The sequence below is a fragment of the Chiloscyllium punctatum genome, chromosome 11 (genome assembly GCF_047496795.1).
Source record: "Chiloscyllium punctatum isolate Juve2018m chromosome 11, sChiPun1.3, whole genome shotgun sequence".
Taxonomy (NCBI): domain Eukaryota; kingdom Metazoa; phylum Chordata; class Chondrichthyes; order Orectolobiformes; family Hemiscylliidae; genus Chiloscyllium; species Chiloscyllium punctatum.
Window position 1 is genome coordinate 31,059,890 of NC_092749.1, and position 269,019 is coordinate 31,328,908.

Here is a 269,019-nt window from a genome sequence, read left to right on the forward strand (position 1 = left end):
GTGTATTTGCTGAACTTAAATTGCATACAATGCAAGACTGTGGTAGTAAATTCTAAAGGTTTATTGTTGCAGTTATAGACAACTGATAATTAAATATCTTATCCAAAAGTGTAGTCCTCCCTCAATGGTGCAGCAGATGTCAGCCTGAACCATGCGTCTCTATAGTATGGTTTAAGGCTGTGAATGCTGCAAACACCACCTCTAGGTGGCACAAAGAGTGCACACGTGTGAAGAGAAGCCCAACATCATTTGGAAGTGATGGAAAGCAGCAGACATGTTGAAAGTTAGTACAGTCACTTATTTTGTTTGTTTTCCAGATTGGTTTGTTTATATTTCTAATGTATTTTGTGATTTGCTGACGGGGAAGTGTCATCAGAGTGATTGCGACAAAGGAGCGCTGACCAAAGACACTTACTTTTCAGGCACTGCTGGGAAGAGAAGTTTTGCTTCATCTGCCCCAGACTCCACATCCACTTGCCCCTTGCCTCCAGTCTGGCTGGCCCCATCATTCCCATCCTCTAAGGCCTCCTGACCACAGCCTCCACCTTGCCACCCTCTTACCCTCAGCCTCCCTGACACCCTCTCAGCTCCAGCCTTTACTTCACATCCCCTCAACCCACAGCCGTGACAGCACCCTTCTCCCGAGCTTGCTGATGTCAGTTGTGCAAGCACACGTCCTGTAGCCTGTTGTAGCCATTTGATGCCGTTGGTCACATCTCTGCATGTGTGGCATGCGTTCTAGTTTTCTAGATAATTACTTCAGTGGTTTAAACTAGCACACAGGCAAGTGGTCCTGGATAGGTCAAAGCCGAATCTAAGTCAGGCCCACCCAAATCTGAGCTTGTGTGAATTCCACTCATGCATGTTGCAGCCATAGCAAAGTAATGTAACTCAGATTTTCTCCAAATTAGCAATCGCACGCAAGTATGTGAGCGAGGCGCACATAAAATAATGCAGGCTATAAGGGATATTGATATCAGAAAAATGAATGGATACAATAAGACAAAACTACAAATGCAATGATATCTGTATGTTTTGGGGTGATTGAGTGATGCATGATAGAGCATGCAAAATGAAGTTGTGATTTTAATTATTCATTCAACACAACATAAATAATTTGTCACAAAATTCTTACAGGGCATGACAGGGCGAATTTCGGTAAGATGTTCGCCTGCCTACTGAGTCTGGAAACAGGGGCATAGTCTCAGGTTAAGAGATCGACCATTTCAGGCTGAGATAAGAAGAAATTTCTTCACCTAGAGGACGGTAGGTCTTTGGAATTGTCTACCTCAGGGAGATTAAAAGTTCTATCATTGAACATCTTCAAGACAGAAGTCAACTGATTTCTGGAAATAAAAATATTAAGGGAGTTTGTGTTGGAAAATGGTATTTAAATGGATGATCAGTTGTGATCTAATTTATTGATAGAACAGGCTTGATGGTCTGAATGGCTCAGTCCTGTTTCTATGATGACAGACCTCTGGCCAATGCATATGCTCCAAAAGATGGAAGATACTGACATTTCCATTCTTAATCATGTCCTGGTTTAAACACACAATCTTCTAAATTAGGTCTGCGGTACATTCTCAGCACTAAGGCCAACACCATTTTCATGCATATTCAATCACCCTTATCAATTATTCTAGGTAATTTGGTTAAGAAAATGCTGTACAAATTAATATGACACAAAAATACTGCAGATGCTGCCAGACCAGTTGGTTTCTCCAGAAATTCCTGTTTTTATTTTTGTCCATACAAATTAAATTATTATTAATCTTATTGTTGACTGTTTCACCTATGTTGTGTGAAAATTGTTTATAGTAAATTATATGCAGATGGACTGAAATGGAACCTTAAGTGGTACTGTGCAGAAAGAGGGTCTTCAGCCCATCCCACCTGCACTAGCCTCTGAAAGAGCCATTCACAGAGTGCCATGTCCCTGCATCTTCCATATCTCCCTTCACATTCTTCCTTTTTGGGTCAATGTTTAATTGCACTTTGAATGTTTTTACTGACACTGTCTCTACCACATTCTCAGGAAGTGCATTCCAGATCTTGTTCCATTTGCTGCAGGAAATGTCACTTTTAATTATTTTGTCAGTTAGTTTAATTTTGTGACCTCTTATTCTCAATCCTTTCATGAATTGGAACAGTTTCACCGCATGCACTCTGCTCAGGTCCCTTCGTAATTTTGAATATTTTGATCAGATCTCCTCTTCGCCATCTCTTCTCCAAGGAAAACAGTCCCATCTCTCCCAACAGAAGTCACTCATTCCTGCAACCGTTCTCTTGAATCCTTTATGCACTTTCTCTAAAGATGTCAGCTCTTCGCACTTTGTCAACTTTGGCACCCAAAACTGGATGCAGTACTTCAGCTGAGGCCAAACTAGTGATTTGTATGGATTATAGTGGCACAGTGGTTAGCACTGCTGACTCACAGTGCCAGGGTTTGATTCCAGCCTTGAGGAACTATGTGTGGAGTTTGCATGTTCTTCCTGTGACTGTATGAGTTTCCTTTGGGTGCTCTGGTTTCCTCCCACGGTCCAAAGATGTGCAGGTTAGGAGGATTGATTATGTTAAAAATTGCCCTGTGAGGTGCAGGTTGGGTGAGTTAGACATGGTAAAAACCCTATGCAGGATACAAGGATAGGGTTTAGGCTCGGGGTGGGATTGTTGGAGGTTTGCTGCAGACCAGATGGCCTGATTGGTCTTTTCTGCACTGTAGAAAATACCATGATTCAATATTATCAAACCTCTATTTATAAAGTCACAAATACTGTACGGTTTATTAAGTATTCTCTCAACCCATCCTACCACCTTCAATGAATAGACATGTACACCCAAGTCCTTCTACTTTTGCAGCACCCCTTTTAGAGTTATACCTTTATTTTGTATAGTCCTTCTATGTCCTTGCGAGCAAAATGAATCACCTGCACATTTCTGTGTAATAAATTTCATCTGGCACTTCTTCCATCAAAATGTCTGTGTTATTTATGATTTGGAGATAGAACATAGAACACAGAACAGTACAGCACAGAACAGGCCCTTCAGCCCACGATGTTGTGCCGACCACTGATCCTCATGTATGCACCCTCAAATTTCTGTGACCATATGCATGTCCAGCAGTCTCTTAAATATCCCCAATGACCTCGCTTCCACAACTGCTGCTGGCAACGCATTCCATGCTCTCACAACTCTCTGCGTAAAGAACCCGCCTCTGACATCCCCTCTATACTTTCTGCCAAACAGCTTAAAACTATGACCCCTCGTGTTATCAATTTCTGCCCTGGGAAAAAGTTTCTGGCTATCAACTCTATCTATGCCTCTCATTATCTTGTACACCTCAATTAGGTCCCCTCTCTTCCTTCTTTTTTTCCAATGAAAAACGTCCGAGCTCAGTCAACCTCTCTTCGTAAGATAAGCCCACCATTCCAGGCAGCATCCTGGTAAACCTCCTCTGAATCCTCTCCAAAGCATCCACATCTTTCGTATAAAAGGGCGACCAGAACTGGACACAGTATTCCAAGTGCGGTCTAACCAAAGTTTTATAGAGCTGCAACAAGATCTCATGACTCTTAAACTCAATCTCCCTGTTAATGAAAGCCAAAACACCATATGCTTTCTTAACAACCCTGTCCACCTGGGTGACAATTTTAGGGAATCTATGTACCTGCACACCAAGATCCCACTGTTCCTTCACACTGCCAAGAATCCTATCTTTAATCCTGTACTCAACTTTCAAGTTCGACCTTCCAAAATGCATCACCTTGCATTTATCCATGGTGAACTCCATCTGCCACCTCTCAGCCCATCTCTGCATCCTGTCAATGTCCCGTTGCAGCCTTCAACAGACCTCTATACTGTCAGTGACACCACCAACCTTTGTGTCGTCTGCAAACTTGCTAACCCATCCTTCAATCTCCTCATCCAAGTCATTAATAAAGATGCCGGTGTTGGACTGGGGTGTACAAAGTTAAAAATCACACAACACCAGGTTATAGCCCAACAGGTTTAATTGGAAGCATTAGCTTTTAGAGCTTCACTCCTTCATCAGGCCCCCTAATGAAGGAGCAGCACTTTGAAAGCTAGTGCTTCCAATTAAACCTATTGGACTATAACCTGGTGTTGTGTGATTTTTAACTGTGTTATTTATGGTTCTACACTATGTTCTCCTCATAGTTCCCAATGCTTCCAATTCTATGTCATTTGCAAATTTTGAAATTGTGTTCTGTACACCGAGGATAAGGTCATTAATAGATATTAGAAAGAGCAAGGGTCCAAACTCTTGGAGAATTCCAATATAAATCTTTCTCCAGTCTTAAAAACATTCTTTAATCAGTATTTTGTTTCCTGTCCCTTGGCCAATTTTGATTCCATTTTGCTCCAATCCCTATTGCCCCATGAACTGAATTTTGTTCACAAGACATTTAAATAAGAAATTGGTTTGGAGGTATATGGGCCAAGCACAGGCAAGTGAGACTAGTTTAGTTTGGGATTATGGTTGGCATTGACTGTTTGGACCAAAGGGTGTGTTTCCATACTGTACAACTCTATGACTCTATGGCCTTGTGCAGTATTGTATCAAATGCCTTTTCGAAATTCACAGATATCACTTCAATAGCATTTCCCTCATCAGCCCTCTCTATTACCTCCTTGGAAAATGTCAACAAGCCTTTAAAATGCTATGCTGACTTTCCTTAGTTAACCTGCATTTGCCAGAGTAAGTATTAATTTTGCACTAATTATTGCTTCTAGACGTTTCCGCATCATTAAAGGTAAACTGACTAATTTGTGGTTGCTGGGTTTGTCTTCACAACCACCTAATTTGCAATTTTCCAGTCCTCTGGCTTTTTTCCATACCTAAGGAAGACTGGAAAATTCATGGCCTGAGCCATCACAATTTCCATTATCATTTCCCTCAAAATCTTTGAATCTATTTTACCTGATGTTGGGTGTTTTATCATAAATTAAGTATAGGTAGCCCATTTAATATCTCCTCCTATTCTATTTTATGTGATTTGAGTCTGTTAATTCTTCCTTTTAGTGTGTCATGGATTGCATCTTCTTCCTTGATAACACAGATGCAAAATTTATTTTAATGTCTCAATTTCACACATTTTTAGCCCCTTAACAGCCCAATAGGAATGAGGCCACAATCAGATTAGTTATGATCTTATTGGATCACAGAGCAGGCTTGAGGAAGCCAAAAGGACTACTCCTGTTTCCAAGTAATATGTTATGCTCACATGCACTCCTGCTTTTACTATTTATATATCTATTGAGGACTTTTATGTTAGCTGACAGTCTCTTTTCCTGCTTTTTCTTTGCTTCTCTTGTTTGCCCTTTACTTTGTCTTTGAATGTGCTACATTTGACTTGAGTTTTCATTACCTTAACCATTTTATATTTGTCACAAGCACATTTTTTTCCCTTCATCTAAAACTCGATTATATCTTATACCATCCAGGGAGACTTGGATTTATTTGGCTTACTTTCCCTTTGAAGGGAAATAAATATAATTTATTCTTAACTAATTTTGAGGCTGGATTTGTACTCAGGTCAGGGAGAACAGAGGATAGCTACAACTACCAAACTATAATTGCTGCAGTGTTTGCAGCCACTTCATTTCAGAACTCACTACGCACTGCTGGCAAATTTGCAATTCTAAGATGAGGAAGAATTTCTTCTCTCAAAGAGTTGTGAGTTGTGAGTCTTTGGAATTCTAACCACAGAGAGCAGTGGGGCGCAGTCCTTGTGTTTTTTGTAAGGCTGAGATAGATAGATTCTTGAACAGTAGGGGAGTCAAATGATGAAGAGGTCAGCAGCCAACTTCTGTTCCTATTTCTTATGGTCTTACATTTGCTGCACAGGATCTTTTTGGGATAGTACAAGCATTTAGATGATGCCCAGGTGAGCAGGATGGTTGTTTTTATAATCACTGGTGACCAAGGGGGTTGGGGGGGGGGGTGGGGGGAAATAACCTCATTATATGCGAGAGAATGTTGCCATTAATTTAATACCCAGAGGTGATATCACACACTTTGCCACCATCTAAATCACCGTGACTTCTTTTTGTATTTTTCTTTCCCTTTAATGACCACCAGAAGTAATAGCCCATGTAGCCAATTACATGTTTACAAACAAAGCCCATTACTGGAAATGCAAACCATTGAAAGTGCAGAGGAGGTAGGGAAATCTTGTCACCTTACTTTGCAGGGTCGCATTGAGGACGTTTGCAGCCTTACTGGGGAATGTGTTGGGGAAACTTGTTAGAAATGGGGAAAGGTTCAAAGTGCTCACCTGATGGAGTGATTGACATCACAAAGGGTGCAGAGGTGACAATCAGGTGCTGGCTTGGGCAGGCTGCACTGTGATTGGATCAAAGGTATCTGGTTGCTCGGGGCAACAGCAGGAGGCGGCCATACCTGGAGCCATGCTATTGTGCTCAGGTGTGTCAATGAGCCCCTCACCTTGGACATGGCCTCTTCAAATTTGGTGTCATCTTAACTTGCAAATCTCCACTATTGCATTAAATCGGGCATTTTTTTATTCAGAGGAGAATAGTGGGAAGGAGGAAAATTGTGTGAGGAACCATCTTCTTTAAAATCCACAAAGGACAGGTCAACAAGTTCAGTGCAACATGTCGATCCAAGATCTGGCAAGCCATGGCCTGGACTATCCATTCATTGAGCACATATTCAAGGACCGCCTGGATCAATTCAACAATCTGGTCGCCGTGATGCTGCAGAATCTAAGAAATCTTGATAGCAACAAAAGGATGCCAGATTTTGGTGAGCTAACCTGATTTCTCTCAGAAGTCTGGGAATGGAAATTTCATGATTTCCTATATATATAATGGCTGTGTGACGGCACCCATAATTGTTCGTATTTCGTACAAATAAGTTGAAGGTGCCTCTGTGATCTTGGGTGTTGTCCCCTCCCAATCAGCCCAACATGCTGCAACATTTAAAAGAGACTAATCAGATCGGTGCTATTCGGTCCATCCAGCTTCGTGCTGTCCTGTCAATTATCCTGCTTCAATTTCCGAATGGTGCCCGATATTTTTTGTGGCTTGCTTTTTGAAGCTATGTTTTCGTCTAGTCTCCTTTTTATTTTCGATAATGTTGGTGGAATGGAGATCATTCCAATTAGCTCTTGTCTCCCCTGGTTTGCATTCAAACCAACTCAGATTTGTTTGTTCTTAGGTGCTATAGGCCATCCTATGTCGCCACTGCTGGAGATTTTTGTCCTACATCGCGATTCTAAGAATGGGAGAGCTGGAGTGGAGATTTTTGTTTCTGTTTTGTACTCACCTCCCCCAGCTGGTGAGCTTGGAGTTGAGAGTGTGTTGCTGGAAAAGCACAGCAGGTCAGGCAGCATCTGAGGAGCAGGAAAATCGACGTCACGAACCGGAGCTCTCGATTTTCCTGCAGCTCGTATGCTGCCTGACCTGTTGTGCTTTTCCAGCAACACACTCTCAACTCTGATCTCTAGCATTAGCAGACCTCACTGTCTCCCAGTTGGTGAGCTTTCCTACCTGAGTCAGCAGATTATGAGGGTTTAACAATCAAGGCTAACACTGCTGTTGGCAGCATTATCTGTCAGATGAAATGCTAAGTTGAGGCCCCCTCAGGTGGAAATTAAATATCCAATGGCAGTATGTCAAAGAAGAACAGCAAAGTTATCCCTGATGCCCTGATCAATATTTATCTTGCAATCATTGCCACACAGGTTGTGTAATTACTATCATACTGCTGTTTTGGGAGCTTGCTGTGCACAGAGTTGCTGTTATATTTATTCACACATGGGGTGTAGGTGTTGCTGTGTGAGCCAGCATTGATTGTCAATTCTTACTTACCCTTGAGAAGGAGGTGCTGAGCTGCCGTCTTGAACCACTACAGTCCATTTGTGCAGATGCAGCCAAATTAGTATACTATCTGCAGCCGCAATACTGAGCAGTGATGGTGTAAGGAGCAAATATTCTTGGATATGGTACTAAACCAGCAGCAGTTTTGTCCTTGCTCGTGTCAAATTTCTTAAGTGTTGCTGCAGTCGTCCAGGCAAATGTAGGCTATTCCATAATAATCCTAACTTTTGCTTGTAGATGATAGACAAACTTTGGGGAAGTGAGTTACTTAGTTTCTAGCCTCTGACCTTCTTTTGTAGCCAAACTATTTTCATGGAGAAAATGAGGACTGCAAAAGCTGGAAATCAGAGTTAAAATGTGTGGTGTTGGAAAAGCACAGCTGGTCAGGCAGCATCCGAGCTGTTTCAGGAATGTGGGAGTCGACGTTTCGAGCATAAGCTCTTAATCAGGAATGTGGGAGTGCCCAAGGGGGCTGAGAATTAAATGGGAGGGGCGTGGGGCTGGAGGGAAGGTGGCTGGGAATATAATAGGTAGATGAAAGTGGGGGGGTGATGTTGATAGTTCGGAGCAGAGGGAGGAGCGGATAGATGGGAAGAAAGATGGACAGCTAGGACAGTTCAAGAGGGTGTTGTTGAGTTGGAAGGTTGGATCTGGGATGAGGTGGGGGAGGGGAGATGAGGAAACTGGTGAAATTGACATTGATGTCATGTAGTTGGAGGGTCCCAAGGCGTAAGATTAGACATTCTTCCTCTAAGCTTCCGGTGGCGAGACTTTGGTGGTGGAGGAGGCTCAGGAGGGGGAGTTGAAATGTTTGGCCGCAGGGTCTTGGGGTTGTTTAGCCCCTGTGTCCCAGAGATGTTCTCTGAAACATTCCTCAAATTGGCATTCTGTCTCCCAGTGTAGAGGAGACCACATTGAGAGCAATGGATACAGTAGATAACTTGTATGGAGGTGCAGGAAAATCTCTGCCAGATTTGGAAGGATCCTTTGGGATGGAGGTGAGGAGATGGTGTGGGTGCAGGTTTATATCTGCTGTGGTGGCAAGGGATGGTGACCTGTCCAGTTCAGTTTCTGGTCAATGATAACACCCAGTGATGATGATGCAATCGAATGTCAAAGAGCGAAAGTTACAATCTCTCTTTTTGAAGACAGTCATTTTTGACACTTTCATGATGCAAATGTTACTTGCCAATTTTCAACCCAACCTTATTGTCCAGGGCTTGCCTACTTGAGGAGCCAAGAATACTGTTGAACATAGTGATGTCATCTGTGAACATCTCCATTTTGGACTTTATGATGGAGGGAAAGTCACTGGTGAAGATGGTTTGGCCAAGGACATTATTTTGGGAATTCCTGGAGTTGCAATAGCTGACCTCAAATCACCAAAGCCACTTTTCTTTGTGACAGGAATGAATCCAAACTCATATCCGTCACTCCAGAGTCCCACACAGGGCGGCTGCTGGTCTGTCTCCTTCTTTGATCTCATTGCTCTCACTGCTTCTTTTAACCTCACTGCTGCTGCTCCGGAGACTCACACAAATCCACCGCTGGTTCATCTGCTTTAGCCTCACTTCACCTGCTCCTTTTGATGATGCTGTTTGACCGTTTCAGTGTCCTCACCACTCATGCTCCTCTCCAATGACCATGCAGTGTGCATTTTTTAACTATACAAAAATTTGGGGAGCAATCAATTTCTGGTGCATTTCTTATGACAATGTCATGACCATTAAGACTCAATTTGCTTGATTTGAACTTAAACAAAGCTTTTCAGCTCATTGTTCCCTGGTGCATTCTGAATGGTAACGACTATACCAATCTCAGTCCATTTGTCAACCAATCAGCATCCTCTTCTAATGCAGGATAAGTTGTTGTTTCCTTTGAGATTTGGTATTCTTGTGATTTTGACCTGATCAGTGCAAGATGTAAAGCTTCTTTTCTAAGTAATACTCAAGTTTTATGCTACCAATGTCTTTGAATTTGAATTAAGTTTATTGTCACATGTACTGAGGCACAGTGAAAAGCTTTGTCTTGCAAGCAATACAGGCAGATCACATCGTTAAATAGCATAGATAAGTAAATAATAGACAAACAGCGGCAAAGCAAAAACACAGGTACAGGCGAATGCTAAGAGTTTGTGGGTTCATTCAGTATTCTAACAACAGTAGGAAGAAACTGTTTCGAATCTGGTTGGTGCATGTGTTCAGGCTTCTGTGCCTTCTCCCCGATGGTAGAGGTTGTCGAATATGACTTATATGCAAGCTGTTTTGTGCATACAGCATACATGCAAATATCTTTCAATGTGTTTTTTCACCAGAACCAATGACTTACGATGAGTTTTATGATACCGTGCAAGATCTATTTAATGATGAATTGAAAGCTGAGTTCATAAAGGCATGTTTTAAGAAGATTAACATTGACGTGGCAACACCCATTGACTGGTGTGAAGTAAGTTTTTATATCATTTTACATTATGCAGAAGTGACTTTAATTTTTTTCAAACTGTTATGCATTTTATTTCCATGGTATTTATAAGATCAATTTAAAGATATGTGGTTTTATTTCTTCCATTATTTCCGAACAAATGTCTTGACATAATGTTTTTAGTTACAAACTGGATATCAGTAACACAGAAAATGTGAGAAAACAGATGGCTGTTCCTTTTTTGAGATATTTTAGGTGTTGGAGGTGATCTCCTCAAATTCCAGGAGCAGCAATCACTGTTGATATGCTGTTGGATTGTTTTGGAACTTTGAGGAAAAAAACTCAAAATAACAGCACTTTTAAAAGGAAGAAAGACAGACAAAAGGTAGCTGAGCATATGGTCAGAGCGTGAGAGAGACACTGCTAACCGACACAGCAGTAAATCTACTCAGTTACTGCCTTTGCTATTTGAGTTCATGTATCCCTGGACATCGGAGTGCATCTAGGAAAAATGAACAAATAATGAAATTCACAGCTGACCTTGGAGGAACCTGTGTGGGAGAGATCACAGCACAGGAACAGACAAGTGCATAGTTTTTAACATGTAACCTTGCTGTAAGTCTGCAGTAGTGAATAGCATGTGTTCTTTCTTGATTATATAGTTTATTGAAATCTGTCTTTTGATTAAATTTTAAAAATATAAAACAAATGTACTAAGTTAGTCTGGAGCACTGTTTTTAGGAGAAAAGGACGATGTTATTTTCTGGGTCTGCAGATTGTGAAGGAGCAAAGATGGGCTTTAGTAGAGTGATATGCTTTTCATGTTGGATGTGTGAGTTTAGGGAGAGTTCCATGTTACTGATGATTATGTCTGCAGGAAGTGCATTTGGTTGCAAATCCTATTGGATCGCATATATTGGTGGAAGCGACATTTAGAGGCAATGAGGAATTTACAAGACCGAGGGAGTATGATGGATGGCAGTTACAAGAAGGGAGAAAAGCCGTGGATATGGTCAGGTAGATGGGTTAACTCCAGGAAAAGTAGGAGGGGTAGCCAGACAGTGCAGGACTCTCCTGTGGCTATCCCCATCTCAAACAAATATGCTGTTTTGGAAAATGTAGGGGGTGATGGACTCTCAGGAGAATGTAGCATGAACAGCCAAGTTTCTGGTATCGAGACAAGCTCTAATGTAATGAGGGGTATGTCAGGATCCAAGCAATCAATTGTGATAGGGGCCTCTCTAGTCAGAGACACAGACAAACGTTTCTGCACCCAGCAGCAAAAATCAGAATGATGTGTTGCCTCCCTGGTACCAGGATCAAGGATGTCTCAAAGAGGTTGCAGAAAGTTCTCATAAGGGAGAGGGACCAGCATGGTGTCATTGTAGACATCGGAACCAACGACATAGGAAGGGAAAAGGATGAGATTCTAAATGGAGAATATAGACAGGTGGGAAGGAATTTAAAAAGAAGGTTTTCAAGGGGAGTAATATCTGGATTATTCCTGGTGCTACGAGCTAATGAGAGTAGGAATAGGAGGATAGAGCAGATAAATGTGTGGCTGTAGAGCTGGTGTATGGGAGAAGGATTCACATTTTTGGATCATTGGAACCTCTTCTGGAGTAGAAGTGACCTGTACAAGAAGGACGGATTGCACCTGAATTGGAAGGGGACTAATGTACTGGCAGGGAGATTTGCTAGAGCTACTTGGGAGGATTTAAATTAGTAAGGTGGGGGGGTGGGATCCAGAAAAATACTGAGGAAATAGATCAATCTGAGTCTGGTACAATTGTGAAAGTGAGCAAGTCAAGCAGTCAGGGCAGGAAGGAATAAAGCAGAGAACAAGGTAGGATTGATAATTTAAACTGCATTTATTTCAATGCAAGAGGACTAACAGGGAAGGCAGATGAACTCAGGGCATGGTTAGGAACATTGGACTAGGATATCATAGCAAATACAGGAACATGGCTTAGGGATGGACAGGACTGGCAGCTTAATGTTCCAGGATATAAATGCTACAGGAAGGACAGAAAGGGAGGCAAGAGAGGAGTGGGAGTGGCATTTTTGATAAGGGATAGTATTACAGCTGTACTGAGGGAGGATATTCCCGGGAATACATCCAGGGACGTTAATTGTGTGGAACAGAGAAATAAGAAAGGGATGATCACCTTATTGGAATTGTATTATATACCCCTCCTAATAGTCAGAGGGAAATTGAGAAATAAATTTGTAAGGGGGTTTCAGTTTTCTGTAAGAATAATAGGGTGGTTATGGTCGGGGATTTTAACTTTCCAAACGTAGATTAGGACTGCCATAGTGTTAAGGGTATAGATGGAAAGGACTATGATAAGTGTGTATAAGAAAATTTTCTGATTCAGTACGCGGATGTACCTGCTAGAAAAGGTGCAAAATATGACCTACTCTTGGGAAATAAGGCAGGGCAGGTGACTAAGGTGTCAGTGGGGGAACACTTTGGGGCCAGTGACCATAATTCTATTAGTTTTAAAATCGTGATGGAAAAGGATAGACCAGATCGAAAAGTTGAAGTTCCAAATTGGAGGAAAGCTAATTTTGACAGTATCAGGCAAGAACTTTCAAAAGCTGATTGGGGGCAGATGTTCGTCGGTAAAGGGACAGCTGGAAATTGGGCAGCTTTCAGAAATGAGATAACGAGAGTCCAGAGACAGTATATTCCTGTTAGGATGTAATGAAAGGCTGGTGGATGTAGGGAATGCTGGATGACTAAAGAAATTGAGATTTTGCTTAAGAAAAAGAAGGAAGAATATGACAGACATAGACAGCAGAGATCGAGTGAATCCTTAGAAGAGTATAAAGGCAATAGGAGTATACTTAAGAAGGAAATCAGGACAGCAAAGAGGGGACATGTGATAGCTTTGGCAAACAGAGTTTAGGAGAATCCAAAGGGATCTTATAAATACATTAAGGACAAAAGGGTAACCAGAGAGAGAATCGGGCCCCTCAAAGATCAGCAAGGCAGCCTAGGTGTGGAGCCACAGTAGATGTGGGAGATACTAAATGAATATTTTGCATCAATGTTTACTGTGGAGAAGGACATGGAAGATATAGAATGTGTGGATCTAGATAGTGACATCTTGAAAAATGTTCATATTAAAAATTAGGGGGCGCTGGATGTCTTGAAATGCATAAAAGTGGATAAATCCCCAGGACCTGATCAGGTGTACTCCAGAACTATGTGTGAACCTCGGGAAGTGATTGCTGGGCCCTTGCTGAGATATTTGTATCATCAGTAGTCACAGGTGAGGTACCAGAAGACTGGAGGTGGCTAACATGGTACCAATATTTCAGAAAGGTGGTAAGGAAAAGCGAGGAAACTATAGACCGGTAAGCCTGATATCGGTGCTGGATTAGTGGTGCTGGAAGAGCACAGCAATTCAGGCAGCATCCTGGGCAAGTTGTTGGAGGGTATCCTGAGGGACACAATTTACGTGTATTTAGAAAGGCAAAGACTGATTAGGGAGAGTCAACATGGCTTTGTGCATGGGAAATCATGTCTCAAGAACTTGATTGAGTTTCTTGAAGAAGTAACAAAGAAAATTGCTAGGGGCAGAGCTGTGAATGTGATATATATCGACTTCAGTAAGGCATTCAGCAAGGTTAAATCTCATGGAATACAGGGAAAACTAGCCATTTGGATACAGAGCTGGCTCAAAGGTAGAAGACAGAGGCTGGTGGTGGACGATTGTTTTTCAGACTTGAGGCCTGTGACCAGTGGAGTGCCACAGGATCAGTGCTGGGTCCGCTACTTTTTGTCATTTATATAAATTGATTTGGATGTGAACATAGGAACATGTGAACAGTTATTAAGTTTGCAGATAACAAAAAATTGGAGTTGTAGAGGACAGCAAAGAAGGTTACCTCAGATGACAACAGAATCTTGATCAGATGGGCCAATGGGTTGAGAAGTGTCAGATGGTATTTCATTTAGATAAATGTGAGGTGTTGCATTTTGGAAAAGCAAATCAGAGCAGGACTTATACACTTAATGGTAAGGTCCTAGGGAGTGTTGCTGAACAAAGAGACCGTGGAGTGCAGGTTCATAGTCCCTTGAAAGTTGAGTCGCAGGTGGATAGGATAGTGAAGAAAGCAGTTCATATGCTTTCCCTTATTGGTCAGAGCATTGAGTATAGGAGTTGGGAGGTCATGTTGCAGCTGTACAGGATATTGGTAAGGCCATTTTTGGAATAGTGCGCGCAATTCTGGCCTCCATCCTATTGGAAGGATGTTGTGAAACTTGAAAGGTTTCAGAAAAGATTTACAAGGATGTTGCCAGGGTTGGAGGATTTGAGTTGTAGAGAGAGGCTGACCAGGCTGGGGCTGTTTTCCTTGGAGCGTCGGAGGCTGAGGGATGACCTTATAGAGGTGTATAAAATCATGAGGGGCATGGATAGGATAAATAGACAAGGTCTTTTACCTGGGTTGGGGGTGTCCAGAACTAGAGGGGATAGGTTTAGGGTGAGAGGAGAAAGATATAAAAGAGACCTAAGGGGCTACGTTTTCATTAACAGAGTGGTACATGTATGAAATGAGCTGCCAGAAGAAGTGGTGGAGGCTGGTACAATTGTAACATTTAAAAGGCATCTGGATTGATATATGAATAGGAAGGGTTTAGAGAAATACGGCTAAGTGCTGGCAGATGGGACTAGATTAGGTTCGGATATTTGGTTGGCATGGACAAGTTGGACCGAATGGTCTGTTTCCGTGCTGTAAATCTCTGTGACTCTGTGTGTTTTATGCGAGGAGTAGTCACACAGCAGAGTGATTCACAGGGGCCAAGCCAAAATCTCAGAATGGAAATGGTTGAGCAGGAGCAGGTCAGAGGCTCACAACTGCAACTATTAAGAAAGCAAGGCATTCCTTTGTGTTAACTTATGGCTGTTGTGATTTTCTAATCTTTTCCATTAGAAATTAACTTGTGTTAGCTGTTACAATTCGAGTTGAAATCAGTGACTTGGAAAGAAATGAATATCTGTGGAATTTTAAAAAGTGGAATGACAAAATTCCACCTTTTAAAACTTCCATTGTAACAGTCAAAACCAAAATCAAAGAAGGTTGAATTGATGCAATTAATAGTTTCAGTAGAAGCATTGAAGTGCAGTGGGGACAAGCATAAGACTCGACACAGGGTGGGAGTGTAGTCAGTGGCTGAGCCTAGTGGGATCAGGTCAGGGATGAATCTTGTCAAGTTGGAGTATTGTCTGGTGGAGAATTGGGCATCAGGTATCTTGGTGAGTTAAGGTGGGAGAGAAATCAGTACAATAGTTACCCAGGAATTAATGCAGGTTTTAATTCCTCTAATATTTCCTGGGGTAGATATTAAGTGCCGTCAGCTGAAGCTCTCCAAAGTCCATCTGACACTAACTTAGAGTTTGGAACTAGGTAATTACTCACAGGGAGTTTCAGCTTTCAGGGTAATTCTAGGGAGTCAATCATGTCATATGAACATGGTCCTTGTACACAACTATCGCAATGCTACCATTGCAATGACTAACTGGTCCATTATGAAACAAAGGTTATTGTTAGGAGCAGAAATAGGAACTGGATTGTATATGCATATACATTATTGAAGGTGCTAGGATAATTTGAGAGAACAGTCTATTAATTATACATGATGCTGGACATAGTCAATTGACAATAGATGACAAAGACAAGGGAATTATGTCAGACCTCTATAAAACACTGGTTCAGCTTCATCTGCAATATTGAGTAGAGTTCTCAGTGTTAGAAGGCCACTAGGTTTAGTGAGATTGGGAAGAATGAGGCCATGGAGGGGTTTAACAATGTATTAAAACAAACTTTGCAAATCCCTGACTGTTAGTCACTGAGCTGCATAATCATAGCAGGTTTCTAAGGTGGTGTTACTTTCCAGGCCAATCATCATCCACACTTGGAAATATATTGTAGTATCTACAGTGCACCATATTTAGGAACATATTGGAAAGGATACAGAGGAGCTTTATTTATCTGGATTACATCTTGCATGAAGATCTTTGGTTATTTGGAGAGATGAGAGGACCCAGGACTGTTCTCCTGAGTGCAGTAGAATAAAAGGGGAGATCTATTTGAGATTTTTAAAATTGCAAGGAGTTTTGGTAAGAATAAATATGGAAAACCTGTGCATTTGGCAATGGGTAATTAACCAGAGGACACAGGTTTAAAATAATTGGCAAAAGAATTAGAGGAAATGTAAAAAGAATTATTTTCACAGTCAATATTGCTAAGATTGGCAATGCACCCCCTCAAATGTTGTGGCAACAAATTCCATAAGAATTTCAAACCAAAATCTTTCATGTGGTTGTAGGGAATTAACTTGCTGAGTTCTGCAGAAAAATCTGGAGTCTGGGGCTAAACTGAGCAGTTCTTTAAAGACACCCTGAACCAAAACAATGGGTTTTCCTCTCTGCTGTTTTGTCTATGATTCAAACCAGGTGTTATAATGCGTAACACAGATTGAGGGCTTCTTCTGGCAATGTGGAGAAGTCTTTTGGGAACTTTATGTTCGGACTGAGCTGTATTAATGCTGCAATAAGTTGTCATTTTCGTTTTGAAAAAATTAAATGTTTATCATCTGAGCTATCTTTATCAGCTTTGCAAGCCATGCTTCAGAACAAAAATGATAGGTGAGAAACATGTATATTGATAACACGTATGTTTTTTGTCATGCAGCTTTTTGGATATTTTCCATCAGATGAAAAGAGTATCATGGACATCCTGCCGATATTCATGATTTCCAAGCGACAACATGTTGAACTGAGAGAAGGTATTGCAACGGTTTTTATAAAATGTAAACAGTTATTAAATTGTGTCTATACACATTTTGGCTTTTGCTACTGAGAAATAACTAAATGTAACAACCTAACTTGTCATTTATAATAAATAAATTAGACTGAATTAGACACTGGTTTAGCGTTTCCATGAACAATAATTACTCTGCAGTTCAGTTAGTCATGCTCAGGGGTGGGAAAAAAGGAAGGTGTAAAACAGGCAGAACCCTGAAAACTGTGCATGAAGGAAAAGAAAAACACTGTACAGCCAATTCATACTTGTTTAAATGAGTTGAGGCAGTGGACGTGGTTTACTTGGATTTTCAGAAGGCTTTTGATAAGGTCCTACATAAGAGATTAGAATGCAGTATTAAAGGGCATGGTTTTGGGGTGAGTAAACTTGTTGCAGTCAAGAAACAAAAAGTAGGAATAAAAAGGTAATTTTCCGAGTGACAGTCGGTGACGAGTGGGTTACCACAGGGACCAGTGTTGCACAGTCAGGCAGCATCCGAGGAGCAGGACAGTCAATGTTTCCAGCATAAGCTCTTCATCAGGAAAGGCATCTAGGTATCCTTTCACAGTAGTCACTAAAGGGGAACATGAAGGTGCAGCAGGCGATGAAGACAGTAAATCGTGTATTGGCTTCCACAGCAAGAGGATTCAAGTATAGAAACGGGGATGTCTTGCTGCAATTGTCCAGGTCCTTAGTGAGACCACAGCTGGAGTACTGTGTGCAGTTTGGTTTCCTTATCCGAGGAAGAATGTTGTGGCTACGGAGGAAGTGTAACAAAGGTTTACCAGACTGATTTAGAACATAGAACATAGAACATAGAACAATACAGCGCAGTACAGGCCCTTCGGCCCTCGATGTTGCGCCGATCAAAGCCCACCTAACCTACACTAACCCACTATCCTCCATATACCTATCCAATGCCCGCTTAAATACCCATAAAGAGGGAGAGTCCACTACTGCTACTGGCAGGGCATTCCATGATCTTACGACTCGCTGAGTGAAGAACCTACCCCTAACATCAGTCCTATATCTACCCCCCCTCAATTTAAAGCTATGCCCCCTTGTAATAGCTGACTCCATACGCGGAAAAAGGTTCTCACTGTCAACCCTATCTAACCCCCTAATCATCTTGTACACCTCTATCAAATCACCCCTAAACCTTCTTTTCTCCAAAGAAAACAACCCCAAGTGCCTCAGCCTTTCCTCATAGGATCTTCCTACCATACCAGGCAACATCCTGGTAAACTTCCTCTGCACCCGTTCCAGTGCCTCCACATCCTTCCTATAGTATGGCGACCAAAACTGCACACAATATTCCAGATGCGGCCGCACCAGAGTCTTATACAACTGCAGCATGACCTCAGGACTCCGGAACTCAATTCCTCTACCAATAAAAGCCAGTACGCCATATGCCTTCTTCACTGCACTATTTACCTGGGTGGCAACTTTCAGAGATCTGTGTACATGGACACCAAGATCCCTCTGCTCTTCCACACTACCAAGTAGTCTACCATTAGCCCAGTAATCCATCTTTTTATTACTCTTACCAAAGTGAATCACTTCACACTTAGCTACATTGAACTCCATTTGCCACCTTTCTGCCCAGCTCTGCAGCTTCTCTATATCCCGCTGTAACCTGCCATATCCTTCCTCACTGTCTACAACTCCTCCGACTTTCGTATCATCCGCAAACTTGCTCACCCAACCTTCTAACCCTTCCTCCAGGTCATTTATAAAAATGACAAACAGCAATGGTCCCAAAACAGATCCTTGCGGAACACCACTAGTGACGGCACTCCAAGATGAATCTTTGCCATCAACTACTACCCTCTGTCTTCTTCCAGAGAGCCAATTCCTAATCCAAACCTCCAACTCACCCTCAATGCCATATCTCTGTATTTTCTGCAGTAGCCTACCATGGGGGACCTTATCAAACGCCTTACTAAAATCCATATATACTACATCTACCGCTTTCCCCTCATCTACCTCCTTCGTCACCTTCTCAAAGAATTCAATAAGGTTTGTGAGGCACGACCTGCCCTTCACAAAACCATGCTGACTATCCTTGATCACATCATTCTTATCCAGATGTGCATAAATCCTATCCCTTATAATTCTCTCTAAGACTTTGCCCACAACAGAAGTGAGACTCACTGGCCTATAGTTACTAGGATTATCCCTACTCCCCTTCTTGAACAAGGGAACCACGTTTGCTAGCCTCCAGTCCTCTGGCACTACTCCTGTAGACAAAGAGGACACAAAAATCAAGGCCAATGGCTCTGCAATCTCCTCCCTTGCTTCCCAGAGAATCCTAGGATAAATGCAATCAGGCCCAGGGGACTTATCTATTTTCACCCTTGCCAGAATTTCCAACACCTCTTCTCTACATATCTCAAAGCCATCCATTCTACTTATTCGTGCCTCAGTATTCATATCGACAACAATGTCCTGTTCCTGAGTGAATACTGACGAAAAGTATTCATTCAGCGCCTCCCCAATCTCTTCAGCCTCCACACGCAACTTCCCATTACTATCCTTGATTGGACCTATTCCTTCCCTAGTCATTCTTTTATTCCTAACATACCTATAGAAAGCCTTAGGGTTTTCCCTAATCCTACCAACTAAGGACCTTTCATGTCCCCTCCTTGCTGCTCTTAGCTCTCTCTTCAGGTCCTTCCGGGCTACCTTATAACTCTCAATCGCCCCTATTGAACCTTCACGCCTCATCTTTACAAAGGCCGCCCTCTTCCATTTAACAAGGGATTCCAACTCCTTATTAAACCACGGCTCCTTCACACGACCCTTTCCTCCCTGCCTGATCAAGGACACTCAATAGTTGCTCCTTGAACAAGTTCCACATATCAATTACGCTCTTGCCTTGGAATCTACTTTTCCAATCCACACATCCTAAGTCATGCCTCAACGCATCATAATTTCCCTGCCCCCAGCTATAACTCTTGCCCTGTAGTACACACTTATCCCTCCCCATCACGAGACTAAAAATCATCGAATTGTGGTCACTGTCCCCAAAGTGCTCACCTACCTCTAGTTCTAATACCTGGCCTGGTTCGTTACCCAGAACCAAATCCAGTATGGCCTCACCTCTAGTTGGCTTATCTACATATTGTGTCAGGAAACTCTCCTGCACACATTGCACAAACACTGACCCATCTAACGAACTTGAGCTATAGCTTTCCCAATCAATATCAGGAAAGTTAAAGTCTCCCATAACAATCACCCTATTACTGTCACTCTTCTCCTGAATCATCTTCGCAATCCTTTCTTCAACGATTCTAGGACTATTAGGAGGCCTGTAAAAGACTCCTAACAGGGTGACCTCACCTCTCCTATTCCTAACCTCAACCCAAACTACCTCAGATGGCAAATCTTCATCCATCTTCCTTTCCACCGCTGTAATACTATCTTTGACAAGCAAAGCCACACCCCCCCCTCTTTTACCCCCACCTCTGACCCTACTAAAACATTTAAACCCTGGAACCTGCAACAGCCAATCCTGTCCCTGATCTAGCCATGTCTCCGTAATAGCCACAACATCGAAGTCCCAGGTACCAACCCACGCTGCGAGTTCACCTACCTTATTTCGTATACTTCTGGCATTAAAGTATACACACTTCAAGCCACTCTTCTGTTTACAGGCACGATCCTTTAAGATTGATACCATATTCCTACCCTCCCTACACTCCAGGTCCTGCACCCTAAAGTTACAGTCTGGGTTCCCATGCCCCTGCAGAGTTAGTTTAAACCCCCCCCAAGAGCACTAGCAAACCTCCCCCCAAGGATACTGGTGCCCCTCAGGTTCAGGTGCAGACCATCCTGTCTATAGAGGTCCCACCTTCCCCAGAAAGAACCCCAGTTATCCAAATACCGAAATCCCTCCCTCCTGCACCATCCCTGTAGCCACGCATTTAACTCTTCTCTCTCCCTATTCCTCGACTCTCTATCACGTGGCACGGGTAACAAACCAGAGACAACAACTCTGTTCGTTCTAACTCTGAGCTTCCAACCTAGCTCCCTAAAAGCCTGTCTAACATCCTCAGCTCTCCTACCTATGTCATTGGTGCCAATATGGACCACGACTTCAGGCTGCTCCCCCTCCCCCTTAAGGACCCGGAAAACACGATCAGAGACATCACGTACCCTTGCACCTGGGAGGCAACATACCAAACGTGAGTCTCTCTCGTTCCCACAAAACCGCCTATCTGTGCCCCGAACTATCGAGTCCCCAATTATTATTGCTCTGCTCTTCTCCACCCTTCCCTTCTGAGTAGCGGGGACAGGCTCCGTGCCAGAGGCCTGAGCCCCGTTACTTACCCCTGGTAAGTCGTCCCCCCCACAAGTATCCAAAACGGTATACTTGTTCTTGAGGGGAACGACCACAGGGGGTCCCTGCACTGGCTGCTTCCTCCCAGTCCCCCTCACTGTCACCCATCTATCTGCCATCTTTGGAGTTACTACTTCCCTATAGTAGGGAAGTAGTATTTGTGGGATGACAGGATAGAAATATGAAAAGATGCTAATCAGTTAGCAATATATTTACTGGCATTCAGAAGAATGAGGAAGGGGATCTCATTGAAAGCTATAAAATTCAAACAGGACTGGACAGGGTAAATGCAGGAAGGATGTTCCTGATGACTAGGGGATCCAGAACCCTGAGTCCCAGTTTAAAGATATAGAATAGGACTGTGATGAGGAGAAATTCATTTCCCAAGTGTGTTTTGAACCTATGTAATTCTCTGCCACAGTGACCAAAACATGGCATGCTTAGAGGACAGAGTTAGATTTGGTTATTAGAATGAAAGGGATCAAAGGGATCAAAGGGATCAAAGGGAGGAAGTGGGAACAGGGTACTGATCAGCATGATTATGTTGAATCGTGGAGCAAGCTCAAAGGGATGAGTGGCCTAAATCTGCTCCTGCTTTCAATGTTTCTATGTCTCTGAAGTGCTGTATAAAATGTTGCTACGAATTTACACACAGCAAGAGTGCACAAACAATGATGGGATATTGGTCAACTAATCTATTTTAGTAATGTTGGTTGGAGGTAGCTTGGAAAATATACAGGACAGAAATCTTTTCCACCTCTTTGGAATAGTAAATGGCAACGTTTGCCTCTGTCAGAGAGGGTAGATGGCCGTCTTGGTTTAAGATTGAATATGAAACAGAACATGTCTGATAGTGCATCACTCCCTTCATTCCTGAGTAAAGTAGCCAACTAGAGTTTGTGCATTTTCTCAATATTCTTTGAGCTAGCGTGGTATAGCAGCCAGTTTTTTGAGAATTTTCTTTCTTCGTGAAAAAAAAACTGGGCTTAATGAATCTGTATTTTGTCCTTGCTGTAAAATACTGACAATATTTTCAGTTCAGCAGCTGAGATCAGCAAGCTCAGCAGAGATGAGTGAGAAAAACGAGGATCTTAGCCTGTACATTGCAATGCTCATTGCCATCAGCAGCTGAACCATTGCAAAATGTAATTTTCACATTTTAATTTTCACAGTTGCAAACTTTGTAAAGCTTGTCCTTATGTTGAAACTTTATTCAGACATAAGGTCATACAGCATGGGATCAGACTCTTCAGTTTGATGCTGGTCCATACTGACCAAGTTTCCCAAACTAAACTAATCCCATTTGACCATGTTTTGGCCCATATCCCTCTCAACCTTTTCTATTCATGTACCTGTCCTAACGCCTTTTAAATGTTGTACCTGTACCTGCATCACTGGCAGTTCATTATGAACCACCATTTGTGTGAAAAAATTGCTGCTCAAGTTCCTTTTCAACTTTTATCCTCTCACTGTAAGTTTTGAACTCCCCCACCCAAGGGCAAAGACCTTTGCTATTCACCTTATCTGTGCTCCTCATAACTTTATAAACCTCGAAAAGGTCACCACTCAACCTCTTATGCTGCAGTGAATAAAGAGACCTATCCAGCCTCTCCCTATAACTGAAACTCTCCATTCCTAGCAACATCTTTCTAAATCTTTTCTGAACCCTCTCCAATTTAATAATATCCTTCCAATAGCAAGGCAACCAGAGCTACACGGCACAGTGGCTCAGTGGTTAGCACGGCTGCCTCACAGTGCCAGGGACCTGAGTTCGATTCCTGCCTCGGGCGACTGTCTGTGTGGAGTTTGCACATTCTCCCCCACCTCTGAGTGCTCCAGTTTCCTCCCACAATCCAAAGATGTGCAGGTTAGGTGAATTGGCTATGCTAAATTGCCCATAGTATGAGGTACATTAGTCAGGAGTAAATGTAGGGGAATGGGTCTGGGTGGTTACTCTTCGGAGGCTCAGTGTGGGCTTGTTGGGCCGAAAGGCCTGTTTCTACACTGTAAGGAATCTAATCTACACACAGTACTCCTAAAGTGGCCTCACTAAAGCCCTGAACAACCTCAACATGATGTCCCAACACCTACACTGAATGGTCTAAGATTATCTGTGACGCACCTTTCATAGATCTATTACCTGAATCCTTAGTTCTCTCTGTTGGACAACACTACCTCAGGCCCTACCATTAATTGTATAAGTCCTATCCTTGTTTGTCTTATCAAAGTGCAACATCTCACATTTAGTCAAATTAAACTCCATCTGCCACCCCTTTAGCCCTTTGGCCTCAGCGATCAAGATCTCTTTGTAATCTTAGATTACCTTCTTTACCATTCACTATGCCACCAATTCTGGTGTTGTCTGCAAATTTACTAACCATGCTTCCTAAAGTATCATCCAAATCGTTTATATAAATGACAAACAACAGTGGATCTAGCACCAATCCCTGTAACGCTGCTGGTCACCAGCTTCCAGTCTGAAAAAAAAACCCTTCACCATTACCACCCTTTACCTCCTACCATCGAGCCAACTGTGGCTCCAATTGGTGAGTTCTCCCTGAATCTCATGTGATCTAAATTTATTGATCAGTCTACCATGCGAAACCTTGTCAAAGGCTCTACTAAAGTTCATGTACACAGCATCTGTCACTTTGCCCTCCTATCCTTTTTGGTCATATCCATAACAAATTCAATTGTGTTTGTGAGACACAATTTACCAAGCACAGAGTCATGCAAAGTGTCCCTAATCCCTAATTTGCCTCTCCAAATGCATGTAAATCCTAAGTCTCAGAACTCCCTCCAATAACTTACCCACCATTGATGTTAAACACACCGTTCTCTAGTTCCTAAGATTCTCCTTATGGCCTTTCTTTCAGGGTGGCATGGTAGTTCTGTGGTCAGCACTGATGACCCACAGCCCCAGGGGCCCGGGTTTGAATCCATCTTCAGGTGACTGTCTGTGTGGAGTTTGACCATTCTCCCCATGTCTCCTTGGGTTTCCTCCACTGTCCACAGATGTACAGGCTAGATGGATTAACCATGGAAAATGCAATGTTACAGGGATGGGGTGAGTCTGGGTTGGATGTTCTTTGGAGGGTCAGAATGGACTGAATGGCCTGTTTACACACTGTAGATATTCTCTGAGTCTTAAATAAAGATACAACATTATCCACCTTCTGGCACCTCACTCGTGGCTGTAGATAATAAAAATATCTCAACAGAGTCCCTGCAATTTCTTCCCCAGCTTCCCACAATGTCCTGGAGTATACTTACAGTCATAGAGTCATAGAGATGTGCAGCACGGAAACGGACCCTTCGGTTCAACCCATCCATGCCAACCAGTTATCCCAACCCAATCTATTCCCACTTGCCAGCAACCGGCCCATATCCCTCCAAAACCTTCCTTTTCATATACCCATCCAAATGCCTTTAAAATGTTGCAATTGTACCAGCCTCCACCACCACCTCTGACAGCTCATTCCACACGTGTACCATCCTCTGTGTGAAAAAGTTGCCCTTTAGGTCTCTTTTATATCTTTCCCCTCTCACCCTAAACCTATGCCTCCAGGAAAAAGAAAGGAAAAAACTTTGTCTATTTACCTATCCATGTCCCTCATGATTTTGTAAACCTCTATAAGGTCACCCCTCAGCCTCCAATGCTCAAGGAAAACAGCCCCACCCTGTTCAACCTCTCCGTGTAACTCAAATGCTCCAACCCTGGCTACATCCTTGTAAATCTTTCCTGAACCCTTTCAAATTTCACAACATCTTTCTGATAGGAAGGAGACCAGAATTGCACGCAATATTCCAACAGTGGCCTAACCAATGTCCTGTACAGTCACAACATGACCTCCCAACATTTACATTTAATGCTCTGATCAATAAAGGAAAGCATACCAAATACCTTCTTCACTATCCTATCTACTTGCGGCTCCACTTTCAAGGAGCTATGAACCTGCACTCCAAGGTCTCTTTGTTCAGCAACACACCCTAGGACCTTACCACTAAGTTCATTAGGTCCCAAAGATTTACCTACCTTCATGTTTATTTTAAGACCTCAAGCACCTCCTCTTCAGTAATGACAACTATTTCCAAGACATCAATATTTATTTCCTTGAGTTTCCTGGACTCTATGTCTTTCTCCACAGTAAATACTGATACAAAATATTAATTTAGTATTTCTCCCATCTCATGTAGTTCCAAACATAGATGACCTCATTGATCTTTTAGAGACCCTACCCTCTAGTTGCTCTTTTGCTCTTAATGTCCTTGAAGAATCTCTTCGGATTATCCTTAGCCTTATCTGCCAAAGCTATCTCATATTCCCTTTTTGCCCTTCTGACTTCTCTCTTGCCCCTACACTGCTTATATTCTTCAAGAGATACACTTGATCCCAATTGTCTATATCTAACACACCTCCTTATTCTTCACCAGAGCCTCAATATTTTTATTCATCCTGTTATGGACCAGGCCAGACCTCTCAAAACATTTCATGAAAGTGGTCCAGGCCCTAAGTTTGCTCGTTGTTTTAAGCAGGTATAACACGGATATTCCAGGAGGGATGCAGTTGGACAAATCGCTAGTTTTAAACAAAACAGAATTTAATTACAAGATTACTGAATGAAACACAAGCAAAAGGGAACAGAATGCAAATAACTTAACCTATCTGAAAACACAACAGATCCTCCCAACTTAATGATACTGTTCCTAATACTTGCAACAATCCCCAGAAACACCCCTTGGTGCAAAAGGTAAAATCAAACCCAGGGTCTTACAGATAGAAATCAGCAAGAGAATATCAGCCTGGCTCTTCCTTCTTTGAGTTCAGCAGCTTCAGAACACTACTGTGCTAAAACCCAAACCAATCCAGGGAAAAGCTGAACTGGGAGAACTGGCCACTCCCCTTTCATTGTGCAAGTGTTTTTTTTAAGTCTTGAAAGCCTTTTACCGGAGGCAATATCTGTTAGCTATAGACAATCTGGCCCTGAAACCCTTCAACTTAAACTTCCTGAGTATGTATCTTTTACAACCTCTCTGAAAATAAAACAAGGGCAGAGTAACCTTGTTAAAAGAGCAGCATTGTTACAATACATTGTACCCTATTCCTATCAGCCTTACCCTTCACTCCAGCTGTAACACAATGCTTCTGAACTGTTGTTACTTCCTTTTTGAAAGCCTCCTATTTGCTATTCATTCCTTTATATGTGAACAGTTTACTCCAATCAAATTTTGAACAGTCCCATCTCATATTGTCAACATTGGCCTCATTCCAATTCAGAGATTTTAACTTTTATACAAGGCCTATCCTTTTCCATAACTATTTTAAAACTAATAGAATTATGATCACTGATCCCAAAGTGCTATTCCACTAACACTTCAGTCACTTGCCCTGCCTTATTTCCCAATTGAAGGCCAAGTTTTGTTCCTTTGCTAGTTGGTGTGTCTACATATTAATGAAGAAATTTTGCTTGAATACATTTACCAAAGTCCTTAACACAGTCTCAGTCTATATTTGGAAAGTTAAAATCCACCACTATTATTCTTACATGTATTTGAGATTCCTATATAAATTTGCTTCTCAGTTTCCCATTGTCTATTGGGGGGCCTGTAGTACAATCCCATCAATGTGATCATCCCTTTCTTATTTCTGAGTTCCAACCATACAGCTTCACTGAACAATCCCTCAGGAATATCCTAGGTGCAGCAGTAATGTTTTCTCTAATCAAAAATACCACCACCTTGCCTCCCTTTCTATCTTTCCTACATGTGTAACATCTAAACCTCAGAACACTGAGCTGCCAGTCCTTTTCCCTCCCACAGCCATGTTCTTCTAATAGCTATGATGTCCCACACCCATGTTTGCAAATATGCCCTGAGTTCATCCAACTTGTCAGACTCCTTGCATTAAAATAAATACAGTTTAATTCTTCAGAGTTACCTCATTCTCTGACTTGTTCTTGCCTGTCTTGTCTAATTAACTTGTTCACTTTAAATTCTGAACCGTCCTCATCTGTCTCTCTATTCTCATTACTAGTTAGACTCCACTCCACTCACACCCCCAGCAAATGTCCCCACCAGGATATTGGTCCCACTCCAGTTCAGGTGAATCCTGTCCCTTTTGAACAGATCTCTTCTGCCCCAGAATAGATCCTAATGATCCAAAGATCTGAATCCCTGCCAATGGCACTATTTTCTCAGCCACTGATTTATCTGCCCTACCTTTCTATTCCTACTCTCACTAGGACGTGACACTGACGGTAATCCAGAAATTACTGCCTTTGAGGTTCTGCTTTTTAACCTCCCACCTAAAAGCCTTAACCCTTTCACTAACTTATGTCATTCTTCCCAATGTGTACAACAACCTCCAGTTTCTCACTCTCCCCATGGACAATATGCTGCAACCATTCTGAGACATCCTTGAACCTGACATCAGGGAGGCAACACACCATCCTGAATTCTTGCCCATGACCGCAGAATCACCTGTCTGTGCCTCTGACTGAAGAGTACCCTATAATGATTGTTTATTTGGGGCCTTGCCAAATCCCACTTAACAGAAGATACATTCTTGGTACCCAAGAAGTGCCACATCTCCAGTAGTTATTTATGTACCAGTTTCAGGTGAATCTCCATCACTTTGTAATCACCACAGTTATCAATGGCAGTTCTCACTTGCAGGATTTTCTCTTGTGAAATTTGTACTCATTGTGATGATTAATGTTAGTGATATGGACTTTGAACACTTTTAGTTTTAAACATCCGCCTGTGAATATTCTTTCCCTTTTCTAGCCTCTGATTGGTAGTTGTAAGAGAGTTGAGAATCAGTGAATCTTTCAGCTGTCTGAAATGTAGGACTGAATTTTATCAGAAGTTGGCTAAATGTCAATTTTGTTGAGTTTCACAGAGGGTTTCCTCTCCATGTACCCTAACTTGTTTACTTATGCTATCTTTTCAAATTCATAGCATTATCGGCATGGTGGCATAGTGGTTAGCACTGCTGCCTCACAGTGCCAGAGATTGGGGTTCAATTCCTGCCTCAGGCAACTGTTTGTGTGGAGTTTGTACATTCTCCCTGGGTCTGTGTGGGTTTCCTCCGGGTACTCTGGTTTCCTCCCACAGTCCAAAGATGTGCAGGTCAGGTGAGTTGGCCATGCTAAATTACCCATAATGCTAGGTTTCGATTACTTACAATGTGGAAACAGGCCCTTTGGCCCAACAAGTCCACACCGACCTGCTACCCATTCTCCTACATTTACCCCTTCATCTAACACTGCGGGTAATTTAGCATGGCCAATTCACCTAACCTGCACATTTTTGGATTGTGGGAAGAAACCAGAGTGAAGGGATAAATGTAGGGGAATGGGTCTGGGTGGGTTGCTCTTCAGAGGGTCAGTGTGGATTTGTTGGGCCGAAGGGCCTGTTTCCACACTGTAAATAACCTAATCCAATCTGTGCACCATACCCTTATGACATCCCTGTCATCATATTGTCCCACTCCCTGCAGGTGACACTGCTGTCCAATGCCAGGTTTTGTGCTGCCAGGAGATTAGATTAGATTCCCTACAATGTGGAAACAGGCCATTTGGCCTAACAGGTCCACATCGACCCTCTGAAGAGTAACCCACCCAGACCCATTTCCCTTTGACTAATGGACCTAACACTCCGGGCAATTTAGCATGGCCAATCCACCTGACTTGCAAGTCTTTGGACTGTGGGAGGAAACCAGAGCACCGGAGGAAACCCATCAGACATGGGGAAAATGTTCAAACTTCACACAGATGGTCCCCAAGGCTGGAATCGAACCCAGGTCCCTGGTGCTACAAGGCAGCAATGCTAACCACTGAGCCACCGTGCCACCTCAATCGTAGCACCTTTAAAGCCCAACCGTGCACCCAGTCAAACACCGGCAGTCTGCAGCTACCCTGCACTACAAAGGCAAAGTGGCATCCTGCTTTGCTGACAGGGACCTATAGGTCCTGGTGGACAGGGCTTTGGATGTAGTTGCTGGACGTGGAGCATGCCCTGAGGTGTTGGTGACTGATGGAGTACCAGAGGAGCAAGCAGCAAGCTAGAGTCTCCAGCTGTCATATTGGGAATTGTCAGCATCAAGTTTATACCTGGTGGGTGGGAGAGTGGGAAAACCAGATACCAGTGAGGTGCGATTACATCATAAAGATGCTAATTTGTGCAGACAGGCCTCATGCCACTCACTAATGACATTCTCGTATCACTGTTCGATAGTTGGTTGGAAAGCAGGACATTTTTCTCTGGATATTGGGGACACATCACAACAACATCTCTCTACTGCACCACTCTGCATCCCTCCAGCACAAGACCCCAAACTGTGTGAATTCAGGTGGCATTACCACCACATTTGAAAACGCCCTTAAAAGGATCAGAATCTAGCTCTCCTAAGTAAGACTAAGCACTGGTCAAATTCACTAAAACACTTAGCAATGCTACCTTCAAGACTGTAGATCATTTCCAAAAATTCACTAATTAAATTCATTAATTAGAAAAGACAGTTAGTTATTTCGAGATAAAATAGAGAAATTTGAAATTTTTGCAAATTGTTCTAATTGAATTGAATTGAATTTATTGTCACGTGTACCGAGGCACAGTGAAAAGCTTTGCTTTGTGAGCAAAACAGGCAGATCACAGAGTTAAGTAACATAGATAAGTAAATAATAGGTAAACAGCGGCAAAAGCTAAAACATAGATACAGGCGAATGTTAAGAGTTTGTGAGTCAATTCAGTATTCTAACAACAGTAGGGTAGAAACTGTTTCGAAAGTGGCTCGTGCATGTGTTCAGGTTTCTGTACCCTCTCCCTGATGGTAGAGGCTGTAGAAAAGCATTGCCAGGGTGGGATGGATCTTTGAGAATGCTGGCGGCCTTTCCTTGACAGCAGGCCTGGAAGATGGATTCGATGGATGGGAGGTTGGTCTTTGTGATTGTCAGTTCACCACTCTCTGTAACCATCTGCAATCCTGAATGATACATTTGCCATACCAGGTAGTGATACATCCAGACAGAACACTCTTGATGGCACACCTATAAAAGTTGGCAAGAGTATGCGTTGTCATGCCAAATTTCCTGAGCTGCCTGATGAAGAAAAGACGTTGTTGGGTCTTTGTACTAATTGGAATTTGGTGTTTTGTTTTGACAGAGTTGAAAAGGAGACACGATCATATTCACTGTGTGGTTAATGTGCACCATCTTGATCATTTGTTAGTAGCTACATTAAAAGGGGTTATTCTACTTTATAACAGCCAGGTAAGTCTGAGAGTCTTTTTTTTAATATTGCAAATTCAGGTAACTTAAGATTCATGGAAAAGTAAGTAGAACACAGGTGTAAACTTTTAAAAATTATTTATTGGACAGTTAAAATGTGTGGCATCAGTGATCATCCATACCAACAATAACAATAACAACATATTTATCTAGCACCATTAGCATAATAAAACATCTCCAGGTCTTTCAAAGGAATATTACGAAATAAAGGATGACACTGAATTGCATAAGAAGATGACAGGTCAAATTACCAACATCTTGGTCAAAGCAATAGCTTTAATAGCATATCTAAAATGAAGGAAGCGAGGTAGGGGCAGAAAGGTGTAGAGCAAATGTCCCAGACCTTATAACCAAGGTAACCTGACAATCAGGATTAGAGCAATTAAAATTAAAGATTGAACTTAAAAGTAAAATCATACTGTAGTAGAAGACAAAATAATTTGATTGGGGTGCACTGAATTTGTCCTATTGAAGCAAATTATTCTACAAGCAGAGTATTTGTGTTATTTTACTGAGAAACAAAGACTTAAGGAAACCATTTTCCAACAGAAACAAATTGGGTAGTAGTGTCCATGTTTAGGTGTTGCCTTTTTAGATTAGATTAGATTCTCTACAGTGTGGAAACAGGCCCTTTGGTCCAACAAGTTCACACCGTGGCCATGCTAAATTGCCCGGAGTGTTAGGTCCAATGATCAATCCTGAGGTTAATTCTGAGGAGTGCTCTAACAACCTGGAATATCTTTATTGTTTAAAAATGAGATTGGAGAACAAAAGGCCTAAGTGATTAAAAAGAGTTTTTTTGCAAGGAGATGAATGAACTTTTCATTCAACAGTAAATTAAATAAAAGTGATATCTATTTGTACTTTCTTATCATTTAGCCCAGTACTAACAGTATGTTCCAGAATGTGTTTAAAATATCACTTGTGTCATAAAACTAGTCAAGGCTTGATGATTTATGTGCAATTTTCACTTATTGAATCTTTCACATTCTGATAGAACTGCATAGACTGTTGTCAGTGTGATTTCCAGTATTTATACACATCAATGTGTTTAATTGCATATTTTCCATTATCATATTATTCAGTATTTTATCAAATCACTATTTAATCTGTAATAATGCACCATCTGTTCACATTATTAATTTTCATCTCATAATTTTAGCAAAATACATTAATTACTTTTAGGTGATTTTTATCTGTTGGGCATAATGGCCTTATCCTCTGAGAAATTATCTTCACCTCTAGAAAGGGGCATTTTCGGTCATCTTCAGTACTGAAGTAACCAGTTGTGGAGATTCAATCAATGGTAGTGTTTGTTGAGCTTAACAATGCAGCTTTTTAAGTACTATTTATAAAAGCACATGGATCAGATACTAAGCCAACACATACAAATGACAAGAAAGATCTAGACAGCTTTAATGGACTCATAATAATTACCTGGGATCAACAATATATATCCTGGAATACTGAAAGAACATAGGATAATTTGTGACCGACTGATAATCAGACACTTAAGGAGATAATGCAGAGATAACAGTAGATTAGAAACTCTACCCTGGAAGTACTCGGGGTGCCCTCATAAGAACGGGATACGATGCTCAACTCATCGACTGCCAGTTCCAACATGCCACAGCGAGAAACTGTAATGACCTCCTCAGGACACAGACTCGTGCTGCAACTGACAGGGGACCCTTCGTTGTCCAGTACTTCCCAGCAGCCAAACAACTACGCCATGTTCATTGTGACCTGCAACACATTATCAATGAAGATGAGCCTCTCACCAAGACCTTCCCCACCCATCCACTTCTCACGTTTAAATCACCACCAAACCTCAAACAGATCATTGTTTACAGCAAACTGCCTGGCTTTCAGGACAACACAATACAACCTTTTCACGGTGGACACTGCAAGATGTGTCAGAGTTTCGACACGGATACCACCATTATGCGTGGGGACACCTCCTGCCATTTGCGTGGCAGGTACTCATGTGACTCAGCCAACGTTGTTGATCTCATACGCTGCGGGCAAGGATGCCCTGAGGCATGGTACATTGGCGAGGCCAAACAGTGGCTACAGCAATGAATGAATAGACACCACACAACAATCAACAGATAGGAGTGTTCCCTCCTGGTTGGAGAACACTTCAGTGGTCCAGGACATTCGACCTTGGACCTTCGGTTGACCATCCTCCTCCAAGGCAGACTTCAGGACAGGCAACAAGGGAAAGTGACAGAGCAGAGGCTGATAGTCAAGCTCGGTGCCCATGGGGATGGCCTCAACCAGGATCTTGGGTTCATGTCACACTACAGGCGACCCCATTGCAATATACACAGACACACACACACGACACAGACACACAAACACTCCTAGGCAAAAGTGAGGTCTGCAGATGCTGAAAACCAGAGTTTAGGTTAGACTGGTGCTGGAAAAGCACAGCAGGTCAGGCAGCATCCGAGAAGCAGGAAAATTGATGTTTCGGGCAAAAGCCCTTCATCAGGAATAGAGAAGCACAGACACTCCTACATACACACACTCCTACAGACACACACACTGTCCTACAGACCCATACACTCACGCAGACCCTTTTTCATATGCTCACACATACACTCCCACACTCACACATGCACCCTCTCACAGACATATACCCCTTTACACTCACACTCACACTCACACACATACACACACACTCTCTCACAGACATTCATAAACCCTGCCCCCCCCCCCCCCCCCGCCACCGCCAACACACACCCACATGCATACCTACACATATAAGTTTGTGGGGTGAATTTGTACTTGCATAATTACATTTTACTTTGCTCAAAAACTGCATGAATCCCTGTAAGATTCTGTAAATCCATTTTTTAGATTAGAATCAGTCTGAACATTGGGGCACAGACAGCCTCACACAGGGCACCTCACACCTTCAATGCATTATCTGGCCAACATAGCACCAATTGTTAAAATTCAATTGAGAATGTAACTTTTAAATGTTCTGTGATTTATGCATAGAGTCATAGAGTAATAGAGATGTACAGCACAGAAACAGACCCTTCAGTCCAGGCCAACCAGATATTCCAACCCAATCTAGTCCCACCTGCCAGCACCCAGCATATATCACTCCAATCACTTCCTATTCATATACCCATCCAAATGTCTTTTAAACCAACATGTTCATTTTAAAAGATGAGGGACTTAACAAACAATCCAGGTCTTTGTCAATATATAATTTCAGTTACATCACACTGTAAACATTTGCTATCAATTCTGTGTCTTACAATCCTCAACTCCATAACCACCTGATGGAGCAGTGCTCTGAAAGCCAGTGCTTCCAAATAAACCTGTTGGACTATAACCTGGTGTTGTGCGATTTTATAACTTTGTACACCCCAGTACAGCACCGACATCTCCAAATTAGGATTGTATTCTCCTAGTTTCATTTTTGCCTGTACAATTTCATCTTTAATGTTTATCCCCAAACATTTATTGTTGGTTCCCACTTTTTTTCTCATATAAATGCTGACCTTTGGTGACAAAATCTGAAAGCAATGTCACTTGCCACATATAGGAAAAATTTGGAGTGATATGGGCCAGGAACAGGCAGGTGGCACTAGTTTAGTTTGGGATTATGTTTGCTTGGACTGGTTGGACCAAAGGGTAAATTTCCATGCTGTATGACTCCACAACTCGATATATATGCAGATACCACTCAGCACTATTTCACCACTATCATGTTTGACAGTTCACTGTCTCTAAACTTATAGACTTTTTGTCCAACACTGATATTCAGATGAAGCCATTGGCTTCATTGCTCTCCCTGGCAATCTCCTGAGGCTAAACAAGATTATTTGCAATCTTTGAATTGCATTTGACCCTGAGATGAACTTTGAGCCATATATCCAATTCACTATTAAGATTGCCTGGATCAGCAGCAATCCTCACATGCTGAGTGTTCTCTGATCATATGGAACAAGACTTGCATAATATTCAGCTTGAACTAACATTTGTGCCACACAAGTGCCAAGCATGTTGAACAAGAGAGAATCCAACAATCATCCCCTTGATATTCAATGGCATTACGACCCTGAATTTCCCACTATCAATATCTAGGGGATTACCATTGGCCACAATGTGAACTGCACCGCCAAATAAATATTGTGGCTACAGAGCAGGTCAGAACGTAGGGATTTTTCAGCAAGTAATTACACGCTTGTCTCCCCACTGCCTTTCTATCATCGACAAGGCACATGTTAGAGTGTGGTGGAATATTCTTCACTTGCCTTCAATAACACTTATAAATTTGGCATCATCCAAGACAAAGCAACCTGATGTGGTGCTACATCTAACACATTCAACTGCTGTACCACTGAACAGCGGCAGAAATGTGTATCATAGATAAGATGCACTACAACAGTTCACCAAATCTCCTTCAACAACACCTTACAAATCTGTGGCCTCTACCTCTAAATCGGACAATAGTGGCATGGGAACATTACTATCTGCAGGTTCCCCTCATACCACTGTATGTTCCTTTATTGTCATTGGGTCAAAATCTTGAAACTCCCTTCGTAACAGCACTGTGAATGCACCTATCCCATTGATTGACTGCAACAATTCAAAAATGCAACTCCCACCACCTTCTCAAGAGCAATTAGTGATTGGCCTTGCCAGCAATGCCCACACCCTGTGAATGAATAAAGACATTTCCCATATCTGTCTCTGCCTCAGCTCATCTTCTGCTGAATGCTTCAACAACATTTTTTTTCAATTTTGCATTTATGTTTGATTATTCCATTGTATATCTGGCTCTCCTCCAATATTCAACTAATATCTACCATGAGCAGAACAATAAAAAGTAGTTCACTACACTTAATGTCCTTTCAAGCTTAGTGCCTCATATGAACAATCGTTTGAACCCATTGTAGTTTCTCAAAGACTCCATTTGGAGGTCACATTTGGAGATGTCAGTCAAATGTGAATTGTCAAGCATTCTACTGTAATAATGATAGCTAGTAATAACAGTCATGCAGGGTTAATCCTGTAATAATAGTTCTCAGGCTTATGTCAACAGACATAATAAAAATAGCAATTTTTTTAACACTGCAAAGAGTTTTTCTTTCAAATTTTTAAATGCCAGGAGATGTGATTGCCTTGATTCCTCCCTTTGGCAGGTTCCTTTGACAGCTCAAGGGAATTCATGTTTGCACTTAACAATTGCAAAGAGCAACTGAATTCTACAAAAGGGTACCTTGCCTCTTCCAAGAACACCTGGCCTCTCTAAGAAGAGTCCTGGGACCACGTCTAAAATGGTACCCTACCTTTTCAAAAGGGTTCATTCTCTCCAAAGAACTCCAATATCTTTAGAACATTGCCCACCAGGTCTACCATCCATAATCCCACTAGAAGAGACATGAATATGACTAAAGGCAATTGCACTTTAACATATGCAGTTGCCTTAATCAACCTTGGATATGTAAATTCGAACCAGCCTCTATTCCCTTCCACCTGAGAGAAAAGTCAGAGACTAGGTCCCAGGGCAGATCTTCAAGATTTTATGCCTCAAGTGCATTTTTTGCTCTCTGCAAATGTCTTTGCAAGAATTCAGTCCTAAGGGTACAAACTAGCAACTGATAAATTTGAAACTGATATTGGAATTTTTTCAATCAAACAATTAAAAATTAAATCTTTTCCTTTGAAGTGTGACACATATAATTGTCAGCCTGAGTGAAAGAAATATTCAGATTGGGCCTGAATGTTTTAATTATTATTGATGTCAATTATCATTACCTCTTTGTCTTTTTATAACCGTTTTATATTTCCTTCTTATTGAATACATTGTTGCAACTAGTTTGTTCATTATTCTCTACAAACAATTATTTTACATTGCTGTGTGATTTTAGCACGTTGGTCAGAAGAATATGATAATTGAACTGGAAAACAGATAAGGGACTGAACTGATAGGATGAATCAACTGAGAAGAATTATCTTTCCTTGTATTTGTTCAAAAAATGCAGAAACTTCTTTGATACTGAAAATATGAATACTTCTGCTTTAAATAATAGTTTCTAACATGGCATTTTGTATTAAACCATTAAACATCTTAGCTCTTTTTAATGTTCTGTGTGATCCAGCTGATTTTAGATGAACTATTTTTAACACTTCATTAAAAATTCTTTTGAATAATATTCTTAGCTGACAGTTCAACACCTCAGGTAACACTCCTCTGGCAGCACTTTAACCACTGTCTTAAAATAGCTGTTCAATGGAATTTGAACCCAAAGTTTAATAATGAAATTGTCAGAATCCATTAATTCCTCATCCAGGCTTCTGCACCATTTCCTAGATCCTTTACTCTCTCCTGTTTTCTGTTGGCAGAACCTACCGATAACATTTCTATTATGTAACTGCAAGTGCATTCAATGTGTTATATTAACTCCAACATAGAAATAATTTGTCAGAATACCACCACTGCTTCATAATCAATATGTTACTAATGAGACAAGATATCTGAGTTGGTCTATTTTTAGCCGCAATTATTGAGAAATCTCTCTCGTAATTGATTTCATTGAATTACATAGAATGTACAGTACATAAATCTTTGACCTTTCTCATCTATGGCAGCATTTATCCTCTTATCCTTTTACATTTAATTTTATCAGCATAACCTCTTTTCCCTTTTCAATAGACAATAGACAATAGACAATAGACAATAGGTGCAGGAGTAGGCCATTCTGCCCTTCGAGCCTGCACCACCATTCATTATGATCATGGCTGATCATCCTCAATCAGTGTCCTGTTCCTGCCTTATCTCCATAACCCTTGATTCCACTATCCTTGAGAGCTCTATCCAACTCTTTCTTAAACGAATCCAGAGACTGGGCCTACACTGGGGCAGAGCATTCCACACACCCACCACTCTCTGGGTGAAGAAGTTTCTCCTCATCTCTGTCCTAAATGGCCTACCCCTTATTTTTAAGCTGTGTCCTCTGGCTCGGGACTCACCCATTAGCGGAAACATGTTTCCTGCCTCTAGAGTGTCCAATCCTTTAATAATCTTAATCAGATCCCCTCTCAGTCTTCTAAACTCAAAGGTATACAAGCCCAGTCGCCCCAATCTTTCAACATAAGATAGTCCCGCCATTCCAGGAATTGACCTCTTGAACCGACGCTGCGCTCCCTCAATAGCCAGAATGTCTTTCCTCAAATTTGGAGACCAGAACTGCACACTATGTTACAGATGCAGTCTCACCAGAGCACTGTACAGCTGCAGAAGAACCTCTTTGCTTCTATGCTCGATCCCTCTTGATATGAAGGCCAGCACGCTATTAGCTTTCTTCACTTCCTGCTGTACCTGCATGCTTGCCTTTATTGACTGGTGTACAAGAACACCCAGATCTATTTTGTACTGCCCCTTTACCTAACTTGACTCCATTTAGGTAGTAATCTGCCTTCCTGTTCTTGCCACCAAAGTGGATAACCATAAATTTATCCACATCAAACTGCATCTGCCATGCATCTGTCCACTCGCCTAACCTGTCCAAGTCACCCTGTAATCTCCTAACATCCTCCTCACATTTCACCCTGCCACCCAGTTTTGTATCATCAGCAAATTTGCTAATGTTACTATTAATACCATCTTCTATATCATTAATATATACTGTAAAAAGCTGCGGTCCCAGCACTGATCCCTGCGGTAATCCATTGGTCACCGCCTGCCATTCCGCAAGGGAGCCGTTTATCACTACTCTTTGTTTCCTGTCAGCCAACCAATTTTCAATCCAAGTCAGTACTTTGTCCCCAATACCATGCACCCTAATTTTTCTCACTAACCTCCTATGTTGGGACTTTATCAAAGGCTTTCTGAAAGTCCAGGTACACTACATCCACTGGATTTCCCTTGTCCATCTTCAGAGTTACATCCTCAAAAGATTCCAGAAGATTAGTCAAGCATGATTTCTCCTTCATAAATCCATGCGACTCTGATCTATCCTGTTACTGCTATCCAGATGTGTTGTAATTCAATCCTTTATATGAACAATCCCTCATATGAACATAAAGGATAAAAGCACAAAAACAGGAACAGAAGTGAGCCATTCAGCCCCTTGAGCTTGCTCCATCATTCAATAAAATCATGGCTAAACAGATTGTGACCTAACTCCACTTTAGTGCCCAATAGCCCTGAACTCCTTTATCATTCAAATATCTGCCTAACTCAGCTTTGAATACGCTCAGTGACCCAAAACTATACACAGTACTGTCAATGTTATCTCACCAGTAGCCTTATAGTTGTAACAAGGCTTCACAACTTTTATACTCCAATCCCCTTCCAATAAAAACTGACATGGCATTTGCGTTCCCAATTACGCTTTATTATTGCATGCTAAACATTTAGTAATTTCTGTGAACCTGGGTTCAAATCCTGCCATGGCAGATGGTGGAATTTGAAATCAATAAAAATATGGAATCACAAGTCTAATGATGACCGTGAATCCATCGTCAATTGTTGGGAAAAACCCATCTGGTTCACTAATATCCATCCGTATCTGGTCTGGTCTAGATGTGACTCCAGGCCCACTACAATTAGAGATGGGCAGTAACTGAGCTGCCAGAGGAAGTGGTGGAGGCTGGTACAATTACAACATTTAAAAGGCTGGGTATTGAAAAGGAAGGTGTTCAAGGGATATGGGCCAAGTGCTGGCAAATGGGAGTAGATTCATTTAGGATATCTGGTCAGCATGGATGATTCGAACTGAAGGGCCTGTTTCTATTCAGCTGTTCAGCTCTATGACTCTATGTTTCTAAACACCAGCCTAGTCAGAAATGCCCACATTCTGTGAACGAATTTTAAAAAGAACAAGTACAACCAATTACCTCTGCAGTGCTTCATGATTTAATTAATATTCTTCATTTTTATGCTTCCTGCCGAAATGAACTCTTCATTTTTTTTCACGTTTAATTCAATCTGCCAATTCTTTTCCCAATTGCCAAATCTATTTGCATCCCTTTCCCCTTTGTATCCTCTTCACAACTCACTCGCGCTCTGTCATTGTATCACCAACAAATTTGGCTCTAAAAGAGTTGGTCTGTGTCCAAGTCATGAGTGTACACCACAAATTGTTTAAAGCCATCTTTGATTCTTGTGGCACTCCACTAGTTATAACTTTCTGTTCCGAAATTTATCCATTTAACTCAACATTCTTTCCAGTTAGTCAACCAATCCTTGATGCATGCTAATATAGCACACAAACACCAGAGATTGTTACATTGCACAGACTTCAATTCCATTAGTTTTTACACAGCCTTTTCTCTGATGAGACTGTTAAGTTTCTGAACCATTCTGAAGAAGTCACACAAGACTCAAAACACTTACTTTGTTTCTTTCTTCACAGAAGCTGCCAGACCTATTGAGTTTCTCCAGCATTTTTAATGTTTCTTTTAATGTAAAGTATCTGTGTAATTTGTAAGCCATCTCCTTACTTTCTATTAATTCCTCAGACTCATTTTCGATAGGACCAATGCTCACTTTGTGAACTATTTTTATGTATCTGTAAAACACTTACTATCTACTTTTATATTACCAGCATCAATTTCCCAAACTCTTTTTTTCCCTCTTTATTAGCCTTTTTGTTATTCTTTGCTCTTTTTCTATTCTGACCAGTCTTTTGAATTGCCACCATTTTTGCATAATCCATGCATTTTCTTTAAGTTTGTTATGATCTTTAACATTTCTAGTTATACATGGATGTTGGATCCTTCCCTCGGATTTTTTTTTTGTTTCTCTTTGGCATATACCTAACCTGTGTATTCTGAAATATCCACTTAAATGTTGGCCACTGCATTTAGAGTAACAGTGTTTTACATAATGGATGGAGATCCTTCAGCCCTCTGAACTAATTATCAAGTACCTATCTATTGTCCCATTTTCCACCATTGGGCCTGAAATCTTGTATGCTTTGGCATTTTAAGTGATCGTCTAAGCACTTCTTAAATGTTGTGATTGTTCCCTCCTTTATCACCTTTCAGACAATGAGTTCCAGATATTCAACGCCTTCTGTGTGGAAAAAGAAATCTTCCTTAGACTCTCATAAACTCCTACCTTAGTCTATGCCATCTTGTTATTGATCCCTTCACTAAAGGGGAAGGTTAGTTTCTATCTGCCATAATATCTACCATAATTTTGTACATCTCTATCAGGTTCCCCCTCAGCCTTCTGTGCTTTAAGAAAAGAAAACCCAGCCTATTTAATCTCTCCTCAAAGCTGAAACTCTCTAGCCCAGGATCCTGGCGAATCTCCTCTATACCTTCTCTATCTCAATGTAATCACACCCATCCTATAGTGTGGTGACCAAAACGACACACAGATCCACCACAATCTCCTTGCTCTTGTATTCAATACCTCAATAAATAAAGACAAGTATCCCATATGCCTTCTTCACCAACTTATGCACCTGCCTGTTGCCTTCAGGTATCTGCAGGCAGGTGCACCAAGATGCCTGTGTTATTCTGTACTTCCTACAATCCTATCATTCATTATATACTCCCTTCTTCCCAAAATGCATGATCTCACACTCTTCAGGATTAAATTCTATTTGCCCTTGTTCTGTCTATCTGACCAGCCCACCTATATTGTTCAGTAATTTGAAGATTTCTTCCTTGCTATTTACCATACTATCGTTTTTCGTAACATATACCAACTTACTGAACAAACTGCTTACATTCATATCCAGACCATTAATGTACACCATAAACAGCAAGGCATCTCGCACCAAACTTTCTGGTACACTACGAGAAGTCTCTATTGAACTGAGCTTTAACCTAATTAACCTGAGTGGCATGGTGACACAGTGGTTAGCACTGGTGTCTCACAGTACCAGGGAACCAGGTTTCATTCCAGCCTTGGGCAACTCTCTTTGTGAAGCTTGCACATTCTGTCCATGGGTTTTTCTGAGTGCTCCAGTTTCCTCCCACAGTCCAAATACATGCATTTTAGGTGGATTGGCTGTGCTAAGTTGCCCTGTAGTGTGCAGGCCTAGTGCTTAACCATGGAAAATGAGAGGTTATAGGGTGGGTGGGATGCAGAGGTTCGGTGCAGACTCAATGAGCCAAATGGCCTCTATCTGCACTGTAGGCACTCTTTGATTCTACTTTGCCAGTTTACCTTAACTTTCTGCCTTTGTGCCCTTAAGCCCACATTTTTAATTCAAAATACCAGTCTTGTCTTCCCTTCCTCAAACTAAATGTAAAATGCTGTTATATTATGAGTGCTTGGCGTAAGAGTGCCTTTGCTGTGAGATTATTAATTAATCTTTTCTCTTTACACAATATCTCATCTATTATAGCGAGCTCTCTGGCTGCATCCAAAATGTACTGTTTTAAGGAACCATCCCTAGCACATAAGAAGCATTGAAAGGTAATGGCACAGAAAGAGCCTATTCATCCCGTTGTTTCTGTGTGAAAGTCTGAGCTCCTCATTTAGGTTACCTTTGTCCATTTGATATTTCTCAATCTATGTGTAAATTAAAATTCCCTATGATTAACATTATATTGTTCTGACAAGCTCCCACTATTTACTTATATTGCATCCTATCATGTGATTATTGTTATGGGGCCTACACTACACTCCCACAAGTGACTTCTGCCTTTAACCTGTCTTCGCTGTGCTAATACCATCAATAACTAACAGAGCAGTTGTCCATCTTTTCCTAGCTTCTTGTTCTTTTCAATTGGCATAAGCCCTTCAAATTTCAAGTCTCAATCGATCTCATCCTGTTGCTAATTTTACGTTAAACAACTGTATATTTGAGTTCAAGGTACAAATCGTTAATGCAGATTATGAACATGAGTGAAACCTGAACAAGGCTGATCCATGTGGAACACTCCCATCCACTTCCTGAGTAGATATCCTTTATCAGTATTATCCACTTTCTGTTTTGCAGACATCTACCTATTCATTTGGCTGTTTGTTCCATGACACTGCATACTCCGATGTTGTACATTAATCCATTATATGGCAACTTATCAAGGCCTTGGTGAAAAACTAGATATGCAACTTCAATTGCATTATTATTGTCTATTCTCTGTTACCTCTTCAAAAACTCATTGGTCAAGCAAGACTTCACTGTCTGATTTTCATAATAGATGTAATTCTTATCCTTTAATTTGGGTAGATGGTTCTCTATTTCTTCCCTTAGCAGAGATTCCATTAATTTTTCTAGTACTAATATTAAGATGACTAATATTTCCCTCGACATGCAAAGATTTTAATTAGAAATGTGTTTTTGTGATTCTTTGTAGGCAATCAGTTTGAGTTTTCATTGCTGTTTATGATCTGTTTTCCAGATGAAGCTTCAAACATTCAGTGACATTGGTGTGAGTACCTTCTGTTTCCACTAAAGTGAAATACAACAGCCATATATGTAGTTAGTGGAGCTCTGCTGGAATACCTACTGTCTCTTTCATGTCTGTAGTAGGACTGTTGCCAGCTACAGGTTTTAACAAACACAAAGAATTGTGAATGCTGGAAATCTGAAACAAAAACAGTGTTGGGGAAACACAGCAGGATTGGCAGCACTTATAAAGAGAAAACAAAGTTATCATTTCAAGTCTCGTCTCACTTTGTCAGAACAGTTCTCTGTTTTTTCTCTACAGATGCTGCCAGATTTGCTGTGTTTCACGAGCTCTCTGTTTATGTTACAGACTCTAATGTTGATTTTATACAAATCAAAATTATCCATTATTTAGCTATGGGTCCAAATCTTCCAATGGCAATACATTTGTTTCTATGACATAAATGGGAGTTACACATCTGGACTCCACAGAATGCCCATTGTCGCACATTCCAAGAGAATTGCCCAGGAATTTAAAGATTACACTTGGCTAAATCCCTGAACTTGAAGCCCTCTGAAAGTATCCATCTAAATCAGAGAATTCACAGGTAAAGACTTATCATAGAATCCTTACAATGTGGAAACAGGCTTCTTGGCCCATTGAGTCCACACTGACCCTCTATAGAGCATCCTAGCCCCCCTACCCTATCATCCCGCATTTACCATAGTTAATCCACTTAGCCTGCACCACTGTGGGCAATATAGCATGGCCAATCCACTTAGCCCAGACATCTATGGACTGTGGGAGAAAACTGGATCATGTGGATGAAACCCCCACAGATAGTCAGCCAAGGGTAGAATCAAACCTGGGTCCGTGGTGCTGTGAGGCAGCAGTGCTAACCACTGAGCCAACTTGCTACCTTTAGGGAAGTTAAAAAAAAACTAAAAATCCTATTCTAATTCCTGGATAACTTACCACACACCTACTCTCCCAACTAGACTTGTGCCAGAACCCTTGCACCCCCCAGACTCTGACATAACCCACAAACCTAACCCACAAACCTCTCCCTCTGTGAACCGACAACTGCATTCTCCCTCAAGCCATGAGACCTCTTTCACCCTCCCCATCTAACCCTGCCATGTCACCTGCCAGATATGTCTCCCCAGAACACAAGACTCCCTCTCTTGCTGGTATATGATGCTCCCCTCTCCCTATAACCAGCACCACTCCTCCTCTATAGGTCCTGACAACCCCTATATCACTCCTAGTGAGGAAAGATCTCTCGACCCGAAATGCTAACTCTGATTTCTCTCCACAGATGCTGCCAGACCTGCTGAGCTTTTCCAGCAATTTCCGTTTCTGTGGTATAATGAGATTCATGAATATTGTGAAGATGTAACATAAGAGTAAATTATAATTTAAATCTTAAAAAAGTAATAAGTGCCAATTTTACGTTACAGTACAAAAAGAACATAAGAGGAGGAAATGTTTTGTTGACATAAAAAATAGTTTGGGTGGAGACCCTAGATGCAATGTGATTATAGCTAAGTCCTGCCCAATCTTCAAGTTTGTCCATGTTCATTTGCCAAAGGTCAGAGACAAATCAAATAATGCATTCATTTGATTGTCAGGAGCAAAGTCAAAGTCAGAAGCATCAGATGGGTCAGTGCCAGCAGTTCCGTAAGTCCCATACTCCCAATCCTGATCAACTGAAACTTGAGACAAACACATGCAGACTCCGCTGCTGATGGCTTGGATCGTGGACAAACTGGGCACACCCTCCCTGGGCCAACTGATTCTCAGATGCAGTGCACACTGTATCCATGACCCCAACCTCCCCAGCTCGTGGCCTCCAATACCCCTTCATCACCCTCAGGGTGAGTCTGTAGGTGGCTGTACAGACCAATACGGCTACCAAGGGCTCTGTTACACTTGGGGTTTGTGCTGATCACGGGAAAGGGTGGATGGAGGCACTGATGTAGCACTATGAGCCTTTCACTGTTTTCTCCTGGCTTCTGTTTTTTTTCCCAATGGCAAGTCTCGAGGTGCTTAATGCCTTCCTGGATCCTTCTCGTCCACTTTGGATGGTCTTGGGCCAGTGATTCCCAGGTGTCTGTGGGAATGGTGCCCTCTATCAGTGAGGTCTTGAGAGTAGCCCTGAAGTACTTCCTCAGTCCAGATTGGAATTAAAAAGTCTTTAAAAAGCAGTTTTCCAAAAATCTTTATTCAAGATTTCAAAATTTTGGTCAACAGCGACTGTTTTGTATCAGCAACTCCAAACTTCTATCTGCTTGAGTCGACATGGTAGACATGGTACAACATTCAACCAGTTAGCCAGTGTTTTGAGTTTATAACTGTGAACAGTGCAGGTATGAAGAGTCATATGCAAATCAGACTCAGGGGAACTCAGTGATTTCATGAAGTTGTGAAGAAACCTGAAATGGGGCGTGACTGCCATTTCAGAGCATCCACAATTTAGTAATACTATAGCACCAGCAAATTTGTAGATGACAATGTCCCATTATGTTTTTATGATAATAATCACTCTTTCAATAATATTGCTTGAGGGCTAAGTGTTGGCTGATATCCCCTGCTTTTCATCAAATATCATAACTTATATCCAACTAATCAGGCCAGAACATCAGTTTTTACTTCTTATGACAACTACCTGACTCTGAAGCAAGAGTATTAAACTGAAGCAAGGTTGAACATCTAGATCTCAACTGATTGAGCACTTACATAATAATAATGCTGTGGATTATTTTCAGATCAGCAAATGCTAAATCTGTTTTTTTGAATCCTAGTTAATTTAGAAAGAAATGATTATGTTCTCTGGCAACGAATGAGTAACCATTATGTTTTGTTGACTTTCGATTATTATTGTTTGTAGATATATTTGTTAACTTTCTTGTAGGATGTTTCCCAAGTGACTGGCTGTGATTACCTTAGCCAGTTAAAACGAATTGTAGCTGTTACTGAAACAAGTATTGTTATATGGGATCATAAACCAAAGACTAAAAACCAGGTAAACTTTATTGTTTTGCCCATTGAATGGAGTATTCAGTTGTTTATAGAATCCTAGAGGAAATAACACTCAAGGAATGACTTGGCCCAATGCGTATTTACCAGTACTAAGTAGAAATAGAGCCATTAATTCTATCCTTCCTATTTTTATATATGTAACTTTTGCTGCATCCTTCAGCTCCCATATTAACGATGGCACACAATCAGAAACCCTTAGGGCTTTACCTGTCACCTAGAAACTCTGATTTTGAATAAGTGGTTGAGTGTGTGGGTGTGTTTCAAACCTTTGGTGGACAGATTGGAATTAAAAAGTCTTTAAAAAGCAGTTTTCCAAAAATCTTTATTCAAGATTTCAAAATTTTGGTCAACAGCGACTGTTTTGTATCAGCAACTCCAAACTTCTATCTGCTTGAGTCGACATGGTAGACATGGTACAACATTCAACCAGTTAGCCAGTGTTTTGAGTTTATAACTGTGAACAGTGCAGGTATGAAGAGTCATATGCAAATCAGACTCAGGGGAACTCAGTGATTTCATGAAGTTGTGAAGAAACCTGGGAGTACTTTCAGATTCAAAAATCTGTCTTAATTCCTTCATAGTAGCATATGTTTATACTCTTCAGGCATTACTAATGCACAGAGAATGGCAATGAAATGTATCACCAGTTTATTTTAAGCACAAGGACAGAGAATAGCAGTAAGTCTAACAAAACAAATTCTCAGTGGATTGAAAGATTGAAGAGATCCAGGAGTATAGATGCACAGACATCTAAAAATAAGATTGGAAGGGCAAGGGCCACTCAAGAGACAAATGAAATTCTATTTTTATAGACACAAGGGCATTAACTACAAAAGCAACAAAGGATTATGAATATGAACACGACATTGTGGTACAGAAAGGATTTGGCAGCCAGGATTGTATCCTAGGTTCACTGGAATAATATTGTTGATAAAAGGACATATTTATGATCAGATCTGACAAATTATGCCTTCTGGAGCAGAGAAGGTTCAGAGTACATCCAACAGAAGCATTAACATATTTGAAATTATAAATAGTGAAAGTTTATTTCCACTGATTGAATCTGTACAAGTGAGTGTGAGCATAGAATAAACACTGGGAGCATGTGGGGAGGTAATATGTTTTTAGTCATGTGAACCTTCGTTAGAATAGAGAATGCATTTTCGCAAGTGATTATTGAAGCTAAGACAATGAAGATGTAATTCAATGACTATTTGGCAGGAATATTATTTGCTATAGGAAAGAGCATGGAAATAGACATTAAAAGCAGCAATTTCCATTGTAGAGTGAACCCTGTTATTGATGTAAGACAGGATTTTCCCAAATGAAGTGGGTAGTGGGAAATTTCAATAAAATGTGCCCCTCATACCCAAGTTTTATCCTTCAAGGACTGTTGCAGTGGTGGGGATTTCAGGTGCAGGCTCCAGTCTATTGCACCACCACCAGGGAGCAGATCAGAGGCAAACACGAGGGCAGCCAGAGGCTGAGATGGTTTGGTTAAAAGATCCAGCACATTTCCTTCGAATTGGAACCAGTTGTTTTGTTAAATTTTAGACTAGCCAGCCCTTGCCATTTCCAAACTATCACTTATGCTATAGTTTGGGGTGGGGGGGGGGGGGCACTGTAGTGTAGAGTGCTGAGGGAAAAATGGTTGTTGATAGTTCAGATTAAGTGATCGGAATGTGAGAATGGCAGAGCAATGGCATGTCTGACTGCCAGACTTGAAAGAACAGACAGTCCCACTGGGCTGGGGGAAAGAGAGAAAGGACATGGTGACAGAGAATGTAACAAGTAAAGCTAAAAGAAAGGGAAGGAATGGGAATGAGTTCACAATTTGAAAGGGTTGAACTTAATATTAATTCCCGAAGTTTGTAAAGTGCCTAGTTTGAAGATGAGGTATTGTTCCTCCAGTTTGTGCCGCAATTCACTGGAACACTGCAACATGGTGAGGACAGACAAACGGGCATGTGAGCAGGACGCTGTGTTAAAATGACCAGCTACGGGAAGGTTGAGGTCATGCTTTACACCAGAGGTGTTCTGCAAAGCAGTCACCCAGTCTGTGTTTGGTTTCTCCAATGTGGAGTAGGCCACATTGAGTGCAGCGAATACAATACACAGGATTGGAGAAGGTACAGGCAAAATGCTGCTTCATTTGGAAAGACTGTTTTGGCCCTTCGATAGTGAGCAGGGAGGGGGTGAAGGGGCAAGTGTTGCACCTTCCGCAGTTACATGGGAAGGGGCCTTGGGAATGGGAGGGAGTGGTGTGAGCCATTGATGAATGGACTAAGGTGTCCTGGAGTAAACGATATCTGCAAAATGCAGATGGGGCAATTGGGGGGAAGATGTGTTTGTTTGTGGCATTCTGCTAGAGTTGTCTGAAATGGCAGAGAATGATCCTTTCCATACGGAGGCTGGTGAGATGACAATTGTGAGACCAAGGGGGACCTGATTATGCTGTTGTGAGTGATGGGATGGGTACAAGGGTGGAAACACGGGTGATTGGTGGGATGCGGTTGAAGGGCCTGTCAACCACAGTGGGTGGGAAATCACAGTTATGGAAGAAGAAAGTCACGTCAGCAGCGCTATTTTGGAGGGAGGCAGCATCTGATGCTACGTAGGTGAACAAACTAGGAGAATGGAATGGAGCCTTACAGGATGTAATGTGTGATGATCTGTAATGAGGGTAGCTATGGGAGTGCATTGCTTTTTAGTGGATGGCCGTGGTCAGTTAATTCCCCGAAATGGAGACAGAGAGGTCAAATAAAGGAAGGGAAATTCCAGAAATGAATGATGTGAAAGTTATAGGGATGGAAATTAGAGGCAAAATGAATAAACGTTTCAATGTCTTGACCGGAGCATGAAGTGGTACTGAAGCAGTTGTTGATGTACCAAATAAAGAGTTGTGGGAGGGGACCAGTGAAGTACTGGAACCAGGATTGTTCCACATCCTCAGTAAAGAGGCAGGTATAAATGGGACCCAAGCAGGTGACCGTAGCCACTCCTTTGACTTGTGAGAAGTGAGATGAATTAAAGGAGAAATTGTTCAGAGAAAGAACAAGTTCAACCCGGGAGAGGAGAGTGGAGATCATTCAGGCCTCTGATCAAGGACGAAGCCAAGACTCGCAGAATGGAGGTATAGAGGGATTGGACATGCATGGTAAACAGGAAGCAGTTAAGGTGGAGGGAACTGGAAATTGCCAAGATGGTGAAAGGCATCAGAGTAATCACGATATATGTGAGTAGGGTCTGGATGAGTAGAGAGAGGATGGAGTCAAGGTAGGAGGAAATGAATTCAATGGAGCAGGAACAGGCTGATATGGTGGGCCTACTAGGGCAGTCTGGTTTGTGGATTTGGGGAAGGAGGTAGAAGTGGGCTCTCCAGAATTGGGAAACTATAAGGTAGGAGGCGGAGGGGAGGGGAGGTGGGGTGCGGGGTGATTTAAGATCTCTGGAGGGAATGAGATTGGTGACAATCTTGGAAACAGTTGCTTGATGTTCGGATGTGGGGGCATGGTCGAGGGGGAAGTAAGAAAACATGTTGAAGAATTGACATTGAGACTCCATGAGGTAAAGATAAATGCACCAGACTACAATGGCACCATCTTTGTTGATGGGTTTGTATTAATTTATGTTGCCTACACACCCTTCCTACCAACTGAACCAGAATCAAGCTTAGGAAGGCATGAAGAACATTGTTGATATAAAGTAATCATCTAAATATCTCTTGTAGATTTCAGTACATTTCAGGATATTATCTTTTGCTTAGCTAACAGATTGCCTTCTGTCCTTGCCCATGCAAAGCAATTAACTATGTTTTTCTAATTATTTATGTACTGGAGATATGGAGTGTATTTCTGCAGGTTTCTCTGGTTTGTCTGCCATAACATTAATGGGGGGGGGCTGATGAAAACCTGCTGTTTACTTAGTCTTCTGCATTTCCAAGGGTTTTCCATTAAAGTCATGATAAATAAACATCAGAGAACTGAAAATAATCACATTCTAACAATATTGCAATCCTGATAAATGTGCATTATTGGGGACATTCGCATGATCAAAATCTGGCCATCTGATATCAGTGTCCACTCTGAATAATATGGCAGGTTTTGAGTGTGTCAAAATCAAATTAGACATAACCTTCTTTGGCAGACTAGGCCTACAGGCCTGAGGAGTTAATAGTCCACCCTTACCAAAACAAATGTCACAATCTTTATCACTTCCCCCCACGTCCCGACAATCATTTTTGTTATCACTATCATTAGGTTATGTTTCCCTCCTGAAAAATGTCTCTAGGCTACGCCAGATCACATACAAACGACTGTGATATCCTGTTTCTAGCCCCATGTTTACAACAGAAATATTGGCTACATTCACTTCCGTAACATTGCTCCCATCTTTCCCTGCATCATCTCATCAGTTTCAGAAATTCACTTGCCCGAGCAAGACTCTGCTATGTAGGCCATGTATGAAGTACCACTCACTTCCCACTCCTGTCCTCCTTGATATACTTTGTCTGTCCATACCTTTAAGTTTAAAATTCTCATTCTTATATTTAAATCTGTTGTTTATTTTACGTAGTCGCTTGTACAAAACATTTGTGAAATTATATGCATGAAGATCTCTTGTGCATTTTATTAAGCAAGATAAACATAATTTTAACACATTTGTCAAATGCTAAATTGTTCTTTTCCACTTCTTTAGAAATATACAAACTGACAGCTTTGAACTGATGTTTACATTTTTCAACAGACTAATTTTTTGACTCTTAAACCTATGAAAAACATTATGCTCTGTGTCTGTACGGTAACCCTACCTGAGTATAGGGATGAAGATTGCATGCTAATTGGTGATGATGATGGCTTTTTGAATCGAATAATTGTGGGAAGTGATGATCTCAACTTCCAGAAATCCATGGAAAGTGATGCTTTGCGATCCCAGGCCTTGGATCCACGCCTTCTTCGTCGGTAGGTTGGCACATATATTTGGATAGCTTTCATTTGTCTGAAGTGTTGGTTTAGTTGCTGGCAATTGCGAAATCTCTGAAAGAGTCAAAGTTTTTTTGTGCAGCATCTGTAGTGTTGATTATAAATCCATGTTACAACATATAATTCATCAGCATGGATTCAAGCCTGACAAACCTCATTGAATTTTTTTGAAGAGGTGAGTTAGGTAGTGGACAGGTTAATGCCTATGGATGTTGTGTGTATGGATTTCCAGAATGTATTTAATAAAGTCCCACATAAGAGACTGTTAACTAAGGGAGAAGCCCGTGGAATTAAGGACAAATGACTGATGTGGCTGGGAAATTGGTTGTGTGGCAGGTGACAGAAAGTCGGGATAATGGTATGTACTGAAATTGACAGGATGTGACTTATGGTGTTCTGTAAGGATCTGTATAAAGGCCTCAATTAGTCATCTTATTTATTTACAAATGGGATAATGGCATAGAACATCATATATCCAAATTTGCTGATGATACAAAGTTACATGGCATCGTAGACAGTGCAGATGATAGAATAAAATTACAAAGGGATATTGATAGACAAACTGGATGGACAGAACTGGCAGATGGAGTTCAATGTAAACAAATAGGAGGTATTCCATTTTGGACAGAGAAAAGATAGATCAGGGTACTTTATAGAGAGCATGAAGTTAAGTGCAGTGGATGTCCAAAGAGAATTAGGGGTTCAAATGCGCAGATCTTTAAAATGTTACAAAGAGATGCAGAAAATAATCAAGAAAGCTAATGGAAAGCTAGCCTTTATAAAGTCATAAAGTTGTACAGCATGGAAACAGACTCTTTGGCCCAACCAGGTTTCCGAAACTGAACTGAACCATTTTGCCCCAAATCTTTTCTATCCATACATCTGTCGAAATGTCTTTTAAATGTTGTAACTGAAGTTGTCTCTACCACTTCCTCTGGCACCTCATTTCATATACTCACTGCCCTCTGTGTGAAAAAAGTTGTCCCTTAGGTCCTTTTGTATCTAGACAACTGGAGTACGAGGATGCAGAGGTTATCCTGCAGTTATACCAAACCTTGGTTAGACCTTAAACTTAACTATGAGCAGATCTATGCACCACAGCTGAGGAAGGATGTATTAGCTTTGGAGAGAGTACATTACAGGTTTATAAGAATAATATCTGGACTTCAGGGGTTATGTTATGAAGGTAGCTTATACAAATTAGGCTTGTTTTCTCAAGAATTTAAAAGGCTAATGGATGATCTGATCAAAAATTTCAAGATATCAACATGAAAGTACAGGTTAAATAAAGGTAAATTATTCCCACTGTTTGGGGACCCTAGGACTAATGGCATCATCTGAGAATTAGGGCACTCTGACGATGCTGCTCCTTTCACAAGGTTGTGTTGTCCTTGTTTTTTATTCAGGAGGTTGTAAAAAGACAGGTTCCAAAATGTCTGGGCATGGATGGGTTTTAGATTAGATTCCCTACAGTGTAGAAACAGGCCCTTCGGCCCAACAAGGCCACACCAACCCTCCGAAGAGTAAACCACCCAGACCCATTTCCCTCTCACTAATGCACCTAACACTATGGGCAATTTAGCATGGCCAGTTCACCTGACCTGCACATCTTTGGACAGTGGGAGGAAACTGGAGCACCCGGAGGAAACCCAAGTAGACACGGGGAGAATGTGCAAACTCCACACAGACAGTTACCCGAGGCTGGAATCGAACCTGGGGCCCTGGTGTTGTGAGGCAGCAGTGCTAACCACTGAGCCACCATGCCGCCCTAGGGCTGCTTTGACTATAGCTAACAGATACTGCCTCAGGAAAAAAGCTTTCAAGCTTTTAAAACAAACACTTGTACAACAAAAGGGGAGTGGCCAGTTCCCCCAGCTCAGCTTTACTCTAGTTTGGTTTAGTTTTAGCAGTAGTGTTGTGAAACTGCTGGACCCAAAGAAGCAGGTCCATGCTGGTACTCTCTCTCTCTCCCTGACATTTCTCTCCTGTAAAACCCTGTGTTTGATTTTTCCTTTTGCCAAGGGGTGTTCATGAGGATTGTTGCAAGTATTAGGAACAGCATCCTTAAGTTGGGATAATCTATTGGGTTTTTGGATAGGTTAAGTTATTCTGTATTCTGTTCTCTTTTATTTGTGTTTAATCAGGTAATCTTGTAAATAAATTCTGTTTTGTTTAAATGTAAGTGACTTGACCAGTAGCATCTCCCCTGGAATATCTGTGTTACACCTGCTTAAAACAAACTAGCAAAGTTAGGGTCTGGGCTCCTTTCTTGAAATGTTTTGAGGGGGCCCGGCCTGGTCCATAATAGGCCAGACTGTGAATGGACAATGTTAGGAAGCACTTCTACTGTGAAAGTACACAATGGCATGATGGATTAATTATTATTTTTAAATCTGACAAAGATAAACTTTGTTTAAGCAAAGCTTTTAAGGGATATGGGCCAAAGGCAGGAATACGGAAGAAGGCCACATTGAATAGTAAAACAGGTTTGAGGGGCTGAATGGCCTACTCTGCCACATCCAGTTGTGAATGATGATGGACAATTAAATAACTTACTGGAGGAGGAGGCTCCACAAGTATCCCATCCTCAATGATGGACGAGCTCAAGACAGCAGTGCAAAACATAAGGATAAAGCAGTTACAACAATTTTCAGCCTGAAGTGCTAAGTGGATGATCCATTTCGGCCTCCTCCAGTGGTCCCCAACATCTCAGTTACCAGCATGTGATATCAAGAAATGGTTGGAGGCAGTGGAGAGTGCAAAGGCTATTGGCCTTGACAATATACCAGCAATTGTACTGAAAGCGTGTGCTCCAGAATTTGATGCTCCCCTAACCAATCCCTTTCTGTACAGTTACAACACTGGCATCAATCCAATGATGTGGTAAATTGCCAAGGTGTATTCTGAATACAAAAAGCAAGACAAATCCAACCCTGCCAATTTCTGGTCTACTCTCAACTATCACTAAAGTGATGGATTGTGTCATCAACAGTACTTTTGAGCAACCACATGTTCAGCAACAACCTGCTCACTGAAGCCCAGTTTGAATTCTGCTCGGGCAACTCAGCTCCCGACCTTATTCCAAGCTGACATCGCTGCAGAGTTCCACATGGTAGTGCCCTTGGCCAAACCATTTTCAGCTGCTGCATAAATGACCTTCTCTCCATCATAATGTCAGAAGTGGGAATGTTTGTTGATGATCGCACAGTGTTCAGCACCATTCGCAACTCCTCAGATACTGAAGCAATCCATGTTCAAATGCAACAAGATTAAGATAATATCCAAGCTTCAGCTGACAAATGGCAAGAAAGATTCACACCACACAAATGCCAGGTAATAACCATCTGCAATACGACACAATCTAACCACTCCCACCCCCCTCCCCACCCCTTCATATTCAGTGTTGTTACCATCACTGAATTCCCTGCTATCAACATCCTTGGGGTTACCATTGAGCAGAAAGTCAACTGGGCTTGCTACATAAATACAAGAGCAGGTCAGAGGCTAGGAATATTGTGGTGAATAATTCACCTTCTTGTGACTCAAAGTCTGTTTACCATCCGCAAGGCACAAGTCAGGATTGTGATGGAATACTCCCCACTTGACTGGATGGTGCAGCTACAACAACACTCAAGAAGCTTGACACTACGTACCATATCCACAAGCTTCCACTCCCTCCACCATTGAAGCTCAGGTGCAGCAGAGCATATCTACAAGATGCACTGCAGAAATTCACTAATGATCTTTTGACAGCACCTTCCAAACAAGAGGAAATTCCATTCAGAAGGACAAGAGCAGCAGATAAATGGGAATATCACCCCCTGCAAATTGCTCTCCAAGCCACTCACCATTTGGAAATAAATTCCTTCAAAACCCTCGAATTCCTCCCTTGTAGAAATTTTGGGTCAACTTATAAGCACATGGACTGTGGTGGTTCAAGAAGGCAATTCGCCACTGCTTTCTCAAGGGCAGCTGGGAATGGACAATAAATGCTGGCCAACCAGTGAAGCCCAGCACCCATGATTCAATTAGAAATAGTCAGTTTACACATAACACAATGACCAGAAAATCTACTTTCATGCTATATTTTGAAGACTAATATTGGCATGGATATCAGGAAAAGCTACCATAAAATCGTTACAGTGAGGAAACAGGCCATTTGGCCCAACAAATCCATGCTGACCTTCTGAAGAGTAACCCACCCAGACTGCATTTCCCATGACTAACACAACTAACCTACACATCCCTGAATACAATGGGCAATTTAGCTTGGCCAATTCACCTAACCTGCATACCTTTGTGACTGTGGAAGGAGGCCAGAGCACATCCATGCAGACACAGGGAGAATGTGCAGACTTGACACAGACAGTCACCTGATGCTGGAATTGAACCCAGGTCCCTGGCGCTATCCACTGGGTCATGATGCCACTCCAGGGTCTTCTTTAAGACAATTACATGCTTTATATCCACCTGGGAGGGCAGGTGCAACTTTGGTTTAATATATTATCCAAGACATGACACCTGCGAATCAACTGCAGCTGGACTGGACTGTTTTACACAGGAGCTTCTGAGGTAGAACTTAAATCTTCTGATTAAGCCACATGCTTAAAGTAACTGTCTGATTGCTAAGATAAACAAAAGTGTCATCATCATAAATTTAAAGAACACAACTTTTCTAAATTGCATAGTGTCCTTCAGTTATATATTTTTTCTTTTCCAGCCCCATTCTACGTCGGAAACTGCACAATGGCTGGGTATTGAGAGTGAAGTACTTTGCACATTTGAACTGTTTCGCGTGCTGTTCTCCAGACAGCGTGCATTCACTGGTCCTGGATGACATACGCAAGCTTGGAGACTGTCAGTGAGTTACAAGCATTTATGCACAAAGCTGTAAATTTAATCCTTTGTGGAATTATGTAACTGTACTTTCTATTGAAATGTGTTGACAGCTGCCAAACTATGGCCATAGATGTGACTTTCTTATCAGAGTTAAGCCTGTTTTGTGATCCCATTTTGTAATATGTCAAGATTTTTCAGAAATACATCTGAATATGTCAGGATAAGAGGCACTAATTCAACACCCTCTTTGGCCATTATTCTCTTTTTGAATTAATGTGTCCCGTGGTCTGGCTAAAGCAGTCAGACCCTAGCACTGGAAGTATGATTTTTCTGCAGCAGCCCACACCACTTTCTGATAGCCTGATGCATGCCAGTTGTTTTTATTTCTTTGGGATAGCACTTGAAGACTTGAAAATGATGCTGAAATTCCATTGAAGGGCCTTACATGATCAATGTTTTTGGCAAATTCTGTTTACAAAACGGATGCCACTGCTCAGATTGCATATCGGGCCTCAATTGCCAAAGCTAATGCGAATTTAATCAGGATAATGCTGCTGTTCAAAGAAATATTAGCATCTATTCAGGTGGGATCTTGCATAAAAGAAAAACTCAATGGGTGCAAATTTATGCAAGTCGAGAGTGTGGTGCTGGAAAAGCACAGCACGTCAGGCAGCATCCGAGAAGCAGGAAAATAGACATTTGGGGCAAAAGCCCTTCAAAGGGCTTTCGCCCGAAAGGTCGATTTTCCTGCTCCTCGGATACTGCCTGACCTGCTGTGCTTTTCAGCACCACATACTCCACTCTAATCTCCAGCATCTGCACTCCTCACTTTCGGCAAGGTTATGCAACTTAATGTCTTTCACTTTTTTTTTTGGAATGTCAATAGACAATATAGACAATAGACAATAGGTGCAGGAGTAGGCCATTCTGCCCTTCGAGCCAGCACCACCATTTATTATGATCATGGCTGATCATCCTCAATCAGTATCCTGTTCCTGCCTTATCCCCATAACCCTTGATTCCACTATCCTTAAGAGCTCTATCCAACTCTTTCTTGAAAGTATCCAGAGACTTGGCCTCCACAGCCTTCTGGGGCAGAGCATTCCACACACCCACCACTCTCTGGGTGAAGAAGTTTCTGCTCAACTCTGTTCTAAGTGGCCTACTCCTTATTTTTAAACTGTGTCCTGTATCCTCTGGTTTGGGACTCACCCATTAGCAGAAACATGCTTCCTGCCTCCAGAGTGTCCAATCCTTTAATAATCTTATACGTCTCAATCAGATCCCCTCTCAGCCTTCTAAACTCAAGCGTATACAAGCCCAGTCGCTCCAAGCTTTCAGCGTAAGATAGTCCCGCCATTCTGGGAATTGATCTCGTGAACCTACACTGCACTCCCTCAATAACCAGAATGTCTTTCCTCAAATATGGATCAATCCATGGATCAGAAGAAAATTTGCTGGAAGTAAAGGAATAAACATCTGCCCATATTTTGGATATCAGAAATTTGAATTTATTGTTTTTGTCTTGCATAATGACAATGCCCTTTTTCAAGTCGCTTGAAACATTTGAAAAATCTGTGTATTTGGATGTACTGAGATCATAAAAGGTACCGCATGAATGCAAGTACTTTTTAAATTCTCAAATTGTATTGTAATAGCTTGAATTCTTTTCCTAGATAAGGCAAAAATTCTCAGAACTGACACACAATGGCCTAATAATTATAAGTATTTTGTTTTAAAAGTATTTTTGTAGAAGACCTTTTGTGCAGTAATATTGTTTATGTACAGAGTTTCTGACTTATTACCCATCTCCTGATTTAGTAGATGGTGAGATTAGCACATCCTAAGATCAGATCATTGATCGATCAGTTGTAAATTTAAAACTAACCTTTTTATGTATTGTAGTTACTGCATTAAATTTTAATCTGTGTGAACCATTTTCTTCCTCATGTTGTAGATATTGATTTGTATTCATTCATTGATTTTTGGTGGGATTTTTCAATTCTTCATGCATAGTTACTTCCTCAATTCCATTGTGTCTTGAAAAGCTTTCAAAACTGGACAATTTGGGCTTCAGGGTCATGTAGCTTCAATGATTCTGTCTTGTTCTGCAGCTTCTGAAGAAGGTATCCCAGATGTTGACACCACAGAGAGCAAACTAATTGATGTTGCTTGTGTCCCCAGCTGCAGCTGAAGCCTGTGGTATTGAAATTTAGGGACATGGTAACCTTGACAAGTAGACATGCTATAAGACCTCCTTTGTGTTGGCATTTTTGGACCAATGCATGTCTTTGTTCCTGCAGCAACTCCTCTTGATGTTGTTTGAGATTCAATAGTAGTTCCTGCAATATTCATGTCTCTCCTAATCACCCTGCAGCCAGTGAAAATAGTAAAGTACAGCTGCAGCTAAAAAAAGTCTGATTTTTAAAAATATATTTTGTATGTATATATGAGCTATGAAAGACTCCACAAATCCAGTTAAAGCAGACAGTAAAAGTGCTGGAAAGTCCCCATAACTATTCAAAGACTTGCTTTAAAAGGGTTTGGTATCCCACTTAAAACTGTTTTAGCCTATTCTCTTAATATTTGCATAATATTTTTATTGATGGGCTTAAGAATGGTCAAATTAAACTCTCCCAGATATTACTCTCTGAAAAGGCTGCTAACACAGGTGGGTGTACAAAAAAAAACAAACCTACTACCAATTGCAACATCGGTTTCAACTGAGGCCCCTGGCAACTGTGTTAGCCGTAATAAGGAAAACCATTATTACAGGCATTGTCCATGTTTATATTTGAACCAACAAGGTAACTTATGAAAATGTACAATGGCACTCCATTCTGTTATGAAAAGTACAAGCAGTCTATGGCTTCCCTGGTTATCATATCACATTCCCCTCAATCCTTAATGCCAAATATTGCTCACTACTTCTCCCTCAGCCTACCCTAATTTCCTAATTTGTGACTTTGGCCGCAACTGTTGTCCTAAGACATATGTGTGATTACTCTTTGTTTCCTCGGTCCTATCTTTGGGATATACCTCATTGTATACAATTTTTGTGCCCTTTGGAATTCCTGAAGCAGTTCACCCTTCATGACAACTCCTCCCATACATTGAAACAATCTCAAAATTCTGCTCCTTAGTGACCCTCCCAGTCTAACTCGTCCTTCTTGCTATTCACCTCACTGCTCTCAGAAAAATGAATGGTACTTTCCTGACATTGTAAGGCATGCTTAGCTAATTCCCAGCAATTATTTTTATTCTCTCTTGGGATTTAGGCATTGCTGGCATGGACAGCTTTCATTGACCATTTATAGATGACCTTGAGATAGTGGTGCTGAGTTGACTTCTGCAGTTGCTTGAGTCCATGTGCTGTAGGTCGATCTACAATGCCATTTGGGGGAGTTCCATGTTTTTGATCCAATGATACTGAAACAGCAGCAATATATTTCCAAGTTAGGATGGTGGATAGCTTTGAGCGGAACTTGCAATTGGCAGTGTTCCCACATACAGTTGGTTCTGCTATAACGTGTAGTTCCATTCCCATGCAACTCTGTGTTACAAGAAACTGTGTAATAGCATCACCATTTAAACTAATGGAGCCGGAATTGCATTATAACCAATAAAATGCTCCAAAAGTTTGTACTATCGAAACAGTATCCCCAATTTGTCAATCGGATTACAGTGAATTCACATTAACGAAACGCACATTATAGCAGAATGACCTATACCTACTCCCCTTGTCCTTCTTGGTGGCAGTGGTCATGGGTTGTAAATCTAGCTTGGTTATCTAAGTGAAGACAGAATGTTAGGATAAGAGGTGGTGTTTTCGGGATGTTATTCTGTAAGTAATGGAGTGCCACACAGATCAGTGCTTTACAGTAAATATTAATGATTCGGATGAAGGCAGTGAACATATTATTACCAAGTTTGCAGATGCCAAAAAATAGATGGGAAGGCAAGTGTTAAGGGTGACACAAAGGGTCATGGAGTGATATAATCAAGATAAGTTAGTGAACAAAAACTTAGAAGATGGAATAGGATTTTGGAAAATGTGAGGTTCTACACTTTGAGAGGAATAATAAAGGAGCTGAATATAATTTAAATGGAGAAATGCTGCAGAAAGCTATACTACAAAAGGATCTGGGGGTCTCATGCATAAATCATAAACAGTAGTACACAAGTTCCGCACATAAACAGAACAGCAAATGGAAGGTTTGTCTTTATTTCAAAGAGGATGGAATATATAAAAAGGGAAATTTTGCTCAAGCCACACAAGGCACTAGTTAAACCACACCGAGAAAACTGTGAACAGTTTGGTCCTTTTGTTGAAGGAAAAATGTACTGGCACTGGAGGAAGTCCAATGAAGGTTCACTAGGTTGATTCTGAGGGATTTTCCTATCGGGGAGGTTAATAAATTGGGCCTGAATGCATTGGTATTTAGAAGAATGAAAGACAATATTATTTAGACGTATAAAATTCTTCGGGGCTTGATGAGTAGATGCTGAGAGATTGTTTACCATTGTAGAGGGCATAATCTTGGAGTAAGAAGGCAATGATGAGAAGATATTTATTTTCCCAGAGGATAGTGCATCTACACCACAGAGTGCTACTGAGCTGTTGTTAAGTATATTTAAGGTTGTGATAGGTTTTTAATCAGTAAAGGAATCAGGAGTTACGTGTAGTTGAGGATCATCAGATCAACTATGATTCTTATTGAATGGCAGAGCAGATTCGATGGGCCAAATGGCTGACTTATTTTCTTAAATCCTATGTCTACTAAGTGAGATTATGGAAGGGAATTCCAGAACTTGGGGCCTACGTAGCTGAGGTCTGAAATGAACAATTACTGAGACCTCTGAAAGTTGTAGGGCTTAAAACAAATGATGGAACTTTTACAAATGTGGCTTTTGTGGACTGTATACCTGAAGAATGTTGTCAACAGATTGCCAAATCAGAACCAAGTACTAAAGCGGGGAATTATATGGATCTGGGAGCAGGGTTGCATCTATCCTGTGAGCTTGAAGATATAAGAAGTGAGCAGATCTGAATGAGAATGGGTGACAAGGTCTCACTCACTAACTGGAGAGCTGATAACCACCTGGCAATGCCTTTTGTTTTGGAAAAACATTCTGAATTGAGTGCCTATTAGACAGTCACACAGCTGAGTAGTAACAGGTCTTCACAGGGATCTAAGACCTTGAAGGAGTTTATCCAGTCTGCCAAGAGGTGGTTGCTAATCCAAAGGCTGTCCAGCAGTACACCACAGGGAGATGGTGGCTCCTTCCAATGCTACATCTGTCCGAAATCTCTGATGGACCCACTGATGAAGATGAATGGTGGCAGAAAGAAGGGAGAGTTTGTGAGGTAAGTGAGGTAGGGGCTGATCTTTTCTTATGCCGGGTCCTTCGATCAGGAGCTTAATGCCTTCGAACAAGGGATCGCCAGATGTAAGCCTGATGGGTTTTACTTTTTGTACTTCCTATATTCTGGATCCTCCCTGCTTTGGCACCTTAAGGTGAGCACTAATTACCTATTTAAGGACATCAATTAGCATTGAGCAGGAAATCCCACTGTGGTCTTAATTGGAATAGAGGAGAGGTCCCTCTTCTCAATTAATTAAATGCACCCCTGTCACTAACTCTGTTAAGGGGCAAAAGGAGTATTAAATATGACCCGACATGACCTTTATTATAGCATAAATATACTCAACCACAAAGCAAAACCCTTGCATTTGTTATGGCTTTGTAAATTGCATGGCAGTGCTACTCTCTGTTGACAATATTCTTTATCTCTGACTGCAGGCCAATTAGAACAGCTTCAATCCCAAGGGGTGTTAATGCATTTGATTATTGTGTGAAAGCAAATACCATTGTTACAGGAGGTAAGTTCAAAATTAAGTTTTCTTGAACATATTGGTGCACTCTTAAAAATGTGATCTAAAGAATTATGCACATTTTGTCAACTTGATCAATGTTCAGTTATGGCTTGGATTATTTGCTTAACAAAAATTTCAATCTTGCATTTATTAGGTGATTCCAAGCTTAGAAAGTACAGTGTCCTGACCTTGTTGCTGTTTGGCATTTTAAGCCCACATTTTATTTTCACCTTGTCTCTGCACATATTAAGGTGCAGAAGTGACACAGTTTTGCATAAATAAAGATGAAAAGAAGAACAAACTGCAAATGGAAATTGAAATAACAAGCTGCAATTCTCAAAATGCAAAGCTGTTATTTCACATTTGGAAAATGAAAATATCTTTTATGGGTCTGAGTAACAAGTGTGGCAAGGCTCATGTTGACATCAGGAGCAGCATATTTTGTGGTTTTCAAAAGCAGTCTGGCAAATACTGAATTGTCAATCAACAGGGATTAATATTCAGCCTCACACCTTACTAAACCCTTTAAATTAGCTCAACACTGGGGAAAAACTCAATGAGGGCACCTGAGAGACTTAAAGCAGATTCAACTCGCCACTTGCTCCAAACAAACTCCATATCTCAGGCGAGACTCTATAGAACCAGCCACGTGCACTGATATCCATGGACATGGGCACTTGGTATGTGCCACCTTCTTAGAACCCTCATGGCACATCTCTGATTAACTTTAGGATACATTTGCAAGTCCATGCTTCATCTGAGGCTGCACTGGCAGCTATCATTGTAATGCTACAGCAAGAGTTCTGTGTGCTCAGAGACACACACTCTGCTCGGGGACTGGACTCTGCTCAATTTCTTAATGCTCACTCACTCTGAATCCTTCCCAGATGCTCTCTGCATCCTGCCTTGTATTGCCTTGCATTTCCTTTGTGCACTTTGGCCCCTCAGCCAAAGATACAAAGCTCATATTGTTGCTGCCTTGCCTTGACACTTAACACAAAGCTGTGAAGCTTGTCATGATTGTCAGCAGTCCTCCATTCAGTCAAGGACAGTGGCCATTGCTCAAGGGTTTCTGACATGGTAAGTCAAGGGCAGCCTCTGATACCAGTCCAGGGCCTGCTCAGTGCAGTCAATCTGTCCACTCTATGTAAGAGGGGATCAGCTGAATATCAGGCAGCCAACCATCTGTCTTGACTCTGTGTGCCCTGTTGGGGGTTGTTTTCCTCCTGGAATGAGGAAAAAGTCAGGCATTATGGGAGATGAAACTGTGCAGCACTGGTATTACTCCTGGTGTATGTGGAGAGGTATCGAGTGAATAGGCAGCGTGGATAGCACACAGGATTAGTGGTGTTGGGGTAGGTGAGAGAAGATGTGGCATGTGATTTGGGAGTGGCTGAGCATGAGCCTTGTTAGATATGGCACAGTCACAGAGAAATAGCGAGTGTGAGATATTAGAGAGAAGATGATGTCACTTATGGCAGAGTGGAAATTGAACTGAATTAGCTTTATTGTCACAGATACTCACATGAGTATAGTGAAAAGTTTACAAGGTGCCTTCTAAGGGACATAGGTACCTATGTACTGACCTGATCTACTTCCTACAGTGCTGTGCATTCTTCCAGATGGCTGAAACTGCTCAGACCCAGGTGGCAACCTTGCACCTCGTTGGCACAATCTGGTGACACATGCCTCCACTGCTGGTTTCAGCAGAGGAAGTCCTGCATCTGCACCACTCCGTACAGCAGGACCTGAGGACTCTGCATGCATATTTTCCTGTCTGTCACAACCAAGGCAAATCTAATATGCTTATTACATTCACAATCATGTAATGTCTCAAAAAGTAATGTAAAATCAGTGATTGCAGTTGAGAAGCTCACATTCTTTACACCTGCAACATTTTGCCCAGCTCCAGCTAGTCTCCGATGCTCCCAAAGCATTCTGTCCAATAAAATGTAATGTGGTTAGTTGGCAGTACAGAACGTAAGTATTTTTGAGAGAATATGCATTTTGTTGCAGAATTTCATCATGCACTCATAAGGATAATTCGCTGGAAGTTCCAGAATAACAATATTTATATTGTGTGACACTGCCTTTGTTGTTTTGCAGCCTCAGGCCTGTTGGGTCTGATCAGTACCTTACCTGCTTCAAACAGCTGAAGAAATATGCTTTTTACTGCAGTCTTTGAGTTGTTGTGTTACTTAGAATCATGCTGACGCTGAAATTCATGTACAACATTACTCAGTTGTGTGATAGGTAGAAGGCATTCACTTTTCAGGGCAATACCTTGTCAGTACTCTCCCTTCATACAGTATCAATTTTGTTTTTCCTTTACCCTGGTATTTGTTCACATTGCCCTGATAAATGCAAAACAAAAAGCTTTGACAAAGTTTGTCTTTTTCAGCAATGTTCACTTGGATACATATTCAGTCAATGATATGTCAAGCTAACTTTTCCAATACTACTATCTTAATAACAAATTTTTGAATTGTGGTGAATCTGGACCAGAAACTGATGAAGGTCAGTGAGTGCAAGGCTGAAGAATAATCATAACTTGGTGCAAATTAGGCTACAGCCAGCAGAGGTTTAGACGAATTCAGTTTTATGAAAGCCAAAAGTGGCCCCTCAGTGAAGCAATAACTGCAATGCAAAAATACAAGAGAATCCATCAACATACTGATTTATTTATTTTTACATTAACTTGTGTACAAAGAGGCTCTTGAACTCAAAAGCACAGCTGTGGAATTGGCAGCTTAGCACCAGGTGTCCTCTTGTATATCTTACCAATGCGCAAGTTGCATGTCCTGCTGGAGAGGTGCCATCAAATAAGCAGACCACATTGGAATTTTCCTCTGTGTCCCAGCTCAAGCAGATTTTAAATTCAAGTATCTACAATTCAGAAATTTGAACTTCTCACATTTCATGTCTAGGAGAAGATAAAATTCTCCGCCTTTGGAATCCTAGTATGTTCTCCAAGCCAAAAGCATTGATATACGGCCATACCTGCATCATTACTGATGTAGTAATCAATGAAGCAGATCAACATATCATTAGCCTGTCAACTGAAGGGGTAAGTTACTATTTCATTTTATTCTCATTTTGTTTTGAATAGCTGTTGCTAAGTGTGTATTCATATTTGAGTTAGAAAATAGAATGGAAACTGTAGCATGAATATCCAGGACCCGAGAACCACATTCTCGTAAAGCACTGGAGAAGTGCCATAACGTGTGAAATATATTTTTTTGAATGAGATGTTAAACTGGGGTCTCAGCTAATCTCTCAGATGGAATGAATGGAGTTAGTGCCTCCACTCTCAGGCCACTATCTATTACTCAGCTCGCAGCATCATAATAGATAAGCCAGTCATCCAAATCATTGTTTATGGGATCTTGCTGTGTACTTGTCATGCTTCCATGCATTACAACAGTAACTATAGATCAAATTGTGTAGTGCTTTGGAATGTCAAGAAAGGCGCTATACGCATGCAAGTTATTCATTACCTGTTGCGTATGAGTTTCTGTTTTGATTTTCTGTAATGTGTACATTTATGTTTTGATCCCTTTTTATCCTTGTTTTAAGATGCTGTTTTAACTTTTAGACTTCAGTCTAATAAAGGGTGCAATTACATGAAACTCATGGCTGATTTGCTTGGAAACCACTGTTTTCACAAGTCTAACATTAGAATGTTGGAGATCATTCACTGTCATGTAGCGATGTACAATTCATAGGATCGCTCTCATCTCAAGTTGTTGGATGATTCATACATTGATGATAGCAAGCATTATTGATACAGATTGTGCTTTTCTATGATAGTCTGTTTAGTGTATACCATAAAGAACTGGATATCTTGAAGTTTATTAACAGTACTAACTATTTACATGGCTATAGCATTAAAGGCATGTACAATAGTCTGGATTCTGTGCTTACTGATAATACTTTGCAATACCGACATATAGTAGTCTGACTGATCACACTGTACTGCCTCCATTGCATAAAGAGCATGACTAAAGATACTTCAGGCACCTTTTATACTTGAACGTAACATTGTGTGATGTCATGTGAATGTCTTAAAGGTACAAGCATGTCTAATCTGGAATCTATGCTATAATTAAACAACAATTTAATGTGTTATTTGGGTCAGTGATAACTTGGACACTAATGGCTCTGGACGTCCAGTCTCTATTGATAACTGCATCCAAGTTGCATCCTTGGATTCTGGGCAGGGGTCTACAATTAGTTGAGCAGTGCATGAATGAGTAAAAGGCAAGGTTTATGGTAAGCTTGGAGTTGGGAGCTGAGTGTAGCTACAATATAAGAAGCATGGTGTGGCCTGTCTTACCTTGGAGAGCTGCATGCATCAACAAACATGCAGATTGGTGAGAAAATTGCAGGTAGACCCATAGTTAACAAAGTTATAGTGATACCAAGGGAGTCCCAGGTTGTTTCACTAAGTTGATTTAGAAATGCAAACACCTCCTGTATTTATTTTTTTTCTGTACTAAACATAACCAATTGTTGATTAAATATTTTCATGCATCACTGCTCTGCTGTACTTATTACTAGATATAGAAGCTGTTGGCTTCAAGAATCATGCACCTTTTAATACTTAAAGACTTGAAGTTCAGCATGATCCCGATTTTATATATTTTTAAAATTATTCACTACTAGTAATACGGTACTGCGTCCACCCTAGTGGGTTTGCAATGAACCACAGTGCTCTAATAATAGTATTTAGATTGGATTTTATTCTTGCACTTTATTTGTGTAAGATTACAGCCCCAAACCAAACTAAATTGGAAATGTAACTAATGTCCACTTCCTTTTCTCCTCCTCAAAGATGTTCAGGGTCTGGGATGTTCAGACACTTGCTGTGTTGCAGGTCTTCACGACAGGTGAACGTAAAGGAGATCGGCATATCAACATAATGATCTTTGATGCTAAAAATAAGAGATTAATAACTGGTAGGTTATCAAATTTTATCAACAAGTAAATACAGATGATCAATCTGACAATTGAATTATTCAGACTACTTTAGTTCATGTTTAGTTTAGAAATTATGGTGACAGGTTCCTCAGTACATACATTCTTGTCCCCAAAGCTACAATCCTATTTGGGACATTTGTCTTCTCATAAGGGAAATTACTTGAGGCAAATGGCATTTTGTTCAGGAACAAGTTTCTAACTTTACACTGTTTAGTAGGGAATTCAACTGCTTGAAATGCATATGATTGACCTCCCATTCAAATGAATTGTCAGTTTGAAAAATCAGTTTCAGTGCCTAAATGTCCAATATTAACTTGCAACATACAAGCATCTTTGAAGAAATGCAAATTATCCCTCTCGTTTCATTTTTGAGAAGATTTGCTGAATTTGCTGAATGCAAATTGGTATTAATTGTTATTCTCCAGAAAGATACTTGATGCAGGATAGAACTGCAAAACAATCATTGCACACTTCTATATTCACTTACTAAGTTGCATCTTACAAATACGCACCTCCTAGTTAGGATTCCATCCAATTTCATCCTGGATGTTCTGGGCCTCTGAGCCCTGTCCATGGCAATGGAAATCAATGCTGCGATTGGCATGCTGGTGCTGGTTGCCATGCACAAAACATTGAAACAGCACTCAGCTTAGAGAGAACAGTGATGACCCTATTTGCAAGATTGTTGGTAAGACCAATCTTGTAATGTGTGGAACTATCGGTACCCCAGTTTATATATTGAGTGATGAAGTTTGGCTGATGGTAGACAGTAGTAGAGATGTTCTCTTTGCTGATTTCTTATCTAGCATATCAAAGAAAGGAGCACATGAAGATGTGAAAGGAAATTCTTACATTCACTTGCAGGTTCAAATATAGCAAACCTATTATCTGCATATGGGAAAAAATGCAAAGGGTTGGTGTTGGGTGTCATTCCATTAAAGACATGCTCTTCATGAAGGCCAAATGTTTAAGAGCTGGGTGATCCCATCATTCATTTGGACATACACCGTGAGATTACAACTGAATTCAACTGCATAAATTGTTGAATTCATAAGCTTGATTAATAGAGATTCTCACAAAGGTAACAAATCTAGATAATTATCATATAGTCTTTTCATTAAATAACTAAATAAAACCTTGTTAAACTTGTGCAACAACTACCAGCTGTTAGGTACTGTGTTTAGGGGTTCTTCGAGAAGTATGACTGTGTTACTTCTGAGTTCCTCCTGACCAGGAGACCAGTGGGTCCAATTGCAGACTCTGGACAGTTTATTTAATCCTCCTCATCTTACCCCCCATTCTCAAGGATATTTGGATCCCACTACATCTAGTTTCAAACTTCCTCCTCAATAGGTAAAGCAGACATGTTTCAGTTTAATCCCATTTCTTTTTGTACTATGCTCTTCCTCAACATGGGACTTTTAACGTTCAGAGCAGAATGTGTGCCAGAGCTCCTGTCCAGTGGTAAAGGGATGGGTTGGAAATCTATTTTAACATCTTCTACTGTGATTATGTATGTAGACTGGGAAGATCTATTTAATATTAAGACATCAAAGGTGTGGGTATCATTGATGCTTCACATTTAAAACCACTAAAGAGTAGGAAAAATTGTTTGAAAAGCAGTAAAGTAAGTATATGGAATCTGTAAAGTTGTAGAAATAGTGGCATAGAATATTTAAACTAAGGAGGAGTGATAACATGTCAAAAAGTAATGACAACACCGTCGTTGGAATATTGGCAAAAATTTTCAACTACTGCTTGGACTATTTGAAGATTCCAACTTTTGGAAATGGCAGACCAATAGAGCCAAACCCAAGAGACAAAAGGGCTGATTCACTTTTCAGACAAGCCTTTGACTATTGTCGAGCAGTTCTGTTTGAGACAGTTAGAAGGCTGCTTAACAAATGTAGGACATCAAACATCAATTTAGAAACATCTTTGCAAGAAAATAAAACAAAGAACTGCAGATGCAAACAAAATAGAAGTTGTTGGAAAAACCCAGCAGGTTTGGCACCCCTGTGGAGAGAAAACAGAACTGAAATTTTGAAGAAGGGTTATCAGACCTGAAACGTTAGCTCTGTTTTCTTTCAACATCTTTGCAGTCTTCAAGTTGTGTACAATTAGATATTTAAAATGTATTAAGTGATTATATTTCATGATGCATATGTAGTTGTAACTATCTAAACTTTGAAAAGTTTTGTGCCTGAAGAAGTCTTAAGACATATCTAATTGTGAAAAATTAAAATGCTAATCATTGATTGATACTAAGTGTTCACTATGTGCTCATTATGTAGCCACAATGGACAAATTAAGTCCCTATTTCTATTCCATAAAATATACAAAGCAGGTATATTTTTAACAACTAGTTCTGTCCACATGGTTTAATCACTATTTTTCAATACTTTAAAAAATACTTTTCTTGTTTCTCCACCAGTTCCCACTCTTCGCCATATCTTATTGCCCTTTTTGTTTGTTTGTTTGTTTGTTTCTACTCCAAGATCTCAAATTAAAATCTTGCAATCCTTATAATCCTACCTACTGGCACCTTGTACTGACCTGATTTTTCTCTTGGCGATCTATCTTGACCTAGGCCAACTCTCTGTAGTTCAGAAAAATATTATGCATTTGGATTGACCATAGGTGATAATTGCTTCAGCATTATTTCTATGTTCACACATGTTGAATGACATACTGGAGTATTCTGTATTTATCTGAAAGAGCCCTCTCCATTATGAATTGACTAATAACACCAGGAGACATTCACTAAAAATAAGCAATCCACTGCTATTAATACAAACTATAGCAAGTTCATGTAAATTAATGCATGTGTTTGCTTGATTATGCAGGTTCCAACATAGTAGAACTTGTACCTCTCATGTCTGCTGTGCAAGACAGTATGCTAGTTCCCCTATCTCATGAAAAATCCATCAATGTTCTGGTCTATAGCAAAATGAACGCCAAGTTGGCCTCCATTTGCAGTAAATCTGTACTTAAGGTAAGTGTGTATCATGTTACATTTGCATGGAGTGCCACTATTGATGTGCCTCTCTGCATAATGTCAGCATTGCTGTGTGTTAATTAGTTCTTTCTTTCTCTTCCTGTCACTGTGAAGAACTCCTGTATCTGCTTCAATGAGATCTTGCAGACCTGTATGACATGAATAAGGTGAATAGATTCAGTTTCTTTCAAAAGTACTTTAAAAAACTATTTTGCTTCTTTTGTCATCTGGCAGGCATTTAAGTCCATAGCAGCAGGTCAATTTCTAACCCAAGTGTTAAGGTTCTAAGGACTGGTGCCCGTAATACTCAGAGTATCCTAACTATTTAGTCAAATAAAAATAAAATATTGCAGATGCTGGAAATCTAAAACAAACACAGGGAATCCTGGAGAAACTCAGCAGGTCAGGCAGCATCTATGGAGGGAGAAGCAGAGTTGATGTTTTGAATTTGGTGTGATGCTGCTTCAGAAGTTAAGAAGATTGCTTAAGAAGAACCATACTAGTCTCAAAATGTTAATTCTTTCTCTTACCACAGATTCTGCCAGATCGGCTCTGTTTCTCCATGTTTGTTTCTTATCTATTTTGTTTGTCCGTACCTTGGAGGCTTCTGCAGGATCAGACCACTTCCAGTTGAGAAAGCACAATCCACATCTCCTCCTATTTGACTTGGAATTTTTCCCTGAATAAACTATATAGTTCCTTGTTTGCCTTATTGAAATTTACACCTTTGAGATTTGCAGTGCTGTTATAGTGCATTTATTCTGCACCCTCCTTTTTCTTTTGGCTTCTTGCATGATACTCAGGATTGCCACAATACTGATCGATCCCGCTTCTGCATTATCTCCTGTCAGTTACTCATTTCTCTTCCAATCCTGCTCCCTTCAATCTTCTTGCTATCACATCTTTCCAATTGATCATAAGACTTCCTTTTCTTCTTGGTAACCCAATGTTCACTACTTCCCTCACCATGTGTCCCCTCTGCATTAAGGACATCTCCTTGGGCTGGAAGGGAAAGTGCAGTGAAAAAGCAAGGATCTAGTTGTCATGGTCAATGTGGATGCTAATTATAAAGCTAATAAAGAAGTTATGCAGAAAATATATACATAGTGGCAAAATTTAAAAAAGAACCTGTAGGATGTGTTGTCTTTGGCAGAACCACAAGGAAATTAGCACAGGGTGAATACAGGTACACAATCTTTTATCCGAGATGCTTCGAATTTCAGAATAAGTGACAGCTTGATGGTGAAATTTTTAAAAATCTTAGCAAACAGCAGACGTACTGAGTAAGTTGGGCCCTGAAACAGAACTGGGGCCTGCCAGTGCTGGGCCACACCCCCACATGTCACATCTGAGTAACACACATCAAGTGGGTGTTGAGTTGGGTTAGCTATTTACACGCCAAAGAACCTTGTTAATGAGAAAAAAACTCATTGCAAAAACCTTTGGATTTCAGAGCTTTTCAGATTTCGGGTTTTCCAATAAAGGGTTGTCTGCCTGTACAGACAGAGTTGAATGCATGGGTCAAAATTTGATAGGAAATAAATGGGTTTTGGTTCATTGAATATTGGCTCCTGCATTGGGAAAGAGGAAACTGTACCAGTGGGATAGCCTTCATTTGAGTCATGCTCAGACCAGTGTTCTGATGAATTATAAAAATGGGAGTGCAAAGAGTGGCTTAAATTAAATATTGGGTGTGCGGAGAGTTTGCAACAGGAAAAAAGGAAAAGAAGGTTGGGTGGCTCTGCCAAACAAAAATGAGAACTGGCCAATAGTGAGAAATTCTATCTTAGTTCAAAGGATTTTAGGGCAGATAAATATAAAGGAAATAAGTCTCTTTGGGGAATAGTTTATAATCCCCTTGACAGTAGCTATAGAGTGACAGCAGAAGAAATGGTTGCATTGGTTAAATCTAGACTTCACAGATTCTGGAAGAGTATCAGTGGATTGAAAAATCAAAGTTAATATCTCTTTTTAGAAAAGCAAGATACAGAAAGCTGGAAACTGCCGACCAGGCAGGTTAACACCGGGCAGAATTAAAGAAGTGGTAGCAGAATAGTTAGACAATCAGGTAGAGTTAATAAGGTTTTGTGAAAGGGAAATCATTGCTTGACAAATGTATTAGAATTATTTAACAAGCATTGTGGATAAAGGGATGCTAAGAGGATTGGCATATTTGGATTTTTGAAAAGTATTCAACATGCTTCTGCTTAAATGGTTATGAAATAAAATAAAAGCTCACGGTGTTTGGTGTGTTGTATAATAGCATGTGTTATAGTAGTGGGTGGAAGAATGCTGCCACCATTCCTCTTTTTGTGGTAGTGTTTGAAGGTTTACTGTGGTACAGGGACAACCACTTCTAAGGGGCAGATTTTCTACTGGCAGTACAGTAATTATGCAGACATATATCAGAGTTGCACATGGGGACACTGCAGAATCTCCATTGTAGCTCTTCCTGAAGGAATTGCCCATGAAATTGAATTTTCCACTGAACAATTGTTCTACATCTGGAATGCTATGAAAGTCTACACAAAATAGAGAATTTGGATGGTCCTGAATCTTATCTATGCTCCTCATGATTTTATAAAATTCCATATCACTAAGTCTCAGCCTCCTATGCTCCAGGGAAAAAAAATCCCAGCCTAACCAGCCTCTCCTTATAACTCAAACACTCCAGTCCTGGCAACATTCTTGCAAATATTTTCTATGCCTTCTCTTATTTAAACAACAGCCTTCATATAAAAATGGTCCCTCCAATATCCTGTACAGCCACAACATAACCTCCCAACTCTTATACTTAATGCTCTAACCAATGAAGGCAAACGTGCCAAATGCCTTTTTCACCACCCAGTCTACCTGCCACTTCCAAAGAACTATGATTTTGCAACCGAGGTCACTCTATTCAAAACACTCTAGGGCCCAACCAATAAACTGTATAGGTCCTTTCCTGGTTTGCCTTACAAAAATGCAACACCTTGCATTTATCTAAATTAAACTCCATCAGCCTGTTCTCAGTACATTAGACCAACTGATCAAGATCTATTTATAATCTTGGATAACCTTCTTCACTACGCACTGTACCATCAATTTTGGTGTAATCTGCAAAGTTACTAACCATACTTCCTGCTTTTACTAACCAGAGTACCATGTGGGACCTTATGGAAGGCCTTGCTGAAGTCCACGTAGACAATGTCTACCGTTTTGACTTCATCTATCTTCTTAGTAACTTCTTCAAAAAACTCAATCAGATTTGCGAGACAAGACTTCACACACGCAAAACTATGCTGATTATCCCTAATCAGACCTTATCTTTCCAAATGCATGTAAATCATACCCCTCAGTCCCAAAAATGTACCCACCACTGATGTAAGGCTCACTGGTCTATAGTTCCCTGCTTTTTGTTGCAGCCTTTCTTAAACAATTGCACATTAGCCAGCCTTTAGTCTGCCAGCACTTCACTCATGGCTAACTCCTGAGTAACCAAGATACTGAACTTTTATTTAATTTACTCACAACCATCAGACCCTTTATACTCCCTGACCCTGACCCAACAGCCCCAGGGAGCTGATAGCTCAGGGGCCCGGCTCCCCATCCTCCACACTTGGGAGCTGATAACCCCACACCCCCTAGTACTCAACACACACCGCATCAGGACTCGACACCCTCTTCAACAGACATTTTCCTTAATCTGCAACCAAAACCACCTCCACCATGCTGACCACCTCCCCACTCCTGGCACCAGATTTGATCCTCTTCCCCCTGCATTGTCATTTGACCTGCCCCACCACCAGACCTGACCACACCTCCACCCTGAGCCCCAATCTCCCCACTCCCATCCTGCGACCATTAGATCCTTGCTCTACCATCCACCCACTCCCCACACCCCCACCACACTCTTGTGAGGGATCTCTGCTTGACCAGTCCTGACAGCTACCACCTCCACACCCTGCTCCTCTGCTGAGCCTTATTTCTCCAGCTCACCCCAATCTCTAGATACGTACCTTCCCTCCTGCAAGTTTGCACCCTGTTGCACTACTGGCATTCTTCAGTTGATATCCTACTTACCTGGCACTCTACCCAATTGGCATCTTGCCAACAGGCATTATACCCCCTCCCAGTTGGCACTTCACTAATCTGGCACCTTGTTTCCCTACCCATCTGGTTCCCTATCCTCCAGCACTCTAACAGTACACTTAGCCGATACACTTATCCTTTGACATCAGTTGTCAAAGTGGCTATCAGGACCTTTACATTTTAGATTCTGGCAGCTGACTGCAGTGAAAAGGGGACATGGTTCGCCTTCCTCTGACAGTTGTACACATTGTTCACTGTGAAAGAACTGTCAGCATGCAAGTGGCCCTCAGCATTTCTGAGGAAGCCCTGGGTAGAATCACATCTCAGAAATGGGGAGCTCCTTTCTTCTGTTGAACAGTAATACTCATCAGAAAATCTGGCCCATTATCTGATAATTCCTCCCAAATTATTTTCCTCACATTTTTAAGTTTTTACACATTCATGTTGTGTTTTCTTGACATTATTTTTTTTTCGAAATCTGAGTTCTAAAGTATATGTATAAGTTCAGGTTTGATTTCTATTTTTATATTATGTAGCTTAAGAAAAGAAGGACTTTTAGTTTTATTGAGTTCTGCATGTGGTGCTGGGTGCTTGTATTGGACCTTTTTAAAAAATCTATTCATCCTTGACATGGATAGCTCAATGGTTTGAGAAAAATAAGCGCAGAAAAGGTTAAAAATATTGATCTGTTGCATTGCAACAAGGTGTCCTGTCACCCTGGGAAACACAGGCAAAAATGATTCCCCTTTAGAGAGAGTGAACCATCCAAAATTTGAGTGAATATTCTGTCACTGTTCTTTTCAGCCATTCCATTCCGTCTGATAAGACAGTAACATTCACTCCCATACACTTAATGGTAAGGTCCTAGGGAGTGTTGCTGAACAAAGAGACCTTGGAGTGCAGGTTCATAGCTCCTTGAGAGTCCCATGAAGGAGGTGTTTGGTATGCTTTCCTTTATTGGTCAGATATTGAATACAGGAGTTGGGAGGTCATGTTGCGGCTGTACAGGACATTGGTTAGGCCACTGTTGAAATATTGCATGCAATTCTAGTCTCCTTCCTATCGGAAAGATGTTGTGAAACTTGAAAGGGTTCAGAAAAGACTTACAAGGATGTTGCCAGGGTTAGAAAATTTGAGCAATAGAGAGAGGGTGAATAGACTGGGGCTGTTTTCCCTGGAGCATCAGAGGCTGAAGGGTGACCTCATAGATGTTTATAAAATCATGAGAGACATGGATAGGGTAAAAAGACAAAGTCTTTTCCCTGGGGTGGTAGAGTCCAGAACCAGAGGGCATAGGTTTAGCATGAGAGGGAGAAGATTTAAAAGAGACCTAAGGGGCAATTGTTTCACAGAGGGTGGTGCGTATATGGAATGAGCTGCCAGAGGAAGTGGTGGAGGCTGGTACAATTACAGCATTTAAAAGGCATCTGGATGGGTATATGAATAGGAAAGGTTTAGAAGGATATGGGTCAAGTGCTGGCAAATGGGACTAGCTTAGGTTGGGATATCTGGTTGGCATGGACGGGTTGGACCGAAGGTCTATTTCTGTGCTATACATCTCTATGACTCTATGTGCAGGTTTGGTGGATTGACCATGCTAAATTGCCCATAGTGTGCAGGGATATGTTGGTTAGGTGCATTCGTCAGGGGTAAATGTAGGATAATAGGATGGGGGAATGGGTCTGAGTGGGTTATTCTTCAGAGGGTTGGTGTGGACTTGTTGGTCGGAAGGGCCTGTTTCCACACTGTACGAATTCTATGATAAATTAATTTTTAAAATTTAAGCTTATGGGATGAGGGCATTACTGGCCAGGCCAGTATTTATTGCGTGTCCAGAATTTCCCAGGGCTTTTTAAGAGTCAGCCAGATTACGGTGGGTGTGGAGTCACATGCAGGCCGAACCAGGTAGGGATGGCAGTTTCCTTCCCTCAAGGACCTTAGTGAACCAGATGGGTTTTTTCTGACAATTGACAATACATTCATGGTCATCATCAGTCTCCTAATTCAAGATTCTTATTGAACTCAAATTCTACCATTTGCCTTGTCAGGATTTGAACCTGGATCCCCAGAACATTAGCTAGGTCTCTGAATTAACAATCCAGCAAAAAGACCACCCCTAAAATTAATTAAGTTTTGCATTGACAAAAACAGATTCTATCCAACTTGAGTCACTTGTATCACGAATTTCTTCTACAAATGTGTTAGGTATATTCCCTAATACTGATGATCCCATTGAATTGAGTAGGCATTTGTACAAGTAGGCATTTGTTAATTGCCTAAACTACACCCTTCTACTCATTCTCTGGAAGTGACTTATTGTTTTACAGATGTGGCATTCTTATCTCTGAATAGAATTCTCCAAAGTAAAATTTTTTTGGATTGTCATAATTCTGACAAAGACTCATCAATACTTTTACCACTTTTGAATCGGATTCCCAAGTTCCATAGTCATTGTTCTTGATGAAACCACAAGTTACTAACAAATTTATTTGTGCATTTCCATGGGTGCTGAGCTCTTCTGTAAAATTTCCAAGAATTTGATCTCAGTTTTAAAGCAATTGTCAAAAACTTGTGGGACTCCTTCTGAAATATCATTAGCAAAGGTTGTTGGAGGGGAAGGAGGCAGCTGAAAAGCGTGGGGATGTTGGCAAAGGAGGAAGCTGCAATATGGGTGGTTGCAGAAGGAAACTGAGATGGTGGGGTGAAGAAGACGCCAGTCATTTCAGACAAGGAGGTTATAAGATTATGTGGAAGAAGGAGCAGGCTGCAAATTTAGTTCGATGAAAGAAGGAGGCTGAAACAGGGTCTTGAAAAGGAGAGCGAACGTTTAACAATGGAATACCTAACTGCCTGGGAGCCAGGAAAGCTTGAGATCACTGCGTAACAGTTTCTTTAAAAAGCTTAACTCTCCTGTTCTTAAATGAAGACAAATTCTGTGCATTGAAATTAGTACTGCATAAGATCTGGATCTACTATTTGAGGGGGAAATGTAGTGGGTGATATTGTAATCAATGGTCTCGACTGTTAAATTTAAATCTGTGGTTAAGATCTGAAGTGCAATAAAGAGAATAGCAGCTGTCTCATTAAAATGTTGCAGCTTTGCATATATGCAATAGAAATGCTTTACTTGTGATCTCACCAGTCTGCAGAAGATGTGTGCAGGGTACTGATTTTTGTTTGTGCAGCAATTTATGTCAATTATTTTGAAAGCATTTGTTGAAAACCTATGCCTGTTGTAGTGTGCTGTTGTGTCTTGGAAATTAATATTTTCAAGTGAGTTGTGATTTTAAGCTGAATAGAGAGTTTATAATTGAGGCTGTTAATGAGCTCTTCTAATTTAGCCTCTGTGTGAATCCAAATACCACATATGTCAATTCAAATGTAGAAATTATTGTTACTACATGACTGTATCACTGACTCACTGAGTTGGTGTGAATCAAAAAGTAGTCCCTGGAAAACCAAAATGCAGCCCGAGCATTGTAAAGTCACCCTCAAGAAAATCTGGAGAAAAGCCCTCAAAAAAATATTTTCACACAGGGCTAACTTCAAAGAAATGGAGCTAGTTACATAATGCAGAATCACACATTGTGCCAGTGCTGCTCACTGTGGCCACTATTCATAATATGAATGACTGACTAGGTTGCATGCAATTGTTTGACAAAACTGTGATTGTAACATATATCATGCTGAAAACTAGCTTTTGATGGATTTTGTAAATAGAGGCATAAGGTCCAAAAGCGAAGAGATTTTGTTGAACCCAAATAAAACAGTTCGACATCACTGTGAGTCGAGAGTGGGTTGTTAGAAAAGCACAGTAGGCCTGGCAGCATCCGCGGAGCAGGAGATTTGATGTTTCGGGCAAAATCCTGGATGTCAGAGAGATCTGAAGACTTTGTAGAGGATTCAGTAGCGACTCCATACATTTACTAGAATAACTCCAGAGAAGAGAGAACACAGAGAAGCTGAAGTTACTCTCCTAAGAGCCAAGAAGTTTGAAGGGAATTGATGGAGATACGTAAAATGTTGAAGGATTTAAATAGAATAAACAGAAACCATTTCCAGTGAATGAAAGATGAATAATCAGATGGCCCAGTTTTAATTTACTTTAAAGTCAATTTAAATTAACTGGCAGAAACGTAGAGGTGACAGGAGGATAAACGGTTACACAAAAAGTGGTTAGGAAGTGGAATGTGCTCCATCCCTGATAATGAGATAGATACAGATTCAGATTAGTGTTCACAGGATTGTTGTCGCACACAGGATAAGAACTGGGACTGGGCAAAGTTGGAACCAAGATGGAAAATACCATTTCAGGTGTTGCTGACCACTCCCATGGCTGTGAAAGTACAAGGACAACTCTGCTGGATCCATAGAATGAACTGTAAACGGGTCAGTGAAGGAACAGACAAGGATTAAGGAAGAGGAATACAATGGATACTGGTGACTTTGGGGGGGGTTTCACTTTGAGGGCGGAAGGATTTCAGACCAATATCTTTTTGTCCCTGTAAAGGTGACTAAAATGATCTATACAGCATAACGCTTTTTTGTATTGGGCTTATCAGAGTGCCCAAATGATGGCGGAAAGAAACTGAGTATGGTATGGGCTCATATGCTGCCCTCTTCACAGGGGGGTATTCCTTTATGACCTGTCTCCTTTAGCTGGCCTGAGGTGGCTGAATGGCTAATACGCTGTAACTCTGTAACTGATCCTGATAAATCTAAGGACCTGCAGGAATGGCAGTTGGCAGGATATGATATAACCCTAATCAGGGATTGATACCAACAACCCATTGTGACTACACTGGTTGTTCAAATGGGCATCATTACTTAATGCTAATCTCCTGCTTTGTCTCCTTTGCACACTATTTCTTCAGAAATAATTAACCTTTGCCCTCTTGGATGCATCAATTAAACCTGCTTCCACCACATTTCCAGGCAGTGCATTTCATATCTGAACTACTCACTGTGATGAAGCTTTTTCTTACATCGTCCTTGCTTCTTTTGCACTTAACTTTAAATCTACGCCCTCTCTTGTTTCTTTTATGCACCTGTGGAATAGCTTCTCCTTATCTACTCTATCCAGCCCTCTCATGGTTATGGAAACTGCTTTCAAATATCCTCTCCAGTCTTCTTCTCTCCAAGAAAAACAGTACCAACTTCTTCAGACTATCCTCAGAAGTGAATTTTCTCATTCCGGGGAACCACTCATAAATCAATTCTGCATTCACATCTTTTCTATCACCTGGTACTCCCAGCTGTCCATGGTACTCCAGCTGAGCTCCAATAAGTGTTTAGTACAAGTTCAGCATTACCCTCCTTGTCCTTATACTCTATGTACCTATTAATAAAGCTGAGAACACTGTGTGCTTTATTAACTATCTTCTCTGCGTGTCCTGCCACCTTCAATGATCTATGCACATATACACTTATGTCCTTCTGCTCTTGCACCCTTTTAGAATTGTACCCTCTATTTTATATTGTCTTTCAGTGGACTTCTTACAAAGTACATCGCCTTACACTTCACTGCATTGAACCTCATCTGCCATTTATCTGTCCACTCTGAAGAATCCTTTTTAGAGTTCCACATTGTCCCCTGCACAGTGTAGAGTTAAAGCAATTTTCATATCATCCATAAACTTTGTAACTGTCCCCTGTGCACCAAGATATTGATATGTATCAGTAAAGCAAGGATCCTGATACAGACCCCTTGGGAACGCCACTTCAAACCTACCTCAAATCCAAAAAAAATATTATTACTCTGTTTCCTAACACTCAGCCAATTTTATATCCATGTTGCTCCTATCCCTTTTACACTGTGACATACAACTTGCTTCTCAACTCTATTGTCGGGCATTGAATCAAATGCCTTCTGGAAATCCACAAATACTCTATCGACAGCGTTGCCTTCATTGTGCCTTTCTCAAAAACAGGTTGCACAAATGCAAGGAGGAAAAAATGGAATGAATGGGTGGAAAAGGGAACTCACTGAGTTTCTCTTTTGAAATAACTATTCTGTCCTGCTGGACAAAAAAAAATTGCATCATGAAGGCACTGAACAGGGAGTTGTCGAGGATGAAAAGGGAAAGGATAAGTGAAGCCCAGAGAAGTTAAGCAGCAGGGCACTTGATTTTTCTTCCTTGATTCAAGCGCCATAGATAAGTTAACTGAGTGAGCAAAAATTTGGCATGTGGAATATTGTAGTGGGAACTGCATGATTGCCCACTTTCAAAGGAGAAATAGAAGAACCAAATATTACTTAAATGGAGACAGTCTGCAGTATTGATGAATTTAGTTGCCCTTGTATATGAATCACAAAGACTTGCCATGCACATGTAGCAAATTGTTAGGGAGATGAATGGAACATTGGCCTTTATTGCAAGAGGGAGCAGAGTTTAAAATTAGGAATGTAATGTGAAACCTGTACAGGACATTGGGAGACTATACTTGTAGTACAGTGTATAATTTGGATCTCCTTTTTTAAGCTGGGGGGGGTGGTGGTCTGCTTGCTTTGGAAACAGTTAGAAGAAGGTTCACTCGGCTGGTTCTGGGGATGAAGGAATGACCTTATGTAGAAAGATTTAGTATGTTGACCCTGTACTCATTGGAGTTTAAAAACCGAGAACAGTCTGGAGCTTGGCAGGTTAGATGTTGAAGGATGCTTTATCTCATTAGGTACTCTAGACTAAGCAACATCGTTTAGAAGAGAAGTGTCACCCATTTAAAACTGAAATGAGATGGACAGATTTTGATCTGAAACCAAAAGAGGAAATGCTGGAAAATCTCAGCAGGTCTGGCAGCATCTGTAAGGAGAGAAAAAAGAGCTGACGTTTCGAGTCTCTAACTGACCCTTTGTCAAAGCTTTGACAAAGGCTCAGTTACACTCAAAACGTCAGCTCTTTTTTTTTCTCTCCTTACAGATGCTGCCAGACCTGCTGAGATTTTCCAGCATTTTCTCTTTTTTGGTTTCAGATTCCAGCATCCGCAGTAATTTGCTTTTGATCTACAATGTTGTCAAGAGCTACAGGGAGAATAACAGTTAGGGCCACAAACAGATCAGCTATGAGTTTATTAAATGGCAAAAGAGACTGGGAGGTATGAATGCCCTACATCTATTCTTATTTCTTGTGATCTTTTGATTTGGTATTCCGTAACAGATGACAATGCCATTTCAGTCTCCTCTCAGCTATTATATTCGATTGTTCCACAATCACTTATTGTAAGGGGAACCGCCCCTGTATTACTTGTCACAATGTAGAACGATTTGAGTCAAGGTGGTTGATAATCTGTGTATTAAGCAGCTTGAAGGAGGAAACCAGATTAGGAGTATTAGAAGCAAAGCTAGAAATTGCTGGAAAAGCTCAGCAGGTCTGGCAACATATGTGGAGTGAAGTCATTTCGGCTCAAGTGACTCTTCTTCAGAATGGCTTTTCCAGCAATTTCTGTTTTTGCTACTGATATTCCTAATCTGGCTACCTCCTTCAGGCTGATACTCCTGACAAAAATCAAAAGAACTACAGATGTTGGATATCAGTAGCAAAACTCTGTAGATTAAGTCTTTCATTTTTTAGAATGGGTTTGCTAGTTTTGGTTCATTATTATGCAAATCCTACAACTCCTTTGAAGTCACATTCTCAAGATAACTTCAGGTTTTCTAACAAAATGTGTCATCTCAGCTCAGATAATGCATTAAAGATGAGGTTAAAGTCTGTCTGTGTGTCCCAATCTTGAGTCAGACTGGTTCTATTTCTAAAGTGGGATTTAGAGAATCTTACATGGATTGACTGTAGGTTATGCATATTTTTGAGCAAAATAAAATATAATTCTGCAAATACAGATTCACCCCATAAACTCATCTGTGCGTGCGTGCAGGAGAGACGGTGTGTGTGTCAATGGGGCCACCTGTAGTGTGATATGAATTCAGGCTCCCAGTTGAGGGAATCCCCATGGATACCGAACTTGGCTGTCAGCCTCTGCTCGGCCACTTTGTGTTATTGCGTATCCCAAAGTCTGATCACCTGAATGTCCTGAACCGCTGAAGTGTTCCCCGACCGGGAGGGAACACCCTTGCCTGGTGATTGTTCTGTGGTGTCTATTCATCCATTGTTGTAGCATCTGCTTGGTCTTGCCAATGTACCAAGCCTCAGGGCAACCTGGAGACAGACAACGTTGGCCAGATCACATGAATACTTACTGCACACATGGTGGGAGGCATCCCCACGTGTAATGGTGGTATCCGTGTCGACATTCTGACACATCTTGCAACGGCTGCAATAACACGGTTGTACGGTCAATGTTGTCCTGAAGGCTGGGCAGTAACTTAGACAGAGAGAGCTATCTCAAGGGGCCAAATGGTCTAATTCTGCTCCAAATCTATATATTCATTACAGGATTATTTGAGTTTGCATTTGGCCTTGAGATAAGTAGCAATGAGTAAGCGCTTTGGGTTTTTTTTTTCAGGTATGGGAAGTGCAAACTGGACAGAAACTCTATCAAATTGAGCATCCCCATGGACATGGTATAGAAGTGACAGCTGGAGCAGTGGATCAGAGAGGAATGCATCTCATTACTGGAGCAGCTGATGGTGAGGCTTTTTAAAGCTATTTTTGATTTAGGGTATTTTTTCATTTACTGTGAAAGCAAACCTGAACCATAACCCCTTAACTTTTCCCATCATCTCTACTGCTGACCTTTCTGCCTTATACATCTTTTTTTATTTATTCACAGGACATGAGCATCACTGGCTAGGCCAGCATTTATTATTTGTTAGGGGCTAATCTTGCAAATGTTTTCCAATTCCAGTTAGCTTACCTGCCAAGACTCCTTCAGGTTCATCAGATCACCCTTTCCTGATTTTTCCTCATTGAATCCACATTCACTCATGAGGAGGGTTTTGCCATCTCCTGGGAATGACTATGATTTATACTCCCTCAGCCCAATGTCTTCAGGTTTGAGCATATCTAGACAAATCTATCCCTGCTCCACTGCTTCTTTATTTCCAACACCTCCCCACAACTCCATGACATTTTCCCATGCAGTTGGAGAAGATGTGACACCTGTCTGTTTACCTCCTCTTGCCTCACTATCCAAGGCCTCACACCATTTGGTCTACTCTACACTGGGGAGACAAATGGCAGACTAAATGACCACTTTGCAGAACACTATATACAAAAGTGACCCTGAGCTTCCAGTTGCCTGCCACTCAATACACCACCACATTTCCCATGCCAACATTTCTGTCTCAGACCGACTGTGGCACTCAGGTGAACCTCAGCGCAAGTTCGAAGAACAGCATCTCATTTTCTGCTTCAGGACCCTGAAGCCACTAGACTGGGATCAATAACATTAGACCCCAATTCCAACCTTCCACTTTTTTTACCCACACTACACCCTGGCCAGATTGGGTTCAACACAGCCGACCCATTCTCTCCGAGAACTGATTATCACTTTTTTAGCTTTTCTCCTTTCCTCGTCTACTATCAATAATCTCCTTGTCTTCCCACCCGTTGTGTCTCTCTGTCTCTGTCTCTGTCTCTGTCTCACCTCCTCCCATCCCCTCAACTCCCAATCTCATCTTCAGCAAAAATAAATATTACATTTTCCTAGCTATCAGTTCTGAAGTCACCAGACTTGAAATATTAGTTCTGCTTTCACCCGCAGGTGCTGCCAAACCTGTTTTTATTTCGGGGCAGGTATTCGGGAACTGCATAAAGAATGATTGGGCATTACCCTGCTCTAATCAATCGTCTTCATTGTTCCAGAACTATCAAGAACAAGATGTTGCCAGTGACTTTATGCCACCAGCAATTATTTCCTTAAATCCTCTTCCTTGTTCCTCTTGACTGACCTTTCTAAGAGCTGCTGGGTAGGTACTGCCCTTTCAAATGTGCTATCTTTCAGATGAGGTATAAACCAACATACTCCCTAATCTGTAAGGACAAAATATCCCAGGGCTTTATTCAAAGATCAGGGAGTTCCTCCATTGTTTAGACAGATTACCTACAGTGTGGAAACAGGCCCTTCGGCCCAACAAGTCCACACCGCCCCGCCGAAGCGTAACCCACCCATACCCCTACATCTACATTTACCCCTTACCTAACACTATGGGCAATTTAGCGTGGCCAATTCACCTGGCCTGCACATCTTTGGACTGTGGAGGAAACCGGAGCACCCGGAGGAAACCCACGCAGACACGAGGAGAACATGCAAACTCCACACAGTCAGTCGCCTGAGGCGGGAATTGAACCTGGGTCTCAGGCGCTGTGAGGCAGCAGTGCTAACCACTGTGCCACCGTGCCGCCTGATGTCTAATCTTCACCCAACAATGATTAACCATATCATATTTTTATACAATTTCATTGCTTTTTGTGGAACCTTGCACAAATTTGTTGCTGTATTTCCCTCTTCAGAATACCCTCAACCATGAGGTTCCCACCCATCTGACCATTTATCCTTCTTGATTTTGCTCTACCACCTCTCTGGTCTCTTCTGGCTGAAGTAAGTCAAATATGGTTTTCAGATGGTAGTTGAACATTAAGGATGCTGGCAAAGAGTGGGTCATTGCTGTGGCATGTTCCTGTATATGCTGAGGAACTTTTTGGTTCATCATCCTGGCGGCCACTTCCCTTTTGAAGCCTTTAAGGTCTGCTTCAAGGTTTGTGCAAATCTCTCTGCCTGGCTGTTTGTCGTAGGGTGATACAGAGCCTATCTCTCATGTTGGACTCTGTGATTTTTCCAGGTATTCCTCGAACCTTTGTACCACAAACTAGATGATTATCACTCATGACTTGTTTGGGGTTCCCGAACCTGGCAAATATTTCATACAGTTAGTCTATCATTGTACCTGCTAATACTGACTTCATGTCCACCACCTTGGGCCACTTGGAATGGATATTCATGACCACAAGTAACATCTGTCCCCCTACTGGTCCTATGAAATCAATGTGAATATGCTGCAATGTTAATTGAGACCATTCTCATAGGTGAAGGGGTGACAATGGGGACCTTTTGAAAATGTAAGTCTCATATGATCCCATTTTCTACTCTCTCTGGGAATCCACCTTTAACCACTAAAAGTAGCTCCTGGCTATTTCGTTCATTCTCACCACGCTGGGCTGCCCTTGGTGCACTTGTTCCAACAGATTTCCAATTAACAGAGGAGGAGTAACAACTCATTCTTCATAATAAACATCTGTCCGATATGAAAAGCTCCCACCTGCTGGACAGTTAAGGTCAGTAATTCTGGGCTGCTTCTATGACAAGTCCTTTCCCTCAAGACTAAGTCCACCACTAGGCCTCAGACCAAGTCATTCCAAAAAACATTCAGACCCCCAACTCACTCATATTGGTGTTTTTATCTGGGAAAAGTGCATCATTTTCAGGGTCCAGTTAGGAACATCCTTATTTCCCAATCGTGGTAACATTAACAAAGCATCTGCATTGTTGTGCTTCTTTGACTGCTAGTATTTGATATCTTGTGAGTGGGTTGACATAGCCAGTACCCACCTCTGCAGGCATGCCACAGCCATTGACAGTGTTCCTATATATGGGCCACAAATGGAGGTTAGCAGTCTGTGGTCTGTCAGCAGCATAAGTGCCTGCTGTGAAAAAAAAAGCATTGCACAGTTTTGGCTGAAACCCCACCCTCGTTGCCAATTTTAACCAGAAATAGAACATGAGGTAGACGGAGCGTAAACTTGAAAAGGCAGTACTTTATTTGGAGTCCATAGTTAGCCCTAGACTCTTTCCCCCTAGCTCCTGTCTCCACACCTGACTTGCCTCATAAAGGGGTAACACAATCCCAACCAAATACATAACACTCCTCTCCCTTTTCATCCTCTCCTTTTCAATATATGTACATCCAACAATTATAATAACTCTTAAACAAGCCTTGAGCTTCCAGAAGCTTGACCAACATGCAGTTCTACGAGTCAGGTGTCCTGTGACATCCATCTTAAAGAACATTGTTGTTCTTTATAAAAATAGATATACCTGCGATGGAATATTTCAAAGTTTAAACCAGAAATATACGTAGAGTTTCTTTTTAGTGTACCTTTATGTCAAACATAAAGATGAGAAGCTTAGAATTTTTTTTAACTTAGCGCATTGTGTCAGTTGCTTTTGCTACCCATCCCCAAAGATCCCCTCTGCTCCAACCATAAACTTGTATTGTTTTCTATTTTTATACCCTTCTGCCTTCGGGCTGTCCATGAGCTCTTTAGATACATGGCATCCAAATGTACTTTCTTGACACCACTCCCAGTAAATTATTCAGCCTGCCCACCTTAGTGGCTGTTATTTATACAGTTCCTTCTTTTTTAAAGTCAACCTCACCACTTGTTGCTCAATAAAAACAAACCACCATCCCACATGCATTTGTCTCTGTGATGTCATTTTTCTTCTTTGAAACACTACATAAATGTTTCTTTTGGTTTTGATCTCAGGAAGTCTCACTGTAAAATGGTTTGTATTCATTTTGCACTTCATACAACATGACTTTGTATCCATTCTCCTTTGACCACAGGCTCAATTATAACTTGGGAGCTTTATACTGGAGAGAAAGTTAAACTCATTCCTCCAACCACAGAAAACACTGAAGATGATCATCGCATTTCACAGCTGTACTTTCTGAACTATGGCAATCCGCAAATAATGCTTGCTTTTGGTTGGAAAAACAAGATCAAACTTCTTCAGGTTTCTAGAATTTGCCACAATATTTATTTAGCTTCTCTGTATGTTATGAAGATATAAAGATCTGTTACATGCAACATGTAAAATAATTGACATGTAAATATCCAAAGAGATTAGAAAATGATGAATTGTTTTCTTTAGTACAGAGAAGGTGAAGGAAAGTTTAATAGTGTGTTCAAATTGATGCTAAATTTGATAGAGTTGAATGGGAGAATCTGTTTACGCTGGCTGGAGGCCCACAGAACAGAGGAAACCATGTAAACTAATTGATAAAGCTGCAAGCTGAGAGTTGAAAATTGTCTTTTGCTCAGCAAATGCTATGATCTGAAATACAGTATCTGAAAGTACAGTGGAAGTAAATTCAATTTTACTTTACAGGTGGCTGTGTAATAGCTGGGCCACCTTCGACAGTGCTTTCAGTGCTTGACCATTCTCTGCTTCATTCTTAATTGTTTGAGAGGTCTTGGAGAACAGAGCTCAGACCTTGAGAGGAAACCTGTTGTGAAGCTTTCCCTGCAATGCTAAGCATCCAATCTGAATGATCTGCATAAAAGCAGGCTATATGGTGCTTCCTACATTGACAACAGAAATCCTCTCTCCAATTCCCTTGTCTGTCATTGATAGTACCCACTGATGTTATGATCCCACCTGATGGTAATTCTGGAAATGTCACATCCCAAAATGAAACTTGGCTTCATAGGTCATAAGATTTACTTTACAATGTGGTTACCATGGAGATCAGTCATGGTACATATTCACACAAGGCCATCATTGCTTTCAACAAAAAAGTAGAAGTGTGATATACATAAAAAATGCCCAAAGATATTTATGAAGCACACCCACCCCACATTGCAACTACTACTGACCCAGTCACTGCTTGACTGTCTGGAGATTTGACACAGACCTCTATTGCCACAGGAAACATCCCACTGAAACCCATTAAATTCCACAGCTCCCTCCTTCATGAAAATACTTGTGGAGGTGAGTAGATAATAGGCACCAGCACACTGCCAAGAAATGTAGTTTTACACTCACCTCTGGGCATTAGAGTATGCATCCTCATGTGTAAATAAGTCATTTCTGTAAAAAGAAAATAAACCCACTGCGTCATTGTAGCATGGTGGTCAGCATCACAGCGTCAGGGACCCTGGTTTGATTTCAGCCTTGGATGACTGTCTTGTGGAGTTTGCACGTTCCTCCCATGTTTGTGTGGGTTTCCACTGGGTATCTGGTTTCAGCCCACTGTCAAAAGATGTGCTGGTTAGGTCGATTGGTCATGGTAAATATGGAGTTATGGGGATAGGGTAAGGGGCTGGGTTTCGTGGGATGTTCTTCAGAGGGTTAGCACAAACGTGATGGGCCAAATGGCTTCCTTCCATGCTGTAGGGAGTCTATGACTCTTCATACAGTAAACCCTCCGTATTGGCAAAATTATGTATCGTGAATTTGCCTATCCACGCCAAAAAGTAAAATAAGACCAAAAATCAACACCGGTGGGCAAAAGTTGTGGATCCACAATATTTTTAGCCATTTTCAACCTATTTTTCATGAGCTGTGCACTCATGAATTTCATCATTTGCAGGGGTTCTCAGGAAGAGAACCTTCAGGAATAGGGAGGAATGGCTATACAGAGTACTTGGTTGAAAGTTTAGTTCTAGATGCATCTTCCTGCAATAACCAGTTGCAACAACAGCAATTTCTTCAGGTATCTCAGGCGCCTGTACTCCTGAGTGACTAGAATCTGGATAGAATATGGCAACATTTAGTTCTAATAGCTGGGACTGGATTTATTTTGATATTTACACATCTTACAAGCAAATTCAGCATAAGAATGGCATACTCTAGTGAAGCTTCATTAAATGAACAAGCAGAGAACCATTAATACAATGCATTCAGTTCCTAACAGTCTCATTTCCCCAAAGGATACATCAGATGAACCGAATCTAACCATTCTAGCAGAATTTCCAGATATAATCACTACAATATATAACAGAAGCAGTTTAGCCAGAAGGAAGGAATTACAATTTCTCAGTGAAGAATTACATGCTGGAAAGGAGGTAACTGTAATATTGTTGATGTTTTGTCATCTTATCATATAAATACATTATTGGCATTGTCATATGCATTTTGGGACAAATTAATGTGTAATGTTGGATAGGAATCATCTGTACAGAATTATAAAACATTCCAAGAGTAGAACTCCACATGTTATAGGTCTCAGCTTCTTACTCCAAGCCTTTACAGCTATAAACAGAATTTTAAGGCACGAGTAGAAATTGGTCATGTTTCAGGAGTGGTATTCAAAATCAGTACTTTTAAAAATATTCATTCACAGCATTTATTGATCATCTCCAATTGCCCAGGGGACAGATAAGATTCAACAGCATTGCTGTTGGCCCTGAATCATATATAGGCCAGACCAGGTAAGCTTGGAAGAATTTGTTCCCAAAAAGACATTAGTGTTGACAATGGGTACATGATTGCCATGGGCCACCTCCACATTCAAGAGGTTTTTCTTTTTTAACTTGAATTCATGTTTCACTATCTGGACTGGTGGGATTTGAACCCATGCCTCCAGAACTTTGGCCTGGAGTTCTGGATTATTAGTGCAGTGATATCACTGCCTCCCCACCTACACTGAAATCAATGTACGGAAGGACCATATAAAATAGGCCTGTCATGCGAATAAGACCAGCAGGCAGGAGGGGCTCGCTGCATTCCAAAGGCAGTATATCAGTTCAAGCAAGGATGAAGGTTGGCCGTTTTTGGATGCTGCACTGGTCCTGTGGTTTGTCAGGGAAAGGAGTAGGAGGGAGAAATAGGTAATGGCCTATAATTTCAATCTAGAGCAATGCAGAGGAGTACCTCCTCTTTCTAGTCCCAAGTTCAGTAATATTTTACTTGTTGGTGGTGAGCAACTACCCCTAACTCCCCCATTCTCCCACTTTCATTACCTGTGAATACTTTGCTGGCTTGATTGTTCCTGAAGACATTGATTGCAACCAGCACAACACATGCTATTGTTAGACATAAAGGGAAACTTCTGTTACACAAAAGCAGTGATAGAAGGTTCATTATTTGCATAGGCAGTAACATTCATTTCAGCTGATACATAGGACAACTAAGGAGCACTGTGGCAATCAGCATGTTCCTTCTGTGTTGCAGGCACATTTGACAGGTGATGTACACTTTTAAGTCACTCTCCTATTTTGCGCTGAAGAAATGAGCAGAGTGATTTCCAATAGTTTCATTGCTTACCATTTTTCATTCCTTGCAGCAAATCTGATAGCTATTGCATATTAATTACATATGTTGGTTAGCCTGCATGTCAGTTCATCAAATTGTAATCATTTGTTTTGCATTATTGCAGAATGAACTGACCGACACAGCACTAAGTGGCATTGATTTAATAAACATCAATGATGAAAATTTGCTAGCTGTTGGATGGCTCAATTTAATCATGATATGGAATTTAGATATGGCATCCCTCTTGCAAGTGTAAGCAAAGTTTCTTCAGTTGTTGAATATTCAAAGACTTACCCAAATCTTTTAAAAATGAGACTTTGGAGATTAGTCGGTTCTCATGAATTATAAGAGGAGGTTGACACTGATTTAAGACAAAGACATGAGGACTTATTAACGTCGCATAAACAACATAAGGTTTTGCATGGGACAGCAATCAATCTGTGATCAGGTAGGAGAAGGAAATACTTTCTACATGGATATACTGTTAACCAACTTGGACTGTTAGGTAAACACATCATGGCTGTTTTACTCCCTGTGAAAATTTCTTGCCAAGTTTCAACCAGTTTCCACCCAGTCCATGGAAAGGTTAAGATTGTTTCAAGTCTTTCTGTTCCATTTGCAACTGCATGATAGTTATTGTTATCTTGACTCTGCTCAGGTCCTGAGCGACTCACATGATAACTTATATTTGGCACTGATTAATTTAAAATTGGGATCCTGTCAAATAGGTAGAATTCAGATGCAGTTTCCAGCAATTTTCACTGCTGAGGGAAGGACCTGCACAAGAAACTAGGAATTGCTGAAAGCTGCGAATATTTTCAGAACACTGTTTAAAACAAGTGACATTCACAGGTAGTGTGATAAACTGGAGGATCTGTTCCAGTGGAAATAACTGATTTCTCCAGAATGCTGTGTTTTTGTGAAGAAGCTCCATTTTGCATCTATCCTCATCGTCTATTTACTGCAGTAGGGCATCTTATCCTGCTGAAATAAAATAAATGTATTAATATCCAATTGATTCAAAGGTTTGTAAGTTTGTTTGAGGCACATTGAGATTTGCATGATGAAATATGATGTGAGGTAATGAGCGAGTAGTAATAGGGATGGTCTTAGATCAGGCAAGTGGCAGAAGACAAGTTCAGAATGGGTGCGTAGATTTCCCTGTGGAACCAGGTGGCGGTAGTCGGCTTCTTGTGAATTATTTAGGATAATCAAAACTTTAACTCATTTAACAGGCAACTACATATGTTCCTGAATTCTCATTTCCTCGAGGGACATGGGCCAAGTACTGGAAATAGAGTTAGGCTGGTGATTTTCAGACATGATGGACGGAGAGGCCTCATGTGTTGTAAATCTTTCTCCACTTCCTAAATATTCCAAGTATCTAAAAAGGAGGAATGTGTATGGATGTGGGGACAGGGCAGATGAATGGCAGGACATGAATTAGACTTTAGGAGGGACAGCACAAACATCTTGTGCCAAATGGCCTTCTGTGTTATAATGATTCTATGGATTTTAGATCAGAGAAAGAAACGTAATTTCTCAACGTGTACACTTGGGAGGCATGATTTCCTAAGGTGAGAAAGATTTCATTACATGTGGTATTACCAATATTTATTTGCATTGAATTCTAGGTTTAATGAAGATCAAATTACAGAAACACGAGATGAAGTTAAGAATCAGGAATTGATGCAGGATGTCAAGTCACCCATGGTTAAAATTGTCAAATTTGTACCCCTCAAACTGCAAATTAATGAGATAGAAATTACTGGGTAAATATGCCAATTACTTCAAAACTCTTCTTAATAATTTTAGCTTGTATCACATAAAATTGCTTGTCCATAAATGAAAGAGTTTTTTCAGTTAATTGCCAATCTGCTTTCTTTTGAAGGAATTCAACCCTTTGTTGTCCTTAACTTTTGATGCCATGTTCTAAGTTCCCGTGCAAGAAGAATGAAATGACATCCATTTTTTGCTCCTCTATTTCTTATAATTTAATTGTTTTAACAATTCATTTATTTTTTCACTGAAAACATGCAAAACCTATATGATATGCATTTGTTGAAAAAGTACAAGAAGCTATGGGAAAGTGTACCACAAGAAAAAGCAAGATAACTATGCAATCTGATTTTTCCAGATATTCAATTGCTATATTTTAATTAAATATAGCAGAGATAATTAATTATGATAGTTTATACCCAGATGTTATGAACAGATTTTGCACTGCTAAAGATGCATTGATTCTGTAACATCAATGCCTTCGTAGTTACAGGATGAATTGTATGTCACCAACGGCATGGTGACACTCAGAGACAGGGAAAGAGGGTGAAATTGGGACCAAGATAGTGATGGCTGCTCCCACCATGGATATTAAATACCGATCATTTGATTGCCTGGCAACTCACAGATGCAGGATTTATTCATCAATGGAGCCAGAAGCTCACCTCAAGCCAATTGAAAGCCCATATAAAATTCATGTGTGTTCTAGGCAAGTGTCAAAGATAACTGTCCTGCTGTTCAGAGTTTTATAGTGCAGAAGGAAGCCATTCATCCCATTGTACTCATTGTGCCATGTTAATTATAATGTTCTAGTATGAACGTTTCATCAGGAACTAAATCATAGGTTAGTATATTTAAAATAGCAACATACATTGCAAGCTATGAACCAGGCATTACAGCAAGCCAACTGGTTTCCACGTGTGAAGCTTGCAACCCCACAACAGACTGACTATGCAGAGTCCAGCACTACATACACATCTTAAAGTTATAGAAAAAATAACTTCCTGCTTTCCAACAAACAGTTACCTTACTTACAAGTTAGCTGTTGAGTCTCTGTGAAGTATAGCTAATTTACTGACGGTCCAGATTTTGTGTCTCTGACTTAGTTTGGAGGTGCCAATGATTGCTTATTGGCATCAGTGACATTGTTTGTTGTTAGGTATGTATGTTAGCTCACTGAGCTGAAAGGTTTGTTTTCAGACATTTTGTCACCATGACTTGGTAACATTTATCAGTGAGAGTCTGCAGTGAAGTACTGGTGGTATGTCCTGCCTCTCTATTGATAGGTCCTGGTTTCTGAAGGTGGGTGATGTCATCTCCGGGTTCTTCTTTTCAGGGGAAGGTACATGGGATCTAAGTCATTGTGTTTATTGATGGAGTTCTGGTTAGAATGCCATGCCTCTAAGAATTGTTGTGTGTGTCTCTTTTGCCTGCCCTAGGATGTGTCTGTTGTTCCTGTTTGTATTGACAAGCTTTTCTTATTTGTACTGAAGTTGCTATTCCAGAATTATACTAACTTGATGCACTACCGCCAGATTACCACTGACTGATCCAATTTCTGAAGCTAAACTGGGTTGTTCAAATCTTCTTGGCAATTCCTGTTTTGTTTCTTAAGCAGTTCCTGCTCAGTTAGAAACTTTTGGTTTTGCAGTCTGGATTTTTCCAATTCTATCAAAGTTTCCACCTGCTTTTGTTCCAGTATACCTTTCCCCTTTGTAACTTGCTTTATTAACTATCCAGCCACTCACAATCATTTTCTCTTTTGATTCCTTTGAAGCTGGATATTTTCCATTTTGTAGTTGCTTCAGTGGAGTTTGATTATCTCTATGACTTGCTTGACTTCTTCCATCATTTGCTTCTGAAACATATGACTCCGTATTGATTTGTAGTGCGTTATTGTGTGCACTGTGTATCTCCAGCGGTTCTTACAAATGTGTTGTTTTTCTTGAGTATCACTTTGAGCTCAGGTCGATGTACCTGCTCATTTTGGGCCTGAACTATTTTAGATTTGAATTGCTCAATATTGTCCTCTAAACCACTAACACTTTCATTGAGAAAGGGGGAGCCAAAATGTTAACCTCGGATTTCCTTCACAGATGCTGCCAGACCTGCTGAGCTTTTCCAGCAATTTCTGTTTTTGTTTCTGATTTACAGCATCCACACTTCTTTCAGTTTATCTTTAATATTTTCATGGGATTGATAATACAGAACTTGTGGTTCATCTTATTTCCTTCCTTTATCCTTCAGCTCATCGTTCATCTTTGAGACCTGTATAGAGTTAACCTCTAAAGAATTCATTACCTCAAAGATGCTGTTTTCAAGTTCAAATTATTTTGAAGTCTTTTCCTTTTGAACTTCAATTTGTTTTCCCACAGCAGAGAGCTGAGATTTCAACTCACCGATTCAGAAGAAGGTGGTGTCCTTTCATGTTCAGGTCTGCAAATCGTCTGCTGCAGTTTATGTTGTTTCTCCAATGTTTAACTGACTCCATTGATTGTGACTAGTGTGAGATCACAGTACACTGGTACTGTACACCTGCAATTACTGGCCCAGCAGAGTCTACAGTCTAAAACATCTGCAAGTACATTAATTGTATTTTGCACCCAACAGCTATTGATTCTACACATGGAATTGATGAACGATGATATGATTAAAGTTTATATTTGGATGTTTTATTATAACTTCCCATTTGTGGGTACATGTCGTGATCAGAATTTGCAGGAAGCTTGTGTTGGTACTTTCCTACGTGGACAGTAATGAATAGTCACTAGTTTTTTGAGCACAGGTAATTTGAAGTTTTACAAACAGTTTGGATGGTGCGATGTTTTCCATGAGATTGACAGTGTGAAATGTTTTCACCATCCTTTGGTTCAATGTGTCCTTTATTGCAGCTTGACGGTACTTATTGTACACAGTCTATTTGGTTTAGTGCTCCTTGTACCTGCCTCAGCTTCTGCTCTTGTGCACTGTCTCTATTGATGTTCTTTTCTGACACATACCTTGCAAAATCAAAATTGATTGAAGCTTAGTGCATGTAGAAGACCAAACATTCCACAATCTTGCTATTTTTGAGAGTTTAGATTAGATTAGATTACTTACAGTGTGGAAACAGGCCCTTCGGCCCAACAAGTCCACACCGCCCCCGCCATTACCTCAATCATTGGCTTTGTACATGGATTAACTGTAATAATATATTTACATTAAGTACAAAGATTACCATAAGAAACATTTTTCTCTCCAGGTCCATGTGATTATGGCATTCATTTTGTTTCTTAGTTGCTCTTGACATAGCATCTACAATGATATTGTTCTTGCCTGTTAAATGATTGATTGTATGATTGTAGCTTTGAGATCCAATGGAACTGTATTAGATTTTGATATTGGAATCTCCCTTTGCAGATTTGTTGACTATCTAGATATCTAAGCAGAAAATGAGGCATTGTTTATCAAGATTGCACTGTGCTTCATTGTAATGTTGTAGCAGACCCAGGAGAGAAATGTTAACGTGAGAGCAAGGTCATTTAATTGAAATGGCTAACAACTGGAAATTTCAGAGTCGTATGTACATACAGAGTAAAGTAATCTGTATAATTAAACTCTATCTTAACTCTTTAGTATATCCAGTCCCCAAAAAACTAATTTCGTTAAAAGATCCTAATTAAATTTAACAAATTCTCTTCTTGCCAAGAGCCTGACTCTTTCAAAATCACAGTTGATGGTAGTATTGGACAAGTCAGACTCTAGAATGACATCTGATTTGATAAACCATAAACTTTTATTTTTGCAGTTTGATTAATATAATGATCTGTCACTGAACATATTCAGACAAGGCTGCAAACATGCTTTTAGTAAACCAGTTCAAGTTTATTGCACAAAAGGTTATATATATGACAATTTAGAAAGATCTTAACATAAACAGCAGGAAGATACCAATGCAACAATTAAATTATGTTCTATATAAGGCATTGCCACCCTTTTCCCAGCAACATTCTTTGCAGTCACTCAATCCCAGGGAAGAGTCACTCCTTTGTTAATTTTACAATTATTCCTCATGTTATCTTCTCTCGTTCTGATGGCCAAGAGACATCTTTCCAGCTCTATTGGCCTCAACACATCATTACAGCTCTAATTGCCTGAGACTTCTTTCCAGTCTTGACAGCCTGGATTTCTTGCCAGTTCTCACAGTCTGGAGGCTTTTACACAAAACTCAGTTTGGAGATTTTCACAAACAAAACACTGTCCTTCAGCTTTCGTGACTTCTCTTCTTCACCTGATCTCAAACAGCTAGTGGCCTCTCATTTGTTTTGATGTAGGTCATAAAACTCAGCATTGTAAACATTGTGCAGTTGACCTCCCAGAAAGCTAATTGAGTCTTTTAACTTATGTCACACTTTTTCTTGGAACAACTGTCTTGAGTTCAAATGCAAGCGACTTTCTGATCTTTGTAAAAAATAAGTTACCTTCACAGAACTAAATTTCATCATCCCCCTACTTTCAAATCTAAGTTTACAAATAGTAATAATCCGCTACAAATATACACTACACTCAGGACTAAAACAGATACCAATAAAGCAAATGGATACTTATAAATAGAAAGTCTAATAACTTTTTGTGGTATACCATGAGAGGGTATTAGTTCAGTTTGTGTTCTGAAGTGAAGTGTTTGAACCCTGAAGTTGGATCCAGAAACTGTGATAGCTTCTGTGGTTGGATAGCGTGAATTCTTGTGGACAGGTACACGAGCAAGACGGCAGAACTTGGAAGAGAGACAGAAATTTCCTGGCTTCCGGTTCTGCAGGTATAAAGCACTTTTAGCTACCCAGTTACTTTGCAGCATACTAGAAGTTGTTTTAAGAGGTCTTTCACCATCCTTTACTTCACACTCTCTGTACTGGGAGGTGTGTTCTCCTGAACAATTCAAAATAGAATCTCTGTTTGTCTAGGCAGCTTACCTTTTGAATCATTCTTGACAAGATGACCACTTACCCTGCATGCCTATGCAATAATTAGGATATATTCTTTATAAGGTATTGGCATTCCAGTGATAGCTTACCTCCTCCCTGTGGTCTTTTTCATTAGTGACTAATGCAGTTTGTTATTCAAGAACTTGTGCCTCACAACCGTCTATAAGTTAGAAATGTTTGGGAACATTGGAGAAAATGTACTGTATATAGCCTTCAAAGCCTATTTTGAATTTTGGTCAATCTCAAATTTATATTCTCAGAATGAGTCATCAAGAAACTTTCTTAACTCTCGCATGACAGTTTTTATATACTTGTGCATGTTTCTCTGTCATCTATAATAAACTGGCAGTAGTGTAATAAAGTGACTTGTAGAATCATAGAATTCCTACACTGCTGAAAGAGATCATTCAACCATTGTATCTGCATCAACACTCTAAAGAGTATCCCATGCAGACCCAGTCTCCTACACTATCCCCATATTCCCACAGTTACCAAGGTTAATACATCTAGCCCTCACATTCCTAAACACTGTGGGAAACATAGCATGGCCAATCCACTAAACCTGTGCATTTTTGTACTGTGAAAGGAAATCAGAACATCTGGAACAAAAGCCCCACAGACTAAGGAGACCGTGCAAACTCCGCGTAGACATTTACCCCAAGGCTGGAATTGAACCCGGGTCCTTGGCTGTGTGAGGCAGCAGTGCTAACCACTGAACCACTGTGCTGCCCTAAACAGGTTTGTCAAAGACATGTTTGCTGCTACAGATTCAACCACTTCAGATTCAAAAAAAAACTAATGTCATTTACAAAATACCTTGCAAGAACTTAACAAACACTTCATTGATAAACAGGCAGAAAACTAGCCACCAGGATCCATGAACATCAACTAGCCACAAAAGGACATGACTCACTCTCACTAGTATCCTTACATATGGATGACAAAGGACACCACTTTAACTGGGACAACATATCCATCCTAGGACAAGCCAAACATACACGAGAATTCCTAGAAGCATGGCATTCCAACTGGAACTCTATCAACAAACACATTGACTTGGATCCCATTTACTACCCCCTGAGAAAAAGAATAGGAAATGACATCACCAACCAAGGAAACCTAAACACATAAATAGAAAGCGAGCTATATAACCAGTGCTTCATTTGAAGGGTCACTGATGATGTTACCTCGTATGGTGATGAAACGTCAGAAATTGAACCTTCCAGCTCAGCGAGCAAACCTACATCCAGAACCTCAACCTGAGCTACAAATCTTCTCAAAACTCACTGTCAAGAACTTCTGGACAAAAAGCAGTGGCTTTTAACAATGTTTTCTGAAAACATTATTGGACTATAAAACATAATTATGATGATCGAATCCTGTCACTGTTTTAAAGATTTCAATCAAAGGTTTAGATGGAGAGCAATTTCTTAAGTGTATACAAGACAATTTTCTGATTCAGTATGTGGATGCACCTACTAGAGAAGGTGCAAAACTTGACCTACTCTTGGGAAATAAGACAGGGCAGGTGACTGATGTATCAGTGGGGGAGCATTTTGGGGCCAGTGACTATAATTCTATTTGTTTTAAAATAGTGATGGAAAAGGATGGACCAGATCTAAAAGTTGAAGTTCTAAATTGGAGAAAGGCCAATTTTGACAGTATTAGGCAAGAACTTTTGAAAGCTGATTGGAGGCAGGTGTTTGCAGGTAAAGGGACAGCTGGAAAATGGGAAGCCTTCAGAAATGAGATAACAAGAATCCAGAGAAAGTGTATTCCAGTCAGGGTGAAAGGGAAGGCTAGTAGGTATAGGGAATGCTGTATGACTAAAGAAATTGAGAGTTTGGTTAAGAAAAAGAAGGAAGCAAATGTCAGGATAGATCGAGTGAATCCTTAGAAGAGTATAAAGGAAGTAGGAGTATACTTAAGAGGGAAATCAGGAGGGCAAAACGGGGACATGAGATAGCTTTGGCAAATAGAATTAAGGAGAATCCAAAAGGTTTTTACAAATATATTAAGGACAAATGGGCAACTAGGGGGAGAATAGGGCCTCTCAAAGATCAGCAAGGCGGCCTTTGTGTGGAGCCACAGAAAATGGGGAAGATACTAAATGAATATCTTGCATCAGTATTTACTGTGGAAAAGGATATGGAAGATATAGAATGTAGGGAAATAGATGGTGACATCTTGCAAAATGTCCAGATTACAGAAGAGGAAGTGCTGGATGTCATGAAACAATTAGAGGTGGATAAATCCCCAGGACCTGATCAGGTGTACCCGAGAACTCTGTAGAAAGCTAGAGATCTTTTTGCTGGGCCTCTTGCTGAGATATTTGTATCATCAATAATCACAGGTGAGGTGCCGGAAGACTGGAGGTTGGCTAATGTTGTGCCACTGTTTAAGAAGGGCGATAAACACAAGCCAGAGAACTATAGAAGGGTGAGCCTGACCTCAGTGGCGGGCAAGTTGTTGGAGGGAATTCTGAGGGATAGGATGTACATGTATTTGGAAAGGCAAGGACTGATTAGGAATAGTCAACATGGCTTTGTGCATGGGAAATCATGTCTCACAAACTTGATTGAGTTTTTTGAAGAAGTAACAAAGAATATTGATGAGGACAGAGATGTGATCTATATGGACTTCAGTAAGGCATTCAACAAGGTTCCCCATGGGAGACTGATTAGCAAGGTTAGATCTCATGGAATACAGGGAGAACTAACCATTTAGATACAGAACTGGCTCAAAGGAAGAAGACAGAGGGTGGTGGTGGAAGGTTGATTTTCAGACTGGAGGCTTGTGACCAGTGGAGTGCCACAAGGATCAGCGCTTGGCCCTCTACTTTTTGTCATTTACATAAATGATTTGGATGCGAGCATAAGAGGTACAGTCAGTAAGTTTGCAAATGACACCAAAATCGGAGGTGTAATGGACAGCGAAGAGGGTTACCTCAGATTACAACAGGATCTGGACCAGATGGGCCAATGGGCTGAGAAGTGGCAGATGGAGTTTAATTCAGATAAATGCGAGGTGCTGCATTTTGGGAAAGCAAATCTTAGCAGGACTATTACACTTAATGGTAAGGTCCTAGGGAGTGTTGCTGGACAAAGAGACCTTGGAGTGCAGGTTCATAGCTCCTTGAAAGTGGAGTCACAGGTAGATAGGATAGTGAAGAAGGCGTTTGGTATGCTTTCCTTTATTGGTCAGAGTATTGAGTACAGGAGTTGGGAGGTTATGTTGCAGCTATACAGGACATTGGTTAGGCCACTGTTGGAATATTGCGTGCAGTTCTGGTCTCCTTCCTATTGGAAAGATGTTGTGAAACATGAAAGGGTTCAGAAAAGATTTACAAGGATGTTGCCAGGGTTGGAGGATTTGAGCTACAGGGAGAGGCTGAACAGGCTGGGGCTGTTTTCCCTAGAGCGTTGGAGGCTAAGGGGTGACCTTATAGAGGTTTACAAAATTATGAGGGGCATGGATAGGATAAATAGACAAAGTCTTTTCCCTGGGGTCGGGGAGTCCAGAACTAGAGGGCATAGGTTTAGGGTGAGAGGGGAAAGATATAAAAGAGACCTAAGGGGCAACCTTTTCATGCAGAGGGTGGTACATGTATGGAATGAGCTGCCAGAGGATGTGGTGGAGGTTGGTACAATTGCAACATTTAAGAGGCATTTGTATGGGTATATGAATAGGAAGGGTTTGGAGGGATATGGGCTAGGTGCCGGCAAGTGGGACTAGATTGGATTGGGATTTCTGGTCGGCATGGACAGGTTGGACCGAAGGGTCTGTTTCCATGCTGAATATCTCTGTGACTCTATGGCTCTAAATCTCTTTGAATTCTTTGCTTTTTTATCGTAAAAGGCCATAGTTCCCTAATCCAATCATGGAATGTAAGTGCCATTCATCTTGTTATCAGTTTAATGGCTATTCTTGGATCCTGTCCATGCACTCAATACTAGCTTCTATGTCATGAAATGAAAGTACACCATGCTGTTACAAATAAGACTTCACCTAAGCTTTGCACAAAAACAGTTGATGGATTACTCCCAGGCCCTAAACTAAACAGGGAGGAAATTTGGGATAATCATGGAAGATGTCAAGCAAGACCTTTCTCAATGTCAAGAAAAAAACATTGTATTTTCCAACTGTGTCCCAGACATTGAGACATAGTTCTCACAGTAAATGATGAGTGGTCTGTTACTGGAGAATGGGCTGCAGTCTATATGTTGTAGCTAGACCCACAATGCTTTTCGGGGAGGGAATTCTAACAGTTTGATGCAATGACAGAATGCAGACCCAGCAAGCAATAAGGAATGCTCATTAAATGTTATGGCTTATTGTGAGAGTAATTGGATCCAGGAGTTGGGAGGTCATGCAGCAGCCATACCACGCATTGCTGAGACTGTATCTGGAAAATTGTGTAAAGTACTGGACACCGCACTTACAGAAAGATGTTAATGCACTGGAAACAGTTCAGATCAGAGAAGGTTTACTAGACAGTCCTAGAATGAGTGGATTACCTTATGAGGAAAGTCTAGGCTTAATTGAAATATTTAAGATCTGAAGAGAACTTGATCAGGTAGATGTGGAAAGCATGTTTCCTGTTTTGGGAGAATCTAGAATTAGGGGTCATAGTTTAAAAATAAAAAGGTGCCATTTAAAGCAGAGATGAGGAAATATTTTTACTCTTGTAGGGTTGAGTCTTTGGAATTCCCTATTCAAATGCCAGTGGATGCAGAATCTTTGAATATCTTTAAGGCAGAGGTAGTAGATTTGTGATTACCAAGGAGATGAAGCTCATTAGGGAGATGCAGGAATGTAGAGTTATGGTTAAAATCTGATCAGCCATGATCTTATTGAATGGTGGAGCAGGCTTAAGGGGCTGAGTGGCCGACTCTTGTTTCTTCTTCGTGTGCTGTGTAGAGAGTGGCACAAAATGATGCAACTGACTTCATCCACACAAAAGGGTTCCTTCTGTTGATTACAGGTCATCTGTGATCATTGGTACATCTTTGAAGATTGTGTCAGGTGCTTTGGGTCCTGACATGTCCTTCACAAGTCTAATGTTTCTGCTTCATTTTGAGCATTAAATACTAACAAGGATGGTTACTGGGAGCCAATGTGTAACCATGTGTAACCTTGTGTAACCATGCCTGATGACTCCGTTATGCAACATCCTGACAGAGGCTGAGCAGACATACAGTGCAGCCTTTTCTTCTGGCAGGACCATTATGGAGCAGGCAAAAAGGACTCCAAAAGATGAAGTTCTAATGATAGCATTTGGGGTGGCCTTGTAGACAGTCAAGAGTGTGCACTGCCTCTTGTTTCCTGCGCAAAGGAGCAAGCAAAGAGGAGATTTGGCAGCCACTGAAGAGTTGGGAGAGCATCAACAGACTTCAAAGGAGGAAGATGAGGACATTGAGTAGAAGAAACATTACCGTCAACATGATCAAGTGATGCAACATTAGCACAACAAGTATGAAACCATCATTTTATTCATCATCCATTGACTGTATAGTTGTTGTTTCTCTATAGGTAACCAGCTCCTCTTTGTTCCTAAAAGCAAGTGCAAATTTAACTTCAATGTGCGGTGAGCCCTGGTTATACAATGACATGTTCTGCTACACTGAGCATTTGAGAAAGAGTCGCACTCCCTTAGAAATGGTCCTAAGAAAGACAAAGGACATGTGGGCTTCATAGCTTGACTCTATTAGCTGCAGTTCACAATATTATTTGATCAGAAAGATGTTGATGTGAAATAGCAACACCTCAATGAATGTGAGCTTCTGTGCCAACTGTGTGCTCTAATAAGCTGTCTATTTATTTCCCCTCATGTTCTGTAAAGGGCTAGGTGTGGCTGGCAGCAATGATCAAGTACTGGGCTTTAAATGTGGTACCAGCAATGCAAATCTTAACAAGGTTCCAGCAGTGGTGAGCAATTCCATAGAGGAGTGGAGTATATATAATGAGGTGAACGGCAGAGAATTGCTGCAAGAGAGCTCATTCATGATAGATTTCAGTTCAAAAACCATTTTGTTCTCATTGTAAACAATGAAAAGCTAGATCAGAAAATGATTCAAAATCCCAAGTTACAAATGTGATTTTTAAAATACATTCTAGTAGTTGTCTGTTCTGTTTTATGACCTGATTTGTTTCCCCATAGGGCAAGTCCAACATTTCAATCACAATCTTCAAGTACTCTTTTAAACAAAGTGTCAAAATTCAGCTTCATGTTTAAGGTCGGTCTTATGTTAATCATTATATTTGTAGCTCTGCAAAGATTCTGTTTACTTTCTGAATGATGATGAGCCAGATTTTCTTGAATAAAGATATGCAAAATGTATTCTATTAAGTTCTTCCCTCCCTAACCCACACCATCACTTCAAGAGTCTATTTTTGGTACCCTATTCTAAAGGTTGTGCCTTGGTGATATCATGCATGTGGAGTCAGCTCTCCATCAAGACACAGCACATTTACACCACCACAATTCTGTAATGTTTGCTGACATCCAGTCGTACTTAAGACATGACTTCCTCTGCCCACACCATGGATACTATGTTTGGCCCTATCACTGTCTTGGGGTGTCCACTTTCATAAGGCACTTTTTTGTGCCTCCATCTTTGCAGAAACCTTTATCTATACTTTGTCACTGTGAAATTCATGCCAAAGAGATGATAACCAACAAAAGCACAGTGAGAAGAGCAAGGTCATGAAAGGAAAATAGTTAACACTAAAATCAGCGTTGGTGTTTTGAGTCTGGAACACAGTGATCCTATACATACACTTGTTTGGGGCTGAACAGCAATCCCCTGACTTCTAACCTTTTCTGTCAAATTGATCCTTCTACTCGACACAAAACCATAATATCTCATGACAACTGTTCTTCAGCAGTTTTGGTTTGTATCACTTACAATCTCAATCATTTGCAGGCCTTGCCCTGAGCTGTTTATTTTTTTTTTCAATTTTAACTAATCCAAGCGAAATAAGCCACGGTGAGATTTCATATTGATCTTCTGCCAGGTGAAGAAGCTTCCGGGAATATAAAATGGAATGTAGCAATTATTATGGCTAATGTTTGTTCTATCTTAGAAGTTGCTTGATGTTTTCACATTCCACCTTGAATATGGATGGAATTATCTCCTAAAAGTACACCAGTAATAAGAGTTGTCCTCCAGAACTCCCCAGCATCACAGATGCCAGTCTTCAGCTAATTTTATTCACTCCATGTGTTATCAAGAAACAGTTAGATACACTGGATACTGGAAAGGACCTGACAACATTCCAGCAATAGTACTGATGACTTGCTGCCCCCCCCTAGCCAAGCTGTTCCAGTACAGCTACGCCACTGGCATCTACCCAACAATGAGGAAAGTTGCCCAGGTATGGTGATCCCAGGGAATTGTCGACCAGTGAGTCTGACATCAGTGGTGGATAAGGTTTTGGAGGAGATTCTGAGAAATAGGACTAACATGCTTTTATAGAGGCAGGGTACTTGTTTATGGACAATCAGCATGGCTCTGTGTATGGGAAGTTGTGTCTCACAAACTTGATTGAATTTTTTAAGGATGTAACCAAAAAGATAGATGAAGGGAAAACAGTAGACCTTGGCTACATGGACGTTAGTAAAGCCTTTGACAAGGTTCCACATGGTAGACTGATCAGTAAAGATAGAACATAAGGGATTCAGGGAGAACTTGCCAATCGGAATATAAAATTAGCTTGATGTAGGAGACAGAGGGTTGTGGTGGAGGGTTGGCTTTTGGACTGGAGGCCTATGAGCAGTGGTGTTCACAGGGATCAACGCTGGGTCCACTGTTATTTGTCATTTATATAAACAATTTGGATGAGAATTTAAAAGGCATGGTTAGTAAGTTTGCAGATGACACTAAAATTGGTGTTTATAGTGGACAATGAAGGAAGTTAAGAATACAAAGGAATCGTGATCAATTGGACCAACAGGCTGAGGAATGGCAGATGGATTATAACTTGGATAAATGTGAGGTTTTGCATTTTGGTAAAAGAAATAAGGGCAGGACTTATATAGTTAATGATGGTGCTATGGGTAGAGCTGTTGAGCAAAGAAATCTAAGGGTTCAAGTATGTAGTTCTTTGAAAGTTGCATTACAGATGGACAGAGTAGTTAGGAAGGCATTAGCATGCTTGCCTTCATCGCTCAGACTATTGAGTACAAAGGGACCTTGATTATCCGGCATTCAATTATCCAAACATTAGATTATCCAGGAAGATTGCAAGGTCCCGATGCTTGGCTAAACTACGTTATCCAGCATTCGATTATGCGGAGTTCGATTAACCGAACGAAATACTGCCCACCAGAGTCCTGTGGATAATCGAGGCATGTTGAGTTTGTAGGAAGTTGGTGAGGCCACTTCTGGAGTAGTGATTGCAGTTATGGTTGCCCTACTATAGGAATATGATTATATTATTGGAAAGAGGTCAGAAAAGATTTACTCAGGTGTTGTCGGGAATGAAAGGTTTGAGTTATAAAAATAGGCTGGATAGGCTGGGTCATGAAGTACATGAATAGGAAAGGTTTGGAGACGATTAGGCCAAATGCAAGAAGGTGGCACTACTTTAGTTAGTCGGATTGGACTAGATGGACCAAATGGTCTGTTTCCATACCGTCCAACTCGGTGACAGTATTCAAAAAGCAGGACATCCAACCCATAAATTACTATCCTATTCGTCTACTCTGACTATCAGTAATGTGCTAAAAGGTGTCATCAATAATGCTATCAGGTGTCACCTGCTCAGCATTAATCTACTCACTGATGTCCAACCTGGGCGCTTCCAGAGCCATTCTGCTCTTAACGTCATTACAGCCTTGGCGCTGACATGGACAAAAGAATTGAATTCCAGAGGTGTAGTGAGAGTGACTACCCTTGACATTCAGGCTGCATTTCACCAAGTGTGACATCCAAGGAGCCCAAGCAAACGTGGAGCCAGTGGGAATCTGGGGGAAAATTCTCCACTGATTGGATTCATATCTGGCACAAAGGACGGTTAATGTTGTTGTGGTGGTCAGTCATTCTCATCTCCAGAACATCTCTGCAGGAGTTCCTCAGGATAGTGTCCTCAGCCCAACCGTCTTCAGCTGTTCGTCAATCACCTTTCCTCCATTTTAAGGTCAAAGTGGGAATGCTCATTGATGATTGTACCATTTGCAACTCCTCAGATATTGAAGCAATCCATGTCCAAATAAGGCAAGACCTGAACAATATCCATACATGGGCTGACAAGTGACAAATAACATCTATGCTACACAAATGCCAGTCAATAACCATCTACAATAAGAGATAATCTAACCTTCACCCATTGATGTTCAATTTCATTATCATCACTGAATCCTGGACATTATCATGGTTTAGAAACTGAACTGGACTAGACATATAAATACAGTGGCTATGGGAGCAGGTGAGAGGCTAGGAATCCTGCAGTGAGCAATTCACCACTTGACACCCCACTATGTACAAAACACAAGTCAAGAATGTAATGGAATACTACCCCGTTGCCTGGGTGAGTACAACACCAACAACACACAATCCAGGACAAAGCAGCTCGTTTAATTGGCACTACATCCACAAACATGCACTCCTTCCACCACCAACATTCAATAGTAGTAGTGTATACTATTTACACAAAGCAATGTAGAGATTCACCACACCTCCTTAGATTGTACCTTCCAAACACAGGACCACTTCCATTTAGAAAGAGAAGGAACGTGTAGACATGGGAACACTACCTGTAAGTTCCTCTCCAAGTCAATCACCATTCTGACTTGGAAATATATAACCTTTCTTCTGGTGTTTTTGGGCAAGATCCTGAAACTTACTTGCTAACAGCAATGGGGGTCTGCCCCCTGCTCAAGGACTGTGGCAGTTCAAGAAGACATCACTTTCCCAGGCAATAAATGAATCTGTGAACTAAAAAACAGGTAAATGACACCAGCATAACAGACCGTCTTAACTCATTCATGCTGTATCATTCTCCAAATGTCCTGCAGATTTAAGAATGAACCAATCTTATTTGTTAATTTATCAGGGATCCGGCTGTATTCTTGGAATGAACTTTGACTAATCTCTATTAATTATCTGATTTACATATCTCTTGAAATTATCAAAGAAATGTGATCATAATTTCAAATGACAGTGAACTATGCAGATTATCCAATTCAAACAATATGGACTTGAATGCTTAAAGTTGATTAGGGACTTCTACATGTCTTTTAAAAGGATTAAACAAAAATAATTAGACAAAGATACATCAGTTAAGTACAAAGTATCTATTTCTTAATTTTAATTTTCAAACCATTTGGTTATTTAGTTTTTAGTCAGTTTGTGAACCCATTGATTTGTAAATAATTGCATTGTCACAGAGCTAGAAATTTCAACATTCTAACTTTTTTTTGTGTAGTTCACTGATAGTTCTGCACCTTCTGAATATAGTCCATCAGGTTAGTAGTAACATCAGTTTATTTGTTGATGCATTAAAATTTCTTAATGATTTCTCAATAATTCAATGATAAAGCAAATTATTTATATGAACCTAATTAACCAGGTGGTCTAATAAATAAAATGGCAATGGGTTTGTACAGCTTACATGCCAACCTATACTGAGGTCTTGTGGTACAGTGGTATTGTCCATATTTCTGGGTCAGAAAGCCCAGGTTCAATTCCTACCTTCTTCAGAGGTGTTTCATAACATGTATATTAAAAATATAGATATCCTAACTGCTTTGTACTGGTGGCATGCTTCCGTATGAACTCATTGAATCCTAGCTCCACATACTTATTTAGCTTTGCCTTAAGTCTATGATGACTTCATTTTAATGACTCTGAATTTTGGATGTCTGACAGCATGACAATACCATCTCTTATTTCTGCCTTATTAAGCTCCGTAACAGTTTTGAAGATCTCTAATATATTACGCCTTGGCCTTCTATTTTCAAGAGAAAAGAGTCCCACTCATTTTATCTTTTCTGATAAGCATAAACCCACAGTTTCTTGTAAATCTATTTTGTAGTTTTTCCAATAGCTCCAGTACATCCTTTCTACAATGTGGAGATCAGTGTAAAACCTGAGTCAGACCTTTTCACAATACCCAAGAGAAGACCTGCCCATTTATCCCTATCCAGTCAGAGAAATCAGTAAAACTTGCAAATGACACATCCTGGTCCAAAGTGTTTCCTACATCGCAGAACAGAGTTTCAGTATTTTCATTTCCAAGTATTACTGTTCTTACCCAGTACTTTTCCCTCCACCATGAACTAAACGGCCACGATCATCCCTCACATTCTCCTTCAATGACTGCTAATGCCCCATGCTCTCCATAATCCCAGTTCAACTTTACAGCTCTCCTACTCCTCTGTGCCTCCTCAAATTTTGCATGCCCCTCAAATACCCCCTTCATACATGCCATGCCCTTACCATGTTCACTTCACCCACCCTCCATCCCCTTGTATTCACAACAGCTACTCACCCAGTATCAACAATGAAAGACTTCAGAATGCCTCTGAAATTGACTTTGAACAGGTAAACATATTGGCAGTCTAATCAGCTTATCTTTTGTACTGAAAAAACGTTGCTAAATATACTACCCACAAGTGGTCGTTTTGTAGTAAAAAATAAACACACTTATTCACTTATCACATCAAAGGTGTGTTTAATAACTTAAAATTGTCAACCAAACTATGATCACAACTAGCCTTTGGGATACCTTTTGTAGCTACTTTGACAACTTGGCTATGTTTTCCTCATGGGCTCAGCTCCCAAAACAAAGCCCAGGGGATGTAAACTATGGAGTCCATCGAAACTAAAAGCCAGGTCAACATTTTAAAGATTACATCAGGCATTCTGTCAATCAGCTCAGGAGGTTTTCTTTCCCCCTTAAACTGAAAGCTACTGAAAGTACTTATCAATTCTAGCAAGGTTTGCATCCTTTAAAATTAATAAGTTAGAGATGCAACTCCTTTCTTCTTAAATTTTGAATGCATAAGAGCAATTGTCCCAATAAGAAGAGTGCCTTTATGCATCTCTCCACATAAACAATGACATGCTTGAGATGCCTTTTTAGGACAGTACCATATGATGAATCACTACATGAAATTAAATCGACTTTACAAAATCTGATCGGGACATTGAAGTTTTCAAAATATCTTAACTTTGAGAATATTCCTGAATCCTCATCTGGATTACAGGTGATCACTAACTCCCCCGTGAGAGGAGGATTTCTTTTAGGTGTAAAATATCTTACCAGCTCATAGAAATAGTGGGGTGGTGGTAGCAGCTAGAATACTCAAATTTCCAATTGGCTTCGCATTAGCTATCCTGACTTCAGAAGACCACTTTACAGTTACAACCTGCAAAAAAGCTGCACTAAAATAGTGATGAGTCAGGAAGAAACTGCAAATTTAAAATTAGTGCAAGAAAATCAAATTATTGGACGTGCCTGACCCCATTTCCACCCCCATCATCTGGTGAAAATACAGTCCCAAAATTGTGCATAGAGTTCTAAATGAATGTAATGAATGTTTTCAATTTTTTATTCTCTAGAAATGAACTTTATTGCTTTATTTGGATATTTATGGCCGTATGAACCTGTGGTGATATTTAATATTTTAAAAGATTTGTACTGCTACATTGTGTCACTGTTTCCATTTATACTTACTTTCCCCTCAGCATATTTTCCATTTCAAAGTGTAATATCTCACACTTATCTATATTGAAACTAACTTGCAAATTACATTTTCCATTCCACCAGTTAATTAGTCATTTCTTAATGTTACCTCCTCTTTAAACACAGATCCAATTAGAGGTCACCCATAACTTCATTTACCTCTGATTTCCAAATCCTAATAATTAAAATGAATTCTGACTATCACTGGTAGAACTCTGATCATATGGAACAGCAATTCCTGCCTTTGCCAGCTGAAATTTCTTCCCCTGATGACTACTTCCTGCTTTATGCTTCGTCACCAACTTGTTGGCCACTTTACTATTTGCCTCCTAAATCCACAATCCTCAATCGCATGTCTAATTTGTAATTAGAAATAATTTGGAATGCTTTGAAATTAAAATGATGTGGTATTTGTTGCGTTATCCTTGTCTGTTCTTCATGTTACTTCACAGAGTTCAGTAAATTTGGTTAAACATGACCTTCCCACTCTTGTTCTATCTCTTTTCTTGGCAAGGTAACTTTTAAAAACAACTATTTTCCAATTTATTCCATTGATCCTTTCAGCTTCACCTTAAACCGTGTGGTATGATTTATATGGCCCAGATATTCCCTACTCTTCATTTTCTTATTTGCTTAGGTTCATTTCCTGTCTCCAGCAGTGTTTTTTATCTTGCTCATTCAGAAAGAAGTCCAGCGTACATTAAATATCTCCCTTTTCTGCATAACTACTATGATTCCCATTTAGTTTTCTTTAACACTTTGATGACTTTTTCTTCATTAGGAAATGAATGTTAGAAACAAGAATCATTAAAATAATAAATTTCATACACTCCAATGACAAGCTTAACAATCCATTTTTTAATAGGAAAAATATTTTGCTATGAAAATACATCAAGGAAATTATAGATTCAACATGCATGAAAGTAAAATGGACAAATAAATGAATTATTTAAATAAATTAGATTATTAAGATGATATTAAAATTAATGATGTAATTAAAAGCTTCCCTATACAGTTTCCAAACTGAATGCGAATCTATTAAGAAACAATTTTTCACTAATCATTAACTAGCATAGGCACCTAATTAGAAAAAGAGTATGTATCTTTTTTCTACAATGCTAAACAACAAGAGTGAGGGAAACCAGTGCCAGGGGAAAATTAAGTGAAGCGCAGTTCTAGGTAGCAGGGGTGCACCAAATTTAAGAGGAAATGGGAGAGCAACCTCTGTCTGACAACAGTAATGGGTTGCTTTCATGTAGTAGGTGGAAAATGTGAGGACTGCAGATGCTGGAGATCAGAGCTGAAAAATGTGTTGCTGGAAAAGTGCAGCAGGTCAGGCAGCATCCATGGAGCAGGAGAATCGAGGTTTCGGGCATAAGCCCTTCTTCAGGAATGAGGAAGGTGTGCCAAGCAAGCTAAGATAAAAGGTAGGGAGGAGGGACTTGGGGGAGGGGCATTTGGAATGCGATAGGTGGAAGGAGGTTCAGGTGAGGGTGATAGGCCGAAGAGGGGGTGGGGGCGGAGAGGTCAGGAAGAAGATTGCAGGTCAAGAAGGCGGTGCTGAGTCCAAAGGTTGGGACTGAGGTAAGGTGGGGGGGGGAGGGGAAATGAGGAAGCTGGAGAAATCTGCATTCATCCTTTGTGGTTGGAGGGTTCCTAGGCAGAAGATGAGGCGCTCTTCCTCCAGGCATCGTGTTGCCATGGTCTGGCGATGGAGGAGGCCAAGGACCTGCATGTCCTTGGCGGAGTGAGAGGGGGAGTTAAAGTGTTCAGCCACGGGGCGGTTGGGTTGGTTGGTGCAGGTGTCCCAGGGGTGTTCTCTGAAACGTTCCACAAGTAGGCGGCCTGTCTCCCTAATGTAGTAGGTGGAAGATAGCTTTACAGTTATGTTACTGCTACACTATCTTTCCCATGGAATAATGATGATGCAATGGTAATGTCACTGGGTTAGTCATCTACAAGCTGATGCATTGGCAACATGTGGCAGAATGCTTCCAACCCTGAGAATAAGGTTGGGGTAAATCACTTGAGATAGTTTCTCACCATCAAGAGCAAAGGTTCAATTTTCCAACGAATGGCAAGATGCGATTCTCACTAGTGAGCAGCGAGAAGCCCATTTGCATGCATGAGCATACATTTACAGCTCAGAATTACTAGTCTCACCTCATTAATATACAGCTTCTCAATTACCCAGCAGCTGGACAGAAACTAGATGCTAAGAATTCCCAGGATGTAAGTCAGCACGGTTACCTGGCAATTCTAGCTTGTCACTCGTACCTTTAGACCCTTGACACCAACATCTCAAGGAATGCTCCATGAACAGCAACTTCAAGTGCCCCCTCCCCCGCCACCACCACCACCACCACCCCAACGCATCCACAGACATTAGTATCTGACATGTCCGAGCCTCACCATATCATTATGGCACATCTCTATTCCATTAACGTTGTAGCTATCCATTTTAATTTGAAGCAGACAATCACCTTTCTGACTGCTCCTGCCAGATCACTTTGCTGCACACAATTCAGTCAAGTGTCTGGTCACTCATCAGATGAGGCTGTCTATTGAAATTGGTCAGAGGAATGGGCCTTGGTCTTTCCTCAGTGTTAGTTCAGTGACAGTCATGGGAAGTGTCGGGGACCCTGCTGTGGTCAAGAAATTCAGAACTTAATAGTTAGGAAATTAATATTGGAAGCAGCAACCAGGGAAGCAAAGGTCAAGAATGATGAAGGGGGGAGTTCAACATTTGAAGGGAAGAGATGATAGTGGTGGGCATGGAATACTGTGGGAGGGAGCTTATCAACATGGCTTTGACAGGAGAGGCTGTACAGCTTGATGGAGTGTGCCCACATAATCCTAGTGTGCTGTTCCATGCATAACTGTAACAGGCAAAGAGTTGAGAGAGAGGGAGCAGACGTCCGAGGAGGAAGATGAGGACATTGTAAAGGAAGACCATCAGCTTCAGCGTGATAGAGTGCAGCAGTATAAAGTGCAAGACACGAGACAGGCTTTGATTAACACTTAGTTCTAGTAGCTGGGAGCTGGGCGCAGAGATCATTCATTGACTGTGGACATATTGGCATTTAAAGGCAAATAGTCTCTCTCTTTTTCCAGAGGCAAATGCAGCCTCTCTTAATTTTTTTGTTTGCTTTTGCTGTTTTGAATAAAAGTTAATGCTTTGAACCGTTTGAAGATGTTCCAATATGTGATCATCCCATGTTGAATAATGGGAAGATGCAAGGTGATAATGGCTATTGGGTAAAGTTGCACTGACTTAGGGTTGGAAAATGGGACTTGGCTAAGACTGGGTAAGCTGTGTGGCTTAGTTCTTAAGCAGTGATAGGTAAAAGAATATGCAGTTGTGTGTGCAATGAAGTGTCAGCCTTGTTACCTATGTGCCCTGAGTATTATCAATTTATGGTTGCTCTCCTAATACATGCACAGTGAAGGCTAACACTGAAGCAAATAGAGAGAACCCTGGGGAAACTCAACAAGTCTGGCAGCATCTGTGTTAACATTTTGAGTCATGTATAACTCTTAGAGTCAAGCAGTCATAAAGATGTACAGCATAGAAACAGACCCTTCCATCCAACTTGTCCATGCTGACCAGATATCCTAAATTAATCTAGTCCCATTGCCAACATTTGGCCCATAAGCCTCTATACCCTTCCGATTCACATACCCATCCAGTTGCCTTTTAAATGTTGTAACTGTATCAGCATCCACTACTTCCTCTAGCAGCTCATTCCATTAGAACAAAAGGGTAACTAGGGAGAGAATAGGGCCTCTCAATGATCAGCAAGGCAGCCTTTGTGTGGAGATACTAAACAAGTATTTTGCGTCAGTATTTACTGTGGAAAAGGATATGGAAGACATAGGTTGTAGGGAAATAGATGGTGACATCTTGCAAAATGTCTAGATTACAGAGGAGGAAGTGCTGGATGTCTTGAAATGGGTAAAGGTGGATAAGTTCCCAGGACCTGATCAGGTGTACCCTAGAACTCTATGGGAAGCTAGAGAAGTGATTGCTGGGCCTCTTGCTGAGATATTTGTATCATCGATTGTCACAGGTGAGGTGCTGGAAGACTGGAGGTTGGCTAACGTGGTGCCACTGTTTAAGAAGGGTGGTAAGGACAAGACAGAGAACTATAGACCGGTGAGCCTGACATCGGTGGTGGGCAAGTTGTTGGAGGGAATCCTGAGGCACAGGATGTACATGTATTTGAAAAGGCAATGACTGATTAGGGATAGTCAACATGGCTTTGTGCGTGGGAAATCATATCTCACAAACTTGATTGAGTTTTTTGAAGAGATAACAAAGAAGATTGAAGAGGGCAGAGCAGTAGATATGATGTATATGGACTTCAGTAAGGCGTTCGACAAGGTTCCCTATGGGAGACTGATTAGCAAGGTTAGATCTCACGGAATACAGGGAGAACGAGCCATTTGGATACAGAACTGGCTCAAAGGTAGAAGACAGAGGTAGGTGGTGGAGGGTTGTTTTTCAGACTGGAGGCCTGTGGCCAGTGGAGTGCCACAAGGATCGGTGCTGGGTCCTCTACATTTTTTCATTTACATAAATGATTTGGATGTGAGCATAAGAGACACAGTTAGTAAATTTGCAGATGAGACCAAGATTGGAGATGTAATGGATAGCAGATTACAACAGGATCTTGACCAGATGGGCCAATGGGCTGAGAAGTGGCAGATGGAGTTTAATTCAGATAAATACGAGGTGCTGCATTTTGGGAAAGCAAATCTTAGCAGGACTTAAACACTTAATGGTAAGGTCCTAGGAAGTGCTGCTGAACAAAGAGACCTTGGAGTGCAGGTTCATAGTTCCTTGAAAGTGGAGTCACAGATAGATAGAATAGTGAAGAAGGCGTTCGGTATGCTTTCTTTTATTGGTCAGAGTATTGAGTACAGGAGTTGGGAGGTCATGTTGCGGCTGTACAGGACATTGGTTAGGCCACTGTTGAAATATTGCATGCAGTTCTGGTCTCCTTCCTATCGGAAAGATGTTGTGAAACTTGAAAGGGCTCAGAAAAGATTTATTAAGGATATTGCCAGGGTTGGAGGATTTGAGCTACAAGGAGAGGCTGTACAGGCTGGGGCTGTTTTCCCTAGAGCGTCGGAGGCTGAGGGGTGACCTTATATAGGTTTACAAAATTATGAGGGGCATGGATAGGATAAATAGACAAAGTCTTTTCCCTGGGGTCAGAGAGTCCAGAACTAGAGGGCATAGGTTTAGGATGAGCAGAGAAAGATATAAAAGAGACCTAAGGGGCAACTTTTTCACACAGAGGATGGTGCGTGTATGGAATGACTTGCCAGAGAAAGTGGTGGAGGCTGGTACAATTGCAACATTTAAGATGCATTTGGATGGGTATATGTTTAGGAAGGGTTTGGAGGGATATGGGCCGGATGCTGGCAGGTGGGTCTAGATTGGGTTGGGATATCTGGTCGGCATGGATGGGTTGGACCGTAGGATCTGTTTCCATGCTGTACATCTCTATGACTCTATGACTCTATCACCCTCGGTTGTGTTTCCAAAGTAGGAATTTATTAGATGATTAGATTAGATTACATACAGTGTGGAAACAGGCCCTTTGGCCCAACAAGTCCACACCGCCCCGCCGAAGCACAACCCACCCATACCCCTACATCTACCCCTTACCTAACACTACAGGCAATTTAGCATGGCCAATTCACCTGACCTGCACATCTTTGGACTGTGGGAGGAAACCGGAGCACCCAGAGGAAACCCACGCAGACACGGGGAGAATGTGCAAACTCCACAGAGAGAGTCGCCTGAGGTGGGAATTGAACCCGGGTCTCTGGCGCTGTGAGGCAGCAGTGCTAACCACTGTGCCACCGTGCTGCCCATAATAGCTTCACAGACACTATGACCTAAACTGACTTCAATTTCATTTAAATTTCCACAGTTACTGTGATAGGATTTGAACCCCCATCCCTGGAAAGTTGGCCTGGTCCTCTGGGTTACCAGACCAGTGACATTCCCATTGCACTACCATCTTGAATTGGACTTATTGCCACGTATACCGAGACACAGTGAAAAGTGTTGCCTTGCGAGCAATACAAGCAGATCAACTAGAAGCTATAAAATATTACATGGATTAACTGTCTGCATTGACTGCCTGCAGATTGTGTACTTTTTGAACAAAATAGAACGTATCTGCAACTGTAAATCTCAAAATACAAATTCACCCCACAGACTTATATGTGTGTGTGCGCACGCTCGCGCATGCATGAGAGACAGAGAGAGTGAGAGTGTGATTGTGAGTATGTGTGAGAGAGTGTGTGTTTGTTTGTGTGCATGCTTAGTAAAATGTGTCTGTGAGTGTGATGGAGTATTTGCATTTGCAGGATTATATTTACAGATACTTTCTATTTTGCTCAAAATGTACACAATCTGCAGGCAATCAATCCACATAAAATTTTGTAAATTCCACTTTGGAAATAGAACCAGTCTGACTCAAGATTGGGAATACAGACAGACTCTAACCTTACACATACAATGCATTGTCTGAGTTGAGATGTCACCTTTTTTTAATAAAACCTTAATGTGGAGAATGTGACTTAAAAGAAGTTCTGGGATTTACGTTAATGAACCAAGACCTGCAACCCATTCTAAAAGATGAAAGACTTAACAACAATCTAGGCTTATTCAGTATATCACTTCAGCATAACACTGTAATCTTTTGCTTTAAATTCTGTGTCTTATGGTCCTGCTCCACAGTTACCTGATGAAGGAGCAGTGCTTTGAAAGCTAGTACTTCCAAATAAAACTGTTGGACTATAACCTGGTATTGTGTGATTTTTAACTTTGCCCAGTTAAAAGCTGCACTCCTAACACATGCACTTTGCTGATCTTGAGACAATGGGCTACAGCATTCCACGGATCCTGAATACTGGGAAGAAATACTGTGTTTGTGATTGGTGAAATGATTGTTCTGGGGTTTGGTTCAAATCCAACTCAGTCAGGGGTGTAAACCTTTCCTAAGGCAATGCTTTGAACTTTCAAGTCATATTGAAACTAAGAGTAGGAATAGACCACTCTGTTAATGTTAAAGGTAATCAAAAATTCCATGAAGGTACATTTTCAAGTAAAACAATTCACATTGATTAAATCAAGTCTGCTATTTTGGGTTTACCCGAACATCCAGCCTGACCCTGAATACTGTGTGTAACAATTATTGATTTATGACATATCTGTCATTGCTGGTTTGGAGCATCATGTCATCCTCACCACTCGCCTTCCCAGCAACTTTTGTGGAACCTGCAAACTTGACAAGAGTACATTCACCTTCCTCATCCAACTCAGTATTATGTATTAAAAATAATTGGGGTCCCAGCACTGATTCCTGTGGTACTCTACAAGTTACAGGCTGCCAGCCTGAAAATTCCCTCCTTATCCCAATTCTCTATCTTCTTTTGGTTAGCCAATCCTCTAACCAAGCCAAAATACCACCTCTAACACCAAGAACTCTTACGTCATTAAGTAACCTAATGTGTGCTACCTCACCAAACATCTTCTGAAAATCCAAACACATGACATCCACTGCTTCCCCTTTTCTATCTTGCTTGTTACCTCCTTAAAGAACTTTAATAAATTTGTTAGGTATAATTTCCCCTCATGAAGCCATGCTCACTCTGCTTGATCATGTTATGTATTTCTAAATGTTATGCTAATACACTCTCTGTATTAGAAACTGACATTCTGATTAACTTCCTTTTTTAATTGGTAGAGTTTGATGGAACATCAACAATAGCCCCACCTGAGGATTTTAACCTCCCAACATTTCCGGTTATACAACCTCAGCCCATTCTGTTATCTGCACATCAGGATGGTTCCATTCAATTCTGGAGCATGGAGGTAATATTAAAAATGTAAACTATTTAACTGCAGAAGTAAGAATCTGTAGCCAAAAATTTATGGAATGCATGCTCCTGCTTTGCCCACTGCTGGACTTTGTAAAGTATTATGCATGATTTTGATATCCAATGGGCTTACAAATGTTAAAGTGAATTAAAAATTCCATGAAGATACTTTTTCAAGTAGAAATTCATATTGATTAAATCAAGTCTGCTTTTTTGGGTTTACCTGAATTTCCAGCCTGACCCTGAATATTATGTGTAACAATTATTGATTTATGGTGTATCTGTCATTGTTGGTTTGGAGCCTTAAAACTGAAAGAGATGCTTGCCTGTTTTGTTCATAATTAAAGGAGATGTAAAGAACTGTCTCCCTTACCATCAAGCTATTGTCCCTTTATTTATGTAATCGCTGGGACCAACCTTTGTGAGTTCAGAAATAAAGGGACAAGAAAAGTATATCTACATTACTGACTTTTAGTAATCCTCCCATTTGTCAAAGTGAGCACAGTTTAATGTCTTCCCAAGTGAATCAGTTGTGTACTATTTTTGATCCTTCTTTCAGAGATAATCAGTCAGGATAATGTCAGGATGCATTGGTTATGAGATAGATTTTTCTCCTGAAACATATAAGACTGTCTTGAAGTGGAAGGACATTGTCCAAGTAAAGTTTATATCTGACCACTCGTTCAGGCATGGTCTTGCTTTATCTAATTTCCAAGAATAGCAACAGCTCCAGGAGTATCATAGTCACACAGTTTCTTAGTACAGCACTGGAACTCTAAAATTTGTGATTCCCTGGGCCCATCAGAAGCACCCCACTCAGTCCACAGGATTCATCTCCTGTTAACTTCCTTGTCGGCCTCTCAAGACCTGTCCCCACCCCCAACCACCTCACCTGTCTCAGCGGGGCCAACTGCTCTGGCCCTGGCAAAACTCAGTTTTAGCTCAGAACCTGGCTCATTACAATTGTCTTTCGATCCAGCAGTGGCTGCTGCTGCCAGCTGGCCAATTGAATTGCTCAGTACCTCTCCAAGATGGAGCTTTGTTTCAAGATTGGAGTAAATATTTCGCCTTAAAGCAATTAACACTGTTTCCAGTGTTCAACTGTTGCAGGGCAGCTATTAAACTGTAGTTCTAGGGTGGAATGTGGGATGGAGTGCGTTAGGGCAAGTGGCCACACAAGATGATAAATTAAATCAGGCCTAAAATGTGGGCGTGACCTCAGTGGTGTTGGGGTCATGACTTGATAAGTGGTACTCATGGTTAGATAAAGAACAATTAAGGTTTGTCATCTTTCATTGGTTGATGCATCTTCACAGAATTGTTACAGTACAGATGGAGGCCATTCAGTCCAGCATCTGAAATAGCATTATGACTTAGTACTGTTCTCCTCCCTTATCAATGTGAGTCATTGTCTCTGTTCAAAGCATCAAATAATGCCACCTTGAATGTTTCAGTTGAACATGCCTCTACCCCATTCCCAGCGAGTGCATTCCAGACCCTAACTAGTCACTGTGTGAACACGTTTTATTTCTCTCATTATCACATTTGCTTCTTTTGCAAATTATTTGAAAACTGTCCCAACAGTGTGGAAGCAGACCGTACGGCTCATCAAGTCCATACCAACCCTCCAAAGAGCATTCCACCTAGACACACCCTATCCCTGTAACCCTGCATTCTCCCATGGCTAACCCATGTAGCCTGTACATCCCTGGACTCTATGGGCAATTTAGCATGGCCAGTCCACCTAACCTGCACATCCCCAGATTTTATGGGCAATCTAGCATGACTAATCCACCTAACGTGCACATCTTTGGACTGGGGGAGGAAACCAGGGCACTCCAAGGAAACCCACACAGACACGGGGAGAATGTGCAGACTTCACACAGGCAATCACCTGAGGTTGGAATTGAGCCAGTGCTAAACAACTGAGCCACCGTGCCACCCCTTGATCTTCATTACAAGTGAGAACAGTTCCTCCTCCTGTGCTCTGTTAAACCCCTCGTGATTTAAAGCAATTGTCTTTACATTAATATTTTATTCAAGAAGGCGATAAATTGTGCTGAATTAACTGAACAGGAACCTTTCGGAAAAGGTCATTTGGGTATACTTCTTCGACAGATGTGGTTTGTTATGTAGTGAACTGTTGGACCAGATTTTTCTGATGAGTGGAATTGTTGCACAGATTCTCCTCAGGGTTCCCTGTATGTTCATTCTGATAGTTCTTTCAGAGAGTGGAACTGTCATATTAAGGAAATCTGTCAATAGTCAGCTGCTGTGTTCTGAAATTTGAAGGCCCACATAGTCACTTTAACAACAGCTGTCAAAGAGTTATTACATCAGGTAAGTGTGTTGTCATTGCATCCCTAGAGTGCAGAAAGAGATCATTCGGCTCATATGAGTCTGCAGAACCCTCCGAAAAGCATCCCACCTTGTCCCCGCAATCTGACCTTTACCATGGCTAACCCCCTAGTCTGCGTATCCTGGACACGACGGGAGAATTTAGCATGGCCAAACTACCTAACTTGCACATCTTTGCACTGTGGGAGGAAAACAGTATGCCCAGAGGAAACCCACGCAGACATGGGGAGAATCTTTCGGGTCAGAATTTTAGGATGCTGTAAGGGCAGAGTGCCAGATGCATAGGGAGTTAGTGCATGGTAAGTAGGGTGCCAGGTTGGTAGGGTGTCAGCTAAGTAGGGTGGCACTTTGCTTAGGGATAGGATGTGAGCTGGGTAGAGTACCAAGAGGATAGGATACGATGAGGAGGGAATAGGGTTCCAAATGGACAGGGGGACAAGAGGACCAGGTGAGGTTTTATGTCAGGGTGAGCTGCAGGAATTGGGTCCGTTGAAGGGGTGGGAAGAATGGGTGCTGGTTCTGGCGGAGGGCTCAAATTTGGCAGGAGACTGGTCAGATGGGGCCCAGTGGGATGAGGAGATTGGCTCAGGTCGGAAAATGGTTGTTAGGTGGGTCAGGGCAGCAGTATGTGTCAGTGATTGGGTCTGGCAGATGGATACGTTGGGTCCCGGGACAAGATATATTGGATCCTGGGGTGGGAAATTCTGTACTCTGGGGTAGGATGGTCAAATCCCTCGAGGTGGGAGAGGATGGGAATGGGTCTGATCCATTTGGGTGGGAAGGGAAAGGGGTAGTTGTAGTTGGGTTCCCTGTGGGATATTGAATAGTTATTCAGGAATTCGACTATGTATTTAATGACCCACCTCACTGCTGTCAGATCCAACCCAAATTTTCCAGAATAACATATTACTTCATTTCCTCAGAGCCATCCAGAGTATCTGAGTTAAATAGAGATTTTCAGAGGGTTCCAGCATAGCGGAATTTCCCAGGGGAAAATTCAATTTCCTCGCAATTTCTTCAGAATCTCCTACACGGGGGATTCTGCAGTCTTTATCTACATTGGATAGATGACCATCTGGCCATTGGAAAACCTGCCCCATTCTAGCTGAAACATTCATTAGAATGACTCTGGATTCAGCACTGAGGGAGTCAGTCATTGTCTCAGGTGCTGTTGCTACTTTCTTAATGTCATTTCCTCTCTTTGTCATGGTTTTGCTGTTAATGGTGTTGCCTTCACTTTCAGACATACTGTTAAGGTGGAAGATGTGGTAGATGCAAAACTGGAAGCCCCATCAGTGTAGTGCATCTGGGTAGCCATGCAATAAATGCTCCCCTTTGGTAATGCTGCACAAGTAAAGGCAAATTGTAGCTAAAGCTATGGGGCTTCCCATCACCTGCCACTAAGCTGGGATGAAGTCCTTCACTGACTGAAAGGTTTGGTTATGCCCAAGGAAAAGTGATCTATTCAATGCCTCCACGGTCCCCATAAAATTTGGGTCAGATCTGGGAATGGGTGAGTTGTCAGTACAGAGGCGACTGACTCGAGTTTATGAGATTTGTTGCCCCAAACCTTCGAAAGTCACCCAGCGGTTTGCCTTCAAACGTCTTGGCGGTGGAGAGGCAGGGGCTTTTCCTGAATTGGTGAGTTAAGAGTTCACAGGGTGGTCTGAATCTCCAAGTAATGGTGGCAGGCAGGCTTCTGATGTGAGAGGGCCAAATGGAGGCCCATCACCTGAGCGGGTCTTCTATCCTGCAGTTGAGCTAAGAGCAAGAGAACATCTCCAACTCTGAGGCACCTGTTCAGCAAATTTTAAAGCTTCTGAAATAAAGTTGTCTTCAGCAGTCAGGCCATTATTGTGGAGGGGACACCTTCAGCTTACAGCTGCTTGAAAGCCTACTTGGGGCACTGGCTACATAGTCTATTGCTGGGAGGCCACATCCTGGTCCCTTTGGGTTATGCATTCAATGGAGACAGGGTGAAGGGGTGATGGGTGGGGAATGGTTTATTCGAGAAAGTGCTTGACTGGCTATTGACAAGTAGGCCTGAATTGGCCTTCTATTTCCCTGACTGGCTACCTCTCACTTCCAGGAAAACAACCCTTTGGATGCCAATCCCACATCTGGAAAATGATATAACTTTTCAAGTCCCATGCTTACCCTATGTATGGATAAATGTCCTGTGATGTGGGAGAGGTTTCGTTATTTGTAGAATTTAACTTCCTTGTTTCCCATGAGTACCTTCGCTGTTCATTTTCCTCATTTGTCAGTGCTGTGGGAGTCAGTTCTAAATGTTTGGTGCAACAGCACCACCTACAGTTCTATGAGGGTGTTTCCATTCTGCCCTTGTTCTTTGGATTATTAGAGGTCACAGGTTTGGAGGATGCTGTCAATATAGCAGCCTTCACGAATAACTGCAGTGCACGTTATAAATGATGTATATTGCTGCTGTGGGGGAAGGAGTGAATGTTTAAGGTTGTAGGTGGGCAGTCAGTTAAATCTGTTGCTTTGTCCTGGATGATGTTGAAGTTGCACTCATCCCAGGCCGGTGAAGTGTATTCCACCATAATTCTAACTTGTGACTTGCAGGCAGTCTGTGCTACGTCAGGAGGTTAGTCACTCACCACAGAATTTTCAGGCTCTGATATACTCTGGTAACCACTACATATATCTTGGTCCACTTAATCTTTGGCCAAATCCGATGCATGATGTGACAACAAAAATAAAATTGTGCAATCAGCATGTGTGGATTCCAGAATGAAGCTCGCAACTTTGGAGCACTGACTGATTATTCTATCATATTAGAATACTTTTAATACTTAATTAAAGGTGGCTTTCTGTCACAGAGTAACCTTTTCTCTTTGTCATTATTTAGTCATTTGTAATGAATGTTCAATGAATCTGAAAGGAATTTCTGTTTGGAATTTTCCGTGCGAACAATAAAATGAGAACGGAAAAATGTGACCAAAATTGAATAGTTGACAGTCTGGAAGTCTGGCCCCCTCATAAAGACCTTCGTAAAGGAATATAGCTCTTCTTAAATTGTTGGTCAATGTCTTTGGTTTTCAGTGACGGACATGTGCTTGATATCCTCATCCTTCCTGGCTCAAGGGCAGTTCACCTGATTTTCACTACTTTCATGGTATATTTATGTATCCCAGCCCCATTCCACACAACAGTCAGAAAATCCACTTGAGAGTCCTGATGTGTGGGGGGCATATGCCAACTATCCCTGTCAACACCCACTCACCTTGCAGAAGAAAAGGGTGGGAACTCCCAAGGCCGCATACAGACAGGGTACCTGCAGTGTAAGATCTATCAAAACAAGAAATTATCAACTGGTGGCTCTTGCTGCAAGACTTGCATTTTATTGACAAAGATTGGTACCCTTTGAGGTGGTGGTGTGGGTCCTTTTTCTGAAGCTGCTGTTATCTACGTAGGGAAGGCATTCTCACAGTACCGGTAGGTGGACAATTCCAGGACTTAGACTAAGCAGCAACAAAGTAATGGTTATGTGTATCCAATGAAATGAAGGATAATGTGATGTTTGCAGCTCTTCAATGCCCTTGGCCTTCTGTGAGTTGGAGGTCAGAGTTTTGGTGCACTCATATGGTATGATGCAAAACTCTATTGTTCCCCTTTCTCTCTTTATAGGGCAACCAATTGGTGAAAATCATGCCTACTATACAGTTTTCTAGTCCTATCACCGCAGTCTTTGTAGATGATATTGCAGCTCTACTATTGGCTGGCAATCAGAGTAAGTGGATTATATGTTTAATAGCAGTTTTCTTTATTGAGGGAATTACCTGCTATATTTGTCTTAAACAAATTCTTTTTATCCAAGTCATCAGCCTGTCTCAAGTTTAGGTGGTGACAGAAATGTTAACCATGGTACTATCACCAGCCACCACCATGATCCCACATGTTGGACAGAAGAGGACTGGGGGCAAAGGCACAGTTAAACATCAAAAGTCAGAATGCAATACTTTAACCCACATTGTAGAGGGCTATGCCCCCTTCTGAGGTGCGTCCAAAACATTCTCATGTTCCATTTTTGAGACATGCCAAACTTTATTATCATATTTCAATGAGAATTCCTGTTCTGCTCTGAGTTGGATTTATATTTAGTAACTGCATTTCTCAAGGTCTGGGTAACATAGCCATGAATGGAGCTGGGAGCTGCAAGTTGCAGCTCACTAGTGCTTTCTACTATCAAGGACATCTTAACATGTCTATGTGGCTTCCCTTTTCCATCATGGTTGCCAAATGTCCCCGACCATAATCCCTAGCCATGATTTTTCCCTCATGCTTGCTAAAGATTGCCTCTACTTCTCGGTAGTCACTGTTCTCCCATCCCTCTCCCCATCAAAAACTAATCTCCATCAATTATTGGAGACTGTCACCATTGATCCCTGGCACAGAACTCTTTTTGGTAATTTTTCACCCCAGGAGCTAGCCAGCTTGTTTATATACTTGACTGATAGTAGCAAATGGAAGATTATATTTCTAATGCATTTCAGTAATTCAATTCAGCAGGATGGCCACATCCATGGTCCTGCTGAGTTATGGACAGATTACTGTGTTCCCCTTCTCGTCTCCCTTGGGGCCAATGTTTTTCTCTACACTTCCTACTGTCTAACAGACTTCTATCAGGGTCAAGGTGTCTGGTTGGTGAAGCCCAGAGCTACATTTTGCTCAACCAGGCCACACTGGAGTCAGAAACCCTACTACATGAGTAGGAAAGCTGCTCTGTTCAAAACTATTTTATAATGTTTTGGATGTAGGTTTGCTCGCTGAGCTGAAAGGTTCATTTCCAGACATTTCATTACCGTACAGTGATGAACGGTAACACCTTCAGTGGACCTCATGTGAGGCAATGCTGAAAATTCCTGCTTTCTATTTATATGTTTGGGTTTCTTTGGGTCGGAAATGTCATTTCCTGTGGTGAAGTCACTTCCTGTTCCCTTTCTCAGGGGGTGGTAGATGGGGGTCTAACTCAATGTGTTTGTTGATAGAGTTCCAGTTGGAATGCCATGCTTCTAGAAATTCTCGTGCGTGTCTTTGTTTGGCTTGTCTTAGGATGGATGTATTGTCCCAGTTGAAGTAGTGCCCTTCCTCATCCGTATGTGAGGATACTAGTGAGAGAGGGTTGTGTCTTTTTGTGGCTAGTTGGTGTTCATGTATCCTGGTGACTTGTTTTCTGCCTGCTTGTCCAATGTAGTGTTTGCTACAGTCCTTGCACGGTATTTTGTAAATGACATTAGTTTTGCTCATTGTCTGTATAGGGTCTTTCAAGTTCATTAACTGCTGATTTAGTGTGTTGGTGGGTTTGTGTGCTACCATGATGCCAAGAGGTCTGAGTAGTCTGGCAGTCATTTCCGCGATGTCTTTGATGTAGGGGAGAGTGGCTAGGGTTTCTGGATGTGTTTTGTCTGCTTGTTTGGTTTTGTTGCTGAGAAATCGACAGACTGTGTTCATTGGGTACCCATTCTTTTTGAATACATGGTATAGGACTTCACCACAGGAAATGACGTCACCACAGGAAATGACATCACCAACCCAAAGAAACCCAAACATATAAATAGAAAGCAGGAATTTTTAGCATTGCTTTGCATGAAGTCCACTGGAGATGTTACCTAGTAAGGTGACGAAACATCTGGAAATGAACCTTTCAGCTCAGCGAGCAAACCTACATCCAAAACAGCAACCTGAGCTACAAATCTTCTCAAAACTCACTAATTCTTTTATAATGTTATTTAGTTTCCTGTTCTTGATTTACTCTTAAGCTGCAGGAGTTGCTAACAATTATTACCTATTAGAATTACCTTAGATTAGTGGAACATCTTTAAAACCAGTATCATCCAAATAGTAGACATTAGTTTGGAAAGTTAAAAGAAGGCTGTGAGGTAAATTAGAGGCAAAGTGGCAAATGGGTTATATGCAAGAATAAGTCAAACTCAGGTAAAGAATACTTTAACTTATCTGAAAAAAATAACTCTCAGGATAATGGAACACGATCAAGCTCAATGATGCCAATGAAACCAGTAAATTTAGCGACCAAAGGTTCGTCAGTGAAGAAGATAGATAAATTTTGTGTGAGCTAAAGCAAGTTATGTTTTTGAATATGTTTTAATTAGTATATATAACTGTTAAAGGGTTTCTCAAGGAAGATTGTATGGTTTTTGTTTAACACCAGAGGTTAAATATCAATCAGGAGAAAGTGAGGACTGCCGATGCTGGACATCAGAGTCGAGAGTATGGTGCAGAAAAGCACAGCAAGTCAGACAACATGTGAGGAGCAGGAGAATCGATGTTTTGGACTAAAGCCCTTCATCAAGAAGGGCTGTTTCTCCTGCTCCTCAGATGCTGCCTGACCTGCTGTGCTTTTCCAGCACCATACTCTTCAATTAAATACCAATCAGACAGGCTTCAAGCATCTTTTGTGCATAGAGTTTTGTCCCAACTTCCACATCACAAAACTCCAACACACTGATTACTTGTTCCCATGCATGCATATATTCCACTCGAGTTCTTACCAAGTTTTTGTTTTTATAGTTCAGCAATGTTACACATCTCTGGAATAGGTGTGACTTAAACTGAGTCCTCCTGGCTTAGAGGTAGAGAAACTACCACTGAGCCAAAAGATCTCCATCTCACCAAATTATCCCTTAATTAACATGTACCCATTACTAGTTCTCTAGTTCCATTTTGTGTCAGGCATCCCTACCAGATTCTGTTAAATGATAATGTAAAGTGGTGAAGGCTGAATTAGGTAGTATTTTGATTGACAAAGGTTTTAGCGACTTTGAGGCAAGACACTAGAAAATGAAGTTGAGGCCACAATCAGCTTAGCATGGAATATATCCCATCTACCAAAAGCTGAAAACTTACAGGTTTATCAGAAAAAACAGGAAATAGTCCCTTGGGAATCACTCCAGAAATTTTTATGGGATACCTGAATTATAGCAGGATTCAGCAAGCAACGACCATCATTAATCAAATATTTTATGTCTCTGGAGTTAAAATTGCCCAGGCACATGCCAAAGTGTCATTATTTTATATATAACCTGCAAAGTCGCACAACACCAGGTTCTAGTTCAACAGGTTTATTTGAAATCACAAGCTTTCAGCCCCCCTGCTCCTTCACAAAGCTTGTGATTTCAAATAAACCTGTTGGACTATAACTCGTGTCGTGTGACTTCTGAATTTGTCTACCTCAGTCCAACACCAGCACCTCCACATCATAAATATATCCTAGAATCATAGAAGCTCCACGGTCTAGAAGAAGGTCATTAAGCCCATCGAGTCTGCACCGACTGTCCAAAGAGCATCCCACCCAGATCCAGCATCCCATAACCACACACTTACCATGATTAATCCACCTAGCCTACACATCCCTGAACACTGTTCACAATTGCAGTATGGCCAATCCACCTAATCTACGTAATTTTGGACTATGGAGGAAACTGGAGCATCAGTGGGAAACCCAGTCAGCACAGGGAGAATGTGCAAACTCCATACAGATGGTCACCTGAGGCTGAACTCAAACCTGGGTCACTGGCACTGTGAGGCAGCAGTTCTAAACACTGAGCCACCGTGTTACCCTCGCTAACCATTCCAGCATATACTGCTGGTAGTTTCTTTTCTTGGTGCAGAGTTGAGGCAAAAATGCACACCACAGGAGGACAAAATTAAGAACCCTCTTTTCTTAATGAAATTCATCATTTTTAAAAACAGACTTTGGGAAGATGAGTTACAAAAACTACCTAATTCAATATTATATCCGGTTGACAGACAGTTGAGAGATCTGGCTAGCAATAGTTTGACAAAATAGAGAATTAGGCTGCACCAATGCATTTAAAATGCACACCTCAAATAGTTTATTTTCTCATGCAGGAGGATACGTAATAATTTGGGATATTGCAGCCTTTCTAGGTGATCCATACTCATTAAATAAGGTATGTTTTATCATTTAATTGCAACACTGTTAAGGAAATAGAAAGTAATATTTGTTCTATGAGAATTTTTTATTGATTGAGAAGGAAGATAGTCTAACAAGTGGCAAACAGTTTGAATTACCTCTTCCCAATTGAATATCCTGAGAGAAGTAATAACCTTTCATGAAGTTAAACTTTGTGAAACACTCTCTGATCACAGTTATCATTGAACAAGATTCATGTACATGAATCAAACATTTCTTGCTGCATTATTCAGTCCTAAATACTCACACTTTCATTTATAATAGAAATATAAAGTTGCAACTCTCTTGTCATTTGCAACATTTAACAAAATGTCAGTTTATTCAAAGTCAAATTAGTATTTTCCAAAGACCATTTGTATAGCAGGGGCTTTTATGATTTTATATTTACCCGAAACAGAAATATAGACACTTGCGAAATGAAATTTTCTCATATGCATGAACCTTCCTTGTGGACATTAGACATTTCTGCAATAACATTTGATTTGTTTGTACATTGCCAAAAACACTATTTAAATGTACTATTTAAAAGTCTCTCTTTCTGTGATTCACTTGAGTTATTTTGCCTGGGCTGACTCATATCAGCCTTTTATTCCACTGTTCTAAATATACTCTGATGTTCACCCAGTGTTGATGGGCTCCCAGTTAAGTTCAATATTTACTTCATCGATTGGTCATTACTAAATATCAATCAGGAATGGAAACCTTTCGATGGAATTTGAGGCCTTAGCTGAGCTGAGGATGTTAGGAATGAAAGCAAAGTAGCTACTGACTTGATCAATTGAATGGGTAGTGTATTGTCACTGCCACAAGTTTGCCATTGATTTTTCTTTTGTGGTTAAAATCATGGTGGGTGCTTATCAGAGTGGTATTAAACCTCAGGTAATGCAAAGGCACAAGAAAATAACAGCAATGTGCATGTATTTGACTTGTAACACAGTGTGGGAAGTAACAATGAAACATATCAATATACAAACAAGAAACAAAGATTCTGACATCTTTACATAATGTTTTCTTAATGTCAACGAAGTCATGTTTTGAAGTCATGTTGATCACATTTACTCTATTTCTGTAGGATTCTGTCAATCGCCTAGTTAGCTGGAGAGCCCATAATTTCCAAATAGTGAGTCTGTTCCATGTGGAGGAGGCAAATGTTGCTGTTACTGCATCCATAGATTGTTCAATCAGGTATAAAAAGGATGGAAGTACATAGAGCTTTGTTGAAATTTTACAACTGGTCAGCCCTTGTACCTTTTATTGGATAGGCTAATTATTTCTGTTATCAGGTTAAGCTGTTTAAGCATGTCATGTTATTCTTGATGCATAACTTTCCATCTTAAGTCTGGACATTTCTGTACTGACTTGAAAATGTCTGAAGTCTGTGTCCTTTTTGGTAATTATTCCTGTGCTGTGGGCAGGAATTTCTACCATTTATATCCAATCCTAAATACTCACGAGAAACCTTCCTCCAGAAAGGTTGTAGGCAGTTTGATGCAATAATCCAATTCAGAGACAGGTTAGTAACAAATATATTGTGTGCATATACAAGTGCATATGGATCAGACTAGGACCAAATGATGGTTTTCCTTCCTGAAACGACATTAGTGAACTAATTGTAGTTGCAAAATCACATTTTCTTGCCAGGAATAGTATTTTGGCAGCTCAATTTACATTTCTGATCTGAACAGCTTGTAACACTTGGAAAGAAAAAGACAAACAACTCTATTGTTTAAAGTTTCACTTTTACTTTTGATTGTGATTATATAAAATCAAAAAATATAGAAATAGGATAGAATAGCTTTAAAATTATGACAGAATTTCATCTCCACTGATTCAAATATTTTCTGTCTTTTAAACCTACAACTAAGGACTATACTTTATCATCATCATCTATTTTGACTTGTTGGGAGATCAACTGGTTTTAATTTAATGTTATGTGGGTGGTAAGCATTTTCTAAAGGTGTAGTACTTACTTCCTTGACACTTTTCTGTCTTACATTTCCATCAGACTGCTTCCGTCACATCTGTCTGTTAAGTTTAAAAGCTTACCATATTATTATATATATTTTGTATGAAGTCCTCCTAGTTCTGCACTCAGTTTTCGTATAGGCTTGTACACTTGTAATGATGCTCATTATAGGAACCCTTGAAAGGTATAAAAGTGGAAGTGATGTAGTAAGTGACTTGCCCCATTGAATATGGCACTTTATACTGAGTCTTTTTAACCTTCACTAGAAAAATGTACTAAAAAAAAAGGTCTGTCAAATTTCTCACTCCCTGGTATGCCTTTAGAACATTACAGTGCAGTACAGGCCCTTAGGCCCTCAGTGTTCTTTCGTAATAAGAATTTTTTTTCTTAAGTCCAGGTGTTCCTGTACCTATTATTACTCTTCTTTCTGTTCAGGTAACCAAGGGTGTGGTGCATTGGGAAAGGCAGCACGATGTGTCAATGGTTAGCAGTGCTGCCTCTCAGCGCCAGGGACCTATGTTCGATTCCAGCCTCAGACAACTGTCTGTGTGGAGTTTGCAAATTCTCTCCATGTCTGCATGGGTTTCCTTTGGGTGCTCTGGCTTCTTCCCCCAGTCCAAAGATGTGCGGGTGGTGTGGATTGGCCATGCTAAACTTTCTATAGTGACCAGGGTTGTGCAGGCCAAGTGGATTAACCATTGGGAATAGATAATTACAGGAATGGTCGGGGTGGGATGCTCTTTGGAGGGTCATTGTGGACTTGATGGGCTGAATGGCCTGCTTCCACTCTGTAGGAATTCTATGATAACATGACTCAGGCTAGCTTTTCTAGTGGTAGGTGCAGAAATACCTGGTTGGAGAATTAAGAGAATGAAAGTTAAAGTTCTTGAGTGACAGGATACTGAATAACAAATCGCTGCTACAGACAGCTGCAACAGCTACAAATTGGATACAGATTAGGGTCATAGAGTCATATAGCATGGAAACAGAGCCTTTGGTCCAACCTGTCCATGCTGACCAGGTTTCCCAAACTAAACAACTCTCATTTGTCTGTTTTTGGCCCAAATCCCTTTTCTACTTATCTATCTGTCTAGATGTCTTCTAAAAGCTGTAACTGTACCTGCATCTACCACTTCCTCTGGCAGCTTGTTCCATATACGCACTACCCTCTGTGTGAAAACATTGCCCCTCAGGCCCTTTTTAAATCTTTCTTGTCTCACCTTAAAAATGAGCTTCCTAGTTTTCAACTCCCCTTTCAAGGGAAAACACCTTTGCTATTCACCTTATCTCTATCCCTCATGAATTTATAAACCTCTGTAAAATCAACCCTCAACCTCCTACGCTCCAGAGAGAGAAGTACCAGCCTATCTGGCTTCTCCTTATAATCCAAACCCTCCGGTCCCAGTAACATCATTGTAAATCTTCACTGTACCCTTTCCAATTTAATAATATTCTTCCTGTAGCAGATTATAGGGAGAAGGAAGAGATCTGGTTAGTGCATGGATGGTACAAGTAAGCAAGATCAAAGAGGTGAAACTCCTTGCTACATATTCTACTGCACTGCTGTACATCTTGATGCCTTTGACTTCTTCGTAACCCTCTGTTCTGCTCAGCCCTTTGATTCCCTGTTCAAGTACAGCTGATTTTAAGAACTTGTTATGTGGGGAATTGTGGCATGAGCCTGAGCCCTGTCAATTTTGTCACCCTCATGTAGTACCATCTCTACATAGATGGCAACCCATGCTGCAAGTCTGACTTACAAAATAAAGATATTGTGTCTGTCTATTTTATTGTTACACAGGGTTTGGTACTCACCAAATGGGCATTACATTGGATATTTTGGACAACATAGCTCTTTGGTATTAATGAACCCCAATAAGTTTGTTTTACCATCTGACATAACTGAAGCACCTGTGGAAAGCCAGTCAAACAAATCAGACAAGACTGACCAGTTGGATTATCCCTTGAAATTGGATTGGGAAAGGTGAGGTTGCATTTATGACTTGGAATTTAGTTGCACAAAATTGTACATGGTACACTACAGAAAACATATAATTTTAACATGAAAACTATAAGGCAAGTTCAGATTTGTTGATATGTAATTATTTTGCACCTTTTGTTATGCATATGAAGTCTGAAGTATGTTAATGCCTAATATTCTGAAAAGAGTTGCAAAGTATTAGATGTGATCCTCCTGTGTAGTTGAAGTAAAACACAAGGAAATAAAGCAATACTGGCCACAAATCTTGGCAGTGTCACATCTAGATTCTTGGCATAAGTACTATTGTTCCTCCCAAAGTTGCATCCACAGCATACCTACACAGTTCTGGCGTTAGCTCTGTCAGATGTTGTTTTAGCTCAGGCGTTTGGACACATCCAGAGAGCATCCAAAAAATCTGAAGCTGTTGGTGCAGTTGATAAGATGTGGTATTTGTAGATACATCTACTGACCTCAACCACTCAAATGAAGTCACTTAACTTCATGCAGCACTCAGTTCAGATGCCCATAGAAACTCTTGTTGCATTAACTACCACAGAGTGTGTTGCATGTTTTTGGATGCAACACACTGTTGGGTTAGGATGCTGTCATCAGGTGAATCTTAATGTGTTAAACACTGGGCCAGGTTTGCAATGGCCAGATAGTCATTGGAGCAATGCAGACTGAAGTTGTTCATCAGGACACAGAGTTGACTCAGTATTTGCTGTGTATCTGAATTTTCTGATGTGCAATTCCACTGCATCTGAGAGAGTCTGTAGATACCAAGTCTACATCCTGGTCATTTACTAATATGACCACTACCCCAACTCATCACTGACAACTCCCAACTATACTGCACTGGCCTATTATAACACTATAACACTCCAGACCCCTGACAGCTGCCCCCAACCCAACACAGTTCCACCCCACTTAACACTCAGCAACTAACCATCTCTTTATCAGATTTGAAACTCTTCCCTCTGCTTCCCAGACCTGACTTCATACATCCCCACATTCCGCATGTGTGACATTATCTCCCATCCCCATTACTGAACCTGGAATCCCTACCACCCTGCTCTAAGCACTCCATAAATTACTGGGCATCCTGGCATTACACACAGTTGCATCTTACTTAATAGGAACCCTATTCAGCAGGAACCCTACTTACCAGGAACCCTACTTAATAAGGCCTTTCCTTCTTAGCCAACATACCTTGATATTTGCCCTTTTACAGGAGCTGGCAAAGTGTCTGATTGCTGGAAATTTAAATCACAGAATTTGACATCTACTGCCATAAAAAAGTGACCGAGATGGACTTCCCCTATCTGTCCTATACTACAAAAGGGAAGAACTGCAATTTGACTGTGATTGCTATTATTAGGAATATCCAGGCCACTACGTAGTTTATTGTATGAAAGCAGTCAGGTGCAAATTTACATTAGTAAGATGTGCATTGTTGCTAAGACTGTGGGGAAACTTGAGAATAAAAGTCTGCATTCTACAAGATTCTATGCTGCTCTATGTAATTCTCATCCAAGCCAGTATGGCATCATCCGATTAGGTGGACCTTAAGACAATCTCCGACATTAAACCTTCTGTTATCTTTATGAACAGTTTCTTGTCCAATATGCCTTCACAACGTTTGTCAGGTGTGCCTCCTGTGTGGTCACCTGTGGGTAGAGGGCCTCTGTCCTCCCTTCCAGCTCCTGCACAAAAGTGTAGTGTTGGCTGGCATCCTGGAACCTGGACACTGTCACTGTGTGTCACTCTTCCCAGAAACAGGATAAGTTGGCACCTGCTGCCGTATATGTCCCATTACGAGGTGCAGACAAGCTTTAACTTTAGCTCGTACTAGCTTCTCGGGAATTTGTGCCTACCTAGATGTGTAAGCACTCAGCAAGTTTAAAGCTGACTGTACCTTACTACCATTGCATAAGTAGAGTTGGAGCTTGCCTAGATCTGAAGGGCAAAATAAGCACAAAATAATCCTGAGTCATGATCCACTAATTCACTTTCAAGTCCTGTCCAATTTCCATGTCTTCCAGTAATTAGTGTCATTTCGGTGATCCATAAATTAATATCTTAGTGATTAAAATGATTTAAATGTTGCTATATTTCATCTGATTTTGAACTGTACTGTTGTATAACAGGCTCTTTCAAACATCTAAATGTTAGACTCTAACAGTTCACTACAAATATTCAGCCCCTTGATAACTGAAACCTGCACCTTTGTACTCGTTATATGCTGGTTAACATGTCTCAATTTGATAACTGAGCTTATAATTATCATGTTGCCACTGCTCTCTCAGTCTGTGATCTTCGATTTTCCGAATATGTTTATTTGTTGCGTCTGCACTTTATCAATGTCTGGGCACATAAAGAATAATATATTGGCAAATTGAACAACCTTAGTCCTTCATTCTGACATTAGAAATTCATTGGTAAGAACAGGCTGAGATCAGAGCCCTGGAGAATCCCAAAACTTTGTTGAAATTTCTGTCTCCACTCTGACACTCAGCTCAACAATGCAGCCCCATTCACACTGTCTTTTGCAAAGGGTTTGTGCTGACTCCTTCACAACTCAACATCTGCATTAGCCATTTACACAGTTTTGTGCAAATTAATTTATGCTGAGAGTTGCCTGCATTAGTGAGACCCTTTTCACCGCCCTACAGATTATGGTGAATACACTCAATACTCAAAGCTGTTCTTTACTACCTCTAAACCTTTGGTAACAACTTTTAATGAAACAATAGAACCACCAAGGAAGCACTTAATGAAATCTTTTGGACAGAAATGTGAATTTATAGCCAATTTGGAAAATATGTGCTGGAATTAAGAGCAAGGACTTGCCTCAATTATGTACTTATGAGCATTACATTAAGCACACAGGCTTTGACCAGTGACTCCAGCACTGTTATACATACCCATGAATATTGCACACAGGTTTGGGCATTCAGCTGACATACCAAATCTCTGCATCCACAATGAAGACTAAGATGAATACACAATCAATGGTTTATCACTGCAGTATGGACATCAAATCCAAGAGACACTCGTTTTCAAACACAATCGAACCACAGCCAAACTACACTTACCAATTTGTGATGATCGCTAGAACTTTAAAAAGTCACACCTGTAATCTCACACAAGTCTTCATTAGATTGGACTAATGGTCTCAAATCTTTCTTGCATAGAGTTCCAAGATTCTAATATACATGGAAGATAAAAGCAGGAGTAGGCTAATTCAAACCTTCAAGCCTACTATGCCATCAATATGGCTGATCATCCAACTCAACAATTTCTCCTTTGAATCCTCCCACTTCCTCCAGACTAAAGGGGTAGACATGGGCACCTGCATGGGCCCCAGCCATGTCTGTCTCTTTGTCTGCTACATGGAACAGTCTATATTCCATAGTTATACTGGCACCACTCCACACCTTTTCCATTGCTACATTGTTGACTGTGTTGGTGCCACTTCGTGCACCCACAAGAAGGTTGAACAGTTCATCAACTTCAACAACACATACCAGCCTGACCTTAAATTCACCTGAACCATCTCTGACACCTCCCTCCCCTTCCTGGACCTCTCCATTTCCATCAATGGTGACTAACTCAAAACTGACATCTTCTACAAACCTACTGACTCTCACAGCTACCTGGATTACACCTCCTCCCACCCTACCTCCTGCAAAAATGCTATCCCTTATTCCCAATTCCTCCACCTCTGCCACATCTGCTCCCAGGAAGACCAGTTCCACCACAAAACACAACAGATGGCCTCCTTCTTTAGAGATCGCAATTTCCCCTCTCACATGGGTGATGATGCCCTCCAGAACATATCATCCACATCCCGCACCTCTGCCCTTGAACCCCACTCCTCCAACCACAACAAGGACAGAACCCCCCGGTCCCAACTTCCACCCCACCAACCTCCACATACATCACATCATCCTCCGCCATTTCCGCCACCGACAAACGGACCTCACCACCAGAAATATATTTCCCACCCCATCCCTATCCGCTTTCCATAAAGACCATTTCCTCTGTGACTACCTTGTCAGGTTCACGTGTCCCCAACAACCCACCCTCCTCTCCCGGCACCTTGCCCTGCCGCCGCAGGAATTGTAAAACCTGCGCCCATATCTCCCCCCTCACCTCCATCCAAGACCCCAAAGGAGCCTTCCACTTCCATCATAGTTTCACCTGCACTTCCACACATCCATTAACTTACTTCCATTGATCCCGATGGGGTCTTCTCTACATTGGAGAGATAGGAAGCCTACTCGCAGAGCGCCTCAGGGAACATCTCCAGGACACCTTCACCAATCAATCCCACTGCCCCATGACCAAACACTTCAACTCCCCCTCCCACTCAGCAGAGGACATGCAGGACCTGGACCTCCTCCATCGCCAGTCCCTTACCACCCAACACCTGGAAAAAGAACGCCTCATCTTCTGCCTCAGGACCCTCTAATCCGATGGCATCAATGCGGACTTCACCAGTTTCCTCTTTTCCTCTCCCCATACCTTATTCCAGTTCCAACCTTCCAGCTCAGCACTGCCCTCATGACCTGTCCCGCCTATCCATCTTCCTTTCCATCTACCCACTCCACTCTCCCCTTCAACCTATCACTTTTACCCTCATCTCTATCCACGTATTGCTCTCTCAGCTTCCTTCCCCCAGCCCCACCCCTCCCCTCACATTTATCTTTCTACCCTCGAGGCTCCCACCCTGATTCCTGATGAAGGACTTTTGCCCAAGATGTCGATTCTCCTGCTCCTCAGATGCTGCCTGACCTGCTGTGCTTTTCCAGCACCTCACTCTTTGATTCTAATCTCCAGCATCTGTCGTCCTCACTTTCACTCAAACACTTGGCCTCAAGCACTTCCTGTGGCAGAAAACTCCCCAGCCTCACCATCCTCTGGGTGAAGACATTATTTTCTCATCTGGTCCTATATGGTTTATTCTGTATTCTGAGACTGTGACCCCGGTTGTGGACTCCCCAGTAATCAAAAATATCCTTCCTGCATTTATACTGTTTCGTCCTGTTAGAATTGCATAGATTTCCATCACATTCCCCCTCATTTTTCTGAATTCCAGCTAATATAATCCTAACGGATTTATCCTCTCCTCATACATCAGTCCTGCCATCCCAAGAATCCGTCTGGTAAGCCTTCTTCCACTCACTGAATATCCAGAACATTCTTCCTCAGACATGGAGACCCAAACTGTACACACTATTCCAGGTGTAATCTCACCAAGGTCCTGTATAATTGTAGCAAGTCTACTCTGGTCCTGTACTCGAATCCTCTCATTATGAAGGCCAATATACCATTTGCCCTGAAATAAACAAATAGAACTGAATTGAATTAGCTTTATTGTCACATGTACCCAATTGAATACAGTGAAAAGTTTATATGTCACCACTTACAGCGCCATCTTAGGTACAATCCTGAGTTAAAAAATATAGAAATGAAGAAAAATCGTTACATTACAGCCAGTAAAAGCAAGAAGCAAAGTTAAAAAGACAAACATGACAGTCATACAAAAATTGCTGGAGAAACTCAGCAGGTCTGACACCCAAGTCTCGTTACACTTCCTCCTTTCCAAATCTATCATCATTCAGAACGTAATCTGCTTTCCTGTTTTTGCTATCAAAATGGACAACCTCGCATTTATCCACATTATACTTAATCTACCATGCATGTGCTCACTCTCTCAACTTGAATAAATCACATTGAAGGGTCTCTGCATCCACCTGACAGTCCACCATCCCACCCAGCTTTGTGTTGTTTGCAAACTTGGAGATATTACACTTAGTTCTTTTATCTAAATCATTAATATATGTTGCGACCAGCACTGATCCCTGCAGTATCACACAAGGCACTGGCTGCCACAAGGGAAATGACCCATTTATTCATTCTCTTTGTTTCCTGTCTGCCAGCCAGTTCTCTATCCCTGTGTGTACCCCCAACACAGGCACTTTAACTTTACACGCTGATCTCTTATACAGGGCTCTTTGAAACCATCTGAAAGCCCAAATAAATCAAATCTAGAATCTTCCCCTTCTTGGCTCTAATCATTACATCCTTTAAAATTTCCAGTATATTTGTCAAACATGATTTCCTTTTTGTAAATCCATGCTGACTCTGCCCAATTGTGTCACTGTTTTCCAAGTGCTTTACTGTTAAATTTTTTATTTAGACATTTTATCCAGTGATGTCAAGCTAATTGGTATATAATCCTTATTTTCTCTCTACCCCTTTTTTTAAACAGTGGGGTTGCATTAGCTATCCACCAGTTCATAGGAGATCTTACGATATTTATGAAATCTTGAATGATGACCACCAATGCATTCATTAGGGTCACTTCCTTAAGTGCTGTGGGATGTAGATTATCGCGTCCTGGGGACTTTGCAGCCTTCAATCCCATTAATTTTCCCAACAACCATTTCCTGACTAAGACTGATTTCCTTCAGTTTCTCTCACTAGAGTCTATGTTCCTTCAAATTTTCAGAATGTTATTTATCTCCTCCATGTGTCTGTGTGTATTTCCTCCTGGTGCAGCAGTTTCCTCCCACAGTCCAAAGACGTGCAGGTTTGGTGGCTGAATTGTGTTAAATTGCCCATAGTGTCTCGGGATGTACAGATTAGGTGGATTGGTCAAGCTAAATTGCCCCATGTCTGGGGATTTGGAAGTCAGGTGGAGTGTCATTGTAAATGTGGGGGTACAGAGCTTGGATAGGTTCTGGATGGGATGCTCTGCAGGGATTCGATGCAAACTCAATGGCCTTTTTCTACACTGTAGGGATTCTATGATTCTTTACGATGTACTTTGCAAATAGGTGCAGTAGAATGGGGGAAGCAGCACTTCAGAAAGACCTGTAATTTGTATCTAATTTGTTTGAAGCAATGCAATTGTAGTTAGTGTACTGGCTGGCTCGCAATAGTCTCAGGATCTTTGCCTTCGCTGTAACTACCTTTGTGTGCACTTAGTGGCAGCCATTAAATACACTTATTTTCAGCATACTTCCTCATCTCTGACACTGTCTATGATGTATCTCTTCAAAGTTACAAGGACTAAAATCTAGGTTCATCCTGAAAATGATAACAGGATCACCTGATTCATTTCTAGTGGATGCAAATGCTAACCCATCAATCATTATTACATTTGGATATTACATCACAGGAAAATATACATTTGCTTTGCTGCCAGACAGAAAACATTTTTAAAGCCCCCAGGTCTTAGTTCTCTTTATTTTGTTCAATATAATTGACTGCATTTACAGTGTTCACTGAATGTACTCTTCTCCTTCATTTTAATCAGTTTGGATGATAAATAAATAGTATTCATCTCATTTCTTTTAAATTATTTCTTAATTAGATGGAAGCCATTTGATCGGGAAGAATATGACTTAAAGTTAACACAAGAACGGAAGGTTCTTGACATGGATCATGATAAGAAATTCTTTAAATCCGTGACTATACCAAGGGTAGGAATTAATACTTTTGATATAATACAATGTAAGTTCACCTCCACTTCCTACAGGAAAGTCTCTGAACCTCAGGTCTCAGCAAATGGAGACTTTGCTAGACTCCATTCCTCAACTGCTACCTTCAAGTTTACCCCAGTTCCACAGGCAGTTCCCTCTGGTTTGTAGCTTATTTTAGCAATAGGGCAGCCACTTCCTGCTAACTTCATGTCCTGCTTACTTTGTCAGAAGTCTATTTTTGAATCACCTAGTTCAGGTATTAGAACACATCCTTGGAGTGGGTGGCACTTGAACATGGGCTCCTGGCTCAGAGTTATGGACACCACCTAAATGCTATAACAGTCCTACAAGCTGGGAGTTTTAGGCATTTTTAATCAACCTGTTGAGAGACGTTATGACACACCTTTGAAGGAGGTTGGATTTGAAGTAAGCCTAGGTCTCCTGGCTCAGAAGAGGGGACACTACTACTGTACCACAAGAGCCATCTGCTGGGAGTTATAGCTATTTCCTCATCATCCTGTTTTGAGATGTTACTGCGCATCACTGGAGCAGGTGGGTCTTGAATACAGAACTTCTGGTCTAGAGGTAGGGACACTACCGTTGCTCCACAAGAACCCTCATGATGGGAGGTAGGTTTTTCACTGCAGGGGTTTCAGATAAGTATGGAAATTATAATTAATTATCATTAATTTGGATCAGCTAGGACCAGACATAATTGATAGGACCTTGACAAGCAACTTTAAATAGCTAACTCTTACTAAGCTTAAGGTTTTGATTTCGTCGATCCAACTGGAGTCCTACTGAAAATGATACCTTGGTTCAACAAATTTACATAATATGGCATTAGAAAAAATGCTCTTTCTCTCTTCCAACTCATGATAGTAACCACCAGCTGACGCAAAACTACACCATGTAGCTGCTGCTTTGATCCCTCAATTGTATGTGACCTCAACCAAGTTGTTGGAAAGGCCCAAAAGTTAAGCAATATCTTCCCCATTAAGTAATTTAAAGAGAAGTTTATTGCAAGTTTATTTAAAGAAAGGTTTATTGCAAGTATTTTTAAAATAAATATTTTAAAATCCCAATGATGTTAATCAGCCCATCAATACAATTTGTTATCCCTATAATATTACTGCTGCTGTAACCTCAAGAAGCAATTCTTGGAACCAATGGCAGATTTCATTGCCAATCCTGGACACCTCAAAAAATAATGGCTTAATGAGGACCTTATTCTTTGAAGCTGTGTGCATCCAGTCAAATCTTCAATAGTTCTTTTCATATGTTCTTTTGTTAAATGATCTAATTGCTTTCACTCATCATTCAATTTCCAACCATTCGGACGTGTTGTTAGCTTAGTAAACAACAATGAACTAAGGTGTGCTGAATGATTCACCTTTGTTTGATTCTAAACAGCTGAAATCAAAACCAATAGAAAATTCCATATCAGGCACTAGAGCAATGGGTGCTGTATTTCGAGCTCTCCCTGTGTATACTGTAAGTTGATCCCTTTTATTTCTCTGTAAAAGTAATGATATACTTGATAAGCTGATGAGTGTATTGCTTTACACTCATTTTATATTTGCAGCTAAAGCCCTAATTAGAATTTAGAGCATTAGTTGCAAATTTAAAATGCATGTAAAGCAACTGAGGCAGTAATAATAAATATTAAACTGGAGATTTGTTTTAAATGAAGTCTTTTTGTGTCTTCAATAAATTTTTTTGGAAATATCAAAGCATTGATTCTTTTTACATGCTCTTAAGTTTTTAGAACCGTGTGTGCCAATTTAAATATTGATTCAGCAAAAAAGAACATTTATTTTTCATGAGTACAAGGAAACCTAAAGGAGAGGCTCTTCTGTAGAGCTGCAGTGCAGCTTATTCATGCCTCTCTGAGGAGCTGTGTTATCTTCAGTTGCATTTCACCAATAAAAGTCTTAAACATTACGGTCCTCCAAATCTCCTCACTAAACGGATTTGAGCACCCTGAAAGTCACAGCACATCTCAACATCTTTGCAATTGGATCTTCTGAAACCTCCAGTAGCAACACTTTGTTCGGCGACAGTTCACCATTACAAACATCAGATCAATGATGTGTTGGTGTACAGGGCTAAAGATTTAATACACTGTTTTATCTGATGCCTCACATCTGGGCACACTACATTTTATCAGCATGAGCAGCTCTGACAGTTAGTTGATTGGAAAGGCCAGACTGGAAGGACAATATGTAAGCTTCTGGACTTTGTTGAGCCTTTTAAAAATATCGGCTAATTGAGCTCCAGCATTTATTAATTGCTAAAAAGTGTAGACGGGGCAGGTACCCACTCCACTTTTCTTGCTGACTGATCCTCTCAGATCCATGTGCAAAGACTGCTTCCAAAATCTCTTGAGAAACTATTGAAAATTGACACTTTGTCAGCATGACTTGAAAAAACTGAAACATTGTTTCAAGCCGTGACTGTGTAGGCACTGACTGTCTTCGATTAGTGGCAGCAAAGTCAGCAAAGCTGATGCCCATTCTGTGGCCAAGTGAAGCATTTCAGGGCCAATTCTCACCTCCACTAGCACCTTACCACTATCAGGAGGGGCTGCTTTCATGTGTGGAAACCACCAAACTGATACTGGTGACCTCTTGGAAGGTTCTGGGCTTGTTTGGGTGGGGGGTGTAAGAGGACTCAGTTATAGCTGCTGCTTGCCCCAAGGGGTCCCACAAATTGGAATTGTCCATCCCTTCCATTATGCTAACCTGTTCTGGCTTGCTGGGAATAATTAGCTGTCTTTGGGATTTGCAATTGAATAAAATGAAGGCAAAGACTATTCAACACTGAGTTAATTTTGGCTTTGTTCTTTTGGATCGCAATGTCTATGCATGAGATCGATCAAATTTTAAATAACACAATGTTAGACTTATTGTATAACTTACTTCATATTCATGCCTTCAAGAACAAATGAGGTAGATGTAAATGATGACATAAAGAACTGAGTTTTACCAGCTCTATGGTGACAGGCTGGGAGGTGGGAGGATTGGTAAAATGGAGATGGAGGAGAGTCCAATGTCTTCCTGCATATAACAATGGCAGAGTCTCTGTGTCATCGATGCTCACTGGGCAGCCTCATGAGATGTGAAAGGGCTGCTTTGCTTTGCCTACCTGCAATTTACTGGTGTAAGGAGGGACCATCTCTGCCTCGGCAGAGAGTGAAGTAATCCCTAGTGGTCTCCGAACAGGTTCCCAGGGAAGGCCATCTATTATGGCCACTCCATAGCCTATGGAGAGGTGATCCATTTACAATGTCAATCCCCTTTCAGTGAAGGTGCCACTTTGAAAAGGTCGCCTGCCACTTGCCTGAGTCCACCTGACTGGCTGATTAAAAAAGATCAATCTCCATTGTCTTCAATGGATGTCAAGTCCCGACAAGTGCCTCCTAATTGGCCACCTTAAGTGAAATGCTATCCCAATGGCCCACTGTCATCCGTATTAGGACAGCTCACATTTCCATACCCGAAAAGATCGGCTTAAAGTGTCCTTTAAGACTAAAATAAAAGCAATCAGTATCGAAAAGTTGCAACCTTTTCACAGGCAACTTAACAGTTCGTGGGTATTTTGTTTCCTGAAATCATGAGAAAATGAAGTGTAAATACAGTAAGATGCAAAGCTTGAAGACTACAATTAAACCTCTAGGATAAGGTATCTACTGGGGCTGAGGTATTTGTCCCATTGTATTTGTTAATGTATTATCTTTTCCGTAGATCAATCCTTTATTCCAGGTGGACCCATTTGAAGGCATTTCCATTAGTTCAGAAAAAGGTGTTGGTCATGACTCACTCCATAACCTTTTTGCAGGAGAAAGGAAAGTCCTTGCAAATTTTAAGAAGGTCAGTGATTCTGAGTAATAAGCAGGAGTGAAATAATCAAAAAAATCTGTTTGTTTCTCACAGTGTGTATTTGCAGGCAGTTCATGATGATACCAACATGTCAAAGCCACTTGCTGACTTTAAACCAAACATTCCAGACTCCAAACCAGTTGACATGTTTCTTTTTAAAGACTTGGGTAATCTGTGCTTTAAAATTAGGAAATGTGTGTACCTTCACAGCCAGTTTTAGAGTGATACTAAACATTCTTCTGCCTGCAAGCTATGATGCTCCAGCTATGCCAGTGAAAGGAGATTCAGAGAAAACAAAACATTTAAAATATAAGCACAATCAATGATAGAAAGTGGTTTAGAGTGCACCCCAATTCAAATTGTGGAGCATACCTGGTGTGCAAAGTTGCCCAACTTGAATTTACTAAAATGATTTTAAGCTGCCTGCAGGGAAAAAAAACCTCCTTGCACTGAAAAAGCACCTTTTCATGTCCTGAGGTCATCTTGAAATATATTACAATTGATGAACTATTTTAAAAGTGTAGCCACAATTGTAATGTCAGAAAATTGATGGCTAGTTTACATGCAACAAGGGTATTAATATTGACTAGGACACACACGATCATAAAAATGTTACAGTGCAGAAGATTGCTAAGGGGAGGGTAATGGAGGGAAGAGCGAGCCTGTGGTTTGGTAAGTGAGCCACAGGAAGAGGTCATGCTGACATGGTTTTGGGAGGGCCACAACATTGGAATGATTCTTGTAAATCTTTTCTCCACTGTCTCTCAAGCTTTCACATCTTTCCAAAGGTATGTTCTCTACAACTGGGCACAATATTCCAACTGCGCATGAACTTTGCCTCTATTTTAAACATAGAACACAGAACATAGAAATGTACAGCACAGAACAGGCCCTTCGGCCCACGATGTTGTGCCGAGGATGAATCCTAATCTAAAATAAAATAACCTAACCTCTGCAACCCTCAATTCATTGCTGTCTGGATGCATGTGCAGCAGTTGCTTAAATGTCCCGACTGACTCTGCTTCCACCCCCACCGCTGGCAACGCATTTCATGTATTCACAATTCTCTGCATAAAGAACCTACCTCTGATGTCTCCTCTATATCTTTCTCCTAATATCTTAAAACTATGACCACTCGTGCCAGTCAATCCTGCCCTGGGGAAAAGTCTCTGGCTATTGACTCTATCCATGCCTCTCATTATCTTATATACCTTGATGAAGTCACCTCTCTTTCTCCTTCTCCCCAGAGAGAAAAGTCCGAGCTTAGTCAACCTCTCTTCATACAACAAGCCCTCCAGTTCTGGCAGCATCCTGGTAAACCTTGTTTGCGCCCTTTCCAAAGCCTCTGCATCTTTCCTGTAGTAGGGCAACCAGAACTGGACACAATATTCCAAGTGTGGTCTCACCAGGGTCTTGTAGAGCTGCAGCAAAACCCCATGGCTCTTAAACCCGATCCCCCAGTTAATGAAAGCCAAAAAACCACATGCTTTCTTAACAACCCTATCCACTTGGGTGGCAACTTTGAGGGATCTATGTAGTTGCACACCCAGATCCCTCTGTTCCTCCACACTGCCAAGAATCCTGTCTTTAATCCTATATTCAGCATTCAAGTACGACCTTCCAAAATGCATCACTTCGCATTTATCCAGGTTGAACTCCATTTTCCATCTCTCAGCCCAGTGCAGCATCCTGTCTATGTCGTACTGCAGCCTGCAATAGCCCTCGATATTATCGATGGCACCTCCTACCTTTGTGTCATCTGCAAATTTACTAACCTACCCCTCAACTTCCTCATTCGAGTCATTTATAAAAAACCACAAAGAGCAGAGGCCCAAGAACAGACCCCTGCAGGACACCACTCAACACTGACCTCCAGGCCTTAACTGTAAGCCTTTCATGTTTGTTGAAACAGCTTCAAATTATTTGGATCAAATTCAGTTTGGACAACACTGCACACAGACCAAGCTACTCATTTTGTATTGGATTGAACTCTGAACCTACTTTGCAGCAGCATTGATTTACTTATGTTAAATGTTGTTTTTTTCTGAATCTTGTTTTGTTGGAATTTCTTACACATCAGAGCATGCAGGGGAGGGGGAATGTTCAATATCACTCGAAAACTGGCCACAATAAACTTTTAAGTTTAAAGCACAGACCATCACAATGCAAAAAGAACCAATGATCCTGTTGGTCTTTTTCACCATTTGCTCAACCTGGATTGTCACCTTCAATGATTTGTGCATATATATCTCAGGTCCCACTGTTCCTGTATCTTTTTACATCGTTTCTCTTCATTCTTCCTTCCTTCCGACATTTATCACTACACACTTCTTTCCATTGAAATTCATTTTCCACATGTCTGCCTATGTCTTTAGCGTATCTAAATTTTCTTCCAGATTAATTCTACTTCCACATTTTGTCATCTGTAACTTTTAAAATAATGTATGTTCAAGTCTAGATCATTAACTTATATCAAGAAGATCAATGATCCTAATACCAGCCTTTGGAAGGCCATTTTAAACCCACTTCCAGTCTGAGAATCAGCCATTCACTGCAGTTGTCTGTTACCTGATAGTTCTTGTCCAGGATGCTCCCTTTAGCTTCAACTTTGTTGGCAAATCATTTTATGTGCTACTTCATCAGACACATTTTTTGCAAAATAATCTGTACCATGACAACTGTATTATCCACATCAATTCTCTTCTGTTTTCTCATTAAAGAAAACTCAATTAGTCAGTTAAACTCACTGAATTTCAGGCAGGGTAAAAGCAAAGACTGGAGGTTAGAGTCGAGAGTGTCATGCTGGAAAATCACAGCATGTTAGGCAGCATCTGAGGAGCAGGAGAATCGACATTTCGGGCAAAAGCCCTTCATCAGGAATATCACTATCACTCTCATTACTACTCAATCTCACCTTAATAATGCACAGTTTCCCATCTTCCCACCCGCCTGATAGAAACTAGTTGCCAAGAATTCCTGACTTGAAAGTCAGAGCAGTTGCTTGGCAACTTTAGCTCCTCACTTGCTCCTCCAGATCTCCATTTTGGTCAAACACCATCAAAATCTCAGGGTGCACTCCATGTGATTCATGTACAGTGTGTTCCTGCACTTCAATGTGGCACTTCAGAGTGGGCTGGTACCTCGTTTTAATGCTGCTGCCAGAACATTTTGTATGTAGGGATGGGCACCCAACTCTCAGGTTGGACTAGGCATCTCAGAGCTGTCTCACTTGTTTTCTTGCTGCTTGCTCATTTGGTAGCTATTTTGTTGCTCATATAATCATTTGTCTGGCCTTGCCTTTTTACGCTTTGACCTCTTGGCCAAAGCTTAAAGGCACGGAGTATTTCTGTTTGCCTTGACTTTCAGGGCAGACACAAAGGCTAGCAGCTTGTCACAACTGTCAGCACATATCTGTCAAATGGGTGGACTGTTGCTGTATGGTAGAGTGCTATGTTTACCTCACACTCACTGCATATGAGAGAAAGTGAGGACTGCAGACGTTGGAGATCAGATTTGAAAAATGTGGGGCTGGAAAAGCACAGCAAGTCAGGCAGCATCTGAGGAGCAGGAGAGTCACCCTTTTCGGCATAAGCTCTTCATCAGGACTCTCCTGATCCTTGGATGATGCCTAACCGGCTGTGATTTTCCAGAACCACACTTTGACACCCACTGTATATGCAACAAAGAAATTGTCTGATCTTTAACTGAGCAGCCATATTCCAAAGTCTAAAGGGAGTAGTCCTTAATCAAGTTGAGGGAAACACTTTTCATTCAGGGGATTTTAGCAAGGTAAGTTGTGAGAAGCCTCTGATATTATTAAGGGCTTGAGAGCTCAGGACAATAATGGTTAGGGAGGCCATATCTCCACAGTCTAGGAATGAGCCACAGTCAGTCTAGGGAGTTGTGGGAAATCAGCCAGGGAATCTACAGATATCAGTCATTCAGGTCATTCATGGCTCACGATTGTCCATCTAAGTTGCTAAAGGTAGTGGGCCATGGTCAGCCTCAGTGTTCTGTCCACTAATTAGTCAAGGAGTGGGGTTTGTTAAGAGTCACTACAATCAGACGGAAGCTGGGGCATTTAGTTGTGGGGGATTACAGGCAGATTTCCAGGATGTGTAGAGGATTAAATCTGTGAACAACACTCATTATATAATGTGGGGAGATAATATTTTATTGAAGGGATGGGTGCCACTGATAATCAGTAGCACCCTGGCTTTCATGGGGGGTAGAAATAACTATTACTAATTTAGTCCGTATGTCTACACTGGGGGAAGTGAAGGAGTGAGGTAAAGACTCAGGAAGATGGGTTAAGGTAGGACTTGAAGTTCAAAGTATGGATGGGAAGCATGACCAAGAAGGGAATGTGTACATTTGGGTGGGATACACATATTAAGAGGTAATGACATAGTGGTATTATCATTAGACTACTAAACCAGCGAGCCAGGTGGATCTGGGTTCAAATCCTGTCATCGCAGGTGGTGGAATTTGAATTTAGTTAAAAATATAAGTCTAGATTTAAGGGTCTAATGATGAGCATGAAACAATTGTTGGGAAAACCTATCTGGTACACTAATGTCTTTTAGAAAAGGATACTGCACCCTTACCTGATCTGGCCTATATGTAATTCCAGACTCCACAATAAGATTGATTCTCAACTATCCCTGGGCAATTAGGAGTGCTTGTAGGACAGGATTAGGAGCTGTTCCTTTCATCATGCTGTAAATAACAAGTGTACAATGGAGCTGAAAATGGCTGACCAAGCACTTGCAGTGGGCAGTTTAAGTGTTTCCTCCTGAGAAGATGGCAGCTTCAATTTTGAACAATATGAGGCCTTTCGAGGGGAAGCAGCATTACAGGCACCCATACAGAAAGGCTAAAACACTGCTGCGAGCACCACATGCTTTGTGAACCTCAGACATTAACCACTTGTTTGAAGTCCAAATCGTTGCCCCTTTTGACAACATCATGCAGCATCAAACACAGAATGCAGCAGAAATTCAGCAGGTCTGGCAGCACCTATGGAGAGAGAAGCAGGCCTAACATTTTCAGTCTGGTAGAACTCTTCTTATCTGTATACAGGAGCTATCTCAACAACAGATTGTTGCATAAACAAGGTTTTTACAGTCTGGGAAATTGACCCTAGTTGCCAAAGTAGCAATCACCAATGAAGTCCCCATGCCTTGAACAAGAACACATTATGTTGTGTAAAAGCTCAACCAAACCGCCCCGTGGCCCAACATTTCAACTCCCCCTCCCACTCTGCCGAGGACATGGAGGTCCTGGGCCTCCTTCACCGCCGCTCCCTCACCACCCGACGCCTGGAGGAAGAGCGCCTCATCTTCCGCCTCGGAACACTTCAACCCCAGGGCATCAATGTGGACTTCAACAGCTTCCTCATTTCCCCTTCCCCCACCTCATCCTAGTTTCAAACTTCCAGCTCAGTTACTGTCTCCTTGACTTGTCCGACCTGCCTATCTTCTTTTCCACCTATCCACTCCACCTTCTCCTGCTTGACCTATCACCTTCATCTCCTCCCCCACTCACCCATTGTACTCTATGCTACTCTCTCCCCACCCCCACCCTCCTCTAGCTTATCTCTCCATGCTTCAGGCTCACTGCCTTTATTCCTGATGAAGGGCTTTTGCCCGAAACGTCGATTTCGCTGCTCGTTGGATGCTGCCTGAACTGCTGTGCTCTTTCAGCACCACTAATCCAGTATCCGGACCTTCAATGTTGTAACTGTGGCTGGACAGACATTCACGCTCACAGCTAACGAAGAAAAGTAAATATTTACAAATATGAGAATGTGTTTCCAATATCAGAGACTTGCCGGACTTGGCTGTCCATGGCAGCTGCTAGTCTCTGCATGGAGGCAGATGAATGATATCACGCCTGAGGCAGCTGGGTTCTAATTCAGTTGCTGCCATCCTTTCAGGTTACCCATTGACCCTGCTTGCTGCTCCTGTGTCTGCTTGTGCAAGTCAATGAAGTCACGAATTGCTGACCCTACAAGCTCCTCTCCTGCCTGTGGCTGAATGGGTATATGGTTCTCTGAACAGATGCTCCTGAGTTTAACTGAGCTTAAATACACACTGAGGTGCTAGATTCTGAAATGGTGGTGAATGCACAGGACAGCCTTGCCTTTGCATCCTTTGGGGCTCTCTCTTCCTCCTAGGTGGAGGAGTGATGTTTGGTGGCACTGCCCTCTTGCCTGCAGAGATTGTGGGAAAGCCAGTCATGCCTGCAGAAAACAAAAGAATGGGTCTCAAACAGGAAGGAGGACATCTCATGTGTTTAGTATACAATCAGAGTGGGAGTACATCAATGGACAACGCTTCTTGGTTGTTAAGATAGAGATCTTGCCAGTTAGGGTCAGGAATCTCTTCTCATGGGAGTCAAGGATCTGAATATTGAAAATGCCACAATCCATCCTGGCTCTTTCAGCCCTATTGAGGGCAAGTTTTGTCCTGTAATGAGAAAGGAAGGGATGAATTGAGACAAGTGCACATCTGAGCTGTTAGTGTTGGTGCAGTTGGGAGTAAATGGCAAATGTCTTGGTGCCTGTCCAAAGAGAAGTGCAAATAGAGTGTATGGTTTGGGTTTTAGGGTGAATGAGGGAAGATGTTGTATGCAACACTAAAAGTGGAAGAGCATAAGCCTGGTGGGAGATGGGTGCAGTATCAAAGATTGGCTAAATATGAGATAACAGAGAGAAGGTAGTTTCACTTACCCTGACAAAGCAGAGACGCCACTTACCTTTTTGTAGCTTTGCTGAGTATTTCTCTATGCTTCAAAGACTGCACTGACCCAGGTGGCCATTTCAGACCAGGTTGGCCAGGTCTGGTGTCTTGGCCTCTTGCCAATCCAGGGGCAAAAGTATAGTCTTCCTCTCCAATCCATTCACTAGGACATCCTAGTCCCTATCTGCAAAATTGGGCACCAATTTCCCCTTGTCTTCTCCCATAAGACATAGGAGCAGAAATTAAGTCATTCAGCCTAACAAGTCTGCTCCAGCATTCAACCATGGCTGACAAGTTTCTCAACCCCATTTTCCTGCTTTCTCTTTTAACCCTTTATCCCTTTGACAATCAAGAATCTATCTATCTCAGTCTTAAATATACTCAATTACCTAGCCTCTACAACCTTTTGTGGCAATGAATTCCATAGATTCATCACTCCCTGGCTGAAGAGGTTTCTACTTATCTCTGTCCTAAAAGGCTTTACTCTAAGGCTGCGTCCTTGAGTCCTTGTCTGTCCTACCAATGGAAACATCTTCCCAACATCTACTCTATCCAGGCCATTCAGTACTCTAAGTTTCAATTAGATCCCCCCACATCTTTCTAAACTCCATCGAGCATAGACCCAGAGTCCTCAAACATTGCTCATATGTTAAGCGTTTCATTTCTTAGACCATTCTCATGAACCTCCTCTGAACACGCTCCAGTACCTGTAAATTCTTCATAAGATATGGGGCCCAAAACTGCACACAGTACTCCAAACGTGGTCTGACCCAAGCCTTAAAGAGCCTCAGACTTACATCCCTGTTTTTATATTCAAGTCCTCTCAAAATAAGTGTCATCATTGCATTTGTCTCCCTAACACAACCTGCAAATTTACCTTGAGAGAATCCTGGACTAGAACTCCAAAGTCTCTTTGCCCTTCAGACTTCTGAATTTTCTCCCCACTTAGAAAATAGTCCATGCCTATTCTTCCTACCAAGGTGCATGACCTCACACTTTCCTACGTTGTACTCCTTCAGCTACTTCTTTGCCCATTCTCCTAACCGGTCTAAATCCTTCTGCATCCTCCCCACCACCTCAATGCTACCAGTCCCTTTACCTATCTTTGTAGCTTCTGCAAACTTCACCAGAATGCCCTTGGTTCCTTCATCTAGTTCGTTAAAGTATAAAGTGAAATGTTGTGGTCCCAACACTGAGCCTTGCGGAACACCACTTGTCACTGGCTGCCATTCTGAGAAAGACCTTTTTATCCCCACTCTCTGCAATGGCTGGAGCAAAGGTTATGACCATGCAGGGCGGCTCTGGACTGCCATGCTTGACCGAGCGCACAGTGGCCTTTAAATATGCTAACAATGCCAAGGGCTCCAGGAAATTCCAGCAGTGGTGAGTAGTCCACCTATGGTGAGTGAGAGAATCAAGCTGGTAATGCATTGGACAAGCAGGGTGCCACATGGGCATGGTGTATTGACAAGGAGGATATTTTGGGATAAAAGTGCTGCTTTGTTCCAGGTCCACACTCCCCGCATTTTAAAAAATTATAACAATGGATCTTTTGCATCCTCCTGGGGTCAAATGTGGCCTCTGTTCTGCTGTCAAGTGCCAGATGAGTTTTGTCAATTGTCTGGAGTTTAATGTGTATCCAAAATGTTCTGATTTAAACATAACACTGCTGCCACTGAACTAATACTGATACTTGAAGTAGTCTCTCATTAAGAGCATAATCTAACCAAGTTTCATTTCTTCAGTGTTAGCTGAGAGTTGATGGAACCACCATCTTTTTCTTAACATTAAACCTTAACTAACATTCAGATGATAATGGAAAACATTAAATACTGAAAATATATCACAATTCCAGGTCCACACTCACTGCTTTGTAAAAGCCAGGTTAGTATTTGAGTGTGGACTTTTCTTAGAACTTCAAACAAAGACAAACTAGCCTTTCAGTTGTCATTGCAAAAAGTATCTCTAGCCCAGCTGTGATGTTTGCATGTTATTTGGTTTTTTTTGTGAGGATTTGCCATTTTTCTTTCCAGATATTGACGGACATGGTGTGTTGTTGTAGCCTTCTCTTTCCTTGTAAAATGTTGACCCCAATCCTCCAAAAATAAACTGATCTCAATGACTTTGCCTAAATATTCAGAAACTTTGCACTTCAGTGGTTCTGGCACAGAGTATACCTGCAGGAATACATTTAAGCAGATTCACAAGGTTGGTCACTTAAATGAACAGTCTCTATGTGTCATCTCTGCAGACTCAGACAGGATTGATTTCCTGCATTCAATGGAGGAAATCACTCGGGTCATAGAGTTATAGAGATGTATAGCACAGTCATCCATGCCGAACAGATATTCCAACCTAATCTAGTCCTGCTTGCCAGCACTTGGCCCATATCCCTCAAACCCCTTCCTATTCATATATGCATCCAGATGTCTTTTAAATGTTGCAATTGTACCAGCCTCCACCACTTCCTGTGGCAACTCCTTCCATACATGCACCACCCTCTGTGTGAAAAAGTTGCCCCTTAGATCCCTTTTATATCTTTTCCCTCTCAACCTAAACCTATGCCCAGTAGTTCTGGACTCGCCCATCCCAGGGAAAAGACTTTGTCTATTTATCCTATCCATGTCCCTCATGATTTTATAAACCTCTATAAGGTCACCCCCTCAGCCTCCGATGTTCCAGGGAAACACCCCCAGCCTATCCAGCCTCTTCCTATAGTTGAAATCCTCCAACCCTGGCAATGTCCTTGTCAGTCTTTTCTGAACCTTTTCAAGTTTCACAATATCCTTCCAATAGGAAGGAGACCAGAATTGCGTGCAATATTCCAAAAGACGCCGAACCAACCTCCTGCACAGCAGCAAAATGACCTCCCAACTCCGAGCCTCAATATTCTGAACAATAAAGGAAAGCAGACCAAATGACTTCTTCACTATCTTATCTATCTGTGACTCAACTTTCAAGGAGTTATAAATCTGCATTCCAAGGTCTCTTTGTTCAGCAGCACTCACTAGGACCTTACCATTAAGTACATAAGTTCTGCTAAGATTTGCTTTCCCAAACTGCAGCACCTCACATTTATCTAAGTTAACTCCATCTGCCACTCCTCAGCCCATTGGCCCATCTGATCAAGATCCCATTGTAATCTGAGGTAATCTTCTTCTCTGTCGACTACACTTCCACTTTTGCTTTCATCTGCAAACTTACTAACTATACCTCCTATGTTCATATCCAAATCATTTAAATAAATGAAAACAAGTAGTGGACCCAGCACCGATCTTTGTGGCACTCCACTGGTCACAGGCCTTCAGTCTGAAAAACAACCCTCCATCACCACCCTCTGTCTTCTAACTTTGAGTCAGTTCTGTATCCAAATAGCTAGTTCTCCCTGTATTCTGAGATCTAACCTTGCTAACCAGTCTCCCATGGGGAACCTTGTCAAATGCCTTACTGAAGTCCATATAGATCATGTCCACCTCTCTGTCCTCATCAATCCTCCTTGTTAATTTTTCAAAAAACTCAACCAAGTTTGTGAGACATGATTTCCCACACACAAAGCCATGCTAACTCTCCCTAATAACTCGTTGCCTTTCCAAATACTTGTAAATCCTGTCCCTCAGGAATCCTGCCAACAACTTGCTCACCACCAACAGGCTCACCTGTCTATAGTTCCCTGTCTTGTCCTTACCATTTTTCTTAAATAATGGTACCACGCTCGCCAACCTCAAGTTTTCTGGTACCACACCTGTGACTATCAATGATACAAATATCTCAGCAAGGGGCCCAACAATCACTTCCCTAGCTTCCCACAGAGTTCGAGGGCACACCTGATCAGGCCCTGAGGATTTATCCACCTTTTATGCATTTCAAGACATCCAGCACTTCCTCCTCTGTTATATGGACATTTTTCAAGGTGTCACCATCTATTTCCCCACATTCTATATCTTCCATGTTCTTCTCCACAGTCAACACTCCCCCATCTCCTGCGGCTCCATACAAAGGCTGTCTTGCTGATCTTTGAGGGGCCCTGTTCTCTCCCTAGTGACCCTTTTGTCATTAATGTATTTGTAAAAAGCCCTTTGGATTTTCCTTAATCCTATTTGCCAACATATTCTCATATCCCCTTTTTACCCTCCTGATTTCCCTCTTAAATATATCTGCCAGGAATATACTTAATAGTTTGCTGACTGGAGGATAGCTAATGTACTTCCTTTTTTCAAGAAGGGCGGCAGAGATAGGCCAGATAATTATAGATCAGTTTTTCTGACATCAGCAATAGGGAAATTAGAGGGATAAATTCTGAACAACAGGAATAATCAATAGTTGGAAGGCAGGGATTAACTAAAATAGTCAACATGGATTTGTTTAGTGAGATCCTGTCTAACATATTTGAGCATTTTTTCAAAAGATATTGAGGGTAGTGCAGTTGTTGTGTTTTATATGTTTGAAAAGGTACCACAGAAGGCTAGACCAAAAGGTAAGAGCTCACAGAATCCAAGGCAAATTGGCAAACCGGATCAAAAACTGGCTTAGAAATGAAGCCAAATGATGAAGAGTTGTTTTTCTTAATTGGAAGCCAGTGACCAGCAATGTACCACAGAGTTCGATGCTGGGACTCTTGCTGTTTGTTATGTACATTAGCAACTTGAATGTAGAAAGTATAATTAGTAAGTTTGAAAATTGGTGATGATGTTGATAGTGAGGAGGATGGTCTCAGGCTACAGTCTGATATTGATCAGCTGGAAAATTGGGCAGAGCGAAGGCAGATGGAATTTAATCCTGATAAGTGCAAGGATGCATACTTTAGGGAGGTCCCTAGGGAACACTGAGGAACAAAGGGACCCTGGTGTATAAGTACATAGATCGCTGAAACTGTCAGCAAGACAGGGTGGTTTTGAGGCCTGTGTGATGCTTGCCTTTATTAGCTGGGACATAGCATAAAGGAGCAAGGACATTTTGTTACAACTTTCTAAAACATTAGTTAGGCCACAGAGTACTGTGCATCGTTCTGGTCACCACGCTATCGGAAGAACTTGATTGCACTACAGAGAATGCATAGGAGATTCACCAGAATGTTGCCTTGAGTGAAAAGAATTAATTATGAGGAAAGATGGATAGATTGAGTTTGTTTTCTTTGGAGCAAAGGAGTCTGGGGAGGATGGAATTGATTTGAGGTGTACCAAATTATGAAATGCATTGATGGAGTAGATCATGAGAATTTCTTCCATAAGTTTAAGATGAGCGAGTGGTTTAGAGGAGATCTGAGAAATTTGTTTTTCACCCAGAGCATGGTAGATACATAGAATATGCTGCTTGTGGTTGAGGCAGATACTTTTGCCACATTTAAGAAGCACCTGGATGAGCATTTAAAATGCTCCAAATAGACCAAATGCAAGTAAATGAGATTAGTTTGGTGTTGGTGTACTCTTAACTCTCCAGGGTAGACCGAGCTAGAGTATGATTAATCTTCTTCCTCCACCAAGGAAGTGCCCTTTTAATCCAATTATCCCTCCGTACATAATTCCCCATGGATCATTCTCTTCATCACAAAGGTCACCCATTTCCACCCCTGTAGTATTATTAATTGGAAGGGTGGCAATATTACTTGCAGAGATAATAAGAGCTAGTGATATAAACTATAGAACACTTATTCATGATTTGGTACTTTATTATATACCTGGTTACATTAAACCTAACTTCACACATAGCCAAGTGGTGACTATGCATAAAGATATTTCATCATCAAAAGTTCCTCATCCTTAGGAACACAAGCAATGGCTACAATTTTTAATAAGTATTTTGGAATGTTTCTAAAAATATGCTTAAGTAATTTCAAAGCTTTAATCTCAACCCATATTTTTACTTTACAGGAATCAAAGATTGCCACTCTCAATCCGATTAAGACTTGCCACATTTTCAATGCCACTCCAACTCCACCAACCTACGTCATGCTTTGAAAATAGAAGATGTTGCAAACATGGTTCCTCCATGACATTGGCTCTTTTAGGGTTGAAGAGAACAACTGAATATGTTCTATGTAGGATAAAGGGACTACATAGTTGTAATTTAGTTGATATCATGTGGCTCAGTTGAAGTAAAGTTACTGTGGAACTCATTGTTGCTGTTATGTCTGTTATCTACAAATATGTTTTTGAGGATAGATTTGCAGTAAAGATATGGTAGGAAAAGAAGCTGTAATTTCATAGACTTGATTGTTATCTTCTGTGATGTGGATCATACATAGGTTTCATGCAGTTAGATGGCAATAATGTACATTCTTCCTAAAAGGCAGAGACTTAAGATCAAAAATAATTAATTCAATTCTTGTGGAATTAATCAAATTAACTTTTTGGTGAACAGAGTTTGCTGAATTGTGACAATATAATTACTGGAATTCTTTTAGTCACCCTTACAGCACGCAAGCATGCATCAATAGTGAACAGTTCAATGAATCGTATTTTTATTATCATGACCATTATTTTTAAATTGATGCAACACTGCAATGTGAGGCATTAATGTAGAATGGTGGCAATCAGACTTTTGAAAAATGTGGTTACAAACCTAACATACATTATCCTAAAAAAGTACTTACTCACTAGATAAAAGTGAATAACTTAATGGATAATGCAGTAAAAACTTTGCAACTGACGCTAGGCTTTATAATGTTCAATGAAGATCATAAGATTACCTTGACTATCCAGTAAGTACAAATTGGACTGAACGTTTTGGAAGAAGTTACTGTTTCTGCCTAGGATGCTGTGCAGCCAACATGCTGAAGAAACCACGAGATTTGGTTTAGAGAAGAAAATGGAATAACTGAGATGAATAGACGTTTTCTTTATTGTGACTATTGGAATCTCATAGGTAAATAAATGAGATGTAATTTTTCAACATGTGGCTACTGTCTGAGAAGTATCATATGAGATTGTGGGAAATCAGAAACAACTGCCTGTGACGTAGCCAAATACATAAGTGGTTTCTCCAGGAAAGTAAACAACTGTGGATGCTCTCCAAAAGAATGATGGAAATATGGTCTACAAAATATCATCAGCATAGAACCCTCAACTGAATACTGAAAGCACGAACTGGACTCAACTCCGAGATGCCTTTGTGCTTTTTTTTGGAAATACTACCTACATGTACTGCTGCTCTTGATCTGGAAGGGAACCCTGTGTTTTGTTGAAGTATTCATTACATCTGTCAGCACATTCCTGATTCTGCCTTAATAAAGAATTTCTGTGCTCAGCACAAGTAGATTCACAGAGGGGCATAGGAAGGTTATCGTTAGATAGTTAACATTCTTCACAAGAGAGGTCTTGTCCTTCCATCAGCTAATGAACAAATCCCATTTCACACAGCTGAATGTTCAGGATCTCTACTGTAAACAAAAAAAAGTGCTGAGCTTAATTTAGATAAAGCACTTGGAATGGACACTTTACCACCAAATGATTAAGGAGAATGGAACAAAATTTACAGGTTTTAAAAAAAATCAGAATATCTAAAAAAAACAGAGAAGCAGTTCAAACCAAATATACCACACCCCATTTATACTGAACAGACTTAATCCCTTCTTGTTGGGTGAGTGCTAGAGAGGATGGACCACATTGCTTACGTTTCTCTTTCTGTTCTTAATCCATCTGTACTTGCCAGTGATACAGACAACACAATTGTTGTGACTAGCATTGAGTTCCCATCAGACTCATTCCCCCGTTGGCCAGGCTTATTCCCAAAATGCTGCAGGAAAGAATGCCACAAGTCTAACTGTTAACCACAAAAAGACAGTACACTGTTTTGTGATGGTGAAAACTTGCACTGTCACCATACATGTTGACTAAGCAACTGTGGAGTTCAGCTCCCTTGGAACAAATTATGTATGTTCTTCATGTAGAAATATGGAAGTAACTAACATTTCAGAAGTTTCAAAAACAGCCTAATTAATTTTGTAACAGTTCACCACATATGGAGAAAGTAAGTTGCAACATAAATTTGAGACTTTTACCCAGATTCAAAATAGTCAAACCCAACAAAAGACTCAAGAAAAACGCGACTGTCAATTTTGTCACAATCTTTAGTGCGTATAATACCTACACAATTAAGTACAGCCAATGTATGGCAATTAGATTAATGTGAGTGGTGTATATTTTTCATGTGAAAATTTGTGAGAAATATTTATATCTTGATTGGTGGTCAAATGTCTATCTGTTTTCCTATTTAAATCACAATTTGTAGCTTGGTAATGGTGGAGTATTGATCATTTTCAAAATCTGTAACTGCTGTAGTTTAAGTCCCATTGTTTTGTACTTTGCTGTGAGTGTTTCATGTAAAACATATGTAAATAGCAATCTGTTACTGAAATGTAATATAATGATGTATCTTTGAAGAAAAATATTATATTAAAAAAATTAGTTGGCAGAGTTAGGAGGACCTGCCTGTGTAAGGATGTCCCAAAAGCTGAGGGAATTATTTGAATTAAAAATTGAATATCTGCTATTTCTAAATACTCATTCCCATCATTTCCACCATAAGGAAAAAGGAACATGTCTGTGGACGTAGATGGAAACAGTTCAGTTCCCATATGTCTCTCTTCCTTCAGCTAGTAACAGAGATGGAGGAATTCAAAGTAAAACTGTACTTTGAGAGTAAAAATGGTTTGAATAAATAATTTAGGCTGAGAAACAACATGACTGTTTCCTATCTTCATACAAGTAAGTTTTCTTTGTATTCATTGTTTGAAATACATTTTAAACATGTATAACGAATTATCAGAGCACTAAGGGTCAAGTGATGCCATCTTAAGCAATGTTTTAACTGGTTGAGATGAAAACAAGCAGTCTATAAGAATTGTTAATACCTTAAGTGTGAAACTTAAGTTGGAAAAAAGCCGTTAGAATATCTAGTCTTGGAAAGAGGAACAAGAAAGCGTTTTTGAAAAACACTATTTAGGATGGAGTCATAACCTTTTATTTGAATTCTGAAACCTTCAGATACATATAAAACTCATCCTACTTCTCAGAATGTTGTCAATTCCCTGTTAACTTTTTATAGTCTTTATAAGGAATATGTTCCCACCTGATATCATAGAATCCCTGCTGTGTGGAAACAGGCTATTTGGCCAAACAAGTCTACACTGACCCTCTGAAGAGTAACCCACCCAGACCCGTTCCCCTACCCTATCACTCTACATTCAGCCTTGACTAATGCACCTAACCTACATATCCCTGAACACTGTGGCCAATTTAGCTTGATCAATTCACCTAAAATGCACATCTTTGGACTGTGGGAGGAGACCTAGAGAAAACCCACGCAGACATGGGGCGAATGTGCCTACTCCACACATACAATCGCCCGAGGCTGCAATCAAATCTGGGTCACTGGTGTTGTGAGGCAGAAGTGTTAACCCATGAGGCACTGTGCCACCCCTTTTGAAACAATGTGAGACATCAACATGAAAATATAAATGTGAAAGTTTTAAAAGTCAATAAACTTCAATCAGTAGGTGTAATCATCTTGAGAAGTATCAATTTTTAAAATGTTCTTAGGTTATAACCTAACTTCACAACAGGCATGTAGTTAAAATGGGAGCCAGGCACTTTTTGTTGAAACATGTGTTCCAATTGATGTGTTGTTGTTTTAACACCACTATTGTTGGTGTCCAGAAAGTACCACGACTTTCATTGAAATTTAGAAGTCTGATTGCTGTGCTATATTTATAATCTCTCGACTTTAAATTGGGTTGATAAAGTCAAGCGCCGTGCCAAATCCACCAGTGACACCTAGTGGCATAGAACACTGTGACCTGAAGAGTTGATGTAATTTGAATTTTTAATTACTTTAGTTTCCTCTGGCTTCCAATGAAGAAATATTTGGTGTTCTCTTTCCCAGTTTTCTTCCCCTTCTGGTAATCATTATCCATGCCTTCTATGTATTGTTGCCCACAAATCTATGTGATTCTGGAGATCCAGCGAGGCGGTGGTGGCAGACAGGGGTTGGAATGGACTTCAGGGCAAACCTGAATTGATAGCTGGATTGGTGATACATTGGGGCCAGGAGAGTGGGCAACGGAGCTGGCCAAGGGGGAGGTAATTATGGCCAGATTGAGTGCAAGGAACATTCGGGTTGCTGGCTCCACATACAGTTGAGCATGGGAATCTTCCAACTATACAGAGCCACACTGTGCCATGTGGGAACAGCCTGTGGTGAGTAGAGTTCAGAGTTGTTCAAAAATGAAGGATACACAATTATGAGCCATCAGCTTAGTCATTAGAACTCTAATCCCCTTGTAAACTCTCCCCTACACATATGCAGGCAGACACAGCTAGAGAAAAGCATGGGTATTATGGACATTGACAAAGACTGGGAAAGCAATTTTGTGGCAACACGGGAGGATTCTTATGATCTTGTGCTAGTTAGATTGCTGCATCTTTCTTCTCCAGAAGCTTTCACTCATTTGCAGGGGTCACAGGAGGACCTGTGTTCACACTTCTAAAATACTCTGTCTTAGTTGTCAAGAATCGCAGCTGGGAGAAACTGCCATAGGAAAAATACATCAGTTTTCCTCAGATCTGAAGTGGATTTTGCTGCAGAGAACAGATACAGCTCCTGACTTGTTTTCTCTGTATCTTGTTCACAATTCCAAGCTGGAAGAAGTGAGGACTGTAGATGTTGGAGACCAGAGTTGAAAAATGTGGTGCTGGAAAAACACAGCAGGCCAGGCAGCATCCAAGAAGCAGGAGAATCGATGTTTCGGGCATAAGCCCTTCTTCAGGAATGAGGCTGAGATAAAGGGTAGGGGGGGAGGGAATTTGGGGGAGGGGCCCTGGGAATACGATAGGTGGAAGGAGGTGAGGGTGAGGATGATAGGCCAGAGAGGGGGTGGGGGCGGAGAGGTCAGGAAGAAGATTGCAGGTCAAGAGGGTGGTGCTGAATCTGGGGATTAGGACTGAGATAAGGTGGAGGAAGGGGAAATGAGGAAGCTGGAGAAATTTACATAAATCCCATGTGGTTGGAGGGTTCCTAGGCGGATGGTTCCTAGGTGGATAGAGGTGAGGGAGGAGGTATGGGTGCAGGTTTTACAGTTCCTGTGGTGGCAGGAGAAGGTGCCAGGATGGGAGGGTGGGTTGTAGGGGGGCGTGGACCTGACCAGGTAGTCACGGAGGGAACGTTCTTTGCGGGAGGCGGAAAGGGGTGGGGAGGGACATATATTCCTGTTGGTGGGGTCTTTTTGGAGGTGGCTGAAATGTCGGCGGATGATTTGGTTTATGCGAAGATTGGTAGGGTGGAAGGTGAGCACCAGTGGCGTTCTGTCCTTGCTACGGTTGGAGGGGTGGGGTCTGAGGGCGGAGGTGCGGGATGTGGACGAGATGCGTTGGAGGGCATCTTTAATTACGTGGGAAGGGAAATTGCGGTCTCTAAAGAAGGAGGCCATCCGGTGTGTTCTGTGGTGGAACTGGTCCTCCTGGGAGCAGATACGGCAGAGGCGGAGGAATTGGGAATATGGGATGGCATTTTTGCAAGAGGTAGGGTGGGAAGAGGTGTAATCCAGGTAGCTGTGGGAGTCGGTGGGTTTGTAAAAAATGTCAGTATCAAGTCGGTCGTCATTAATGGAGATGGAGAGGTCCAGGAAGGGGAGGGAGGTGTCAGAGATGGTCCAGATAAATTTAAGGTCAGGGTGGAATGTGTTAGTGAAGTTGATGAATTGGTCAACCTCCTCATGGGAGCACGAGGTGGCGCCAATAGTCATCAATGTAGCGGAGGAAGAGGTGGGGAGTGGTGCCGGTGTAATTACGGAAGATCAACTGTTGTACATAGCCAACAAAGAGACAGGCATACCTGGGGCCCATACGTGTGCCCATGGCTACCCCTTTGGTCTGGAGGAAGTGGGAGGATTCAAAGGAGAAATTGTTAAGGATGAGGACCAGTTCGGCCAAACGAATGAGAGTGTTGGTGGAAGGGTACTGTTGGGGATGTCTGGAGAGGAAAACACGGAGGGCTTGGAGGCCCTGGTCATGACAGATGGAGGTGTCGAGGGATCGGATATCCATGGTGAAGATGAGGCGTTGGGGGCTGGGGAAACGGAAGTCTTGGAGGAGGTGGAGGGCGTGGGTGGTGTCTCGAACGTATGTGGGGAGTTCCTGGACTAGGGGGGGGGGATAGGACAGTGTCGAGGTAGGTAGAGATGAGTTCAGTGGGGCAGGAGCATGCTGAGACAATGGGTCGGGAGGGTGGTCAGGCTTGTGGATCTTGGGAAGGAGGTAGAACCGGGCAGTGCGGGGTTCCCGGACTATGAGGTTGGAAGCTGTGGGTGGGAGATCTCCTGAGGTGGTGAGGTTCTGTATGATCTGGGAGATGATGGTTTGGTGATGGGAGGTGGGGTCATGGTCGAGGGGGAAGTAGGAAGAGGTGTCCTCGAGTTGGCGTTTGGCTTCAGCGGTGTAGAGGTCAGTACGCCAGACTACTACTGCGCCCCCTTTATCCGCTGGCTTGATGGTGAGGTTGGGATTGGAGCAGAGGGATTGGAGGGCTGCGCGTTGTGAGGGTGAGAGGTTGGAGTGGGGGAGGGGGGTAGACAGGTTGAGGTGGTTAATGTCCCGGCGGCAGTTGGAAATGAAGAGGTCGAGGGCAGGTAATAGGCCAGCGCGGGGTGTCCAGGTGGATGCAGTGTGTTGGAGGTGGGCGAAGGGGTCCTCGGAAGGTGGGTGGGAATCCTGATTGTGAAAGTAAGCTCGGAGGCGGAGGCGACGGAAGAATTGTTCGACGTCACGGCATGTATTAAATTCTTTGATGCGTGGATGGAGGGGGATGAAGGTGAGTCTTTGCTGAGGACTGATCGTTCGTCCTCAGTGAGGGGGAGGTCTGGAGGGATGGTTAAAACTCGGCAGGGCCGGGAGCTGGGATCTGGTGTGGGTGTAGAGCTGAGAGTGGGGGCGGAACCTGTAACTGGAGTGGGTGTGGTGGTGGGGGAATGGGGGTGGAGTCATGAGCAGGGGTAGTGTTCCCCTTGGGGTTCTGGGGGGTGGGGATAGTGACTACACTGGGGTCTGTGGGGGGGGGGGTGTCAGCAGAATGCAAGTGAGTGGCGCTGGTGGGGGCGGAAGTGGTGGTGAACACGGCAGTCGGGGTGGCGGAAGTCACTGAGCGTGTGGCATCAGCGATGATGTGCGGGGCGGAAGTGATGTCACGTGTGATGCATGAGGAATTGTGAGGAGCGGAAGTGGTTGTGGGAGTGGCCATGATGGGGGCAGAAGTGACATCGTCAATCAGTGTGGGGGTGGCGTGGGCATCAGATTAATTTCACAGGTCAGCGCAACATCGAGGGCTGAAGGGCCTGTACTGAGCTGTAATGTTCTATGCACAATCCTAACAATAATCCCTGGTCCAGTATTTCATAACTGGGATCATAACAATACATGTAGCACTGCCATGCTTAGGTCAGCTACTGAATACCATATAAATGCAGGGCAACCACTGTGCCCATGGAATCGGCTTCCACGATTTCAGTTACCCGCGGTTTGCCCCTGCCCAAAAATATTGCGTGCAACATTCCAGAATCAGGCACCAGGAGGCTGCCGGGGAGGTAAATTTCCCATTTCAATGAATTTAAATAAACTACTATCCGTGGTTTCGGACATCCGCGGTAGGTCTTGGGACATATGCCCCAGGGATGTGCGGGGACTACTGTAATTGTAAATAGCCTGAGATGAATCATCTTACTATTTTTCCCATCCTTTATCATGTAAATCTCCCACTTCACCCCATAGTGCCAAACTGTTATATTGTTTTATCTCATTCACTTCTATTGCCTTCACATTCCCCTTGTCTATTTGCCTGCTCCTTCATAATACTCTTCCTTTTATTTCTCTCATTCTCACGTTTTCTCATTCATTGTTTTTACATTCCAAAACACTGCAACTTGTTAAACTGTTATACTTGGATTTCTTGGAGAGTTTGCAATAACGCAAGGACAAGTGAGGGGGGAGGTCTAGGGAGGTCATGACACCACAGAACGTAACAATGCAGTACAAATACCAATCAAGGGAAAGTGGGCACTCATGGTCTCTTTGACACCTGAAAAAATTAATTTGCTGCAATGAGAAAAGTGATCATTTTGTATGATTTTTCTCCTTGATCATTTGCAGCATTTCATTGAGATCACTTCATTCCTGAAGACTCCAAGAAAATCTTGAAGGGGTTGCATCTCTAGGTAGAACTGTAGAAAAGTTACAGCATTTAGCCCATCATATCCACACTGGCTGAATAAACTAGCTGCCTATTCTAATCCCACATTTTATCCCAGTCCAGGTTATAAAAACACTACTGGTTTCCAATGAACAGCTGCATCTGGTATCCAGTGCTGGTCAATCACAGAGGTTTCAGCTTAAAGGGGTGAAATGTTTCAAATATTGTCTTTCATGCCCAGAAGACAGTGGCATTGAAATGTTGGAGATCATGATGAATGATTCCAGAGCTGATCCTGAAACAATCCATCAAAAAACTTTTCTAAGACCTCGTATATTTTCTGATATAATCCCATATTGACCCTGATATAATCCATCATTGACCCTAACATAATCCAGTTTTAATTCCCATACAATCCAACACAGCCATCCTGATTTAATCCAGCCCCAATTCAATCCAGCACAAATCCTGATATAATTCATGAATGAATGATTATTATTGTCACAAATCCTGATATAATCCAGCATTGATCCTGATGTAATTCAGAACAGATGCTGACATGATTCAGCAGAGAACCGAACATAATTAGCACAGATCCTGAGATAGTCGGCGCCAACCCTCGTAAAACCCAACGCTGATAAAATAAAAAAAACGAAAGAACTGCGGATGTTGTAAATTAGAAACCAAATCATAAATTGCTGGAAAAGCTCAGCAGGTCTAGCAACATCTTTGGAGAGAACGTTTACCCGAGTGAACGTTTCGGGTCTAGTGACTCTTCCTCAGAAATGATAAAATCCAGTTTCGACCTAAAATAATCCAGTACCGATCCTGGTGGTATCAAACACTGGTCCTGAAATAACCTTTATTGCTCTGGCATAATCCAGTACGAAATTCAGAAGGCACACGGCATCAGGTTATCACAACTTTTCGGAGCTCTGCTCCCCTCGTCAGGTGAAGCAGCAGTGCTTCGAAAGCTTGCAATTTCAAATAAACCTGTTGGATTATAACCTGTTGTCTTGTGACTTCTGACCTTGTTCACCGCAGACCAACAACTGCATCTCCACATCAACACGAAATTCGATAAAGGCCAACTGTTCCAATGCTGCACCGAACCTACAGCGACGCAGATACAACACTTAATGCTTTTTAGAAAGAATGAGGGTCTGCAAGTTGTAACTTGTACCTTGTACACTTCCCTGTGTAACACTCTCTTGGTGGCTTCCAAACTATTTCTGGTCACGTGCACGAGGAGGACAGGATCTTTCTGATCTGACATGAAGGAGTGGAGAAGGGAGGGATAGAGATTGGACGGGGTGAGCACATCGGCTGCGGCTGCACATTGAAAAGGGACAGACCCTGGCTGCCAACTCCGCGGGAGTGAACAGGTCACAAGGTGAGAACATTCTCCTTCAGTCACTTCCTGCTGGCCCCACAAACTTTCCTGAAGTTCACTAAGTAACTCGAGCTCGTCCTGAATGCTCGCTGTTTACCGCCGCGTTTTGTTTCTGGCTTGCTGAAGTCAGCACATTGCCGAGAGGCTCCCGCTTTGTTTTTTTCTCTCTCTCCTTTGTCCAACAATGCAGTTAGATTTGTCGCCTTCAGGGACTGTCATCTCCGAGACACCCGCACCAATCAACCAAACCGCCCCGTGGCCCAACATTTCAACTCCCCCTCCCACTCTGCCGAGGACATGGAGGTCCTGGGCCTCCTTCACCGCCGCTCCCTCACCACCCAACGCCTGGAGGAAGAACGCCTCATCTTCTGCCTCACCCCAGGGCATCAATGTGGACTTCAACAGCTTCCTCATTTCCCCTTCCCCCACCTCATCCTAGTTTCAAACTTCCAGCTCAGTTACTGTCTCCTTGACTTGTCCTACCTGCCTATCTTCTTTTCCACCTATCCACTCCACCCTCTCCTCCCTGACCTATCACCTTCCCCCACTCACCCATTGTACTCTATGCTACTCTTCCCCCCACCCCCACCCTCACCCTCACCCTCACCCTCACCCTCCTCTAGCTTATCTCTCCATGCTTCAGGCTCACTGCCTTTATTCCTGATGAAGGGCTTTTGCCTGAAACATTGATTTTGCTGCTCGTTGGATGCTGCCTGAACTGCTGTGCTCTTCCAGCACCACTAATCCAGTATTTGATTTTCAGCATCTGCAGTCATTGTTTTTACCTTCAGGGACTGTTGTGCAGAGTAGACTTCCTCTTCCCCCGTTACAGAAGTCAGTCGGCCGGCCCTGTTTCCAATTCTGAAAAGCTGCATATAAAACTGCAGTGTCCTCAAGGTGGAACCTTCACGAAAATTCTGTGGGAAGGGTGCTCTAGCAGGCTCAGTGCCATACTTATTTATTCATTCCTGTGAATTTATGGCCAGATTTTCCTATGAGCTGTTGGGTTGTCAGCATTCACCTCACTTGCAATTGCCTACAAACATTAACCAAGTTTCAATCATAGAATCCCAAATGTGTGGAAGCAGGCCATTTGGCCCAATGAATCCCCCGACCCGCCAAAGAATATCCTACTCAGATTCATTACCTTACCCTATCACTCTGCATTTCCCCTGACTAATGCACCTAACCTGATTAAAAATTATACAACACCAGGTTATAGTCCAACAGGTTTATTTGGAAGCACTAGCTTTCATTAGGCAGTGCTCCAAAAGCTAGTGCTTCCAAATAAAGCTGTTGGGCAATAGTCTGGTGTTATGTGACTTTTAACTTTGTCCACCCCAGCATCTCCAAATCATCACATGTAACCTAAACATTCCTGAACACGATGAGCAAATTAAGATGGTTAATTCACCTAACCTGCACACCTTTGGATTGTGGGAGGAAACACACACAGACACAGGGCGATTTTGCACACTTGCCACAGATAGTCATCTGAGGCTGGAATTGAACCCAAGTCCCTGGCACTATGAGGCAGCAGTGCTAACTGCTGTGCTGCAGAGATTTCCAGTTATTGAAATATTGGAACAGGAGTAGACCATTCAGCCCTGCTCCACCATTCTAGATCCTGGCTGATTGTAAACCTCAAAGCCATTTTCCAGTGGCTATGCAAATATCCTTTGATATCATTAGTATCTAAAAATTACCAATTGCTGCCTTGAACTGAGCCAACTATTGAGCTTGCACAGCCCCCTGAGAATGAGAATTCCAGAGATTCACTGGCCTCCTCACCTCAGTCTTCAAAGGTTTTCTTTTCATTCTGAGCCAGTTCCCTCTGGTTTTAGAGCCCACTTTCCCCATCTAGGGGAAACATTCATGTTGCATGTGTCCTCTCCAGCATTCTGTCAGAACTTTGCAGATTTCAATTAGATCATCTCTCAATCTTGGAACTTCTGAAGAATGTAGGCCCAGTTTCCACAATCTCTCCTCATAGGAAGATCCTGCCATTCAGCACTACAAACCTCTGAAATATCATTGCTGTCGAATTCTAGCCTCCTGCATGTCGCTGATTTAAAGTCCTCCACCATTAGTGACTGTGGATTCAGTGCCAGGGCTTTATGCTCTGAAGTCCATCCATCACTTTCTCCAGTTCTCCATCTTGCTTTCATCTTTACAGCTGCTCTGTTTTTGGTTGATTGTATATCCCCTCACATAGTTCAGGGTCAAATTCTCTTTGATAACACTCCTGTGAAATGCCTTCAGACATTTGACGGTCAATGGCACTATATTAGTGTCAAGCTGTTATTTTTTGTTCTGCAGCAACTCTACAGATATGCAGAAAAGTACCGTGGGGCAGCGTGGTGGCTCAGCAGTTAGCACCAGTGCTAGAGACCTGGGTTCGATTCGAACCTCGGCGACTGTATGGGGTTTGCACATTCTCCCCATGTCTGGATGGGTTTGCTCTGGTTTCCTCCCACAATCCAAAGATGTGCAGGTTAGGTGAATTGGCCATGCTTAATTGCCCATAGTGTTCAGGGATGTGTAGGTTAGGTGCATTAGTCAGTGGTTTATTATATTAGGGTAGGGGAATGGGTTTGAGTGGGTTACTCTTTGGGGGATTGGTGTGGACTTGTTGGGTCGAAGGGCCTGTTTCCACACTGTAGGGATTCTTTTGATTCTACAAAGGTCAGCTGGTTGGCAGTTAAGTTAGTTATCTAGGCATTGAAGATGTCTTTCCAAAGTTTGCAGCTGACATGAGGAACTCTTTTATGCTTTTCCAGATCTTGAAGAGGCAGTTTCCAGTTTTAGGATCTCCAGTGTTCCATTGCAGAGTCCTAATATTTGGACTAATATCTTCCAAGCATCAACCTTTAATTTCTGTTGTGGGAGCCAGGGCAATGATAAAACAAATGTTTAACAGGTTAAAGATGCTCAGTACTGACCTTATATCCAGTTGCAGAGGACATCAACTTGGTCCAGACCCCACAAAGAGTGCAGTCAGCCTGAGGTGCTCAAGGCCTCCAAAACAGCTTCTCTTTTGTAAACAGGAAAGTCTTAATCATAGATCATCAGCAATGCCACAATTAACATGCGATCATTGGGTCAATGTTGAGCACCCACGAACCAAGGCTATCACAGGGATTTCATTCTCTGGGGTTGTGGCTGCTACGAACTCTGACATAGATTGCTGTCAGTAATATTGACAAGAAGACTCTTTATCATCGTAAAACATCAATTCTGCCAATCCTGGAATTTCTCCTGAGGTAGGATGAAGGAGCTTTCAAACATGAGCGGGCAGAAAGCAATGAAGACACTTTAAAGAATTCTGACTTAGACCATTGAGGCCACTATTGGCCAGAGGGGTTAGGAGGCTCAATGGGACTTGATGAGGGATACATTTTTGGGAGTCAATTTTGGATAGGTTGCTAATTAGAGAAAATGGGGAATGGGATGTTGAACAAGAGAGCTAGTTATCAACAATGAATCCAAATCTGCTGCCCAAAGTGTGTGTCATATGCATTGTTTGAAAGTGGACCTACATGCCATGGACTTGAATTCACAACATGTGGCAGTATTCTGGTTGGCTAACTTTCCCAGGGTATCATTGATGGAGCTCAGTAAGGTATAAGAGGCCCTTTAATTGATACAGCACCATATGTGAATAGAAAGCAACATCATGAGATCAGTGTTCAAACTGTTAATGATCATGAGCTACACCACCTAAGTTTCAATTCATTTCCATTCCAGATCTTAGAGTGTTTTCAATCTAAGACATTCTAGTGTGCTAACGCGAGTGAACTATGTGGATTAATTAAATAAACAAGCACTTCCTTGAAATAGAAAGTGGCAACATTGGCGGATCAGGTGATCAAGAAGGCATATAGCACGCTTGCCTTCATCTTACGGGGTATTGAATATAAAAGTTGGCAAGTTAAGTTACAGCTGTACAAAACTTTAAGTTTGGTTACATTTGGAATATTGCATACAGTTCTGGTTGCTGCACTATCAGAAGGTTGTGGATACTTTGGAGAGGGTGCCGAGAAGGTTTACCAGGATGTTCCCTGGTCTGGAGGGTATTAGTTATGAGGAGAGGTTTTCACTGGTATGACAGAGGCTGTGGGGTGACCTGACGCAGATTTACAATAGATCGGGTGGACAGTCAGAGGCTTTTTCCCAAGGTGGAAGGGTCAACCACAAGAGGGGACCGATTAAAGGGGAGAGGAAGAATGTTTGGGGGAGAAGCGGAGGGAACAATTCTTCACACAAAGGGTGGTGGCTACCTAGAATTCATTGCTAGTGGAGGTGGTGGAAGGAGGCATGTTAGCTATGTTTAAGATGTATCTTAATAAACACATGAACTGGAAGTGTACAGAGAGATAGAAACCAAATATGGGCAATAAATAACAAGTCTAAATAAGGAATAGGAATTGGTGCAGGCTTGGTGGGTCGAAGGACCTGTTCCTGTGCTGTACTGTATTGTATCATAGAAGGTTATGAAGTGATCTAATAAAGATTTTAAGGTGATTAAAGGATTTGATTAAGGATAGTGACAAACTATTAACTGTGATGCAAAGTCTGGAACATGGGTCATTAGCTTAAAATTTGACTTTGGGTATTGATTGATGATATCAGAAAGCATTTTGTCACACAAAGGGTAATAAAATTCTGGTTCTCCTTCCCCATTGAAAAAATGCTTTTGAAGCTTGGTCAATTGAAAATCCCTGAGATGAAATTGATGGTTCTTAGATTAGGGTATTAAGGATTGCAGGATTAAGGCAGATAGAGTTTAGATAAAGATCACACTTGTTCCAATCGAATGGCAGAACAGGCTTGAGGTTCTGAGTGACTTATTCCTTTACCTATATTCCTAACCACATTTCAGAATCCTGCCTATACATCTGACTATTTCTAAGGGCCAAGTATGCCCATCATCAGCACTTATTGATGGCTTTCGTGCATTTTTGCAACACAACACGGAAGAAAGTGATCCTAACTCTTGTTCAAATGCAGAATTCATTTAGAATATCTTAGTTAACTCAGATTGTTCACATCCAATGCACCTCTGTCCTTCTCTCCCAGTGTTTTACACAAGTTTGCTATCTCCTGTTTTCAGACCTCCTGTTGCCACATTGATTGAGATCAGCTAACTGAATAGAGACCAATAATTAAATGTGGAAGTTTACAAACTGTTTCACTAGACTGTATGCAGGGTGCCTGTCAATATTGTAAAACCTGAGAAAGTCATGAACTTTGTAAATGTAAACTTTGGAGTTTTTTTCTGAAAATGTTTACCAAGCCATTGAAGAGGCGTGGACTTTTATAAAGACTTTATATGATTTTATGAGTTTTCTGACTGTGGGTCAAGTATCTACCTTTTCAATGTTTTTCCAATGTTTGCAACCCTGTAACTGTTTGCTTTATTTCACAGTGTCTGTTAATTTAGTACAAGGTTTCCTTCTCCATTTGACTGAACCCACCTGTAGCCATCTCCAATGAGCTGTCTTTGAGATTTCCAAACAACAGTCAAAGGCTAGATTCGCCAGTCTCTTCTCTCTTGTTTGTGTCATGTGAAAGAGATGTGCTCATATGTTGGTTTCAGTTGCTGATTTTTGTGAAGATGAAAGGCTCATTGGAGAACTAAGCATATGCTTTCTTCAGAATCAAAGAATGGTAAACAAGGTTACACATAGGGTGTAAGTTTGCTCACTGAGCTGTAGCTTAAAAATGTGTTGCTGGAAAAGCGCAGCAGGTCAGGCAGCATCAAAGGAACAGGAGAATCGACGTTTCGGGCATAAGCCCTTCTTCGCTGAGCTGTAGGTTTGATATCCAGACGTTTCATTACCTGGCTAGGTAACATCATCAGTGGTGACCTCCAAGTGAAGGTTACACATAGCGGAACTAATACCTGGTGCAGGAGATGGTGTCTGAAGTGATGCTGCATGTCTGCAGTCAAAACTCACTTGCTCTGATATTTAACAGGGAACCCACTGAAACTTTGTAGATCAACATGGATGGTACCCTGACTTAACACTCAAATGTTAAGGTGTTTGTGAATTTTATCAGCTGTTAGCCTTTATTAATTATTTTCTGATTCACTTTTATAACTTCTGACTTCATGACTCTTTTATGTAGACGTAAAGAAACAGAAGGTAGAGAAATTCTTAGAAGTAGGCACTTGCAGCACATACATATCGTGCATAATGGATTCTGGACAATTTGCTTCTGGTTGAGAATTGGAAGAGATTTTCCACAGCATCTACAGTCAGTTTGAAGATTTTCCTGTCAGGCTGAAGACAATCAGCCAATCACAAATTCATTAGAATTCCTTTCATAATATAGGCAGAGGTGTTTTGAAATATCAGTGGTCATACGGCAAGTATGGTGAGGCCACCAAAAATGGGGGAATCACCAAACCAAACATGAAGGAGTATGAACCAGTATGTGAAGAAACCAAGACCATAAGATGCAAGAGCATAAGCAGGCCATTCAGCCCATTGAGTCTGCTCTACTGTTCAACTAGATCATGGCTAATTCGATCATTCTCACCCTTACCAATTAAATATATATCCATCTCTGCCCACAAAGTATGACAGGATCCACCGTTATAAGGAATGGGAAAATTTTTCATCTCTGTCACAAGTGAATTTGGGCCCTTTAATGTATCAGATTGATGTCCCAATGAGTCCATTTCTCTTCCAAAGTAAGGAAGAACCGGAGGACATCATGAAAGAGAATATACTTCCTGATGCAAATACAGCTGTAACACTGAACCGAATCAATGTCATGAAGAAGAACAGCCTCACAATAATCTCCAAAAGTGGAAATGGGATTTGATGTCAAGAACTTGTTATCTTCTATGAAAAGACAGAAAAAAAAATTGAGTCACAGAGATATACTACAGTTTAAGCAGGAAGGTTAGGCAATCCCTCATAAGCGTAAGTAAGATATTACTCGGGAACAAGTATTTACCCAACTATTATCCTCAGGTCCACACACCAAATGGGTTAAATCCTGTCCCTGCTTGCATTTCAGCCACTGCATTTAACATGTTTGAAGTTGCCTATGGATGCCAGCCATGTCGATGTTCATCATTATGACATGATCTTTAAGGAGTTCCTGCAGCCAGTGGGCAACTACAGAAGTGAGGCAGGGCCACTCAACTTGTACCTTTCAGCAGGCATGCTGACAGGACATCTTCTACTTTGCATTGAAAGGAGAGTAAAAAGTACTAGCATTTATGATCTGCTATAGATTTGTTCCTTTCCATACCATGTTGCCAGGCATCAGTGGAGTGAACATTCTCAGAAAACATAGATTGAAAGTGACTAAGAACCATATTATCTGCAATGTAGTAGCCACTAGAGAGTTTTGAACATCAGCTGATAATACAAGCCAGCAATAGGAAGCCCACATGAAAGAAGAAGCTGCCAAGTAAAAGGAGAAAAATACGAAGTAGTTGGTGAGGGAAGTGCATTGTTCAAAAACAGCTTTAAATCACACAGACATTACAGTATACCATAGATGATAAAACAGAAGTTGCATAATGTACCAGTGACCTAACTCTGTGTGCCAAATCCAATGCAGTAAGGCACTATTTGAAGAAAAAAAGTGAAGTTTTGCAGAACCTTGAACTGCAGCTTGCACAGGAAGTGAAAATACGTACGCAAAAGTGGAAATGCATAATGCATCCAAAACCACTGCGATGTTGAAAAGCAGATTGCTTATATGATCAAGGAAATAAATGTAATTGTTTTCGGGGGGGCTGGGCGAGTACCGTTTTTTTTTAAATTTTATTTTAAAAACCAGTGGTTCCATAACCACTTTCACGGAACTCAAAATCTTTGTAAAACCTGATAGTTTTCTGAGAAACTGAGGTTATTGGTTATAGACATGCAATGCTTATATAAAGTTTCAAATACAGAACAGCTTTATCCTATTGGAAAGGAAAAAGACAGTCATCAAATACTTTAATTTGGTAATGGAAATTTTATGGAATTTTATTTTATGAAAGATTTTGTGCAGGTTGCATAATATCTCCTTATATCGCTCTGTGTTACTTTTGTTTATCTTAGAAGATTTTACTACAATAAAAGCACTATATTAATGCAAATATAAATAATTCTTCTTGTTTCCATTATGACTTAACAGTGCATTTACCAACTGAGCTATTTCGAGAGCCTAGTGGAGTTTGTTGTTCGGACTGATGAAGATTCTGAAACTCCAACATTATAATTCAAGAATTAAACATTCCAATGCATTTGATAGTTGGTTTAAAATCAGTTGCGTTGTGATACTTTCAAGCTTACATATTTATTGTCTTATTTTTCAGATACAGCTCTTCTGTCATGACATCATCAACTTATCAATAGGTCTTCAGTGACTAAGAGAGACCAGTAAGTACTTGTATGCAATGTATCACTCTGACATTAGCTGTAAGGACATCCATTTTCTCAGCTCTGCGCTCATCGCTCTTTATGTCCACAATGGTCTTCTCAGAAGATCTCAGAATTAGGAGACCATATTTTATGTTGCTTCCCATTAATGCCTTACTGTAGCTGGAAGGCAAAACATAATGTGGGTTGGAGTGCTTCTGAAGAAGCATAAAGCAATCAGGTTAGTAAGGCACTGAACCCCCTTTAATATAGTAATGAGGGCTGTCGTACTCCTATGCCTTTTTAGATTCAGAGCACCTCCTTTATATCTGATTTGGGTTGGATTCCATCTTTCCAGTGGGAGAGTAAAGAACCAGATGGCAGAATCTCAGAATAAGGGATCACCTATTAAAAATAGAGATGAGGAAGAACTTTATTTTCTCAAAAAGCAGAGAATCTATGGAACTCTTTAGGGCAGAGGGCTGTTGAGGCTGGGTTGTTAAGTTGGAAGTAGACAGATTTTAATCAGTAAGGGAATCAAGAGTTGTAGGGAAAAGGCAGGAAATTGGTGCAGAGGATAATCAGTGACCTCACTGAATGTCAGAGCAGACTTGATGGGCTGAATGGCCTACTTCTGCTCTTACATCTTAAGGTTCAGCTATATGCGATTCTCCGCTCTAACACTTCAGATAGTATGATGTGGAGGTGCGGGTGTTGGACTGGGGTAGGCAAGGACAGAAGTCACACGACACCAGGTTATAGTCCAACAGACTTATTTGAAATCACAAACTTTTGGAATGCTGCTTCTTTGTCAGGTGAAGTCTGATTAAGTCATTTAATCTGACGAAGGAGCAGTGCTCCTTAAGCTTGTGATTTCAAACAAACCTGTTGGATTATAACTGTGACTTCTGTCTTCAGAATAGGTGAATCCTGATAGGATACTTCATCAGTGTACGTTTTGTATCAAGGTCCATTCTAAAAATATTATTAGCATATTGGATCATCCAATATGTCATTCATCTCATTTGTACATACTCCACAACTGTCTATTACACATGCATGCACAGAAAAAATACATATAATCCAGTTTATTTTTGTGCAATCGGTAACTCATTTCGAGGGCTAAAGCAGGTAGCTTGAGTGTGGCCATTTTTCAATGTGCTAGACCTACAATGTAGCCTGAAGCATGTGCATGTCAGTTTAGGAGAAGAATGGAATTGGATTCACCGACGTCAGAAACAGAGTGTAGGAAACCCTGGGTGTGGTTGAGGGCTGAAGCAGGCTGATTCTCTGAATAGTTATCCAAGTTGTTTCAGAAGTTGTTAATGTCGCCTCTCGCAATCCCTCAATTCTCAATCCGTCTCCTCTTACCTCCATGGCCACTTACTCAGTGTACACATAGGTAGATCACAGGAGCCACATGAAGATGAACAAAAACAAACTTTGAACAATCTAATGTCCTACGTTGTTAAGTAGTGGTGTTTACCTGAGGGTGTGAACATTCCCATTCAGAGAGCAGTTTGTACATCTCCTTTAAATGGGTAAGTTTTTCTAAAAGAAGGTGAACGTCTGTTCAGACTCCACATCAATGTTAACTAATTTTTCATGGCTTATTTAAACTGTCAAAATATGAATTCATAACTCCATGCTCAGATAATCATAGATTTTGAGACTTAGCCGAGCATTCATAATGGAACAATAAGGCCTTTGGGAACTATCAATCAAAGTATTCTATTGAAACCTTACAACCAATTGTTTTACTAATCCACAGCAGATGACCTATCAATCGATTCAGTCTAGCGGACTCTTTAACTCTTAGACACAGCTGCAGAACAGAGGATTTAGGTCATGACAATTATAAAGCTATTTTCTGCCATTCAAAAACATTTATCTCTATTCCCTCAACTCAATACTTCTACGTTGTGGGTGAAGGGCCTCAGCACTAAACTTAAATAGCCCTGCTAAGTTTGAAGTTAAAAATTACACAACACCAGGGTATAGTCCAACAGGTTTATTTGGAAGCACTAGCTTTTGGAGTGCTGTTCCTTCATTAGGTGGTTGTGGAGTGTAATATTGTAGGTCACAGAATTTGTAGCAAAATTTTACAGTGTGATGTAACTGAAATTATATTTTGAAAAAGATCCAGCTTGTTTATTACATATGAAAGAACATGAAACCAACAAGCCCTTTCTAAAAGATGAGAAACTTAACAAACAATCCAGGTCTTTTTCAATATATAATTTCAGTTACATCACAATGTTAACTTTGCTATAGATACTGTGTCTTTCAATCTTATTCTCCACAACCAACTGATGAAGGAGCAGCGCTCTGTAAGCAAGTATATCCATATAAACCTGTTGGATTATAACCTGGTGTTGTCTGATTTTTAACTTTGTACACCCCAGTCCAACACTGGCACCTCCAAATCACTTACTGGATTAGTGGTGCTGGAAGAGCACAGCAGTTCAGGCAGCATCCAACGAGCAGCGAAATCGACGTTTCGGGCAAAAGCCCTTCATCAGGAATCATGATGAAGGGCTTTTGCCCGAAATGTCGATTTCGCTGCTCGTTGGACGCTGCCTGAACTGCTGTGCTCTTCCAGCACCACTAATCCAGTATTTGGTTTCCAGCATCTGCAGTTATTGTTTTTACCTTCAAATCACTGCTAAGTTCAGGTTTTCTTCCTGTGAGTCAAGCCCTTGTCCCTACCAATAGAATTAGATCTGTCAGAAATGGGCCAGGACTTCTGTATTTAGGTCCCTGCTTGTCATTTTTAAAGTTTTGCTGAGTTTTCATGACTCCACAAAAGTCCATCCATTATCTTGAGCAACAATTTGACTGTAATAACTACTAACTAATAGGTTCCACCTCCTACAAATAAGTGCACCATTTATGTATCTCTTTCTAACCTTGTGCCATCCTTGTCAATCATTTTTCAGTGGATTTCATTCGAGAGAGACGTTCTGAACTGGTTCAAAGAATGGGAAGACAGGTAATCGACCAGATGGTTGACAAACTTTACAGCAAAGGAGTTCTCAACATTGAAGAGAAAGATTTGATTCTGGGAACATTGCTATCTCAGGAAAAAGCCAGGGTAATTCTTGGGTACATTGAGAACAAAGGGACAGCTGCATGCAACCTATTTTTGGACTACCTCAAGTGCTATGACCAGTATCTCTTTGAGGACCTGAAGTGGACAAGTGAGTGAGAGCATATTTTATATGTAAAATTGTGAATTTAATCTGTCCCTAGTTTCAGCTGTCTTTTTATGCTTATTAATTATTTAGTTTTCTTTGGAAAGTGGCATATCGGTAATGTCACTGGATGAGTAATCCCAATGTCTAAGCCAATGCCCAAGCACAAGTTCAAACCTTGTAAGATGGGGGCAGATGGTAGTAGTCATGGTGGGCATAGTTTTGGAAGTACCAGTGGAGGCAAACGAGAGAAGCCGGGGAATGGGGAAAAGGAAGTGAGGGAAGGCTTGAGTGTTGACAATGAGCAACAAAATGGTTGCAAAATCTCAAAACCTGCAGATGATACTAAGCCATGAAGAATAGTGACTTCAAAGGGACACTGACAAATTGACAGGTATCTGGCAGGTGAAATTCAATGCAGAGAAATCTGAGTTAATGCATTTGGGTAGAAGAAACATGGAGAGAAAATACATGTTCCATGGCACAACATGAGGGGAATGCAGGAGCAAAGAGACCTTGGGATTGAAGTGCGTAAATCTCTTGAGGTGGTCAGGCAAATTGAGACACTTATTAAGAAGACTTGTATGTATTCTTGGGTTTAGAAATAGAGGCACAGAGTATAAAAGCAAGGAGATGATGCTGCACCTCGACAAATCATTGGCCAGATCTCATTTGGAGTGGTGTGTTCTGGACACTTTATTTAAAAAAAGCATATTAAAGCCCTGGAGAGAGCGCAAAGGATATTAACTTGAATGATATCACAAATGAAGGATTTTAGATACAAGGGAATATTAGAGCAATTGGACTTATTCTCCATGGAGCAGAGAAGATTAAGAGATGGCCTTTTTGACAAGTTCAAAATTAGGAACAATTTTGACAAATTCTAGAACATCTCATCCCTGCTATTTCCTTTGTACAACTAACTGAGTCATATCCTGTATATTTGCCATAGCTTTCACAACCTTGGTTTGACTCTGAGCCGAACTTCTGACCTCCCATCCCAGTGTATTACAAAGCCTTCCTCCTTTCAGCTCTCTAACACATCCATGGCTACCTTTCCCACCAATCTTCAGCAGTAAAATAACCATATTCAAAGTTACAGTTGGCATTTGTGATGCATCACCCATCATCTTTCTCAATGTGTCTACACCATTTGAGACAGTGGACTACTCCATCCTTCTATAATGCCTTTTATCCATTGTCCAGTGGGAAGGAACACTCCTCACCTATTTTGACTTTTTTCCAGGGGAGCCAAGAGAATTTCCTGCACTGGCCTCTCTCACTGTCCCAGATCTTGACAGATGAATGATCTTCCCTGTCTATTTTGCAACTCTAAATTCAGCCTTTTCCATATTACCTGTAATGCCCATCTAAAAGTTTAGAAGGAATTACTCTATACACCGGTATCCTAAATGAATTTGGGCAAATCAGCTTCATCAGTGCAACATTTTTAGCAAACACAAGAATCATTCGCTATAAACATTGAAAGAGGCAATTTTCATTAATGTATGTGGAATGTCACTGCACGTAGCAAACAAAGTAAATCTCTCCTTATTATTTTACAATGTACTCTAATTGCCTGCAAACAGAGTAAAACTTCAGTTAATCTTTTCCATTTTGTCTCGGAAGATGTCCAAACATACACAGAGAAGGACGTTGAAATGATTGCTGAAGATTTACGGCGACTTTATCTATCTTCAGCTTTTCAAAAGTTCCATCCCCTTGGTGAGGAAATAGACATCATTTTTGATCTGGAGACCACGTTCTCAGATGCTGTGTTCTGGAAAAAAAACACAAGCAACCGCATAATAAACCAACTACAGTTCCAGGACCTTCTGGGTGAACTGAAAGACTTAACAGTGATTGAAGGTGAAGCTGGAAAAGGCAAAACAACTGTTCTGAAGAGAATCGCATCTCTCTGGGCTTCCAGGAAACACTCCTCACTCAATGGTTTTAAATTAGTTTTCTTTATTAGCCTCAGGAGTATGCAGAAGGGACTGTATGAAAGCATCTGTGAACAGCTGCTTAGGGAACCGTATGGCCTGGATAATGCAACATTCATGAAAATCATAGAGACGCTGGAGCGAAAAGTGCTCTTTTGCTTGGATGGTTTTGATGAATTTAAGCCCCAGGATTACCCCGAGACTGCTAGGCTCTTCACAAAGAATGCCCAGTACAAGCACTCTGTGGTTTTAACAACACGAACTGAGGCCCTGAGTCAGGTTCGAAGCTACGCCGATCTCCTGGTGAAAATAGGAGACCTAAGTTACAGCAGCGCACAAATGCTGATTGAAAATGTCCTTGAGGAATACTTGGCCAACAGTTTCTTGATTCAACTTGAGCAATCGAGTACTATGAAGGAGATGATGAAGACTCCACTCTTTGTAGTGATCGCGTGTGCCATTCAGATGGGAGATGATGACTTCATTCCAAAGACACAAACAGCATTGTTCCAAACCTTGCACAAGCTAATGATCCATAAAAATCAATACAAAACCAGGGACTTGCCAGAAGACTATATCATTGAGAGCATAAAACATTGTGGAGACTTGGCTTTGGATGGAATCTTTAAGTCCAAGTTCGATTTTACCATAGAGGACTTGTCTTCTCAGAAAGAGGAAAGGCTGCTGTTGGCAGCAGGCCTCCTGAATAAGTATGGTGCCCAGAGACTGAAACCAGTTTACAGATTCTTTCACAAATCGTTTCAGGAGTACACTGCAGGCAGGAGGCTACATGAACTGATAACATCGAGCTCAGCAACAGAAGTTTCCAAAGGGCAGATATATTTGCAGAAAATAAGGACTATCTCAGACATCACCTTCAAATACCAGAATCTACTTCTGTATACATGTGGATCATCCAAAGATGCTGCTGCTGAAGTAATCAAGCATATTGTAAGTGTTAAGGACCATGGAACACTTCTGCAGTTCCTTGATGACAGCGAAGAGGGTGTGAATGTAGAAACCCGCATGCAAAGTTCAGAGGAAGTAGAGAGACTTAAACTCCTAAATACGAACACTCTTGTTGAACGTGGCCTGACATTTATCTATGAAAGTCGATCTGAATCTGCCCTGGCTGCAGAGTTTGAAACTTTCCTGCAGGACAAAACACTCCATATCAATTCCCATTTTATACCAGATTACCTCTTCTACCTTTTTGAACATTTGCCAATCTGTTTAAGAGCTTTAAGTCTAATTAAACTTGAGTTTTTTGGAAACTCCGCTTCTTCAAGTGTAAATGAAATGAAGAAAACTGAGAGAGAAAATCAACTGCAGAATGTAACTCAGGCACTCATACCCGAGCCTGCTATTAAACTCTTCTATGAAACACCCTGGAATCAGTCCTTTAACACACTGCAAATCACTTTGAGAGATTTTCCAGGATTAAAACCAAGGGAGATCAAATGCATTGGTAAAATCTGTTGCTCTGCTTCATCTTTAGTTTTATATATAAGCAAGAGTGCGGGAATTACAGGAAAACTTCATAAAATTCTGAGTACATGTGCACGGAATGTTCAGGATCTGGTGATTGAATCCACACCATTAACAGAGAAAGATGAACAACAAATAGTAAAGATGACTCAATTAAAGACATTGCACCTGACTGATCTCCAAACAGAGCAAGGAAATGGTAAGTCCACAGAAAGGTTATTATTGCACTGATACTAATGCATGTCTGGGTATAGATCCAAGGGTACTGGCAATTCTGCTTCCTTTAAAAGTGACTATTCTTAATGTTCCTGTTTCAGTAAAGCATTCCAATTATTGAGCATTCTTCCCTATTCCAATATCCATGTGTGAGCACCTTGCAGCAGGTATCTGATCATAAATAGGAATAGGTTTAGAATGCAGTTACAGCAGGATGTTTTTCCCCTTAATAACTTAAGAATATCTATGAACATCTAGTTTGCTTTCTAGATGCTGTATATGACACTGTAAATACCAGTTAGCTAAAATGTTGTAATTGATAAAATTGATTTTATTCGTATGATCTTCGATATTAAGTATTAACTATTGTAGTTTACAAGCAATTTGAGTGTAAGAAAGCCATAAGATAAAGTGTTTGCACTATTGGAAATATTTCTTATATTTTTCTTCCCACTTTCTCTTTCAGGAGGATTCATTTATGGGATACATTGTTTGAAAAACATTGAAAAGCTAGTACTAGAAAATGTGAAAATGAATGATGGTGACATTAAAAAAATAGGTACTGTTTTTTAGAATTGGTTTGAATGATGTTTGGATTATTTTGCAGTTATCTGCCCATTAGTTTTAGTGCTGTTTTATCAGTTCAAAACTTTATTTTTAAAATCAAATGTGATGTGCCACAATAGAATAGTCAACAATGACCCAGTTTTGCATGTGCTAGCTATTACAACTGTCAGCAAATACTATACCATTCAAAATGTCAAAAGTTGGCACTCCCAGGCCATCTTGTCTATCTCTGGAAGAGGCACCATTCATGTACACAGCTGGTATCAAACTATCTCAGAATGAGCACACATGAGTGGCGTTTGTCAATAGATCATGTTTATTGGTCTATTAATTGTGGACTGAAGTCCTAGCTAATGCTTAAGAACAGGTTAAACCTGTGTTAGTTCTTCTCAATCAAACAGAATAATTCAAATTGTCAAATAATGTCTGCAGTTCCTTCCTACATATAACTCATTAGCGACTTAAAAGATGTTTCAACGTGATTTAATTGCACATCATTTTCTATGGAATAGTTGTGAAGGAGACAGTAAGGACTGCACCTTCAGCAGTCAGCTGGAGGTCAAAGTTGAGAGTGTGGTGCTGGAAAAGTACAGCAGGTCAGGCAGCATCCGAGGAGCAGGACAATCGACATATTATGCCCAAAACGTTGATTCTCCTGCTCCTCGGATACTGCCTGACCTGCTGTGCTTTTCCAGCACCACACTCTCAACTATGGATTAGTTGTGACAAGATTTGGTGTATTTATTATACAAGTTGCAACCTACAAAGCTGTAGATAGCAGCATAAGGTGGTGAAATCCTATGTGATTTGATGACATTGAGACCTACCTAACAGTAGAGCAACAGCGAAACGCAATGGATCTTTTGTTGAAGTCAGAAATCACAATGTAGATCAAACTGAAGAAAGCCAAGGCTTTCAGCCAGTTAGCTTACTGCTTTGATAGACTACATTTTCTGCTCTATCATTCTTAACATTCCATCAGTTTGAGACAGACATTGAAAAAAAAAGAAGAGAGGGGCAGGAGTGGGCCAGTCTGCCCTCTTGAGTCTGCTCCACCACCCCACCATGATGATGCCCAATCATCTAACTCAATAGCCTGTTCCTGCTTTGCCCCAATATTCTTTGTTCCCCTTTGCTCCAAGTGTTATGTCCGACTCCTCCCTAGGTATCAAGTACCCATTTCAAGTACTTCCACAATTCCATTCTTCAGCCTTTTGTTAGTTTCACAGGAAACAATCCCAGACTATTCACAGGAAACAATCCCAGACTATCACAGCAGCAAGATACCAGTGATAGGGTAAAATGGGCAACATAGGGTCAGCATTGATTCAACTTACTTCTTGAACTTCCTTTCTAATGCATTCCTGACAGTGGATCTGATGTTACCATTTTGATACTTTTGTGAAAAGTTAAAGTGATACACTTACTTGTGTCCCATGAGCATTTGATCTTTTTCAATCTTTCTTTCTCATCATCATAACCTAACTTGTATAAAATTATATTATGCTTCAGATCTGATGGAAACCAACTGAGATGTGCAGTTAAAATCATTGCCGGTCTTAACTGCTGAGCCAGGGATGCATTTCCACAGATTCCGGTCTTAATCCATTTTTGCAAGCACCAAAGAGGCACCCACCTGAACGCAATGGGTCCTTCTTTAAAGGTGCATATTGTGCTCCAATTGCAATAATTAGGATCTGACTGCAAACTAAACTGAAGCAGCAGCAACATCATTGTAGGTGGGCAGCAAGGTGGCACAGTGGTTAGCACTGCTGCCTCACAGCGCCAGACCCCGGGTTCAGTTCCCATCTCAGGTGACTGACTGTGTGGAGTTTGCACATTCTCTCTGTGTCTGCATGGGTTTCCTCCGGGTGCTCCGGTTTCCTCCCACAATCCAAAGATGTGCAGGTTAGGTGAATTGGCCATGCTAAATTGCCCGTAGTGTTAGGTGGAGGGGTAAATGTAAGGGAATGGATCTGAGTGGATTGAGCTTCGGTGGGTCGGTGTGGACTTGTTGGGCCGAAGGGCCTGTTTCCACACTGTAAGTAATCTAATCTAATCCTGCCACCTGCTGTTATCAGCTGTTTTCAAGTGAAAGATTCAGGAAAGTCAATATAGATTATTGTTCAATTCAATTCAAGTCAGGGAATTGAAATTTTCCAGGCTGTGCAGTGCCAAGATCAGGTTGGTTGGTCATTGGCCTCAGCTCTTGTTTGATTATGTTTTCGGATAGTTTCTTTGGGTTCTGAGCAGACGTCAGACCAGACTTCTTAGTGATGATTAAACAAAGCTTCTTGCTAAACTGGAAAAGATGCTGAAGCTCAGGAATAATATACTGTTCTCAACCACATTGTCTTTGTCTAGTGTCAGGCAGAGAGGAAGTTGTCAAGTGGGGGAGCCGTTGTTTACTAAGGAGGTTGAATCTCTTGTCAAGAGGAAGAAGAAGGCTTATGTTAAGATGAGATGTGAAGGCTCAGTTAGGGTGCTTGAGGGTTACAAGGTAGCCAGGAAAGACCTAAACAGAGAGCTAAGAAGAGCCAGGAGGGGACATGAGAAGTCTTTGGCAAATAGGATCAAGGAAAATCCTAAGGCGTTTTGTAGGTATATCAGGAATATAAGAATGACTAGAGTAAGATTAGGGCCAATCAAGTGCAGTAGTGGGAAGTAATGTGTGGAGTCAGAGAAGATAGGGGAAGTGCTAAATGAATACCTTTCATCAGTATTCACACTAGAAAAAGAAAATGTGGTCAAGAAGAAAACTGAGATACAGGCTACTAGATTAGATGGGATTGAGGTGTTAGCAATTCTGGAAAGTGTAAAAATAGGTAAGTCCCCTGGGCTGGCTGGGATTTATCCTAGGATTCTCTGGGAAGCCAGGGAGGAGATACCGAACCTTTGGCTTTGATCTTTATGTCGTCAGTGTCAACAGGAATAGTGCCAGAAGGCTGGAGGATAGCAAACGTTGTCCCCTTGTTCAAGAAGAGGAGTAGAGACAACCCTGGAAATTATAGACCTGCAAGCCTTACTTCGGTTGTGGGTAAGGTGTTGGAAAGGGTTATAAGAGATAGGATTTATAATCATCTAGAAAAGAATAAGTTGATTAGGGATAGTCAACACAGTTTTGTGAAGAGTAGGTCGTGCCTCACAAACCTTTTTGAGTACTTTGAGAAGGTGACCAAACAAGTGGCTGAGGGTAAAGCAGTTGATGTGGTGTATATGGATTTCAATAGGCATTTGATAAGGTTCCCTACAGTAGGCTATTGCACAAAATATGGAGGCATGGGATTGAAGGTGATTTAGCAGTTTGGATCAGAAATTGGCAAGCTGAAAGAAGACAGAGTGGTGGTTGATGGGAAATGTTCATCCTGGAGTTCAGTTACTAGTGGGGTACCGCAAGGATCTGTTTGGGCCACTGTTGTGGCCAAAATGACCTAAATCAGGGCATAGAACGATGGGTTAGTAAGTTTGCGGATGACACTAAGGTCAGCAAAGTTGTGGATAGTGACGAAGGATGTTGTAAGTTATAGAGAGACATAGATAAGCTGCAGAGCTGTGCTGAGAGGTGGGAAATGGAGTTTAATGTGGAAAAGTGTGAGGTGATTCACCTTGGTAGGAGTAACAGGAATGCAGAGTCTTGGGCTAATGGTAAGATTCTTGGTAGTGTCGATGAGCAGAGAGATCTGTGTCCAGGCATATAGATCCTTGAACGTTGCCACCCAGGTTGATAGGGTTGTTAAGAAGGCATACAGTGTGTTAGCTTTTATTGGTAGAGGAATTGAGTATCGGAACCATGAGATTATGCTGCAGCGTACAAAACTCTGGTGCAGCCACATTTGTAGTATTGCACACAGTTCTGGTCACTGCATTATAGGAAGGATGTGGGAGCTTCAGAAAGGGTTCAGAGCAGATTTACTAGGATGTTGCCTGGTATGGAAGGAAGGTCTTATGAGGAAAGGCTGCGGGATTTGAGGCTGTTTTCATTAGGTTGAGAGGTCACTTAATTGAGACATATAAGATTATCAGAGGATTAGCTAGGTTGGACAGTGAGAGCCTTTTTCCTCGGATGGCGATGGCTAGCATGAAGGGACATAACTTTAAATTGAGGGGTGATAGATATAGGACAGATGTCAGAGGTAGTTTCTTTACTCCGAGAGTAGTAGAGGCATGGATTGCACTGCCTGCAACAGTAGTAAATTCGCTAACTTTAAGGGCATTTAAATGGTCATTGGATAGGAATATGGACGAGAATGGTATAGTGTAGGTTAGATGGGCTTCAGATTGGTTCCATAGGTCAGCGCAACATCGAGGGCTGGAGGGCCTGTACTGCGCTGTAATGTTCCATGGTCTATGTTTTATGCAGGCTGTACCATGTCCAACATTTTGACAAGGCTCATCAACATAAGCATCACAACCTACCACTTCAGCTTCTTCCTGCAGTATTCACATGCAATGTGAGAACTGAGGCTTATAAGTTGGGCTGTTAATATTGAAAATGTTTTTTGTAGAAATAAATTGAGAAAAACGTTTAATGGGATTGTTCGATTACGGGCAGTTTTACAGTTGTCTTTTGCTTGCAAGGTGTTGTTTCTTCTTTACTTTGTATTTTCCTTTTTCTTAACACAAAACCAGCCGAAAGCCTGAAGAACTTCAGCAATATCTCAGTGTTCCATCTATCCCAGCTGACAGGACTTGGCAATGGAATCGAGCAACTTGTCACTGAATTAAGCAGTGGTATCTGCAGCCTCCATGAAATTAAACTGGCCAGCTGCTGTCTGACAGGAAGTGCCATCAGAACACTTGGTATTTACATAGACTTTTAATCCTTTCATGAGATGGGGCATCGCCAGCAAATGCAGCATTTGTTGCCCATCTCTAACTGTATCAGTGAACCAGCTGGGTCTTTACAACAATCGGTAGTTGTTTCAAGGTTGCCATTACTGAGACTAGCTTTCAATTCCAGATTTTATTAAATTTAAATTCCGCCAACTGCCAAGGTAATTGGTCTATTGGCATCACCACTATATCACACTATCTGCTGTTATTGCATTTCCCAACCTATTTCTGTACTGCCCTTCAAAGAAGACTATCTAGAGGAACTCCAGAGGCTTTCACTTCAACCTCATCTTTTAATATCATCCTCCTCTCCTTAAATTGGCAGCTCTGACTGGGTACAGCAGCATTCTCACTGCATGGGTTGTGACCATTCTCCAGGTGTTAACCTGCAAAGTAAAAGGCAATATTTTCTGTAGGTTTACTTTGACTTAACGACAGTAGACAATGTAAATGAAATTGGACAGAAAGTTATTTAGCCAACTCCCTACAATATAAATTGTTCTTCTTTTGTGGAAGATATTCTGTTTATTGTTATTGCATTCTGTCTTTTACTTGGCAGCTCAAAACCTGCACAAGTTGGAAAAGTTGGAAGTCCTTGATCTATCAGGAAATAACCTCGAAGAGGAAGCCATTGATGCAGTCACTATACTAGGTAAGCAAGATGGATTAATTTGTCACAGTTTTAATTTGGTGGCTAATTGCCTGTGATATTGATCACAGATGAGTCTAAGTCAGGAATGGCCCAGATGGTCAGCTCTCCAGATAATCAATGGTTGGACATACCCTGAAAGGTATACATCCAGACTTCTCGGAGATTATGTCGCCTGATGATGTAATAATTGCCCAGGAAGTTTAAACTTCTGTTGGACAATTATACGGGGTCTGAAGTCTCCAAAGAAGTTCCAGCTCTTGAGTTGAAAGTTTTGGAAAGTTCTGATGTACTCACCTTAACAGTAAGCTAGGAAATGTTAGGTGGTTTAAAACTCCAAGTTAACTATAAAATTAGCTCTTGGACTAAACTCTCAGACTCCTCCCCCTTCCCCTTGCCCAATTACTCACACTGATCCTTCCCATCATTCACACTGACCCTCCCCAATCACTCTAACCAACACCCCATTCCCACCCCCATCCCCCAACCCCCGTCACACAAACTTACCCGAACACTCACATCAACCCCACTGGACAAATCCCCACAGGCACCTAAACACTACCCACTCCACATCTTGGACAATCTTCCTGTAGACACGAAACCCAACTGACCCCTGTCCTCTCCGTCCTGCTCCAAACATCCACCCACCTCTTCTCCAACTACAGACACTCAACTCTACCTGCCCACTCCTTCCAAATAGACCAACTGACCCACTACACTACCTGATACTTCCCTAATCTAGACACCCATGCATCAAAGCCAAAGACTTGACCATTCCCTAATGCCTGATCCACTTTACCCTCCCACCCATTTACTTGTCATGCTACCCTCTCACCTACCTGTCACCCTTCTCACCTGTCACCTTTCATCTTCTCCAGCCCATTTGACATAATATCTCTATATCCATCTGACATCTCATCCACTTATCCACTCAGCTACAGCTGACCCCTTTACCCACTTACGTGGCAAATGATTCCCTCATCTACCAGGCAGCTGATCCCCTTACCCACCAGGCACCCTTCCATTGTACCCACCTGCCACTCTATCCACTTAGCTATCTGGCACCGACTGGCATGCTAATGTGTTTGCCACTTGGCACCCTTCATCCTCATCCACCTGCCATACTTCCCCTTACCTACTTGCAACCTAACCCTCACCAGCTGCCACTTTACCCCTTTACTCACCTGGCACCTTAACCATTAATCCACTTTGCACCCTACCCCTAACCCACCAACCACATTACTCCCTCACCCACTTGCTCACACACACTAATTCTCTCAGTAGCTGTTAAAATGGCTTTGAGGCCCTACTGGAATATGGCAGCTCATGCCATTAAAAAGGAGTGTTCCTTGGCCACCAACACTGATCTTGGAATCAGTGGATTCCTTGTTGCTTTCCTACAATGGAAGGATCTGGACACAGGTCAGATTGAGGAGTCTAGTTGCAAAAATCACTGACAGGGAAGTGAGCAATCTTTAGTGAGATTATTGTTAGTCATATCTGTTGCAGTGGTAATCAGAAGACCTGGGCTATTGTTGTTTAACTGAGTTTGCTTAAAGCTTTTGTTTGTTTAAAGCCCAAGCGCAGCTTCTTCATGTAGGAAGTGGTCAAAATAGACTTATCTTGAGGTCAAATGGAGAATACTTTAGAATTACAGTATCATAGACTAGTGCTACACAGGAGGGGACCATTCAGCCCATTGAACCTGTTTTGTCTCCTTTGAAGGACACTCCAGTTAGTCCCACTTTCCACTCCTTTGCCATATAAATGCAGACTGAAAGTTTTCAAGATATTTAGCTGTTTGTGAACTTCTGACTCAAACCATTGGAGAGAACCTGTGTCATGAAAGCAAGCAGGAAATCATCAAAATATTTGCTTTCTGTTTTTTTTTAAAATTCAGATTATTAATACTGCATAGATTGATGTCTTGAGGTGTGATACCTGAAATGGACAAGATGAATGAAATGTTTTTCTGGATAGGAGATTTGTGACATAATCGTAACTATTATTTTCTTCCTGCAGTTGATCAGATAACAGTTGTACTGGGTTTAAAGGTGCTGATGCTGCCTTTTGGGTCCAACGTCAATACTTGTTTTGAAAAACTGGTGAACCAACTCAAAAGCCTAACCAATATGACCAAGTTAGGTCTGCAGAAATGGAATCTGAACGATAAAGACCTTTTGATACTGAGTGAGTTAAATATGCATTACCTAAGTTCCTGTTACAATTTTTCAAGACCTAAACTGCTGTGTGTCATGAATCAATGTCAAAAAACCCTCAAATGTTGAAAGAGCTAGTACGGTAATTGTTTACTAAAGTAAGTGGCGTTCCAGTGCTTTGTGCTTTGGCAGTATGAATGGTGAAGCAATTAAAATGGGGAATTTATAAGAGGCCAAAATTGGAGAAATGCCGATGTCTCGAAGGGTTATAGTGCTAGGAGGAGGCTGTAAAGATTGGCTGAGGCCATGGTGGGATCTCAGAGCAAGGAGGAGAATTTTAAAATTGAGGCATTACTGAACCAGAAGTCAGTGTAAGTCATTATTATCTATTTTGGTTTTAGATGACCAGTAGGTTTCTGACTTTACCTTCTACATTTTAAAATTTATTTTGCTTAGCTTCCCTGGTAACCAGTGGACATCTGGAAAACCTTCAGTGCTTGGACCTTGCACAGAATTTGGTGACGACCAAAGGCTGGATAGCATTTTTTGAAGCCCTGAGAACAAATGAAACTGGCGGTCTTTACAAGTTGACATCACTGGATTTTAGCAGCCAAGTGGAACTATATCCTGAAGCATTCATGGTGAAAGAATTCGTCCAGTGGATAGTAAAGCTACATTTTATTCATGAAGTTGTTCTGATCAATTGGATGTTTGATGAAAATGATCTGAATATGATTAAGAATGCAAAAGCAGCCCAAAAGCGAGAGTTTCAATTAAGGCTTTCCGACACATCCAAAAGCTTTGCGGGATATGGGCCAAGTGCTGGCAAATGGGACTAGATTAGGCTAGGATATCTGGTCGGCATGAACGGGTTGGACCGAAGGGTCTGTTTACATGCTATACATCTCCATGTCTGTTAGAGATTGATGTTCAGCAAGTAGAGTTGAAGTATCCTTGAATTTTATTCAAATTGTAAAACATTTCATTGAAAAAAAAACTGCAGTATTTTCATAATTAAAATTTGGGTTTTATATGCAAAATAAATGATGGGGCCTTATTAGACCTTAGGAACACAGGAAAAAACATGGAAACATTTAGAAATTCAAGTATGTTGAGACATTTCATTACAACATGATTGATCTGCATTAAACTCATTCTGCTTTGGTTCTTTGCCCTTAGTAGTTTGTATAACAAAAATCCTACTCTTGTAACTTCTAATGTACTGGCCTCATCAGATTTTTGAGGGACAGATTTCCTAATTACCACACCCTTTGTGTGCAGTAGTGTAGCCAAACATCAACTCTGAATGAGCCAGCTCCAATTTTAAAATTCTCCCCTTTGTTTTAGATGGTTTCTTCCCAAACAGAATTGAAATGATTTCTCTCTTTCTATACTCTCAATTCCTTCAAATTTAATCATCTGAAGTCAAGCAATTAAAATCTCTTTAATATAACTTGTTCTGAGTGAATGTGAGCAATGCTTCAAATCCACATTGTGAATGTGATGTGGTTCAGAGTTCCAACCAATGTATATTAGTACATTGGACTTTCCTGTATGCAATATTAACAAAATATTGGTCAGATAATATCATCCCATTTTAAGAGAATGGCAAAGGAAAACCGGCAAGCCATTCTGGCAAGGTTTTTGTTCCCTACAATTAGGAACTTTACAAAAGCCTTTAGGGATGATTGGAACTATTAGACACTAGAGTATCACTGTTGGATAAGAGATGGGCTAATTTCATTGGGAGGCCTGTGTAAATAAGTGTATAGTGAGACAGATTGCCTTTATCCTGGAGCCAATTTTCACTGCCATGTAAACACTGTGATGAAATAAAAACAGTAAGTCCTGGAAATACTTACAACATCTAGTAACATCCATGCAGAGAGATGCTGCCAGAGCTGTTGAGTATTTCCAGCAGTTTTGTCATTTTGATTTTAGATTTCTGACATTCACAATATTTTGTTTTTTAACAATGTGAAACAGCATGGCAGCATCAAGGTAGGTCTTCAAAGAACTGAAGGTCAATGACCTGTTACCATAGGCAGGGGATCTCAATGATCATGATGGGAATTTGTACATCAATCCTCAAATGCAATGTAGCAGGGAGTATAGAGGCAGGCAGTAGAACTGGGACTGTACAGGTAGAGTTGGAGCTGGAAATAGAATAGGCAGTGAGCTGCTGCAGAGAGAACTGTGCATCAAAGCTTCAATGCCATGAGGTACAATTACGTTTTTGAAGCAATTGCCAGTGTGCTTAAAATGGCACTGATTTTCCAAGACTCCACTTGTACTGCATAATTGTAAACATTGCACTGGTTCCATAGAGAAAGAAATCAGGCAGTTTGACAGAGTATATTTGATTCACTGCTGGCATAATGGTCAGTATGGACTGGTCAGACTGAAGGACCTGTCTCTGTGCTGTATGACGTGAAAAGATAGTGCGTGGGTCTACTAAAAAGTAATAAACTACTGCAGCTTTTCTAGTAAAAATTGTATTTTTAATAAGCATTCATAATTGAATAACCTGATATTAATGAACTAAAAGTGATTTTTAAAAGGACTATACCAAACCATGTATTAGTTTAATTTATGTATGCTGGAAGGTGCTTTGTAAATTAAATGTTTTAATTTTTCAGGAGCTGTCTGGTATGGCCTTCTTACAAATAGAAACATATTTAATTTGAAGGGATTACTTGAAATGCATAATTGTTGGAAACCGGCAATATCTGGGGATGTAATTTTGAGTTCCAAGAGAGCAACATTGGATTCAAAACATTAACTTTGTTTCTTTCTCTGCAGATGCTACCAGATCTGCTGAACTTTTCCACACTCTGTTTTTATTTCAGATCTCCAGCATCTTCAGTATTTTGCTTTTATATCTGGGGCTGGTTAGTTTTACAGTCAAGCCCAGGTTCCAGGCTGATGCGATGAATAATCAACTTTAAAGATGTGGGAAACATTGGCCTGGATTTTCTGTTGGTCAAGCAGTTGTTTTGTTAATGAAGATAGGAGTTGGGCATGGAGACCCTGCAAATCCCCCATCATGGCAGCTCCCAAATGAACTGCCCATGAAATTGACTTTGCCACTAGGTAATTCCTCTACACTTGGAAACCTCTGAAAGTCTCCATTTAAGTCAGAGATTTTAGATGGTTCTGATTAAGTAAAATGGTTAATCAGAAAAAGTTAGACTATTGAATACATGGTCTAACTCAGGAGTAGCTATTAAACTGATCCCTTACTTAACCTTACCCTCCACACACAAATACAGCATCCTAGACCCTAACCTGACAACCCCAGCCTCAAACCTAGGACCCAACCCAACCCCTCTCTGTTTATCCCGACCCCCACGCAGGACCTCATTCCCTTCCCCCACTCCTTCCTGCCAGACTGGCAGAGACCCTCTACCACTGGACCTGACCGTACGTAGCCCCCACTCCATCCATCACCTGACCTGACCCGACCCTGACCCCCTCATTCCCTGCCAGATCCAACCTGACAAATCCCCTTCCTCTGATGGACTTGACCTAACACCCCTTTCCTCCTGCCAGATCCAACCCAACAAACCCTTCTCCCTGCCGGACCCGACCTGGCCTCCCCCACCCACCACCCCAGCACCCCACAGAACCTGACCTGACTGGGGAACAGTTCCCTAAGAGAACCCACTCTGAGCCAACACACCACTGCCCCCACCCAACCACAACATTCCCAACCACCCTCTCCTCACACCGCAGAACTGGATTTCTCCCACCCACTCCAACCTCTGCTGAATGCGGCGTCACTTGTCGCTTTGCACCTTGCCACCCTTTCTGCATGGCATCCAAAACACGTGAAAGTCAGGACTGCAGATGCTGGAGGTTAGAGTCGATAGTGTGGTGCTGGAAAAGCACAGCAGGTCAGGCAGCATCTGAGGTCCAGGAGAGAAATGTCGATTCTCCTCCTGCTCCTCGGATGCTGCCTGATCTGCTGTGCTTTTCCAGCACCGCACTTTTCGACTTTGACCTTACACACCTGGCACATTTACCCTCCCCATCCAACTGGCACCTTAACCAGATGGTCCCCTGCTCCCCACTTGTCTGGTACCCTCTACTCACCAGCTATTCTCCCCCCCCCCCCCTCGTTTACCTGGCTGCCTCCCCTTCCAGGACCCTAACATTACAGTGGCCTTGTGTGGCTCCAGTTTGACAGCAGCTGTCAAAGTGGCTCGAGGATCCTTGCTCGATGTCGGAACAAGGCAGCTGCCTGCTGTGAAGACGGGCGTGGTCTTCCTTCCTCTGTCAGATCGGATATGTCCCCACCCCCGCCCAGCCTGCATTCTGGGGGCGCCATGAAGCTCAGTCCGCTCAGAAATGAGGAGCTCTCTCCTTTTCACACAAAAAGAAATCCGGAGTGACGCTGCGTGAGATTACCACTCCCCGGAATATCCGGCTCTGTGATCTGTGTTTCTCACTGTAAATTGCATTTTTAATTCCTCCCTGTGTGTATTTGTCTGTGTGTGTCTCTGTGTGTGTATATCTGTGTGTCTCTCTGTGTGTATGTGTGTCTCTGTGTGTGTGTGTGTGTCTGTGTGTCTCTCTGTGTGTATGTGTGTCTCTGTGTGTGTGTGTATGTCTGTGTGTATGTGTGTTTGTCTGTGTGTGTGTGTCTATGTGGGCGTGTTTTAAGCGTAGGGCGGGGGATGAAGATGCACAAACTGGCGAGAACCCTAAATTACCCTGAATGAGCAGCCCCGCTCACGCTGACCAGCGCCTGTGTGGGTGTGTGTGTGTGTTTGATTTCTCAGTCACTTTCCAACCTTGTGGTGTCCTTCACGCTGCGCCCCTTTTTAAATTAAACGCGGTGACTCTTCACCCCGGGGAGGCTGTGACACACGCTATCAATAACGCTGACGTTTGTCAGAAAACAGTGAATGTTGAAACTGCATTTCTTTGGGATTTTTTTCCTCAACATTGGCCTCAAGCCAGGCATGGCACTAAGGGCAGCACCAGCCAGAGAGAGATGATATTCAGATAAATTGCAACTGGGTCTCTCTGTGCTACGCGTCCAATAGCAACTAATTTTAATCTGCCCAGTTATGTCATGTCCTTTTGTTACATCATTTCATTCATATAAAGCTTCAGGGACAATTTCCCCTTAATAATTACCCGCCCCCTCCCTCCCCTTGTATATCTCTCTGTACAACCTGTCTCTGCATTTTAACATACATTTAATTTCCTTTTTTTGACCCCCCCCCCCTCAATTTTTCCCCCTTGTTGCTTTATCTTTCCTTCCTCTACTCACTGGCCTCTTCATTTTCCCGTTGACCTTCTCTGCACATTATGCTTTCCTATTCGGTGCCGGCTATCCGGTGTCACTTTCGCCTGCCCTTGTCCCTTTATTTCTGCCCGTCGTGTCTGCTGTGGCGCCGGGGGGTCACTTGCACCCTCAACCTGGTGTGCCCGGGTTTGCCCGGCCAGGCGGATCGCTCCCAGAGGCGGAGGAGAGAGAGCCGTGAGCCCGCGCTGCGGACCACCGAGCGGCGCCTGCACGCCAGATGAGCGGCGCTAGCGGCGAGAGAGAGAGAGAGAGACACACAGGCGCCTTGCCTTGCTGTATCCCCCTTCCCCCTCCCCTACCGTCAGCCTCGCTCCCTCCGTGCCTCCCACCGGCTCCAATGCAGCTCCGTCTGAGTCCCACTGCAGTCTCGGAGCGCTTGTTTCTCTTTTACCCCCCAGCCGCTGCCCCCTCGCCGATTTCTCCGGGAAGGTGCATCCCGATGAGCTCCTGAGCCCTGTTGGACGGACGAGACTGTTGCAGAAGACTGCGGTGAAAATGCACTGGACAGGTTTGACCCTTGGGTTCGCGTAAGGAGTGAATCTTTTTTTGGGGGGGGGGAAAGAGAAATAGAGGGGGAAACAAAGGGATAAGGAGACCATCTGGCAATCTGCGAGTGGACAACTTTAGCTGGCACCTCTCCCTGTAGGATGTGCAGCAACTCAGCTTCCAGCCAGGACGATGAAAGACAGTGTAAGTTCCTCTCCTATATGTTTTACCAGGCAGTTAGAGACCGCAAGCCCGTCTGGATGCTGGAGGACATGAGGACGATGGAATCGTTTTACTGGGAAGACAACACCACCCTCCGCACTTACTCGCCTTCAGAAGCCCTCCTGTACGCAGTGGTACACAATCACCTCCCGTACGCCCAATACCTGTTAAGCCATTACCCGGACGAGGCCCTAGAGGTGCCCGGGGACCGCTTCTGCTGTTGCCCTTCCTCGGCCCCTCACCTCGCCATGGCGGTCAGGTATGACCGCAAGGACATCCTTGGGCTGATCCTGAAGATAACCCACCAACTGCCGGGCTTCAAGTCCTACATCAACAGGAAAGGCTGCTTCCACATCGAGGACGGCAAGACCCCCTTGCACTTGGCGTGTGAGCTGCTCAGGGCTGAGACTGTGCTCATGTTACTGGGCAGCGGCGCCTCGCCCAAGATCGTGGACAGCAAGGGGCTGACCCCTCTCGATGTCATCCTGGAGCAACTCCGGGTGTCAAAGATCAACGTCGAGTCCAAGAGGCTCTGCATCGACCAGCTGCTGCTGTTCATGTCCACTCTGCAGTTCAAAATGAAGAGGGCTCTGGAGGACAACCCGACTGAGTGGAATGGGCTTCTGGGGGAGGAGAAATACAACTACCTCTGCGGGAAAGCACCCGCCACTTTATTCCTCATCTCGATGCAGGGCATTTTAAAATGCCTTCCACCGTCTAGATTCCCAGCTAGCATCAAGGAATTGCCCATACCCCAGTCCCTAAAGCCTTTGCCTTTAGGGATATCGACATTCCGCTGTGTGGATGTCCTGTAGCGGACTACAAGACTTCGAATTTTCCCTGCGAGGCATTTTTGAAAGTGAATTAATTGTTTCTGCCGGAGCATGCTGTTACATCAAATACAAAATAGTCCTCTAATGATACTGCATGGCGTGTTATACTTTTTTAGCTGGGTCACCCCATCACAGATTAAGTACTTGGCGTTGAAAATCAGGGGCATTGCAAAGTTGGCTGACAGATAACACGATAAAAAAAATCTTTTGTTTTTAACATACCGGGTGCAGAAAGTGCTGAACAGAATTGCTATATTACACTACTGCTTCATGATAAATTGCCTGAATCTAAGAGGAAAATTGCCACTCGATTCTATTTAACTGCGCTGTCGGGTTTAATACCGTACGGTTGCAACTGCCCATGTCTGCATGTATTGTAAGTGAATTCTGTTTGTGGATTGGATTCCTGGTGAACGTGAGTTGATAGAACGAGAAAAATGTGAGGCTTCATTTTGTCAGAGACTGAAACTTAACACGTCGTAGCATGGCTGTGCATCGCTGGAGTAGGGGGACAGATATTTAAAAGTAACGTAGTTCTTTTTTGGTTTCATGATGGGATATGCGGACATAACCTTGTTATAAAAGCGTGTGGACTGGTCCCAACCAGAGGGGAACATGACTGCGAAATTCTTGAAATCAAATTCAAGTACTCCAGAGAAACACTAACAAAATATGTGGGGAACCATTGTTATAACAGAGAAAATGATATGAAATGAATAGATTTGCATGCTTATTATCTATGTAAAAATGAACATGATTGAGCTATAGAGCCAACAAATTGTATTTAAGGTTTGAATTAGTGCCAAAGCTTATCAATGTATATGCCAATTAACCCTTCACAAATGTACATACCATTATTGAGGATTTTAATCATTTTTTACATGTACATTTAACAGATTTTTATTTTCTGAAACTTTTATTCATGTATATTTGTTTATTAAATATAAAATATTTAATTATTTATTGCAACAGTAGAGCTGTTATTCAATATTTTAATCACTAGCTGAACATGGCTTATTATGAACTAGGTGCTACTAATTTCTGGTTCATGAATAATAGAAGAGTTTTCAATGTCAATAAAGGATATGCGGTATTAATATTTACCAGTATGACCATATGCATATACATTTTAATCTTTCTGTCCATTTGTTGACAAGATGGAATGATAAAAAATAGACTAACAGGTCATAATTCCTATGAGTGCATCAACACGAACTTCTAATAATATGACACCTTGAATGTAATAAACCACCCCTAGGTACTTCATAAGAGCATTATCGAGCAAAATGTAATACAACTTCATCTGGTTAGATCTTAGAAGTGATGACCAAAATCATGGCCAAGCTAATAGATTGAAAAGAATACACCAAATACAGGATATATAGTAAGGAAGTAAGGTTTATGGAGGGAAATGCAAAGCTGACAACCTCTAAGCATGGGTCTCAAAAATGAAGTGAAAATCAGGAATGATCAAGAGATCAGAATTTAGAAAAAACATATATATCTCAGCTGGTGTGTATGGCTGTAGGATAGTACAGAGCTAAAAACATTCGAGTCAGCGGGGTTTACTGAATTTTCTTTTTATTTGTTCATAGAATGTGGGCTTTGCTGGCTAGGCCAGCATTTATTGCCCACAATTAATTGCCTAGAGAGCACTTAAGAATCAACCACATAGCTGTGGGTCTGGAGTCACATGTAGAAAGACCAGACAAGTTATTGCATAGATACAAAGTATATTTACGTATCTGAAAGGCATGTTCTACAAAATTAGTCAAGGTATCTAAAACAGTGTTGCTGTAAGTCTTTGGCTGGCTAGTGATTTCTATTGGATAGCAATGCAGTAAATAATTTAAAATCGAATTATAAGCGCATGTGTAAGTATGAATGGACATCTTTTGTATCGCCAAAATGCATGAGTGTGGAATGAATTTATTTAAAAGTAATAAATATAACAAAATTCCAACAAATGTCTTGGTTAGTAATTTTAAAATTCGGATAGAAACTCTAGCCCAGTGTACCATATTGATTATTTGTATTTTTGGAATGGAATTGTTGCCACTCTTGAACCTTTTTAGCATAAATGTTGATAGTGAAATATTACCATATCAGACTTCCATGAAGCTGCAGACTGCAGGCAGATGCAGGAAACTAGCAATTCTGTTGGAGTAATCATTCCTAAAGGCTACAGCACAGTATGTCACTGAACCTAATGCTAATATCATAGCAAAAAGCTACTTGAAAAGGTATTGGGCTGAAAAGAGAGTAACTACTATTCCTAAAAACCACACTACCCTTCTAGGCCCATTTCATTTCTATCCAACTCTCCTTGAAAATTTCTCACTTTTTTCCCCCATTTTCTTTCTGGGTAATACATTCCTTGCATGCAACCAACCCCTGCATAAAGGTATTAAACCTGATCTCTTCTAAGCTTCATGTTGCTTCTAATGTTTGCAGAAATCTTAAAATTGTCTTTACCATCTCCTTAATAATCCTGAATGTCTCAATCGTATACTATTCAAGCCTTTTTTCCTCCCTTGATTAAACATTTCCAGGCTTTTTACCCTCTCCTCACATTCCACATGCCTTACGATGTTACTATTTGTGCTGTTTTCAGTGTCTGGATATTTCTATGACTGTGTTTAGATTTGTACATAATGCTCTATACGTGATTGTACTAATGGCCGATGCAGCCAAAAGATCACTTTTTGAAATGTGCTTTATATTCCACTAGTTTTGCACCCAGTTAGCTTTCTGCTTTGCTGTTGCACATATTTATTACAGTAATCTATCCACCAATATTCAATGATTCCTCTTCTTAGATGTCTTGAAAAATTTGGACTGTAGCATTAATTGCACAATTTTAAATAACAAATTGAAATATTTTGATTCTGTAATCTTGTGCAGTTCTTCTAAACATTGTATTATAACTATTCCAGGGGACCAGAAAAAAGCCCATGTAATTTTTGCAGTCTTTGTTTTCAGATACTCTATTTTTACCTTTTTAATTGCACTTGTTTCCCTGTAGTTTTCTCAATTGTTCTTGTGGCATAATTTATGGTTAGCATTTCAGAATTGCTATAATGCAATTAACATTGTGTATCTTCAATGAATATTATACATTTTATTCCCAGTATTGTCTTTGGTTCATGTTGCATCTTTCAATAACAACCAGAAGATATATTTATTTATAGAGAAAATTTATTGTAATTAAATCTTCCAAGACACTTTGCAAGAATGTTTGGTACAAAATGTGGAATATGCCATGTAAAGATATTTTAGCAGAGGTGACCAAAAGCTTGGCCAAAGAGGTGAGCTTTAAAGAACATGTTATAGGAATAAAGAGAAATAAGACCATAAGGTATTTGATCAGATGTAGACTATTTCAGCCCAACATGTCTGCTCTGTTATACAGTAAGACAATGGCTGATCTGATAATTCTCCACCCCATTTTCCAGCCTTTTCTCTGTAACCCTATGTTCCCTCACTTATTAAAATTCTGGCTATCCAAGTCTTGAAATATAGATAGGGAGGCAAAAAAGGACTCAAGAACTTAGTATCTAGCTAGCTTTAGGCATGGCCACCAAAGTGAAACACTTACAATCATGGCTCCTGAAGAGGCCAGAATTATATGAGTACAAAATAGTAATGAAAATAATTGCTCTTCCTTCAGTGCTGTTGGGTCAAAATCCTGGACTCCCTCCCCCAGAGCACTGGAGATCTACCTACACCAATGGATGACAGTGGGTAAGGAAGGCTACCTTTTCAAGGATAAGCAGGGATGGCCATAAAGTTTTGCCCAACCATCAAGGTTTATATTGCTGAATAAATAAAAAAGGCATGGATTTGGATTTTAGCAGCAAATGAGCTCAGATAGGGAGCAGTCAGGCATTGTTTTAGTTGAATTTAGCCTATCATGATGATGGCACTGGCATTTGGGTTAAAGTGACACTGAGGTTGCAAACACTCAGTTTTGGATTCAGAAAGTTATAAGGGAAGGGAATGGAATTGATAGCTGGAGAACAGTTCATGGTAGGGATTGTACAAATTGGCTTCGGTCTTCCCAATAATTAATCAGTGGTAATGTTTGCTTGTGCAGTACCACATATTAGGCAAGTAGTCTGGTTATTCAGTAACAGTGATGAGATAAAAGTATGTATCCTTAGCCTGGGTTTAAAACTAATAGAATGCATAGGTTGGGGGCGGCAGGGGGTGAGGGGGCGAGGGGGCAGTAGGGAGGAGAGTGGGGTGGGAAAACAAGAAATGAAACTTTGCAGAGATCACTGTCCTGAAGCAAGAGGGAAGCCATTTCAGTTACTCTGACTATGTAACTAGGAGTGTGTGATCCTGCCTATCTGGATGACAGTGGAGAAGTGTTGGAAGTGAGTAATATGATCAACCATGTCAAAGGCTGCAGGCACGGCACAGAGATAAGTAAAGATAGTTTGCTTTTATAGCTACAAAGGATTTATATGTTTGGTGAGTATCTTTTCAATAACGTGGAAAATAGGGAGGCATCGTTTTGAGACAATTGTGTCAATAAATTTCAACCAAATTTCTAAATCTTGGAGATCAAGTTTCTGTAGCTGGGAGCACTTTCTGCATATGTGACCATATAGGACACCAGTAGGTTGGTGTCTTCCCACATATTACAGGTCACACATTCCAATTGACTGATCTGAGCTGCCATGTCTTAAACTTACTTCATCATGTCTGCTCACTTACTTTCTTAATTATGCAGTCTTAAAGTTACTCTTTTGGTGTTAACTTTACTCTTCTTTTCCTTATCATACTTTGACTTCATTATATTGTCCCTGATCTTCACTTATCCGTGATATTCCTGAGTTAATCCCTTAATAATACAGTTTACTAATCTACAGTCATATTGGGACAGCTCCTGATGGGCTGACTGAGGTGCAGTTAAAGTTGGCATGATTTGCCCGAACATGAAGTTCATGAGAGGGTATAATGTGCAGTTGAAGTTACAAACACATTGGGTCTTCACAACCCCTTCTGAAGATGCTGAGAGACACAGTATAGGAAGCTGCAGGCTTACCTAACAGTGAGTCAAGGTAAGGATGATGGTAAGACAGCGGGAGTACACAAGGTGCACTGAATGGGTGGCCTAGGATTTGGGGGGGGTCAGAGTAACTGAGACATGATGAGTAACAATAGAGCAGAGGAGTTCAGGTGGAATAAAGAGGAAAGAGGTTAAAAAAGAAATTAAAAAAGTGGAAATTGAAGTGATGACTGGGAATCTGATCAAGCAGCCAAAATGATGATGTGAATGGGCACAGTAAGTTACGTAGGTCTGCTGACATAGCAGTCATTAGAATGCCAAAAAAACTAGATGGAAATAGTAGGACAGATCAGGATCCCAGAGTTCAAATAAAAGGTCGAGAGATGGGATTCTGATCATATAGGTAGCATGAACAAATTTAGAGACAGGTGTAACGAGTGAAGTTCAGAAGCTATTTAAGGGTAGAGTATTGAAGATTATATTATAGTTATATGATTAGATTACTTACAGTGTGGAAACAGGCCTTTTGGCCCAACAAGTCCACACTGACCCTCCGAAGAGCAACCCACCCAGACCCATTGCCCTACATTTACCCCTTCACCTAACACTGCAGGCAATTTAACTTGGCCAATACACCTAACCTGCACATTATTTTGGACTGTGGGAGGAAACACGGGGAGAATGTGCAAACTCCACACAGACATTTGCCTGAGGTGGGAATTGAACCCAGGTCTCTGGCTCTGTGAGGCAGCAGTGCTAACCACTGACCCACCGTGTCACCCTTACAAAGGCATAGATTAGATCCCCTATGGTGTGGAAACAGGCCCTTTGGCCCAACAAGTCCACACTGACCCTCCGAAGAGTAACCCACCCAGACCCATTTCCCTCTGACTAATACGCCTAACACTATGGATAATGTAGCATGGCCAATTCACCTGACCTGCACATCTTTGGACTGTGGCAGGAGACCTGAGCATCTGGAGGAAACCCACGCAGACATGGGGAGAATGTGCAAACTCCACACAGACAGTCACCCAAGGCTGGAATCAAACCTGGGATCCTGGTGCTGTGAGACAGCAGTGCTAACCACTGAGCCACCATGATCGATATATTATATTTATATTATATATGAGCAAACTTGAAACCCATCCATCAGTAGGAGAGTGTGGTCAAAGCAAGCTAACCTCAAAAAATATTCAGAAAATTCAAACTATATCAAAAGGTCAGTGCACTGTGTCACAGGAGGGGTAGGATACAACTCTGTGGTATGGCATGATCTTGATCACAGGTTTGTACTGAGAGTTACTTCCTCATGGAGTGTAATTACAATCAAAACAACTCTTCAAGAAATTTGGATAAATGGAGATGTGGGGTGTTAAATGTCTAACAGCTGTTCGCTGAAGGAGAGGATTAGAAGTCAATGTTTATTCAGTTTACATGTGTTCACAAAGTGAAATCATTCACGTATACAGCTCTGTTCCTATTCACCACCCTAATGTCAAAAAATGCCTCTTTTTTTATCTACTTAAATAATGGATTTGCATCAACCATTAATCCTTGTCCATAATTTATATAATTAACAAGAGAGGTGTCTCTGACTTAAATTCTCAACAGTGTCCTCAAGGCTTTTCTAATTTTCTTTTCTACACTTTCTGAACTATATCTAGTCCTGGTTCAGCAAAAATATGAAAAGAAAACCATAAATGATGAAGCTATTAAAATATTATATTAAAGAATAAATAATGACATTGATCATATATGATTGAGACAGACTAAAGTATACACAATATGTCTAATCTTGAAATACTATATTATATTCATGTGCAAGGTGCACATACCTAATTTTGATCTATGCACTCACTAACATTCCAACTTTAAACTGGTCAACCTGTTATCATGTCATTAAAGAAGCATTGAACACATAAGCCATTCTTTATTATTTATTGTTACTTTTGCTTGCTTCTCCATGTAAACGCCATTATCCATGTCCTTTCATATTTACAGCCCAGTGTGCAAGTGTGGCAGCTCCAAGGCATTGTCTTTCAATATTAGCTCTGAAACGTGAGCTAGAAATGCCAAGCCCAAGTTGCACTTTTAACTTAGCATCTGATTGGATTTGTTTAGCTGACATGCAAAGGAGGCAAATATTGCAAGGTATGCATTGGCCATGTCTGTTTGAGGCTGAAATTTTTCATGTTCGTTCTTCAAACGTCGGCTGATCTAGTAACAATTTGATGCTAGATGGGTGATTCAGGAGATGCATAATTAATGCAATTGCCCCTATCAGGGCATCAAATGCAAAGAGTACACCACCACTGAACAGAAGAATAATGATTTACTCTTCCCACTCTTCATATCGTGGCAAACATTTGGTATTGTTGTTGCACAGTTGATATTTGGATCACAGATAGCAAGGTTTCAGCATCAAGTTCTTGTTAGTGACTTGTAGCCTCTGTCAGAGAGCATCCCCTCAACCTTTATGTTGCTATCACTGATGATCTTTCATCTCCCCTCATTTCTGGGGTAGGGATAAAAGACATTTGTGTGACTGCGGGGAAAAGGACGAGTCGAGGAAGCAGAGTGACTTGAAGAGGATCCTGAACAAGCATGTATTGAGCTAATCACTAAATTAAATAGAATGAGGATATCTGTTGAATGGCAGGCTCACAGGTCACATTAAAAGTATAATGTTGAACATATATGATCAAATACATTGCCAAATGCGACAAGAGCACAGTAAGCAGACACGATCCTTGATAACAAGCATATTGAAAGATATATGAAGAGGAAAAAAATGGCTTATTCAATGTCTGTAGGAATGTAAATATTAAAAGGGTTACCGGAACAAAGATTCCATATTAGATTCTGTGGCATTCCTTGGTTTTAAAGTTCAAGGAACATCACTGGGATGAAAACACAAACATATGAAAACTAATAAAATAACTTGCTGAATAGTAAAAGGTGACCTGCAACAAAAGAAAATGCAACAGTGTCTAAACATAACAGTGAAAAAAATGTTTCAGTGGCACAACAGCAAGAACCTGATAATGCACCATAGCTGAGTGAAAACATGTGACGTAGTGACAATGGGGTATGGGGGATGAACAGGCAAAAGAGCAGGATATGGACCTCAGCAACCCCTACTCCTCTCACCAGCCTTTCTGAATCAAGACCCAAGAACAAGTACTGAGTCCTTTTGAACAATGTGAGCAATGCATGGAATGAGCTTCCAATGGAATAGTGGCCAAGTGTGCCACACTGTGGCTTGGGTCAGATTATTTCTTGTATAAATGAGTCTAACGCTGTTACTCATGATCCTGAAAAATGCCCAATCTGCTCAAATTACCTGGAAGGGTAAGGCTTGTTGCTAACAGGATGCCATTGCCAGGCCAAAAAGATGTTCTGCTATCACATCAATAAGTAATGTGGTACATGCATTTCAGTACCAGTGTGATTCTAGCACCAGCCCAAAAACTGGTGGATTGTATCATTGGCATGTCTCTTCAGCTGCTCACAACAACTGAGGTGCTGACCAAAGCAAAAACTGAAAGAACTGTGGATGCTGTAAATCAGAAACAAAAACAGAAATTGCTCAAAAAGCTCAGCAGGGGTCTGGCAGCATCTGTGAAGAGAAATCAGAGTTAATGTTTTAGGTCCAGTGATCTTTCCTCAGAACTATTCTGAGAAAGGGTTACCTGGACCTGGAATGTTAACACTGACCAAAGCAACCTGTGTTTGCAAAACTTAAAACACAGTGGCTAACATCAGACATCATTGCATTAGTGAAGACCATTTGCTAAATAATCTCGATTGTGCAATAAATTATGCTGGCAAACAGTGTAGATTCAATGGGCCAAAGAACCTTAGATGATTCTATACTTCTTACTAACTTACTATTGTAAGTGAGGCTCACAGTGTGGCATGTTTGCACACACTGGAAGATAAATGCAATAATACTCATTGCCATGTATTTTGCAGACCGAACACATGCACACACTGCCCTGTCTCATCTTAACAAGTTAGGTGACTGCCATTCTCTAGTTGATTTCTCAGGTCAATGCCTTGATCAATCAGAGTCCACCTGCCCAGATTAAAATTTAAACAAAACTTGACAGTCAGCTTTCAGTCTTCACCTAACTGGTGCCTTTTCTATGGCAACGCCTCTCCCAATCAGATTCTGTTTATGGAAGTAAGAACAAGGAAGAACAGTAGGCCATTCGGCCCTTGAAGGCTGCCCCACCATTCAATACAAACATGGCTGATCTCATGTTAATCTCAACTCTATATTCCTGTATATCCCTGATAATTTTGCATCCCCTGGTCATCAAGAATCTATCGACCTCTGCCTTAAAAATATTTAAAGATTCTGCAAGCATTGCCTTTTAAGGATGGGAACCTCTAAAAGAGAGAAGTTAAATATTATTTTTCATTCATTAATGAGATGTGGGCATCACTGGCTGGGCTAGTGTTTTGCTGTCCATCTATAGTAGCCCTTGAGAAGCTGGTGGTGCTGCTGGTGGTGGTGCTGCTGTCCATTTGACAGTGACACCCAGTTTAAACTGATGTCGAAAAGATGTGAGGAAAAGCTTTTTCACATCCTCTTTTTAGAGGATGGAATGGACTGCCTGGAAATCTGGTTGAGGCAAGTTCAATCGAGGCATTCAATAGATTAATGGATTTTTTTGAATTGTAATGGTGTGCAGGGCTATGGGAAAAAGACAAGAGATTGGCACTAGATAATGGAACCAGCTAGATAATTAAGCCAGTTCAGGCATGATAGATTGAATGGCTTCCTTCTGTGATTTGGTGCTGGCCCATCCACAATGCTCTTAGGGAGAGATCTCCAGGACTTTAACCCAGCAACACTGAAGGAACAGCAATATGTTCCAAGTCAGGATGGTGTGTACTTTGGAGAGGAATTTGCAAGTGGGGGAATTGTTAAGTATCTGTTGCCCTTGCCCTTCTAGATAGAAATAGTCATGGGCTTGGTATTGCTGTGTAAGAAGCTGTCTCACATTTCTGCGGAGTATCTTGTAGATTCTACACACTGCTGACACTGTGCACCAAAGGGGGTCAAAATGAATATTTGTGGATGTGGTGTTAATCAAATGGGCTTGATCATTTTGGACTGTATTCAGTATCTTCAGTCCTGTTGGAGCTGCACTCATTCAGGTATATGAGGAGTATTTTTACTGATTTAGCAGAACAGCCTGGCAGCTATGTCATTTTGGATTCAACTAGTTCAGTCAATAGTGGTGCTGCTACCACACTTGCCCCAGAGTAGATTCATGCCCTTGCCACCCTCAGTTCTTCAGCCAAATGATGTTCAGTATGGAAGAGTACTGATTCATCAGCTGACATGCAGACAGTACTTTGTATGCAGCAGGAAATTTCCTTGCCCCTATTTGAACTGGTGTCATGAGACTTCACAAGATCCAGAGTCAATGTTAAGGACTCTCAAGGCAACTCTCTCCTGCTTGTATACCACAGTGCTGCTTTCATTGCTGTGGGGATGGTGACGGTGTTGTCTGGGACATGATCTGTAAGATACAACATTGTAAGTATGATCATGTCAAGCTTGATGAGTCTGTGGGACAGCTCTCCTAAATTTGCATAAACTGGCTATGTTACGAAGGATGAATTTGCACACTCAATAAGATTATGTTTGGTATTGTCATTTCTCCTTCCTAGGTCAGGACCCTGGCCTTTTTTTTATTCACTCATAGGACGTAGGTGTTGTTGGTTCACCAGCACTTATTTCCCGTCCCTCGTAGGTGATGGTCAGCAGTCTTCTTGAACTGCTGCAGTTTATGCGCTGTAGATTGTCCCACTGTGCCCTTTGGGAGGGAATTCCAGGATGTTGACCCAGAGACAGTGATGGAATTACAAGTCAGGAAGGTACGTGGTTTAGAGAGGAATGTGCAGATGGTGGTATGCCCATGTTTCTGCTGCCCCTGTCCTCCTGGATGGAAGTGGTTGTGGGTTTGGAAGGTGCTGTTGAAGGATGTTTGATGAATTTCTGCAGTGCATCTTGGGCACACTGTTGCTACCAAGTATCGATGGTAGAGGCAGTGGATGCTTATGGATTTTCTGACAATCATGCAAGCTGCTTTTTCTTGGATGGTGTCAAGTTTCACGAGGGTTGTTGCAGCTGTACCCATCCAGGCAAGTGTGCATTATCCATCACATTCCTGACTTGTAACTTGTGGACAGTGAACAAGCTTTGGAGAGCCAGGAGGTGAGTTACTTGCTTCAGTATTCATAACCTCTGACCTGCTCTTGTAGCCACTGCATGTATGCGGTGAGTCCAGTTGACTTTCTGGTTACTAATTGTTGATAGTGGGGGATTCAGTGATGGTTACACCATTCAATAGCAAGGGGCGGTAGTTAGATTGTTTCCTATTGAAGATAGTCATTACCTGGCAGTTGTGTGACACAAATGTTACATGCCACTTGTTTGCTCAAGCCTGGAGATTGGCTTGATTTAGTTGCATTTGAACATGGACTGTGTTAGTAGTTAAGGAGTTACAAATGGTGCTGAATATTGTACAATCAACAGTGAAAATCCCCAGTTCTGACCTTATGGTGGAGGGAAGGTCATTGATGAAGCAGCTGAAGATGGTTGGACCTAGGACACTCGCCTGAGGAGAAATGTCAAGGAGTTGAGATGGTTGACAGGTAACTGCCACAACGATCTTCCTATGAGCAAGGTATGACTCCAACCAACAAAACGTCCCCGCCCCCCCCCCCCCCCCCACCCCCACCCCCACCCTCCAATACCCATTGATTCCAGTTTTGCTAAGGCTTCTTGATACCACACCAGGTCGAATGTAGCCCATGATGTCAAGGACTGCCACTCTCACCTTACCTCTGGAATTCACCTCTTTTGTCCATGGTTGAACCAAGACTGTAATGAGGTCAGGAGCTGAGTGGGCCTGGAGGAACCCAAACTGGGCATCACTGAGCAGGTTATTGCTGAGCAGTTGCTGCTTGATAGCACTGTTGATGACACCTCTAATATTTTACTGATGATCAAGACTAGACTGATGTCATCTGTCTGGTTTTATCCCTTTTCAAAATTATTCAGTGGTTTTGGTTACAACAAATTGGATCGCTCAGCCATTTTGGAGAGCAAATAAGAGTTCTGAAGTATGTCAGGAAGAGCTGCAGAAGAAACCATGCAAAATATAGTTGGCAAAAATAGAATTCTACATTTTAAACCTAGAAACTTTCTTGCAAAGAAGGAATGTATTGATTGATTGGACCAAGTGCTCTGTCACCAAATCTCTGTCTTTTTGCTGCACAAAGCTTTGACACTGTATAAAGTGCAATTTTAGTGAACAACACCAGAGGGCAGCATTATCCAATTAAAAGATTTTTAGCAGTCTGTAGTCAAATGTAGTCATGATTTGGAGATGCCGGTGTTGAACTGGGGTGTACAAAGTTAAAAATCACACAACACCAGGTTATAGTCCAACAGGTTTAATTGGAAGCACTACCTTTCGGAGCGCTGCTCCTTCATCAGGTGAGTGGCTCCAAAAGCTAGTGCTTCCAATTAAACCCGTTGGACTATAACCTGGTGTTGTGTGATTTTTAACTTTGTGATCAAATGATTAGCAATAGCTTTATGTCTTATCTAAAATAATTAGGAGGTAACTTTTTGACAATCATATAACAAATGACACATTATTAATGACTTAGATGAGGGAGTCGAAGGGTGGGTCAGTAAATTTGCAGATGATACGAAGATAGGTGGAGTTGTGGACAGTGAGGAGGGCTGTTGTCGGCTGCAGAGGGACTTAGATATGATGCAGAGCTGGGCTGAGGAGTGGCAGATGGAGTTCAACCCTGCCAAGTGTGAGGTTGTCCATTTTGGAAGAACAAATAAGAATACGGAATACAGGGTTAATGGTAGGGTTCTTAGTCAGGTGGAGGAACAGAGGGATCTTGGGGTCTATGTACATAGATCTTTGAAGGTTGCCACTCAGGTGGATAGAGTTTGTAAGAAGGCCTATGGAGTATTATCGTTCATTAGCAGAGGGATTGAATTCAAGAGTCGTGAAGTGATGTTGCAGCTGTACAGGACTTTGGTTAGGCCACAGTTGGAGTACTGTGTGCAGTTCTGGTCGCCTCACTTTAGGAAAGATGTGGAAGCTTTGGAGAGGGTGCAGAGAAGATTTACCAGGATGTTGCCTGGAATGGAGAGTAGGTCGTACGAGGATAGGTTGAGAGTTCTCGGCCTTTTCTCGTTGGAACGGCGAAGGATGAGGGGTGACTTGATAGAGGTTTATAAGATGATCAGGGGAATAGATAGAGTAGACAGTCAGAAACTTTTTCCCCGGGTACAACAGAGTGTTACAAGGGGACATAAATTTAAGGTGAAGGGTGGAAGGTATAGGGGAGATGTCAGGGGTGGGTTCTTTACCCAGAGAGTGGTGGGGGCATGGAATGCGCTGCCCGTGGGAGTGGTAGAGTCAGAATCATTGGCGACCTTTAAGCGGCATTTGGATAGGTACATGGATGGGTGCTTAATCTAGGTTAGAAGTTCGGCACAACATCGTGGGCCGAAGGGCCTGTTCTGTGCTGTATTGTTCTATGTTCTATGTTCTATGTTCTAAAGCTATGTGTTATATTTAAGGTGCATATTTCTAACTGCCTTTCTTTCTGAGTGGTTTACCTAGAAACCCAATTTATTCTATCCCACTAATACCCTAATCCACTCTTTCCTTTCATTCCAAAGTCTTCAAAAATGCTGTCGGACCTCTCTCACTGTTCCTCATTCAATGTCTGGGGGACCTGGGTTCAAATCCCGCCATGGCAGATGGTGGAATTTGAATACAATTTTTAAAAATCTGGAATTAAGAGTCGAATGATGACCATAAATTTTTGGATTTTTGGAAAAGCCCAGCTGGTTACACTAATGTCCTTCAGGGAAGGAAACTGCCATCCTTACCTGGTCTGGCCTACATGTGACTTCAGACCCACAACAATGTCATTGACTCTTAACTGCCTTCTGGTTAATTAGGGATAGGCACTAATGCTGGCCTAGCCAGCAATGCCCTCATCCTGTGAATGAATACATTTAAAAAAAGACCATCACATTGGATTTTCCAGTCTACGGTTGTGGTCAACATCACAAATGACACATTATACAAACAACAATGACTGTGTGCGGTTTCTCATATTCTTCAAGAATTCTGATGATTTCAACAATGATGTTCATTTAAAGTTCATTAAATTAAAAAGAGAACCACTGTCTTACCATAGCTGCTCTCTACAAGTCATTGAGACATTTGTTGTGCTGTTCTGATGTTGTGACGTTAAGGGACATAGAACTTAAATCCTGTCCGTTGTCGACACGGCACAAGTCAGAACGGTGATAGAATGCTCTCCACTTGCCTGGATAAGTGTAGCTTCAGCAATGCTCAAGATGTTTAACACCATCTAGGTCAAAGCAGTCTGTTTGATTGGCACCCTATCCACTCCCTTTCAACATTCTATCCCTTCACTACTGATGCACTGGAGCAGCAGTATGTACCATCTATATCATGCACTGCAGCCAATTCCTTTCAAACCTGTGACCTCTACCATTGAGCAGGTCAAAGGCAGAAAATGCATAGGAACACCAATGTTTCCTGTAGCTTCCCATCCAAGCCACATGTCACCCTGACTTCGAAATATATTACTCTTCCTTTACTATTGCCAGGTCAAAATCTAGAAACCTCCCTTCCCAAAAGTACATACACCCCAAGGATTGCACTGTTTCAAGCAGATTGCTCCACACCACTTTCTCCATATTCTGTAAATGAATAAAAGAAATCTGAATGACTATTCATTATTTGCTGAAAGATATATTTCTCCACCTTATTATTTATGATTAGGAATTTAAATTATGATTACATTATAAGAGGATAGACAAGGTCTACTAGTTAGAGTTAGGAATCTGGAATTTAAAAGTGCTGAGTTGGGGTCGGACATGTGTTAGAAATTGTGCTGTTTTGACCTGCTGATGGATGGTTCAGAAATGCCCTGTTATTTGTTCTGTTGAGTTCTCCAGTGCCCTGAAGAAGTCGAAAATGACGGCGCTAGAAAAGCACAGCAGGTCAGGCACCATCCAATGAGCAGAAGAATCAACAGTTCGGGCATAATCCCTTCATCAGGAATGCCCTGAAGAACCCTTCCTGCCACTGGGGGAGGGAGCAAGTCCTCCAACTCTTTTCATCAGCTCTGGAGCATTCTGCAAATTTGTTCTCATTTTCTACCCTTCCAAAATTAAATCAAGCAAAACTGATCAATCCTTCTTTGTAACGCACATTACTCATTTCTGGTTGGTTTCCTTTCATAGAATTAGATTGATCCCTGCAGCTCATCATGGTATGTCATGCATTATTGAACCATCGTTCTCCATACTTAGTTCTACAATCAAATTTAGAGTTTGACATTGACTCGCATTCTAGTGTTTTACTTTGATTCCTCATTTTTGATGATAAAGTTTGCTTTAATAAATAATGACCTGAGCTTTTTCTTTCACTGGTACAATCTTCAAATAAACAGATTTGAGCCAGTGAGCATTAAGAATAATTTACAAATTTTGTCTTTCTTCAGTGTAAGTTAATTACCTGTAAGCATTGCATTAGAAATGTGGGAAGACTCATTTAAACTCCACTCAACTAAAGTACCATGAAATTACTGGCACTGAACAGATTGGATAAGTTGACGGAGCCACTATCTATTCTGCCTATTGAAATGTCCATGGTTGATGCTTATAAGGATTGCTTTGGGCTGATGTGTGAAGGTTAATCCCTGATCTCTTAAGTCATTCTTCACACCTCATTGCTTTTGGGTTGATCTGCCAATTTTTATCAGCATAATATTATACCTCATGATAGGTATTACACCCTAGCTCTCCTGTAGTTCATTATAATTAATGCTGAAGAAGATTTGTTCAGAAAGAATGCATTGACAGAATGCAAAGAACCTTAACTGTTCCTTTCTGGATTTTGATACAGAACAGAAATGTCAGTAGAAATCTGTTTTTACTTGACACGTTAACCAAAAGTTCTGCAATACTTTAAACTAAAGACAAGAAAGCCATGTGGGTGCCTAGAAATATTTGTGAGTCATATGCCCCATGACATTTCTTGCTGGAGGATTGTTACATTAACACATAGAGTCATAGTCATAGAGACGTAGAGCATGGAAACTTGTCCATGCTGACCAGAAATCCTAACCTAATTTAGTCCTATTTCCCAGCACTTGTACCACCACCTATCCTCTCCACCCTCCCCTGTGACCTATCACCTTCATCCCCACCCCCATTCACCTATTGTACTCATTGTTACCTTCCCCCACCCTCCTCTTTGACCTATCCCCTCCATCCCCACCCCCATTCACCTATTGTACTCATTGTTACCTTCCCCCACCCTCCTCTTTGACCTATCCCCTCCATCCCCACCCCCATTCACCTATTGTACTCATTGTTACCTTCCCCCACCCTCCTCTTTGACCTATCCCCTCCATCCCCACCCCTATTCACCTATTGTACACTTTTCTACCTTTTCCCCAACCACCCCCCCACCCCCCCCCCTCATTTATCTCTCCACCCTGGAGGCTCCCTGCCTCCATTCCTGATGAAGGGCTTTTGCCCAAAACATTGATCTTCCTGCTCCTCGGATGCTGCCTGACCTGCTGTGCTTTTCCAGCACCACTCTGATCTAAACTCTGGTTTCCAGCATCTGCAGTCCTCACTTTTGCCGAGTTGATTTTAACCTTACTGCGAATCATCTTGCAAGGATGCCTACCTTGAAGAAGTTCTCCTCCTCTCTCCACAAGAATTCAGTAAGTCTCTCTCTCACTGCAACCCTGAGGTCATCTCCTCTGCCCTGGACCATCTCAGACTCCTCCCTCCCCTTCCTAGTCCTCTCCATTTCTATCTCGGGCGACCAACTCAACACAGACATTTACGACAAACCAACCGACTCCCACAGCTCCCTAGACTACACCTCCTCCCACTCTGCCCCCTGTAAAAATGCCATCCCATATTCCTAATTCCTTCGCCTCCACCACATCTGCACCCAGGAGGACCAATTCCACTACCGAACAACCCAAATGGTCTCCTTCTTCAATGACCGCAATTTCCCTCCGACGTGGTCGACGATGCCCTCCACCGCATCTCCTCCACTTCCCTCTCCTCCACCCTTGAGCCCCGCCCCTTCAATCGCCACCAGGACAGAACCCCACTGGTCCTCACCTACCACCCCACCAACCTCTAGATACATCGTATCATCCTCCGTCATTTCCGCCACCTCCAAACAGACCCCACCACCAGAGATATATTTCCCTCCCCTCCCCTATCAGCGTTCGGGAGAGACCACTCCCTCCGCGACTCCCTCGTCAGGTCCATACCCCCCACCAACCCAACCTCCACTTCCGGCACCTTCCACTGCAATCGCAAGAAATGCAAAACTTGCGCCCACACCTCCCCCCTCACCTCCCTCCAAGGCCCCAATGGATCCTTCCATATCTGTTGCAAATTCACCTGCACCTCCACACAAATCATTTACTGTATCCGCTGCACCCGATGTGGTCTCCTCTACATCAGGGAGACAGGCCGCCTACTTGCGGAACATTTCAGGGACACCCACACCAACCAACCCAACCGCCCCGTGGCTGAACACTTTAACTCCCCCTCCCACTCCGCCAAGGACATGCAGGTCCTTGGCCTCCTCCATCGCCAGACCCTGACCACACGACACCTCACGAGGAAGAGCACCTCATCTTCTGTCTAGGAACCCTCCAACCGCAAAGGATGAATGTAGATTTCTCCAGCTTCGTCATTTCCCCTCCCCCCACCTATCTCAGTCCCAACCCCCGGATTCAGCACTGCCCTCTTGACCTGCAATCTTCTTCCTGACCTCTCCGGCCTATCACCCTCACCCTCACCTCCTTCCACCTATTGTATTCCCAGCGCCTCTCCCCCAAATTCCCTCCCCCCTACCTTTTATCTCAGCCCGCCTGGCACACCAGCCTCATTCCTGAAGAAGGGCTTATGCCCGAAACGTCGATTCTCCTGCTCCTCGGATGCTGCCTGGCCTGCTGTGTTTTTCCAGCACCACATTTTTCAACTCTGGTCTCCAGCATCTGCAGTCCTCACTTTCTCCTAAAAGACCGTAAGAATGTCTGGATTGCATCAGATTTTAAAACTTTCATTGCTCTTTTCATTGCTGAAAGGGGACTAGAAGTTGAAGTTTTTATTGTATCCGTTGCTCCCGATGCGGTCTCCTCTGCATTGGGGAGACTGGACGCCTCCTAGCAGAGCGCTTTAGGGAACATCTCCGGGACACCTGCACCAATCAACCACACCGCCCCGTGACCCAACATTTCAACTCCCCCTCCCACTCTGCTGAGGACATGGAGGTCCTGGGCCTCCTTCACCACTGCTCCCTCACCACCAGACGCCTGGAGGAAGAACGCCTCATCTTCCACCTCGGAACACTTCAACCCCAGGGCATCAATGTGGACTTCAACAGTTTCCTCATTTACCCTTCCCCCACCTCATCCTAGTTCCAAGCTTCTAATTCAGCACTGTCCCCATGACTTGTCCTACCTGCCTAGCTTCTTTTCCACCTATCCACTCCACCCTCCCCCGCCCCCGACCTATTACCTTCATCCCCTCCCCCACTCACCTATTGTACTCTATGCTACTTTCTCCCCACCCCCACCCTCCTCTAGCTTATCTCTCCACGCTTCAGCCTCTCTGCCCTTATTCCTGATGAAGGGCTTTTGTCCAAAACGTCGATTTTACTGCTCCTCGGATGCTGCCTGAACTGCTGTGCTTTTCCAGCACCACTAATCCAGAATCTGGTTTCCAGCATCTACAGTCATTGTTTTTACCTGCCTTAATCAGTAATAACATCACCCATGATTATTACACATGGAATGAAGTCAAATGAAGTATGCTGTAAGCCACTGACTTTTTCCAGAAAAAGTAGGTAACTTTTGAGGAAAGCAAGCAAAACATTCAAGGATGTAAGAAGAGGGATTTATGGTCATTAAGTGACTGGAAAACCTTTATGAAAAGACAATGGCATCTCCATGCTAATGTTGAGGGACATCATTCAAGATGCAGTTTTGTATTTTACTGACCTAAGTAGGCAGTAAGGAAGGCACCTCAGAAGTTGCAAAACTCTCTCCTTTTCTCAATAGTCATTTCTGAGAATATGGTAAAGTTTCCAAATAACAATGATTCTGGTTGCCTTGTAAAGATTGAAAACTTGAACTTTCCAAACACTTGGATCCAGGTTGATTGCAATCAGAACTGATGTTCCTCTATCAGTCTACAGCAGTCAGTATTTCAATTTCATTGTTAAAAACCCCAGTGGACCAGGAGAACTCATCTCATTCTGTCTTTTGTCTTCAGACCCTGAGCCAACAACGATGTTTTGTCCTTCTGACTTTCGAAATAAAATACCATCTCTGCAGAGACTGGTGCCTTTTTGTGTTGTGTGATTGTGCTTATGATTAAGGGCATCAAGTTAGATTAGATTACTTACAGTGTGGAAACAGGCCCTTTGGCCCACCAAGTCCACACCGACCCTCCGAAGAGCAACCCACCCAGACCCATTCCCCTACACCTAACACTATGGGCAATTTAGCATAGCCAATTCACCTAACCTGCACATCTTTTGGACTGTGGGAGGAAACCGGAGCATCTGGAGGACACCCACGCAGACACGGGGAGAATGTGCTAACTCCACACAGACAGTTGCCTGAGGTGGGAATTGAACCCAGTTCTCTGGCAGTGTGAGGCAGCAGTGCTAACTACTGTGCCACCCATTTCGATTGCCAGACCATAGTTTAGATGCTAACAAGCATTTGCCACTTGGTTTTAGAGTAATAGAGTGATAGGACCCTTCAGCCTAACTCATCCATGCCGACCAGGTTTCCTAAACGGAAGAGTCCCATTTGCCTGCGTTTGGCCCATATCTCTTTAAACCATTCCTATATATGTATATTTTAAATGTTGTAACTGTACCTCCCTCTACCACTTCCTCTGGCAGCTCGTTTCATGCATGCACAACCCTCTGTGTCAAAAAGTTGCCCCTCAGGTCCATTTAAATCTTTCCCCTCTTACTGTAAACCTACGCCCTGTAGTTTTGGACTTCCCAACACAGGAAAAAAGACCTTGGCTATTCACCTTGTCTATGCTCTTTTTGATTTTATAAACCTCTCAAAGGTCACCCTTTAGTTTCCTACGCTTCAGGGAAAAAATGTCCCAGTCTGTCCAGCCTCTCCTTACAACTCAAGCCTTCCTGTCTCGGTATCATCCCTGTAAATCCTTTTTGCACCCTTTTCAGTTTTAACAACATCCTTCCTACAGCAGGGCACCCAGAATTGTACATAGTACGCCTAATGTGGCCTTACTGATGTCTTGTACAGCTGTAACAAGGCATCTCAACATCTGTACTCAATAATCTGATGGATGAAAGCAAGCATGCTGTAAACCTTTTTCACCACCCCCTGTCTACCTGTGATGTTACTTTTAAAGAACTATGCACCTGTATCCCTTGGGCTCTATATTTGACAAGACTCCCCATTAACTGTATAAGTACTGCCCTGATTTGTCTTACCAAAGTGCAACATCGTGGGCGGCATGGTGGCACAGTGGTTAGCACTGCTGCCTCACAGTGCTAGAAACCTGGGTTCAATTCCCGCCTCAGGCAACTGTCTGTGTGGAGTTAGCACATTCTACCCGTGCCTGTGTGGGTTTCCTCTGGGTGCTCTGGTTTCCTCCCACAGTCCAATAATGTGCAGTTAGGTGAATTGGCCATGCTAAATTGGCTGTAGTATTAGGTGAAGATGTAAATGTAGGGGTAGGGGAATGGGTCTGGGTGGTTGCTCTTCGGAGGGTCAGTGTGGACTTGTTGGGCCAAAGGGCCTGTTTCCACACTGTAAGTAATTTTATCTAAATTAAACTTTATCTGCCACTCCTTGACCCACTGGCCCCACTGATGTAGATCCTGTTATACTCTTAGATAACCTTCTTCTCTGTCCACTATACCACCAATTTAGGTATCATTGGAAAACGTGCTAACCATGTCCCCTATATTCTCACCCAAATTAGGGTAAGATTGTAGGATAGTGGGCTTGATTATCAGTGCATTTGCCTGGAATGGAGAGTAGGTCGTACGAGGATAGGTTGAGAGTTCTCGGCCTTTTCTCGTTGGAACGGCGAAGGATGAGGGGTGACTTGATAGAGGTTTATAAGATAATCAGGGGAATAGATAGAGTAGACAGTCAGAAACGTTTTTCCCGGGTACAACAGAGTGTTACAAGGGGACATAAATTTAAGGTGAAGGGTGGAAGGTATAGGGGAGATGTCAGGGGTGGGTTCTTTACCCAGAGAGTGGTTGGGGCATGGAATGCGCTGCCCGTGGGAGTGGCAGAGTCAGAATCATTGGCGACCTTTAAGCGGCATTTGGATAGGTACATGGATGGGTGCTTAATCTAGGTTAGAAGTTCGGCACAACATCGTGGGCCGAAGGGCCTGTTCTGTGCTGTATTGTTCTATGTTCTATGTTCTATGTTCTATGTTCTATGTTCTATGCATTCCTCTCATCACATTCACAATATTGCTATTTGAAAATTTCAGCCCATCAAACAATGGTTGTATCTCACCAAGTCTCATTGATCAATATGAAACCAATACTCCTCAAAGCCTTCATCTCATACCGTGAATTATAACATCAGCACTTAGGGACACCGACATATCCTTTGCAACAGATGAAGTCCTCGGCTACTGCAAAAGCTTAGCATAATAGAAACAGTACTTCATTGAGGGAGTTCTGTGATGAACATGACACGTGTCAAACCTGTGACATGAGCTCTCGGGCACACAGGTGCCAAAACAGAATGTTAACAGAGTGTTCTTCTGGAGGAGTGCGAGGTAACACTGAGTATGTGATGCACTCATTAGCCTCTCCACTGGTACCAAATATTTCTACAGTTTTCCTTAGGTTTCTGGGTGCTTATCTATGCTTTCTGTATCCCCTCGGAACTGCTAATCTTGGTCTTCAGCATCTTTCTCTGCTGTAGCCTAGCCTGTAACAGCTGCAGTGATTTAGCAGTGTAGTTAACTGTGGCACGCTTGAGCAGACCTCTGTCATAATTGACTACTTTGTAGATATAAGCAAGGTGCTAGGCATTGAATAGTGCGTTGTAACATGAAAAAAAATTGCTTACTCAGGGTACAAATATCTTCACTTCCATTTCAACTGCCAGGCTAGAGTAGAAGTCAATTAGAGCCATTAATTCTTCTTCATGGGATGTCAAATACCAGATGTAGCCTGGTGTTCCTTGGCATTGTGCACTGTCTGCTCTTGAAGGAGAGATGTATACTTATGGCTCAGATCCTACAGCCCAGGAAACCAGATTTCAAGGAACTGATGGCAACAACAGTTAATGGCTGGGATGATGGATTTACTTCATGAGACTTCAATGCACAAAAGATGAAATGCAGGATATGAGCACTGTCAAAAACATCTTGGGTGGTATTTAATTGAGGTGACGAGGGGTCTTACGATCTGGCCAGAGAGCTGGTGGGAGCCTCCTTTATGTATTCAAATGTATTGAAATTGAAAAAGGCCAGAGGTGAGCCTTCCTGAGAAAATTCCACCCACGGGGGAGCTGCCAGGTAATCAGAGGCTGGCAACTTGCAGGTTGGGTCAGAGGTAGTGATGGCAGCTGCCAGCAATGCAACTAGGGAGAGGCCCAGGACCATCAAGAAACCCTGGCGTCAGTGAAATGAGGGCAGGATATAAATTGTAGAGAGGAGAGGAAGATGTGAGGGTGGAGGGATGTGGTAACTTTCTGCAGCCTCCCCACTTCTTGATGCCAGGGCCCTGAACCAGGGATTCAGCTGAAATGGGTTTGCTTTGCGTGTTTTCTGTGTAACAATTCCTCTATTTGTCTTGGGTTCATACCAGCTGTGTTGGCATGAGGCTGTTAAGTGGGCGTCTCTGTGATTCAGCTATCTTTGTTTGTTGTGATAATACTGTTGACTTGGTGACAGCAATAAGCTTTTTTTTGGAAGGCATGGTGGCTCAGTGATTAGCCACAGTTATTAGTGGGCAGCCAGGCTCGACTCCAGCCTCGGGCGGCTGTCTGTGTTGAGTTTGCACGTTCTCCCCGTGTCTGTGTGGGTTTCCTCTGGGTGCTCCAGTCTCCTCCTACAGTCCAAAGATGTACAGGTTGGGTGGACTGGTCATGATAAATCTCCCCATTGAGTTCAGAGAAATGCAGACTAGGTAGATTAACCATGGTAAATGCCAGGTTATATGTATTGGGTGGGGGGACTGAGTCTGGGTGGTATGCTCTATGGAGGAAAAGTACAGACTTGATGGGCCAAATGGCCTCTTTCTATATTGTAGGGATTCTGTGATTCTCCAAATGCTTAATAGTTGTCTCTTCCTTTAGTCAGAAAGTATTTAAGTTCAAGTGACACTCCAAAGTCTTGACCACGCATAATTTAAGTTGCATTTCAATGCATTTTTGCTGCACATTAGCGATGCTACCTTTCAATTAAGATGCTAAATTGAGACCTCACTTGCCCTAGCAGTTGTATAGAGAAGATCTCATTGTCCTATTTGAAGAATTGCAAGGAATTCCTCTGATGTCCGAGCTAATAGTTTTCCCTGAATCAACAACATTAAAATAATATCTGACCATTCCTCTTATTTATGGAACCTGCAGTGCACAAATTATGCATCAGATTTCCCTGCATTTCAACAAAAACCACAAACGATGCTGTGAGGCGTGGAATGGATCTGTTTAAATTTGCATATGTTCTCATAAACATTGAAAGCGTTTCTCAGAAAAACAAAGATCACAATCACATTTTACAAAAATGCAACTTTTTCCTTTAACTACAAAAAGTCCATGAAATAGGGAAGTTTGCCTTTCCTCTCGTATCGTACTGAAATATTTGGATTCTATTAGATTAGATTCCCTACAGTGTGGAAACAGGCCCTTTGGTCCAACAAGTCCACACCGACCCTCTGAAGACTAACCCACCCAGACCCATTTCCCTCTGACTAAAGCACCGAACTCTTTGGGCAATTTAGCATGGCCAATTCACCTGACCTGCACATCTTTGGACTGTGGGAGGAAACCGGAACACCTGGAGGAAACCCACGCAGACATGGGGAGAATGTGCAAACTCCACACAGACAGTTGCCAGAGGCTGGAATCAAATCGGGGTCCCTGGCGCTGTGAGGCAGCAGTGCTAACCACTGAGCCACCATTAGCTTCCTGTTGATGGAAAACCTGCATTTCAGCTCACAAGGTACACATTTGCTTCAAAGATTAAGGGACAAAGCTCTGATAAATTGCTTTGGTAGAAGGTTACTCCAGGAGACTTTGAGGCTATGATTTTTTGTTCTTGGATCCGGTGCACAGAGATGGGAGAATTGCCAGCTCCACACCCTCAGCTTTGAAGATAGCTGCCTATCTTTGCCTATCTTTTCAGTGTGGAGGTTGCTGAATTAGAAGTTGGGGTTTGCCAAATGGTAAGGTACTTTTATGACTGAGAGTGCTACTTTTCAAAGGAGTGCAAGTTTTTAATACACTTACATCATTTTTTTCTCATCAGTGTATTGCCCTTGGCGGATACTTGCTTAATTAGCATGGTAGATGAAAGAGGAAAGGAAGGTTGGGGAGTGTATGGGTTAGCATGAGTTGACATAAAGGCTACAAAGAGCCAAGGGATGGCTACTTGGACTGGGAAGGTATGGAGACCTGAGAGAAGTCAGCAGATGATTTGGCATAAATGGCACCTATTGTGTGATTGCAGAAGGGATGTTTTATGATTTAATACTTATATTTCAAATTTGAACAGAGTGCCAGAAACCCCAGGCCAGTTATAATATGTGCCACACTAGGCTTCTTCTTCAGGTCTTCTTGCGTCACCGTCCTGGTTTTCAGACCAGCCTACAAACCCTTTCACATCGAAATGCTAAGCTGAGTTAACCAGTTTCAAAGATCGAGTTCACAGCGGCAAGCCATTCTCCTGCTTCCGTGCACCCACCTGGAAACAAAAATTGTGGCTTAGTATAATGTAGCACTCACTTTTACAAAATCTAAGGATTCTTGAAGATTATCCTTAGTACTACCCCTTCCCTCAACATTCCCCAAACCCCCACCCACCCAAACCCCTGCAGGGTGTCCATATCTGCTCCATGTGCAATCACACTCCATTGTCCTATGACCACAGAGCTAATGTGAATGACCTAATCTGAGGGGGAGACTAGTTCCAGGAGCAATTATTAGTTTATTACTCTAATCTTCTTGTGCTTTGTGTTTTATTGTTATTAATCTCTTTTCACACCAGTATCAATCTTATGCTTCACACGCAATTTTTAAGAAAAAGAGCGAAAATAACTAGAAGTCTAAGCATGAACTTAAGACTTTACTTTTACTTTAAAGATCGTAAATACTCATCAAACCCCTTCAACAATCAGCTGTTTTCTTGGGTTCATGTCACACTATAGGTGACCCCACCACACCAAACTTTCTCGCACACAAGCACACATACACATACACTCTCACACACAAACACACTCACATGGACCCACTCTTGTACACATGCTCTTTCTCATACAGATACACACACACACACACAAGTACTCTCTCTCTCTCTCTCTCTCTCTCTCTCTCCCCCTCACATGCAGACACACACACATATACGTCGATGGTGTGAATTTACCATTTGCAGATTTGTATTTGCAGATACATTCTATTTTGTCCAAAAAGCACACAATCTGTACGCAGTCAGTCAATGTGATGTTTTATAAATTCCTGCTTTGGAAATGAACCCAGTCTGATTCCAGGTTGGGGTAGAGACAGACTCTAACCTCACATTTTTAATACATTGTGTGATCTGAGATGTTCCATTTTTTTATATACTGATAAAACCTTAAGTTATCTTGGGGCAGAGAATTGAAAGAAATTCTGGGATTTATGCATTAATCAATCGGAATCTGCATCCCCATTCTAAGTGATTAAAGACTTAACAGCCATCTGGGTTTGTCTAATGCTTCGCATCAGTTGTATGACACTTTGATCTTTTACTTATAAATTTTGTATCCTATGCATCCTCCCCAACTGGTTGCCTGATATATTGGACTATAACCTGATGTCATGTGATTTTTAATCTTGTGGTTCATGGTATCACTCCACCACGATAGATAGATCCACCTCTTTTATCCTCTCCCACTCATTTCTCACACAACATATATTATTTTGAGTCTTACGAACAGAATAAGTCATAGAGTCATAGAGTACAGCATTGAAATTGCAGAGGTACCAATAAGAGATACTTTGAGAGGAGGACATAGATAGAGTAAACAATGGAAATTAAAATTGTGTGGGGGACACATGGTGGAAGCAGGGACATGGTGGAATATATAGAGAAACACAGCTTATTTTGCACGGATGACTAATAAAATGGGAGACAACTGCATCTGTCAATAAGCTTTTAAATCTGCTCATTGCAAACTTATTAAAACAGTTAACACATTTAAACTTTTGGTCTCCACCTACTGATATACTCACTTCTTCTCATTTTAGTTAAATTTGTGAAGGAATTTTCCCACTCTGAACCAATTAATTCCAATGTAATGCTTCCCCTCAAGTGTCTTCTTATTTTATTCTGGCAGGTGCTGACTAACTTCTTGTGTATTTCTATCGTTTATTCTGTGTTTACTACAGATGTTTCTTAGATATTAATGATAAGATAACTGTTAATTATCAGGGATAAAATCACCTCAGTTAAACATTGAAAGAAGATACATTCTTCAAAAAACCTCTTTATTCCTTCATTTACAAACACAATGGAATGATAGAAGATATAGTGAAACATTTCACTTTTATCTTATGCTGCCAAATGGAGAGTGAGCTCATAAAGTTTTCTTTAAAGAGAGCAAGCGCATAACTCAATGGGCCAAATGAGCTTCTTCGGTGCTGTAACTATTTTTTCATTCCACAATTCGATGTAACACATATTTCATTCCTTTATTATTTAATCAGGATGTTGTCCATTTTTTTCTGCTGTCCATTAGGTGGCAGTGCATTCCATCAGTTGGAAACTTAAAGAGTGTTACTTCAGAATTGTAATCGACTGTCTAAATCATACAAATTCTCTAACTGCACCTCATAAATGTCTTTCAGGAGTTTAAGAAATGTTCCAGGTCATGTTCATCCCTAAACCACACCAAGGAAGTTCCCAAAGAATAAACAAGGAAGGAGCAACTCAGATGGTCCAGGTTGTTTACTGGACATAGGTGACTTTAATATCCAGCCCCCTTCTTCCATTGCCAACTTTGAGGAAATTCTGGTGATGATCTTAGCCTACCCTGGTTAGTATACCTGGTTTTTGTCCCTGTTGAAGCTATATTTCAGATAGTTGACTTCATTCATTCTGATGAAGAGCTTATGCCCAAAACGTTGATTCTCCTGCTCCTTGGATGCTGCCTGACGTGCTGTGCTTTTCCAGCACCACACTATCAACTCTGATCTCCAGCATTTGCAGTCCTCACTTTCTCATAGTTGATTGTAAGCATGGTTAACCACCCCAAAATCGATAGATGGAGGGAACAGCTTGGAAAAGTTTTTCCCCTTTACATTTCCAGTATGCATTGATGCATTTCTTTTCAAACCTCAAACCGCTGGGGATCACTGCCTTCATCCGTGCAATTGGCTGGTTGTTACGTCAAGGTCCTGCTGAGCTTTCAGGAATGGCACCTATTTCGCAACTCTCCTGGTGCAAGCTGAGGAAGTATTAGAACTACTCCATCCCCAGAACTTGGGAGAGTATCAAAATAATTCTGGACCAAATCAGATGTGGCCCAGATGCCACACCTCTGAGTGCAGAGCGGAATTCCTGGAAAATCAGCCCTAGACCCTTCTCCTTTATCCAGAATGGCATGATGGATTGTAAGATTTTTAGATATCATTAAGGTGGCAGATTCAGTTGCTAGTTCATATTGTGTTTGTGAATCTCAGTCAGGATAAGAATGGTGAGAATACTTGATGAAACAAACTGAAGGAAAAGCAAGATTCCTGAACCTAATCGTTGTCCACTGCCCCCCGTCTGGTGTGCGTGTTACTGAAGGGAACTCATTTGCAGAGTTATGGGGATGAAGCTGGAGCATGGGATTCCGTTGGAAAGCTCTTGCCATGATAAGCAAAACTGCAATGGGCCAAACGGCCTCCCCCTGTGTTTTACTCCACACAGGAAAAAAATTGATCGTCCATGAAAATGTGCACAGCGATCGCAATGAATGATTAATCTTCACCATTGCATCCACCACGGGAAACCCGCCAACTACATGCCTGCCTGTTAATTTGCATGATTGCTGCACGCAGCCAGAGCTAAATACTCAGTTGAGTAGCTGCACTCCTCAGCAGGGGGACCAGCTTTGTAAGAGGCAAGATTCACTTAAAGCTGGCCTGGAATACAAAGTCAGCCTTAAAAGTGAATACATCCTGAAATGCTTGTGGGAAATTCTGGGCTGGAAGGAGAATGAATTACTTGGTCACCTTGTTAGACCGATGCTGTACTGGATGTATTATTGTTGGAGCTAGAGAGATGTGATCTATCCACAGGAGGCTACGAAGTCCCATGGATCAACTCGACTAAGGCATCATACTCTGGCCCAAGGGAAATGCCTGCTACTTCACCCAAATCTGGGAGCATATGTGTTACACAAAACCCATGAAGTCAGGGAAAATTCCAGCATCACATTCCATTCTCTGTCAACTTTAAAATAATTCTCAGATTAAAAAATTCTATAGCATTTGCAATATCAGCCATCAGAAGCCAATAAGCAACTAGGCAAGTAGTTGATGATCCCTTTCCATAGATCTGTTTAGGGTGAACACTCCTGCCACTGGCTCTGTTCAGAGGCGTGTGTTTGAAAAATAGCTTTGCTAGAGCTTTATGCTTGCAAATGGCAATACTGATGTTAAATTAATGTTACACACTGACTGCCGTTACAGTCTGCCAACTCTCCACAAACTCAGTAGACGCTCCATCTTTGCACTCATGACACAGGTGCCATTGTTAGAGTGCCACTAAAAGAGTCAATAAAAACAGTTGTGAGGAGTTGAATTTTGCATCCTGTAATTGGATGACAACAAATTTGATGTCTCCAGAATAAAATAAGTTAATGACCGTCCCTGACTTTTGTTATGATCCTGGATAAGACCACGCCATGAATGTTATGAACTGATTACCGACAAGTACCTTCCTTTTTGTCGAAAGCAAAGTTTGGATCCTGGATGAAATAATTTCACTGGTATCAATCACCAAGGTACCCTTTATTAATAGATGAACAGACCTTGACTTTAGAACTGCCTCATTCAGAGTCAGCATCTCTAACACTACCTGTTTATATGTCAGCTGGAGCGCCCTGATTGGACCAGATTAACAGCCCCAATCAGGGAACTCATATTCTATGCTAGCTGACCTCATTATAATCACTACACCAAGTACTTACTGAAAGAATAAAGCCACATAGTTCCACATTTTTTAAACAAACAAACATATCTTTACTTTTCAAGGTTAGTAAAGTGTAACAATTCAGAATATTTAAGCAGCTTACACACTAACATGAAGAATTATCAGATAAATATGAGTTCATGTATTCATTGTGGCCTAACACATTAAAGAGCACATCAAGTAGCAGATGTAGTTAATACAGATCTCACAAGCTGTTCTTGCAACCCACTCAGACAACAGTGACACTGTGAATAAGCAAATTTCATCAAAGCTTTGACACGTGATTGTCATTTTTTTGCCTTCAAAGATCTGGTTTCAGAACTCCCTCATAAACTTCTTTGATCTGGTCTGCCTCATTGACTACGCATCTTGGTAGTACAATCTCTTCCGCAGAGTCTAAGTTCCTCAGTACTCCTGAGATTGCTCACAAGTGTCTAAAAGCCAGCATGGTTTCAGCTTTTATCACTGAGCTGATGCTGAGATTTTTTAAAGCTTCAATCTGTCTCAGCCACATCAAATAGCTACCATTTATAAGCTTCCTTCACCCCACTTTCCACAGCACTGAAAGATCAATTCCTTCCACGCATTTTCCCTGGCATAGCTGCCTGGAGTCTGCTCACAGCATGATTTGTTGCCTGGAGCAGCTTCTGCTATAGCAGCCGCTCAGCTACGAACTGCGACTAACTTCTCTGAACACACTTGTTCCCAGATAGCAACACTGGAATAGGAGGAGGCCGTTCAGCCACTTGAGCATGTTCTACCATTCACTAGATGGAAGCCAAATGACAATGTTCCAGTTTATCCTGAACCTGGCATTTAAAGATCGGTATCCCTTATTTATAAATTTGTCTTGGATCTGATGAAGTAAATGGATTGTATGGCCTTTTCAGGGTTAATAAGCTGCTTTAAAGCTGACCAGCTCTTGATGGAGAAATTTGGAATTCACTAATGAATCTGAAATCAGTCTGATTGGAACTAAGACATCATGGTAAATGCCTATCTCGTTCATTAATACTCTCTAGGGAACAAGCATCTGCCAGGAGTGGAACAACTTGTATCTACATGTCACTTCACAGGTCACAGAATTGAGAAGAAGGAGGTCCATCACGTCCATTATGTCTGCGCTGGCTGTCTGAATACACAGGCACTTCATTCCGGATTCTAACTACTTGCTGGGTGAGAAAGTTATTCTTGTCATCTTGCTTTTGCCTCCTTTGCAAAACACTGGTTCTCAATCTGTTAATGAGTGAAAACAGTTTCTCCCTATCCTTCCTGTCCAGACCACTCATAATTTAAAAAACAAACTACTACAAAATGTGGGTCATCCAAAGCTAGACTTCCCTTGATGACTAAGGATATTGGTGAGAAAATAAGGAAGGAAAAGGGGGTATACGATGCATCCCAGAATAATAATAGCAATAGAAATCAGGAAGAGCATCTCAACTGTAGGAGAGAGGCTAAGGCTGGAATAAGAAAAGTTAAAAGGAAGCATGAGAAAAGGATGGCAGGTGGGACTGAAAAAAAGGGAAATGTTCTTCAAATATATTAATAATAAAAGATTAGTGTGGCCTATGGGGAGAAAGCAGAATAAGCAATCACTGAAGCAAAGGATATGACAGTCCTGAAAAATGTAATTTGTTTCTGTCTTTGCCAAATTTGAAAGTCATGACAATAGCACAATTCCAAATATGGGTGTTGAGCAACTGAGCAGGACAATGATAGATAAAGAAGAGTTGCTGAAAAGGCTGGCACTTCAGGAAGAGAAGTCACCAGGCCCAGATGGGATGCATCCTAAATTGCTGAAAGAGTCATAGAGTCATAGACATGGGCAGCATGGAAATAGACCCTTCAACCCGTCCATGCCGACCAGTTATCCCAACCCAACCTAGGCCCACCTGCCAGCACCCGGCCCATATCCCTCCAAACCCTTCCTATTCATATGCCCATCTAATGCCTTTAGAGGTAGGATGGCAAATCACAGAACCATTGACAGAAATTTTCCAGGCTTCTCTGAACACAGGATTAGTCCCAGGGGACTAGAGGATTGCAAATGTGATATCGTTGTTTAAGAAAGGAGCAAAAGATAATCTAGGAAACTACGTACCTGTCAGCTTGATATCAGTAGTGGGAAAACTGACAGGAGGAAGTGAAGACTGCACATGCTGGAGATCAGAGTTGAGAGTGTGGTGCTGGAAAAGCACGGCAGGTTAGGCAGCATCCGAGGAGCAGGATAATCGATGTTTCAGGCATAGGTCTTCATACACTGAGTGAAAACTAAGTTAATACTAGCCTACCAGGGTGCCTTTGTCAAGGTAAGGTCATGTCTGACAAATTTAATTGAGTTCTTTGATGAAGTGACACAAGCAGTAGATGACGGTAGTTCTATGAAGTTTGAAGTTTCAGAAAACCTTTGATACAGTTCCACATGGGAGTATGGGTAGCAAATTAGAAATATTTGGGATTGATGGATTCTTGGCGGCAAGGATTAGAAGTTGGCTAAAAGATGGGAAACAGATGGTATGTAGAGAAGGGCATTTCTCAGACTGGAGACCAGTTGAAAGCGGTGTTCCTCAGGGATTGGTGTTGGGACTCTTGCCGTTTCTGATTTACATAAATGATTGGGAGATGAGTGTTGAAGGCCAAATCACTAAATTTTCAGCTGATGCTCAGCTAAGGAGAACAATGAATTGTGAGGAGAATGCTGAGCGACTTCAGGAGCACATTGACAACTTAACCAAATGGGCAGACACCTGGCAGATGAAATTCAGTGCAGAGAAATGTGAGGTCATGTATTTTGGTAGAAGAAACACAGGTAAATAATACAGACTCAATGGTACGACTTTGTGCATAATTCTTTAAAAATGGCCACGTGAATTGAAACCCTTGTGATGACCTTGTTCCTTTGACAAGGTTAGATTGTCCTTGGTTTTTTTCAGAGATGTTTGAAATGACCCAAGGTTCCATCATGTCTGAAGTTTGAATGGCGCAGTGGGGCCTTTTTGTTTACCCCTCATATCTGAGCTGATGCTGAGATTTTTTAAAGCTTCAATCTGTCTCAGCCACATCAAATAGCTACCATTTACAAGCTTCCTTCATCCCACTTTCCACAGCACTGAAAGATCAATTCTGGCGTAAGGCCTCTGGCCTAAGGCCTCAGGTCTTAAAAAAATCAGATATAATCAAGGGGGAGTGGCCAGCTAGCTCTGTAGCTAGCCTTCGTTTAGATAAGAGTTCGTTGCAGCACGGGATGTGTGGAAAAGGCTGCTGAACTCTCTTCTCTGACTTGAAACCTGTAAGCTTTTTGTGTCATTTTTAATCTTTGTGCTGAGGGGTCTGTTTATGGGGATTGTTGCAAGTGTCTTTGGAACAGCATAATTAAGTCAGGATAGTCTGTCGGGTTTGGATGGGATGAGTTGTCCTGTATTCTGTTTTCTGTTCTTTGTGTTTCACTCTGCAATTTTGTAGATAAATTCTGTTTGTTTAAAACTTGGCAGTCGGACCAGCTGATTCACTCCGGGACTATCCACTGTACACTTACCAAAAACAAGTAGCAAAGTTATGGTCTGGGCTACCTGCTTAAGCCAGTTTTGAGGCATCATGCCTGGTCCATAACAGATTGGGGGCTCTTTGTGGGATTTAAACAGCGAGTGGTAAGTGTTAGCGTATTTTATTTTGGGTATTGATTTGGTTGGTTTAAACGGTGTTCGGATAGCAATGGCTCTTTCAGTCACTAAGAAGGATCTGGAGTTGGAAGAAGTGACCTTGGGGGTTTTACGAGTGGCAAATAAGACCAAGCTGCGGGAGGTAATAGACAAACTGGGGTTGAAGCTACCTCATAATGTGAGGAAAGATCAGGTGATTTCAGCAGTAGTGCAGCATTTAAATTGGCTGAAAACACCATTTGGATCTGCAGAGATGGCAAGAATTCAATTGCAAATGAAACAGTTTGAGTTAGAAGCAAGACATAAGGAAACGTTTGATTAAAACAGAAGAGAAAGAAAAAGAATGAATGGCTTTAGCAGAAGAGAAAAGAAAAAGAGAGTTTGAGCTTCAGAAAATGACACTTAGAAAGCAAAGTCAGTTTAAAAGGATTGGGATAAAGGCTGGAGGTAAGCTTAGCATGGAAGAGCAGCAAGTTAAAACAACAAGGTTAGCAGCTGAAGTGGTTGATGATTATGAGTCGGTCCATCAAACATGGTTTGGCTTCCAGAATCAATTTCAGTCCATGAGGGATAGAAGTTAGGGAAAAGACAAATCCTCATGTGGAAAGGGAAAGGTATATCTCAGTGACGATCATAAGGATAACTTACCTCAGGGTAAAAAGGAAACCCTTGAAGGGGACAAAGAAGGCAAAAAGCTCTGGTGTTTTCATTGTCATGTAGTAGGCCCCATGAAATCACAGTGTGGGCTAGGAAAACACCAGACGTAGGAAAAAAGAACAAGTCTGGGAGTTTTGTTGGAATAATTACAGAAAGCACAGTGGAAGCTAGAAAGCTGCACCAGACTGTACAAGCTAATCAGAGGTTGGTTAAGGAGGAAATGCTGGATCTGCTTAGAAAATGTACCTGCAAAGGTAAAGTTTATTCACATAGGCCAGGAGTAGCAGGTAAAGAGGTTACAATATTAAGGGACACAGGATCCTATCAGTTTGTGATGATGAAAAACTAAGAGATATGTACTCCTACATTATTGCCAGAAAAGATATTGATAACAGGAATTCATGGTGAGACAAATAGCACTCAATTATGTAAAGTGAGTTTGGAGTGTCCAGAAAAGAGTGGAGAATTTGTGGTAGGAGTACTGGACAAACTCTCGGCTCCATGAATATACTTTGTCCTTGTGAATGATATAGCTGATGCACTGGTAGGTGTGCCACCTACTGAAATTGAAAAGCTCGTGGAGACTCAGCAACTGAAGCAATTCAAGACTCTTATTGGGAAATCTTCCCTGATTGTGTAGCAACGAGCTCACAAAGTCACTAGTTGAAAACAGGAACAATCAAAAGGGACAGATAAGGGAACTGAAATGGTATTTGCAGAGACTTTGCTTGAATAGATGATTGAAATAAAACAGGAGCAAATAGATAATCATGCAACTATCTTTAGATCTGTAAAACTCATTGAGTTGCAGCAGAAAGATGAAAATTTAAAGCAAAAGGCATATACACAGGTGGAATTTGAATGGATCCCTGAGTGTTATTACCTGAAAAATGATGTCTGAATGAAGATATGGAGACCATCACATATCCAAGTAGATGAGAAATGGGCAGAAATTCATCAAATTGTCTTGCCAATGGGGTATAGAAAGGAGGTATTGCATGAGCTACCATTTGAGATCATTTCAGAGTGAGTAAAACATAAGCTAAAATAAAAAGGCATTTTTACCGGCCTTATTTCACAAAGGATGTCGTTGAAGTTTTCTAGGCATGTTATACATGTCAGGTAAATGGAAAACCACAGGCAGTAATAAAACCTAAACCTTTAATACCTATTTGAACATTTGAGGAACATTTTACAAACGTCTTAATTGATTGCATAAGTCCCCTACCTCAAAAAAAATGGAAATCAGTATTTGTTAACAATATTGGATGTATCAACTGGATTTCCAGAGGCTGTCCCATTACTCAATATCACAGCTAAAAGGATTGTAGAAGAATTACTCACATTTTTTACAAGATATGGACTACCAATAGAGATACAGTCGGATCAAGGGTCAATTGATCAAGGGTCACATTTAAACTATTCAAGGAAGTTATGGACAGCTTAGGAATAAAACAATTCAAATATATTGCATACCATCTAGAATCATAAAGAACATTAGAAAGGTACCATCAAACATTAAAGATCATGTTGAGGGCTTATAGACAGGACATTCCAGATGATTGAGATAAGGGAGTTTCCATTTGTAGTTTTTGCAATCAAAGATGTACCAAATGAATTGACCAAATTCAGTTCATTTGGATTAGTTTTTGGGCAAGAAGTGAGAGGACCGTTAAAATTGATAAAGGAGAAATTAGTAAGACAGAATTTATATTCCACCCATTTGGTCTGTGTGTCAAATTTTAGGGAACAATTAAATAGAGCTGGGGAGTTGGCTAGACAGCCATTTAAAAGTATCACAGCCGACAACAAATCACCATTTCACAATTTTGCTATTGGAGATAAGGCATTAGTATTACTTCCAGTAACAGGTGAATCTTTCAAAGCAAGTTTTAGTGGACCTTATCAAATCAAAAGGAAATTGAGTGAGGTGAACTACTTAAGAGGTACTCCAGACAGGAAGAAATCTCACAGAGTGTGTCATGTGAATATGTTTAAAAGGTATTTTGATAGGGAAGATTAGATTACATTACAGTGTGGAAACAGGCCCTTCAGCCCAACAAGTCCACACCGACCCGTCGAAGCACAACCCACCCATGCCCCTACATTTACCCCTTACCTAACACTACGGAGCAATTTAGCATGGCCAATTCACCTGACCAGCACATCTTTGGACTGTGGGAGGAAACCCACGCAGACACGGGGAGAACGTGCAAATTCCACACAGTCAGTTGCCTGAGGCAGAAATTGAACCCGGGTCTCAGGCGCTGTGAGGCAGCAGTGCTAACCACTATGCCACCGTGCCGCCCACAGAAAGCAAGAGGAGAAGGTGTTAATAATGACAGCACAGAAGGAAGAACCAAGTTCAGAGGATTCTAAATTGAACATTCCTCAAATCAAATTGGATAATGAGGAATTTGTCAAAAATTGGGATAAGTTATTGAATTACCTTCCTGAGAAAAATTGAAATGACCTGAAAGAGTTGTTACTATCATTTGGGGAGATATGTGGAAATAAACTGGGAAGTACTAACCTAATTGTGCATGATGTAGATATTAGATTATCTACAGCGTGGATACAGGCCATTGGCCCAACAAGTCCACACTGACCCTCTGAAGACTAACCCACCCAGACTCATTTCACTCTGACTAATGCACCTAACACTATGGGCAATTTAGCATGGCCAATTCACCTAACCTGCACATCTTTGGACTGTGGGAGGAAACCCACAAGGCACAGGGAGAATGTACAAATTCCACACAGACAGTCACCCGAGGCTGGAAGTGAACTTGGGTCCCTGACACTGTTTGGCAGCAGTGCTAACCACTGAGCAACCATGCTGCCCCATATAGAAGGTGCTGTACTGATTAAGAAACATCCTAATAGGCATAACTGTCTAAAGTTGGCAGTGGTTCAGAAGGAGATTGAATGCATGCTCTAAGACAATATAATTGAAGTGAGTTGACTGGAGCTCACCCATAGTCATGGTGCCAAAACCAGATGGTACCCAACCATTATGTGTGGACTATTGCAAACTCAATGCAGTTGCAAAGACTGATGCATATCCAATTCCACGGTTGGGAGACCGTGTTGAAAAGGTGGGACAAGCAACTTACATTTCCAAGTTGGACTTGCTCAGAGGCTTCTGGCAGGTACCTTTGTCAGGGAGAGCAAAGGTGATTTCAGCTTTTGTAATGCCAAATGGACTATATCAGTTTAAAGTCATGCCATTTGGTACGAAAAATGCTCTGGCCACATTTCAGAGACTGACTCATAAGGTCGTTGCCAGATTACCCAACTGTATGGTATACATCAATGACCTGGTGGTTTGTGGTCACTCGTGGAAGGAACATTTACAACAGTTATTGGACTTGTTTGATCGATTTCGGAAGACAGGCTTGGTGATAAAACTAGCTAAAAGCGAATTTGCCAAAGTCCAAGTCACCTTCCTGGGCCACGTTATTGGACACGGACAAATGGCCCCACGGGATGCCAAAATGAAAGTAATTTGGGAATTTCCCATATCATTGACAAAAAGAACAGTACTATGGTTTCTGGGATTGAGAGGATTTTATTGAACATTTGTGCCGAATATTAGCAGTGTGGCTGCTCCACTGAATGAATTGCTAAACAAAAGCATGAAGCTTCAGTGGACAGCAGACTGTCAGAAGGCATTTCACAGCCTAAAAACTGTGTTGACCACTGCCCTGGTATTAGCCACACCTGATTATCCAAAACCTTTCAAGGTGGCTATCGATGTGAGTGATGTGGGTGTCAGTGCTGTGCTCTTGCAGGAAGACAAACGAGAAGATAGAAAGACCTATCGGGCATTTCTCCTGGAAACTAAACATTCATCAGCAATAATATTCAACAGTTGAGAAGGAGAATTTGAGCTTGGTTTGGCATTACAACATATCAGTATTTATATTACCAGTAATGTGTCGGAGACAATCATATACACTGATCATAACCCATTGCAGTTTGTGGAGAAATTTAAGGACAAAAATGCGAGACTGTTTAGATGGAGCCTGTTGTCACAACCATTCAGTTTGAAAACTGTGCATGTGGCAGGTCGAGAAAATGTAATAGCTGATGCATTGTCGAGACTTGAATGAGAAGCAGAGCCATTCGGTGATGGGAGAACCACAGACTGAATCCGAATGTAGTTGTGCATGTTTGCATGTTTATAGTCTGTGTAATGTATATGAGTGTTTTAGAGTACTAATCAATTTTTTGTGGGGATTTTAAAAATGAAGGCATTTTTGGATATTAATGCTTTTTTTAAGGGGGGGAGGTGTGATGACCTTGTTCCATTGACAAGGTTAGATTGCCCTTGTTTTTTTTCAGAGAGGTTCGAGATAACCCAAGGTTCCATTATGTCTGAAAGTGAATGGTGCAGTGGGGCCTTTTTGTTTACCCCTAACAGGTAATGCCTCTGGCCTAAGGCTTCAGGTATTTAAAAAATCCAGGACAACCAAACGGGAGTGGCCATCTAGCTGTGTAGCTAGCCTTCGTTTAGATTAGAATTATTTGCAGCACGGGATGCGTGGAAACGGCTGCTGAACTCTCTCCTCTGACTTGAAAATTGTAAGCTTTGTGTGTCATTTTTAATCTTTGTGCTGAGGGGTCTGTTTATGGGGATTGTTGTAAGTATCATTAAGTCGGGATAGTCTGTTGGGTTTAGATAGGATAAGTTATCCGGCATTCTATTTTCAGTTCTTTGTGTTTCATTCTGCAATTTTGTAAATAAATTCTGTTTGCTTAAAACTTGGCAGTCGGACCAGCTGATTCACTCCAGGACTATCCACAATACACTTAGCAAAAACAAATAGCAAAGTTACGGTCTAGGCTACCTGCTTAAAAATGTTTCGAGGGGTTGGGACTGGTCCATAACATTGTTAAGAAGGCTTATAAAATCCTTTGGTTTCTAAAGAGAGGCATTCAGGCAGCCATGGAGTATAAAAGCAGGGACGTGACACTGCACCTCCTCAAACCATTTGACTATTGAGTTCATTGAAACTGAAGTCTCTCATCCCAGGAACCAGTCTTGTAAAGCCCTTCTGCACTTTCTTTATCAACAACTCAGTTCATCCGTCCTGCCACCTTTAATGACACGTACATGTACTACCAGGTCTCTCTGCTCACCATTTAGAATAGTAACCTTTATTTTAAACAGTCTTTCTATTATCTTTGTACCAAAAGGCATCATCACCTCATATGTCTCCATGTTGAACTTCATCAGTTGTCTATCTGCCCACTCCACCAAACAGTCAATGTCCTTTTGAAGTCCTAGACTGTCCTCTTCACAGTCAATAATTCTCCCAAGTTTGTGTCATCTGCAAACCTTAAAATTGTCCCATGCATACTAAGATCTAAATCACTTACATACATCACAAAAGCAAGGGCTTCAAAACTGTCACCTGAATAACTCCACGACAAAACATCGCCCGACACAAAACTACCTATTACCCATGACTCTTTTTTTTCTTATCCCTTAGCCAATTTTGTTGCTGCTGTCCACTTTAATTCATGACCTCTAACTTTCCTCACAAGTCTGTTGTGTGGCACTTGTGTCAAACACCTTATGGAATAATCTTTCTGTCATCAACCCCTCTATGTTACATCTTCAAAAAGCTCCAGGCAGCTATTTGGACATAATTTCCCCTTTGAAAATTCATGCTGACTCTTCTGAATCAATCCAAACTTTCCAAGTGTTGTGATTCTATCCCTGATAATTTGTTTCTAGCTGTTTCTCCACCACTAAGTTAAACTCAATGGCTTGAAATTGTTGGTCTGATCTTTAAAACCTTTTTGTTTTGAAGAATGGGAAAAAAAAACTCTAGAGCCACATGGAGCTGTGGGTGGCACGGTGGCTCCGTGGCAGCACTGCTGCCTCACAGCGCCAGGGTCCTGGGTTTGATTTCCACCATGGGCGACTGTCTGTGTGGAGTTTGCACATTCTACACATGTCTGCATGGGTGTGCTCTGGTTTCCTCCCAAAATCCAAGGATGTGCATGTCAGGTGAATTGGCCATGCTAATTTGCCCAAAGTGTTAGGTGCATTAGTCAGAGGGAAATGGGTCTGGGTGGGTTACTCTTCGCAGAGCCAGTGTGGACTTGTTGAGCCAAAGAGGGGGGAATCTAATCTAATAATATGGTTGACTTTTGACTATGTCTGGCCTTTGAAATGGTACAGCAGGCCATTTAATTCAAGTACTATTAGCAATAAATGACAGTGGTGTCCACATCCCATGAAAGAATAAATAACAAAAAATGTTGATACTATTACCCAAACATGGATCACCTCCTGAAGTAGCATTTGTTTTCAGTATTCTGTCAGTTAAGGCTCTTAACTTCTTAAAGCAGATTGACTCCACCTTTTTTAAGTGCACTGAACTTCAACAAGCTTAAATTGCTTCATTCCCATTTCTGTAGTTACATTTGAATGCATAATATGAAAAATTACATACTAAAACACATGGGCCATGACCAGGTATTCAAAAATGAAAGAAAACATTTGGATTTAGGTACCTTTGTGAGTCAAATGGCCTGAGTGGTGTTTTCTAATCCTGCAGCAGGCTCATTTTCCTTACTTCTTCCTAACTCGTTCACCTTTATAACCTGAGCAATAATAAATCAGTAAACGTTATAGGAAAGAAATGAATGTTTGTGTCCTTGTTGCCATGGCTTTGTTTGAAACAGAATAGCTAAAGGTGAAGAAATTGTAGAGGTTGGTGATTAAACTGTTAACATTACAAATGGTGAAAAGGGCTGAATCTTTATTTACAGAAGCAAAAGTTATGCAAATCTGATCATCTATTGATGTCACAGAAGAGATTTTAAAAATACATTAATATTAACCAAATCTTTGAAGTATTTGATAAATGAATTCCAAAGTTATTAGTTGGTTGAGAGTCTATTTATCAAATTTACAAGATGGTTCAAGTTTATTTTTTGATATGTTAAACAAATATTCCCTGTTGCAACCTGTCATTGCAGATCTGTTGTAAATTATATGAGTCCTGGCAAAAAGACATGAATCACTGCAGAACTATGAAATGAATTTAATTCTTTGAGGATCTTTGGATGAGAAGTTGGAATCCATTGTATCTGGTTTTTTTTGAGTGTTACACATACCTTTTGTGCATCATCATGCCGTTCACAAAATAAGCACACACTTGTGGGACAGTACCTTGTTGTTGAGGGCAAGAAAACACACGCAGTAAGTGTCCCCTGGAAGCATGCAGAGAAGGCAGGTCATGACATCAATATATGTGTGATGCTATTTTGACGCAAATGCTGCCATTTTAGAGCTCAATGCCCTTATAATCGTCTCACTTCGCTTTGAATTAACAAATATGTAGCTTTCAGGTATACCAGCAGGAAGGAGTCACTCATCTTTGCAACTTAAAGGGATCATCAACTACATACAGCTCTGTTGCTGGTTGATTACTTCTGACTGTTGCTTCAATTCAACAAGTGATTGGTTGAATGATGAAGAAGTCTATAAAATTACAGGTGCTGAAAGAATTTTTGCTAATCTTTCGGCTCTTCACAAACCTATTGGTTTTAAATATGTGTGCATTCAAGGGCATTCCCCTTGGAATACAGCATAACATGCTGTGGAGCGGTGGCATAATGCTCAGGATACTGGGCGGGTAATCAAGAGGTATGAGTTCAAATACTGTCAGGGCAGTTGGGGAGTTTATTAAAGTGGACCAAAATGCAAGCCTTATTAATATTGATCATGAAATTACTGAATTGTCTTAAACATTCATCAGTTCATTAATGCCCTTCAGAAAATGACATCTGCCACCCTTGATAAATTTCATTGTTGCCTGCGATGTTTACGTTCTAAATATGAATATATGAAAGGAGACCATGCAAAATGCAATAAGCTGCTGGAAGAGTGAGGAGGGGAAAAGGGATCCAAGCAATATATCAGTGTTCACAAAAAAATTCTTTTACGGGACAACATGTAGAAATTGATGCCTCACTCAGGACATCCTTACTAATACCACAACTCAGAAAAGGACAAGGACTGCACTGCCAACGTCTGTGAAGCTGACTGTGACAATCGACATTTTATCCAGATTGGAGCTGTAGACATTTGCAACATTTTGCAGTTTATCATTCATGACTGAGAGTGGGAGACTCTTGTGACCTTACATTCAATGTGAGCTAACTATCTCATATTCTTTCTTGCTGAGGTCAAACAGGCAGAGCTAGCGCATAGTTTCTGCCAAGATCACAGACTTCTGCAAGGCACAAGACATTTTGCTTTAGCAGGCACCGCATGCCAGCTGTGCCCTATACTGGCACAGGGAAGGATTCCATTCCTTCAGAAACCAATAACAACTATAGGCAGTAAAACATGCAGGAATCCTTTTTTGATGAAGGGCTTATGCCTGAAACATCGACTGTCCTGCTCCTCAGATGTTGCCTAGCCTGCTGTGCTTTTCCAGCGCCACACTTTTCAACTCTGCAGTCCTCACTCTATTTCTCAGCAGGGGACATTTACTGCATGTGTTTTCTTGCCCTCAACAATAAGGTGTTGTCCCACAAGTGTGTGCTTCATTCTCTTACAGTCTGCTGTGCTGCTGCATTATAGCCACTTTGGCAAAACAGAGGATGTTTATCAGGTGTCAAGGGCTACTTGAAGTTGAAAACATTGATAGTCTGTATTCACAACCCATGCAGAGGATACATGTAATGAAAGCCGTGCTGTGACATGAAATCTGGCAGAGAAGGCTATCGATGTGCTGGAAGAACACTTCCAATACCTGGACCACTCAGGAGGAATCCCAAAATATTTAGCAGATTGGAGAGTGTGGGTGTGGTTGGGGTTGGGGGGGGTAGCGAATATGGAGGGGTGAAATCAAGATTCCAGGTTGTCACAACCGCAATCTCTCCATTATGAAAGAAAAACCATTACCGCAAACTATGCAATGAGCAACTATGGAATAAAAACATTGGAAGAAGCAATATGAATAAGAGAAAAGGAAGAGGCAACTAATTAGCCACATCTGGATGAGCAATCCATTGAGAATTCATCCAATTTTGATACCAGCAACAACAAACAGAATTTCTTGTTCACCAATGTGTCCACATTTCACCTTCCCACTGTCACTGATTAGATTAGATTACTTACAGTGTGGAAACAGGCCCTTCGGCCCAACAAGTCCACACCGCCCCACCGAAGCGAAACCCACCCATACCCCTACACCTAACACTATGGGCAATTTAGCATGGCCAATTCACCTGACCTGCACATCTTTGGACTATGGGAGGAAACCGGAGCACCCGGAGGAAACCCACGCAGACACGGGGAGAATGTGCAAACTCCACACAGTCAGTCGCCTGAGGCGGGAATTGAACCCAGGTCTCTGGCGCTGTGAGGCAGCAGTGCTAACCACTGTGCCACCGTGCCACCCCAAAGCCATTCACAATTTCCTCTTGGACTTATTGCAAAACTTAAAACCACCACAAAATAAATGTTTCAACCCAGATTATCAATGAAGTCATGTCATATTGAATATACAAGTCAATGAAGCACCCTTGCACATTCCTTTGCAACCAGTCTTCCATGTACCTACCCTTGTACTCCTCACTGGTTGCAGCATGGCTTTGGGAAGACTGCTTACCTTCAGTGAAGGTCAGGGCAATGGCCTTGGAGGATGTCCTCAATTGGCTTGGAGTCATGAAGGCTCCATTTTGAATGGCACAATCTCAGTAAGAGTGGCAGCTGTCCAGTCTGGTTGACTAACTGGCAACAACAAGAACATGGGTGGGAGGGTGAGCATGGGAAATGAATGCTATTTTGCTGAGAGAAAGCAACATGTACGTGATGTGAGGGAGATGGGATATGAGAAGGTGGGTTCAGTTTCACTTCTGTTGCCGGCCAAATCTTCAGCCATGTTTTCACAGCAGTAATCAATATGGAGTCTGTGGCATGTGATGATGCCCACCATCTCTGGTTGTCCCCAGCTACCTCAAGATGCACACCATCTTCTCCTTTAAGAGATAGACAAGTGTGGCAGTGAATGTGATGCACTCTGTTTGATTAATCTGATTGTCATGGTTGGCTTCAGACGGTACTAAGTGTGTGAGGGTGGGGTGATAATTAGAAATGTGAGGTGTGATTCCTGATTAAGAGAGATTGTCAGTGGGTCAGTGACAAGAGTGTAGAAATTTGGAAAAACACTAGTGCAGTTGACAGGAAAACATCTTCAATGACCTTGCTCATACATGTGAGGCTTTGGTTTTCTTGCAGCACCCGAGGAGAGACACTGGATGAATTAATATAATAGTATTGAACTCCAGATATTGATCTTCATTGCTATATACTCCTGGCACCTTCTGATTGTGTTTCAAGTGTAGGCTTTTTTACTTCCTGTGAATACAAGCCCTCTCTTCTCTTTTCCACTTCCTTCCACAAAGACCTCCAATGCAGCATCCGAAAATCTCAGAACTCTCTGCTCTCTCATGTTGTGGCATTTTCAATTTTTCCCAGGTCGGTGTCTTTTCTTACACCACTTCCAGTACCTGTGCCAGTCCCACCACCCCTTTAAGAAGTGCAGGATAGCTTTAAGTGGCACTGACCAACTAATTTATGACATGGTCAGCACTCATTGGATGCTGAAATCATTGAAGTGAGCAAACAGCACAAAGTTGGCCTCCTGCCTCCTGTACCATGATCAGTGAGTCCGAGTTAGTCACATATTACAATCAACGTAACTGGTTTTGGGTGCTATTTAATTTAGTTGCCAATATGACACAGACAGTTCAAACTGGCACGTTCTGATGTAAGGCCAAACCGAGGTACAAATGATGATTAACTGTATGAAATTCAATTTTGTAGGCGTAATAGGAAACTGTGCAGCGATAACAGCCAAATTAGCTTGAGAAAATATACTTATACATGCTCAGGGGACCATAAACAAGATTCATATAAACACAAAACAAAATAATAATTAAAGAAAAATTGTCACTAGAGGAAGTGCAATATTACATCCTAGCAGCTAATTCAAGTGCGCAGGATCCCAAACTGATGTCTGTGAAACTGCAAATAGCTCTTAATTCATTCACACTGGAAATGCTTTGACTAGAACTACGTAGGATGGTGGGGATTTGCATCATTTTGAGGTGTTATTCCTGGCCCACATGTTCTGACGTACTCTAGTCAATTGTTAGATTTCATTGCTTAGATATAAAATTTATTATATTTTGTTCAGGTTTCATTATGGGTTCTCAAAATGTTTTCCCCATGTGGCAAATCATCCCCTTCAACTGGAAGATTATGGTCAAAGTTCTTAATGGAATGATGTGGACTTGAGTCAGAGAAGAAATAAAACAAACATAATATTTATGATGCAGTATCTAAATGATTTTTCCTTTCCAATATTGTTTTTCTTACACTCAAGGGGCTTCAACATTCCTTACATATGACAACCTTCTATTCAATTATCCAGTATAAATTGGTGACATTCAGTAATCAGAGCCATAGTTTCCTCTTAAAAACGATGTTTCATATATTTTATAGCCTGCAACAGCCAACACTGTAACATGACTTTTAAAGAGAAATTTTGTGCAATTTGACTTTGTCACAGCATCAAAATCAAAGCAGCTAATAGTGATGCATCTCTAATAATGATCCTTCAACACTTCACAAGCAGCTAATGAGCTCCTCAGCCAATTTAAATTACTGAAAGACTCACTCAAGATTGGGGGATTAAAGAACTATTGGGAATTGATTCACCTCTATGTCTGAAAACACAAATTCCAGTATATAACGTCAGAGATGGTGTGAGGGAACATAACTCTTCCATTATCCCTTCTTCCACCCACTTCCAATCATTTTGATTTAGGACAATGCTTTGGGGAAATGCTTCCATTTCACTTGCTGGAACATCTCATTCCCATCTTTGGCTTGGATCAAACTCAGCTTTCAGAGAACATACATCGAAGCACACAAATTAGGAGCAGGATAGTCCAGGTGATCGCTAGCGCCTACTTCAAAATTCAGTAAGGTTGTGGTTGATTTGATTATTCCACATGTCTGCACTCCCCCAGTAACCGCTCCCTTTTACTTATCAAGAGCAACAGTCTCTGACCTGTTCTTTATCATATACCTCGGAAAAATTAATAATTATCAAATGGATGTATTCATCCAATCACACGAGCTGCATTTCCAGTTTGATGACATAAAAGCTACATTATGAAGTGTGTCACACACAGCTTTCCATTCTTTTTTTCTTCTGAGTTCTCACAACAGAAGATGTTATGCAGTTTTTCTGAGAAGGAAGTGTGGTGTTGCCCATATCTTCCAAGTAACGATAAGGGATCTGCATATTCAGCAGGCGTGCTACATGATTGGACAGAAGCAGATAGTGATGATAGGGACAAACAAGGATATGGCTCACAGGGCCACACGCTCCTTACCAGAGCTTGACCGATGAGGACTGAACTGCAGACCTCAGAGAATGGGGCCAATGCCAGCTATGGAAAACAAACTGCTGGCTCACATGGTCATACAAGATATTATAAAGCCAGCTAAGCCTTTTAAAACTATGGCTGAAAATATAAATTAGCCCATTCTATCCAAGTGTTGTCATTCTGTGGGACATCACCATTCTTTGTCCACCTTTGAGTTGGGAAATATTTCAGGTTGCGTTCAATATCACCAGCTTTTGTGACTTTTGTGAAATCTCAAATGCCTGCCAGCCAAATCATGGGCTCCACCTTAGACAGATTAGTAGGCCAACTACACTGATACGTTCAAGGTGTCATTCATCTCCCATATTCTGCTGTCTTATCACTCAGTGAGACTAAAGACACTGAGTCCTCTGGGTAGGGTACTGATTGCTTTTTCTCAGCTTACCAGTGGGTTGAATCTTATTAGGGTCTGAATGGTGGGAAATGTGGCAACATTGGGCGAGAAATCCAGTGAGATCTAGTTCAATGTCAGGAGCAATTTGCTGCATCTTTTAATTATGTTTCAAACATCAAGGTTAGATTCTTGCTTAGCAATGGTGAGTTACTTATGGGAAGGCATTATTGCTTGGTATCGACTTATTAACTACGAGTCATGTCTTATTAATATGCAGAGTTCCATCTTAACATCTGTTGCTAGCAAGCTAGGCAGTGAGAACTCTTGACCTGAAAGTCAAAATGGCTACGTGGTTACTTCAGCTCACCACTGGCTGTGAAGACCTCTCCTTAGCTCCATGTTAGTTGTCATCGCAGGGCATGCTACACACACACACACGCACAAACACACACACACCCCTAATATCTACAAACATTGGCATTTGGCATGTACCAGCTTCTAAGAACTCTGTTTTGCATGGTTCTATATTTCAATGCTGAACGTCAGGTCACACCAGCAACTATCATTGTAATGCCGCAGCAAAGACTTGTTTCATTCACTGGCAGCAGAGATGATGGTGCACGCTAGGATATCCTAGCAGTAGTGAGTTGTTCTGGGTAAGGCAACAGACAAACTGGGGTAAGATCTTTTTGATTTGATTTATTGTTGTCACATGTACTGAGATACAGTGAAAAGTATTGTTTTGTGTGCTAATCAGACAAATCATGCCTTACATAAAAACATCAGGTTAATAGAACAGAATGCAGAATATGGTATTACAGCTGCAAAGAAGATTCAGAGAAAGATTAACTCTAACATTTGAGAGAACCATTTCGAAATCTGATAACATTGGGGAAGAAGTTGTTCGTGAGCCTGGTGTTGTATGTTTTCAAACTTCTGTACCTCTGAAACAAGGAAAAAAGGTGGAAGAGAGTATAACTGGGGTTGAGAGGCCTTTGATTGTATTGGTTGCTTTCCCAATGCTGCAGCAAATATGGACGGAGTCAATGAAAGTAAAGGTGGTTTTCATGATGGGCTGGGCTGTGTTCACAATTCTCTGTAATTTCTTGTAGTCTTAGGCAAAGCAGTTGCCATTACAAGCTGTAATGAATCTGGACAGGATGCTTTCAATGGTGTATCCATAAAAATTAGCATGAGTCATTGTGGATATGCCAAATTTCCTGTGCCTTCTAAGGAAGTAGAGCTGTAGGTGTGCTTTCTTGTCTGTAGCCTCGATGTGGCTGGACCAGGATAAATCTTTAGTGATATTTACTCCAAGGAACCTGAAGGTCTCAACTATCTTCATCTCAGCACCATTGTTACACACAAAGGCTTGTCCTGAAGTCAATGACTCCTTCATTTAGCTGCCATTGAGGGAGAGATTGTTGTCTTTACATGATGCCAGTAAGCTGTCTATCTCTTTCTTACCCACCGTCTCGTCACTGTTTGTGATCTGACCCACCACAAAGTTGTCATCAACAAATTTGGAAGTGGACTTAGAGCTGAACTTGGCCACACAGTCGTGATTGTATAAGGGGTAAAGTAAGGAGATGAGTACATAGCCCTGTAGGGTACTGGTGTTGAGGATTATTGTGGAGGACGTGTTATCACCTTTCCTTACTGATTACAGTCTGTGGGTCAGGAAGTCAAGGATGCAGTTTTCAGAGAGGAAGCAGATTCCTGGGTCTCAGAGTTTGGAGATGAGCTTGGTTGGAATTATGGTTTTGAATGTGGAGCAAAAGTCGATAAATAGGAGTCTGACGTAGCTGAAAGCAAAAAATGCTGGAGATCACAACAGGTCAGGCAGCATCCATGGAGAGAAAGCAAGCTAACGTTTCGAATCAAAATGACTATTCATCAGAACTGAAGTGAAGTGTAGAGGGGGCAGAATTTATGCTATAGTGGGGAATGGGGTGGGATGTTGTGTTGGAGTGCTGGGGGAGAAAGGATGGTGACAGCTCAGATTTAGTGATCGGAATGTGAGAATGGTAGAGCAATAGTGTGTCTGACAGACTGGAAAGAACAGGCCAGTGAGCATGTGAGCAGGATGCTGTGTTAAAATGACCAGCAATAGGAAAGTCAGGGTCATGAACTGGAAGTGTTCTGCAAAGCCGTCACAGTCTACATTTTGTTTTTCCAACGTAGAGTAGGCCACAGTGGGTGTAGCAAATACAATACACAAGATTGAAAGAGGTACAGGTGAAATGCTACTTCACTGGATGGTGAGCAGGGAGGGGGTGAAGGGGCGAGTGTTGTACGTTCTGTGGTTACATGGGCAGGTGCCATGGGAAGGGGTGGTGGTATTGGTGGTTGAGGAATGAGCTAGGGTGTCCCAGAGGGAATGATCCCTGCGAAGTACAGATAGGGGGAGCGAGGGGAAGATGTGTTTGGTGGTGGCATTTTGCTGGAGTTGTCTGAAATGATGGAGAATGATCCTTTGATTACAGAGGCTGGTGGGGAGGATAAGGAAGAACAAGGGGAACCCGATCACACTATTGTAAGTAATGGGAAGGGGTAAGGGCAGCAGCACAGATCAGAAGTCGGATGCGGTTGTGGGCCCTGTTCACCACAGTGGGTAGGAAACCACGGTTATGGAAAAAGCAAGCCATGTCAGCAGCATTGTTTTGGATTGTGGCATCATCTCAACAGATACGACATAGACAAAGGAACTTGGTCCTTGTTATCCAGATGTTCCAGGGACGAGTATAGGGCCAAGCAAATGGAATTTGCTGTGGACCTATTGCGATGATACGTGAGTTTGGTGTTCAAGGCAATCTAGGAGGCTGGGGATGGTGTGTGCCATTACTAGCCTCTTGAAGAATTCTATAATGAACAATGTCAGAGTCACCGGGCGGTAATCATTAAAGCACGTCACTGATTTTTCTTTGGCACCGGGATGACTGGTCTTCGTGAAATAGGTGGGAACCATACATCATAAAGTGGAGAGTTTAGAGATGTCTGCAAATATTCCCACCAGCTGGTCTGTGCAGGATCTAAGTGTATGGCTTGGGATTTGGGGCAGTCGCTTTTTGTGGATTCATCCTCAAGAACGCCGATCTGATGGTGATTGTGGTGCAGGTGCACCAGAGGCTGTCAGTACAGGTAATTTCACTGCCCTTCTGTTCAAAATTAACATAGAATGTATTGAGCTCATCGGGGAGGAATATATTGTTGTCAGCGATTCTACTCAACTTTGCTTTGTTGCCTGTTATGTTAGATGTGTCACAGTTGACATGTGCCCGTGTAGTTAGTCTGGGACTCTAGCTTAGTCTGTTTTTGGCTCTTGGTGTCCCTGGTGGCTTTGTCCCTGCATTTCCTGTAGAAGTCAGGGTCACCCAACTTGAACGCCTCAGACCTGGACTTCAGTTGGGAATTGATCTCCCAGTTCATCCATGGTTTTAGGTCGGGAAACACTCAAATTAACTTCTGTGGAATGCAGTCTTCTACACACTTACTGATGCAGTTTGTGACGGTAGTGGCATATTCATTTAGGCTGGCCACTGAGTTCTTGAATATGGACCAGTCCGTTGATTCCAAGCAGTCATGTCAGGGCTTGTCTGTTACCTCAGACCAGCACTGTCCAACTTTCCATATTGGGTCATTGTGCTTTAGTTTCTGCTTGCCAGCCAGGAAAGGGGCACAGCCTCATGGTCTGATTTACTAAAATGTGGGTGGTAAGCGTCTCTGATGATTGTGTAGAAATGGTCCAGGGTGTGTGGGCCTCTGGTGGGACAGGAGACCTGTTGGTAGTATCTTGCCTGCACACTCTTGAAGTTGGCGTGGTTGAAGTCACCGAGTAACATAAATAAGGCCTGACAGTATTCCGTCTCAAGGCTATTTATGGCAGTGTATATTTCACCAATTGGACTCTTCACCTCCACATGCAGTGGGATATAAACTGTTGTCATGTGGCAGAAGTGAACGTCTGTGGCAACTGCTTGGGATGGCACTTACCATTAGATATTCCTGATCCGAAGGGTAGCTGCAGGGGCAAGCTAAGTGGCTATTGAGGCAAGTTCGATAAGATGTGATGAGGGAACGTGCCAGACCTTGTGGACAGAAAACTTTCATGAAACTTGACAGAACTGACAGCCTAAAAACGTAGGATTCAGCCCAGCGTATCTGTCCTTCAAGCATACACAATGCCTGCTCATGTGTCCCAACTGCAGCTGGACCAGACTTCCCGGTAGCAGTTAAGTCTTCAAGCTTTGAATACCACATGAGTTCAAACATATGCAATGCAGCTTTCTCCCAGCTTTGCTGAAGACTATGGTGGAGCATTTCAGAGGAGCAATGACATTGTTACATACACTGAGTACGAAAGGAATGAATTCCTTTACCATTGGCGTTATCATGTTTGGCACTTTGGTGCATTTGATCTTTTTATGGCTGATTATGAGTCTTTTTTGATGGTCTGTAATATACAAAGAGTGATTAAAAAGTTGTAATTGTTTTAATATTTGTTAAAACTCCCACAAGTAAATGCTGGATGGGCTCTCCATATTGGGAATATGAAACGCAGGAGGTGTAAATGTACAAACACATGCACTCATACTGCAAGTGTCATCTAGAGCTTCCAGTGCTTTGCCTGTTTAATCCTCCAGCTCATTGTTCACAACCGCTGGATCTAATGATGTGAATCATGCCTCTTGTTGCACTGTTTCTTATTATGTTTTTAGTTATCATAATAAGTGATTGAATCATTAACAATCCATTCTGAGCCTTGGCATTGGCCAATTTCATCCCCACTTTGGAATATAGAGAACTTTTGAATATTGGCTGGGCGGCAGGATGATGTGATGAGGTGTGCCAAACATCTGCCAACCACAGTACGAGATGGTCAGCAACAGGAGGCAAAAAAAACTGCAGATGCTGGAATTCAAGGTAGACGAGCAGGAGCTTGGAAGAACACAGCAATGTTTCGCAACAGGACAGTGGCAGACTGCCCTCCTGGTCAGAGCCTAATGTGTGATCACTGAAATGCCAGTGCCCATCAGGCTGGCATTTTGACCACTCTTGGTGAGGGGGCACCTCCACTATGTCACAAATACCAAATGTCATAAATCCAAGGTGCATCCACTGAGGTCTGGGGAGATCAGGCGAACCCTTGTGCTTGGGCACTATTTACCCATTGAGGGGGACACCATCATAGGGTCCACCTGCTCTCAGTAACAACCTCATTTGTCAACTCTGTGCCAGGGTCTGCTTGACTGGTCCAGGGTCCACAATTACCAGTTTGCACCCCACTCTCCAGGTACAGTCTGCCCACCCTATTGGCTCTGCTGAGGCTGCTGATCCTTCTCTTGGTTGGCAGCACTTGGGGATGGATGCCCATCCTTGATTTTTATTCTTGTATTTTGAGGAGATTATGAACCTCCTGTTTATACCTTCTTTCTTTAGCCCCACACTACTGCCTAACTGTGGTTGTGCTTACATTTTCCCCAGCACCCATGTTGTGTGTGTGCAGGTGTGAGACACTGTGAAAGACAACAGGTGTACCAATCTTTATTCAATTTACATCACCAGGAAGAAAGGAAACACACAAGTGGCCAGTGAGAAGCAGTGTCCTTCTCATCAACGGGCAATGCTGCGTGGTCAAACAGTGAAGGGGAGGGCAGGGATTAAATCAAAATAGGGTTGAAGGGGGAAATAATGCACTCCACTCCCTGCGGTGCCCACCTATCCCTGAACAACTCCAGGGTGTTGGCAGACACCACATGCTCCTTCCCCAGAGACACCTAGGCTCGGATGTAGCCACAGAAGAGGGGCAGGCAATCAGTCCTAATGACCCCATCCCTGGCCCACTGCCTGGACCTGTTGATGGCCAGTTGGGCCAGGCCCAGTGCAGACCCACGAGGAGGTCCTCCAACCTATCCAACCCCCTCCGCGTGGGTGCCCAAAGATCAGGAGAGTGGGACTGAAGTGCAGCCAAAAGCAGAGGAGGAGGTTCTCTAGAAAACTGAAAAGGGAATGCAAACGCCCACACCCAATATATACATGGTCCACGGACTCCACAGCACCACAGAACAAGCAGTTGGACTGGGAGTCCATGAACCACCGCAATCTGCGGTTGCAGGGGACCACCATGTGCAGCACCCTCCACTCCAGATCTCCGAGAGAAATGGGGAAGACTCCCGCATAGAGAGCCTTCCACTGGGGATCCCCACCGCCCGGTGGCAAATGGGCATGCCAAGGTGTGTTTGGGCAGTGGATGAGGGAGAAGAGGTGGACAGTGTGCAGCAGCAGTCGATACAGGGCCCACCGTGATACTTCCTTAAAAGGGACAAAGCTAAAATTTCAGAGGCGGCTCATGTTGTGGGGCACAGGCTCCTGTGGGAAGTACGGGACCTTGGGGCCAATGTGAAATTCTGTCCAGGCAGGGGTGAGCGCAGACGGGATTCCACCGCACACCTGAGCGTCCTCCAACTGGTGCACTACGTCAGGTCCAAGCACCGTCACTTTAAGGTGCTGAATGGCAGTGGTCACGTACCAGACGCCTACTGCTCCCCTGCTTGCTATGTCTTGCGGCAGCGTCCAGCTCAGGCCCCCCGCCACCCAGCACGTCCCCGACCCTGGTCGCCCTCGCCGCCACAGCCCTCCCCTCCGACAGCCACTCGAACCCGCGAGTACGGAGGTGCGGATTCCAGAGCAACGGCTCCCTGACGACAGCCGCTACTCCTGCCGGAGGGTAAGCGCGACGCGATTCGACCATGTTCCAGACAGTGATCAGGTCCTGGTAAAAGACAGGCAGTGTCCTGAAAATGACCTCCAGACCGTCTTGGTCGATGAACAGAGCCGCACATTGTAGTTGAGATTACGCACCTGGCGGAAATACGTCACCAGAGCGCACCACCTAGGAAGAGGCTCAACGTAAAGGCAAAACGTCGCCACCTGTGTGCGGACGCTCGACTGACTGTCCTCCTCAATAGGGAGACTCAGGACCTGCGCAGTGACCCAGTGCATCTTTTTGTCCCAAAAGAAGTGAACCAATGTTCTCTGGATGTCAGCGACAAAACCAGGAGGAGGGACCAAAGGGGTCAGCCAGTACGACAGCATGGCAGCCACCAGCTGGTTTATGACCAGCACTCGACTCCTGTAAGATAGCACTCGGAGCAGTCCTGTCCAGCGGCCTAGGCGAGCCGAGACTTTGGCCTCCAGCTCCTGCCAGTTCACTGGCCAGGATTCCTCAGCTGGACTGAGGTAGACCCCCAGATGAGGAGATGGGTGGTATTCCAGCTGAACCCCTGTAACTCCTGCGGCAGAGAGTCCACCCACCATGGACCAACCAGTTGTCCAGAATATTTGGCCCAGTTGATCTGGATAGAAGATGCTGCCTAGTACACGGCCTGGCACTCGCTCATTCTCGCCAGGTCAGCCGTGTCAGTGAAAGTGAGGAGCACACCATCAGCGTAAGTGGAGAGGACCACCCTGGTGCCCGCGCCATGGAGAACCAGCCTCGACAACCTCCTCCGCAAGAGGCACAGGAAAGGCTCCACCCACAGGGAATACAGCTGGACAGCCTTGACGTACTCCTCTCCCGAAGCGAAGGGGCACCGTCAGGAACCCATTAACTTTAACCTGACACTCTGTGGCAGTGTACAAAAGTCCGATCCAAGCGACGAACTGCGTCCCGAACCTGAATGCCCACAGAGTCCCGAGCAGATACTCATGATTGACCCTGTCAAACACCTTCTCCTGATCAAGAGACAGGAAGGCGCTTGGGAGATCAGCCTATCGACAGGAATGGATCAGGTCCCAGACCAGGTGGATGTTGTCGTGTATCCTCCGGCCCGGGACTGTGTAGGACTGGTCCGGGTGAATCATGTGGGCCAGCACAGAAGCCAGGCGAGAAGACAACACCCTGACGAAGATTTTGTAGTCCATGCTGAGGAGGGAGACCGGACACCAATTCTTTAAAGAATGAAGATCCCCTTCTTCAGCAGCAGGACGATGACTGCCCTCTGCCAAGAAAAGAGCAGCTCTCTAGCATTGAGACACTCCCCCAGGACTTGTGCATAGTCGCTCCCCAGGACATCCCAGAACACTCTGAAGAACTGCACAGTTAGCCCGTCCAGCCCCGGGGACTTGCCCCTCCAGAACTGGTCGAGGGCACCGGTCAGCTCCTCCAAGGTGACGGGAGCGTTGAGCCTTCCGGCGTCCTTCGGACTGAGCTGCGGCAGGTCCTCCCACAGAACTTGCTGGATGGATCCGGAGAGAACAGAGCTGTGTAGTAGGAGCGAACATGGGTCCTGATATCCTCCAGATCCATGACGAAGGACCCGATGTCGACCGGCAGCACAGGGGGCTGCTGTCGGATGCCTCGCCTTTTTTCCAGCGAGTTGATGGGGGAGCTGCGGTCCAGGTGCTGGAGGAGCCGGATCCGTGACCTCACGTAATACACCCTGGGACCTGATGAGCTCCAGGTCTCGGAGCGCTCCTTCTTCTCTTCATACACGCCGTGCTGGGTCAGGTCTGCGTTGGGCTGACCAACACGTGATTCCAGATCGAACACCTCCTTCCCCAACTCCTTCATCCTGAATTTCCGCCTGTTTGTCGACCCCCTCACATATACCTGACAGAAAACGCGAATGTGAGCCTTGCCCACATCCCACCATCACTTCAGAGAGGGGAAGCTTCCCCACTTCCTTCTCCAGCCGGCCTAGAACCAATGAAACTAGTCTCGGAATCGCACGTTCTCCAATAGCAGGTTGTTATGCCCATCCTTGATTTTTTTTTTCAGAAACTCAGACACTCCTGTTTATCTTTTTTGCGTGTGTGTTTAGGTGTGAGACACAGTGAAAGACACAAGGTGTACAAATCTTTATTCAACTTCCACCAACAGGAAGAAAGGAAACACCCAAGTGGCCAGTGATAAGCAGTGCCCTTCTCATCAAAGAGCAATGCTGTGTGATCAAACAGTGAAGGGGAGGGCAGGAATTAAATCAAAATAGAGTTAGAGGGGGAAATAATGCACTCCACTCCCTGTGGCACCCACATCTCCCTGAACAACTCCAGGGTATTGGTGGACACCGCATGCTCCTTCTCCAGAGACACCCAGGCTCTAACGTAACTGCGGAAGAGGGGCAGGCAGTCGGCCCTAATGACCCCCTCCACAGCCCGCTGCCTGGACCTGTTTATGGCCAGTTTGGCCAGGCCCAGGAGTAGACCCACAAGGAGGTCCTCAGACCTGCCCTCCCCCCTCCTACTGGGTGCCCGAAGATCAGGAGTGTGGGACTGAAGTGCAACCAAAAACAGAGAAGGAGGTTTTTGAGGAAGTCAAAAAGGGAGTGCAAGCGCCCACACCCAATGTACGTGTGGTCCACGGACTCCACAGCACCACAGAACAAGAAGTTGATGTCCATCCTCGACAGTGATGGCAGCCAATTAATGAGGTTGATTAGTTAGTTAATTAGTCTGGCACAGGGAAGGTGGGGGGAAGTGCAGAACCCCTGAAATCAATCATTTTCACTATGAATTGCAGCTTGACACTGTAGCTCCTAGATGAGCCGTGAACAGTCCCCTCAGAACTCTGCAACCAATAATATAAAATAATCCAAAACCTGGATAGATAAATCATGCTGTGTTTTCCAATCGATATGATAAATGGAAAAAAAAATAGAAGTCCAAATCCACATGAAGTTAAAAAGAAACAAGGCATTCCATTTGTTTCTTCATCCACCCAACACCAGTCTCCTTTCATGCCATAGCCAAGTATAAAGAGCATGAATGAAATCTTTAAAGTTTGATGATGCTCATTAAAATGGAAATTAATTGAAAATGACTATTATTCTGTGTGAAGCAATTTTAAAAATTGATCCAAAGTTTTTAATCAAATATTCCTTAAGAGCCTTTGAAGTGTTCTAGTTTTGGATCCGGAAAACAAGTTACATCACGAATGTCTTCTAACGCTTTGACTGCAAGGTTTGCTGTACTACATGCCCAATTTTACCTTTCCAATTATTATCGTGCAGTTATCAATTTAAAAGGAAATTTCCCATCCATTTTTAAGTTTGTAACCCATTCCTTTCTAGGCCACACTGATTCCCTAGTTAAGAGAGAGCTGTAAGCAGCCTGTTCCCAGGTGGGTTGTTGCACAAGAAAACTCCTGATTTTCTCTTCGACTCATAGAGTCATAAAGCACAGAAGAGGCTATTCAGCCCATTGAGTCTGTACCAACGTAAGTACACTTTCCAGCACTTGGCCCTTGGCCTTGGATGTTATGACATTTTAACTGCTCCTCTACGTACTTTTTAAAGGCTGTGAGGTTTTCTGCCTCAAATACCACCCTCTGGGTGAAACAAATGTTCCTCAAATACCCTCTAAACCACTTGTCTTTTGTGTCAAAATTATTGCCCCTTGTTATTGACCCTTCAAATAAGGACCAATCAACCGTTTACTATCCCATGTCCATGCACCTAATAATCTTGTGCACCTCAGCTCTCTCTGCTCTAAAGAAAACAACCCACTGGAAAAACTCAGCAGGTCTGGTAGTATCTGTGGAGAGAAAGCAAATTTAACATTCCAGGTCCAGTGGCCCTTCTTCAGAATGACCCAGGCCTATCCAGATCTCTTTTGCAGCTAAATTGCCTCATTCAATGCATCCTCCTGGTGTGTTTCTTTCGCATCTTCTGTAATTCATTCACATTCTTCCAGCTGCAGCCTAAACAACATTTGTACAGCTCAAAGATAACTTCACTGTTCTTATAGTGGAGTTGAAAATCTCACAATACCAGGTTTATTTGGTCCAACAGGTTTATATGGAAGTGCAAGATTTTGGAGCATCGGTCCCTTGTCAGGAGCAAGTGGGGCAGGATCATAGGACACAGAATATATAGTAAAACATCACAGTGTCATACAACTGATGGGATGTATGATACAAACAAACCCAGATTACTGTTACGTCTTTAATCATTTAGAATAGGGATGCAGCTTTTGATTAATTCATATGTAAACTCCAGAACTTCTTTCAAGTCACAGTCCCAAGGTAACTTAAGGTTTTATAAAACAAAAGGTGACATCTCAGCTCAGACAATGCATTAAAGGTGTGAAGTTAGAGTCTGCCTGTATCCTAACTTTGAGTCAAACTGGTTCTATTTCCAAAGTAGAAATTTGTAAATGTCATATGGACTGACTGCCTTATAATCTATGCACTGGCATAAAGACAAGCCTTCTTAACCACCTTTTAAACCTGTCCTGCCATTCATTGAGTACTTCCTTGTCTTATTCCATCTTCCAGAGGACACCACCTCACACTTTTCAGGGTTAAATCTAACCATCTGACCAACCAATCTGTACCTTCCTGCAATCTCAGACTTTCTTCCTCACTGATAACCACCTAGCCGATCTTTATGTCATCTGCAAACCTACTTATCATCCCTCACACATTTTCATCTGTTTAACTTATTTTTAATCACAAACAATAAGGGACCCAAGGTCTTTGGATACTGGCCTCCAGTCACACATGCAGCCTTCTACCACTGCCCTCTGTCTCTGCCCTGAAACCAATTTTGGATCAGTCTTGCCAAGTTGCCTTGCAACCCATGTGCTTTTACCTTCTTTATCATTGTTCCATGTGGGACATTGTCAATTACCTTGTTGAAATGCATACGATCTATATCAACTGCATTACCCTCACCTGATCAACTCCATGACAAATTCAATCAAATTTGCTAACTATGACCTTTCCTTGACATATCCGTTCTGAGTATCCTTGATCAAACCTTGCCTCTCCAAGTGGAGCTTAACTCTCTCCTTCAGAATTCTCCTTAGTTTCCCTCCCATTGATGTAATCTCACTGGTCTGTTATTTCCTGGTTCATCTCTACCACCCTTCTTGAAATGTCAAACCACATTAGCTGTCCTCCAGTCCTCTGGCACCTCCCCTGTGGTCAGAGAGGAATTAAAATTCTGGATAAGAGCTTCTGTAACTTTCTCCCTTGTCTCCCTCAACAGCCCAGGATGGAGCTCATCTCGACCAGAGACTTATCCACTTTTAAGTACCAAAACCTCTGGTATCTCTTCAATTCCCTATTATCAATCTGCTTAAGAACTTCACAGTCCATCTCACCAAATTCTATACCTGCTCCCAAGTGAAAACAGATGTGAAGTATTCACTAAACACCCTCTCAATGTCTTCTGGCTCCATGCTCAGATTGCCCCCTGTATGAACCCTGACGAGCTCGGTTCTGCTGAAGAGTCACTGGATTCAAAATGGCAGCTCTGTTTTCTCTCCACGGATACTTTCAGGCATTCTGAATTTCAATTGCAATTTCTGTTTAGTTTCAGTACTCCAACATCTGCAGTCCTTTGTTTTGTAGTCTAAGTCAAAAATGCAATCCCTGGAAGTGTGGTGGTGGCAGTTTCAACTGAATTATTTGAGAAGGTATTGGATGATTATTTTAAAAAAAAACAATTTGGGGCAGCTTGGTTGCTCAGTGATTAGCACTGCTGCCTCACAGTGTCAGGGACCTGGGTTCGATTCCAGCCTCGGGCGGAGTCTATGCGGAATTTGCAGATTCTCCATGTCTGTTTGGGTTTCCTCCCACAATCCAAAAATGTGCAGGTTAGGTGTATTGGCCATGCTAAATTGTGCGCGTAGTTCAGGTGTAAGAGTCAGAGGTAAATATAAGGGAATGGGTTTGGGTGGGATGCTCTTTGGAGAGTTGGTGTGGACTTGTTGGGCATGTGTGGAATGAGCTGCCAGAGGAAGTGGTGGAGACTGGTGCAATTGCAACATTTAAAAGGCATCTGGATGGGTATCTGAATAGGAAGGGTTTGGAGGGATACGGCTGGGTGCTGGCAGGTGGGACTAGATTGGGTTGGGGTATTTGGTTGGCATATTCGAATCGGACCAAAGGGTCTGTTTCCATGCTGTGCATCTCTATGACTCTATGACTCTGTGACCCACTCCTGTTCTTATTTCTTATGTTCTTATGATACAATGAAATAAAGTTTTAAGTATCTAATTAAGTTCATAATATAAAAAAGGTCCCATTCATGAAAGCCTTCAAACCATTTTTCTCCAACTAATTAGAATCATAGAATCCCGACAGTGTGGAGGTAGGTCATTCGACCCTTCGAAGAGCATTCCACCCAGACCCACTGCCCTACTCTATCGCTGGAACCCTACATTTTTCATGGCTACTCCACTTAGCCTGGTCACTGTGGGCACCACAGCCAATTCACCTGACCTGCACATCTTTGGACTGTGGGAGGAAACCAGAGCAGCCAGGGGAAACCCATGTAGACATGGGGAGAATGTGCAAACTTCACACAGATGGTTGCCCAAGGGTGGAATTGAATCTGTGCCCCTGGCACTATGAGGCAACAGTGTTAACCAGTATTTAATCATATATCAAAATAAACAGACATATTCATAACTGACATAAAAGAACAAATCTTTGACAAGCTGTTTGAGCTGACAATGAAACTGTGAACTTAGAACATGCACCCCATCTCCCACCCTGCTCCCCCACAATGAGATAATGATTGGTTGTGGATCACAATGAAACATAATGTTAGCATGGTATGATGCTAACATTTAGGATTATTTTGACAACCAGCCATTGAAATGCATAAGACAGTTCTTTCTACACTCTGGCAGCCATCATCTTGGTTTTTAAAAGTCTAACAATTTAAAAATTTGACCGCTTGGCCTATTATCCTTCAAGAGCCCCTCTGTGGATGCCTTCACTCTAGAAAAAAGGTGCTTGTTTGAAATCAGCACTGAGTTCAAATGGTTTGGGATTCTCACATGTGAGAATTATAGGCTGGTGCCTCATTCTAACAGATTCCTCCAGATCTGGAACGATTCATTGCTTTGGAAGGTCCCCAGAAGCTCCACAACTCCACAAAAATCCAGGCTATTGATTAACTTCTGCGGGACATTTTAAAATTAGCAAAGAAAAAAATCACTTGAACAGGCAAACCTGCCTCTTTTTGACAGATTTAATCAATTTTTCAGCTGGCGAAATTATTGCCTTATTTCAAACATCTTTCCACTAATCTCAGTTATTTCTTTTAATACAAAGTGGAGCATACCATTAGACATTCTGATTACTTTTTGCACTGACTCTAGGCACTTTAATGATTGAATTCAATGGACATGGGCCTCTGGTTGATTTGGATCTATTGTTCTTTTTTTTACATCAACAGAGTTCACTTTGTTTTAGATCTGAAGGGAAAGGTTTCACATTCACCAAGTTTGAAATCATTTGCCAAAGCTTTATCCATTCTTTTAATCTATTAATATCCTGTGGTAATATTAAGCTTCTGTCTATAATGCTTACAATCCAATCCATCTTTGCATTGTCAGCAGTATTGAATATGTGGCTTTCAATCCTATCAGCTAAGTAATTAATGAACATCGTGAGTAGTTGAGACCCCTAACACAAATGCTTGTTCAACACCACCAGCTACTTCCTCTTCATTAAAGTACATGCCTATTATCCCCACTCTCTTGGCTTAATTTTCAGGCAGTCAGATTCCAAAGGCATTTCACAATGATGGGTGGCCCTTATTTCAGGATTCCTAACCCCTTTGACAGCACTGGCATTTTTTGCTGGATTGGAGTAAGGATGATAGGATCACTACAGTGTGGAAGCAGGCTATTCGGCCCATCAAGTCCACACTGACCCTCTGAAGAACATCCCACTCAGACACACCCCTCCCAACCTATCTGTGTAACCCTGCATTTCCAATGACTATCCCACCTAGCTTGCACAACCTTGGACACCACAGGACAATTTAACGTGGTCAATCCAGCTAACCTGCACATCTTTGAGCTTGGGAAGAAACCAGAGCACCTGAAGGAAACTGAAGGAAGTCATGGGGAAAATGTGCAAACTCCACACAGACAGTCACCCAAGGGTGGAATTGAACCCGCTGTGAGGCAGCAGTGCTCACCACTGAGTCACCATGCCACCTCTTGTGAGTATGTGAGCAGTGAGCTCCTACCTTGTTCTCCCAGCTTCGTACACATCTGCTAGCCTCAGCAATTTTTATGGAATTGGACTAGCTTTTCTGTGTCTCACAGTTCACTGCCCTACAGAGGAGACCTGATGCACGGTTTGTATTTGGACACTTTGTAAAACATATAATGAAAATGGCTCATTCATGACCCCAACTCATCCCATGGCTCTTCATAACTTCAATGCAATCTAATGGCAATTCATTCCCTTCCCACACCCATCCACGTAGTATCTACATTGCACATAATCAATTAACCATATAATAATGGCAGTATGGAATTGCTGAGAAAAACACCCATTCAGAAATATTCTTTGACATCAAAACTATTATTGCTACTACCCTATGCAAGTATCGAACACACTGAACATTCAAGTATGATCGTGTAGACTTCAAATACTTTGCAGCTTATCTTATCCAAATAAACATTAAGACATTGATCTAGGGAGTGTTCTTGTGGTGCAGTGGTAGTATCCCTACTTCTGAGCCAGGAGACTAATGTTTAAGTCATATCCTGCCCCAGAGGTGTTTCATAACACCTCTAAACAGGTGGATTAGAACTACCTAACTACATTGATCAAAATTATCACAGAAAGAATTATTATAACCCTCTTAAAGATGTCAATGGAACACATTCAACAATTCATTTCACTAAACAAATTGGAACTTTTGCTGAACTAATACTTTCATTGGTCTGGGCTCCCAGTCATGCGTGTGAAATGAGAAAAGTGAAAACACCCAGGCCTATTTTCCAATCTTTCAACCTTTTCCATTTTTAAACTTGAAAGGTTTCACTCTTTCTTCCCATGATTTCATCTCTTATGACCTTTCATCCTTAATTACTGACCAATTCTCTCCCACACCCATAGTTCTGGTGTTTTCCGGAGAGCTTATCTCCTTTAGCTCCGAATCCTAATTGTCTTTTTTTTTGCAGCAATCGTTCTAAATTGAATATGTGTCTGAATTCACTTGATTTATTTAAATAAACAATGTTTTGGGGGCACATGCTCTGACTTATTTGGAAATCCTTGTTCTTTACCTCACCTGTTCCTCTGTTCATTAATTGTCATACCAAACCCCACCTCATTTTGCACTTCTCTGCTGATGTCTGAAGACAGCTGACCATATGTTTCTCCTTTACAAGTTCAAGAGTCTCCAACTTCCATTCAAGATAAATAACTGTGATCTGGAAGGATTCAAGATGGAGACGTCATCAGAGTTTTGCCATCCACAAACCTCCATGGACTATAATCCAGGGACACAACTTGTTTTGCCTCATAGGACATATCAAACTACCAACTATAAAATATTTCCTTTATAACAATATTTAATATCTGAGAAAGATGAAATATGCTGTTGGAATATGACACCAAAAATACTTGTGCTCTCAAATGATCAACGTTGCACCCTTCATGCAGTGATGACAGACTGAATAAAATGTGATAATGTAACACATTAAGCAGATATTCAGCATTCAAATTATTTTTTACATGCATGGTTTTTTTTGAATTGTAAGTTTAATGAAATAGGAAATGGGATAAAAATGGACTGTGCAAATTCAATCAAATATGTTAACGATGTTTTTGTGTGCACAAGGTCAGTGGAAGAAAGGGCAAGGTCAGCAACATTTCAGGTGACTTGACATACATTAATGAATAACCTGCAAAGTTCAGAAGCACTGGAACGTAGACAACCACCTCATTAATTCATAAGGTTTTGTGCGAATATAAGGATATCATATACATACTTGTGCTGTCACTGCATATCTGTGGTCGACTACGGTAATGGCAGATGGTTGAGTTATTTCCTATGAGGCGTGATGCTTCTAACAGTCTGGCAGGTTGGCTTACTGCGATCTGGACTAACATACATTCCTCACTGATTATACCTGTTGCTTTTTCGAAATCAATGAAAGCAGCTACCGTGGCAACAGCAACAGTAAGTATAAAAACCTGTTGTACAAGTTCAGATCATACTTTCAATATGCAAAGCATAATGCCTAATTTAGACAGCGATACACAGCAGAAAGATACCAAGGAATCAGATCACTATGGGAGCCAAAAGTTAACCTACTTTGTAGTTATCATCTTAATCAAAGCATGTATCACATTCCGAAAGCATGGTCCAAGGTATGATATTCCAAGGAAGGTGGAGGTCATTCAGCAGGTTCAAGATCTTTTGTGAAAGTTCAACTTGAGTACATTCTGTCTTAAAAATGCATGATGGTCAACATAAAGTCACATACTTATTAGAGAAAATCAAGTACTTGTCAGTGAATTTTATTGAAGTGATTAAGTAAGGCAAGAGAGGATGTTTAGGATAATGTATCATTATATATTGTACACATAAATGCATAAAACTACATGATGTTTAGAATTAATTGGTATTTCTAAGACTACAAAATATCGTCTGGCAAGGTCCCAACAGTAGACTTACTTATATTTGAAAATATTAAATCAGCCGATTACATAAAACATAAATTGGCATTTAAACACAGATGGATGTGTAAAGCCCTACCTCGCTCCCTTTCTACTGCTTTAATGCTGGGGCCAGAACCACAACAACAAACATCAATGAAGGAGAAAAAGCGAATGATAAAAAAAGAGAAAGACTAATTCAAAACTTCGAGCAATATATATGGGTGGAGAAGGGGCATAGAACCATAAATCCAAATTGGGCCGAAATCTTCAGAAACTACTTTTGCCATGAGATGTAATGAGGTCTCTCACTATATCCAACCAAGCTTACCTTCTTAAATCCCTTTCGTGTCCCTTTGGTACCTCTTACATCTGACTTCTGTCCCGTTCTGACTCTGTGCCATTCCTGGAACAACTCTCTACTTGGTGGATATCCCAGAATTCACCTTGCACATGCACCATTTTTAAAAGCTCATTGTGCTCCCAGACAAGCACTGCCAGTCCAAAGCTGCCCTGTGCAGTTACTCTATGTGACAGACAGATGGCATTTGGCTCCTCACTCTGCAGAAGATGGTACAGAAGCCATACAATTAACGGTAATGTCCTAGGGAGGGCTGCTGAACAAAGAAACCTTGGAGTGCAGGTGCATAGCTCCTTGAAAGTAGACTCACAGGTAGATAGGATAGAGAAGATGACCTTTGGTCTGTTTTCCTTTATAGGTCAGAGTATTGAGTATAGGAATTGGGAGGTCGTGTTGTGGCCATGCAGGACATTAGTTAGGCCACTTTCAGAATATTGCATGCAGTTCTGGTCTTCTTCCTGTTAGAAGGATATTCTGAAACTTCAAAGGGTTCAGAAAAGATTTCCAAGGATGTTGGCAGCATTGGAGGATTTCAGCTATAGGGAGAGGCTGGATATGCTGCGGCTGTTTTCCCTGGAGTGTTGAAGGCTGAGGGGTGACCTTATAGAGGTTTATAAAATCATGAGGAGTATGGATTGGATAAATAGACAAAGTCTTTTTCCTGGGGTGGGGGAGTCCAGAACTAGAGGGCATGGGTTTAGGGTGAGACAGAAAAGATATAAAAGAGACCCAAGCGGCAACTTATTCACACAGAAGGTGGTGCATGTATGGAATGAGCTGCCAGAGGAAATGGTGGAGGCTGGTATAATTAAAGCATTTAAAAGGCATCTGGATGAGTATGTGAATAAGAAGGGTTGAGAAGGTTATGGGCTAAGTGCTAGCAAGTGGGACAATATTAGGTTGGGATATCTGGTTGGTGTGGACTAGTTGGACTGAAGGGTCCTGTTTCCATGCTCTACATCTCTATGACTCGATGACTCAATGACTTTCTCTTCCCCCAGGACCAGCAGTGGAGGCCACAACACAAGATCATTGCAGCCATCTTCGCGATTACTTTTGGGGGTTAGTATAGTCTCAGTTTCTGGAAGAATGAAAGATCAATATACTCCTCCACACTACCATCATATGTTCCACCATCTTCTCTCCAATACCTCACATTCATCTATCCCTGGTACTGTACACACCTCCTCTCAAGGTTCATGCTCCACCATTTCTCTCTAATACATGCAACATTTTCCCACTCACCTATGAGTCACCTACCATAAACTGACAACACTAACCCACTCGCTCAGGAAAAGCCCTCCATCTACACCAATGATAATAGCATGCGACCCACTTTAATCTTTTGAAATGTCTGTCTCTTTTTCTCCTTTAATTTAGTGCTTGTGGGATGTTTGTTATTCCAAAAATGTCCTGTAGGGTGAATCGGTGACTTGACCATAACACCCTGGCTATATTGCATCTACTACAATGACATCTGCGAATTACATTTGAAGATGGTGGACATTGACAGCTAAGAATCAGTCACTGACAGTGGAAACTGCTGGAAATTGACTGTTTGTAAGGGTATTGGAAGCAACAATAGAAGGGAAAAGCTTTGCTAGCTAAGAAGAGGGACCAAAAATAAAATGAAAGCCAAAGAATTACACACCATCTCAATCCACTGTTGTTCCTTGCTTTCCCAGAGTGGGTTCCTTACCCATGAAAGGCGATACTTAATGCAGATCTGGCCACCATAGTGCAAGTAATTATTTATCCATAAACTGTGAAAATCAAATGATCATGTTCTTCGTTTCATTCTCCTTCTGAACAGAGTCCTGATGAACCTGTTATGTACCTTCTCTAAAGCTTCTCTCTCTCTTTCTCTGCTATTTTATGGATCCCCACGGTACATTTCATGCTTTGAATTTATATCTAGCATTTAGATAAAGTTCATCATTGTGTACGGATGTGGGCATCACATTACAGGAAAATTATTTACTGTTATGTGAAAGATTAGAATGCACTGGAGAGGGTGTAGAGGTGATTTATGTTAATGGTTCCACGAATGAGAAACTTCAGTTATGAGGATAGATTGAAGAAACTGGGGCTGTTTTGCTTGGAGAGAAGAAGGCTGAGAGGGATCTGATACGGGTTTTCAAAATCATGAGCAGGCTGGATAGAATAGACAGAGAAAAGCTGTTCAAGTTTGTAAAAGAATAAAGAATGAGAGATCACAGATTGAAAGTGAATGGCAAATGAAGCAAGGGGAGGAAAATCATTTTTTACAGTGAGTAGTTGGGGTATGGCATACACTGCCTGGAAGTGTGGTGGATACAGGTACAATTGAGGCACCCAAGAAGGCATTGCATGGTTTTTTTGGATATAAACGGTGTGTAGGGCTATACGGACAAGAAAGGAGATTGATTCCAGGCAATAGAACCAATGAGGGCACGATGGACTGAATAATCTCCTTTTGTGCTGTAACAATTCTGTGATTCTGGGACCTCTTGGCATATATATATCTTTGGTGTCCTACCAAGATTATTGGCACTATCTATGTTGCTGTAATCTGTCATTTTTGGCACCAGTCTGACTAGCTTCATTCCAAGCTTTGTAGCTTTAAATGTGCTGAATCAACAGAGGTTGTCACTGAATGGAAACCTCTGGGGGTTTCATTCTTAACTCCCTCGATTAAACTGTCTTGAAGACGCACTCACTGTAGGTTTTTTCATTCTAACAATGAGTGCCGGTTTCCTGCTCTCCACAGTTTTATATGTTTTATGTTCTCTAGTAATTGTCCATGTGGAACTGTCAAATGAGCAGCAAAATCCAACATCATTCAACCACTCAGTTGAAACACATCTCGATGTTCTTCTCAAAAATGCTTTTTTAAAGTTCACCCTGGTGATGGATGGTAGCATTAAGATAATATGTTTCTCTTTTGCGGATCACAACTAGCAGAGGTTGTAAATAATGTCTCCAGATGCTGTTACTCTGCAGGCTGGACTATATTACATAATGTAACAGGTAAGCAGTAAGTAGGCCCAAACTGATAGTGCACTGATGCCCCTCAACTTCCAAATACTTGTTTACTTCTCTGAACTCTAGAAGCTGAACAAAAAAAAAAGCTTCTTAAATCATATCTCAGTCTCCTCTGGTGATCTCCATCTGACTGAGGCTGCCTCTTACCCTCTTCAACAGCACTGTAACCTTGAAGTTTGAAAAGTAAATCCTTGCTTTGTTCTGACACAGGATCTAATCTACTAGGAATACATTTCATTGGCAATTCTGTAATTTGGTTGGAACAAATTGTACAGCAGGGACTGCTTATCTGATGGAAGATGTTAATTTGGTAAGATCATCAAAGTGACAAGTTCTAAACAAATCCAGAAACAAAAGAAGGAAAGCTATAAATGTTGAAATTAGATTATGCTGATAAAGGCAAATAATGAAAAGAGAAATACAGGCATGATTCTAGATTTACAGAAAGGTCTCATCCAGAATGTTAATGTACCTTTTTGCAAAATAATTTTCTATTTTTATGAACGTATCATACTATAAGTCTACACTATACAATACCAGAGATAATATGGTAAACTTTTCAATCAATTTGTTTGGCTAAATGGCCTGTACTATGAATACTTCAAATAAACCATAATGTCTCTTGTTGGAAATATTAGAAAAGATTATGGAAAATTTTGGTTTTTTTGTAATGTTCATTCAGGGAATGTGGGTGTCATTGCTCATCCCTACTTGTCCTTGAGAAAGTGGGAGTGAACTGTCTCCCTGAACTACGCCAAAAATCACATGACACCAGGTTGTAGTCCAACAGGTTGAACTACTGTAGTCCCTTTTCTGTAAGTAGACCAAGACCCACAATGCTATTAGGGAGGGAGTTTCAGGATTTTAACCTAGCCACAGTGAAGAAATGGTGATGTATTTCCAATTCAGGGTAATGAGTGGCTTAGAGGGGAACCTGCAGGTGGTGGTATTGCCATAATCTACTGCCCCTGTCCTTCTAGCTGGAAGTAGTCATGGATTTAGAGGGTGTTGTCTTGGAGCCTTGGTGAATTTCTGCAGTGCATCTTAGAGATGGTATATAGTGCTGCTACTATGCCTTTGTTCTGGAGGGACTAAATGTTCATTTTGAATGTCATGCTAATCAAATGGGCACTTTCTGCTGAGTACTATCAAGCCTCTTGAATGCTTTAGGAGTTACAAGTAAGCAAGGAGGATTTCATCAAACTCTTGACTCATTGCCTTGTAAATGGCATGTACATGCGTTGGGGAGTTGGACAATGAGCAACACACTGTAGAAATACTGCTCCCTAACCTGCTATTGCAGCCACATTACTTATATGACTAGTCCAGTTCAGTTTCTGTTCATTGGTATACTCCAAAATGTTGTTAATGAGGAATTCACCAATGGTAATGACATTGAATGTATAAGGGTAATGGTTAGATTCTGTCTTATTTGAGATGGTCATTGCCTGGTATTTGTATTATGCCTCACTGGGATAATGTACTGGAGATCAAGACCCCCCTTAATCTCAGAGACTTCATGAATGTTAAAAAATGTTATTAAAGAATACAAAATCACCAGTTTACCTGTCAGATATACTTAGGTTAAACAAACACATGGGCCAGGTTTCTGTACTTAACAAGAATTATTTATTACAAATAAGTAGATTCCAACCACAGAAAAACAATAACAAACTGTCAACATATGACTCTACTAGATAAAACTCTAAACACTTTCTACTAAGCTTTATACATGCATACATACACGTACACACACTGACAGACATAAACAGAAGAACAAAAATTGGTATTATGGGTGGAGGGGAAAAAGTATTCAGGAAACAGTTCAATAGCAACAGCCCTCAGAATTTGAAAGAATGTTCCTTTTGTTTTCCAAATTCTTCAGTTCTTTTATCTTTTCATTCAGGTTCTCTCATTTCTTCACAGGAAGGATAGAGTGACTGATTCATAAGTTATAAAGTCTCTGACTTATTGGTTAAAACTTAACAAACAACTTGCAGCAATTATTTGGAAAGAATTACAGGTGCACAATTCTTTATCCGAAATGCTCGGGACCAGCTGGTTTTCGGAATTGAGAATTCTTTGAATTTCAGAATAAGTGACAGTTTAATGGTGAAGATTTTAAAAATCTTACTGGAGAAGCATGACTCACTAAGTAAAACAGGCCTTGAGAGAAAAACGAGGCCTGCCAGTGCTGGGCCATGCGCCCCCCCCCCCATGACATGCATCGAATGGGTGTCGACTTGGGTTAACTGTTTGCATGCCAAACAACCTTAATAATGAGAAAACAACGTCACTAAAAAACCTTCGGATTTTAGAGCTTTTCAGATTTCTAGATTTTATATAAAGAGTCTACTTGTCCTGGTGTTTTTCTGGTGTCAGATATTTTAGTGAAGAAAGAAATACACATTGTCTGCACGGTTGTCAGCCGGAAGGCTTCTGCCAGTATTGTTTATATCCACAAGCTATTAAATTACCCTGGCGCCAATCAGATATTTGCTGTCAAGCTAATAGTCTTTTTATCCACAATTGGCCACATCTCTACCAGTGAATCTGTAACCAGTTACTGCACAAATTACATTTTGTTCATGAGCTGTCCTTTCTACAAATAGCTTCCACATTACTTGAACAAAGTAGCAGTGTAAACATGTCTTACAATGAGTTTCAGTAAGTTGCTTTTTTAAAGAACAACAATTCTTTTCTCGATAGGGTGGCACGGTGGCTAGCACTGCTGCCTCACAGCACCAGGGTCCCAGGTTCACTTCTAGCCTTGGGTGACTGTCTATGTAGGTTTCCTCCCACAAGTCCAAAGATGTGCAGGACAGGTGAATTGGCCATGCTAAATTGCTCATAGTGTTAGGTGCGTTAGCCAGAGGGAAATGGGACTGGGTGGGTTACTCTTCAGAGGGTTGGTGTAGACTTGTTGGGCCGAAGGGCCTGTTTCCACACTGTAGGGAATCTAATCCTTTGTTGTAATGCTGTCATTTTTTCCCAATTAGGTGCATAATCATATATACAGAAAAACAGAAGATTCAGCTCTTACACATTTGTATCACCAATGTTACTTACCAGATGTAAGTCCAAAACTATATATTGCCCGGGTCTTTCTGCATTTGGGCATAGACATCACCAATTAACTGCTACTGGTGCTGAACATTGTGTAATCATTGATGAACATCCCCAGTTCTGATCTTATGGTGGCAGGGGTTCATTTATGAAGCCACAGGGGTAGGCTGGACTTCGGGCACTTGCCTGAAGAACTCCTGCAGAGATGTGCTGGAGTAAAGGTGACTGACTCCCAATGACCAGAACTTCCTTCCTTTGTGTTAAGTAAGACTCCATAGAGCTGAGGTTTGTCCACGTGATTCCCAATGGTTCTAGTTTTGCTAGGACTTCTTGATGCCACACTCAGGCAAATACAGCTTGATGTCAACGGCTTTCACAATATCTCTGCAGTTCAGTTCTTTTGGCCATGTTTGAACCAATACTGTAATGATGTCAGGAGCTGAATAGGTCTGACAGAAACCAAAAAGAGCATCAATGCTCTTACTGCTAAGCAAGTACTTTTTAATAGTATTAATAGAGTCATAGAATTCCTACAGTGTGGAAGCAGGCCAGCTGGCCTATTGAACCCACATTGATCCTCTGAAAAGCATCTCACCCAGACCCAACCCACTACCCTTATCCCTGTAACCCTGCATTACCCATGGCTAACCCACCTACCCTGTGTACCTCTAGACACTATTGGCAATTTAGCACAGCAAATCTACCTAATTTGTACATCTTTGTATTTTGGGAAGAAACTGGAGCATCCAGAGGAAACCCATGTAGACACAAGAAGAATGTGCAAACTTCACACAGACAGTTGCCCGAGGGTGGAATTGAACCTTGGACCTGGTGCTGTGAGGCAGCAGTGCTAACCACTGAGCCACTGTGTTGTCTGTAAAGTCACTTACCCTGACAAAGGAGCTGCGCTCCAAAAGCTTGCGATTTCAAATAAACCTGTTGGACTATAACTTGGTGTCACGTGACTTCTGACCTCTGAACACCCAAGACCAAAAGCAGCACCTCCACATCATTGATGGTAATGAGAGTAAGGGATATGCTGGGCCTTGAGGTTGCAGATGGTGCTGGAGTACAATTCTCCTTCTAATAGCCCATAGCAACTCATGGATGCCAGCCCTGAGTTGTTAGATCTGTTACAAAGTATCCCATATAATATGTTCCTAAAGTAGACTATGAAGAGTATCACAAACATAAGAATGAACAGCACGATGAAATCAGATGGCCACAAGGGAACAAAGCAATTTTGGGTCACGTCCACAGATCCCAGAAGGTGGCAGGACAGGTAGAGGATAGTTAAGAAAGCATACAGTCAGTCATAGCATAAGTTTTAAGAGCCGAGGAGGGAGGAGAGGTGGGGGGAGTGGGGTGGGTGGGGAGGGATGGTTTATGTTGAAGCTGTACAGAATTTTGGTTAGGCTACAGTTGGAATGCTATGTGCAGTTCTGGTCACTATGCAATTGCTATAATTATACTGGAGGGTTAATCATTAATATATAACGTGAACAGCTGTGGCCCCAACACTGAACCCTGCGGGACACCGCTCGTCACCGGCTGCCATTTTGAAAAAGAACCTTTTATCCCAACTCTCTGCCTTCTGTCAGACAGCCAATCCTCAATCCATCCCAGTAGCTCACCTCGAACACCATGCTTGTTGTCTTCCCTCCTGCTTTTCTGTTCCATTGTCCATTAAAGAAAACATCCATAGTGTGGGTGCCATCTAAGTTGTCTAAGTAGTAAAATGAACTGCTTAAGTTGATGAATCATTACTGCGTAGTGCATAAAATGGCAATGCTAAATCACTAACAAAATTAATTTCTATTTGTGTGAAAAGGGTGGAACTTCTTGCTGTCTATGTCAAAGCAGTGGAACAGGCATGCAGTGAAATTTCTGGATTTAGCCTTAGACTTTCTGCGACTAACTGTTCTAATATCACCAATTTAATGTGATGTGCTGATGGAACTGTGCCAGAGTGGAGCATGGTTAGCCTTTAGATCCTGAAAGGGCCTCTGACATTGTGTCATGAGAAACTAAAATGTTTGCACTACCAACAGATGAATGGCTGCTATAATTAACGCATGATCAAGAAAAAGTTTCAAAACTATTTATTTAAAATGTATAAGAGCAAATTATGAATTCTTTCTAAAGCTTGTGATGTAAGAGGTATGATTTATGCATTTTTTAATATCATTAAGTTTAGAGCTTAGAATTTGAACGAGTGGCATGTGAGTTTTGGTCTGTGTATGCTTGAGGGGTTTTAATGATTAATTTATCAGTGTTTCTTGAGCCATGTTTTTCAAAAGAAAAGTATCAAAGAGATAGTCCTTGGAGGGCTGATGATAATTTGTTTGCATTGGGAGAATTTTGAAAGTGAGCAGATCAAACATTGAAGTCCATTGGTTCCTTTCAGTTAGTGGGATTGAAATTGCTTTTTACTTAGTTTACGGGAACCACGCTTAACTTGGAAAGCTTATGGCTTCAATTTGCAGAAGTTATGGTTATTGTTAGAGATTAAAATGGTTTCTCCTCGAGAAAATACTGAGTTCAGAAAATTCAGAAAAGAGGTCAGCCCAGTGTAAACGTTTTAGTTTGCAACTTCCAGATCTGGACTGGATAACCCTGAGGGGCTATTTAAAGCTAAGAAATTCTAAGTTCAGTTTGGTGGATACTCAAGGAAGAGGCTATCAAATTGTAAAGACCTGGAATTGAAAGCATCAATTTAAGTTAAATCTAAAATGGAAAGGAAAGGGAATTCTTTCTGACATTTCAGATTCATCAAGATTTACTGTTTGAGATAGATGGAATATTGTACTTTTATTGTATGTTTGGAAATCTTTTGTAATTTTGCATTGGTTTGTTCTATATAATCTTTTTTCTTTTGCATAGTATGCTTCTGTTTTAATATTAAAATCAAATTTACAACAATGCACGCTTGTGTTTCAGTGAAAGACAATCTAGTCACATCAAAATAAATGCAAAACATGATCTATCAAGCTAAATTTTAGTTTGAGATCTGACTTGTCTTGTAGTACTTTCAGCTGGATCATAACAACATTAAATGAGCAT

General features: G+C 41.7%; 3 protein-coding genes across 7 annotated transcripts; all 3 read left to right on the forward strand.

Moving 5' to 3' along the window:
- Positions 1–6,639: 6,639 nt before the first annotated feature.
- LOC140482656 (WD repeat-containing protein 64-like) lies at positions 6,640–140,491 on the forward strand. Its single transcript, XM_072580159.1, has 26 exons — positions 6,640–6,790; positions 10,181–10,311; positions 16,993–17,086; positions 30,611–30,717; positions 43,066–43,101; positions 45,974–46,084; positions 50,848–51,062; positions 55,804–55,944; positions 61,728–61,807; positions 64,729–64,868; positions 66,636–66,759; positions 69,628–69,776; positions 82,308–82,431; positions 86,371–86,540; positions 88,120–88,242; positions 89,908–90,035; positions 91,418–91,555; positions 92,849–92,904; positions 116,986–117,113; positions 123,128–123,230; positions 127,370–127,431; positions 128,527–128,639; positions 131,222–131,404; positions 138,786–138,894; positions 140,308–140,388; positions 140,480–140,491. Exons 1-26 carry the CDS (start codon positions 6,640–6,642, stop codon positions 140,489–140,491), a joined length of 3,009 nt encoding a protein of 1,002 aa, XP_072436260.1.
- A 24,440-nt stretch (positions 140,492–164,931) lies between these two features.
- LOC140482868 (NLR family CARD domain-containing protein 4-like) lies at positions 164,932–191,110 on the forward strand. 3 transcript variants are annotated; one of them, XM_072580585.1, is made up of 9 exons: positions 164,932–165,083; positions 173,413–173,476; positions 176,395–176,655; positions 178,279–180,279; positions 180,763–180,855; positions 185,493–185,663; positions 186,256–186,348; positions 188,368–188,535; positions 188,961–191,110. In XM_072580585.1, coding segments are annotated over exons 2-9 (3,171 nt in total). In that variant the 5' UTR covers positions 164,932–165,083; positions 173,413–173,475; the 3' UTR covers positions 189,344–191,110. The 3 variants fall into 3 exon arrangements, with proteins under 3 accessions (XP_072436686.1, XP_072436687.1, XP_072436688.1); XM_072580586.1 differs by having other exon boundaries at positions 173,419–173,476; XM_072580587.1 differs by lacking the exons at positions 164,932–165,083; positions 173,413–173,476 and having other exon boundaries at positions 176,395–176,447.
- Positions 191,111–192,670: 1,560 nt separating this feature from the next.
- On the forward strand, positions 192,671–198,168 carry LOC140482869 (ankyrin repeat domain-containing protein 9). 3 transcript variants are annotated; one of them, XM_072580589.1, is made up of 2 exons: positions 192,671–192,956; positions 194,541–198,168. In XM_072580589.1, exon 2 carries the CDS (start codon positions 194,568–194,570, stop codon positions 195,342–195,344), a length of 777 nt encoding a protein of 258 aa, XP_072436690.1. In that variant the 5' UTR covers positions 192,671–192,956; positions 194,541–194,567; the 3' UTR covers positions 195,345–198,168. The 3 variants fall into 3 exon arrangements, with proteins under 3 accessions (XP_072436690.1, XP_072436691.1, XP_072436689.1); XM_072580590.1 differs by lacking the exon at positions 192,671–192,956 and adding an exon at positions 193,710–194,329; XM_072580588.1 differs by lacking the exon at positions 192,671–192,956 and having other exon boundaries at positions 193,710–198,168.
- The last annotated feature ends 70,851 nt before the right edge of the window (positions 198,169–269,019 follow it).

Excerpts from the sequence above, each read along its gene's own strand:
- LOC140482868 (XM_072580585.1), top strand. Across the intron at positions 180,280-180,762 it reads CCAAACAGAGCAAGGAAATG|GAGGATTCATTTATGGGATA; the intron begins GTAAGTCCACAG and ends TTTCTCTTTCAG. Across the intron at positions 185,664-186,255 it reads AAGTGCCATCAGAACACTTG|CTCAAAACCTGCACAAGTTG; the intron begins GTATTTACATAG and ends TTTACTTGGCAG.
- LOC140482869 (XM_072580588.1), top strand. The coding sequence starts at position 194,469 with ATGTGCAGCAACTCAGCTTCCAGCCAGGACGATGAAAGACAGTGTAAG.
- LOC140482656 (XM_072580159.1), top strand. The coding sequence starts at position 6,640 with ATGTCGATCCAAGATCTGGCAAGCCATGGCCTGGACTATCCATTCATT. Across the intron at positions 55,945-61,727 it reads CGCAAGCTTGGAGACTGTCA|GCCAATTAGAACAGCTTCAA; the intron begins GTGAGTTACAAG and ends CTCTGACTGCAG. Across the intron at positions 64,869-66,635 it reads TTAGCCTGTCAACTGAAGGG|ATGTTCAGGGTCTGGGATGT; the intron begins GTAAGTTACTAT and ends TCCTCCTCAAAG.